General features: G+C 39.8%; 1 protein-coding gene and 1 non-coding gene across 2 annotated transcripts; both read left to right on the top strand.

The window, feature by feature from the left end:
• The first annotated feature begins 7,381 nt into the window (after nt 1–7,381).
• Trnas-cga lies at nt 7,382–7,456 on the top strand. Its single transcript has one exon. It is a non-coding gene; the product is annotated as a tRNA-Ser (tRNA).
• A 95,924-nt stretch (nt 7,457–103,380) lies between these two features.
• Nucleotides 103,381–256,537, top strand: LOC124775555 (nose resistant to fluoxetine protein 6-like). The gene is made up of 12 exons (XM_047250384.1): nt 103,381–103,473; nt 110,556–110,626; nt 124,339–124,535; nt 133,872–134,032; nt 134,140–134,308; nt 177,050–177,246; nt 187,298–187,436; nt 187,558–187,747; nt 187,854–187,996; nt 222,789–222,891; nt 256,220–256,331; nt 256,441–256,537. Exons 2-12 carry the CDS (start codon nt 110,608–110,610, stop codon nt 256,535–256,537), a joined length of 1,527 nt encoding a protein of 508 aa, XP_047106340.1. The 5' UTR covers nt 103,381–103,473; nt 110,556–110,607.
• The last annotated feature ends 31,821 nt before the right edge of the window (nt 256,538–288,358 follow it).

Raw genomic sequence — 288,358 nt, 5'->3', positions numbered from 1 at the left:
CATACTAGCAGCCACCATCCCGCAAACAACGCAACGGTAGAAAACTGATATACAGAGTTAAAGGTTGCATTTATGCGCTGTGGGAACGTTTGACCTGAACGCTGCCACTAGTCTTACTGGTCCTCCACACAGATTGAAAGCCCGTCATTGGAGCGTAGACAGCGTAGATGGTTTATGGAGAAATATTACGTCTGCATCGAAGCGTTTTTTGGAACAACAACTCCCAGTGGAGATAGGTTACCATATTTGCTGCCCTTCACAAGCATCCCGCCATGGAAACACAAAGTTTTTGGACACAACGACTTTAAAGCGTGCTCCCACGCCATGTTAAGAAAATATGCAGTGCTTCCACCATTACAATCGCCATATTCTGGATCTTAAAAGGTACTAATACGTGACGAGCTTACGGTGCAGATAATATGCAACGACAAGCCAGTAACTGTGTCGCTGGAGCGGGGAAAGCGGCATATTTGCTGACGACTTGCATCCGTACTCATCAGGAAGCTGATGACTCCCCATCAGATCAGAAGCTTCCAGTCAAACCAGTAGTGGGACTGAGCGTGTAACCACGGTGTCACCTTCGACTTGGCGAACGAATCCTTATGAAGCAACGGGGAGGTCAGAAGTCTACAGTAGAGCAGGCCGACGAGTGCATTATAAATACCCGCACATTCCAGGACCTCCGCTCTATCGCGGAGAAGGGGACAGAGAGAGAGAGAGAGAGAGAGAGAGAGAGAGGGAGAGAGAGAGAGACGGGGGGAGGGAGTATAGACTTTTTGTAGAAATTAAAAATGCGTAAATTGGCCTTGGACTTTCGTTCTAGTTACTGACGTTTTCTGTTTGTTTTCAGTTTGACAGTTCTGTGGGTACTTGCGATGTCAAGATATATTTTCCTAAATGTAAGAGTAAAAACCATTTAATCCAAATATTGCCTTCAGGCAATTATCAGCGGCGAACATATGTTTCGGGGAACTTACGACACAAAGCTACATTACAACAATTTATTTAGATAAATTCTTCTAAAGCAGCTTGTGTCACGAGTTTTCTGAAACGTTTAATTCAATTACTGTTGAATCATTGAATTATTAGCGCTTGAATTATGGAGAAATTCTATAGTGTCAAGTATCAACGAGAGCATATATGATGCAACTATGAAATTCAGTGAAACGATCGTTTTGAAAAGTAACGTTCGTTAAATCAATACTAGAGAACAAAGAAATCATGTTTTACACACATCCAAGTGCATCAGGTGAATTAACATTATAGATAATTTTAAATTCTTCATAACTTCGAATATGTTACAGACTCTCAGAATCTAAGACCAGTTTTGGTATCAGTACGAAATTTCCTTTGAGATGAGACGTTTTGAACTCATTTGACAGTTGTTTCAAATTTCGTAAAAAACTGCATTTCTTTTATTTTGCAAAGATAGCAAAACGACTTGTGGTAGGAATAAATGACTCAGTTATTGTTACTACCACAGTAATATACATTGCGATTAATTTAATATACAAAGGACGAACTATTTTATATAAAAACTAATATAAATTAAAATAGTGCTGGCCATCAGGCAGCTTAAATCTACTATAAAGTACATATTTGTACTTCGTGACCTAACACTCCTTAAATTGGTGGTGAGAGGCATCTCTATAAACAGATTTTTAAGAGACGCCGACAGGCACTTCAGTGTGAGTTTACATTGAAGTAGGCCGTGTGATCGGCAATACGCGTATTTTTGTAATTGCCTACCAAAACCAGGTTGACGCCATTGGCAAAACATGGTGGATTTTGTTGATATTGTGGCTCTGTTTACTAACTGTTTATATAATAAATGTAATTATATGAATACGTGTTTTGAGTTATTGCTTGGTACGTGGAACACAGTCCCAGTACAAGCGAACAATGGCACCTGACCCCTATAATGGACTGCTGCGGTGTGATGCATCGTTGTTTGTTGGTGAAATCTATAGAACATTGATATATGGCGTAGTAATATGGAGGCTCAAAATGTATTTGATTGTTGACCTTGAGATTAAGAAACGCCACAATCGCCATAAAATTGGGACATCTAAATACATACTAGTTCAAGCGCCAAAAATTTGGTTTAGAGACAATCAACAAGATGTGTACAGCAGTTATACAAAAGCAATATAAAAGTTAGGGACTGCGAGGCAAACACGGAAACTATATAGGTTTAATGTCATGTATGTGTTTTTACTGTACGTCAGTAGGTTTAAGAACAAAATGACACAAATTTTTAAGAAAATGAAACGTTTTGTATGCAGTCACTTCAACATACACTCCTGGAAATTGAAATAAGAACACCGTAAATTCATTGTCCCAGGAAGGGGAAACTTTATTGACACATTCCTGGGGTCAGATACATCACATGATCACACTGACAGAACTACAGGCACATAGACACAGGCAACAGAGCATGCACAATGTCGGCACTAGTACAGTGTATATCCACCTTTCGCAGCAATGCAGGCTGCTATTCTCCCATGGAGACGATCGTAGAGATGCTGGATGTAGTCCTGTGGAACGGCTTGCCATGCCATTTCCACCTGGCGCCTCAGTTGGACCAGCGTTCGTGCTGGACGTGCAGACCGCGTGAGACGACGCTTCATCCAGTCCCAAACATGCTCAATGGGGGACAGATCCGGAGATCTTGCTGGCCAGGGTAGTTGACTTACACCTTCTAGAGCACGTTGGGTGGCACGGGATACATGCGGACGTGCATTGTCCTGTTGGAACAGCAAGTTCCCTTGCCGGTCTAGGAATGGTAGAACGATGGGTTCGATGACGGTTTGGATGTACCGTGCACTATTCAGTGTCCCCTCGACGATCACCAGTGGTGTACGGCCAGTGTAGGAGATCGCTCCCCACACCATGATGCCGGGTGTTGGCCCTGTGTGCCTCGATCGTATGCAGTCCTGATTGTGGCGCTCACCTGCACGGCGCCAAACACGCATACGACCATCATTGGCACCAAGGCAGAAGCGACTCTCATCGCTGAAGACGACACGTCTCCATTCGTCCCTCCATTCACGCCTGTCGCGACACCACTGGAGGCGGGCTGCACGATGTTGGGGCGTGAGCGGAAGACGGCCTAACGGTGTGCGGGACCGTAGCCCAGCTTCATGGAGACGGTTGCGAATGGTCCTCGCCGATACCCCAGGAGCAACAGTGTCCCTAATTTGTTGGGAAGTGGCGGTGCGGTCCCCTACGGCACTGCGTAGGATCCTACGGTCTTGGCGTGCATCAGTGCGTCGCTGCGGTCCGGTCCCAGGTCGACGGGCACGTGCACCTTCCGCCGACAACTGGCGACAACATCGATGTACTGTGGAGACCTCACGCCCCACGTGTTGAGCAATTCGGCGGTACGTCCACCCCGCCTCCCGCATGCCCACTGTACGCCCTCGCTCAAAGTCCGTCAACTGCACATACGGTTCACGTCCACGCTGTCGCGGCATGCTACCAGTGTTAAAGACTGCGATGGAGCTCCGTATGCCACGGCAAACTGGCTGACACTGACGGCGGCGGTGCACAAATGCTGCGCAGCTAGCGCCATTCGACGGCCAACACCGCGGTTTCTGGTGTGTCCGCTGTGCCGTGCGTGTGATCATTGCTTGTACAGCCCTCTCGCAGTGTCCGGAGCAAGTATGGTGGGTCTGACACACCGGTGTCAATGTGTTCTTTTTTCCATTTCCAGGAGTGTAAATAACGATACAAGTGCAGTCGTACGCATTTTCATACATTTCACAAGGTTCTCATAAAACCACTTATTCTCCTCTTTTACAAATGGAATCATTTCAGCTAAATTCCTTCTCTTTTCTTCAGATAACCGTGGTTCACAGTGCAGTGTTTCCAGCTGCATCCATTGAACATCAGAATGCTTCATGTTCCTCAACAAGATGTAGTATTCCCTGAATTCTTCAATTGCATTGAGAGTTGACCGACCTTGCAGTATCCCTAGTCGTTCAGCAGTCAAGCTGATCCACTGTGCTTTTGAAATATGCACATTGTTGAAATTTATATTTCTCAGCAGCTGATTTAAAATCGTAAAAATCTCTTTCTTGCGTAACAGTCACTTCGAATCGTGCTGTATGCGTAGATTCAGTGATAAAGCCAACTAAATCTTTCGGAACTTCACACGCAGTTAGCCTCTTTCGTTTCTCAATGTGAGTAAAATTACGATCGCAAGACATAAAAGAGTGTCCTTTCACCAATAACTTGTATTCTATTTCCGTAAGGTAACCCTTTTTTGTTAGGTACGTACATGATTCCATGCAAGGAGTTAACTACAACCTCATAATCAGAACGATGATTGTTGTCGACACTAAATTCATTTCAATAATGAATTAAACGCATTAAAATACTTTCACATTACTTACGTTGGTTACAAGCTTTGTAATAAATGTCAGAATGACAGTCGAAGTCCACCTGATGCTGCCTAGTTTCTTCTTTTCACTTTGAGCCCTCTCTTCCTCCGTTTTGGTGCAGTTTTCCTTTTCATTTTGCAATATTATATATTATCTACATATAATGAGTACATCAGCAATGCCGTATTGTTGTAAAAAACCCACAGAGCCACTTCAATTGTCAGTAATTCACACATGTAGTATTCCTGGAATTCTGTTATTGCATTGAGAGTTGACCGAACTTGCAGTACCCCTAGCCGTTCAGCAGTCAGTCTGATCCACTGTGTTTTTGATATATGCACATTGTTGAAATTTTTATTTTATTTAAATTTAAATATTTACATTTTTTGGGCTTAGACACGAGCGCCATCTTTAGACAGCTGTAACACTGTTTCCCGCTGTCTTAGCGCCTGTATGAGAATGTATGTTATTGGCCTTGGCATATACAGCGTTGGCCCATTGTTTATTTACATTCTACAATGATTATCAACCTGAAATGCACATCTGCTCGATGGGGCAGGATATCCTACAATTTCAGCTACGGTACACACTTCCGAAGTCACAGAAATATCTCATCAGATAAAGTTTTACAGAGATGCACACGTTCGCAACAGTCCTTTTGCATGTACAAGGAAAACGAAGTGCTATCACGTTTTTATTCAAAAGCTAATAGATCTATTGACGGTTTTGATGCAGATATCTCGTGGTGTACAATACACGTTTCTCGTAACTATCTTGTATGATAGGATGCAGTAAACCCTCATTCCACAAATGTCCGAGTATTAAAGAACACTTTCGCCACCAAAGTCTGCTCAGGTATCATAGATGAAAGTCTGACTGAGCAGTACATCCTTCCTCTCCGCCCAACGTATCAGCGGTACTTGATTTTCCTGCAAAAAGTGGTGGTAGAGTTCTTGAAAGGTATGTCGCTTAAAAGTTCCCGTCCAGGCTACCACGACGTCAACATTCGAAGTGAGGCAGTGGTGAGGCGAAGACGCCTTGTTTGCGTCTTGCCTGTTGCGCTGCTTGCGAGTGAGCTCGCGTTTGTTTACTTCGGTGTAACGGCTGACCTTCGTGTCCGAATTCATCGACCATCATGGCGTTTACCTACAGCCAACCCACGATTGAATTAACCTTTCCTTTGAATAAGGAACGACCGAAAGCAGAGGAAGAAGAATGGTTTATACGGGACGAAATGCGTCTCCCGTCGCACGATGTTATCAGGATTCATTTTTTGATCCTTAGTACCACTGTGTACATAAAGCTGGCGGATGAAGAGCTGTGCGCCGACGTTGTGCGGCGCCATGATGCCGATTTCAAGTTCCGATACCCTGACAGTCAAACGTTGAAGGTTTTCGAATTCCCGTTCGAGGTGACGTCGGACATGTCATGTACAGTAGTCACCCGCACACTTGTTTAGGTTGTGGCCAGGTAGGTCATGTCCGTTCTGAAGGTCTCCAACATAGACTGGTTCAGGCGCCGGTTGGAGACGTTGCTTTCCCTGCGGTGCCCACTATGTTTACCTCTATCTTAACACGTCCGCGGCGGGGCTGCCCGCTTCGCCCACTCTGAATCAGTCCGCACCGGCGTCGACTCCTCCCGACGACACGATGAACATTTTACCTGTTTCTGCTACATTGCCTGTCGGAGGCAGTACCAGCAGACGATGTCCGTCAGCAGATGTAAGCCGTCCGTCCCGACCCCACGGTTATTGATATTGGTATAGATCTTCGCTTTTGCGCTGTCTGGCCGCATGTCGGACGACAGCCGTCCGCTATCCCACACGGAACAATATGTTAGTAAGCAACGGTCGCCGGGGAAAGGGAAGAGACAACGTTGTACCCTTTCTGATGATTGCCCCCTTCGGAAGTGTGTACAGGATGACGACCCTCATACTGATGATGTGATGTCCTCCGACGTCCTCCCACCTGACGGCGCGACATCTATCCCTGCCACCGTCTCCCGACAGCATCCACCTATGGATACCTACCTTCCCCCGCCTGCGACTGGTGCAGTTGCCCCTATTTCTGTGTCTGACGCTACCTGCGGGAGCACCTCTGATAGCGTTCCACCGAACCAGTCCAGTGAGACGTCTGTCTTCTGAGCGAGCGACGTCAATGCTGAGGATGGACGTTCTGGAAGTGCATAGAGCGATGGAGCTCTCTTGGTGGGATCGACTCTCCCTTCCCTGACAATGATGTGTACTTCAAGGGGGGCCTAATGGGGAGCTCCTCGTGCTTCCTCCGTTTGGACTGTCCGCCCCCCTTGTGAAGGTCGTACTTTCTCCTCTGAGGTAGTCACGCCTCTCTTCTTGGGTAGGCAGGATGCCTTAATCATGGGAGGCGACTTCAACTCCATCCAGACCCACAAAGACCAACTCTGCGTCACTCTCCATGCACAGTGCTAGCGGCAATTGTCCAGCACTTCAACCTTGTGGACTCTTGGGAGGACGTTCATGGTGATCATCAAGGGTTGACGCATTTCACTAGCTACTCTTCCTGTCGCCTCTGTCGTGATATCACAGGAGGGGTGAAACCTGCTGAATCCTGGCCTGTTGCATTTTCTGACTATGACGCATATATCTTTGCCATCACTATCTACAGTCAAGTGCTGTGGTGTAGCTGGGGACCATGGAAACTTAACACAATCCATCTTACTTCACCTGACAGCCAGTAGCTCACTGAGACCACATGGACAGCCTGTCGTCGACGTGCATATCAATCAGCCCTGTCATCCAGAATGAGATTTTCACTCTGCAGCGGAGTGTGCGCTGATATGAAACTTCCTGGCAGATTAAAACTGTGTGCCGGACCGAGACTCGAACTCGGGACCTTTGCCTTTCGCGGGCAAGCGATCTACCAACTGAGCTACCCAAGCACGACTCACGGCCATTCCTCACAGCTTTACTGGAGACGAGGTACTGCAGAAGTAAAGCTGTGAGGACGGGCCGTGAGTCGTGCTTGGATAGCTCAGTTGGTAGAGCGCTTGCCCGCGAAAGGCAAAGGTCCCGAGTTCGAGTCTCGGTCCGGCACACAGTTTTAATCTGCCAGGAAGTTTCAGCCCTGTCATGGTGGTCCTGTGCAAAAAGCCTGACCTCTGTAAGGCCTTGATTGTTTATGGTAGGGAGGTCGCGGTCTGGATATGACGAGCTTGAGATTTCTAGTTCACTATTCTCTGGGAATGTGCTATGATGCCGTATTCGCCAGAGCGTCAGGCGATGGTGAATTGTGCCGAGGCACAGCTCACTGCCCTCTCTTGACCTCAGCTTGAAGGAGCTATGGCCAGGGCACACACACACGACGGTTTAGTTCAGCTTTCTATAGCGGAATGCCACCGTCAGAACTCTTTGATTAATGTCCTTGTGACTGATGATGGGCGGCGGTTAGATACCCAACGTGATTTAGGGTGTGCCCTCCATGCACATTATATTAAGTTGTGCTATGCACAACGTCACCATCCTGCTAGCATTGTGGCGGTCCCTCGACTCTAATTTGCTTGGTTCCTGGGGATGCAAAGATGAATCTGCTTGCCAACGTCGAGGAGGACAAAGTCCATGATGCTATCCAGGTGAGTTCTACGAATAAGTTGCCTGGCTCTGACGGCCTCCCATTACAATCTGATCAGACAGTTCGTCCCATACTGGCGCCAGTGTCGACGGAAATGTGTCGGCATCTTATGTCGCCTATCGTGCGAGCTCCAGACAGTTTCCTCGATAGTCTCCTCTTTCCCAACACAAACCTCATGTACATCATGGATATTTCATTGCTGCCCCTTGACATTGCTGAACAGCAACACAAAGATCTTTATCCGGCTGTTGGCTGCATCATGTAAACGAACGGCCCAGTATGAGATTTCCCCTGATCGAACCTCCTTGGGAGGTGTTAGTAGCATCCGCACTGCCCTCTGTTGGTATCGAGACGTAATGGCTTATCTGTACTTGACTTCAGCCAGGCGTTCAATCAGGTCGATCACAACTACCTGGAAGAGGTGCTCCCCAATATGGGATACCCTGACACTACCGTTGACGTCGTAATGCATCTCCTTCGCAGATGGCTGTCTCAGTCCTCCCATCTTGATTCGTGATTCCGTGCGTCAAGGCTGCCTGCTCTCTGCACAGTTGTATGCTTTCTCCATGGAACTGTTTCTCTGAAGACTCCGACAACGCCTGTCTGGGATGCCTCGTGGTTGCCATGTATTCAGCTGCACTTCTTATGTGGACAATCTCGTCCTTGTTCTTTGCGCAAGTGCAGAGATCATCGTTTACGAGTCCTCAGTCTTCTACAAAGGACTTAATATGCAAATGTATATTTGGTATCATGTATCCCCTACGTGGCACAGACACACCCCAGTCCACCGTCCGTGGTCCGATGCGTGCTACTGGCACTGGGTTCATATTTTTGCCACAGCTTGCTGTTCAAGAAACAGTAGAAGACCCTCTTCCTTCCAGGTTGCATGGGTGGTTTAGGTCTGTATCATGTCCCTGACAGAGCAACAGCCCTTTTCGTCAGTTCTCAAATGCTGTTGTGGCGCCGTTCCCCACATGCCATACCAGCTTGTTGCTGGAGGCCCTTGCACTATGCTCTCTCTCAGCCACAATCTAGCGTTCGGACGTCCCGCCGCCCTTCTTTTACTTCCGCCATTTTTCCTCGAACTGAGCTTACTGCGATATTAGCAACGCGGTTGATGTCCACGAATGCGATCTATGGCTTTCTTCAGCAGAACAAGTCACCGAATGTGTGTGAGGGGAAGGGTCCCCACGTAGACTGGCGCACCATCTGGTGATCGATGTTCAGTCCTTATCTCGCCACTGACGTCCAATCTGCATGGTACCGCCGGCCGGAGTGGCCGAGCGGTTCTAGGCGCTTCAGTCTGGAACCGCGCTACCGCTACGGTCGCAGGTTCGAATCCTGCCTCGGGCATGGATGTGTGTGATGTCCTTAGGTTAGTTAGGTTTAAGTAGTTGTAAGTTAGTTCTCAGAAGTTGAGTTGGTTGGTTGGTTGGTTGGTTGTTTCGGGGAAGGAAACCAGACAGCGAGGTCATCGGTCTCATCGGATTAGGGAAGGACGGGGAAGGAAGTCGGCCGTGCCCTTTGAAAGGAACCATCCCGGCATTTGCCTGGAGCGATTTAGGGAAATCACGGAAAACCTAAATCAGGATGGCCGGACGCGGGATTGAACCGTCGTCCTCCCGAATACGAGTCCAGTGTCTAACCACTGCGCCACCTCGCTCGGTCAGAAGTTAAGTCCCATAGTGCACAGAGCCATTTTTGGCATGGTACCATTCAGTCAATGGCAGATAAGTATATCGGTCTCGCCTGCACGGGATTCACCTTGCAGACAATCCATTACGTGTCGCCTGTGGTGTTCTGGACATGGGCGAGCATCGCCTGGTGTGCGGATCGGCGATAGGTGTCTGGTTCTTGGCGCGACAAATGCGGTCCTTTATTACCTGTACAATTCCTCATCAGATACCTCCTCACCTGCTTCTCTTTCCAGACTCAGGATACTTCCCAAAAATGTTGTGGAGCCGCAGTCCACTACTTGTTTGCTGACGGCGAGAAAAAGTCCTTGATTTATTGCACTTTTTAATGAACGACATTGAGTAGTCGTCCGAAATCCCAAATAGAGACAGTTTTTCTCCAGTTTTCATTGTAGTGTCTTTCATAACCCTCGTTGGAGTTGGGGTGTTACTTAATGAGGAGTTGATCCACGGCTTTCCACTCCCGGTACCGGTTATGCTCCGGTCATTAGAATGTTCTTCTCCGAGAAACTATGCGTCGATAGTCCCACTGAGAGTAGGGCTTTGTCGCTCCGCCCTCTTCGCGAAGTCGGTTCCTCCTATGGTCCCTAGTATTACAAAACACACACACACAAAAGTGTGTGTGTGTGTGTGTGTGTGTGTGTGTGTATGTGTGTGTGTTGTTGTGGTCTTCAGTCCAGATTGGTTTGATGCACCTCTCCATGCTACTATATCCTGTGCAAGCTTCTTCATCTCCAAATAACTACTGCACCCTGCATCCTTCTGAATTTTCTTAGTGTGTTCATCTCTTGCTCTCTCTCTACAATTTTTACTCTTCACGCTTCCCTCCAATACTAACTTGGCGATCCCTTGAAGCCTCAGAAAATGTCCTACCAACCAGTCCTTTCTTTTAGTCAAGTTGTGCCACAAATTCCTCTTCTCCCCAATTCTATCCAGTACCTCCTCATTAGTTACGTGATCTACCCATATAATCTTCAGCATTCCTCTGAAGCACCACATTTCGAAAGCTTCTATTCTCTTCTTGTCTAAACTATTTATCGTCCATGTTTCACATCCATACATGGCTACACTCCATACAAATACTTTCACAAAAGACTTCCCGACACTTAAATCTGTACTCGATGGTAACAAATTTCTCTTCTTCAGGAACGCTTTTCTTGCCGTTGCCAGTCTATATTTTATATCCTCTCTACTTCGACCATCATCAGTTATTTTGCTCCCTAAATAGCAAAACTCATCTACTACTTTAAAGTGTCTCATTTCCTAATCTAATTCCCTCAGCATCACCTGATTTAATTCGACTATATTCCATTATCCTCGTTTTGCTTTTGTTGATGTTCATCGTATAACCTCCTTTGAAGACACTGTCGCGTTCAACTGCTCTTCCAAGTCCTTTGCTATCTCTGACAGAATTACAATGTCATCGGCAAACATCAAAGTTTTTATTTCTTCTCCTTGGATTTTAATTCCTACTCCAAATTTTTCTTTCGTTTCCATTGCTGCTTGCTCAATAAATAGATTGAATAGGGGATGGGATCACTCCCTTCCCCACCACTGCTTCCCTTTCATGCCCCTCGACTCTTATAACTGCTGTCTGGTTTCTGTATAAATTGCAAATAGCCTTTCGCTCCCTGTATTTGACCCCCGCCACCTTCAGAATTTGAAACACAGTTTTCCAGTCAACATTGTCAAATGATTTCTGTAAGTCTACAAATGCTAGAAACGTAGGTTTGCCTTTGCTTAATCATTCTTCTAAGATAAGTCGTAGCGTCAGTGTTGCCTCAAGTGTTCCAACAGTTCTACAGAATCCAAACTGATCTTCCTCAAGGTTGGCTTCTATAAGTTTTTCCATTCGTCTGTAAAGAATTCGTGTTAGTATTTTGCAGCGGTGTCTTATTAAACTGATAGTTCGGTAATTTTCAGACATGTCAACACCTATTTTCTTTGGGTTGGAATTATTATATTCTGCTTGAAGCCTGAGGGTATTTCAGCTGTCTCATACATCTTGCTCACCAGGTGGTAGAGTTTTATCAGGGCTGGCTCTCCCAAGGTTGGTTCAGATGTCTCTGAGCACTATGCGACTTAACTTCTGAGGTCATCAGTCGCCTAGAACTTAGAACTAAATAAACCTAACTAACCTAAGGACATCACACACATCCATGCCCGAGGCAGGATTCGAACCTGCGACCGTAGCGGTCGCTCGGCTCCAGACTGTAGCGCCTAGACTCTCCCAAGGCTATCAGTAGTTCTAATGGAATGTTGTCTACTCCCGGGTTCTTTTTTCGACTTAGGTCTCTCAGTGCTCTGTCAAATTCTTCACGCAGTATCATATCTCTCATTTCATCTTCATCTACATATTCTTCCATTTCCATAATATTGCCCTCCAGAAAATCGCATATGTACAGACCCTCTATATACTCCTTCCTCATTTCGGCTTTCCCTTCATTGCTTAGGACTGATTTACCATCTGAGCTCTTGATATTCACACAGGTGGTTCTGTTTTCTCAAAACATCTCTCTAATTTTTTTAGGCGCCATCTATCTTACCCCTAATGATATATGCTTCTACATCCTTACATTTGTTCTCCAACCGAGCGAGGTGGCGCAGTGGTTAGCACACTGGACTCGCATTCGGGAGGACGACGGTTCAATCCCGTCTCCAACCATCCTGATTTAGGTTTTCCGTGATTTCCCTAAATCGTTTCGGGCATATGCCGGGATGGTTCCTTTGAAAGGGCACGGCCGATTTCCTTCCCAATCCTTCCCTAACCCGAGCTTGCGCTCCGTCTCTAATGACCTTGTTGTCGACGGGACGTTAAATACTAACCACCTACCTACCTTTGTTCTCCAGCCATTCCCGCTTCGCCGTTTTGCACTTCTTTTGATTTCATTTTTGAGACGTTTGTGTTCCTTTTTGCCTGCTAATTTACTGAATTTTCACATTTTGTACTTTCATCAATTAAATTCAGTATCTCTTCTGTTACCCAAGGATTCTACTAGCCCTCGTCTTTTTACCTACTTGATCCTCTCCTGCCTTTACTATTTCATCTCTTAAAGCTACTCATTCTTCTTCTACTGTATTTCTTTCCCTTGTTTTTGTCAATCGTTCCCTAATGATGGGTAGGTCGAAGAGGATCTTGAGCTAGGCCGCCAGTACAGACGCCTTTTGAATTTTCTTGTGTGGCTGTTGACGAGTCTCGTTTACGAGACCATTCAGCAATAATGAAGACGTGGTTTCGCGAGTTATAGGTGCTACGGAAGAAGTGGTTCACAGTATACCAGGTGTTTTAGACCAGATGTATCACAACTTCTCTACAAAAACAGTTTGCGCAAGTGACATGGTGGAGGTTATGTCGAGAAATTTTTGTGACTAATGAAATAAGAAACGGTAGTAATAGTGGAAGAACTAAAAACGGTAGTATTCTTGCTGATTTTAATTATATGGGCATTAGGCTACGTTTTTGTGCCTGACGTTTCGTCTTCTAAACTGGGACATACTCAGAGGCTACAAATATTTCGTTAATTAATTTTCGAATTCATACAAGATCAGCAGACCGAACTTATCCGGAACTGTGCAACGGTCTGGTCGCGACGTCGTTCGACTGCTGCCACAGATCAAGGATTCAACTGGTGTGTGTTACGGAGCTTGTACTGAAATGAAATGAAATGAGCGTGTGGCATCGTTGGCCGGGAGGCCGCATCCGGGGAAGTTCGGCCGCCAAGTGCGTGTTTTACACATTGGGCGACTTGCTCGCCGGTGAAGAGGATGAAATGATGATGAGGAGAACACAACGCCCAGTCCCCGAGCGGAGAAAATCTCCAATCTGGCCGGGAATCGAACCCGGGCCCGCTTGCATGGGAGGCGGGCACGTTACCACCCAGCTAAGCAGGCGGACGGAGCTTGTACTGCAGAGGTTTTAGTGCGGTTTCCCTTGTTTAGCGCTAAAGCTCAGAACGTGTCTACTTACGGTCCTCTTCCTTTTCTGTTAAAGTTATTTTTGTGTGTTTTTTTAAATTTCTATGGCTTCTCAGTATTAGCAGAGTAATGATGGGACACTGATAAACCTACAGTAACAAAGACTTGAACGTGGTTGTTTCCTGGCCCCAGTACATGATCTGCTATCGTTGACAGCCATGTTGCCCAAATGGCAGTTACTCTTGTGTGCTATAGACCGGATGCTGATGGTTATTTTACAGTTTCTATATACATCTGACTGCAGGTGGAAGATATTTTGTATACTCCTGTCGCGGTTTGAGGTTGACGTCACAAAAAATGAAATGAAATGATCGTGTGGCACTGTTGTCAAAGAGGCCCCATCCAGGGAAGTTCAGCCGCCGGGTTGCAGGTTTTTATTTCAGGAGACGCCACATTGGGCGACTTGTGTGTCGCTGATGATAATGAAACGATGATGAAGACACAATACTCAGTCCTCGAGCGGAGAAAATCTCCAACACAGCCCGGAATCGGTCCTGGACCTGCTGCGTGGTGGGCAAGCACGTTCCACTCGGCTAAGCAGGCGGGATTGACGTCACAATCTGACCGTTGCATGGCTCCATACAAACAGTTTCGCGTGCTGAGCTTGTTTCAATTCGAAAATCAAATAACGCAATCTCAACAGCCACTGATGATGCCTCTTGCATCAGGAGTTGAAACGTTAAACACAGAAACGTGCTTTAGACCACGACCCTATGCATGTACAACTGTAATCAACAAGGATATAAATACCGCCTGTGAAAGTCTGCATTGTGTGATGGAAACAGATTATTTCTGAACATATGTTCTCGTCACCCTTCTGTAACCCCTACAAATGTGAGGTACGAATTGAAGAGCACTGCTAAGAGGAAACGCTATCTTGAGAAAAATCACGTGCGAACTGCAACTAGAACATCTGAGGTTTGAAATCAAATAAGGTGGTGCAGTTGTTGAGCACTGGACTCGTATTTAGGAGGATGGTGATTGAAATCCCGCTCCGACTGTCCAATTTCAGTTTTCTGTAGTTAAACTCAATCACTTGATGCAAATAAGACACTCGTTTCTTTGGAAAGGATACGACCGATTTTCCTCCTCTGGAGTGAGCTGGACGTTCGACACCCTATACAGTAATCCTCACTTTGGCAATGTTTGTTTACCCTGCTGCAGCACAGACTGATGAATTAGTAGTCAAAGTGATGCGAACCTGTGATGCAAGAAATATCCTTATCACTCAGTAAGCCGAACTCGTAAATGTTAAAATTGTGACCTATTGCCAGAAGGTCATTCCCGCTTTGTAATGTCACGGCAGTTATTACAGCATATTTGGTCTGTAATAAAGTGGATATAGTGAGGCAATGATAGATGGGGCTGCCCCCCACTGCTTCAGCCAATAGAATTTCAAAGATTTTAGTTTATCTTTTGTGTTTTACATCTTTACACTTGTGTGCTGCGTCCCAAGTGTAGCTATTTCACATACATGAATGTTATGTATTCGATTTTTTTGTTGACTACAATGAAAAGCAGAAGGATGAACACGAAGTGAAGCACATAAGCTACACCTTACTAAGAGCATCGAAGCGATGATTGTGTTTTATGAGGTGCCATCCAAAATTTTCGGGACTGGTGCCGCCATTTATTGAAAATCTTAGCTTTGGATTAATGGTCACCATCACCCTCAAAGTAGTTCCCATCCACACCACATACACACCGGTCCCAGCGCTTCTGCCATTGGTCAAACGTTTCTGTAAGTCCTGTACTTTGAGGGTGTTTATGCTTCTTGAATCCTCTCTAGAGTTACTTTTTGCCAAAAAGGTTCTGGTGAGCAAGGACGTGTGACAGGTCACGTTGTCGTGATGCAACAGCCAGTTCCCTTGATGACAAAGTTCGGGCCGTCGTCGCCGCACGTTTTCGCAAAACGTCACAGTAGTACGCGGAATTCACTGTTTGGTTGGGTGGGACGAATTCTTTGTGCACAGTTCCCCTGGTATCAAAGAAAACGATGATCGTGATCTTCACTTTGCTCTTCACCTGTCTCGCTTATTTGGGTCTTGAAGAGCCTGGGCTCTTCCACTGGGACGATTGCTGCTTTGTCTTTGGGTCACAACAGTAAATCCATCCCTCGTCGCCAGTGATAACGCTTGACAAGAAGGTAGGATCATAAGATGCGGTCTGACGAACGTTTGTGCACACTTAAACACGCTGTGCCTTCTAATCGGCAGTCATGACCTTGGCACAAATTTTGCGGCGACATGCTGCATGCCCAATTCATCAGTCAACATTTGGTGACATGTCCCATAACCAATACTCATTTCATCTGCAAGTTCTTAAATGGTTCGACGTCGATTCACATGAACCAACTGTTGAAGTTTGGCAACAATGTCTGGCGTTGTGCGGCTAACGGGCCTTCTAGTATGAGCATCATCTTCAACGTCTGTACGGCCGGCCCTGAACCGAGCATGCCACTCAAACACTCGCGTAAGGCTCATGCTCTATCCCCCAAACACTTGTTGAAACATTGCAAGGGTCTCCATAGAACTTTTCCTGAGACTCGCACAGAATTTAATACACGCGGGCTGTTCTGTTCGCGGATACATCGTAAAATCGCCACACATCAAGAACAGAGTATTACGGGAATCACTGTGGCCACGCAACACGTCCTTCCCAGCTGAATGCGACTCTCCGCACACTGACTCATCAGATATGCAGCTCTCGCCACCTAGCGGTGCAAAGATGTACTACTCCTATGGCAGCACCAGTCCTGAAAAATTTGGATTTCACCACGTACGTCCATATCCAATGGACGAGTTACCATCAACAGCGTTAACTTGTATCACTCTGTGAAACACTAAGGAGAGGTTTGTTATTTATCCGAAGTTATTGTTGCAGGAAATTTACCTGACAATGTCTTTTCCGTTCACTGGTCACAAACGAATAACGAAAGTGTATCCATCGCTATCATTCGAGCTGGATACCTCAGAGGTGATAACCAAACCACTAGCTTGGGCTACCGACCTTGGTTACAGAAGTGGATTGTATCAGCTGTGCATGGAGAGACATTAAGCCATTTTTTTTAAATTTTATCCATATTTTGTAGCTTCAAACGTGACTGTATTCAATCTACTGGAAGTATGAATTATAAAACGCCTTCAGTCACAACTTTTCGTGTTTTATTAAGTACACGATGCATTTCGGACCCTATGGGTCCATCATCAGGTGTAATTTGTCTTAAAACAAGCTTTATTTTTTCTCTTGAATGAGGTGAAATGCATATTCCTGTCAGCCGGCCTCTGTGGCCGAGCGGTTCTAGGCGCTTCAGTCCGGGACGACGCTGCTGCTACGATCGCAGGTTCTAATCCTGCCTCGGGCATGGATGTGTGTGATACCTGTAGGTTAATTAGATTTAAGTAGTTCTACGTCTAGGGGACTGATGACCTCAGATGTTAAGTCCCATAGTGCTTAGAGCCATGCATATTTCTGTCATGGAAAGGTTTGATGTTAGGTTATGAATTTCGTAAGTCAAACGCGGAAAACATGTGCGAAATAGCGGAGAAGATGGAAACGAAACATATCATCAACAGTTTAGAAAACAATTTGGTAGTACTACATAATGAAGCCAATGGTAGGACCCTAAGTCTGTTAGAACAACTGGAGGTATACCTCCACAAAATCAAAAAACCAGAATCTGCATTGAATGAAGAAACGGATTTCGCAAGCCACAGTTATTTCAGTAATTTTAAAGACCGTATTCTTAAGTTATTTCCTGCATTTGTCAATTGTTTAATAATTATTAGCGCTACGAATAAATTCATCTTTGATCACACCATGTACAAAAATACCTGCGAAATGTTTACAAACGTGCAAATTAGATTAGATTAATACTTGTTCCATAGATCATGAATACGACACTTTGTAATGATGTGGAATGCGTCAGGATAATAAAAGATGTCTGTACAAGATATTACATTACACAAAATATTGCATGACACTAATGTTTAAGTTGTATTTTTCCCTTCATTTATATCTAAAAATTTAGCCAATGAGTAGAAGGAGTTGTCATCTAGAAATTCTTTTAATTTATTTTTAAATGTTAGTTGGCTATCTGTTAGGCTTTTGATGCTGTTTGGTAGGTGACCAAAGACTTTTGTGGCAGCATAATTTACCCCTTTCTGTGCCAAAGTCAGATTTAACCCTGCATAGTGAAGATCATCCTTTCCCCTGGTGTTATAGCTATGCACACTGCTATTACTTTTGAACTGGGTTGGATTATTAACAACAAATTTCATAAGTGAATATATATACTGTGAGGTTACTGTGAGGATCCCTAGATCCTTAAATAGGTGTCTGCAGGATGAGCGTGGGTGGGCTCCAGCAATTATTCTGATTACACGTTTTTGAGCAATGAATACTTTTCTACTCAACGATGAATTACCCCAGAATATGATGCCATACGAAAGCAGTGAATGAAAGTAGGCATAGTAAGCTAATTTACTGAGATTCTTATCACCAAAATCTGCAATAACCCTAATAGCATACGTAGCTGAACTCAGATGTTTCAGCAGACCATCAATGTGTTGCTTCCAGTTTAACCTCTCATCAATGGACACACCTAAAAATTTTGAAAATTCTACCTTAGCTACAGACTTCTGTTCAAAGTCTATATTTATTACTGGAGTTGTGCCATTTACTGTACGGAACTGTATATACTGTGTTTATCAAAATTTAAAGAGAGTCCGTTTGCTGAGAACCACTTAATAATTTTGTGAAACATCATTTACAATTGCATCACTTAGTTCTTGGTTTTTGGATATTATTACTATACTTGTATCATCAGCAAAAAGAACTAACTTTGCATCTTCATCAATGTGGAATGGTAAGTCATTAATGTATATCAAGAGCAGTAAAGGACCTAAGACCAAACCTGTGGGACCCCGTACTTGATAGCCCCCCCCCCCCCCCCCCCAGTTTGAGGAATCAGCTGTTGTTTTAACATTACATGAACCACTTATTTCAACTTTCTGCATTCTTCCAGTTAAGTATGAATTAAACCATTTGTGCACTGCCCCACTCAAACCATAATGATTTAGCTTATCTAAAAGAATTCCATGATTTACACAATCAAAGGCCATTGAGAGATCACAAAAAATACCAATGGGTGATGTCTAGTTATTCAGAGCATTTAATATTTGATCAGTGAAAGCGTATAAAGCATTTTCTGTTGAAAAGCCTTTCTGAAAACCAAACTGACATTTTGTTAGTACTTTATTTTTGCAAATATGGGAGGCTACTCTTGAATACATTACTTTCTCAAAAATTTTTGATAGAGCTGCCAGAAGAGAGATTGGGCGGTAGTTGTTGACATCCGACGTATCCCCCTTTTTATGCAATGGTTTTACAATGGCATATTTCGGTCTATCGGGGAAAACACCCTGCGCCAAAGAGCTATTACATACGTGGCTGATAATCCTACTTATCTGTGGGGAACAAGCTTTAAGTACCTTGCTGGAAATGCCATCAATTCCGTAAGAGCTTTTACTTTTCGGTGAGTTTATTATTTTACTGATTTCAGAGGGAGAGGTTGGTGGAATTACAGTTGTTTCAAACTGCACAGGTATGGCCTCTTCTACTAGTAGCCTTGCATCTTCTAGTGAAGATCTAGATCCTATTTTCTCCACAACATTTAAAAAATGATTATTGAAAATATTTTCAATTTCTGATTGTTTGTTAGTACACTTGTCATTCAGTTGTATGGCACTAAAGTCTTCCTGTACTCTTGGTTGCCCTGTTTCCCTTTCAATAATATTCCAAATTGCTTTAATTTTATTATCAGAGTTACTGATCTCAGACATGACACACATGCTGCCGGACTTTTTAATAACTTTTCTTAGTACCGTCCAATAGTTTTTATAATATTGAACAATTTTGGGCTCAGTACTCCCTCTTGCTGTTAGATACAGTTCTCTTTTACGGTTGCAAGATATTCTTATTCCTTTAGTTAGCCAAGGTTTTTTACATATTTTCTTGGAATTATGTTTAACTATTTTCTTGGGAAAACAATTTCCAAATACCCTTAAAAATGTATCGTGAAATAAGTTATATTTGAAGTTTGCATCGGGTTCCTTATACACTTCATCCCAGTCTAGCTGCAGTAGGCTTTCCCTAAAGTTTGCAATATTTATATTGTTAATTGAACGCACTGCTTTGAAAGTCTGATTTGATATACTGCATGGAGCTATGTCATGTACTGCAACTAGCTGTGCACCATGATCTGAAAGGCCATTCTCAACAGGATAAGCATTTATGTCCTTCAACTTATCTTGGTCTATAAAAAAGTTATCTATCAATGTACTGCAGTTCTTTGTTACCCGAGTAGAAAAATCAATGACGGAGCTCAAATTGAAAGAACTGAGTAATACTACAAGGTCATTCTTCCTATTACACTCTTTCAGGGAACCAACATTGAAATCCCCACAAATGATAATTTGCTTCCCCCTGTCTGACAGAATGCAAATGTGCCTCTTGAGTGAAGTGATTGTATGGAAAGGATAGAGAAAAGGATGTATGATGGTGTTAAAACGTTAAAAACGCTTTTCTTGGATTATGTGATAAGTTTACATCATTCGTCTTTTTCACTATTTCGCACATATTTTCCGAGTTTCACTTACGAAATTCATAACTTAACATCAAACCTTTTCATGACAGGAATATGCATTTCACCTCATTAAAGAGAAACAAAGTAAAGCATGTATTAATACAAATTACACCTGATGATGGACCAACAGGGTCCGAAATGCATCGTGTACATAATAAAACACGGAAAGCTGTGACAGAAGCCATTTTTTAATTAATACATCCAGTGTATTAAGTCTTATGTCCACACAGCTATGCTTATTTGTTTGCTTTACCTACTTATCGCTTTCAAGTCAAATAGTTCCATTTTCTTTATTTTAATGCTTTCGTTAAGAATCTGTAATATGACTCGACGAAAAAATATGTCTGTGGTTAAAGGCTTTTGCATCAAGCTAGTCAGTTACAGCTTATAACCCTTCCGGTCTAATTCATTCCAAGATCACTAGCTTTTAAGTCTCCTTTCAAACGTTACTTGACGGAAACTAACTCTCTGAAAGAAAATAATGTATTGTCTGGTGTATTTGAGTGTCACCACTTCACTGCTTCACTTCATGTCTGTGGTTAAAGGCTTTTGCATCAAGCTAGTCAGTTACGGCTCATAACCCTTCCAGTCTAATTCATTCCAAGATCACTAGCTTTTAAGTCTCCTTTCAAACGTTACCTGACGGAAACTAACTCTCTGAAAAAAATAATAATGTATTGTCTGGTGTATTTGAGTGTCACCACTTCACTGCCTTAACCCGTTTTCAAAACGTGACGCGTATATCTTTTCCTTATTGTTGCCCATTAATTAAAGCTACGAACTCCGGTAGTCCCTGCTGCATTTCGGTTGTCTTCGCCAGTTTTTGTAGATCAATACGACAAACATCCCCCTCCCAATCCGTCTCTCTGCATTTGGCGTTCTAGTTTCCTAATTTCCTCCTCTCACCTTTTCACAAGCGAGTTTTATGGACTGCCATATGGGCACTTTACTAATCGCCTCGTGCTTCATTGGTGATTCACGTAACTATTGATAACCATCTCAACGATAGGCTTATCGGCATCCCAGCACTCTGGCTACCTCGAACAAGCAAACAGTTTTGAGACATTCCGTTTTGATATCAGTGCCGTTAGTTCGGTTGGTGGCGTGTGACGACCAGGCCATTATGTCATTTTCACGGACACTGATTTCGATTGTGCTGGTGTCTGTTGCGTTGTGCGCAACGAACAGTGTAAACGCATTCGTGAAGATAGACCTTTTTGGTCATGGAACCTTCTCCCAGTATTATAGAAACTTCTCCTTAGCCAGCAATGTCATTTCAGAGCAATGCAGAAGCGATTTCCTGTTCTATCTGGACAATCTCCTCAACAAAATCACACCTCCCGACTGGGCTCTGCGAAGTAAGTAAACAAATCTTTATAAGGCTCTCCTCTTTCTGAGTTTAATTTGTATTAGGTGCTCAACTGTAACTCAAAGCTATGGGTTGTTCAATTAAAAGCTCGAAATTCTGCTGTTGCTACAGACTATTTCCTAAATAATAGATATCTTAATTTTATTGTTATTACTGTCGTTTGCGGCACAACTACACACGGTGTTAGTTACAGAAGTAGATGTTTACATTAATGTTTTACACAAACTAGACACATGCCCTTATTGATATGAAGATTTTCCTGGTTCGAATCAGCGAACTGCCTGACCCATCAGCTACATAAATTGCATGCTACTCTCTTCCTCTCCTGCAAAAGTCTTCTTTACAGGTAGTTTTTCACGATGTAGTTGGTAACACACCCAACAGCGTTATCACAAAACCATTCTCCACAATTTGTGCTTGATGCAGTGGCGGATACAGAAAAACCTCAAGGAGGGGGCGCTAAAGATATCTTGAACTACCTTTACTTTTACTCTTAACAAAAAATAAACAAGTCACATGCAAGGTTAAAGAAAGTTTTATTTAAACTGATTATACACATGTACAAGACAACGCCAACTTATGATATAAAAAAGTTACAATTGTGGTTCTCTTCCTTAAATGATGAATTCTATGCGCCTATTCTTCCTGGCAAATTGGTTAATTACATCTTCAATAGGACAACCAATTTCAGGGTTAGTGTTCAACAAAGCTAAACCATTAAGCCGATCCTCCTTATTCCTCAGCCATGTCTTTGTACGCCATACTGTTGAAAAACTTCTTTCTACTGAAGCAATAGATGCAGGTAGACAAGCAAATATTTTGTACAGCGTGTGCAAAGTAGGATAGTCACATCTAGGACAAACAGATAACGGTTGCATAACAGAATGACGATCATTAAGGACGTTTATGCTCGGTTTCTTGTACTGCAGAATCTCTCCCATTAGTCTCTTTTTAATCACAAAACAGTAGAATATTTGCGACTTTTCTCAAACAAATGCCAGACAGAATGAAGTATCGAGATCACTAGAACGGCCGCGACTTTTCTCGTAGGTATGTGTTTGCTATCTATGTCCATACAGAAACGTATAAAATACGATGACGCGGACGCGCGGGCTACATAGGTAAGTACAGCTACTCGATAACTCGATTCAGTCGAGTCGACTGACAAATAGCGTTGAATTACACTGAATCATGAGAGAGGAAGGGATTGACATACCAAAATGTCATAAAGGAAAAAACACTTGTAAAGTGTTGTCATTTACATTTTTGTAACTTACCTTCGTATATGACTCTTTATACTCCCTTTGCAAGAACACAAATTCTAAAGAAGAGTACGTAACTCTGTTTCACTTATTTCAAGACTCCTATTAAGTAAACAATACTATTTAAACACACACACACACACACACACACACAGTTTCAAATAGCTAGTTACTTTCAGGAACGGAGACTCAGAGGTAATTTCCTGCGAAGAAAAGGTTCATTTTCTTCATTACTCCGTTTTCATACTTTCCAGTTCCAGTGTACGTCAGTGATATTTAGAAGATAAGGTTTTGTGACATAACTTGTCTCATTCGTTTTCTCTAGTGTAGACTCGACACACAACCGTGCGCTCTCACGGAGTTACTGCAATCCTACGCAGTTATCCGTGTAAACCACTATTTCATTTTCCAGTGTTCATCAGTTTTCAGTTTATCTCACTCTTCTTACAGTACAACTAAAGGAAAAGAAATCCTTAAACTATAAATCTGTAATTATATCACAAGAACCGAAAATTTTTTTGTCATGAAGCGGCGATTCTGTAATGTAACTTATCACTGATACATTCAATTAATCAACAATGAGGTACATCCTCATCCTCTCCTAAAGAAATACTGAATATTTTATCCATAGTAGTTTCATGACAATGGTTTGTTTTGTAATAGAAGAAGCTGGTAGCACGGTACAAGTTGTTACCAACCATTGTCATGGTAGAGCCTGCACTCTCTTTCATATAGGAATCCAAGGTCATCCTCCAATCTCTTCCTTTTCTCCGAGGTGGTTTTCAGAGCACAACCTTTTCCACAGTCCATCTGTTTTCCATTCTCAAGAGACCTGTCCAGCTGTGCTTTTTAGGATTCCGTAGCTCAGTCGGTAAGAATGGATCCCTTATAGGATTGTCCGTCCGTCCGACTGTTAAAAACCCTTTTTCTCAGGAACGGGTAGACGTATCTGGTTGAAAGTTATGTCACATACTGAGGATCTTTGGTTCCCTGGCAGTGTAAAACATTGAAGCTCCTAAGTCAATGTAATCAGAAGATACGGCCATTTATGTTACAAATTTTAGCACTTGCAAGCTCACTCATCAAATGCTATAGGATACTTCCCGTTGCCATAGAATCACACAATTTCGCAAGAAGCAATGTTTCACAGTACAACCAGAGGAAAAAAATTCTTAAACTGTAAATCTGTAATTTTTTGTCAAACTTCAAATTAAAACAATGAGCAGTTCTTCATTCAGACTGACTGGTTCGCAATAGTAAAAGTAAGACTTCAGGAAAGGAGTCAATTTATCGTTCACATGACGCGTTTCGGAATTTATCTATCATCAAAGATCCAGAAGCGATTACTGCTCATAGATATGTTGTTTAAGGTTGTATGTGAAAGAAATATTAACAGCCTCCATTTAATCTTTAACCATGTTTCAAAATTTTCTTGTCACAAGAACGAATTCAAATAAGAATAAATTCCAGTTGGTCAGGCCGACGTCGGATCATGGCGCAAGCCCACAGGCAGCACAATAGATTCAGACGTAGATCTCGGGCACCAGTCCCCGGTCCCAACGAGAGAAATAAAGCAGTGATGTGACTGCGACACACAGCGAAGCTCTCTTAGACTATGCAAGGACACAACAATAAGCTAAATATGAAGGTAGTATCTGTTCCCGAAAGAACAGATACCATTGATGACTGTGCAGCTTCTCTAGAAGAATCGACACCCTATATGCAAACAGGCGTTGACATACATCATTGGGAACATGTTGAAAATGTGTGCCGTGATCGGGGCTCGAACCGGGGATCTCCTGCTTACATGGCAGATGCTCTATCAACCTGAGCCACTGAGGGCACAGAGGATCGTGCGCCTGCAGGGACTTATCCCTTAAACGCTCCCTGTGAGACCCACATTCCCAACATGTCCACACCACTACATTCGTAGAGCGCCTAATACGAGGTGCGACAATAAAATAATGAGACTGATTTTCATTGCAAGATGTGGCAACCCTGCAGGCTTGCATAGGCACAATATCTTTGACCTGGCTCTATAAGCTGCTTCTAGTCCAAGCGGCACATAAATGCAACTGCTCAGTCATGGGTTGTGCTGTAATAAGTTAACACGTGTTTGTGTCCCTCGTCATGGAAATGGAACCGCATAATATTGCGCAATGGTATGCCATTTCTTTTTGTGTTAAATTGTGTGAAAATGCGGCGACAACTTACGGTAAGCTTCAGAAGGTTTTTGGAGAGGAGGTTATGTCAAGAGCTCAAGGTTTTCATTGGCATAAAATGTTTAGTGAAGGCAGAACGAATGTTGCAGATGAAGACCACAGTGGACAACCATCAACCTCATGGACAGATGTCAACTTGTCCAGAGTGCGTGAACTCGTACAATCTGATCGAAGATTATCCATGAAAATGATTGCAGAAGAACTGAACATCAATCAAGAAACGGTTCGTCTAATAATAACTGAAGATCTAGGTATGAGAAAGATTTGTGCAAAAATGGTCCCCAAAAATATCACACCACAACCAGCGAGAAACACGGAAGAATGTGGCAGCCGATCTGTTAGAGCAAACGGAAATAAATCCAGAATTGTTGAGCCGTGTTATCACTGGTGATGAAAGATGGTTTTTTCAGTATGATACAGATACAAAACGCCAAAGTTCGCAATGGTGCTCAAAGGGATCACCTAGACCAAAAAAAGCTCTCATGTCAAAGTCAAAAGTGAAATGCATGCTTGTGTGTTTCTTTGATCCCAAGGGAATTGTGCATAAAGACTTGGTTTCTCCTGGACAAACAGTTAACCAGTATCACTACAAAGAAAGTTTAGAAAGACTTCGTAAAAAGAATTCTTCGTGTCCGTGCCAACATTGCTGATAATTGTATTCTGCATCACGATAATGCGCCATCCCATTCTGCTCTGTCAGTACAGCAATTTTTAACCTCAAAACAAATTTCAGTACTACCACAGCCACCTTATTCACCAGATGTCGCTCTGTGCGACTTTTTTTCTATTTCCGAGTCTAAACGGCGGTCAAGGGACACCATTTTCAAACAACACAAGATGTCCAAAAAACTGTGACGAGTGTCTTGGAGGATATTAAAGAAGATGAGTTCCAGAAATGTTACCATCAATGGCAGAAGCGCTGGAAATTGTGTGTGCAATCGGAAGGGAACTACTTTGAAGGAGACAACACTAAACTTGACTAAAACGGTAAGCAATTTTTTTTTTTCAAATCAGTCTCATTACTTCGTTTGCCCATCACACTCATTACTTGTGGCAGATTAATCTACCAAGTCCCATACAAGTTGGGGCATAGCTTGTGCATTTGCACAAGAAGGTCAATGGCCGGCTAGCCATATTTTAACTATATATGAAGGTAGTATCTGTTCCCGAAAGAACAGATACCATTGATGACCGTGCAGCTTCTCTAGAACGAAATGGTAATGAAATCGACAACCTAGCTACAAACAGGCGTTGGTATACATCATTGGGGACACGTTGAAAATGTGTGCCCTGACTGGAACTCGAACCCGGGATCTCCTGCTTACATGGCAGATACTCCATCCATCTGAGCCACTGAGGGCACAGAGGATAGTGTGCCTGCAGTGTCTTATCCCTTGCACACTCCCCGTGAGCCCCACATTTAACAACATGTCCAATCCACTACATTCATAGTGCGCCTAATAGATGTTTGCCCATCACACTCATTACTCGTGGCAGTTTAATCTACCATCACCTGTACGAGTTGCGGCATAGGGTGTGCATTTGCACAAGAAGGTCAATGGCTGGATAGCCATATTTTGACTATATATAAAGGTAGTATCTGTTCTCAAATAACAGATACCATTGATGGCTGTGCAGCTTCTCTAGAGTGAAATGATAATCAATGGTATCTGTTCTTTCGGCCATTGACCTTCTTGTCCAAATGCACACACTATGACCCAATTCGTACGGGACTTGGTAGATTAATCTGCCATGAGTAGTGAGTGTGACGGGCAAACATCTATTAGGCGCACTACGAATGTAGTGGTGTGGACATGTTGGGAATTTTGGTCTCATGGGGAGCGTGCAAGAGATAAGTCCCTGCAGGCACACTATCCTCTGTTCCCTCAGTGGCTCAGATGGATGGAGTATCTGCCATGTAAGCAGGAGATCGCAGGTTCGAGCCCCAACCAGGGCACACATTTGCAACATATCCCCAGTGATGTATATCAACGCCTATTTGCAGCTAGGGTGTCGATTTAATTATCATTACAACAATAAGCCTTTGGCACGCCTCAGGGATACAACACTCAAGGCAAATACAAATGTGGGTGCGGCAAAAGCAAAAAATGTTAAAGCGTTAATCACAGAAATTATTAAAATCATCTTAACAAATGTACAGTCGTGCTCAAAAGTATCCGAAAGACCTGAACTGCATTTCGCCTGATTCACACGCAGCCGGCATATCGCGGCTGTCTAGCAGGTCCTCTAATCGCTCCTTGCTACAGTCGTTTGACTATTGAAAATGGTTCCAACTTGTCACCACTAGAAAACACTGCTCTGTATCGCAGTAACTCAAGATGTAAAGTAATACCACGATGCTACTAATACCAGGGAACACCTTATCACAGATAAGACTGTCCTTAAGGCTTGTAAGCTCACATTTATTACAATAAATGACATACCTGAAATGTTACCACTCTCATTATTACGTGAGATAGGTAATGCACGTAGTAAGTTCGTCGTATTCATGATTTCCTCTTCAAAGTAACATACAGTACTTATTATTCCACACAAAATGACACTAAAAATTTAAGTTATTCACGAGCAGTTAGTTGAGAATATGTATGAACTTCAAATGACACGACGAACCGTCTCGTTCTCCATATGGATTCAAACCCAGGTCGGGCAGACTAAGCAAAGATTTCGTGACTGACACAAACTAACAGTCATTCCTGATTAGACATACAGAGAGTGATATACCTCGATTTTAGACAGTATCAGTTAGCAAATATCAACTTTAAATTACATAACGCAAACATTTTTAACGGACGCGAATTCCTACCCAGCACCTATTGTCCCTGTTAACGAACTACGAGAGATGTTAAATATTGCTTCTTCACAAGTGACTTACATGATAGGCCGTGAGGAAAAGCTTTGTGTTGGACAGGAATTCGAGCCCAGAACCTAATCGGATTGATATCGAAACACAACCAACTGTGACATATCAGATTTCCTCGACAATAGCTAGATGTTTTAACTGAAATGACGAGACGAAACATTATTTTTTTCCTTCCCAGGACTCCAACCCGGCACCTATCGCTGTTATATTCTAGAGAAAACGAACGTTAAATATGGGTTTGTTGAACCAGCAGCGACATGTGAGCATGTTTGAACTAGAAATAATATGACGAAGAGTTCAGTGCTCACTGGGAATAGAGCCCCACACATATCGTTGTTGACTACACACAAAGAGACGTCAGCTACCAAATTTTTCTCCACCAGCAGCTCGGAATAACATCTTGAACTTACAGTGATCTCGCAAATAGTTCTGTGTCCCACTGGGAGTCAAAAACGTCAGATATCGTTAGTGTTGACAACGAATGAAAAAACATTAAAAATCAAAATTATTATCCACTAGCAGATAGGTGTTCTCATGCTAGAGCTTGATAATACATAATGAAATCTTTAGTGTCGGGCCAGGATTCTAACCCATTCGCGCTCAATATGTGGAGATGTTGAGAAATCTGCAGATTTGAACAAACAACAAATTGTAGCCGAGCTGTATTGTCATGAAGGGATCAAATTCCGCGTTAAGGGCGGTCTGAGTTGCATTCTCAGTTCTGAACCAATTTTATCGACATACAGAAGCTCAGATAAAAGATGGAATTAGTGTTCTGTGCCCCTACATAGCGTTTGTTTCGTCACTAGAAATAAATAACTAGTATAAGAAAGGTTACTGGTGATAGAGTTTCTACATGTCGCTATTCCAGACCTTATTGTGGTTCAACCTAACGTCTACTTGGCAGAGAAGGAACATCATCTTTAATGTGAATTTCAGACCACACTGCCATTATATCTTCTTCACTTGGTGTAGTCAGAAGAGAATGGAATCTTTCTCTCCCTATCTAAAATCATTGACAGGAGTGGGAAACGAACCCAGACCCATAGGTAAAAAGAGCCTACCAGCAGTCCAACAGACCACCAAACCCTCTTTTCTGTGGCTCATTTTTCTATCGTAACGCCGTTGCGCCTCACTGGATGAGATTTCTGACACACAGGCTCCCTGTAGTAAATTGCAGCATGTTCAGTAAATTCATTTGCTTGGTTGACCGAATCACCATGAACTAGCTGCCTCGGCTACCCAGTGCATACATTCGACTCTATTTTGTAATCACTGAAATAAAATCACGTAACTGCCACCTACACACAACTGCCAACAGTGCAGGATGCAGAAATTTAAATAGGAAGTGTTCCTTTCCACTTGAGCTATTCTATTGCGCTATCTGTTTGTAAAAAACGTCGTGCAGCGCAAAAGAAAAGCCTTAACTGTTTCTTGCAGAAGTCTAGACCCGGCCATTTGCATTATCTCGCAGCGCTGTGGTATGCAGAAGTTCTGAAGGACTTGTTGTTCACCTCTGGACGTGTTGTAGCTATGTGTCACCTAGTAGCGTAATGGTAAGTGTTGTGCACCATAGATGTCGCGAGTTCGAATACATTTACTGCTAAATTTTTTTAAAACGCAATTCTGCTGTCTGCTGAAGTTACCAATCTAATAGAACTTTGAACATGATTCCCTTCACTTCTCAACCCAAAATAGTCGCATGTGGAAAAGGGCTAACTTCTGTGACATTTTGTTGTTTTCAGGTTTAATAGACAGCCAGGGAGCAGATGCATCTCGAAGCTTTTGTATTATGTATGGGGAGAGCGCATCGTGCCCAAATACGTCAGAAAAGTATTTTCTACATTAGCTGTCGTGTGGTAGTGGCATTTTTTCTTCTTCAGACATTGTTTGACAGCTTTAACTCAGAACAAGTTTTCTACATGCATGTAATCAATAAACTGCATGTGCATCGTCAGACTGTTATAGATAACATCAGAGAATTCGCATATATCGTTGATTAATTTCGCTCTCATGTTTACTATTGTTTCAACAACACTAAAGGAAACCTTACGAAAACTGTGCACTGTATGATAAGAAATGAAATAAAACTACCCACAATAACCTTACGACGAAAGTGTGTTTTAATAAAACTGAGTATCTGTACACAAGCATGCCTCCATCGACACGAATTAGTAATATACTACTCACTTAAATTTTGATTGGGTCTCTGTTTAATTGGTATGCTGTGTTATACTCAAGAGGCATGCAAATGTGGCATTTTATAAATATAGTTATGTATTTCTAGAAACCCAAAATTTACTTGTCAGCAGCGGAAAGAGGCGTTACCTGTTGTGCAGCATTGTAAGTTTTTCACCATTGCACTATGAGCCGAAAGTATTTTCTTGCGATTTCCTTATTGATGTTTGATCTGACTGCTTGTAGCTCTTTCACAGAAGGGGTAAAAACATTGAAGACAATGAGACTGGATGTGCAAACCACAACAGACGCTTTTTCACAGGTCAGCACGGTACCACAGAGCTGGCGAAGAGGTATGTGTCTGAATTTCTTTTTAGGAGGCTAATAGTGGCTAGAACTCATAAACCGCTATTTAAAGGACGAGATTAGGGGCGATTTGCACTTGCAACGACTTTCCTGGGCTGAAAACCTAAGTTTACAATCTTTTGTTACACATCAAGCGATAATAACTGAGATTGTTCAATGGAAATGACAGGTAAAATCAAGTGAACTTTGAGGATTAATTCCGTGCACACAAGGAAGAAACTCGCCGATCACAGAGTTGCTAAACATACGTTGCCATGTTGCCAAACCTCAGTTACAGTACCAGCAGAAAGAAGACGAACCGATGTGATCCTACAGCGGGCTGGGAAGTGACCATAGCTGGTGTCTCCAAGTCGCAGTTGCTACGGCCTGGAATAGGTAATGCGTCTGATTCGCATTTCTGTAACTAGGTTTAGGGACTGGACCGTAGTTACTAATAATACTCAGAATTGACTGCAAACTAAGCATCATAAATCAGTAACTCTCATAGTTGTTTTTATATTTCTTTCGCAAGTGTACTCGAAACTAAGAAACTCATTCACAGGCGTTCTCGTGCCTCGTCGACAGTCGAGCTCAACAAACAAATAAAAATAAAAAAAGAATGTGTGTGTGTGTGTGTGTGTGTGTGTGAGACAGTGAGAGAGAGAGAGAGAGAGAGAGAGAGAGAGAGAGAGAGAGGGAGAGAAATAAAAAAGAAAGAGAGAGAGAGAGAGGGTGTAAACAATTGTTGCAAAGAAATTGAATCATGGTATGTAAAGAAATCTTTCATTTAAAATGACATGTTCTACATCATTACGAAATGTCGTATTCAGGATCTATGGAACAAGAATTAATGTAATCTAATCTAATTTAATCTAATCTAATCACATCATATTGAAGACTAGCCATGAAGTGTCATGAATTACCGAAATTTTTACCAATACCAGTAATCAAATCTAAACTTGGAAATAAAAGACGACAATTTTTGTAATAAACCGGGACTCCTATCAAGACCCTTTCGTCCCTGTTAGCTAACCACGAAAGATGTCTGATATAACTCCATTCTGAAGTAACACAGTGTGCATGCATTTAAAAATGAAGTGCATGATGTGAAGTTCTGTGACGGAGATACGAACCCAACACGTGATCGAATGTTAACTAAGAAAAATCAAATGTCACGTATCGGTTTTCCTTACGAGGTGTTAGGTGTTTGAATCTAAAATTAGGATACAAACTTTTGTGCCTAAGCGACAATCTAACTGCACACCTACCGTCCATCCACGAATATAGCTTAAGTATCAGTTGCTTACTCACCAACAGTAAGATGTGTGTGTGTTTGACCAGAAATAACGGCACCTATTGCGATTGTTGGCAACACATGAACAGACATTAAAAATGCACGTTAATTTTCACTGGCAGGTGGGTGTGCACTTGATAGGGCTTGAAATGAAAATATGAATATTTTTGTACTGGATTCTTTGGAGGAGACCTAGAGAAGATTGCAGTCTTGGGAAAAAGAACGAAATGATTGAACTATACAGTTCTGAGAGATTCAGATCCTCGAAAGAGGAGATACGAATTCGAATCACAGTCCAGCACCAAATTTTTCAACGTCTCTAGTTTAATTAAGTACAAGTAAAATAAGAGACCTGTTCCTTTAAATGACTATCGGTTCATCAAGTAAAATAAAATTTCGAATGTAAGTAAGTTTACTGGCGACTGTATTTGTGTTTGCCATGACTTCCGCTATGTCATTTCCCAACGTAAACCGGCTCTGCCCAGTTGGTAAAGAAGGAACTGGATGTTTAATGCGGATTATGGATTATAACGTCTTTCTCTTGAGGTTACCAGAGGTAAAATAAATCTGTTTCTGCCTCTTAAAAGTAAATTCCTGAACCCACGCAGTGCACCTGTGATAATTCGTTCCACCAGACCATTGTGGCCACATTTCCCAGCCTCAAGAGTGTGTTGAAACGGATGATCTGCTTAGCTTACGAAGTTAGTCACGGTGGAAAAAATGCGAGTCTATTAAATGGTTAAGTAGAAGCAAGCTTCTGACATGGAGATTATGCTATTCTCATTCAGCAGGATGTAAAGACTCTTCTAGGCATCATAGGCTCGGAGTAAAGCCATTTTGAATTTTCACAAATTGAGCAAATTTCTTAGTTCGAGAAGTGTGAAGTTACCGGATAATTCCGTTATTACCGTCATTATTACTATCATTTTATTCATACCGCTGCTGGAATACACGTGCTTGAAGATCATTTAATACCTTTTGGTCAATATAGAAGTAGTTTCCCAAGAACAGGTTCTTTCCCTGTCTACGGAATCCTTTTCATGTTAATATCAAACATCAGCAGTTCCTCGTAGATTACATTAAAACTAAAGTAATTGATGAAGACGTTACTTGATAACAAAAACGCGCTGCCTTTCTTCATTTACTTGCGCCTAGAAATGTCTCTCGAGTACTGCCAAACCAAAAGGCAAGAGATCTTACTGCCTTCCGATATACGTCGCTGTCAGTTCTTCCATATGATTTGGTCGACATGACCCGTTTCAAGTTGTGTATGACAGACAATGTTTTAGAAAATCAATTGCTTTCCTTTGAAATAAACACAAAGATTTTCATTCTAAGCTATCCAAGTACAAAATTTTCGCAACATTAGTTCAGATTTAATATTCGCAATTTCACAGTTGCAAAACTCGCATCTGACTCATTGACCTTACACCTAGTTGCTGACCGTAAGTTCTACTTACATTCGAAAATTTTATTTCTCTCTCTCTCTCTCTCTCGCTCTCTCTCTCTCTCTGTCACACACACACACACACACACATTCTTTTCTTATTTTTATTTGTTTGTAGTGCTCGACTATCGGCGAAGTACGAAAACGCCTGTGAATGAGTTTCTTAGTTTTGAGTACACTTGCGAAAGAAATATAAAAACAACTATGAGAGTTACTGATTTATGATGCTTAGTTTGCAGTCAATTCTGAGTATTATTAGTAACTACGGTCCAGTCCCTAAACCTAGTTACAGAAATGCGAATCAGACGCATTACCTATTCCAGGCCGTAGCAACTGCGACTTGGAGACACCAGCTATGGTCACTTCCCAGCCCGCTGTAGGATCACATCGGTTCGTCTTCTTTCTGCTGGTACTGTAACTGAGGTTTGGCAACATGGCAACGTATGTTTAGCAACTCTGTGATCGGCGAGTTTCTTCCTTGTGTGCACGGAATTAATCCTCAAAGTTCACTTGATTTTACCTGTCATTTCCATTGAACAATCTCAGTTATTATCGCTTGATGTGTAACAAAAGATTGTAAACTTAGGTTTTCAGCCCAGGAAAGTCGTTGCAAGTGCAAATCGCCCCTAATCTCGTCCTTTAAATAGCGGTTTATGAGTTCTAGCCACTATTAGCCTCCTAAAAAGAAATTCAGACACATACCTCTTCGCCAGCTCTGTGGTACCGTGCTGACCTGTGAAAAAGCGTCTGTCGTGGTTTGCACATCCAGTTTCATTGTCTTCAATGTTTTTACCCCTTCTGTGAAAGAGCTACAAGCAGTCAGATCAAACATCAATAAGGAAATCGCAAGAAAATACTTTCGGCTCATAGTGCAATGGTGAAAAACTTACAATGCTGCACAACAGGTAACGCCTCTTTCCGCTGCTGACAAGTAAATTTTGGGTTTCTAGAAATACATAACTATATTTATAAAATGCCACATTTGCATGCCTCTTGAGTATAACACAGCATACCAATTAAACAGAGACCCTATCAAAATTTAAGTGAGTAGTATATTACTAATTCGTGTCGATGGAGGCATGCTTGTGTACAGATACTCAGTTTTATTAAAACACACTTTCGTCGTAAGGTTATTGTGGGTAGTTTTATTTCATTTCTTATCATACAGTGCACAGTTTTCGTAAGGTTTCCTTTAGTGTTGTTGAAACAATAGTAAACATGAGAGCGAAATTAATCATCAACGATATGTGCGAATTCTCTGATGTTATCTATAACAGTCTGACGATGCACATGCAGTTTATTGATTACATGCATGTAGAAAACTTGTTCTGAGTTAAAGCTGTCAAACAATGTCTGAAGAAGAAAAAATGCCACTACCACACGACAGCTAATGTAGAAAATACTTTTCTGACGTATTTGGGCACGATGCGCTCTCCCCATACATAATACAAAAGCTTCGAGATGCATCTGCTCCCTGGCTGTCTATTAAACCTGAAAACAACAAAATGTCACAGAAGTTAGCCCTTTTCCACATGCGACTATTTTGGGTTGAGAAGTGAAGGGAATTATGTTCAAAGTTCTATTAGATTGGTAACTTCAGCAGACAGCAGAATTGCGTTTTAAAAAAATTTAGCAGTAAATGTATTCGAACTCGCGACATCTTATCTATGGTGCACAACACTTACCATTACGCTACTTTTTTTTTTTTTTTTTTTTTATTTTTTTTAGTATGCAATAGGCTGCATGACGCGCAACTTCACTCCCGACGTCCATGGCGAGATCCGTCTTTGCATTGACGACACCATGCAGCGCGATACAGATTTCTTTTTTTTTTTTTTTTTTTTTTTTTTTTTTTTTTTTTTTTTTTTTTTTTTTTCCTGGACCTCTTCCACTTCAGGCGTTGGCCCCTATCATCCATATCACCCCCAAAATCCTATCTAACCTAAAAAAAAAAATAAATAAAATAAAATAAAAAAACCTGTTGCCACCACCACTTTCACCCTAACTTAACCTACTTTTTTATTTATTTTTTTCATTATTTTTTTTTTAAATACACTCCTGGAAATGGAAAAAAGAACACATTGACACCGGTGTGTCAGACCCACCATACTTGCTCCGGACACTGCGAGAGGGCTGTACAAGCAATGATCACACGCACGGCACAGCGGACACACCAGGAACCGCGGTGTTGGCCGTCGAATGGCGCTAGCTGCGCAGCATTTGTGCACCGCCGCCGTCAGTGTCAGCCAGTTTGCCGTGGCATACGGAGCTCCATCGCAGTCTTTAACACTGGTAGCATGCCGCGACAGCGTGGACGTGAACCGTATGTGCAGTTGACGGACTTTGAGCGAGGGCGTATAGTGGGCATGCGGGAGGCTGTGTGGACGTACCGCCGAATTGCTCAGCACGTGGGGCGTGAGGTCTCCACAGTACATCGATGTTGTCGCCAGTGGTCGGCGGAAGGTGCACGTGCCCGTCGACCTGGGACCGGACCGCAGCGACGCACGGATGCATGCCAAGACCGTAGGATCCTACGCAGTGCCGTAGGGGACCGCACCGCCACTTCCCAGCAAATTAGGGACACTGTTGCTCCTGGGGTATCGGCGAGGACCATTCGCAACCGTCTCCATGAAGCTGGGCTACGGTCCCGCACACCGTTAGGCCGTCTTCCGCTCACGCCATAACATCGTGCAGCCCACCTCCAGTGGTGTCGCGACAGGCGTGAATGGAGGGACGAATGGAGACGTGTCGTCTTCAGCAATGAGAGTCGCTTCTGCCTTGGTGCCAATGATGGTCGTATGCGCGTTTGGCGCCGTGCAGGTGAGCGCCACAATCAGGACTGCATACGACCGAGGCACACAGGGCCAACACCCGGCATCATGGTGTGGGGAGCGATCTCCTACACTGGCCGTACACCACTGGTGATCGTCGAGGGGACACTGAATAGTGCACGGTACATCCAAACCGTCATCGAATCCATCGTTCTACCATTCCTAGACCGGCAAGGGAACTTGCTGTTCCAACAGGACAATGCACGTCCGCATGTATCCCGTGCCATCCAACGTGCTCTAGAAGGTGTAAGTCAACTACCCTGGTCAGCAAGATCTCCGGATCTGTCCCCCATTGAGCATGTTTGGGACTGGATGAAGCGTCGTCTCACGCGGTCTGCACGTCCAGCACGAACGCTGGTCCAACTGAGGCGCCAGGTGGAAATGGCATGGCAAGCCGTTCCACAGGACTACATCCAGCATCTCTACGATCGTCTCCATGGGAGAATAGCAGCCTGCATTGCTGCGAAAGGTGGATATACACTGTACTAGTGCCGACATTGTGCATGCTCTGTTGCCTGTGTCTATGTGCCTGTGGTTCTGTTAGTGTGATCATGTGATGTATCTGACCCCAGGAATGTGTCAATAAAGTTTCCCCTTCCTGGGACAATGAATTCACGGTGTTCTTATTTCAATTTCCAGGAGTGTATATAAAGGAACTGAATAATTCTTCTTGCCGTGACAATCTGTCCAATACCCGTGAAACAGAAGAACACGAAATCAATCAAGCACTTCTGATTTGTTTTATGTTACGGCTTCTGGCAAAATTAGTTTTCCTGAGGCACTTTCACTTGCTGTACTATAAAAATAAGTAAATAAATAAATGCCAACTTAATTATAATGAAGCACAATTAGTATCGACTCGCTGTAGTGTTGTGCACCAACCAAAAATAAAATAAAATAAAATAAAATTTACCGCTTCATTATGGCAAAGTGTGAAGTAAGAAATTTTGAAACAAAGCTTTGTATTTCCGACTCGTTTTAAGGTTGTAGTGTTCTTCCATTATATACTGTATATACTCGTGTATACTCGCATGTGTATTCGTAACTGCAAAATATGCAAATTGGCCGATAATCCAAGCATAGCTATTGTGCTTTGTTGCAGGAAAGAAATGCCAGTCTGGTTGAAGTACATCTTTAAGTGTTATAGCAGAGTCTGTGGTTCGAGTAATTATTGCGAGTTTTTTTCTAGTCCAGTTCCATATGTAGTATTGGTCGCGGCAGATGAGAATGTGTGCCAAGGTATCTACAGTATGGCAATGACCGCAGTACGGACTCTGTTTCATTTTGATATTGTGCAACTTTTCACCTGTGGGGACCTTCTCGTTCACAATGTCATACCACGTGGACACTACTTAGGAGTGGAGGATGGGATTGTTAATGTTTTTCCAGACGTTACTCCAGTTGACCGCTGGATATTTCGCTTCAATTGGGTTTTGCCTATGGTGTCTCGTGAGGTGGTAATAGGTCCTTCTGGTGTTAAGCAGATGTGAAGTATCTTGAATATAGCTCATTTCCAGGTAATAAGTCCGGACGTGATCGAGTTGAGCGCTGATGCGACCAACATCGACTGGGGCCTTTTTGCTCGTTGGGGCTAACCTGTTGAATAAAGTTTTCGTAATTGTCGGATGGGGTGACTGCAGTATTTTGCGGATTCGGTCCATATATAGGGCAGTGCATTGGTTCTTGATGTCTTTGACGCCCAACCCACCAGCGGCGCGGGTTAACACTATGGTTGGCATGGCGACTTTAAAGATGTTTCCGCTCCATATGAACCAATACGCTGCAGCTAAAAGCTTTTGCGCTGTATCCTTGGGTACTGGTAACACTGCTGCGATGTGGTATATTTTGCTTAGCGCATAGCTGTTAATCAATAGAGCTCTCTGTATCCGATTGAGCGTTCTAGTTTTGTGTTCACGGAGAGTAGCCCTGAATATATGTAGTTTATGGTCCCAGTTGGCTACTGTCATCTCTCTGGGGTTGGCCATTAGAATCATACCTAAGTGGTTCGTCTTCTCTGTTCTTTGTAGCCATGTTCTTTGAATGGTCTCCGTATGGGGTCCGACAGGTAAAATTTTCGATTTTTGTTCATTGAGTTTGGCTCCGGAAGAAGTGGCGTAAGCGTGGATTATTTGTTGAATGACTTCCATTTCTGAGTGCGTGTTAACTACTACACTGACGTCATCAGCATAAGCGTGACACACGGTTTTTGTACCCAACACCTGTAGACCTTGTAACCTGTGATGCAGGTTTAACAGTAACGGTTCTACGGCGATTGCGTATAGTGCCATAGAAAGGGGGCAGCCTTGTCTCACTGATTGCTTGATCGGGACTGATGAACTTAGCTGACCGTTAATTTTGATTCGAGAGGAAGTGCCGACTATACATTTGCGTATGATCTGAATAAAATGAGCACTGAATCCCATCCGTTGCATTACAGTTAGTAGAAAGTGGTGGTTGATGCGGTCAAAAGCCTTATCGAAGTCTAAAAACATGAGACCAACATTGCATTTGCATAGCCACGACAAATATATTATGTCTCTATATTCACATAATGCATTCGACATTGATCTCCCTGGGACAGCACTCATTTGATAAGGGCCAAGTACTTTCGGCAGTACCATCTTCAGTCTACAGTTTATGAGTCGGGTGAAGATTTTATAGTCGGAATTGAGGAGTGTTAGTGGTCGAAAATCCTTCAGCGTAGCGCTACGTGGTTTTTTGGGGATCAGTACAATCATTCCTTCGGTAAACTGAGATGGCATCTGCACGTCTCCCAATAATTCATTGCATATTTTGGTGAATTCCGGTCCTATGATGTGCCAAAAACAAGCATAAAATTCTATGGGTAGGCCATCTAAACCAGCAGATTTCTTTGTAGGCGAGTCTTTGATTATGGCACATACTTCTTCCTCAGTTATGTGGGCTACAAGGTCGGCGTTGTCAGTCGGATGGACCGTGGATTGAATGTTGGATAAAAGCGGCTCACTTGCCGTCGCGTCAGTCGCCGATGCGGAGTAAAAATCTGTATAATGTTGCACCACGTAGTTTTTTACTGTGACCTGTTGATCGTATTCGTTCCCCTGTTCATCACTGAGAGTGTGGATTAACTTTTGTTTACCTCTCTTGGCTTCCCGTATCACGTGATATACGGACGTATTCTCCTGCGTCAGTTCAATCGGAGGACGCGATCGAACTTTTTTCCCCTCTAGTGATTGTCGTACCAACGCCGTTATTCTTGCTTTAGTGCGTTTTATTCTAGAGCTGTTTGCTACTAATCCCATGGGGTCATCATATAGTTCGCGGAGGCAAAGAAAGTGATACTCCAAGGTGCGTTTTCGCCAGTACGCTTTCATGCGACCATATCGTGCGATGCATTTTTTTATCTGCGGTTTCGCAGACTGTAGCCACCACATGATGCGTGTTGGATATCTGGATTGCATCCGAAGACAACGCTGCCATGTAGCATGGACCTCCTGTTTCAGTACTGCGTCCTCCAAAAGTGACACGTTTAGCTGCCATACGCCCCTTCCCAGGAATGTTTTTTGTTTAGTATGCTTCGCGGTTATATGAAATGCGCAGTGATCCGAGAAGTTAAGAGGCCAAATTTCACAGTCAGTTATATTATGGATAAAACCTTTCGTTACATACAGCCTGTCTAGTCTTCTTGCCGAAGTACTGGATACGTACGTGTATCCTCGGGTGTGCGGACGAAGGTGGCACCAAGCATCTGTCATATCTAGCCCGTTAATTAACAGCAACAGCTCCTCACAAAAGTTGAAGTTCGGGATTTGATCTTCTGGACGCAATACGCAGTTAAAATCTCCACCCAAAATTATGTGCAGTCGAGGATCCGTTATTAATGGGACAATTTCGTCCCGGAACAGGTTGCCCCTTGCTCGTTTTCCGCTGGATCCAGAGGGAGCATATATATTAACAAGAAGCAGATCATATATTTGTGCAGTTATGCCTCGTCCAGATTCAAGTAATGCTTTTGCTGTACATGGTATGCCGTGTTTGAACAGTATTCCTGTTCCACATTCATTGCCTATGTTTAAGATCGCCTCATATCCATACACATCCGCTATTTTGGTCGTAACTACCTCTTGTAACATCGCTATGTCAATGTCGGCGGCATATAAGTAGTCCTTCACAGATTGTAACTTTACGTCCGAAACTATTCGGTTTACATTGAGAGTGGCGATTTTATACGCCTGCGTCATTCGCTAGTCCAACTAAGCGCATTCAGTGTCGTCAGACCATGCTGTCCCCGTATCAGTTCCGCAGCGGTCAACAGTGTCCATTGGTTCTTCAATTGGAGGGGCGAGGTTCATCTGTACGTCCTCATTCGGGTTGGGGATGTCTGGTTTTCCGATGTCTACCACGCCTTGCTTTCCGCTTCGATCTGTTTTAAGAATTTTTTTGGTACGGGAGAGTTTTTTCTCCAGTTCTTGGATCTCTTCAGGGCTCTGTTTTCGTGTTTGCCGTTTAGGTTTCACCGGCTGCTGTCTGATGTTGTCTTCCTCAGCATTCTTCAAATCTTCTACGCGGGTGGTGTTTCGAGCTAAATTGTCGACCATGCTCTTGGTGGATGATGGGGTCAATAGAGAAATCGGTTCACTATGAGGTTGCTCATTCCGGGATGGTTCTTGCATGTCATTCTCAACAGCGGAGGAATCGGGTAATTTGCTGTGGCTCCCAATATCTTTCGGTGTCTGTTGTGTTGAAACCGTTACAGCTGTCACGATTTCCTTAGGTTCGGGTGGTCTAGCTTCTGTCGTGTCAGTGGTGGCAATCTGGGCTTCTTCTCGGGTTGGATGGTTCTCCGTGTTCACATCAGGGCTTGGGGTCAGGACTTGGCCGCGGGCTGCCGTAGCGTAAGTCGCTGGCAGCGCAGTCATAGCCGGCGGTCGCGGCGCCTCGCCAGCCGGCAGCTGCGCCACTCGCCGCTGTAAACACTCCGCGCGGACGTGGCCGGGAGAGTTGCACGCCGCGCACGTCCTCGGCTGGCCGTCGTATATGACGATACCTCGGTATCCACAGACGCTGATGTATGACGGTACATGTTTGTGCAAATCGACCTTTAATTGCCTCACTCCGTTGAGAACTTGGAATTTGCGCGCGTTGGACCACCGTTCGGCAACATTGCTGAGAACTTTACCGTACGGCGCTATCACTGCGTTTATTTGTTCCGCCGGTACTTCGAATGGTAGTTCGAATATCCTGATAGTTCGTATTGCAAACCCTGCATGCGTTACGGTGACTTCGCCTACGTTTCCATCACAATGTTTAAATTTCATAATTCCTCCGCAAGACTCAACTATTTTGTCACATAAGTTAGCATTCCTCAATTTCACAAATACAACGCTGCTCACTATCGAAAGATGCATTCCAATGACATCCTCTGAGTCAACTTTCACTTCGTATTCCAACCAATCTTCGATTTCGTGTAGTTTAGGTCGGGCGTAATTACGATCAAACGAGAATTTCAAAGTATCTTGTCTGTTCAAGTGGGCCATCACGGATTCATATTTCAAATTTCAATATGCGTAGAAGTTCTGCAACGATGCAAGAAGCACTGCGACTTACCACGCCGAAGCACAGCAGACCGCGGCGCACGAAACTCAGCACACGTCCGCACAGCACGGCTGACGCGGCGAGACCACGCTACTAGGTGACACATAGCTACAACACCTCCAGAGGTGAACAACAAGTCCTTCAGAACTTCTGCATACCACAGCGCTGCGAGATAATGCAAATGGCCGGGTCTAGACTTCTGCAAGAAACAGTTAAGGCTTTTCTTTTGCGCTGCACGACGTTTTTTACAAACAGATAGCGCAATAGAATAGCTCAAGTGGAAAGGAACACTTCCTATTTAAATTTCTGCATCCTACACTGTTGGCAGTTGTGTGTAGGTGGCAGTTACGTGATTTTATTTCAGTGATTACAAAATAGAGTCGAATGTATGCACTGGGTAGCCGAGGCAGCTAGTTCATGGTGATTCGGTCAACCAAGCAAATGAATTTACTGAACATGCTGCAATTTACTACAGGGAGCCTGTGTGTCAGAAATCTCATCCAGTGAGGCGCAACGGCGTTACGATAGAAAAATGAGCCACAGAAAAGAGGGTTTGGTGGTCTGTTGGACTGCTGGTAGGCTCTTTTTACCTATGGGTCTGGGTTCGTTTCCCACTCCTGTCAATGATTTTAGATAGGGAGAGAAAGATTCCATTCTCTTCTGACTACACCAAGTGAAGAAGATATAATGGCAGTGTGGTCTGAAATTCACATTAAAGATGATGTTCCTTCTCTGCCAAGTAGACGTTAGGTTGAACCACAATAAGGTCTGGAATAGCGACATGTAGAAACTCTATCACCAGTAACCTTTCTTATACTAGTTATTTATTTCTAGTGACGAAACAAACGCTATGTAGGGTCACAGAACACTTATTCCATCTTTTATCTGAGCTTCTGTATGTCGATAAAATTGGTTCAGAACTGAGAATGCAACTCAGACCGCCCTTAACGCGGAATTTGATCCCTTCATGACAATACAGCTCGGCTACAATTTGTTGTTTGTTCAAATCTGCAGATTTCTCAACATCTCCACATATTGCGCGTGAATGGGTTCGAATCCTGGCCCGACACTAAAGATTTCTTTATGTATTATCAAGCTCTAGCATGAGAACACCTATCTGCTAGTGGATAATAATTTTGATTTTTAATGTTTTTTCATTCGTTGTCAACACTAACGATATCTGACGTTTTTGACTCCCAGTGGGACACAGAACTATTTGCGAGATCACTGTAAGTTCAAGATGTTATTCCGAGCTGCTGGTGGAGAAAAATTTGGTAGCTGACGTCTCTTTGTGTGTAGTCAACAACGATATGTGTGGGGCTCTATTCCCAGTGAGCACTGAACTCTTCGTCATATTATTTCTAGTTCAAACATGCTCACATGTCGCTGCTGGTTCAACAAACCCATATTTAACGTTCGTTTTCTCTAGAATATAACAGCGATAGGTGCCGGGTTGGAGTCCTGGGAAGGAAAAAAATAATGTTTCGTCTCGTCATTTCAGTTAAAACATCTAGCTATTGTCGAGGAAATCTGATATGTCACAGTTGGTTGTGTTTCGATATCAATCCGATTAGGTTCTGGGCTCGAATTCCTGTCCAACACAAAGCTTTTCCTCACGGCCTATCATGTAAGTCACTTGTGAAGAAGCAATATTTAACATCTCTCGTAGTTCGTTAACAGGGACAATAGGTGCTGGGTAGGAATTCGCGTCCGTTAAAAATGTTTGCGTTATGTAATTTAAAGTTGATATTTGCTAACTGATACTGTCTAAAATCGAGGTATATCACTCTCTGTATGTCTAATCAGGAATGACTGTTAGTTTGTGTCAGTCACGAAATCTTTGCTTAGTCTGCCTGACCTGGGTTTGAATCCATATGGAGAACGAGACGGTTCGTCGTGTCATTTGAAGTTCATACATATTCTCAACTAACTGCTCGTGAATAACTTAAATTTTTAATGTCATTTTGTGTGGAATAATAAGTACTGTATGTTACTTTGAAGAGGAAATCATGAATACGACGAACTTACTACGTGCATTACCTATCTCACGTAATAATGAGAGTGGTAACATTTCAGGTATGTCATTTATTGTAATAAATGTGAGCTTACAAGCCTTAAGGACAGTCTTATCTGTGATAAGGTGTTCCCTGATATTAGTAGCATCGTGGTATTACTTTACATCTTGAGTTACTGCGATACAGAGCAGTGTTTTCTAGTGGTGACATGTTGGAACCATTTTCAATAGTCAAACGACTACCAAGGAGCGATTAGAGGAGCTGCTAGACAGTTGCAGTATGCCGGTTGAATGCGAATCAGGCGAAATGCAGTTCAGGTCGTTCGGATACTTTTGAGTATGACTGTACAGGTAGCCTACAGGAAAAAATCTCCATAAGCCACGAAGCACATTAACCGTCAATATATAAACGGCTCGAGGCTAATCCGACACAGTTTAGACAAATTTTAGGCACTTCAGAAATATTTAGAAAACAGCTGTTGGAACAATTCAAAAGCTTTGGAGCATTAAAATGAATCAATTACTAGCCATTCAGCAAGGTGGCTGTGCCACCTTAAAACATGGTTATCTACTAATTACAAATAGGCTCTCTGCCACAAGGGAGAACAGACCTCTCTTCTTAAGATGAGATCCCCCTTACAACAGAGCCCAACTCGCTAAGTCTTAATATCAATACAGAAGACATAGTCATTAAGCCTTAACTTATAACAGGGAGCCCATAATTTTCCTAAGAGGAACGAACTCTAATAGCCAATCCAACTGCTCTACGGGACCGTGCCGAGCACCTGTTGGCGGTTCGTTTAGCAAAGAAGCAATCGACCACCGTGCGCCCGTAGACGATTAATTTCAATCCACCCAAGGAGGCAGGCACCAAGGTGCTCCAACACAACTGGCTACCGTCGACAGAGACGGGTTTCTCCAGGGTTTTCACAAACAATGCTCACCATGGAGTAAGTGGCAGCCATCTTGTGCCCTGTTCTCGAGCAAGGCGAGGTACCCAAGGAAGATGCAGGCCTGATGCACAGCCACACCGCTCAGTCCTTCAAGGCTGGTTCTGAGCAGTCCATTTGAAAACTACCTGAGCAGGAAATACTGGTCACGCCTCCCGAAGAAACAAGAACATCAGCCCTTGCAAGTCTGCTCACGCCGACTGCTCAGCTTCGTTCCCCCCCCCCCCCCCCCCCCCCCCCGCGCCAACCCTTCCCCGCCCCTTCACGGAACTTGCCTCACCTGCCCAGACTCCGCCAAACAAAGATCCTCACATCAGCAAAGGCAGTGTACAGCTCGCCGGACGCGTGTTACCGACGCCGGAGCGTGTGAGCGAAATTTTTCTACAAATCTGGCAAAACTTTTGCATAAACGTTCTGATTGCTTAGTCAGGCACTCGGGTAGAACTTTATGAGATGCACGCAGTATTGTGAGTGAGTTAAGCGTCTTAACTGAACGACCTTCCACATCAACGAATGATGAATATATTGCGAAAGTTCGTTCTTTCAACAGTGGAGATCTTCGTTTAAATGTTCTAGAAGAGTTTTTTTGCTTCCTTTAGACCTACTCTCTCTACTTCTATAATAATAAGATGAGCATTTACCATTTTTGAAGTTGTTACATCTTTCGATTGATTACAAAGTTGTGTCTCGCAATAATAATAATAACAACAGTAATAATAATAAAATTCAGGGTAAAGAAGTATCCATGGTAGTTACAACTGCCGGTCTAATGTGACAGCGACCATCACAAGAATGAACAGCATGGTGACTCCTACTGTGATGCAGAAGTCATTGGATGGTCCTGCAATCACCTAGTCGTAACTCCTCAGTTCAACATGCAGAAGCTGTACCCATTAAACAGGGTACTCTGGACAGCCATGTTCTCGAAGTGCTAGCCAAATTAGGTCATGTGGTCCCCAGTCAAAAGCCTTTTTGGGGTCTAGAAAAGCGAGTTGCGGTGCCTTGTTCTTTTCGCGGTATTTTTCATCCAGTATCCGTGCAACATGAATTGCGTCTGTTATGTGACAATTTTTCACAAATCCGGCTTGGTTCCTAGTGATTTGAGTTATTTTGCGAATACTTTTGTCGAGAACGCATTCAAAAATCTTCATCGTGTGGCTCAGTAATCTGATCGGGCGATAATTAGAACACTCAGGCCTCCTTTATTTTTGAAGATTGGTACACTGATGCTCCGCTGCCAGTCTGTTGGTACTTCAGCTTCTCTGATGGTCTGGTTGAAAAGATCTGTTAGCCAACCTGCTGCATTCTACTGTTGACGACACTATAAATCAGCTGGGAGCTCATCGGGGCGAGTGGCTTTCGCCCTTTGATCTCCAGCGCCAACCAGAAGACTGGAAAGACCGACCTGCGCGATATGGCCTGTGGCTTAACAAAAACAAAACTGTGTACATGACATCAGATCCACGAGGGACCGTCAACTTTGACGAAGAAGGTGTACCGAGGGCATCAAAGTTTTAAGTGTCTGGCCTCTACCATCTCTAGCAACGGCCAGTTTACAAGGGGGTCAAGACAAGGACCCAGGCAACCTGGATAAAGTGGCGAATGACGGCAGGAGTCACCTGCGATCGTCAGATTAAGGATCATCTGAAGTCAAAGATCTACCGGACTGTCATCTGTCTTATTGCTCTCTACGGCACCAGATGTTGGCAAGCTACAAAAGCGATAGAATGAAGACTGGAGGGTCATGGAGACTAATATAATTAGACGGACAGGTGGCACCACGACACCATCACGTTTCGTGCGACACGTTTCGGGGCCGCAACATTCCAGGATAAAATGCAAGAAAGCTGACTGCAATAATTCCGACATGTACTGCGTGCAGAGGACGATTCTACTGCAGAGGCAGCACACAGAATGGAACTCATGGGAAAGAGACCAAGGAATGACTAAGACAGCGATGGACCGACACTCTGCACAACGACTTGAAGGTTGCATATATTCATTAGACACGTCCCATCATCGAACAAAATGGAGACAGCGAACCCACTTAGCGGACTTTGTCACAAGGCGAGACAAACGCTAAAGAAAAAGGAGAAAAGAAATCTATATGCATTCGTAATGTATTACGTAACATTAACAATATTAGTTGAGAACCTATATGCATATGCATTGGCTAAAAGCAGAGAAAATGAAAGTTTAAAACAAAACGTTAATACTATAGTGGACAGGTGATAATTACAAATAAGAGCCATTTTATCCTGTTTTCTAAATAAGAAGGATATGGGAAGAGAGAAACAGTTGAAATGAATACTATCGTCTTTATGAAAATATGAGAAGATGCTTAAAAAGTGGACATCAACGTACGATCATGCCATCCAGTTTTGAGTGACAAACCTGACTCAGTTGCATCATGACAGTGCACTGGCTCACGCTTCGCTTGTGGCAAGACATCAGACTCTGATTATGTCCCATCTACCCTATCTTGCGAACTTAGCCCCACCAGACTTTTTTATGTTTTCCAAACTCAAAACCACGTTGAAAGGACGACGTTTCCAAAACACAGAGGAGATTCAGAACAATGTCACAGGAGACCTGTGCGCCATACCAGAAAGAGCTGTCCATGAGGCTTTCAAAATATGGAAGAAACGGTGTGAATTGTTTACTGGCAGTGGAGGCGAGTACTTTGAGGGAGACAGTGCTTAAAATGTAGTACAATGAACAATAAGATGTTACAAGCAAAGTTCGGTCTTTTTTAGGACATACCTTATATGCACTACAGTAGACCACGTCTCTTCGAAAAAATTGTGTGTCGAAAACATTATCGCTGGTGGTTAGTAACATATTAGTTGCTGTGTTTTTCAAACGATAATATAGTCATTTCTACACGGCGCTAAAATCAAAGCTGGATGTTCAGGTGCTCACAGCACATTGTTGTGGAATGTCGCTGTTGGTCGGTGCGTCAACAAAAGACCATAATGACATTATTCTGATAACAATCAGAACAGACCAAATTAGTCAAGAAACACAACATAGATTTTAACGTTTCTTAGATCTCAAATCAGTGATGTTCCACATATTAACAGGAAGGAGAACTTTGAAAGAACATTTCAGAGTTAACAAGACCTGCTGTCTAAGAATTACACTAGTCAAAAAATTTGAACTTTTTTCTGCATATGGTTTGTAAATTTACCTAATTTTCGGATGCTGAACTCAATGGTAAATTCAGTGTTCCTCTACCACGTCACATTTCTTAGATACACATCAGAATCAAAAACATACTGGAGAATATTGACAGAATTAAAACAAACAAAATACGCATTCTGAATTTTAGAATTCAATGATATTAAAACATGTATTAAAATACAGGAAGCCAACAGAAGCTCTAAATTAATTCAGAATATATTTTAAATTTTAATCTTCTTGGGTATCCGAAAACTGTGACATTGATGCTCTTCTTTAGTTTGCCGTTCCGTCAGTCTCCCTAAAAAGGGCCTAGCAGTTGTCCCCCGTCATCTGTGGATTTCAGTGACCTTGATAACTGTGTTCCATCGTGCATAGGTCTTCGTGAAAGTGCTCACACCACTCATCGCTTACGGCCCCCAAATCTTCCTGAAAGAACTCAAAGTGGGAATGTAAAAAGTGAATGTTATGCGACATTCTACACCCCATGTTCTTGTAGCTGTCTAACAGATAATTCACAATGGAAACATAGTTATCATCTCTAGTGTTGCCCAAAAAGCTCTTCACAGTTGTTCTGAAAGAGGACCAAGCAGCAAAACCCATATTTGTGAGTTTGGTATAAAAGTTACGATCTTTCTTCAATTTTGTTATTTGTGGTACAACAAATATACCTTCTTTCAGCTTTCCTTCACTCACTTTAGGAAACTTTACTTACAGTTGATTGAAGACCTAGTCTCCTTTATCCACACTTTTCACGAAGTTCATCGTAAGTCCCAACTTAGGATGAAAAGAACACGAAATGATTTAATTGGGGTCAGCCGATGGACTAATTTTCACGTTTTCCTTCCCAGGTATTTATGAACTACTTATAGGCCATTTATTGACGGCACAGCGATTCTTGAAGTTACAGTCGTCCAACAGGCGCAAAAAACAGCAGCATTTCGTGACCCACTCTGTAAACCTGTGGCGTGCAAGTTGTAGACAGGAACAGGTAACACCTCTCTTCGGGCCACTGGCAAATTCACTGAAAATACATTTCGATTCCTTATTTCTTTAATCTCGTTTGAATTTGCCATTATTTGTGAGTGGAAGTAAAAGCCTCAAAAATGATCTTTCGGCTCACACCGCACCATTCGAACAGCGAGCGGCATAACTCGGCAATTTCTTTTCAACGGTTCGGCTGAAGTGGTAGCACAGGCTATGCGTGCAATATGAGGTGCAAAATCTTTATATTGATCACCAACAGGACAACCAAAATGTACTTTATATACCTTCTTAACTAAATCACTGATTTAAACAAATCTAAACAAAATTACAGTAAGCACTGAAATACGAAAATAAACAGTAAAATGCAGTTACAAATTTAATCAATTACCATTTTTGTTGACATCGCAGTAAGAAAGCTTCCCAGTAGGTTGTTATAAATATAATACATGAATATGATCATATGATTTAAGTCGGCAGTTAATGAAGAATTATTTCATCAGCGGCTCTCGGTGGTTCTGAAACACGACTTGTCTCAAATTACTACGAGTTGCTGGTCACAGTTTACACAAGAGACACAGTCAGACAATAAAGTGAAGCATCCTGAAGACATGGTCGGATGTCACTGTAGCTTTATACATTTACATATCTTCCCCCCGTCGGAGGTTCGAGTCCTCCCTCAGGCATGGATGTTTGTGTTGTCCTTAGCATTAGTCACTTTAAGTTAGATTAAGTAGTGCATAAGCTTAGGGACCGATGACCTCTGCAGTTTGGTCCATAGTCCTTACCACAAATTTCAATTTTTTACATTTACACATCATTTTCTAAGAAATCAGGACGGCCATCGAGTGCATTAGTATTGTTTGTGTTTAGTTTTGTTATCAGGCCTGGCAGTGTATACAAGACGGGACTGATGCTGTCACAGAGTAAATATGCATGCACCAAAGATGAACGACCAATAGCTGTGAAGCGTGAAGCCTTCTGTTGAACGTGGCATCACTGGTGCCTGCAGACAAATCAGTGGGGACTTGGTCTTCCTTTGTATAAGAGTTGTTATTTTGTTTTGCCAGAAAAATGATAAGTGTAATAATACAGCAACGAATTGTCGTGAACTTTTAACGTGAAACTTGGAAAAATTGTTACTTTTAAGTTTCCAAGATGGCCGAAAAGACGTTGAAGATGACTCACGTCCTTCAAAATTGTAAATCTGATTTCATCTGACCGTCGGTTGAGCATTCGATCGATTGCTGAAACTGTAGAAATTAACAAAGAATGCGTAAGGCCTATTTTAAATACCCAATTTAACATGGTAAAAGTGTGCGAAACTGGGGCCGATTTTTACGATCAGTCAAATGGAAGCTCGTGAAAATGTTTGTACTGACACTTCGAAACTTTTGAAAATGATCCTGATTTCTTGGAAAAAGTGATAACAAGTGGCAAATATTGCTTTTCCATATGTGATGCAGAAACTAAGCGCCAATTCATGCTCTGGAGGGGCCCAAATTCACCGAGATTGATAAAAGCTCGAATGAGCAACTCAAGATTCAAAGTGATGATGATTGGTTTTTTCGATATTCATGGAATTGTGCATCTTCACTGGGCTCCTGAAAGTCAAACAATTAATCAGCATTACTACCTCGGGGTTCTTGTTCAACTCCATGAGAAAATAAGAAAAAAAAACAACGCCAACTGTAAAAGAACGAATCATGTGTTCTGCATCAAGACAAATCACGGCTCATCACGCATTATCTGTTACCAAATCTACATTAAAAGGAATAAGATTTCAGTCCGTTCAAGCAGTGAAAGAAAAAGCTGGACGTGTCATCAAGGAGATTACAGAGGAAGACTTCCAGCACTTTTTCCATCAATTGAAAATTCGCATTGAGCTTTATAGGAGAGTATATCGAGAGGGACAATAACTAAATGGGCCTATGTATATCTTAAAAACAAAATATTTTACAGGAATAGTCCCGTTATTTTATAGACACACTTCGTATAAAGGGCGTGAACAGCAAGACACGGGGATGCCGCGTATTGGTGTGAGACATGTTTATCAGCACCTGACAGAGTTTATAAGGGTGGGTCTACAATTGGCCGGCTGGTCGAATCGTAGAATATCCACTTTTGAGGGGCATTCAGGTGTCACAATGGCCCGATGTTCAACTGCAGTGTTCTGTTCAGTGATTAATCGCTGTTCTCCACCACCCCGCACGTCGATCGTTGATGAGTATGGCGGCGTCCTGGAGGTAACACGCAGTTTTCCAGTGTTTTGGAGAGGTACCATGGTGGTACTCCTGGCGTCAAAGCGTGGGGAACCGTAGAATATGGCTTCAGGTCACGCCTGATAGTCACTGAGGGAACTTCGACGACACAAAGGTACGTCCCGAATATCCTGCGTCATCATGTGTTACCGCTCATGTGACAGTCTCGTGGTGCCAGTTCTGGTCAAATGTCTGAGTGGAGCTCAAACAAGACTGCCGATAAAATGTACAGTAGCCCTTTGTACGAATTTTCATAGCTGAACGAAAACTGAGAAATGGGTACAAGTAGGCTATCGAACGGACCAATGTGACAAATTTCGTAAAACAAATGTTTAATTGCTTGAAAATAAGCAGCGTAATTAAGAAAAACTTAATTAGTTATTGAAGAAAACGTTGAAATATTTGACGATTAGCTGCTACTAGCAACGTAAATAAAAAGTTTCATTGGTGTAAAAATAGTGCAATTCGTTCTTTCATGTTGAAAAAATAAAACAAATATAAAATCACAGCATAAACTGAAATTTCTTTACTTTCTCTTGGTGTATATATGCTTAATACTGGAAGAACGGAATACCGATAGCTATTTATATATATTATATTTAATGCTGGTTGAACAAATCTTGAAAAAACAAACTCAAAACAAAACGGTCAAATGTTTTGTGAAATGATTTGTCTAAAAGAAAAAAATTAAAAGGATTAGAGAAACATTTCACGCGTCTCATTTTCTGTACATCATTCAAAAGTGTATCAAACGTTTCTCTAACCTATCATATTTCTTGCTTTTTAATCATTTTAGATAACATTTGACCTTACTTTTAATTTTTTTAACAAAACAGTGTTGCTCCGCACATAGCGCTTGTCTCTACGAACTATCTGCGCGATGTAGAGGTACTCCCGTGGCCAGGAAGATTCCGCAATCTCCCCTGATAGAACATGTGTGGGACGGGCACGGACGTCAACTCCGTCCCAGTGTCAGTAACCAGAACATCAAGGCCCAGTTACTACAGTTGTAGGCCAGCCAGCCTCAGGACAGGTTAAAACGACTTTATGGCGCACTCCCCAACCGAATCATGGAACTCGTGAAGTTTCATTTCGTTCATTCCTCACCTTCTGGATCTTATTTTGTCAGAGCAGTGTATATTGGAAAGAGAACTCTTAGCTCTACTCGACAGGAATAGAATGTTATGCTCCAAAGTTAAACACATTGTCCATTGTGCCGTCACTGAGTCGTACGACGTAAACTAACTGAGGAATCCAAGGATAACTCTTAATTTAGGATTTGAGTGCTCTGCTAAGAAAATACTATATGAAACCTGAAAGACAGAAAATAGTAGGTATTTGTGCATCTACAACAAATATCACAGTCAGACATCAATAAAATCTCGCCAAGAGAAGCCTAGACACAACCAAGTTGCACTCATTCATTCGTTGTTCACTCTAGTACTGAAACGAGGACAAAAAAGAAAGAAAGAGGTCTTAAGTTCCATGTTTAAAACTGCACGGAGCAGGGAAGACCATAATATGGCACTGATATTTTATCGTGCCACAAATTTGCAAAGAGGTAAATTTATGCCACTGAAACTATCAGAAAAGTCCTTCTTTGGGATGCTGTTCAACTCGAACGTCACAATAGCTTTAACTTTAGTTATGTCCTCAAAGCGTTAAGCTTTCACTTGAACATCTGTATTTTGTCGTTTGGTGGTAGTTTCGTATTGATAAAACCTAGTCTTGTTATTTCTGATGATTTTTCCAGATACGAATTGGCTGCGTTTTGTATTTCAAATTCTCGGGTGGTGTCCACGTACTGTTGTTTTTGTTTGTTTGTGTGTGTGTGTGTGTGTGTGTGTGAATTCCTAAAGGACCAAACTGCTAAAGTCATCGGTCCCTGTTTTTGTTTAGGGGTCAAGGTGTGCAGGACAAACTTCCACAAGCTTTTCTCTTCTCCAAAAAATTCTAAGGATGTCGTGAACCCTTGAAGTAGAAATGGTGCTCCATTGCGATTTGCGACTCAACAACATTGACACACTAGGGCCGGACGTCCTGCTCGCAACTGACGGGTCGAATACCCGTAGTTTACAGTTGTAAGTTCAACCTGTTACCGTACTTACTGCGCTGACGTCGCTTATACGTCAGGAATAAAAAGTCTCGGAAAATTTTGGACGGACGGTGTAAGAAATAAGAAGAGGGCGTTGTTAAGTTTTATGTAGTGGGTCGTATGAACAAAAAAGACCATTCTCCGAAGAAGAGTCTACGAGCAAATTAACATTCTCTGAGAAAGTTCTCAATTTCGCATGAATAAAAAATTCGAACCATGTTCTCTAACGAAGGAGTTCCTTTTCTCTACCTCCCCTCCTTTTTGAGAAGGTTCCTGGTGTGTGTCGTCTGTCGTATTCGGCGCAGAATACACGCGTAACCTAGCATGTCACTCAGCTCGCTCTTAACAGGCAAACGACAAATATGGAACTGGCATCAGTGTGTTCACGAAGAGTTGCACTAAGATAAGATTTCACTTCTATATGCGACTACAAATTATTAAGGAAATGCATTTCCTTGCGATGTTAACGAATTTTCAACATGCGGCAAACTTTGTTATTGTGGTAAAATGAACACGTTTAGCGAAATATGTTTTAATTTTCATTTCGTTTGAAAGGTCGCCACCTCTACTTTCCAGGCAAATAATTTGTTTATTGTTAAACCCGTATAAACTTCCACAGCTTCACTCTTCAGTATTTCTTCGGGCTACGTACACCATTTTTTTCCTTCCAAGCACAACATAAATTCTGCCATTTTTACTAAAAAAGCTGGGTACAAAATAACGCGAACGGAAGCTATTCAGCTCGAAGTATACTACGGAGCTTACTTCAAAAGACTGGGAATGTTCTCCTCTTGAGAGAAGCTCCTGTAGTTTTATTCATACGAAATCGGAGAATATTCTTTGTTTTGAGCAACTTTCTGCATTCTTTTACTCTCGCCGACAACATTCTCAGGTGAAGTATATTCTCCGACTCGCTTTATTCAAGAGAACCTAAGAATGTTCACCAAAATTTCGATAATAAAGTATATTCTCCGTTTTGTTATATGACCCAGTGTTTGTAGCAAAAGCTTTCCTCGACTTAACATTTGTCGAGATTTTGTCGTGTTGTTCACCGTCCTTCACTGGCAAAGAATAACAACGACTCCTATCTATAGAAAGATTCAAAAACAGATACTTAAATTATAGACTAATATCGTTAACCATATTTTTGTTCCAGTTTCCTGGACCATATACGTAGCTCAAACATTAAGATGTTACATAAGAAACAAAGCATCTCTGAAGAAGTCAACATGGATGTAACACCACTTGCGTAAAACATACCTTGTTCCTGTCCTCACGATATTTTCATAATCGTCGATGCAAGAAAACAGATGTTCCCTCCACTGGATTTCTGTTCGAGACCTCACAGCGTTGTCAGCTAATGTCTCACTATGATATGGGGTCTCTTTCCAACTTCGCACTCAACAAACAGTACTCGGCAGACACAAAAACAGCACCAGGTGGGACATATCACTACAGCCACATCTATAGGGGATGGACAAAAGTATGAAAAAACCGCGAGAATTGCGTGCTTCAACATAAATGCAGATGCTAGCCAAGCCAGCAGGTTGCACTCCTGTATTTGATCACGAACGGCACCTGTGCACTGTCCTCAGTATGTTGTATCAGTCGTGGTCATAATAATATTCTATGTAGTCGTGAGTGCTCAGGGCAGTCGAGCGTGAACAAACTGTTGATGCTCGTGTGGTGTGTGCTTCCGTAACCAACGTAGCAAAGTGTTGGGTGTTTCAAAAGGCTCCTTATCGAAAATTTATACCGCATACAGAGAAAGCTGGAAAACCTCATTCTCTATGTCACAAGGAGAACGAAAATGTACGTTGAGTGATCGTGACGGATGGCCATTGAAGAGAATTGTAACGAAAAATAAGAGGACGATAGCTGCATATGTCACTGCAGAACTGAATGTCAGCACGAAAACAACAGGAAGGGAACCCCAGAAGCAGAAAATCGCAGGGCGAGCTGGAAATCCAAAATCACTCATCAGTGATGCAAATGCCTTTACAAGGAAAACATGGAATCGAAGCTGTAAGATTTGGACTCTGGAGCAATGGAAGAATGTCAGTTGGTCGAATGAGGCTTGTTTCGCACTATTTCCAACTTCTGGTCGACTTTCCGTCCTAAAAGTGAAACATGGCAGTGGTTCGATGATGATTTGGGCAGCCATATCACAAAATACTCTCTTCTATTCTTTGCCCGTGTCGTTGTGTTCTAGGAGCCCTATAGTTGTCTTGAAACTAGCATTACTGTCAAGAATGATGTGACCATTTTGGCTGATCAGATCCATCCCACGGTACAATGTTTGTTCCCCAAGGGTGATACTGTGTTCCAAGAAGTCAGGATCCCTGTTCACACAGTTCGCATCGTCCAGGACCAGTTTTGTGAGCACGAGGAAGAATTTTCAGATCTGTCCAGACAACCACATTCACCAGCTCTCAGTATTATTGAGCCTTGGTTTTCTACTCTGCAGAGAAGGGTGTGTGATCGCTATCCACCTCCATCATCGCTCCCTGAACTTGCCATTATTTAGCAGGAAGAGTGGTACGAATTCCATAAAGACCTATACCATTCCAAGACGACTGGAAGCTGCTGTGGATGCCAACTGTCCTCCTACACCGTATTACCATGGTAATGTGTTGTGTTTAATCCGGTCACGAAAACTGACAACGGCCAGGAGAACAGCGTGCTTCCCCCTCCATGTCCGTATCCAGTGACGCGTGCCAGCTGAGGCTGACGCGGCGGTCGGTCGGTACCGTTGGGCCTTACTAGGCCTGTTCTGATGAAGTTTAGTTTTTAGTCTCGTGTTTCAGGTGTTCACATATTTTTGCCCACTCCCTGTACATCTACATTCATACTCTACAGTGAACTGAACGTCAGAGGGTACTTAGCATGGTACCACATCGGTGAGTTTCTTCCTGTTCCAATAAGCTACGGAACGCTGGAAGAATGACTGCTTAAACACCTCTGTTCGTGTTGTAATTAACCTAAATATGTTTTTAGGGCTCTTATGGTAGCCTAGACGGCTGAAGAATATCTCTAGATTCTCCACTTAAGGGGACGTGGATGTGAACGGACTGTGTCTTTATGCTTCGCTTTCGGTGCGCGTTACCCGTGACCTACAATGCGGAGGAAGTTGCAGTTTTGTACCAATACTGAATGACATTAACTCAAGCTGTACAAGGAAATTTATTAAATTTTCAGCTACAGTTTAAGAATTACAACATTTTGTCTAATATATGGTTGTACAACACTCATTTCATTTCTGGTACTATTTTCTGGTGCATCATCAGTCTAACAGCTTTCATACTGTGGAACGCTGCTGTCAACATTCATAGGAACACATTATGCCTCTCGTTTTGTAGTTTGTAGTGCACCTGAGGAAACAGAAAAATCTTTATTATACCACATAACTATTTTTCTTAGAAATTACCGCTAAAATTAAATGCAGGATGACAAACATAGAAATTTTCTGCAATGTATTCGGCATAATACAATGAGACTATATCATTCTTCACTTGGGAGAAATTTGGTGAACATAGCTCAATCCTTAGTGAAGAAATATGTACGTAAAGTTCGGAAAATGTAGTTTCGAGAAAATGAGAAAAGACTGTTCACAGTGCTTTTGACTCACCGAATTCCTCTTTCAGAACATTCCAGCAGCATATTCTTGCTGGCCAGCTGTTTCTTTATCCTCTACACTTTTTCAGGAATCCTTTCCTTACTCTGAACTCTTTAGGGGTGGCCTCCGCAGCCTTACAGCTTCAACTACTCGCTGACGATCTACGGCAGTCGGAGCAACTATCATATAATTTCCTGGTTAGGTGACAAATTTGTCCGTTATTTTTGTCTTGCTAATTGCACCATCATTGAAACAGATGACAGCATCCATCACACCTATTTTGAATACCGTCCTTCCAACAAACACTGTTTTTCTTACTTGTTGCCACATACATCTGTTGAAACTCTTATGATTCCGTGTGTGGCCATGTAGACATCTGTTAAATATTGGCCATGTAGACATCTGCTAAATAATTTTCTATCTACGAAGTCCCTGTATATTGACTTTATTGTTTGCATGACTGTGGCAGTGCGACAGTGAACTGAAAGGAGACGTGGCTGGTGTACAGACTTTTGTTCAAAGAGCGTTTAAGAACAAATAAACAATTTGAAAGCTGATAATGCACACATTTTTGGAAACGGGAGAAATTTGTCTTTCAGATGGAGATAAGAATTTTTTTCTATTTTTCAGTCATTTTCAAGTCCAGGTCCCCTTAAGCTGGCTCTTGAAATTTTACAAGTACGTTCTTTGGGGTTATTTGCGTCTATCGTCAGAAATCAGGCAATTAAGGATTTTCGACGTTTCCGAAATGCTCTCCTGTGAAGCGAACAAACTCTGTGACCATTCATGGCACTTTATATAAGTTCAGTATTCCCTTTTAGACTTATCTGCTATGGGTCCCACACACTTGAGCAGTATTCTGAGATGGGAAGCACGAGTGATATGTAAGCTGTATCCTTTGCAGCCTGACTCCGTTTTCCCAGTGTGCTGCCAATGACGGCGAAGTGTGCCACCTGCCTTACCTACGATTGAGCCTATGTGAGCATTCCATTTCATATCCCTACAAGTTGTTACACTCAGCTATTTGCATGAGTTAACTGATTCCAAATTTGAACCGAGCGAGGTAGCGCAGCATACTGGACTCGCATTCGGAAGGACGACAGTTCAAACCCCATCTGGTCATCCAGATTTAGGTTTTCTGTGATTTCCATAAATCGCTCTAGGCAAATGCCGGGGTGGTTCCTTTGAAAGGGCACGCCCTATTTCCTTCCCCATCCCTCCCTAATCCTAGCTTGGGCTCCGTCTTCAGTTGTTAACGGGACGTTAAAAACTAATCTTTCTTCATTACTTCCAATTCTGAGCCACTGACATTGTATGACACTATAGTCGTAGGACGTTTTGTTTTAAGAAGTGCAAAACTTAACGCTTCTGTGGATTTATAGCAAGTTGCCAGTCTTTGTGCCGCTTTGAAATTTTATCCTGATCTGAATGGATATTTCTGAAGTTTTCCTCAGGCAGTACTTCGTTACAGAGATTTTCGTAGATCACGTAGTTATATGCAGAGTGTCCCTCCTAAGAGCCGTCAGGCGCGTTTTCCCTGACGTTTCGACAGATACTTGCAATTTCGTTTTTGCAGTGTATAGCTGAAGTCAGCCCAAGCAAATACTGCTCATCATGCCTCATGGCACTAGGCTAATCTGGAACCACTCCGTCTAATGGGCATGTAAAATTCCGCTCCATAAATCATTTCGTTTGTAACAGAAAACAAATCGACGCTTTCCGTCGACAGAGGGCGTCCCATGAAAGCCGTGATGAACAGCACACTAAGGTGACAAAAATCATGGGATATCTCCTAATATCGTGTCGGACCTTCTTTTTCCCTGCGTTGTGCGGCAACTCAACAAGTCTTTGGAAATCCGCTGCAGAAATATTGATCCATGCTGCCTCTATAGCAGTCCATTATTGAAAAAGTATTACTATGTAGCATTTTGTGCTCGAACTGACCTCTCGATTTTGTACCGTAAATGATCGATGGTATTCATGTCGGGCGGTGCGCACTCGTGACAGGGATACAGTCCAACGCCACCGGCAAATACAGCGACACGTACGGAACCTTATTAAAGCAACGAAACGCCGAGACTGCCGCCAGACCTGCACACGACTCAACGCCACCCTCCCTATCAACTCCTCCAAGTACTGGTCTGCCTTCCATCGCCTTACTGGTTCCCTTTCCGCTCCCCACTACCCCCTTCTCCATAACAATCGCCCCCTGACAACCTCAGTAAGGCCAACCGCTTCGCTTCCCACCTTTCCGAGGTCTTCTCCATCCCAGATGATCCCCACTTTGATTATTATCTTTTCCCCACCGTCATGGAACGTGCCGATACCTTGGTCGCTCCACTTGCTTCTAGTCTCAAGTACTTGGGGCAGTTGCCCCCTTCTGACATAAACACTCCCATCACAGCACAAGACATGGCCCCTGGTCATGACTGTGTCACCTACCGCCACCTTCGAGAAAGCCCCTATTCCTTCCTGACTGTCCTTGCCCATCTCTATAATGTCATCCTTTCTACTGGCTTCTACCCCGACCTGAGGAAGACCTCCCGCGTACTCTTATTCCACAAACCCAACAAACCCCCTTCTGCCGCCTCTTCCTTTTGTCCCATCTGCCTCACCTCCGTCTTCAGTAAGGTCTTTGAATCCATCCTCTCCCACAGTATCCATCAGCACCTTACTCAACACCACCTCCTCCCCCTTACCCAGTGTGGCTTCCGACCCTCCTTCTCTGCTGAAGACCAACTCCTAAACCTTGTTCACCTTCTGTCCCTCCAGCTTAACTCCCGTCGCTCCGCCATTTTTGTTTCCCTTGACCTCAAAAAGGCCTATGACCATGTATGGCATCCCGGTCTCCTCTTTAAACTCCAAACCTACGCCTTGCCCATCAGTTTTGTCCGTCTGGTCACTTCCTTCCTCTCGCACCGTCCTTCCTATGTCACCCTCCATAACACCAATTCCCGTATCTTCTATCCCACGGCTGGCGTCCCCCAGGGTTCTGTCCTCTCCCCTCTCCTTTATCTCTTGTATACGGCTGACATGCCCAAGCCACCCCCACCAGTCCACCTTCTCCAGTATGCTGATGACACCGCCTTCCTGGCTCTCTATCCTACCCTTCAACGGTCCCAAAGTACCCTCCAAACCCACCTTAACCAGTTCATCACTTGGTGTAACCAATGGTTCCTCCGTCTAAACCCCTCCAAAACCCAGGCAATCATCATAGGCCGCACCACTCGCTCCTTTCGCCTCCATGATTTCTACCTCACCCTTTATGGTCCTCCCATCCAGCTCACCCCCACCCTGAGATACCTTGGCCTCACCCTCGACCGACACCTCGCCTGGACCCCTCACCTCCAGACCATTCAGCAGAAAGCCATTTCCGCCTCCGCCTTCTGAAACTCCTGTCTGGCCTGACATGGGGATTGCATCCTTCTACCATCCTCCACATCTACAAATCCCTCATCCGTCCTATCCTCTGTTATGCCAGCGTTGCCTGGATCTCCGCCCCCACCCACTTTTACAAGGCCCTCCAAATCCTTGAACGCCATGTGCTCCACCTTGCCTTCCATATCCACCTTCAGTCCCCCACACGGCTCCTGTATGAACTGATCCCCTTCCCCCACCTCCTCCTGTTCCTCCAACATCTCCACATCCTTTACATTGTCCGCCGGCTTGATCCCCCCCACCCTCTGGTTTCCTCCTTCCTCTCCACCCCCCGCCCATTGCCACGCCTCTATCGCTGTATCCCTCCCTTTCTCCACCTCCACACCCTCCATCTCCTTCATCAGGGCAATTTCCAGCGCCTCCCCCTCCTGGGTGACGAACTTCGCCACGACGTCTACTCTTCCTTCCAACTATAACCTGGCCTTGTCCCCCCCCTCCCCAGGGCCCCCTTTTTCCTCTCCCCTCCTCCCCCCCTGAGACCCTGCACCCCATACTTGCCTCTTTCCTTCCCACATCCCTCTCTACCTGGCCCTCTTCAGCGCGACCCCGCCGATCTCCCCCCTCTCTTCCCCTCCCTCCCTCCTTCCAGTCTCCCTCATCTCCTTGCGCCTGGCAGATCCTCTGTTTTGATCATCGTCAGTGTGCCACGTCAGTGTTGTGTTTAGTGCTGTTTCTCCTGTGCGTCAAGAGGTGTGATTTTTAATTGTGTACTGCCTTGAGGTTCGCCGTCAGTGTTTGTTATGTGCTACCCCATCAGTCGATACTTTTTATGCTCCAGTCATACTGTGCCTTGTGTCATTTTAACTGTTGCAGTGTGTGGCTTTTTGTGTGCGCTACTTTCAAACAGTTTCTTATCTCCATTTTACAGTCGCCCCTTTTTTTGTCAATTACCTTCCATGACGTACCCCTTTTTATATCTATATTCACCATATTCTCTCCTTTGTATATTTTTCACTGTCTTCTATTGTTTGTTCTATGTCTTTCGGCTGAAGAGCAGCGCATATGCTGCTGCCAGCCCGCCCCAATGGGGAATTGAAATACAATAAAGAAAAAAAAAGTCGGGCGAAAAGTCTGTAGGCTGCAGAGCAGCGTACTAAGCTTCTGCCAGCCCGCCCTCTTCGGGGGGGGGGGGGGGGGGGGGGGGGAATTGAAAATCAATAAAAGAAAAAAAAAACATGTTGGGCGATCTGGGAGGCAAAATAATTTGCTCCAACTGTACAGAATGTTCTCCATACCAATCGCGAACAGTTGTGGCCCGGTGACATGGGGCACAGTGTTCCATAAAAATGCCGTCGTAGTTTGGGAACATGAAGTCCATGAATGGCTACAAATGGTCTCCACGAAGCCGAACATAGCTATTTCCAGTCAATGAGCCACTCCATTCCATGGAAATGCAGTCCACACCATTATGGAGCCACCACAGACTTGCACAGTTTCTTATGACAACATGCATCCCTGTCTTCGTGGGGTCTGCGCCACACTCGAACCCTACCATCATCTATTACCAACTGAAGTCGTTACTCGTCTTACCAGGCCATGATTTTCCAGTGGTCCACGAACCAGCCGATATGGTCACGGAACCAGGAGAGGCAGTTCAGGCGATGTCGTACTGTTAGCAAAGGCACTAGCGTCGGTCGTCTGCTGTCATAGCTTATAACGTCAAATTTCGCCACAGATTCCTAATGGATACGTTCATCGTACGTCCTACATTGATTTCTGCGGTTATTTCACGTAGTGTTGCTTGTCTGTTAACACTGACAACTCCACGCAAACGCCGCTGTTCTCGGTCTTATGCGAAGGCCATCAGCCTGAAATGTGGTATTCTCAGCACACTCTTGACGCTGTGGATCTCGGAATACTGAATTCCCTAACGATTTCCGAAACGGAATGTCCCATGCGTCTAGCTCCAACTACTACCCCGCATTCAGTCTGTTAATTCCCATCATGCGACCATAATCACGTGGGAAACCTTTTCATACGAATCACCTGAGTACGAATGACAGCTCCGGCAATGCATTGACATTTGTAAGTAGGCTGTTTATGTTTTCTTTATGTAAGTAGGCTGTTTAGGTTCTTATATTGGTAACGCCGCCGCCACGTAGCGCTCTCTGTATGAAAATGAAATCACTGGCTGTGCTGTGAGCAGTCTGTGGCTAGTTTGCATTGTTGTCTGCCATTGTAGAGGGGCAGCTGGATGTGAACAGCGTGTAGCGTTGCGCAGTTGGAGGTGAGCCGCCAGCAGTGGTGGATGTGGGGAGAGAGATGGCGGAGTTTTGAAATTTGTCATGAACTGCTATATTTATATATGATGATATCAAGGTAAATACATTGTTTGTTCTTTATTAATATCTTTCATTTGCTAACTATCCCTATCAGTAGTTAGTGCCTTCCATAGTTTGAATCTTTTATTTAGCTGGCAGTAGTGGCGCTCGCTGTATTGCAGTAGCTTGAGCAGCGAAGATTTTTGTGAGGTAAGTGATTTGTGAAAGGTATAGTTTAATGTTAGTCAGGGCCATTCTTTTGTAGGGAATTTTGAAAGTCAGATTGCGTTGCGCTAACAAAATATTGTGTGTCAGTTTAAGCACGTCATGTATAATTGTTCAAAGGGGACGTTTCACATTTTATACCTTGTGTACGCGATTCTATCGCCATTTGTAGTGCATATCGCTATCCCATGACTTTCGTCATCTCAGTGTACTTTTTTGGGGCTGAAAATGGTTCAAATGGCTCTGAGCACTATGAGACTTAACATCTGAGGTCATCAGTCCCCTAGAATTTGGAACTACTTAAACCTAACTAACCTAAGGACATCACACACATCCTCGCCCGAGGCAGGATTCGAACCTGGGACCGTAGCGGTCTCGCGGTTCCAGACTGAAGCGCTTAGAACCGCTCGGCCACACCGGCCGGCGTTTAGGCTGACTCCAGCTACACACTGCAAAAACGAAATTGCAGATATCTGCCGAAACGCCTCAGAAAATGCACCTGACGGCTCTCAGGAGGGACATCCTGTACATTTTGCATGATCTACGAAAATCTGAGGTCGCTAGGTAGTTTTTAGGGGTCCCAATACACTTATCTGGGGCCCGCCTGAAGTTTGTAGCTTGTCCGGTCGTTTGACGATTTTATATCTGTTCACTGACTGAGATCAGCTTTTGATCTATTGTTAGATTTCGTATCGGTTCGGTATCGGACTATTTGCAGACAGCATTCCCGGACAACTTACTCCCGATGTTCATGTTTCACTGTAATAACTTCCATATCCGCGTGCCTTAGTGATATGTGTCCTCTCAATCGCTACTGCCACTGTTCAATTCAACTAACTCCTTAAATATATTGTGATGTAAAGGGACCTTGAAAATAAAGAATTTATGATTAACTCTGGATTTATTATGTCTTGAGTTCGTGAAAAGTTCCCTATGTTAATTTAACATCTGCTCAGAGTAACTCCACATCCACACTACTCACATTTTTGCGAGAGATAGCCATTGCCCTTTTTATTCCGTTCCATAGTGCACAAAATGGTTCAAATGGCTCTGAGCACTATGGGACTTAACTTCTGAGGTCATCAGTCTCCTAGAACTTAGAACTATTTAAACCTAACTAACCTAATGACATCACACACATCCATGCCCGAGGCAGGATTCGAACCTGCGACCGTAGCGGTCGCGCGGTTCCAGACTGTAGCGCCTAGAACCGCTCGGCCCATAGTGCACAATACTAATCACAAAATAAATACTTGTCGTCCCTATTCGCACCATCGTTTACTCGCCACTTAATCACACTATGAGCTACTAACTGCCTATGCGCGTTTTCTTCAGGCGACAGAAGTTCGTACCAGTCCCTAGCTGACGTACTCCCGCGGAACCTATGATATTGGATCCAGCAGAGACGGGTAAGGGTAAGATTCGATACTTCGTAGCGGTGTCGATATCTAAGATACAAGTTGCTTCTACATCTGTCGATGGATATCCATTCACGATAACATGCTACGTCCTGCCTACCAATACATCTTACACGCGACCACAAATTTTGTTTTATACATAATATGATTGTACTTTTTTTAGTAAATGCCGGTGTGATCTAGAATCAAATGCTTTTCGCAAGTCAAGAGATACTGCACGTACCTGATTTCCTTGCTCAATGGTTTTCAGGCCGCCACGTGAGAAAAGTGCTTTTTGAGCTGTTAGTGCCTTCTATGGAAGGAAGATGTGGGTTTAAAGTAATTAAAGACGGAGCATAAACTCGGATTGGGGAACGGTGTGCAGGTAAATCAGCAGCGTCCATTTCAAAGCAACCTTCGGCAGGCATTAATTGATTCAGAGAAACCACGGAAAACCTGAATGTGGATGGACGGATAGGTTATTGAGCCCGGTCCTTCCAAATGCGAGTCCATTGCCGTAATCACTGCACCAACTGTCTCGGTAACTTTTTTTTAATGTTGAAGTGGTGAGCGCTTCCTCACAAACCACGGCTCTATGCGTGCCTACTTGAGAAGACTGTCAATGGAATGAACTCTTATAAGGTTGGCTCAGTCGCTACCTTGCTATTGGCAAGGAAGAGGAATCACATGGGGCCTGATGTGAGCCAAGGTAGAATGTTGAAATATATTCAGGCAGAATTCGTCAAAATAAGTGTGACTGTGTTGCTGGCAGACTCTTTGTAGCGGAGAAACGTATCAAACACACTCACCTTTAACGTCTCCTCCTGGATTCTTTAGTAAGACATGTTCCAAAATGCCAATCTGTAGTTACGATCACATCTTTTCTCTAGTTTAACAGTAGTATTGTGTCGAACTGTAGCGAAGAAAGTATGTTTACGCCCTGCGCTCCCCACTCGCTCCCAGACTCTGTGGTTTCTCCAGCAACATCGAGGTAGACCCAGACACGTCACCAGATCGTTGTCGCAAATACGTTGAATGGTAAAAGCCACGATTCATGCCACAGCCTCACCTACACTAATGACCACGTAAATGTTAGACACTAATGACATAACGACAAAATACCATTCTTCATTTCTGAGCGGCGTAGCAGACAAACGGAAGTATATTGGTTTGGGGCGCCGTTGGATACAGTACGTAATTACGGCTCCTTCGTGTTAAAGCCAGGCTAAAAGGAACGGCTACATGCAAGAAGTTTCGGAGTACGTGGTACAGCCACTACCTCACGCAATGCCACATATCAAATTTCAGTAGAACAAAATGTCTCTGAGCACCACGGAACTAAACATCAGAGGTCATCAATCCCCTAGAACTTAGAGCTACTTAAACCTAACTAACCTAAGGACATCACACACATCCATGCCCGAGGCAGAATTCGAACCTGCGACCGTAGCGGCCGCGCGATTCCAGACTGAAGCGTCTAGAACCGTTCGGCCACACCGGCCGGCCTCAGTAGAACAACGCCAGCGCACTTGACGAGGAACTTGCAAGCCCTTCTCGAAGAACGACTGGTACAAGTGCTCCCCTGATCTTCCCTTTCGCGTTAAATGTTGTTCGTCGAACACGTCTGCGATAGGACGATTAGCAATTTCCTCGTCGCTTTTATCGAGCACCACTGTTGATATTTCGTGATCTCTGATAGAAATCGCACTGAGGGAGAAATCCCAGAAACTTAGCCAGGCTCTCCTTGATTTCACGATACGTCTCATAGACGCTGTAGCTGCAGCAAAGTGGAGGTGCAGTTTCTATGTGAAGTGGAGACACGAAAATAATGCGTCGTCGAACGGAAAGTACCACATTCTTGGCATTCTTCAGGCCTTCAACTCACTACCTTTTGTTTATTGGCAGTTACGCAAGATGCAAGATATACTGAGACATGATACCCACTCCTTGTAACTAGTTACTCTGCTTTGCAGTTAGGCGTGAAGACAGGAAGATCATTCATGCGATGGACGTCGTATGTCTATCCGTTTGACTTAAATGCCACATTAGGAGTGGGGACGGACGTCCCGGTAATACTGTACATACTATGAGTAATGCTTGCGAAACTCTGCATATTTTTGTAAAATTCGTTTTTTTTTTCTTACGGAAAACGCCATTAATTCTGTGCAAATCGCTATTAAAAGAAGTCAGATGTTTCTGAGGAAGACAGAAAGAAAGGGAAAGAAGAGACAAAAAGACGAAGGGGAAATAAGAGAGGTGAAGGACGCATTAACTTTGCACACAGGGTGCTCTAAAATTCCCGTTACAAACTTCTAGGGCTTATAAAGGGGACTGAATAGACAATATTTTAAAGTGGAACCCATGTCCGGAAACGTGCCGTTTCCGTGTTACAGCCGTTTGAAAACATGTTTTGCAAAAACAGACATAATGTCTTATGGGACAACCGCAATCAGTGATTTTATAATGTTACTTAAAATCCGTCTTGATTGCAAATTTTTTTATTATTCATATGACCGGTTTCGGTTCATTCAGAACCATCTTCAGATCTGATATTTAAGTTACAGGAGTAACCCGTCCAATTCAGCAAATCTCACATGCTACGTCACATCTGATGTGACGTAGCATGTGAAAGTTGCTGAATTGGACGGGTTTCTCCTGTAACTTAAATATCAGATCTGAAGATGGTTCTGAATGAACCGAAACCGGTCATATGAATAATAAAAAAATTTGCAATCAAGACGGATTTTAAGTAACATTATGAAAACATGTTTGCTAGGTAGGTATGCAACAGGGGAGTCATGATGGTGGTGGGGGAAGGGGGGGGGTGGTTACGTCGGATCGGTTGATGTCATTTGACGTCTATCCTACCTATCTGACCTGGTTCGAGCCTCATTCACGTGTCTGTGAGTGTTAGGACAACATGGCTGAGTTCACATTTGCAGAATATACCTACAAGATTCTTCTCCATGGCGAATTTCACAGTAATGGAAGAGCTGCTCGTCGCATTTTATCAAGATCGTGGTCTCGCGATTCCCGGCGGGGTCAGGGATTTTTACCTGCCTCGAGATGACTGGGTGTTGTGTCGTCTTCATCATCATCGTTCATCCCCATTACGGTCGGAGGAAGGCAATGGAAAACCACCTCCGCTAGGACCTTGCCTAGTACAGCGGTGCGGGTCTGTCGCATCGTCCCCTACTCTCTGTAAAGGAGTATGGGACTTCATCATCATCATATTCACAACGTCCGACTCCATTGCGTACCCTTTTCGCCCAGTTACGCAACGACTTCGAGAAAGGGGTACCTTCACCGTCAGCACGCGTGCTCTTAGCAGACGCCACACACCAGAATTGGAAGAGGCCGCACTGTATCACGCTGTCATCGAATACACGAGCAATTGCACGTGCAATGGATGTTGCTCCAGCAAAGTCTGGTTTGTTCTGCATGACCAACAACTACACCCATACCACCTCCAAAGGATACAGTCATTAACGCCAATCGATTTTGCACCACGTGTTGAATTTCCTTTTTATTCCTTTGATTATTACTGAGTGCAATTGCAGAAAAAGTGATATAATGGATCACCCCTGATAAATTATTTGTAAAAGCGGTCGCGTTACCAACATGTTTCCAAATGCTTGTAGCATAGAAACGGTACGTTTCCGGACATGGGTTTCAGTTCAAAATATTATCTACTCAGTCCCCTCTACAAGTCGTAGTAGTTTGTAAGGGGAATTTTACAGCACACTATATAAAGTATAGTTATGCACAAAGAGCTTCTACAACGCAGCAAGTTGCGAGTAATTCTAAGTGAAACTCTTCTTCAGGAGAACGCAGTCGGTCGTCAAATTAATTTGATTTATTTAGTTTATACTCATCGAAGCGTTCGTGTCAACAGGACTTACTTAATACTTTGCTTAGGAAGTGGAATTTATTGTTCGAAGAACTGCAGTTTGTAATAGTCTTTCTCAAAAAATCCAGTATGGCTGAACTGAATAAGTGCGAGCTACGTATGAAAAGAGCAGTTAAACAGAATGGACAGTATCCTGAAAGGAGGATATAGGATGAACATCAACAAAAGCAAAAGAGGATAATGGAACGTAGTCGAAATAGATCAGGTGATGCCAAGGGAATTAGATTAGGAAATGAGACACTTAAAGTAGTAAATTAGTTTTGCTGTTTGGGGAGCAAAATAACTGATGATGTTCGAAGAAGCGAAGATTTAAAATGTAGACTGGCAATGGCAAGAAAACCATTTCTGAAGAAGAGAAATTTGTTACCTTCGAGTATAGATTTGGGTGTCAGGAAGTGCTTTGTGAAAGTATTTGGATAGAGTGTAGCCATGTATGGTAGTGAAATATGGACAATGAACAGTATAGACAAAAAGAGAATAGAAACTTTAGAAATGTGGTGTTACAGAAGAATCCGAAGATTAGATGGGTAGATCACGTAACTAGTAATGGGAAACTGAATAGAATTGGGGAGAAGAGAAATTTGTGGTACAAACTGACAAGAAGATGGGATCGGTTGATAGGACACATTCTGAGGCATAAAGGGATCATGAATTTGATACTGGAGAGATGTGTGGGGGGTAAAAATCGTAGAGGGAGGCCAAGAGATGAATACAGTAAGCAGATTTAGAAGGATGTAGGTGACAGTAGTAACTCGGAGATGAAGACGTTTGCTCAGAACAGAGTAGCATGGAGAGCTGCATCAAACCAGTCTTTGGACTGAAGACCACAACAACAACAACGTTTGAAAAAAGACGAATATTTAAAGATCTACATTTGTATGTGTGCTAACTTTCGATAAATTCAGAATTAATATGAATAAAATCCTCTTGCGTGATAATCAGCGTCGCTATGAAACACTAAAATAACAATATAGCCGATGTGATTCTTCAGTTTCTTCCGGCGTATTTCTTGCTCGAACAGTTCACGGGTGTACCGCCGGTCCATAGAGTCCAACGGGCACAACATTTCGGCGATCAGACATGTCGGCGTCAGCGGTCGCTGACGCGCGGGCGCGGACCGCGGAGAGAACACCTCGCGATGGGAGGGGATTTAATACTGCCGCTCGTCCTCAGGAGCTCAGTTCGTCAGCGTACCTGACGATGGCGACATGTCTGATCGCCGAAATATTGTGCCCGTTGGACACTATGGACCGGCAGCACACTCGTGGACTGTTCGAGCTACATAGTCGATGTTTCGACCATCTGTGCAGGAACCCTCTTCAGGACGATGATGTTAATTATATAAACCGTCTTGTTCCAGCTATCAGATAATAACAGGCGCCACGTTCTGGTCATTTTATACATAGTCATCAAGAAGCGTCTGGAAGGGTGGCTTGTCGATAGACTATAGCCTGTGTTATTCTAGCACAGTGGTTCCCAACCTTTCTGAGACCATTACCCCTCAGTACAATCAGATATTTGCTAGTACCTCCGACCATACCGAACTATCAGTTTAATAAGTCATGGTTGCAAAATACTAACACGTATGGAAAAACTGGTTGAAGCCGACCTCGAGGAGGATCGGTTTGGATTCAGAGAAATGCAGGAACACGCAAGGCAATATCGATTCTACGACCTACCTTGGAAGATAGCTTAAGGAAGGACAAACCTACGTTTATAGCATTTGTAGACGAAAGAAAGCTTTTAACAATACTGACTGGGATACTCTCTTTGAAATTCTGAAAGTAGCATTGGTAATATCTAGGGAGAGAAAGGCTATATACAACTTGTACAGAAACCAGACGGCATTTATAAGAGTGGAGGGGCACGAAAGGGAAGGAGTGGTTGAGCAGGGAGTGAGACAGAGTTGTAGCCTATCCCCGATGTTATTCAAACTGTACATAGAACAAGCAGTAAAGGACACCAAAGAAAAATTTGTAGTAGGAATTAAAGTTCGCGAAGAAGAAATGAAAACTCTAATGTTTGCTGATGACACTGAAATTCTGTCAGAAATAGTAAACGACTGGGAAGAGTAGTTGAACGGGATGGACAGTGTCTTGAAAGGAAAATGTAAGATGAACATCAACAAAAGCGAAACAAGGATAATAGAATATAGTCAAATTAAATCAGGGGATGCTAAGGAGATTAGATTAGGAAACGAGACACTTAAAGTAGTAGATGAGTTTTGCTATTTGGGAAGCGAAATAACTGATGATGGCCGAAGTAGAGAGGGTATAAAATGTAGACTGGCAATGACAAGAAAAGCTTTTCTGAAGAAGAGAAATTTGTTAACATCGAATATACATTTAAGAGTTAGGAAGTCTTTTCTGAAGGTATTTGTATGGAGTGCTGCCACGTACGGAAGTAAAACATGGACGATAAACAGTTTAGATAAAAAGAGAACAGAAGCTTTCGAAATGTGGTGCTACAGTAGAATGTAGAAGATTAGGTGGATCGATCACGTAACTACTGAGAGGCACTGAATTGAATTGGGGAGACAAGAAATTTGTGGCACCACCTAAGTAGAAGAAGTGATCGGTTGATAGGACCCATTCTGAGAGGCCAAGGGATCAACAATTTTCTATTGGAGGAAAATGTGCAGGGTAAAAATCGTACAGGGAGACTAAGAGATGAATACTTAAGCAGACAGAAGGAAGCAGATTGCAGTAGTTATTCGGAGATGAAGACGTTCGCACAGGATAGAGTAACATGGACGCTGCATCATTCCAGTCTTCGGGATGAAGACCACCACAATAACAACAATAACGTCAACAACCCCCCCCCCCCCCGTCCTATCACCAACACTAGCACGTAACTAAACTTTAAAATCAAAAAGAGTTTTCTTTGAACGCTCATTTTTTTAAAATGACTAAAGGTAAATGAAGAAGGGAAGTGAGAAATGTTCTAAATGCCAGATTTCACATTTGTAATGAAAGTCAAAAATCGAAATGTCTGTTTTCGTGCTTAACTTATTTGTATCCAAAAAAACTGAAAAGGTATTGTGACACCACAGAATTATGCTGTCCCCTCGTCACTGCAAAAAATAATGAAGCAAATTATAGAATAAATAACTTATTGAGAACGTTCAGAGCGCTATACCAGGAAACTGGCTAGTTTTAAGTGCCAATAAGGAAGTTTTTGTTTCAAGTGGCATTAATGCACAGGCATGTCGTTTTATTCGTGATAATACGAGTGTAGAAATACAGCAGTATTATTTCAGTTAGTGGAACTGTAGTCAACAAAAATCATTTCGCATTTATTTTAAATTGCTTAAAAGAGAATAACATAAATTCAAGACAAAAAATCTCTCAGTATTCACGACTCCATTCTTGGGATCAGATCTCGTAAAGTTTACTATAGAACTCCCTGTGCTATTGAGGAAGAAAGAGCAACACCGCCAACAGGTCTTTCTATTTTGCAACTGATCACCGTGACTTGTCTTTCAGATGAAGTACGGCATGGCATACATGTACATCTATTCTGAATACATTGACATCTTTCCAGTTTCTTGTTTCACGGTAAGAATGTTTATTAATGTTGTTGTTGTTGTTGTGGTCTTCAGTCTTGAGACTGGTTTGATGCAGCTCTCCATGCTACTCTATCCTGTGCAAGCTTCTTCATCTCCCAGTACCTACCGCAGCCTACATCCTTCTGAATCTGTTTAGTGTATTCATCTCTTGGTCTCCCTCTACGATTTTTACCCTGCACGCTGCCCTCCAATACTAAATTGGTGATCCCTCGATGTCTCAGAACATGTCCTACCCACCGATTCCTTCTTCTAGTCAAGTTGTGCCACAAGCTCCTCTTCTCCCCAATTCTATTCAATACCTCCTCATTAGTTATGTGATCAACCCATCTAATCTTCAGCATTCTTCTGTAGCACCACATTTCGAAAGCTTCTATTCTCTTCTTGTCTAAGCTATTTATCGTCCACGTTTCACTTCCATACATGGCTACACTCCATACAAATACCTTGAGAAACGACTTCCTGACACTTAAACCAATACTCGATGTTAACAAATTTCTCTTTTTAAGAAACGCTTTCCTTTCCATTGCCAGTCTACATTTTATATCCTCTCTACTTCGACCATCATCAGTTGTTTTGCTCCCCAAATAGCAAAACTCCTTTACTACTTTCAGCGTCTCATTTCCTAATGTAATTCCCTCAGCATCACCCCACTTCATTCGACTACATTCCATTATCCTCGTTTTGCTTTTGTTGATGTTCATCTTATACTCTCCTTTCAAGACACTGTCCATTCCGTTCAACTGCTCTTCCAAGTCCTTTGCTGTCTCTGACAGAATTACAATGTCATCGGCGAACCTCAAAGTTTTTATTCCTTCTCCATGGATTTTAATACCTACTCCGAATATGTTTCTGTACAAATTGTAAATAGCCTTTCGCTCCCTGTATTTTACCCCTGCCACCTTCAGAATTTGAAAGAGAGTATTCCAATCAACATTGTCAAAAGGCTTCTCTAAGTCTACAAATGCTAGAAACGTAGGTTTGCCTTTCCTTAATCTATTTTCTAAGATAAGTCTTAGGGTCAGTATTGCCTCACGTGTTCCAACATTTCTACGGAATCCAAACTGATCTTCCCCGAGGTCGGCTTCTATCAGTTTTTCCATTCGTCTGTAAAGAATTCGCGTTAGTATTTTGCAGCTGTGACTTATTAAACTGATAGTCCGGTAATTTTCACATCTGCCAACACCTGCTTTCTTTGGGATTGGGATTATAATATTCTTCTTGAAGTCTGAGGGTATTTCGCCTGTCTCATACATCTTGCTCACCAGATGGTAGAGTTTTGTCAGGACTGGCTGTCCCAAGGTTGTCAGTAGTTCTAATGGAATGTTGTCTACTCCGGGGGCCTTTTTTCGACTTAGGTCTTTCAGTGCTCTGTCAAACTCTTCACGCAATATCATATCTCCCATTTCATCTTCATCTACATCCTCTTCCATTTCCATAATATTGTCCTCAAGTACATCGCCCGTGTATAGACCCTCTATATACTCCTTCCACCTTTCTGCTTTCCCTTTTTGCTTAGAACTGGGTTTCCATTAAAGCTCTTGATATTCATGCAAGTGGTTCTCCTTTCTCCAAAGGTCTCTTTAATTTTCCTGTAGGCAGTATCTATCTTACCCCTACTGAGATAAGCCTCTACATCCTTACATTTGTCCTCTAGCCGTCCCTGCTTAGCCATTTTGCACTTCCTGTCGATATCATTTTTGAGACATTTGTATTCCTTTTTGCCTGCTTCATTTACTGCATTTTTATATTTTCTCCTTTCATCAATTAAATTCAATATTTCTTCTGTTACCCAAGGGTTTCTACCATCCCTCGTCTTTTTACCTATTTGATCCTCTGCTGCCTTCACTATTTCATCCCTCAAAGCTACCCATTCTTATTCTACTGTATTTCTTTCCCCCATTCCTGTCTATTGTTCCCTTATGCTCTCCCTGAAACCCTGTACAACCTCTGGTTCTTTCAGTTTATCCAGGTCCCATCTCCTTAAATTCCCACCTTTTTGCAGTTTCTTCAGTTTTAATCTACAGTTCATAACCAATAGATTGTGGTCAGAGTCCACATCTGCCCCTGGAAATGTCTTACAATTTAAAACCTGGTTCCTAAATCTCTGTCTTACCATTATGTAATCTATCTGATACCTTTTAGTATCTCCAGGCTTCTTCCATGTATACAGCCTTCTTTTATGATTCTTAAACCAAGTATTAGCTATGATTAAGTTATGCTCTGCGCAAAATTCTACCAGGCGGCTTCCTCTTTCATTTCTTAGCCCCAATCCATATTCACCTACTATGTTTCCTTCTTTCCCTTTTCCTACTGATGAATTCCAGTCACCCATGACTATTAAATTTTCGTCTCCCTTCACTACCTGAATAATTTCTTTTATCTCATCATACATTTCATCAATTTCTTTGTCATCTGCAGAGCTAGTTGGCATATAAACTTGTACTACTGTAGTAGGTGTGGGCTTCGTGTCTATCTTGGCCACAATAATGCGTTCACTATGCTGTTTGTAGTACCCCTACGCCTATTTTTTTATTCATTATTAAACCCACTCCTGCATTACCCCTATTTGATTTTGTATTTATTACCCTGTATTCACCTGACCAGAAGTCTTGTTCCTCCTGCCACCGAACTTCGCTAATTCCCACTATATCTAACTTTAACTATCCATTTCCCTTTTTAAATTTTCTGACCTACCTGCCCGATTAAGGGATCTGACATTTCACGCTCCGATCCGTAGAACGTCAGTTTTCTTTTTCTTTCTCCTGATAGCGATGTCCTCTTGAGTAGTCCCCGCCCGGAGATCTGATGGGGGACTATTTTACCTCCGGAATATTTTACCCTAGAGGACGCCATCATCATTTAATCATACAGTAAAGCTGCATGCCCTCGGGAAAAATTACGGCTGTAGTTTCCCCTCGCTTTCAGCCGTTCGCAGTACCAGCACAGCAAGGCCATTTTGGTTTATGTTACAAGGCCAGATCAGTCAATCATCCAGACTGTTGCCCCTGCAACTACTGAAAAAGCTGCTGCCCCTCTTCAGGAACCACACGTTTGTCTGGCCTCTCAAGTTGCACCTACGGTACTGCTATCTGTATCGTTGAGGCACGCAAGCCTCCCCACCAACGGCAAGGTCCATGGTTCATGGGGGGAGGTTATTAATGTAGGAATATTTATTTGAGATGGATGAGTATGAGACACTTCGGTCATACTGTTTTTGGAGATCTTACACGCCTGCACTGACAACGATGTTTCAGCAGCATCTTTAAAATCAAACAAAACATCTGTATGCATTGGAATTATGTAGAATGGTTTCATAGCTTTAAGGCTGATTCAGCAGTCTTGTATAAATATTGAGGAATAATTTCTCTATAATTGTAAAATCTCTCTCCCAGCTGAAAGAGCTGTGCCCATTACCAACAACTTCTCTCTTCAGACCATTCCTGGCTAAATGAAGGAGACCTGGACGCTCGGCACTTGGTACTCCATTGGGAAGCATTGCTTGCCTCTAGTATCTATAAACAGGCCCTGTACTTGGCATAAAGACTATGCGCCATCTAGTAATGAATGTCTGAAACATTTTTTGCGTGAGTGGACACTTGGAACCACTCTAGGGACATACAGCAGAGTACCGAGAACAATAGCATTGAAAACTACTAAAGAGTCAATGACACAATTGGTACTGCTTATTTCTAGCAACCTGCTGTTATAGCAGTGTATTGCGAGTGCTGCCTCAAACTGCTTCTCAGAAGAGAAAGCTAACTATCCACATTGTGGGCATACACTTGTTACAAAGGATGCTTCCTGTGCACCACTCTTTTCGTAACATTTACTTCATGCACAACCTGCGCCCCATTTGAAAATCAACCAAGTTAAAAGGTTTGCTTTACTCTTACTATTTCTAAATCACTTGGTTGTTGGACTCCTTACTTCTGAAATCTTAGAAGGTGGAAGACTTCAAGCTTCCAATGCTTTGTATTTGACCAATGCCACTACACTACTACTACTACTTCTAATAATAATAATAATTAATTCATTTATTGTTGCGAAGTGAATCGTGAAACAAGTCTCTGAACTACTGCGGGAACTACTCACAACACGAAGAAGGGATTTTCACGAGATGTTTCAGCGTATGTGATATACATGTCTCGGTTTTACTGTCGTAGATGCAGGGTAAAAAGCACAAAGCTTGTGTGTAGTGGGTAGACTATGTGAGGGAGACATTAACGCATTCTTTCATAAACTGTAACCTTCACAACAGTGTGCCACATTTATTTGAAAAAAAAAAAAGTAATCATTAGTAACTTACGTAATCAAACAATGTTCGGGCACAGTGGCCAGAGAAGTAGCCATGTATGTGTGAGTTGTGCTTTGTGAATGTCTGTATGCTTTCTATTTCCGAAGAAGGCATTTTGGCAGTAAACTTAAATGATTAGGACTCTTTTGATTGTGCCTGTCTGCAACTCTGTGGCTTCTATATGTGGTGAGTTGTAATCTGTCCTTTTCACAATGTTGTAGTTAACTCATGGAATCAATATTAGTCTTACGAAATAGTAATAATTGTAATGATCTATAAAAACATAATTAGTGTGCTTCTCAATGACGCACGGGAACGCGAAAGAAAACAGATCTGCCAAATTAAAACGTTAGCAACAGAAAATATGTGCGCGAAATATCTTGGAACAACAAAATTGCGCTTAAACATAAAGTGATGTATTAAACATGATAATGTAGAAGTAATCATGCAGTCACCTATAACGTAAAATTTGGGTAGTGACAAAAACAAAACAAAAACTGTTCTTAAGACCTACTTTTCGTAGCTTAGATATCATTCGAAATATGTTCACATTTCACAGATTTTGGTAAATAAAAGACACTGACGATAGTACAGAGGTGCTAAACGTGTTTTAGGTACATGACCTTATATCCAATAATTTTAATAGCAAATACAAAAGCAGAATGTCCACAATAGAATTGAAGTCTTTTGTTTTTACCCCTCCAAAAATTCCATTTTACCACTCATGGAGCAATTACTCCTCAGATGGCTGTCCAACACGCGCGGCCCATGGAACTGAGATCGCTGACAACCAGGCCGTTAACATCTCGGAGCTATTCTCCCTGTTCATGCTGATGGCGCGTTTCATTATTTCCGTAGCTCCACTTGTCACAAAATCTCTGTTTAGTAATGGGCCTATAGCTAAGACTATCAACATCTTGCAGGAGCAAATATCGCTATACGCCTGGAAGCCAGAGTTCCGCACCCTTGCTGTTGGCAGAGGTACGTGGACGACATGTTCGTCATGTGGCGCCATGGAGAACCAGAACTACGAAAGTTTCAGCAGTACCTGAACAAACGAAAAAAAAATCGCTTTGGAAATGGATGACGGCATGATCCTTTGCCAGATTATGGAAATATGGAGAACACCTAGCGGTAAACTTGGATACAAGGTATATACTGTAAACCGACACACATCACCATGCAGAGTCGCATCATCATCAGCAACAAATAACGCGGTGCTATGTACGCCGACAACCCAAGCTCACCGGGAAGCGACACATAATCTACAACATGAGCTAAACGATCTTGGAAAACATTCCATTAGAATAGATATTGCAATAAAATATGAGATACAGCCAAGACAAAACGAAGAAACAAGAGAGCAGCTCCCTGTTGCACGCTCATTTTACATAAAAAGCAACAGCGACCACGTACACTAGATGCTGCTCCACGGAGAAATTAGGCTCATGTTTTAGAGTGACCGCAAAATCCGAAATTTGGTGAGGCCTACGAAGGATACCGTGGATGCTCTCACCCTGCAAGGGTTTAACTGCTAAGTCGCCTACGTTGGCGAAATCAGGAGTTCGATTAGCAGTCACGTGTCGGACGGTGAAAGTTGTGTATGACAGAGCGGCAACACAACAAACCAGTAGTAGCCGGGCATCACCTGGAATACGGCCCACCCATCAGTTTTCAAGAAGCCCATGTACATGCTTGGTAGCCACAGCTGTAGCAGCAGAAAATGAGGGAGGCTATCGAAATAATAAACGTCCCAAGGAGCATGAAAAAGGAGAACGTATACAAGTTGTCGACGGCCTGGGCCGTCAGTGACCCCAGTCCAACACGTCGTGTTTGTTCGACGATCAGCAGCTCCACAAGAACCGGGCCTACCAGCAAAAACAAAGAACTGCCGTAGTGACGTTTTGCCAAGCAGTTTATAGTGCCAATTCGCTATTGTCTTTGTCCCGAAACCTTGCAGAAAATCGAAAGAGATCCTGGTCGTATGTAAAGTATGCTAGCGGCAAGACAGAATCAACGCCTTCTCTGTGCGATAGCAATGGAAATGCTATCGATGACAGTGCTGCCAAAGCAGAGTTACTAAACAACAGACTTCTTTCACCAAAGAAGACGAAGTACATATTTCACAATTCGAATCAAGACTAGCTACCAACATGAGTAACTTACAAGGGAACCTCCCCATCGCACCCCCCTCAGATTTAGTTATAAGTTGACACAGTGGATAGGCCTTGAAAAACTGAACCCAGATCAATTGAGAAAACAGGAAGAAGTTGTGTGGAACTGTGAAAAAATAACCAAAAATACAAACTGAGTAGTTCATGGGAAGATAGGCAACATCAAGGACGCCGGAAGCGCATGAGCGCCGTGGTCTCGTGGTAACGTGAGCAGCTGCGGAACGATAGGTGCTTGGTTCAAATCTTCCATCGAGTGAAAAGTTTAATTTTTTATTTTCAGTTTATGTGACAAACTCTTATGTTTTCATCACTTTTTTGGGAGTGATTATCACATTCACAAGAAAACCTAAATCGGGCCAGGTAGAAGAACCTTTTTACCCATTCGCCAAGCGTACAAGTTAGGTGGGTCGACAACATATTCCTGTCATGTGACGCACATGCCGTCACCAGTGTCGTATAGAATATATCAGATGTGTTTTCCTGTGGAGGAATCGGTTGACCTATGACCTTGCGATCAAATGTTTTCGGTTCCCATTGGAGAGGCACGTCCTTTCGTCTACTAATCGCACGGTTTTGCGATGCGGTCGCAAAACACAGACACTAAACTTATTACAGTGAACAGAGACGTCAATGAACGAACGGACAGATAATAACTATGCAAAAATAAAAAAAGTAAAATTTTCACTTGATGGGGAGACTTGAACCAACGACATCTCCTTCTGCAGCTCCTCACGCTACCACGAGCCCACGGCACTCGTATGCTAACTGTCTCCATGATATTGCCTATGTCGCCCATGGGCTACTCAGTTTGTATATTTTGCTTATTTTTTCACAGTTCCACACAACTTCTTCCTGTTTTCTCAATTGATCTGTGTTCAGTTTATCAAGGCCTATCCACTGTGCCAACTTATAAATAAATCTGAGGGGGGTGCGATGGGGAGGTTCCCTTGTTAGAAGTAGACACCCTCGGAGTAATGAAACTACTTAAATCACTTAATAAAAGCAAGTCTTCCGTTCCAGACTGTACACCAATTAGGTTCCTTTTAGAATATGCTGATGCAATAGCTCCGTACTTAACAATCATATACAACCGTTCTCTCGACAAACGATCAGCAATCACCCAAAGACTGGAAAGTTGCACAGATCACACCAATATTCAGAAAAGACAGCAGCAGTAATTCACTAAATTACAGGCCCATATCATTAACGTCGATATGCAGCAGGATTTTGAAACATTATTGTGTTCGAACATTATGAATTATCCCGAAGAGAACGGTTTACTGACATACAGTCAACAAGGATTTAGTCCGTCCCCGGTAGCTGAGTGGTCAGCGTGACAGACTGTTAATCCTAAGAGCCCGGGTTCGATTCCCGGCTGGGTCGGAGATTTTATCCGCTCAGGGACTGGGTGTTGTGTTGTCCAAATCATCATCATTTCATCCCCATCGACGCGCTGGTCGCCGAAGTGTCGTCAACTCGAAAGACCTGCACCAGGCGAACGGTCTACCTGACGGGAGGCCCTAGCCACACGACATTTCTTTCCAACACGGATTTACAAAATTTCGTTCTCGTTAAACAGGACTAGCTCTTTACTCACACGTAGTATTGAGTGCTATTGACAAGGGATTTGAGATCGATTCCGCATTTTTGTAGATTTCCAGAAGGCTTTTGATACAGTACCTCACAAGCGGCTTGCAGTCAAATTGACTGCTTATAGAATATCATCTCAGTTATGCGACTGAATTCGTGATTTCCTGTCAGAGATGTCACAGTTCATAGTAACTGAAGGAAAGTCATCGAGCAAAGCAAAAGCGATTTCTGACGTTATAGCCCCTCTGCTGTTTCTTATCTATACAAACAATTTAGTTGGTTGCAGATGATGCTGTCGTTTATCGTCTGGTAAGTTCATCAGAAGATCAAAACAAATTGCAAGACGATTTAGAATCTGTATGGTGCGAAAATCGGCAATTGACCATAAATAATTAAAAGTGTGAGGTCTTCCACATGAGTGCTAAAACGAACCTGTCAGACTTTGGTTACGCTATAAATCAGTCAAATCTAAAGGCAGCAAATTCAACTAAATACCTAGAATTACAACTAGGAACAATTTACATTGTAAAGTACTCAAAGATAAAGTTGCGGTGAAGGCGAACCAAAGGTTGTCTTTATTGGCAGAACATTTAGAAGATGCAAATACTAAAGAGACTGCCTGCACTGCACTTGTCCATCTTCTTTCGGAGTTCTGCTGCCCGGCGTGGGCTCCTTACCAGACAGGATTAATGGAGTACACCAAGAAAGTTCAAAGAAGAGCAGCACGTTTTTTATCACCAAGAAATCGGAGAGAAAGTGTCACTGACATGATGCAGGAATTGGGGTGGACATCATTAAAACGAAGGCGTTTTTTGCTGCGGAGGAATCTTCTCACGAAATTTAAATCACCAACTTTCTCCCCCGAATGCGAAAATATTTTGTTGACGCCGACCTACAAAGGGATAAAAGATCATCATAACCAAATAAGGGGAATCAGAGATCGCACAGAAAGATATAGGTGTCCATTTTTCTCCTGCACGCTGTTAGAGATTGGAGCAATAGAGAATTATTGTGAAGGTGGTTCCACAAGCCCTCTGCCAGGCATTTAAGTGTGATCTGCAGAGTATCCATGTAGATGTAGAGGTAGAAATAATCACCTATATTCTTGAGTACCACAACCAAATTAGGCCGCCTTACTACATGACGCAAACTATACTTCAGTAGAACAACCAATAGCCTGCCGTACAGCCATCCGCCCGCAAGCATTTTGACTTCTGTCTGTCCAGTGACATGCCAGAATGTGGCGTCGGCTGTCACTTAATAACTGAAATCCGTCGTCCTGAAGAGGGCCATTCCAAAGATGGATCGGAACGTAGTCTGTATAATAATTATTGCAGTGCCAGACGAGAAAACATTAAAGACATTCGTGTTGGCACTGTACTGAGTCCTAGCATGCCTAGATTTACTTCTGGATGAGGTCGTTCAAATGGCTGTAAGCACTATGGGACTTAACATCTGAGGTCATCAGTCCCCGAGACCTAGAACTACTTAAACCTAACTAACCTAAGGACATCACACACATTCATGCCGCAAGCAGGATTCGAACCTGCAACCGTAGCAGCAGCGAGGTTCCGGACTGAAGCGCCTAGAACCGCTCGGCCACAGCAGCCGGCTTGTCCAAATTGTTGCAGATTTTGAAATGATAACTCAAGATGACTGAAGTGCATACTGCCTCCACGTGGAGAAACTTGAAAGACAGTACTGGATTAAGGATGGGATTACTGAAGACATACTAGAGTACTTTGCCAAGGGCATCATGAATTTCTGCAGTGACAGCTGGACTGCGAATGATCCAAACTTCAACAACAGAACATTGATCATGTGTTGTGATGGTAATGGTGAAATGCTATGAAGTGGCAAAAAAGAATTGCTATCAAATGAATGCAGAAGCACTAAAAACTTTTGAAAAGAATGAGCTGATTCGAGAGTTTATTTGATTTTATGTGTTTATTTGGTATCTAATTAACCTGCTATAATTTTATAATTTGTATTACACTGAGGAAACTTAAGATTATAATATTACATATTCTGGGAGGTATATGCCGTTTTATGGCTGGGCAGGCCGCCGCAGTTGCTCCACGCAAGCCAAGTGAAAGGATATCAGCAAAAGACCAGATGTGGGGAAAACCCTGGTATGGGGAGTTTGGACAATGCATCGATCATTTAAGATGGCTGGCTATGCTCAACCAATGGTGCGCTTTGAGACAAACTGTAAGAAGGCTTCTTACTGCTTTGTGAGAATCTACAGTCAAATATTAATGCAAATCTGAATACAATGGTGATCCCTGAAAAATGAGTAACATCCGGTGACACAACAATAATTTCAAAAGTCTTAAAACTACAAAGGTTGGCTCTGAGCACTATGGGACTTAACATCTGAGGTCATCAGTCCCCTAGAACTTAGAACTACTTAAACCTAACTAACCTAAGGACATCACACACATCCATGCCCGAGGCAGGATTTGAACCTGCGACCATAGCGGTCACGCGGTTCCAGACTGAAGCACCTACAGAAGTTAATATTTCACAGTGAATAAACATTTACACAATGGATCTCTGAATTAACAACTTTTAATTGCATCATGTGATTGCAACAAATATCTCAGATGAAAGCAGTGCACAACAGCCATCATTTCAGAAAGCTTTGTATCTGTATCTATTTTATTTCTTGATTAATTATGTCTTTTATATATATTTTTGCTATGCAAATGTTGGTCAGAACATCGTATTCTCCGAATTTACACAGCAAATGAACACAGCATCTATATCTCATATTTTGTCATACTTGTGTATTTATTTAATGAATTGTTTAATATTTTGCCAGTAACTTTATTCAAATGTTGATTGACAGTGCTACTAAAAATGTTCTAATTTAAAAGTGATCAGTAGTATATGTTAGTGGATGCCACAACTCAAAATAGAATCAAAAGATGTTTCTGTCAAGAATGCATAAATAATAGATTAAACAAAATTTAATGAGAATTCACTGTAATTTAATGTGAACACACTTGCACATTTCTTTATTTAAATATTGTTGTAATATATTAGTGTAGTACGGGGAGTGGTCATGTTGAATGAAATCATGTAGGATGTAAGAGTGATGTATTTTTGGTGAGGAAGGCTTCAGCCAATGGAAAAGCAGACAGTAGCAGAACACTATAGGAGTTATAGGAGTCAAGTGGAGCCTGGGACATTTGAGTGACAAGCTCAAGGGAGTGATTCTCCACACTTTTACATTTGCGTTGGAAGAAGGCAGACCTGTCTGAGGTAATGTGTGTGATTTTGTCGTATAGGTGAATGATTTTGGGCAGTGAATGGTTGATACTTCTGAAGGGGCTTTACAGTTTGAGAAGACTGAATGTGCTCCAGAACAGAAGTATAACTTTTGCCGCTTGATTTACAGAATTGAGAACAGAAGGTGTATGAGATACTATTCTTTGTATCGCGTGTGTCAGTTTGTGAATCATCATGTTGAACACTGAACTGTTTTGAGCTGATGAATATTCTGTATATTGTGATCACTAAGTGGACTTAGTTTTCACATATATTTTATGACTATTTAGTTTGGGGTTATTGCTGCCATTCTCATAATGATCTTAACGTAATTTCACTGTATTTGATAAGATATTTTTGTCTGTATTTTAACTTAATATCATAGGACCACTTTCTGTTTGTTTGAGATGTCCTTTCTTGAATAAACATTATTCAGCATAATTCTCTGTGGACTGCGTCAATTACAGACATTAGAATAGAACGCTTATTATTAAATTATTCTTGTAACTTTTATTTTGTATTTCTGCATGTTTTATCAATTCACAATTCTAGTCAATGCATAGAATGTTTGACCAAAGGATCACAGCCATAGGTCATTATTTGCAGCAAATCAGTTGCGAGGCATGAAAGCAGACATGTGCGGCACGACCTTATGAGCAGATTGAGCTATTCTTTTTAAACAGAGTGGTGCATAGCAACTAGTACAAGTAATCACAGGTAGACACTACTGGTCTGCTCATATTGGATGCTGTCAGCAAGAGCAACTACTCAGCAATAACCGTTAGGTACCATTAGAGATTCCGACAGGGAACGAAGCACCAGTGTATCGAAGGCCATACAGAATACCAAGTTTGCTGTGACCAGTTTTGGAAGACTTAATGATTCAACAACTGGCTGGTGGAATAATAGAAGAGAGTAATAGCCCCTGAGACCAGGGAAAGTGATTGTGCCCAAGAAGTCTATGGTTGGTTCAAAGAAGTACCACTGTTGCTGCAGTTACCACCACTCGAATAGTAGGATTATAGCAGATGCCTAACCAGTTCCAAACATCACAGAGATGATAGATAACCTAGGGCAAACCCAGAAGTTCTCAGCAATGGACTTACAGAGTGGATACATTAATTAGAAGTGGCTGTGGAGGATAGACCGAAAATTGTGTTTTCTGCATCCAGCGACACAACCAAAATACACCGAAGAGCCAAAGAAACTGGTACACTTGCCTAATATCGTCTATGACCCCCACGAGCGTGCAGAAGTGCTGCAACTTGATGTGGCATGGACTCGTCTAATGTCTGAAGTAGTGCTGGAGGGAACTGACACCATGAAACCTGCAGGGCTGTCCATAAATCCGTAAGAGTATGAGGGGGCAGAGATTCTTCTGAACAGCATGTTGCAAGGCATCCCAGATATGCTCAATAATGTTCATTTCTGGGGAGTTTGGTAGCAAGCAGGAGTGTTTAAACTCAAAAGAGTGTTCCTGCAGCAACTTTGTAACAATTCAGGACGTGTGAGGGTGTTGAATTGCCCTACTGGAATTGCCCAAGTCCGTCAGAATGCACAATGGACATGAATGGATTTAGCAGATCAGACAAGTTGCTTAAGTACCTCGCACCTGTCAGAGTCATATGTAGATGTATCAGCGATCCCATATCACTCCAACTGCACACACTCCACACTCTTACAGAGCCTCCACCAGCTTAAACAGTCCCCTGCTGACATGCAGGATCCATGAATTCATGATGTCTCCATACCCATAAACATCCATCCTCTTGATACAATTTGAAATGAGACTTGTCTGACCAGGCAACATGTTTTCTGTCATCAACAGTCCAATGTCAGTGTTGATGGGCCCAGGCAAGGTGTAAAGCTTTTTGTTGTGCAGTCATCAAAGGTATACGAGTGGGCCTTCAGCTCCGAAAGCCTGTATTGATAATGTTTCATTGAATGGTTCACAAGCTGACACTCATTGATGGCCCAGCATTGATATCTGCAGCAATTTGCAGAAGGGTTGCGCTTCTGTCATGTTGAACAATACTCTTCAGTTGCCATTGGTCCCATTGCTGCAGGATCTTTTTGGGGCTGTAGCAATGTTGGAGATTTGATGTTTTACTGGATTCCTGATATTTACGATACACTTGTGAAATGATCATACTGGAGAATCCCCACTTCATCGCTACCTCAGAAATGCTGTGTCCCATCACTCATGCGCTGGCTATAACACCACATTCAGGTTCACTTAAATCTTGATAACCTGCAATTGTAGCAGCAGTATCCACTCTAACAACTGCACCAGACACTTATTGTCTTATATAGCCATTGCCAACTGCAGTGCCATATTCTGTCTGTTTACATCTCTCTGTATTTGAATATGCATGCCTATACCAGGTTATTTCACACTTCTGTATAGAAGTATGCCTTTTGGGTTGAAGAATGCTCTGGCAACATTCAAACAGTTGCTGGATGGAACATTGAAAAGACTGAAATCACATCAGTGTCTAGCATTTTTTCAAGAAATATGTGAGAGCATAGTCAGTGCCTGAGGGAGGTATTCAAGGGATTACAAGCAGCCCATTTGATCCTCAGCAAGGGAAAATGTCATTTTGCACTGGAGGAAGTTAGCTTTTTGGGTCATATCACTAATAAGGATGGTTTGAGAACTGATCCTAGATTAGTGCAAACAATAAAAGATTTACATCACCAGGAACAACCAAAGAGTTGCTTTACATAAAACCACACCTTCTTAGGGTTCTAAGTTAGATCAGAAATCAAAATTTTACTTTCAAATGTTTGTATGAGGCAATGCATTTAACACAGCATGGCTATTAATGTTGTTGACATTGTTGGTGATTTACTAAAATCTCTCTAAAAACAAAGGAAGACAATGGTAGTCAAATTTGCCTATTACTTGTGTGATTTTGAAATGGATCATATGATGATAATTTATTACAGTGCATACTGCAACAGCTTTTTCAATTTGTTTACATCTTCAGCTTACAATATTAGTAAGCTGATCCTTGGAAAGCCTTTCTGAATCAACATGGATTTAATCTTTGATATGATGTAGGAAAATTAATAGATTGATGTAATATTTGGTGTCTGAACTGACCCTATGACTGTATCAACATGAATCCAGTATAGCCTGCATAGGATATGGTGGACAATGCACAGTGACCAGTTTTCATCCAAAGCTATAGGCAAGTTCCTTCCTTTGTTGGAAAGGCAGGCTGGTAAGTGTTTTCCAACATTTGGCAAGTCATCAATGGCAGAATTCATGGGCACACCCTGCAGTCTTTCTCATATGATTTTACAGAAACTATTTGATAAAAAAATTTCACTTTTACTTTACTTATAGCTTTATATGTCAGGTTTATGATGCTATGTCCATCACTTCATTAATGGGCATGGTTATTGTGATATTTATGTGGAAGTAAGACACTGCACAAAATTCAGAAAAGTGTGCAATGAAAAACAGAGGTTACTGTGATTTTGTGTTTGTTGCATATTACATAATATGTTGTTGCATATGAAATTCAGATAACATACTGATTTTTTTTAGACTTGGCTAGAGGTATCTATCTGTCACCAATAATTTGTGATTGCACTGCACCAGTGATAAAGCCAGAGTGAAATACTGGTATTCACAACATTCCTCACATTTCATAAATGGTTTCAGATATCAAAATGAGATTTCAGAAAATGATAGGAGGTAAAGAGGAGAGTATTTTACTATTTTGTTATTATGTAAATCTTCATTATATACCGTGACATTCCAATAGCTACAGACTTTTTTGATGAAAAATGTAATTTTTAAGGGGCATCGATAGCTCGTGAAATGAGAAATGTGGTGGGTTTTAAATTCCACTGTGTTTTGGCAGAAGAAGCAAATTTTATCATGGCAAACAGAGAAATGTGTAGGTTTTACTTAAAATTCGCCATTCATCACACTTCTCTGAAAGTCACAAATGGTTAATAAGCCAGCCAAAAATAAATTGTTGCATTTCTGGCAGAATTCTTTTTTAGATACTAACAAAAGCAGAGCTGACAGCAGATCTTTTTGAATGGTCACCACACAAGTGTGGGTGTGGAGGGGCCCCACTTAATATTTCCAAAAAAAGTGAGTGTATGCTACAGTTTAGAATGGCACTTCCTCTCCAGCGCTCAGCATTTCACCTACAATGCCTGCCCATAACTCCAAATATATTACGCTCCTCACACATGTCCTGCCGTCTGCAATTCTACCAGCCATGGCATTGTGCATGGACTATAAACCCCCAGACCTGCAAGTGGAAGATATATGGACATAATTATATGTGTATCGTTGCCCACATCCAGTGAGGGTGCATGCATGAGAAAGCTAATGATATCACATACTGGTGATGTGAACATCCATAGAAGGCAAATTGAGGCTACCCAGTGGCTAACTCAGTTTAAGTTTCAATTATCTGACTTCATCTCTTCAAGTGAACTACAACTGGCCCTACTGTTTACCTGGAATGATTTAGACTTGTGTTGCACAGTGATTCTGCTTATGAGCATGTGGTTTCCAGACCACAAAACTTATTGGGACTTTGCTTGACATTATAAGTCCAGTATGTGTATATAATAATGTAACAGTGCTTGGACTTATATAAATTTCTATCAGGAACTGTTGCTTATATTATTCTTAGCAAGGACTATTATTGTTTGATTTGTGGACTAATCAAAAATCTAATCTTTTTTTACAGTGAGTTTATTTGTGTTTCAAAAATACATTGATGACCCTAAAATGATAGTTACAATAATTATGAAGCATATTTGACCAAAATACCTATCAGTAATGTAAACCATTGCTTCCCCTGTTCGATAAAGAAATGTTTTGTTAGCACATTTGGAAAGATGAAGCAAATTACATATAACTGCATTAAAGCTCAATATATCAAAGAATGGTGCAGTTATTATCATTGTACTCTAAGGATTTCTTTAAATTAACACATACAGTCAACACTCATTAATAGCCCTTGGTAGTTTACCAGCAGATTTTGCCTTTGATGAAAAACAGTAGGACCTACTCAAATCCAATTGTAAATAATTCATTAACTGTAATGCATTTCTTTCTGTTTCAGTGTTTGACTCTTCAACAAAAGTACCAAAAGGCATTATAACAGGTGGTGGTACTGACCTTGGAGTTTTTGATGAATGCATTGACATACAAGGAATAAAAACACAGACTGGCAAATTTGATGGGCAGCACTGTCTTGCTGATATCACATTTTCGAATGAGCTACACGCAAGACAAAATAAAAACAATAATGGGACTCTAAGCAGGATAGTAAGTGTGTGCTGACATTATTATTTCATGTGCTAAAATTTCACCTAAAATATTCGAAAAATATCATACTGCTTCTGGTGAAACTATTAATAATGATGATAATGTTGGTGGTAATTATGATGATGATCAGTGATGAGACTGGTTTAGACTCATGACATTCAGCTCTTTAGTGCTGCTCCTACAACCTTTTGAGATGAGTGGTGTTAAAAATAGTAAAATAATAAAAAAATGTAACAAGAATTAAAATATAACAACTTCCTAAAAATCCTGTATTCGTGCAACCCCCCCCCACACACACACACACATGTTTCAATTATATAAGTGAGTTTACTGTTGCCACTCCCTACTCATTACATCATTCATTCATTCACACATTGTGTTCCATAAATCCTGCCATGAAGGACAGAGTTCAGGATGTAGAAAGAGTCAAGTTATGCATTGACAGACAGAACCAGCATTTGCAGGCTCCATCTTTGAAACATACTAACAACAAAATACAACTAGCACAAATCCATTCACACTGATATTTATGGGAATTATTACTAGATTGCTTTACACATAAATCAGAAGAAACGTAGCTCTGTGACAAAAGCCACAACTCCCCCTCTTACTACTCTGCCTTATATCTAATATTTGAAACAAAGAATCTATGTAACTTTACATGGTTATACACTGACAAAGCCAAAATCTGTTTAATGCAAACACTAGACTTATGAAAAATTTACATCCCTGAGTCCAAATTTTGCAAAAAATTATTGGTGTCGCAAATGCAGTATTTTCTTTTTTTTTTTTTACTTTTGTTTGCAATATAATGGGAATTTCTGTTTTGTACTTGATATCTGCTGATAACCTAGTATAGATCTCATACCAGAGAATAATATTCCATTCTGAATTCTAGACAGGATTTGTGGTTTATATCTTCATCCCACCATCCTCTGCCTGCTTATTTTGAGGTTATACAATAGACCACATCATTACCTAACCTACATAAAACCTTTTTAATTGTTATTTAGTTTGAATAAAATCTTCCTGGGCTTCCATCCATATAAAATGATTTGACATCCATGAGCATTATTATGATGCTCCTTGGGCATTGTCAATTGGTAAATGAGTTATCACTTGACTTATGCCTCAGGAGTACTTGGCTGAGAGCTTGGGAAGTATAACCACATGGCATAGCTGGAATACTGAAAAGATTTTATTTAGTCATACCATTGCGAGGCCAAGTATACATAGTTACTAATTTGTCAACATAATTTCCCTCTAGTGTGTTCCATGAATCTATGTGAACTACCTATGACCTCAGTGCAACATTTGGAAGAACCACATTTAAGAACTGTTTCCTATCCCTCTCCCCCTCTCCCCCCCTTTTTTACAAACTCTCTTTTTTTACTATTAATGTGCTTGGAAAGCTATCTAATACAAATTAATCAAGCTATATGCGAAAGCTGATAAACAGATTTTATTAATTTGTTGATGCTTGCAGTTACTTAGTGGTTTGAATGTAACTCTTTTATGTTTGATTTGTAGCAATTGAAATAACATTTGACTTGAGTCTGAAAATACTGGTACACAATTTTGCTACTTACAAGGCCTGTTCAAAAAATTCCAGAACATTCATAATTTCTTGCCAATGGTGTGTTGGCATCCCTGCACATGTCTGTGTGTAACGCGTACCTGCCAAAAGTTTCATTGTTGTATTCATGTTAGTTATTGTTCAGTGCTGTATTGATTAGAACATTGTGTTGCATGGTTTGCTATTTTGAGATGGCAGGGTTAGATGAGCAATGCGTCTGCATTAAATTTTGCTTGATACTCAAGAAAACCTTTACAGAGACACCCCAAATGCTAGAGGAAGCCCATGGTGATGAGTTCTTAAACTGTACTTGGTGTTATGACTGGTCACATAGATGGAAGTTACAAGTGACCCTTAGACATCTACTGACAATGCTCATGTTAGAACATCAATGAAATTGTGCATGCCGATCAATGACTGACTGACTGAGAGATTTCAGAAGAACATGACATTTCAGTTGGATAATGTCTTGAAATTCTGACACAACATCTTGGAATGCATCATGCTGCCACCTAGTTCATCCCATGGCTCATGAATCAAGACCACAATCTGTGAAGAGATTTTGGATTGCACAAATGAGAATGAGGTGTCCCTTAAGAGACTCATAAGTGGTGAAGAGACATGGTCCTACAGTTATAAGGTTGACACCAGGGTTCAGTCTTCACAATGGGTCAGAAAAGGTTCTACAAGATAAAACAAGCTCATCATGTCACATCAAATGTCAAAACCATGCTGATAGTTTTCTTTGACTTTGAAGGATTATTTAATCAAGAATTCATGCCACAAGGACAAACTGTTATTGGATGGTACTATCAGGACATACTCCAATGCCTACAAGAAAATGTGAGAAGGAAGTGGCCTGAATTGTGATGAGACAATTCATGGGTCATGTATCATGATAATGTACCTACATATTCATCCCTGTTGGTGTGTGATTATTGCACAAAAAATGAAATCACTTTGCTGCCTCATCCTCCAATTGTGGAGGAGAGTATTTCAAAGATGACCTCACGCAATAAGTGAAAGGTAAACACAGAAAAATTTTATGAACAAAGTTCCAGAATTTTTTGAAAAGACCTTGTACGTACAGGGTGACTACAACTTAGGTCATCCTCAGGGCCGGCCGCGGTGGCCGTGCGGTTCTGGCGCTGCAGTCCAGAACCGTGGGGCTGCTACGGTCGCAGGTTTGAATCCTGCCTCGGGCATGGGTGTGTGTGATGTCCTTAGGTTAGTTAGGTTTAAATAGTTCTAAGTTCTAGGGGACTTATGACCTAAGATGTTGAGTCCCATAGTGCTCAGAGCCATTTGAACCATTTTTTTTCATCCCTCAGGAAAATCTGTAGTCCATATGGCAAGAGAATATTTATGGCAACTGAAGTGGACTTTGTAGGGCTGTTTCATGAGTCAGTCATGACTAATCACATAGCAAAATTTCATTTACAGTTCTATAACAGTGCCTCAGTGTTGTGGCAGTTACAGCCAAGTATGATTTTCAGTGACTCCTGACAGCAGTCTTTTGTTCTTCACAGTCGAAAGTGGCAACAGTGCTGCCAGCTGTCTGTTATCCTGTCTTTCTACATGGAGTCTGAAGTAATGAATGTTGGTAATTGACTCTCTCCAGTCAGCATGTGCCAGCAAGTACCTGTGAGCAGCTTCTCTCTCACACTAAGTGTAGTCATTACCAGCTCAGTTTAGAGTGTTCTACAATCTGTTCTATCAACTCAACTTACAAGTATCACAGTTAAAATAAAGCTTCTTCTTTGACTCTGTTCATCTCTTAGGTTTTACATTGACAGTCTAATAGATTTTAATATGCTTTGGGTGTATGGATATTAAGTGCATTTATTGCTACTGGTGAGAGAAAAGAGGAGTTCTTGTTTCTCAAAATAAATACAGGGCTACTATAAATCGCTCATACATTTTTGAAACTGCATATTTTTCAAAGTATTACATGTAGAAATATGATTGATGCCTGAATAGAACCATAATCTCACCAAGTGTGCATTTTACACTCTATGATGTTTATGAGTGCCCCTCTCATCACACAGATCCTGTCCAAGGGTTAGTCAGGTTCATTCCATACCTTACATAGCAATATCCTGACAATGGTTATCACAGCAACATTGGTGCATACTCAGAGCTCCAGTGATCTTGGCAGGGGAGGGAAGGGGGTATGTAAACACAGTCCTTAATGTACCCTCAAAGGAAAAAGTCACAAAGTATTAGGTTAGGAGACCTGGAGAACCAAGAGAACAGTCACATCATTTTCACCATCATGACCAATTCATGAATCCAGAGTTTCATTGTTTAGGTAGTTAAAAACATTGATGCTCATGTGAGGGGGTGCCCCATCTTGTTGGAAGATGAAATTCTTGGGATCAACAGTCAGTTGTGGAAAGAACCAAAGCTGCAACATTTCAAGGTGAGAGGTACTGACCGCAGTCTTCACACAATAGAAAAATGACCCATACAGCTTCATCTATGTCACTGCACAGAAAACATTAGCCTTCAGTGAAACTGATTCATGCACCACAACTGCATGAGGATGTTCAGTGCTCCACACTTTACACTGTGCTGCTTAACCTTTCCACATAAATGGAAGCTTGCTGCACCACTGAATATTTACTTGGAGGTGAAATGTTCATCCTCAAGTGCTTCCTACATTGTGATGCGTAACTGCAGGTCCCAGCCATAATCTTTCAGTTTTAATTGTTGCATGAGCTGCAAATGGCATGATTTGAAAAGTAATCACCATCACAAAACCTTCCACACAGTTTGGTGCAGTATTTCAAGTTCATGGCTTGCATGGACCATTGATTTTTCGGACTGTGTAAGAAACTTTCCCTCATCCTCTCCACCTAGTCGACTGGTAATTTTCTATTTACAGAGATAACCAGCATCCCTAAAGTGTCAATACCAATTCACAGTGCTCTGTTTGCACTGCAGTTTCTCTCTATAATTCATTCACAAAAACTCTTTTCTTGCTTTGTTACCATTTTGTTAAGGCACTTCACTCACAATGCTAACTGATGAGTCCAATGAAAACTTGGGGTCTTTACGGTTATATTCACATATCAGTCATATTTGTACATGTAACATTTTGAGAAATATTGAACTTCAAAAATTAACAAATCAATTTATGGTAGTTTTGTATGTCAAATCACAATCTTTAAATTGAAACAATCTATAAATCACCCAAAATTTAAACAGTATAGTCCTGTGTCAACTGTGTCTTCATTCTTGTCCTGATATGAGTATGTTTTCATTATGGCAGACATAATTCTAGACCAAAGGCTAAAATATTGCTCCAGACAGAATTCAGAGAACTGTTTTGCTCTAATACACTTCCGAATCCAATCAACCAACTGCCGCACAGCTACACTATCCTAGATATAATGGCAACAAAAAGGAGAGATAAAGCAGTTGATTCCAATCAGGCTTTGGTCATAACTTTTCTGCCTATGATATGATATTGTTAATATACCCATGCTGGCTACCAGCAAAAAATCTTACTTGATGACACACAGAAATTTAAAACAGGTCAGCCACAATGCCCTACAATAGGGGTGTTCAGGTATCCCATGGGAGGATACAAGAAATGAGTTGACATTATATGTTAAAATCTCAGAATTTATCAATAGACTTACTATATTTCATGAAAAATCCAAGACTGTGTCCATAAAGAAAGTGTAAATAACATAAAAGCTCCACTGATAAAAGCAACCAATGAATCATTCAAATCTGTCTGTTTTCCTGAGTACCTAAAGCAAGCAAAAGTAATATCCACACTTAAAAATGGTGATGTAAAAATGTACAAAGTATAGACCAATCACTTCACTGTCCATAATTTCCAAAATTATTTAAACAATAGTGAGGAACGGATTAATGAAGTGTCTAAATAAATTTAAATTTCTTTGTAATGAATGACATGGTTTCAGGTCCAGAAGAGGTACAGAGTATGGGATTGCACAGTTTACAAAAGTCATTTTTTGTGGTTGTGGATGAAAGTGATAATCTCAATGCAACTTACTTTGTTTAGTCAAAAGATTCATCACTGCATAAATTAGAATTGCTAGGAATGTGAGGTGTGGCTAAGAAGTTGTTTAAGTTGTACTTGAGAATTTGGGTGCAGTGAGTTGAGATCTCACATACTTCAAAATGATTTCTGTTAAAACACTTTATCAGACCCACAACACGTTAATATAGGCATGCCACAAGGGAGTGAACTAGTCCCAATCCATTTTCTTATTTGTTGTTGTTGTGGTCTTCAGTCCCATGACTGGCTTGATGCAGCTGTCCATGCTGCTCTATCCTGTGTGAGCCTCTTCATCTCTGAATAACTATTGCAACCTACATGTTTATATTAACAATTTCCCAGAAAGTTCCAGAGAAAAAATACTGTTTCCTGATGACAGCAACATAGTTATTATAGCTAAAACTCCAACACAATTGACAGAAAAGGCTGCTGTAGCCCTTTAAGATGTCCACAATTTGTCACTGAAAACTAAAGTAATTTTAAATGTAAAGAAGATTAATTGTATATACTTCCGGTTGAATAAGAACAATGTTCTGCGCAGTTATAATGAAACTACCACTATTTAACATGTTATAACTTGGAAACAACTGTGGTATGACAACCAAACTTGGTAGCATTAATGTCAAGGACATGGGAAAGAGAAATAATGCAGAATCAATTCAACTGAAATACTTTTAATGTGCTGCCACCATTACATACTGGTACCATTACTGCTAGAAATGGGGGTCAATATGGTGCCCATGAGTGTACAGAAGGGTCTGAAAGTGTGGGATTGCACTCTGCATGACAGAACAAAGCATGTCTGTGGGTATGCTGGCTACCTCTCTTGATATGCTGTGCTTCAGAACAGCACATGTATGAATGTTCTGTTGGTAAATCCTGTCCTTCAGGTAGCCCCACAAGCAGAAATCACAGGAAATGAGATCATGTGATTGTGTGGCCAAGCTTTGGAAATGATCAGCTTATAATTCGATCATTTACTAATGTGTTTCAGAGAAGCAGGTGAACTTCACAAGTGATGTGCAGTGGGGCCCTATCTTGCATGAAAACTGTTGAGTCATACAGAGGAACTTCATGCACAGTGACTGGAGGTGGAGATTCCCACACTCAACAATTCTCCCATCAGAGAAAAATGAGCTTCATCTGTCTGTAGGATGGTCCTGGGCCAGTCCTTGTCAACTTCAATCCCTGCAAGAAAGTGGAGAGGGGAGTCAGCACATCATTGTGCATCCTGTGGTGCAAGCTGCTGTATGATAAGGATCTTGCATGGATACCATCTGAGAATGGTTTGAAGCACCGCCCATACAGTGGACCATGGGATGTTCAACTCTCATGACACAACACACACACTGCCTGATGACTGGGAATTGCATGCGGCATTGTCTGCCACAGCAACAGTGATTTCATCAACCACCTGTGGTGCAACCAGTCCTCGGCCTCTTCCCAGAGTGATGCCCAGTTCTCCAGTTGATTCAAACTTATTCATCGTGCTCTGCACAGCAGCTCGAGAAAGGGAACCCTTCTGTAAACCTTCCAGCTGGCAGTCTTCTCAAAGGTCACCTGCAGCACTACTGTTGTTTTGATAATAGAGCTTCACCATTAATACCCTGCTCCTTTTGTCAAGTTCATGTTGCGTGTCAAGAGCATTGCGACTGGTCAGGTGTGTGAGACTATGACTCATGATGACTGATCACAACACCTGGTGGCCATAGTTGGAACTGGATGGTGGCACTGTGACACATGCAGATCATGCACCCCATATTCTGGGCATTAATGCTATAAAATTTGGTACTCATACAGAAATTAGTTTCCATGTTATAATGTTTTAAATAGGGAAAGTTTAACTATAACCACCCCATGTTAGACTGTGTAATGAATATCAATTTCTTGGGATTGAACATAGGCTGCCAGTTGATGTGGATAGAACATGTAAAGGCTTTGGCAAAGAGACTATCCACAGCATGTTATGCTCTTTGCAATATTTCATGCCCCAAAGTGACTTATTTTGGATATATACATTCAGTCCTCAAATATGGAATCTGTTTTGAGGAACAAGCACTGGGAACATATAGACTGTCTTCAAGGTACAGAAAAGAGCTGAATGGGAACAACAAATATCAGCAATAGGGCCCACTGTACTGATTTATTCAAAAAGCTAGACTTTCTGACTGGCCCCTAGATATAGTTCCTACTTAAAGCTAAACAGGAAAAACAAGTCAAAAGTCAGAATAATATGCTGTATAACAGCTTAAAACTGTACAAATGACTACCACAGGAAATTAAGGGTGTAAATGATCTCCATACCTTTACTCTCAGCTACAAATATATTGATTAAGTAAGAGCTGTTATGCCATAAATTAATCTTAAGACAGTTATAGAAAGCCTCTTCATATTCATGAATACCTCATGAATTAAGCAACACTGACATTATTATAAATATTGTAAGATTAGTTATAAGAACTGTAAAGACTGTAATAATCTATGCATATTTATTTAATAAAAAACGTTGTACCGACAGTTGATGATTTCCATATAATTTGTATTGTTCTATGGATGAATAAATACACCAGTCAATCAATAAATCAATCAAACATGCCACTCAGCAATCACTGAAAGTAAAGAAAGCTCCTGTTCCTTGGTTAAATACAGAACTGTGCCACATGATAAATAAATCAGATGGACGTGAAATCCAGCACCCAAACTTAATTAAGGATACAGAAAAATGTAGATTAGAGCTAAGCAAAATGTGTGCAACACAAAACTGGAATGTTACAGGGTCAGTCTGGGTTTCATATACATTTAAAAAATTCCAATAACTGTGTGATTTTTAAATGGTAAAGTAGTATGGCAGAATACGAGTGGTTACTGGCTCTCCATACGTGGACATATTTGATTTAATCAATATAGACTGGATTTGTTAACCAGATACATCAGATGATAGAATATGTATTCTGAAACTGATCATACATGCTGTATGAATAACCAACATCAAGTCTAAAGGAGTCAGTAATCTTTCACATAATAAAATGACTTTTTGATATACCAGTCAGCTCTCAAATTCCAATAAAACAACAACAAGACAATACCACTTTCATGGCAAATGTGTTTGTCTTAAAAAATGTTTCCACGTGAACAGTCAGAAAACCATCATGAGAATCTTTTCTGAGATGTGATTAAAAATGATGCAAAAATTGTTATTCTAGTTACTAAAATTGATTCTTCAAAATTACCATACAACTACAGGTCAGCCAGCAGTATTCACAAAGTTCACAGCATATAAAATCTTGACTATTCTAACACTGCTTGATTTCAGCAATCTTTTGATAATCTTGATTTTCATATATTACTTATAAAAACGAAACAGTAGAATTTGTGACACAGTGCAGTATTGTTGGTAATAGTTGTCTTAAAAACAGATAACAATAAGTTATCCATGAGTTGGAGAAGTCATCATACAAACAAGTGTTCGCAGGAGTCTCCACAGGTTCAGTCCGTGTTTCATTGTTTTTCTCCATGTATATGGTGATTATAATTAAAGTTCCAGTTTCAAAATGCTGTAAAACTCAGAATGACATCAAATTTGAATAGAATATTTTCAAATAAGGGAGAAATACTAGGAAAGAGAAGAAAAAGAAGAAGAAGAAGAAGAAGAAGAAGAAGAACCAAAATTGCAGAATGTGGGTAATGGAAAATCCACTTGGATATCAAATAGTACCACTTCATTCTGCACACCTTGTGGTGTGGGTTGATGACATTGTTTATCATAGAGCTATATTTTTTGGAGGAGATGGGTCCTGCATGACCTGTTACCTGTACCATCACTGGTAAATGCTACGAGAACCATTTGTGCACCAACAGTATTCCAATCCTTCAGCAGCATGGTTTTGTGGGTAGGTTGGTTTTTATGTGAGATGGCACTCCTCCACACAATATTCCATTAACCCTTAACATGCCAGGTGTGGTCTCACAGACCACTAACATTTATTGTTACTCTATTGCTGATGCATAGGATGGCGTAGGAGATTACAGCCTAGCCTAGTTGTTTTCCCTGAAGCTGCCGTAGTGTCCTTTGGCAGTGGTCACTTGAATGTGACGTGGACCTATGCCATCACTGCTTCTTTCGTGCTAGCAGTCACTGAGACCGCACCTGAGACTTTGCATTTTGGATTCAGTAGCCAAGTCTTTGTCCACTGACTTTGAGGATACCATTTTAAAATGGATTTGAGGACAGTTTAAGAAGTGATGTTGGATTAGACAGTGACAACAAAATTGAAAGTGAACATAATTCAGAATAGGAACAGTGCGAAAGTGAAGATGAATTTGTTTGTCACCAGTGAATGCCCTACAAGAAACAGGTGATTAAAGTAATGAAGACAAAAGCATAGAGACTGAATCGTTAGCTATAGGTTGTCCTACAAATATATTTAATTGACAAATATTGCTGGTCATTGAAGCTTCTTCCAGTGATGCCAAATGGCATTATTTTTCTGCATGTTGGACATAAGTGGGAGAAATGTGTTTGACTTTCATAATTCCTACAAAGACAATACTCAATTGAGCCACTTTGATTTTTTGAAGAAGCTTGCAATCTCATTGGTGACACAATAGAAAGATTGGAAACACACAAAACATGCTCCACCTGTGACTCCAGATAAAGAAGAGAAAGCTGCCTTATATTTGTCATTGTTGCAAGAAGCCAATCTAACTTGACTTCTCTACAAAAATTTCCAACCAATGCAAAGAAAACCTCTGATTGTGAGAAGGAAACTAAAAACCTGAAAAGCAATAGTGTAATTTTCATTTTTTGGATGTTTTATGGGAGGGTTTTTATGTCTTTATTGTTTCATGTGCAATACACAATAAAAATATAGCAAAAAGTAAAATTTACACTGCAGGGTATTTGCGTTTTCATAGTATTAACTTTATACTGTAATATTATTTCATTTTGTGCAGTTTTTTGTTTAAATGCATTTTCTTTTGTAAAAATAAACTTTAAAATTTATTTGGATATGTTTTTGTGTGGTATTAATGTAACCGTTCACATCAAAAAGTGAACTGTTTCACTGAAATTGCTGACTGGAGTTTTGATGACTTTTTAAATATAGTGGTCTGTCAGACTGCACTTGGGACAGAGTGTGAGAAAAAAATAGCCTGCAAAGCTAACAGTTAAAACTTGAGGTCTTCTGACTGGCAGTTCATGTTTTACAGCATTTTGAATCTGAAACTTTACTTACAATCACCCTGCGTATCACTGATACCTGATCACAGCTACAGTCTTGCAGTTATGACTTATATGCTAACATCCAACTGTATTTGAGTGTCCTTTGTAAGTTAATTGGTTTCATGTTCCATGGATCATTTGCGTGATTACTCATAATGATGTGGCTTGAATCATTTTACATTCACCTTACAAATTAATTTGTAAATATGCAACATGCTGGACATTTATGTTTTTTTTTATTTTACAGATGTAAGTTAGTAATTCCTATCCACCACCTTTTATGTATTACAATAATAGAAATTCTTTTACAACAAAAAACTTCTTCAGTTTGTTTGCAGATATTGCTTCTGACGTATCGGGCATGTATGTATGTGAGCCCCTGTTCTCTCATCTTACGCGTCAACCAGTAAACAACACAAACTTCTCTCAGTATATATTACAGCCTAACCCACACTGTTACAACAAAAGATAATCAGAGCCAGTTTAATATTCTTTGATATACAAAAATATGCTTCCCATACAAAGATTCAGGACAGGAGATATACAACTAATTAACTCTCGAGCAGGAGTGCCCACATATAAAGTGTGCCAACCACAAGTTACATTGATTGGTACTATTCTATTGCTGTTTTACAGTTGTGAACCCACTTCTATTCCTTCAGTATTGCTTCAGCTAACACAGAAACAAGGTGTGTTGTTATACGTCCAAGTTAGCACAGTATTATAAGATAAACAGTGACCAGGTGAGAAAAAATTTACAATCCGTGCAAGAAAATAACCCAAATTCTGAACTAGCAGCATAATCTTCTAATGAGGAAGTTGTCTACAAAATAATTAGTAATCAAATAAGTGTTTAGGTGGGATATGATGCAACTGTGCTGTTTAACGCTTCAAGTGGATCATTACTTTGCAGTAGCAATTGTATGCGGCAAGAGAATGATACAATGAAAGTTTATTTTATTTTTGCTTATCTAAACAATGATTTAGCTCATGTAATATAAGTTTATTTTATCATTGTATAATTAAGCTACAAGTAAAGTGTGATTTTCCTCATACATGTTTACCTTGTTAATATCAAAACACCTCTCCTTTACATGTGTATAAAATACATCACACAAAAATCCAGATGGAATATAACAATACCAGAGAAGGAAAGTTGCTACTCACCATATAGCAGAGATGCTGAGTCGTGATAGGCGTAGTAAAAAGATTCACACAATTAAAGCTTTCAGCCATTAAGGCCTTTGTCAGCAGTAGACACACATACACACACGAACACACACACACTCACATAAATGCAACTTGCACACACATCTGCAGTTTCAGAGAGCTGAGACCACACTGCCTACATCATGCACCAGCATATGTTATGAAAATTGGCATGCCCACTTGACTTAATACGAAAAAATGACAATATCATGAAAAGGATAGATTGCTACTCACCATGTAGCTGAGATGCTGAGTCACAGACAGGCACACTTTAATATCTCTGCTATATGGTTAGTAGCAATCTGACTTTTTCATAACATTGTCATTATTTCATCCTGGATTTTCCGTTGTTTAATATGAAAGAATTTATAATGAGCTCTTCAATTGAGCTCCTACAATCTTATTCATGTCTTTAGAACCGCAGATGTTTTAATCTCATTTTTGTTACCTTTCAGTCAAATAATTTCAAGTATTTATTTCTTAATCCTGTACCAATATTGCATAACAAGCTTCTTCTCTTGGCGTAATCATTTACCACATGTTATGATTCAAACTCACTATCCCTCTTCAGTACGTTTAAGTCCTTTTACATGCTTGACAGTGAAATCTCTTCTCTTTGGGTTCAGTATGAAGCAAACATTGTAAAAATTCCTACTGTAGAGAATGAAACCTCTTAGCCTACACATAACTGTTTTGATCATATGTGAGAAGTTAAGAATTTGTAATGAATCTGGGTATGAATCCAGACCCCTGACTTTTGCATACAATGCATTACTGTCTTTGGTCTTCAAGTACACCTAAGCTTCAACTTCTCATGGACTCTTCTTATTTACTTGAACAGTAACTTTGTGTCTGTTGATAGATTAGACTCTTTGCTATATCTTCCCACTCAGAGGAACAATTCCCACACCCAGTGGGGAGATCCTTTGCAGAAATTTGAAGGAAATGGGAAGAGTCTATGCATCCTCAGATGGTGTTATTGGGGGGACATTATTCATGAAAGGCAGGGATACAGGTTTAAATCTTGGTTCAACACACCATTTTAACTTGACGCATTTGACAATTCTATTGTTACTCATAAAATTTGTCTTGTTTTCATTTGTATGAATAGTGAATAACTCGTACCATTTGTTGTGGCATGTGGGAATAAATCTTAATTAATGTATGTGAAATGACATTCACAGTATATAACAGTACCATAAAAGTTTATCAAGTTCATGTTAATAAATTTGAGATTGTATAATTAAGCTACAAGTAAAGTATGATTTTCCTCATACATGTTTACCTTGTTAATATCAAGACACCTCTCCTTTACATGTGTATAAAATACATCACACAAAAATCAAACAATGGAAAATCCAGATGGAATGTAACAATACCAGAGAAGGAAAGTTGCTACTCACCATACAGCAGAGATGCTGAGTCATGATAGGCATAGTAAAAAGATTCACACAATTAAAGCTTTCAGCCATTAAGGCCTTTGTCAGCAGTAGACACACATACACACACACACTCACATAAATGCAACTTGCACACACATCTGCAGTCTCAGAGAGCTGAGACCACACTGCCTAAATTTTAATTAACATGGAGCTTCATTTTAACCTTATCAGTTACTCTGCCCCATGTAGGTTTACTGAGAGATGACTGTGGTGAGGCTGTTATCTAGTAATTACTCAGTAAGTGAAACATGTTCTACACACATCAAAAAAAGTTTTGCATCACTTCGGTTCCAAGAGTTCCATAACCTGTACAAAAAATTGGAATAGAGATCAACATAAACATCATTTCTGCCTTTTTATTGCTCATGAAAACCACACATTGCACGTTGTACCACCATACAGGCATGTTTGATAGGGTTCATGCCTGGAGAACATGCTGGCCACTCTAGTCGAGCAATGTCATTATCCTGAAGGAAGTCATTCACAAGATGTGCACGATGGGGGCAAAAATTGTCATCCATGAAGATGAATGCCTCACCAATATGCTACCGATATGGTTGCACTACTGGTCTGAGGATGGCATTCACGTATCGTCCAGCTGTTACGGCACCTTCCATGACCACCAGCAGCATATGTTGGCCCCACATAATGCCACCCCAAAACAGCAGGGAACCTCCACCTTGCTGCACTCACCAGGCAGTGTGTCTAAGGCTTTCAGACGATTGTCTGTTTGAAGGCATATGTGACACTCATCGGTGAAGAGAACATGATGCCAGTCCTGAGTGGTCCATTCGTCATGTATCTGTACCACACTGCATGGTGTTGTGGTTGCAAAGATGGACCTCACCATGGACATTGAGATTGAAGTTGCACGTCATGCAGCTTATTGTGCACAGTTTGAGTCGTAACACGACATCCTGTGGCTGCACAAAAAGCATTATTCAACATGGTGGAGCTGCTCTCAGGTTTCCTCCAAGCCTTAATCTGTAGGTAGCTGTCATCCACTGTAGTACTAACCCTTGGGCAGCCTAGGCGAGGCATGTGTGTATCACCTCCATGTCCAAACAACATCGCTTTGGTTTACTCTGAGATGCCTGAACACTTCCCTTGTTGAGAGCCCTTCCTGGCACAAAGTAACAATGTAGACAGGATTGAACCATTGTATTGACCATCTAGGCATGGTTGAACTACAGACAATACGAGTCATGTACCTCCTTCCTGGTGGAATGACTGGAACTGATCAGCTGTCAGACCCGTTCCATCTAATAGGTGCTGCTCATGCCTGGTTGTTTACATCTCTGGGCGACTTTAGTGATATCTCTGAACAGTCAAAGGGACCATGTCTGTGATATAATATCCGCAGTCAACATCTGTTTTCAGGAGTTCTGGGAACCAGGGTGATGCAAACTTTTTTTTTTTTATGTGTGTATTTTGTAAATTTCAGACACCCTCATTCTAAAAGCTACTCTGTGACAATTATGTGTTGTTGAAAATTAAACATGACAATGGAAGTTCTGTATTACAGGCAGGCATTGGAATACTAGACCTGGAGACTTTGACAGTGGCCTTATGTGTGCCCTCAAGTTGTTCATCCCAAGACACTGCTATCCTGGTCCAGGAGTTAATAAATGCTTCTTCATATATCAGCAATACACAGTTGGTGCAAACACAAACGCAAGTGGACCCACTTAAATGTCATGTCAAAAACTCCACCTCATTAAGAGCAGTTGACTGGGCTGCAATGTAAGTCAACTACCATTTCTTCTCAGTTGATTTTCACTGTAGCAGCACTAGTTTAGTATAAAATCAGTAATTATACAATTTCTAATTACACAAAATTTAACTAGAATCCTCAATTTAATTTTTTTATGCTTGTGAAATGAATATAAAGTATCCTATTCTAAGTTTATACTCTACAGAAATCAGATCAAAATATGTGCTTCATTAAAAAATTATTGTTATACAAACTATTTAACAGAAATATTTAACTTCCAAAAAGTGCAACTACTGTGCCACCTTGAATAAATATACTTAATTGGATTCCTTATATGCTATTTTACATTGAATAGATTACAAGAACTGGACTACTCACATAAATTAAGAATCATCACATTGTTAGAATGGACAACTGCTGGAATGGTCACTGAGTGATTAATGGCTAATTTTAATGTGAGGTTTTTTTTCATCAGTAATTTTGCACAATACTTCATAATGATGTGGAATGAGTTGCTTAACTACTCACATAAATTAAGAATCATCACAGTGTTAGAATGGACAACTGCTGGAATGGTCACTGAGTGGTTAATGGCTAGTTTTAATGTGAGGTTTCTTTTTCATCAGTAATTTTGCACAATACATCATAATGATGTGGAATGAGTCACTTAACACTCACATCAGAGATTAATTTATACATATGGTTACATTCTGAACATTTCAATGTTTTTTTTAATTACAAAAAGAAAAAAAAGATATAGACATGAGTTAGTAATTCCTGCCCATCATGTTCCACACATTGTGGTAATAGAAATTCTTCTATGGAATAGGACTTATCAAGGAGAAACTCTCCCAGTTTGTTTTCACATTTTACTTTGCTGTCTGTCAGATATTTTATTTCACTGGGTAACTGATCAGAAATTTTTGTTGCAGAATTGTGCACCCCATTTTGTGCTAAAGACAGTCGTAATGTGGAGTAGTTAATGTAACTTTTCCTTCTGGTATTTTAATTATGTACTTGATTCATCACTGATTATTTACAACAAACTTCATGAGGGAATAAATTTACTGTGAAGCAGTAGTCAGAATGCCCAGCTCCTTAAACAGATAAGATGATTATGAGTGAGCAATACATATTATTCTTACAGCACAACATTATTCCATATGCCATTACTGAATGAAAATGTGCAAAAAAAAAAAAAAAAAAAAAAAAAAAAAGGGGGGGGGGGGGTCAACCTACTGATTTGTCTCTCCCCAATCATAATACTGAATGAAAATGTGCAAAAAATTAAGATAACGAGATGCTAAATAGCTGCAAAAATGTATCTTGAACCTGCAGTACTGTATACCAGGTGTCCATTTCACTATGCTATTATAAAAAAAGAGTATTGTGCTGTAAGATAAAAACAATGACTACAATGAACAAAAGTTTATTCTTCTTCCACACACACGTGAACAACAGTTGAGAACATAACTGTAAACATAGAAACAATCCAGGTACTGATCCAAGATGTTACTGACAATAAGTATGAACACAATATGAGAGCAAGTGCCAGCTTCTCTGCACTTATAAAGAAGAGGTCTCTTATAAAGAAGAGGTTTCCAGTAGACAGTGTGGGGGATGCCGTAGCATGTGCATGTAATGTGGCCTCTGATGGCTGAGCTGCACAGATGCAGTTGGCAGAATATTCGAAGTTTAGTATGCCAGCGGCCTGGTGCAGTGGTGTCTGTCTAAGCATATTGTACAGGGTTATAGCACTCTTTTCCCCTTTGGGAAAGGGCGTTCCACTCATGTGGATCTCAGGATGAATGTTGAAATACCCATAGCTTCTGCTGTGGATGCTGCAGGTGATGATGGTGGCAGTGGAAGCAGATGCGGGCCTAGAATTAGGGGGCAGAAGTGGCACAGCCATGGACATGCATGGCTGCTGCTCCTTCGCAAAGTACCATAGGCGAGGAGCAGTGACAAGGGCACTGATAACATCTTGACATCCGGTTTCTCAGCATAGTGGAAATGTGCTGAAGGTGAAGGTGCCCACCGCATGGTCAGTGGTGCAGGGGTATCATATTCCTGGTTAAACATAAAATAAGTTCAAGATAGCAAGGATTCTTAATAATTTTTGTGTGAAGGTGGTTTTTTGTCCTTATTCTAAGATTTCGGATTTGCTGGGATTGGTGAAGGATGATTTGTTACTGTGGAAGGTGGGAATTTACAAAATACTGTGTCAATGTGTTATGGCCTATATAGGACAGACAACGCGTACAGTGGAAGAGCGTTGTACAGAACATCAACGTTGCACTCGCCTACTGCAACTCAGTAAGTCTGCAGTTGTGGAACATTACATTTCTAACGGACATTCAATGGAGTATGACAAAATTTCAATTTTGGCCACTGCAGCAATTTTTTGGGACTGCATTATCAAAGAATCAATTGAAATATGCATTGCAGCAAATCTAATGTACCGTGACAGTGGTTACCAATTGAATAACACATGGAATACCGTCATATCCAAAATTTGCTCAAGACGAAGACGCCAGAAGACTTTGATAGCTGCGGCCAGCGACAGCACCGATAGCAGCTGAGTATTGCAGTTCCACCAGCGAGGGCGCTGCCACTGGGCAGTGTGGCTCTTCTGTCTCCGCGACTGCAACGTGTGCGCTGCAGTACTATCAGCGCACTATATAAGCTGGAGCAGAGAACGTCTTCGTCACTCCTTGTTTGGCTCACCTGAAGATGGCTGGCAGTTGTCCAGCCAAAATATCATGCAATGAAGTTTACGATGACCGGCTGCAGCCCAAAATCTTTTTGAACACCTCATTCATTGCCAGTTAAATCACACTGTAAGACACAAATAGCACAACCACAATGAATAAAAGTTAGAACATGGACCCAAATATAGAAACAATCCAGGTGCTGATACAAGCAGTTGCTGATAATAAGCATGAACATAGAATGAGAAGGAGTGCTGGCTGCACTGCACTTGTAAAGAGGAAGGCTCTGCTAGACAATGTGGTGGATGCCATGCTGTGTGCACAAGTCATTTGGCCCACCACAGGCGGCTTCTGGTGGTCAGCCCATGCAGATGCCATTGGCAGAATATTCAAAATGCAGAGTGCTGATGGCTTGGTGCTGCAGCATACATCCAAGTATTATGTACAGAGAGTTACAGCAAAAACAGCAGCTGATATTAAAACTGCTAGTAGATTTCCAGTAGGCCAGAAATAATTCAAACATTCAAATAAAGTAAACGGCAGCAACAGAAATAAGAATCAATAATAAACTGAATTACATAGATGCACACTTTAATATGAATGTGGAAAAACAGCGTCAGTGCTCTGCAGATTCTAGATGAAACCATGGACAGCCTAATTCTGTGTTTAAAAATGAATCGGTGTTAGTAGATGGATGGTCAAAAAGAGCTAAAAAGACTCCTCTACTAGCTAGTCATTAATGGCAAAGAAATGTTATGAAGTGGTTTAACACTCCTTGCATACTGGCCCTAAGTAATAGTATACTATAATTTTTAAATTTAGATCAGTGCACAGTCAGGTCACCTGTGATTTGGGCTCTAGGAAGATCTATTAGTACTGATAAATACACAATAATATTTGAGGCTGCAGACAATTGTTTCACATACAATATTACATACACAATTCAAAATAACATCAGACACTCAATTTTTCCATACATGAAATGGTGTGGTGGATGTGTGAATGCAGAACTTGGTGAGTATGTCAAGATGTATTCTCTGATACTCATTCTTGTCATATGTCGCTCACTTCTATAAGAGGCTTCTTGTGTGGCTTGTTACTAAAAGTATTCACTTCAACCAAAATCATGATCTATTCAGACTGAGTCATGCACAGCTTTTTTTGATACAACCTTTTAAGTGTAGGCCTAAATGTTTCTGAAAGACAGAGCTGTAGGATAATTCTCACCCAGCTGAGACAAATACTATAAAAGCAAAACACTTCAGCATAGGTGGTATCTGAGCTACAAAACAAGCCCTCTTCTGCTACATTTGAAGCATATATAAAGAGTACAAGAATTTTTACTATCAGCAGTGGGTAAAAGTTAGGTAGTATGTCTGCAGTTATGTTATACATGTAAAAAGACCACTTGAAAATCAGTCCTTGACTGTTACTACCTAGTATTTTAATACTTTTAAAACTAGCAATGGAAAAGTCGAATGAGTATGGCATTCAATATTTTTCCAATTTTGTGCCTCAGTAGACAATTTGGGAACAAAAATGCTATTTGTTTTAATTGTTTACAAGACACCAATAGAAATTATTTTAATTTGTATATGAGTGTTCAGCAGTGTAATGATAAAATTAGCTAAACTAGAATTTTTTTTTAGGTATGATGCATGTGGAGATTTTGATGATCATTTTATGCAAATTCGTTACAAACTGTGCAAATCTAGAAGTCTTAATGCCATGTCAGTATTATTTCCCACTCTCAGTAATTTCAGAATTTTGTAGTATACCTGCAGTTGAAACTTGTTTTTAGGTTTAACAGTATTTACTTAATAACACATTAATCCCATTACAAATGATCGAAGAAGAACAGTAAATATGCTGTTTTGTTAGGTATTGGTTATAAAAGAAATGGTTTATTCCAAAATTATAAATAATGACTAAATCAGTATGTACCGAGTGTTTCTAAATGAATGTCAGGGTTTTAAGGCTTGTAGCATTTGCTACACTCAACTTATAATTCCAAATAATATATTAAATGAAACAGCAACTCAGACAGTTTTTCTTATAAGTGTTCAATGTGAGCACCATTCATCACATGGCACACATTGAGTTGATAGTTGATTTCTTCCCTAACCTTGATCAATGTGTCTGGAGAAATTATTGCAACACCTGCTTCAGTCTGATTTCTTAAGTTGGGTAGATCAGCTGGTAGTGGAGCCACATGCACATGATCCATGCACTTGATCTTTTATAAACCCTCAAAAGTAAAAATTGCATGGCATCAGATTGAATGAATGTGGAGGCCATGTAAAACAAGCTTCGTCATCCAGCTCCTTGCAGCAATACAGTAGTCAGGTACAATGTTGTTTAACTAATTATGTACAGCGTTACACCAGTAGGAAAGTGTACTCTCTTACTGTGAAATAAAGTTCTGTGATTCAGCTTCTTCCAATTGAAGAAAGAGCCATAGTCTTAGCCCATCAAGATAAGAAATACCAGTTGCAGTTGCTCCATACAAAAAGGAAGACCCATAAACTTTCTGCTGGAATACAGTACAAAAAAACATTCATTTTGTCGAGTCTCATTGCAACAATACCATCTTGTGGGGATTTGCTGACTCCCAGATGTGCACGATATGTGTCTTCACATTTCCACTTAGGTGATATGTCAGTTCATAATTGAAAATGACGCAGTCCAGAAAATCATCATAGTCATGCAAAAACATTTTGTTTGCAAGGTTGAAATGTAAAACGTAGTCTGTAGGCTTTGGACCATGTAACAACTTGGAATGATAAGGATGCTGTTGGAAGTGTCTCCTCAAAAGTCTCCATACAGACATCACTGGAGCTAAGGTGCTCATCACCAGTCCGTGAAGGCCTAGGGTATGTTTAGTGGCTGCTGTGTCATCCTCTGCCTTGAGGTGTCATGCGGATCCAGCATGGAGGGGCAGACTTTCCAGACCATGGTGTCACTACTACTATGTCAAGTAGCTCCTCAATTGGCTTCATGAGGCTGAGAGCACCATGTACCAGTTCTTCCAACAGAGGAAAATCTTTGGCAGTACCAGGAATCAAACTGGGGTCCTCCACATGGCAGCCACCTATGGTGACCACCCAGCCACAGATATAGACCATCTTTGGAATGTTAATTCACAAAATAGCCTCCTGAACTCATTTCTTGGGACTGTGCAAGAAAGACTCTTTCACATGTTCAACATGTTCTTCAGTAACTCCTGGCATCCCAAATGCTCCCCTTTACAAAGACAGCCTGTGTTGTCAAACTGATGATACCACCTTTGGATGTTATTATCAGTTGTAGGATTACAATGGAACTTAATAATGACCACACCTTGCACTAAACAACAGATTCAGTCCATGTAATATGTAAAACACAAAACTTTTCTGTTCACTAGTCACCATCTTTGCTTTTACCACTTTCTAACAGAAGATAGGAAACAGTGAATGTGCATGTGCTTGGGTGTACAAACAAAACTGTTTGAGCTCCTCTTTCATTTAACATATTAATTATAATTGTAAGCTAAATGTAATAAAGCCTTAAAACCCGGATATTAATTTTGAAACATGTAGAAGAGTGACAATTTATAGCCAGGACAATTGGACAACTTCTACGAAGTAATATGAGGCAAAAATGGGGAGAAAGTGTGGACAACACCTGGAATAAAATATTGTGTTCCAAAAAGAGAATATAAGTGATGGTTGTAACCAAGAACTAAAACTACATTAAAAATTATGTGACAAAGTCATCCACTTTACCACTGAAAAGGATTATTTATGTACAGAGAATAATTAAAAAGCAAAAATGTTCAGCAACATTATTTCTGAATATTTAACAAAAGCTGTTACAATAACAATATTTTATTCCCTGATTTTGGTTCTTAAATGGTCAATAGTGGAAAGAAACCATTATTCACTACATCCAATGACGTATTATTCATGATTATAAAACACTCATATTATTATTAAGAATGTAGCTAACAGATGAATAACATCTTAACAAGTATTTAGAAAAGTGGTAGTTGTTTCAACACTAGTGGCTTTTCCCCTAATTTTATGAGACATTAATTAGCAGCATTTTTTAAACTTCAGAGCATATGGTGATGCTGTTTAGTTTATGATGTATGTTACACAAGTGGTCAACCTAGCAGTGTCTCTAGAGTAATATATTTTGAACTCGTTCAACATCCCTGAAAGTTCTTTCTTGTGGTGAGATTTGTGGAACACGTATGTTTGATTGGATGAATGATGAATTCTTAAAGTGATAATTTTAATAAATACTTTCTTATATATACTACATAAACAAATCCACTATTGAACTTTTTATAATAGTTTATGTGCAGCAAAATCATCATTCTAAATAAAACTGGATTTGTGTCCTTTTTACTGTTTCAGAGGCATTTACATCTTCTTCATTGTATTAATTGCCCTGAGTACTGTATATGATATGGTTGCTAAAGCACAAGGTATGTATAGTTTTTCACATCTGTCAACACCTGCTTTCTTTGGGATTGGAATTATTATATTCTTCTTGAAGTCTGAGGATATTTCACCTGTCTCATACATCTTGCTCACCAGATGATAGAGCTTTGTCAGGACTGGCTCTCTCAAGGCCGTCAGTAGTTCCAATGGAATGTTGTCTACTCCTGGGGCCTTGTTTTGACTCACTTGTTTAATAAGTCACAGCTGCAAAATACTAACGCGAATTCTTTACAGACGAATGGAAAAACTGATAGAAGCCGACCTCGGGGAAGATCAGTGTGGATTCCGTAGAAATGTTGGAACACATGAGGCAATACTGACCCTAAGACTTATCTTAGAAAATAGATAAAGGAAAGGCAAACTTACGTTTCTAGCATTTGTAGACTTAGAGAAAGCTTTTGACAATGTTGACTGGAATACTCTCTTTCAAATTCTGAAGGTGGCAGGGGTAAAATACAGGGAGCAAAAGGCTATTTACAATTTGTACAGAAACATATTCGGAGTAGGTATTAAAATCCATCGAGAAGAAATAAAAACTTTGAGGTTCGCAGATGACATTGTAATTATGTCAGAGACAGCAAAGGACTTGGAAGAGCAGTTGAACAGAATGGACAGTGTCTTGAAAGGAGGATATAAGATGAACATCAACAAAAGCAAAACGAGGATAATGGAATGTGGTCAAATTAAGTCGGGTGATGCTGAGGGAATTAGATTAGGAAATGAGACATTTAAAGTAGTAAAGGAGTTTTGCTATTTGGGGAGCAAAATAACTGATGATGGTCGAAGTAGAGAGGATATAAAATGTAGACTGGCAATGACAAGGAAAGCGTTTCTGAAGAAGAGAAATTTGTTAACATCGAGTATAGATCTAAGTGTCAGGAAGTCGTTTCTGAAAGTATTTGTATGGAGTGTAGCCATGTATGGAAGTGAAACATGGGCGATAAATAGTTTGGACAAGAAGAGAATAGAAGCTTTTGAAATGTGGTGCTACAGAAGAATTCTGAAGATTAGATGGGTAGATCACATAACTAATGAGGAGGTATTGAATAGGATTGGGGAGAAGAGGAGTTTGTGGCACAACTTGACAAGGGACCAGTTGGTAGGTCATGTTCTGAGGCATCAAGGGATCACAAATTTAGCATTGGAGGGCGGCGTGGAGGGTAAAAATCATAGAGGGCGACCAAGAGATGAATACACTAAACAGATTCAGAAGGATGTAGGTTGTAGTAAGTACTGGGAGATGAAGAAGCTTGCACAGGATAGAGTAGCACGGAGAGCTGCATCAAACCAGTTTCAGGACTGAAGACCACAACAACAACAACATGTATAGTTTTACACACACACACACACACACACACACACACAAAATAACAGTTACCACTACTACTTATACAAGGACTAACATTCTGGACTGATGACCACAGCAGTTAAGTCCCATAGTGCTCAGAGCCATTTGAACCATTTTTGAACTAACATTCTGAGAGGAATTACAGCTAGCTCTAAATGCAGAAAAAAGTAAGGTAATGCAGATGATAGGAAAAACAAACCCATAATGTTCAAATACAGCATAGTAGTGTGCTGCTTGACACAATCTAGGCATAACATTAGAGAGCAGTACAAGATGCAATTAACATGAAAGGATTGTAGTAGGGAAGGCAGATGTTCACCTTGGGTTTATTGGGAGAATTTTAGAAAAGTGTGATTCATCTGTAAAGGGGACCGTATATTGGACACTAGCATGACCCATTGTTGAATGCTATTCAAGTGTTTGGGATCCATATCAAGTCAGATTAAAGGAAGACATTGTAGCAGTTCAGAGTCAAGCTGCTAGATTTTTTACCAGTAGGTTTGAACAACACCCAAGTATTACAGAGTTGCTTCGGGAACTCAGATCACTGGAAGGAATGCAATGTTCTTTTTGAAGGGCATTATCCAAAAAATTTAGAGAACCTACATTTGAGGCTGACTGCAGAATGATTCTACTGCCACCAATTTACATTTCACATAAGGACCATGAAGATAAGATTAGAGAGATCAGGGCTTGTATGGAGGCATATACACTATGTGATCAAAAGTATCCAGAAACCTTGCTGAAAATGACTTACAAGTTTGTGGCGTCCTCCATCGGTAACATTGGAATTCCCTTTGATGACAGCTTCCACTCTCGCAGGCATACATTCTATCAGATGTTCGAAGGTTTCTTTGCAAATGGCAGCCCATTCTTCATGGTGTGCTGCACTGAGTAGAGGTATTGATGTCAGTTGGTGAGGCCTGGCATGAAGTCGTTGTTCCAAAACGTCCCAAAGGTGTTCTATGGGATTCAGGTCAGGGCTCTGTGGAGGTCAGTCCATTACAGGGATGTTATTGTCATGTAACCACTCCACCACAGGCCGTGGATTATGAACAGGTGGCAAGAAGGTGCTCAGAATATCAGTTTAGGCCTGTGCAGTGATAGTGTCATGCAAAACAACAAGGAGTGTAAGCCTCTTCCATGAGAAACACGACCACACCATAACACCACCACCTCCGAATTTTACTGTCAGCACTACACATGCTGGCAGGTGATGTTCACAGGGCATTCGCTGTACCCACATCCTGCCATTGGATCGCCACATTGTGTACTGTGATTCGTCACTCTACAAAATATTTTTCAACTGTTCAGTCATCCAAATTTTATGCTCCTTACACCAAGAAAGGTGTCATTTGACATCTACTGGCATGATGTGTGGCTTATGAGCAGCCGCTCAACAATAAAATCCAAGTTTTCTCACCTCCTGCCTAACTGTCATAGTACTTTCAGTGGATCTGGATGCAGTTTGGAATTCCTGTGTGAGGGTCTGGATAGATGTCTGCCTATTACAAATTACAACCCTCTTCAACTGTTGGCGGTCTCTATCAGTCAACAGACAAGGTCAGCCTGTATGCTTTTGTGCTGTACATGTCCCTTCACGTTTCAACTTCACTATCACATTGGAAACAGTGGACCTAGGGATGTTTAGGAGTGTGGAAATCTTGCGTACAGGTGTATGACACAAGTGCCACCCAATCATCTGACCATGTTCGAAGTCCACAAGTTCTGCAGAGTGCCCCATTCAGCTCTCTCACGATGTCCAATGACTACTGAGGTCGTTGATATGGAGTACCTGACAGTAGGTGGCAGCACAATGCACCTAATATGAAAAACGTATGTTTTTGGTGGTGTCCAGATACTTTTGATCACATAGTGTAGGCAGTCATTTTTCCCTCACTCTGTTTGTGAGTGGAACAGGAAAGGAAATGACTAGTAATGAGTTACATGTCATATGGTGGCTTGCAGTACATGTTATGTAAATGTAGATGAAACAAATTTGTTGTCATCTAAGCAAACATTGAGGTAGTTTTCTTAAAACTATGACTGCAGTCACATAAGGGTGAAAACAGCAAGCAACAGAGGGAACTTAGGTGAAGTTTGAAAAAAAGAGTTATTATTCAGTTGGAAAAAATAAAAACTTGAAGGCCTGCTGGAAAAAATACATTGAAACTAATAGACATGTTTGGACAGGTATGTTATATGAGGTACAGCACACAATGAAGATGACATGGTGACATGGATTGGAAGGGGATGACAGGACAGAGAAAGGGAAAACTGTTTGGTGGAGGGTATGGGTCAGTTGGTTGATGGAGAATGAGACCAGGAGAATGACAGGAGCAAAGGATGTGTTGCAAAGACAACTCCCGTCTCCGTAGCTCAGAAAGTTGGTGGTGGACGGAAGGACCCAGATGGTCCAGATTGTAAGGCAGCCATTGAAATTGGGCTTGTTGCACTCAGCTGCATGTTGTACCACCGGGTGTTCAACTTTGTTATTGGCCACAGTTTGGAAGTGGCCAATCATTCTGGGGGACAGCTGGTTGGTTGTCATACTGACATAAAAAGCTGTACATTGATTGCAGTAGAAGTGGTATATGACATGGCTGCTTTCACAGGTGGTACTGTAGCAAGGGGTTGGTAGTGGGAGTTGCAGATGGATGGATCAGGATGTTCTGTAGGTTGGGTAGGTGAAGGAATACCCATTAGGAGGGATGGGAAGGATTTTGGGTAGAATGTCCTTTACTTCTAGGCTTGATGATAGATAATCAAAGCCCTGGTGAGGGAATGGTTCATTTGGTCTTCGGTGATATTAGGTGATGAGGCAGGACTCCTTTGTAGCTGTAGGAAATGGACTTGGGAGAGGTTCTGGAATGGCCCAGAGGACTTCAATAAGGATTGGAGGTTACATTGGACTTCTGAGATGGGTTCACTATGACAGAGCTTGTAGATGGAGGCATCAGACAGTTGTCTGTCACACAGCCACTGCAATTCTTGACTGAAAGTTGACTAGAGGATGGAAAGGGGGGGGGGGGGGGGACATCAGAATTAGGCTGGCTTTGGTTGAGGAATTGGCTGCAAGGAAGTGTGTCCACTGTAGAGACCAGGACAAGGAGAGTAGTTCTTTGACAAGTCCATTATGGTTAACCCTTGGCCACCTAATGTGTGTTCCAGATACACTACCACCTGACATCGCTCTTAGAGACCACTTGCATATTTTAAATGTGTTAAAATACTTTAAAATATTGCAATAAATTAAAGCCATGTCTTTGTTTTCATAATATTTTAATTGTAATACAGCTTCAAAATGTGCAAAAGTATACTTATATAATTCAAAAATCAACACTTAACAAAAGTTTACTCATTTTAGGCAAAATTGTAGGAACTTAAAAAATTTGAGATCTAGCAGTATAAATCCATGTAATATCAATATTCTTCCATATTTATGAAAAGTTCAATATATTATCCATAACATATAAGTCATTTTTGGCACATATTAATACAAGATTTTCAAAATTACAAAGCACAATCATTCATAAATTGCAGTGACACTCAACGCACATTTTTTGACTGAATTCAATGCAAATAGCATTCTTACCTGCAAAACATAAATAGACTGTTTTGTGTTTCTTTTTGGGGCCGAAAGTCCAGCATGTTTTCCTTTTTTAAAGTTTTCTGAAGCTTCAGTTGATAATGTACTGGGCATTTGATCCATTTTTAGAATTTGATTTATAATGCACTGAAGATCTCTTTTCAAGCCAAAACTATGCATGTGGTGTTTCAAGTGAGGCTTTATAAGGTCTTCTGCCAACTTTTTTTATGAAATTCAGGCATAGTCCTTCACTTGTGCGTGGTTCATGTTCCTAGCAGTGTACACATTTGTTGAAGATGTGCCAAGGATTCTATAAAATATTGCCACTGGCCTTCATTGAGTTTGCCTAGACATGGAGTAGATAGCACATTTCTGATGTAGACTGTCAATGCTGCCTTTTGTACTATTGTAAAATATGATCATTTCTAGTTTCTCCATATCTGAATCAATGGCCAGCGTATGATGCATGCTGGGTGAAACAAGAACACATTTATTTTGCTTTGGTACAAAAGACGTTAGTGTAACATCAGATGTAAAGCCAAAAGTGGCTGATCCAACTTCTCTATCATGCCTGGGAAGAAACACAGGTGGGATTTCATGCTTGTTTTTATTCATATCACCCACTAGTGTCAGTTGTTTTTGTTTTAGCACATTCAGTAGCTCCACTGATGTGAACCAATGACTGGTGGTCACATTTCTGTGTGTACCTTCTGTCAACATCACTGATGCACATGATTTTCAAACCATATTTGTGTGGTTTTTTTGGGCTGTACATTTTGAATTTGCACTTTACACAGAAAGCAACTGACATTTCATCAATGCAAGCATAGCTGCCAACGGAACAGATGTCTTTACAGTTCTGAATAACATTTCAAAAAGTTGCAATATAGGTGCAGCTAAATCAGTGCTGCGGCATTCAATTCAAGTATTTACATCATCAGACTGAAGATGGTTGAGCAGTACTTCAAACCTGTTCTTGCTCATAATACAGCAATATATTTCTCTGCCTGTGCCATCTTTGCTGTACCAGCATGTGTAATGTGTATGGTTTTATTTGAAAATGGCAATGTAGTACAGCATACCAATGAAGGCTTTCAATTCAGTTAAATCTACATCATGAACAACTGTTTCCCTTTGGTAATTTGATTGAGTTTATCTGATTTTTTGTTAATATGTTTTATTATTTCTCCCAATATACTTTCACAGAAAAATAAGCTCCACAAATCCAGAGGTTTTGTGTTTTCATGCAGAGCACCTTGACAATTATGTTTGAGTCCATGTGTGTGCTGTATGATGTTATGAAACATAGTCCTTGATCTTGAGACAGGAGGACAGGAAAACTAACAAAATCAGTTCTTACCGAAGTAGCTACGGTATGTTGCCACTGGAACATCATCATCAGAAGGTGAATCCTCCATCAGTGTCCCTAATGCCATTCTCTTGTTCCATGGGCTGAGGTTCAGGCCCATCACCTTTGTCTTCTCAATTGGACTGACGATTGTCTACAATGATATTATCCACTGGAACATCTTCTACATCACTGCAATCTTCATTCAGGAGTTCTGATGTGGATAATAAGTTTTGAGAATCTATGTCAGCTTCCTCTAACCATTGGACTATATTTTTCTCCATTTTGTCCATTTCAGACATTGTTACCCTACAAAAATAAAAAATATGTAATTTAACTAATGTTATATAACCTCCTGACATTGGTCACATGGTCCACATGCAAAAAAATGTTACCAAGTGTGCACACATCTGGAGCTGCCAAGGACATGGCACAAACTGGAGGGGGAAGGGAAAGAATATGTTGACTCACAATTGTGTCATGTGCGTAATAACAGAAAACATTTAAAAACAAAACCTCGCCAGTCTCTGAGACCAGTGTCAGGTGGTTAAGGGTTAAACATGGGTTTTGAATGAAGATGAGGCCTTTGGATAGGACTGAAACTTCTGTTGGATTCAGGTTTTTGGTGGAAAGGTTAACAAAAGTGTTCTATGTTTCTTTGGTTTCTGGAATTAGTGGAGTGGTGGGATGAAGTTTTGTAGGCTCTTGCAAATTTGAAAAAGGCAGCTAAGCAGGATCTGGGTGCTGAGAGGGGTTGATAAGGGGGTTCACTGTGGGTAGGATAGGTATTGATAGGTAGTAGTGTTCCAAAGTGGGAGTAGGATGTCAACTAATTGGACAATTTATGGAGGTGGCATCTGGAATATTCTTCCAGGCACTGTAGGGAAAGGGTTTCAATTTTGGAGACAGGGTGTATGTAGTTAGGATTGCTCAGTTATGAAATCTTGTGGAAGGAGCATAGGTGGTTCTGGGATGTGGTGGCATGGAGATGTGTTTCTGCAGTACCATGTTTGTGAGGAATAGCGACTGGTGAAGTCTGAAAAGATGAAGGTCATTGTGAAAGGACAGATGGCATTCAGAAAAGGGAATTTTTATGGTTAGGCAGTTGGTGAGGGGGAGTAGGGGCTGAAGGATCATTTAACACATAGGATGGGGAATTGGGATTTACTTAAGGAATACTTTCCTGAACTGGTGCAGATAGATAAAACAGGGTATGGTGCTAGAAAAACATGAAATAACTTGGGAAATGGACAAATGAAATTATTAAGTGTGTAAATGGAACAGGACAAAAAAGGTGAAAGTTTGGAGGATGAAAAGAATGGAAGAAATCTCTGTCCATATTAAACCCAAAATCACAACAGTATCTGCAATTTGATAGTTGTGGTCCCTTCAACAAAATCACACGCTTACAACCTGACCAACTCTGGATGGTGGATCTGAAATGATGAGAACTCCCCACCTAATTGTCCCACCATCCCCAAGAATCAGCTTCAGAGGAATACTCACCTCATTACCCAACTGGACTGGACTGGACTGGAACAGCCGAACCCTATCCTTCAACAAGGCTTTGATTATCTATCATCATGCCCATAAATGACGGACATCCAAACCAAGAACCCTACTACCCCTCCTAAAGTGGTATTCTTCATCCACCCAAACTACTCAATATCCTGGTCCATCTGTATGTCACTTCCACTCCCAACCCATTGCCACAGGTATCACATCCCTGTAGACGACACAGATACAGCACCTGTCCAATCAACCTATCAAGCACTTTCTTTTCCAGTTTTGTCACAGGCTTATTCCATCCCACAGAGGCAGAGCCACCAGTGTAAGCAGCCATGTCATACACCAACTCAGTTGCAATGACTGTACAGCTTTTTATGTCAGTATGTCAACCAACCATCTGTCCACCACAATAAATGGCCACTGCCAAACTGCTGCCAATAACTATGTTGATCACACAGTGGCACAACATCCAGCTGAGCACAACATGCTCAATTTCTACAGCTGCTTCACTACCTGCCACTGCATTAGATGTGTAGCCTGTAGACTTGCCACCACTCCCTCTCATATTCCTAGCCAAAAAACCTGCTGCCTCCACCTGACCCACTAGTTACCCACCCCCAAACCCCTTCCTGCCATCTCTGTCTCTCTCTATCAATCCCTCTCGATACAACTACCATTTTTCCCCTAAAGCTAGCAAGTTTTCTTTCTCTCTGATGTATGCTGTCGATGACTCAGTGCTTCTACTATTCAGTAAGTGGTCACTTTTACCCTACATTATTTAAATTTTACCAGGACTCCCCACATACTTATTTCCTAAAAAAAGAGAAATATATTAATATTCAACATGAAATTAAATGTTAGGAAATACTTTCTGAAAGTATTTGTTTGCCACACATCTTTATATAGAAGTGAGAAGTCATTGATAAACAGCACAGGCAAGGAGATAGTAGAAGTTTATGAGATGTGGTATTAGACAAAAATACTGCAGATTAGATGGGCATATTGTATAACTAATGAAGGAGTATAATCAAATAATGGAAAGTCTGAGATGGAATAACAAGAAATTAATGTGACCTGAGTGGCCATAGGCACAGCCACCATGAGTGTGAGTGTTGTGCATATCTCTGTGTGTGTGTGTGTGTTCTGCTTCTGAAGGGGGGACTTTTTTAGTCAAAATCTAAAAGTTTAGCAAGCCTTTTACTGTGTTTGCCTGCAACTCAATACCTTCTCTATGTGATGAGTAGCAATCCATCATATTAATAAAGAGATACTAAACTGAATTGAGGAGAAAAGAGCTTTATGGCACAGTTTGATTAAAAGATGGAATAGGTTAATAGGACACTTTTTGAGACATCAATGAATAGGTAATTTAATAATGGAAGGAAGCATAGGTTTGGGGGTTCTTAAATTCTTAAGTTTGTGGAGGAAGACTTAGGCTTGAATATATGAAGCTGGTTCAAATGGATGCTGAGTGTAGAGGTTATGCATGTATGAAAAACTTGCTAAAGATAAACTAGCAGAGAGAGGGCCAAATGAGTCTTCGAACTGATTTCCACAACAACAAAAAGGTTTCTTTTATTTCTTTGTGTTTACTGTACTTGTGAAACATGTAAAATAATTTATATTCTCTTTATGTGTCTTCAAAAAAGAATATAAAGTTTCCAGTGATGAAGTAATAAAGCAGATAACAGAAAGTATCAACAGTGAAGCTCAATACCCTGATAACTACACAAGTCTATAATTTATTTTGACCTGGCAAGGGCATGGAGATAGATTGTTTTCACGTCATTTGTGATCTGAGCTGTAATACTTTGTTAATGATTATTCTTTTTGCTTTGAACATTTAATGCAAGGAATTTTCCTTGAGGTGAATTTTATGACCTTTTTGGCATTCGTCTTTTATGATGAAGCAAATGCAACACAACTAACAAGAAATGTTTTTACTTTATCTACATGATTATAGTAGAGGAAAGCGCAGAAAGACAATTCTTAAATTGCTCCATGATTGTCAGTTTTAATAAGAGTGAGTTTTGCTGTAAATTTTACTATTTATCTTTGAAATGAGAAGCTGGGTGCTACCATTTATAATGATTGATATCAGGCAGTCACGAAATGTGACCAGCAAATGTGTTGATTAGTTATTTGATAAGACTCTGGACTTACATCCTGTTGAAGTATGGCTCAATTTCTTGCCTTGCCATCCTGATTCAGGCTGTTTGCCATTTCCACAAATCATACCATATGAATATAATGCTGAGGAATCAAAACAATATATTGGTACACTGAATACTGTATCTGAAGTCATATAGCTATACTATACTGAAATGAATGTTAAAATACTTTATTGCCATGTTAAAACATAAGCCAGGCCACATGATGCCATGGTTGTTTCAAGTGTGATACAGAAACTTTGCTAGGAAGCCCTTATACTTCCTCCATACAATCCCAGTCTCTTCTCATCCAAATTTCATATTTTTGGAGCCATGAAGAAAGACATTTGTGGCATTGATTTGCTTCAGACAAAGAGGTGCACACCTGGGTACAAGCAGAGTTTGTAGCATAATGCTGATTCATTCACCTGTCATAATACCTTTTAGGTATGACCAAATTCTAGCACTAGTCTTCTGCCCTAAAGTATCTAAATTTGGACAAAGTGAAGAAGGAGTAACTGAATTAATTGTACATAGTTTTGTGATGTGAAGTTTTGGTGGTAATCTCCCAGGCTGCTGCTTCTTCTTCTTCTTGTGCAAGCTTGTAAAAATAGGTTATGGTAGCAGGTTTAAGTCTGACATTTGCCTTTAAATAGATCGTCTTGGTCATGATGTCATTTTCTACCAGAAGGTTTAACTCCAGATTCTATTACACTTTCATAGATGATTACAATATTCCCATATATTAGTGATGAGAACAATTTATAGAGCAACCTTCAACACACATCCACTTCCTAGCATCCCTGACAACCAAATACATCATCTGCATTGATATGTCAAAGAACTTTTAGAACCTCCAGGTTCAGGCTGGAGTTGTTATTTTGGTTTTAGTTTACATGTTTCTGAGATAGGTTAATACCATCACAAAAATTAGAAAAATATGAAACATTAATTATTTATGGGAATATGTTTATATTGTGTTAAAAATGGTACATTTAATTTGATTTGAGCATGTTTTCCACTATTGATTGTGAAACTTGTGTTTTGCAGTTTTGTGTTTGTGTACAAACTGTTTACATCTGTTTTATGTCCATATCAGGCTTTACAAATAATAAAAGTAAGTTTGGTGTGAACAGTTTTGTGAGTCAACTATCCTTTTGAATTCAAAATCATGATTCAATTTTCATTTTTCAAATTTGGCTATTTTTTGTTAGGGATAGAATTGACAAAAACTATGAAGCTTTTCAGTGTCTCTGGTCTCCTAAGTTTTTGAATGAGACATAAAGTTCCAGCAGGTAATATAATCAACAATTTAACATTATTGCACAATTTGTAACTTTCATCTTTTGGTTTGTTACTGAAATTAACGTGTCTATTTCTATTACATTAACACTCAGAGATTCATTTACATTTAATAGGCATTTTGTCTGTTTCAAAATTTATGTTTTCTCAGTAAGTGTGCAGTTGCAAATTTGGTTGTGTCTACATTGAAGATAATTTTTGATAAGCTGTAAATGGCTACATTTGTTATCTGTCAAAATATTGTGTGAAGAGTTTGAACCAAGACTTGTATCTTCTTAAGATTGTAAAGATGACCTAGAAAGCTTTAATGAATCTACCAATACCACATCCATAATTTTACAGTAGGCAACTGCAAACATTTTTCCATGAAGGCATCAACCATCTTGTCTCACAGTGAGATAAATGTATTAACAGATATGGCAGTTACTTTTGAAATAATAAACAGTTTACTTACTTTTCCCCATCTGCCTTGTTTTAATTTGACTGCCCTTATATACAACTCCTCATACTTTGTGCTAACCAAGAACTGCAGTTGTAAAAATCAGAAAACTATACTTACATCCTTATGTCCTCCATCACCTTCAGATTAGTCATATCAGGTGTGTATGCAATGATACCAGCATTGTTACCAATTTTGGAAGCACTCCTGGTAGTCCACAGGGTGAAGTTCAGGACCCATTGTATTTCCACATGGATGTCTTCAGTTGAGTCAAAATGCCACCTTTTCAATGTGATTTTTATCTCCAGGAACAGGTGGACTTCACATGGGGCTAGGTTAGGTGAGTAGGGAGGGTGGGGGTCTGTTGCCGTATTGTTTTTGGCCAGGAATTCCTTCACAATGAGTGAGGTGTGTGCGGGTGGATTGTCATGGTGCATGGGTACATTGTCTTTGTCACTAACCAGTCTTTCTTCTTCCACAACTCTGGCTGGAATGTCATACTGCTACTGGTTTGACCAGTACAATGAAATTCTTGTAGTTGGGCATTAATCAAGGGAAACAAACAAAATGTACTAGCTTATCACATGAAACTCTCCCTTAGTTACACAAAATGTTCTAATATGTCCCATTGATTATGTGTCATTAGGTTGTAATTGTTGATGACTGTTTATTAGAATTGCTACTGAGTGGCTCCCGGAACACTCTTCTGAGGTTAAACACTTCCACTGGCCACCAAACTCTCCAGACATAAAGATTACTGAACATATCTGGGATGCCTTGCAACATGCTGCATGCTGTTCAGAAGTGATCTCCAACCCCCCCCCCCCCCCCCCCCCTACTCTTACGGATTTATGGACAGGACTCTTGGTGTCAGTTCCCTCCAGCACAACTTCAGACATTAGTCATATCCATGCCACATTGTGTTGCAGCATTTTTACGGGCTCACGGGGACCCATACACAATATTATAGCAGTGTACCAGTTTCTTTGGCTCTTTGTGTTGCAGTGTGGCACACTGAAAAGACTGCTATATATTTTTGGTTTTGCCCAAAAGGTCTTCTTCTGAAGTAGAAAACACACTCACATCCATACAAGTACTACTCAAACACACATGACCACTTCCTTTGGCCACAGTGGCCAGTTGTGAATTAGACAATCCATCACAAATTGACCCCTTCTGTACAGCCATCTTCTAATGGATAATGGGGCAGCAGTTCTTTTATTAATGTGCTGCAATCAGATGCACATGTGAATGCTGAGATATGCAGGAGATATGGTGATGATGTCCATTGAAAGTGTGATCATCCTATGTTGCAGAGTGGTCTGAAGATGGTGAATTTTCTCACTGAAACCATTTGCAGTTAAATAAAACTAATACACAGCACAGATACTGTTATTGTTGCTACACATAAATTCATTTTTGTTATTAGCTGCATTAGGGAGAGTATGAATTGGCACATATGTTGGCAGTCCCTAAGCTCTTGAAGAGGATCCAGTTTTATACTCTGTTCTTACTGTCTGCTTCCATAGAATAAATACTTTTATTTTTGTAACTGCTGTGCCCTAGAAAATTATGTCACATGATAGTATTGGGTAAAAGTATGGAAATTATGTTAGCAATATTCTCTGCAGGTTAATACAATGCAAGAAGTTTCTAATTATTTCCCAAGAGTGATGTACTCTGAAAAGTTTACGAAAATTAGTTCTAACATGGAAATGAAGTATTTTCTAGCCATGTATGTTTAGCATAATTGTGTGTGAAAAAAGTATCCTCAAAGTTTGACTACATCTTTTTGTTGCACCCTGCATTGTATAAAAATTATTAAATGAATAATGAACTAGGAAGGATAGCTTTAGAATATGAAAGCCTTACTGAGGTCATTAACTGCACCTGCTTGTAACAGGCATTACTAGTAATAGACATGTGTTGCAGAATGATAAATAAGGGAGGGAAAAATGTTATACAATGTCTTATGTTGCTGCATAATTCATTATGAGTGTATCTGTTTCAGGTGCTAAGCAGAAGTTATTCACAGCATTTTCAGCAACTAAAAACTGGAAGCAATTAATGAGTGTGAAATCACCATATGGCTCTTTATCAGCCCTTAATGGAATGACATTCATAACTATAGGATGGGTGATGGTCTCACACAGATATATCATTGGCTCAACCATACCAAGTGACAATGGTAACACTTTCATGAATATGGTAAATATAATTACAAACATAAAAATGCATTTAATGATAAACAACTGCTTAACAATTTTACAGATTACACATTTCACTTTAGCTTATTTACCTACTTTCACTTCTACATACACAGGGTACGTGAGAAAAGTAATGAGAAAACTAACAAAGTTTTTATTTGTTATCAAATAACAACATTGTCCTCTTCAAAGCAGTTGCCTCCAGCAGCTATACACCAATGGAGTGGTTGTACACCCTCTCAGTAGCAGCACTAGAAGGTTTTAACTGGTAGGCCTTTAACATATCAGCCACATTCTTCTGAATGTTCTCCAAAGACCCAAAATGACGTCCTTTTAAGACATTTTTCAATTTCGGGAAAAGAAAAAGCCACAGGGACAAGATCAGGTGAATAGGGGGACTGTGGAATGACAGAAATGGCTTTCGAGGTCAAAAACTCTATAACTGAAGTGGCCATGTGATATGGGGTATTGTCATAATGTGGAATCCACTTTTCTGCATTGTCCAGTCTCACTAAATTCTACTCTTTTCCTGAGCCCTTCAAGGAAAAATCAATATTGTTTCAATTTTTTATTTGCTCATTGGAGCTTTCTTCAGTCAGGAGGTGTCACAGAGTGCCACTCCTGACTTTGCCACTATGTCTCAGGGTTGTACAAAAAAATTCAGGATTCATCATCTATTATCACATGACTGCACTATTCATGGTAATTGGCAATTGTCTCAAGAGTATAAACACACACATTTCTTCAACTGTCCTTCTGTGTGTTGTGAGTTTTTTTGCCACCATTTTTATTTATTTATTTATTTATTTATTTATTTGGCACAAACCTTTCATATGTGCAAAACTTTGACCGGAACTCAATGTACAATGAAAGTGATTAAGTTTAACAGGTCAACCATCATAATTTTTGCTGAACATTGGTCTGATATCTCAAGAGCATGCACATATTTGACATTTTCAATACATTGCCAGCAACCATTAAAAACTTGGTTTCAGATAAAGCAGGGTTTAAACAGAGTTTGGAAGACTTTTTGATAGGCAACTGCTTCTACTCCATAGATGAATGTCTCAACACAGACTATTAAGCCATCTTAAGTAAAATATCTGTTGGATTTCAGTTTTGACAACACTTGGTCACAGCAGTCAAGTTAGGTATTTTGTGTATGATAAATTAATTAATACTGCATAACTGTGAATATTAGCTGTTCCAGTTTACTGTGTTATATTAACGTATATTGACTATCTCCTGACAAATGATCAGGATAGTAAGTATTATATTCAAATGTTTTATGTTTTTGTGTTATACTTTCTGACATGTTCCACACCCATGAGAATCATCTCATTTTTTGGGTCTATGGACTGTAAACTGAATCTAATCAAATCTAATCTAATCCCTGAGCAAAGTTTATCTTCAATATGTTCTTGGCCTTCAAAAAATGATTTGTACCAGCAAAAAACTTGTGTTCTCCATGAAGAATGTTCCCCATAGGCCTGTTTCAACTTTTCAGAGGTCACACTCACAGGTTCCCCAGTTTAACACAAAAATTAATGGCATAACATTGCTCCAAATTCCACTGTTCCATTTTTGTGACACACAAAAAAACCACAGCTTCACTGATGGCACTCTCAGAAGTGATGTGTTGGCTGTATGGAGCTCAAACTCAGACTGCACATTTGGAAGGTATCAACAAACTAGGCTACACAAGTATAACAACAGACTGTTGCCAGATTGCTCGCAGTGTTGTGGTATTCACTACTTTTCTCACACATCTCGAACTTCTAAATACTCTGTAAACCACTGTAAAGGGGCTGAAAGACAGACTTCACCTTGTATCACATCTAAGAGCCTCTTCCTGTTCTATTGCATAGACCACAGAAATAATGTGAAGTTAATTGGCTTTGTGTGCAGTGTAATCAGTCTGATGGTGTCATCATGTTCCTTTGGAAGCATTATTTAGAGGGTTGTAATATATTCCTAAATTCCTCCCATAATGTTGGCTCTTGAAAAAAATTTAAGTAATTTAAACAGTGTACTATCAAGTCAGCACAAGGTCCCAATACTTTGGTTGGTGTATAACAGCAGCAAGAAAAATTACTGCTTTTCAGTGACCTAATGATTTTTTTTATCTGTAACAGATGAATAAGCAAACCTGGTGTCTGCTGGCTGACCATGCACTATTTGATTAAATGAATCTAATGGCTCTGTATCTGATGATCCAGTTTTTGTCACTGCCTTTTTTACTACGGTTGTTACAAAGTATAAATTTGAATTTACTGACTAATGATTTGCATCAAACATTATCTCTCTTGCAGTTACTGTCATTAGAGAGACAAATATCATTAATCTTACTCAATTCATTCATTCCATTCCAAATTATGCTTAAAATTTCATTTTTTTTCATGAATTTTTTGTTATGCATAATGCACGGACAAAGGCTGTATCGGGACACTTGTGTGCTTCTTTAAGTCTTATCAGAGCTAATCCACTACATTAAGTATAGCTTTCTCTTCTTAGCTCAAGTTACTTTGATCTCGGATATTAGCTACTCTTTGTGTCAACTTCCACTGTACTCGTCGCTGTCCCATTGCTGCAGAAAACTGGGTTCACAGTGTTTAATGAGTATTTTTAAGAATTCTCATATACTTTGTGCTGTAGGTGAACTTCTACACATTGTTTATCCAATAAATTCTCTCTGAATAATGTCACTGAGTCAGCATTTATGATTCTGTGAACTGTATTTTTCCTTTATTAGCTAGACCTGACTGCTGGATGTAGTTTATTACTGTCATTTGACCATCAGGTGCAGATAAGTCATTTATTGTTGAGCTCACACCTATTTCATGAAATATAGTTGCATTTAGAAATAAAATACTAATTACCACTCTGTTGCATCCTTTTGTTCTTGTTGGGAATGAAAGCAATATTGAAATCTTCACATACGAGGAATTTCCACTTACAGTATTCTACCAAATCTTTCTAGTTTTTTCTCTGACTGCTTTATGAAATTTAAAAGTTTTCTTATTGAGGGACTGTACACTATCAGCACCATTGTCTTGTATCTTTTCATGTCAATTAATGAGCCACGGAACTCAAAGAGCTGTTCAGCACAGCACTAATTTAGGCCTATGGACTGGAACTTTATTCCACATTTTATAGATGTAGCCACTTCTCTTTTCCTTATATTATGCTTACTGTAAACTGGTATTGCAATAAGAACAAAGTAGATGAAGTTAAAGGATACAGTTACCTAGGTAGCAAAATAACTCCTGATGGACGAAGTGCTTGGATTAAAAAGGGTGTAAGACAGGGATGTAACCTTTTGCCCCTACTGTTCAATCTGTAGATTGAAGAAGCAGTGACGGAAATAAAAGAAAGGTTCAGGACTGGAATTAACATTCAAGTTGAAAGGATATCAATGATATGATATACTAATGACATTGCTATCCTGAGTGAAAGTGAAGAAGATTTACAGGATATGCTGAACGGAATGAACAGTCTAAAGAGTACAGAATATGGAGTGGGAGTAAATTGAAGAAAGAAAAAAGTAATGGGAAGTAGCAGAAATGAGAACAGTGAGAAACTTAACATCAGGATTGATGGTGTCAAAGTAGATGAAGTTAAGGAATTCTGCTACCCAGGCAGCAAAATAACCAATGACAGACAAAGCATAGAGGATATAAAAAGCAGACACTGGCAAAAATTGTATCCCAACCAAGAGAAGCCTATTAGTATTAAACATGTACCTTAATCTGAGGAAGAATTTTCTGAGAATTTTTGAGCACAGCATTGTATGGTTGTGAAACATGGACTGTGGAAAAAATGGAATGGAAGAGAATCGAAGTATTTGAGATGTGGTGCTACAGAAGAATGTTGAAAATTAGGTGGACTGATAAGGTAGGGAATGAAGATGTCCTCTGGAGAATTGGTAGGGAAAGGAATATATGGAAAACACTGACAAGAAGAAGGGGCAGGATGACAGGATATCTGTCATGACACAAAGTCATATCCTCAATTATACTAAAGGGAGCTATAGAGGGTAAAAACTCTAGAGGAAGACAGAGATTGGAATACATCCAGCAAATAATTGAGGATGTAGGTTGCAATTGCTACTCTGAAATGAAAAGTTTGGCACAGCAGAGGAATTTGTGGTGGGCCACATTAGACCAGTCAGAAGACTGATGACAAAAAAATGTGGTACCAACATGCATCCATGTAGCTGCATCTGTTCAGTCTTTGTATGTTCCAAATGGTACAAAGCATATGTACAAACTCTTTAATTTTTCAGTCTTCGTGATATGAGAAGCTCTTGTTTCTTATTTCATGATTTATGAAGGGGGAAAAGGGCTAAGGAGTGAACTGAAGTTTGTATTAGGGAGGGCGTTTGATGAGGCTATGGCATTCTTTTTTGGGGAACAAATGCACAATATATGAACACAATTTTCAAACTCCAGAAAAGAGCCACAAGAATAATAACCAAAAGTAGTAGTTGAGTTCATTGTAAAGATCTGTTCAAAACCTGGGGATTTTAACTGCTCTTTGTGAATTCGTTTACCAGTCAGTTGTACATATCAAAAATAACATTGGTAATTACTGCACAAACAGCTCTGTCCATGCCCATGGAACAAGAGCTAGACTCAACTTACATTTACCAAGAAAAATTAACATAAAACAGCATTTTCTACCAAGAAATAAAACTGTACAATAAATTACCAAAAGAGATTAAAGAAATTGTAAAAATATCCTTATTTAAAAAGACAGCTAAAAAGTACCTGTTATGCAACACACTTTATACATTTTAGGATTACTTAGATAAAACAGATTAGGAGTTTGGTAAAAAAAATGTTATACAAATAAATAATAATAATGATTATAACACATCCAATATTCCACATAACACCTTCACACTATGTTTTTTTTTCCTTTTCTAGAAAAACTTACCCCATGCTATGCATAGCACAATACTAACACCTCTTCCTCTTTCTGAGCTCAACAACTCACTCATTATAGAGGAATGCTGACTCAGTTTTTCAGGACAGCAAATGGGAAGTTGCAGTACAGAAAATGGTCCAGAGGTCACCAGTGTGTGTGTGTGTGTGTGTGTGTGTGTGTGTGTGTATTGAGTGAAGTGTTATGAAACAATGTGTTATAGTGTGTGCAGTGACTGATAGTTAGATATGAGTGAACAGTGTGGCATTACATTATTTAATAAGTTATTTGTAAAAAAAGTGTTATATATGAGGAGTAAATCTAATGATTGTCACTAACTAGAAGTCTGTAAATCTATGTGGATATGAATTAGCTTATTTTAAATTGGTCTAAACTTGTAAATACTTTGACATGTCCTATATCCTTGTAAAAAGAGATCTATGAATGAATAAAGCTACTACTACTAGTCTGTTAGTCTGTGCAGATATAGTAGCCATGATGCTACAGTGGTGTAGTGGTTAGCACATCTGCATAGTAAGCAGCAGATCTGGGTTCATGTCCTGGCCATGGTATAAATTTTAATTCATTACTTCAACTTCCATCCTTATCGAAGATAAAGTTGAGACTTGTATGTGTCCAGTAAAATCAATAGATCAGCTATGCCTGAGCGACAGGCAGAATTCCCCCATATGTACAAAGCTGGGGTGCTATTTCAGTGTTGGAGAGCCTCAGCAATATTGATGATTTATGAAGAGGAAAATAGGCTGAAGGTGTGAACTGAAGTTTGTATTAGGGAGGGTGTTGGACTAATGTATTCTGTTCAGCTGTTGTAGCCACAGTGCTATGGTGGTATAGTGGTTAGCACATCTGTCTAATGAGCAGGAGATCTGGGTTCTTGTCCCAACCACAGCACAAATTTTAATTCATTGCCTCAGCTCGTATCCTTATCATGTGCACTTTTGTTAGAGAAAGAACAAGAGCTCGAAAGCTAGTGTAAGTATTATTTTCTGTTGCATGTTTCTATGTGAAACACATCAGTGAACTGTAGGTGAGTGGTTACCTTTCCTTATTTCATGGTTTATTATTCACAATGTAACTTGAAAAAGAGAGCCAGCTATCTTACATAAAGTGCTAGATAAGAGAAGACTTGATGGATCCTCAAGTCATGGCACATATAGAAAATACACTGAGGTGACAGAAGTCATGGGATAGCAATATCCACATATACAGGTGGCAGTAGCACCATGTGCACAAGATATAAAATAGCAATGCATTGGCAGAGCGGTCATTTGTAATCAAGTACTTCATGTGAAAAGGTTACCAATGTGATTATAGTCACACAAAAGGAATTAACAGACTTTGAATGCAGAAAGGTAGTTGGAGGAAGATGCATAAGACATTCCATTTTGGAAACCATCAGGGAATTCAATACTCTGAGATCTACAGTGTCAATAGCACGCCAAGAATACCAAATTTCAGGCGTTACTTCTCACCATGGGAACACAGAGTCCGGCAGCCTTCACTTAATGGCTGAGAGCAGCGGTGTTTGTGTAGAGTGTCCAGTGCTAGTGGACAAGCATAAATGATTGAATTAACCACAGAAATCAATGTGGAATGTATGACAAAAATATCCATTATGACAGTGTGACAAAATTTGATGTTAGTGAGCTACAGCATCAGACGAACAATGCAACTGCCTTTGTTAACAGCAGGACATCACATGCAGCAACTCTCCTGTGCTTGTGATCACATCAGTTTCACCCTATATGAATGGAAAAGTGTGGCCTGGTCAGATGAGTCCAGATTTCAGTTGGTAAGAGCTGATGGAAGGGTTTGAGTGTGATGCAGATCCCATGAAGCCATGGACCCAAGTTGTCAACAAGCCACTGTGCAAGATGGTGGTGGCTCCATAACAGTAAGGGCTGTGTTTACATGGAAAGGACTGGGTCCTCTGGTCCAACTGAACTGATCATTGATTGAAAACGGTTATGTTTGGCTACTTGGAGACCATTTGTAGCCATCCATGGACTTCAGGTTTCCAAACAATGATGGCATTTCTATGAATGATAATGCATAATCTTACCAGGCCACAGTTAGTGATAAGTTTGAAGAACATTCTGCACAGTTTGAGCAAATAATTCAGTCACCAAGATATTCTGAGATGAATCCCAGCGAACATTTATGGGACATCATTAAGAGGTCATTCTGAGATGAGTCCCATCGAACATTTATGGGACATCATTAAGAGGTCAGTTCATGCACAAACTCCTGCACAGGCAACACTTTCACAATTATGGATGGCTACAGGGACAGCAAGGCTCAGTATTTCTGCAGGGGCTTTCAATGATTTGTTGAATCCCTGCCACATTAAGATGCTGCATTATACCCTAAAAAGGAACTCTGAAATAATAATAAGAGGTATCTCATGACTTTTGTCACCTCAGTGTACATGCACACTGACCTCCAACCCCAGGGCTTGACCCATAACCATCTGTCACAAAGAAATTTGGTGCCAAAGACTCTGATCCACAGAGCTCTAACAAATCCACATAAAGAGAGTTCTGGAGAAGAATTTCTACCATATTGTAAGTTTAATAACCTGGTTTCTGTAGTCTCTTCTCCATTCCATCTTTGCTAGCACATCTGTCTGAAGTCATGAAGCTGAAAAGCTTAATGAATACTGGATGGTGTTTGCTCAATTAAGTACCAGACACCACAATTTTGGTTTTCCACACATTTCTTATCCTCAGTGTCCTGTTATTGGATCAATGAAAAGTTTCTCAGATTAATAGCACTCAAACCAGGTCAGAATTCACAAACAGACAAGAGTCCAGGCTGAATTCATCAAATAAATTATAATGTTATAGAAACAAAGTTTTTATATAAACACTGTCCAAGGATCTGTAATAGCTTTAACAAGACACTAAAAGAAAATGATTATGTCTGACACAAAATGTAGTCTACATTTACTCTACACATCACAGTTCACATACTGTCCTGTAGTAATTATCAGAGAAAGGTGCACAGTACTTCACTTAGACCAGTTCTTAAGAAAAGTCACCAGTTCTTAAGAAAAGTGTCAATGGTGGTCCAACCCTCCTACCAACCACAACTCGATTCATTAAAAATATTCTCAAACTGAATTTAAAGGAAACACTAGTACTTTTCTTAGCCACTGACATTACTCAGTTCTTGAGATGCTGATAAATGTATTTTTGCAGACTGGTTGCACATAACAGTTACTTGAGTAACTGTAAGCAGCTTCAATGTAGGTGTTATTCATTATTCATTTACCCACTGGACCAGGACTATCACAAAGATATTAGGATGTTCACATTTGAGTACCAACTGACTATTTTGAGTGACATCCAGCTACTTAAAAATTGGCATATTCTTTATTTGTTATTTCAGAAACCTTACAATCGTTTGAAAAATTGCTTGGTTGGCTTTTGCTACCCCAAGTGGACTATAAGTACATATAATTTGGTTTGCAAAATATGTGATTGATGATGCAATAAACATTACACCCAATAACCCTTTACCAACACACTACTGGTCAATCTGAAAGGACCTCTTATTAGGCAAAATGCACGTCATGAATAAATAAAGCAATAAAAACAATTCTGCAACCAAGACTGTTGTTTTCACTACAAATATGTGATGGTCAAGTAATTTAGATAAGTTTGTGGAACCATTTTATGTATCCACAGTAGGAAAGCCCTATTTATTGGTACAAGCACTACATTGAAAACTATGGTTAATTATGCAAAGTCTTAATTAATTGCTTAAACAAATAAGAAAGCAAGCATCCTGGTGCATAAAAAACAGGTTAACAAAAGTATAATAGGAAAAGTCAAAAACTAACAAGGACAAAGACAAAATATGCAACAGAAAACTAACTGCTTCTGAACTTTACTGTTGATTACAGTATTTTGTAAGTTAATTAGATTGACAGAATTTGTATTATGTTACTGAAAAGTTGGAATGCCATTCTTTGTAACAAGTGATGTTGCTAAGTCCATAAATAGACATTAGCTCACTCGATATCTGTTGAGTCACACTACAGTAAAAAAGTTTAATCATCCATATCTTTTAATTAACTACACTATCACAAAAACTACATACACTAGAAGAATCATAAATTCAGCCTAAATGACGTTTTGAAGTATTCATACACATGCCAGATTTAAACTACTTAAGTATCTGTACCCAAGGAGGATGAAGATTAGATAAAAAAGACTTAATACCCAGGAAAAAGCATTGAAGTTCAGAATATAAGTTCATTTTCATTGTTGTTCAAAATGATTTATTTATGTTTTCCACTACAGATTGCAACAGGAATGACCAAAGAAAAGTTTGGCAATATTGATAATTAAGTATTCAAATTGGTAATTCATAATTTTTCTTACAGATGTTTGGAGACTGGAAATATGTACACATACTGAGTGGTTCTCTTGCAGGAGACACATTTCTCATGATAAATGGTTTACTTTTAGCCTACATGTTCTTGCAAGAAATTGATAAAGTGCAAAAGTTTAACTTACCACTATTTTATATCAGTCGTTATTTGAGGTAGGTTAATAAATATTCTTCTGTCTTTCCAACTGTTAAATAAATTCACAAATAATTTGAAGAAACTTTGTAGCTGCTTAATTTTATGTTGTGTGTTATTTTTCTAGGATGACTCCTGCTTATGCCATGGCAGTATTATTTAATTCATCTCTACTGATTCATATGGCATCTGGACCACTCTGGGATGCACATGTGAAACCAATAATGGAAACCTGTCAATCTGATTGGTGGGCCGATATCATTTACATAAAAAATTATTACAACCCTTTATCAGAAGTAAGTACTAAATTAAGTACTGGGATTGCTGGCCATTTTCAAATAAAACACTGCTTCCCTAATGCACTATTGATATCAGCAGTCACATTTTAATGCATATTTCTTTTTGCATTCTTAAATGTTTTTAGTATTTTTAAAAATAAGTTAAGACAAAAATCATTACCCACTCATCTGTATTGTGTAACTGCGAAATCTTATTAGTATTCTAAGAGACACTATACATGGAAAAGTTAACATCCAATCTTACCAATCTTACAGTACATAAATAACAACGAAAATTATCAATTTTTTGAAAATATAATTTGATAGATAAAAAATCTACTTACCAAGCGATGGCAGGAGGAAACATACAGAAGTTATGGAAATGTGCAAGCTTTTGGAGCCAGTGGCCCCTTTCACAGGCAGAAAGTTTGAAAGGAAAGGAAAAGGGATACACGAAAAGGGTCAGTGAGCTTTAGGAAAAGGGGAGAGTCGTGGAAAAGTCACCCAGAACCCCAGGTGAGGAGAAACTTATACCAGAAGAGATGAAAAGGAAAAAAAAACTGGTTGTTGGGGAGTCCTCTGAGTGAGATTTTAAAATATGAGAGCTTAGAGCTGGACGTTAAGGGTAAAAAGCAAGACAGAAATTACTAACAAAGCACTGGGCAATAGTTAATAAGTGCAGAAAGCTAGTTGCGTTATACATGGTAGACAGATGGAGCGGGTTGGTGATTGGGGGGGGGGGGGGGAGGGGGGGGGGGGAGAGGAGGGGGGAGGAAAACTGGAGAGGTCAGAAAAAAATATATAGAAAATGAAAAGGAAGCAGAGAAAGGAATAGTTACTGAAAAAGAAATCCTGAGACCAAAGAAATTAACATAAATTAAACCTACATGGCAGGTGAGAACCAAGGACATGTTGCAACGCCAGTTCTCACTGTGCAGTTCTGTGAAAATGGGATCGGGGGGAGGATCCACATGGCACATCTGATGAAACAAGCACCAAGGTCACAACTATCATGCTGTAGAGCATGCTCTGCAACAGGATATAGTGTGCTGCCAGTACACACCCTCTGCGTATGACTGATACACTCTGTTGCAGAGTGTGCTCTAAACATGACAGTTGTGACCTTGATGCCTATTTCACAACATGTGCCATCTGGATTCTCCCCCTTTACACCAGTTTCTCAGAATACAGGTGGGAACTGGTCTTACAACATATCCTTCGTTCTTGCCACCCATCTAGGTTTAATCTACATTAACTTCTTTGGCCCCAGCATTTCTCTTAAATAACTATTCCTTTTTTTGATTCCTTTCAGTTTTTTATATATTTTATTTTTTAGTCATCTATTTTCCCTCGCCCCCCACATCCACCTGTCTACCATGTATAACACATTTAGCTTTCTGCTTTTATTAACTCTTGCATGATGTTTTGTTAATATTCTCTGTCTTGCATACTACCTCTCAGCTCTCATGTTTTCGAATCTCATACTGTGTAGTTTCCAACAAGCAATTTTTCCTTCTCATCCTGTCTGATAAGTCTCCCTTCACCCTGAGTTCATCTACATCTACATTTATACTCCGCAAGCCACCCAATGGTGTGTGGCGGAGGGCACTTTACGTGCCACTGTCATTACCTCCCTTTCCGGTTCCAGTCGGGTATGGTTCACAGGAAGAACGACTGCCAGAAAGCCTGCGTGCGTGCTCGAATCTCTCTAATTTTACATTTGTGATCTCCTCGGGAGGTATAAGTAGGGGGAAGCAATATATTCGATACCTCATCCAGAAACACACCCTCTTGAAACCTGGACAGCAAGCTACACCACGATGCAGAGCACCTCTCTTGTAGAGTCTGCCACTGGAGTTTGCTAAACATCTCCGTAACGATATCACACTTACCAAATAACCCTGTGACGAAACGCGCCACTTTTCTTTGGATCTTCTCTATCTCCTCCGTCAACCTGACCTGGTATGGAGCCCACAATGATGAGCAATACGCAAGTATAGGTTGAACGAGTGTTTTGTAAGCCACCTCCTTTGTTGATGGGACACATACTCCCAGTGTTTGTTCAGCTATCATATAATCATACAATAAAGGATCCTTCTTTCTATGTATTCGCAATATGTTACATTTGTCTACGTTAAGGGTCAGTTGCCACTCCCTTTACCAAGTGCCTACCTGCTGCAGAACTTCCTGCATTTCGCTACAATTTTCTAATGCTGCAACTTCGCTGTATACTACAGCATCATCCACAAAAAGCCGCAAAGAACTTCCGACAATATCTACTAGGTCATTTGTATATATTGTGAAAAGCAGTGGTCCCATAACACTCCCCTGTGGCATGCCAGAGGTTACTTTAACGTCTGCAGATGTCTGTCCATTGAGAACAACAAGCTGTGTTCTGTTTGCTAAAAGCTCTTCAATCCAGCCACACAGCTGGACTGATATTCCGTAGGCTCTTACTTTGTTTATCAGGTGACAGTGCAGAACTGTATCAAACGCCTTCCAGAAGTCAAGGAAAATAGCATCTATCTGGGAGCCTGTATCTAATATTTTCTGGGTCTCATGAACAAATAAAGTGAGTTGGGTCTCACACAATCACTGTTTCCAGAATCCATGTTGATTCCCACAGATTAGATTCTGGGTTTCCAGAAACAACATGGTACGTGAGCAAAAAACATGTTCTAAAATTCTACAACAAATTGACGTCAGAGATATAGGTCTGTAGTTTTGCGCTTCTGCTCGACGACCCTTCTTGAAGACTGGGACTACCTGTGCTGTTTTCCAATCATTTGGAACCTTCTGTCCCTCTAGAGACTAATGGCACATGGCTGTTAGAAGGGGGGCAAGTTCTTTTGCATGCTGTGTGTAGAATTGAATTGGTATCCCATCAGGTCCAGTGGACTTTCCTCTGTTGAGAGACTCCACTTGCTTTTCTATTCCTTGGACACTTATTTCGATGTCAGCCATTTTTTTGTTTGTTCGAGGATTTAGAGAAGGTCTTCCTCTGTGAAACAGCTTTGGAAAAAGGTGTTTAGTATTTCAGCTTTACACGTATCATCCTCTGTTTCAATGCCATCATCATCCCGGAGTGTCTGGATATGCTGTTTCGAGCCACTTACTGATTTAACATAAGACCACAACTTCCTAGGATTTTCTGTCAAGTCGGTACATATAATTTTACTTTCAAATTCACTGAACACTTCACGCATAGCCCTCCTTACACTAACTTTGACATCTTTTAGCTTCTGTTTGTCTGAGAGGGTGACTTTTCTGTAATTCTCCTCATTACCTAAGTGTCACCAGTACTTTCTCCTTCATCACTCTTCCTCCCCCTTAAGTCTGTCTCGCAGAAGAAGCTTAAGAAGCTTGCACATTTCCTTAACTTTTATTTGTCTCTTCTCCTGCCAATGCTTGGTGAGTAGATTTTTATCTGTCCAATTGCAGTACATAAATAACTATTTTCTCTTGGTGTATGTAGTCTACATATGCAAAAGCAAAGTGTACAGTAACAAAGAAATAGCAACGGAATAACACTGTTGGAGAACCTGTTCCTTCTTTGTATGTGTGTGTGTGTGTGTGTGTGTGTGTGTGTGTGTGTGTGTGTTTGTGTGTGTGTAGTTGTACTTTTATAAGAACTGATTAAGATGCTCAGCTAGAAGGTTCAGGAGTGGGATTCAAATTCAAGGTGACAGGATACAGGATGTGAAAGGATACAGGATGACAGGATATCAACAACCAAGTTTCCTTATGACATTATACTCCTCAGTGAACAGGAACGGGACCTGTATAGAATATACACTGCCTGACAAAAAAGGCGAAGCATCCAGAAGGTGGTGAGGAAGCAAAATGATGAGCAGATATGTGGAGTATGCAATTGCTTCACCTCTGTCCTGGATGCATGCAGTAATTCAGTTGGGAAGGATGTAATAAAGCCATTGCATCCTCCCCTGAGGCAATCTGGCCCACAGCCATTGTAACTAGTGCTTGATATTTTGGATACTGGTATTGTGACGGAGGTCCCACCATGTTCTATCAGAGACAGATCTCAGGATCTTACTGGCTAAGGAAGTACCTCAACATCATGCAGACAGTTCATAGCCACACATTCCATATGTGGATGAACATTGACTTGTTGACTCCACTACACAAAATGAAGAACAGGCCATTTCTTTCTTGAATGCACCTGACCTCAGGCATAGGACAGCCTCTCTATAGGTCTGCCTATCCATTTCAACTGCCTAACTCACCTAAGGCAGGGTACACTTCACTGTATAAAATCTGTCTGCACAGTACCTCAGTTTCATTTACCACATTCTGACAGGAATGGATCCCTTCATTTCTGGAGTTTCTTTAACCCAGTTTTAAAACATATTGCACCATACTCCCCGTACAAAATTCATTTTACTTACATGTTTGTTGGTGTACAAAAACACATCTGTATTAGCATAGAACTTTGGATAACATTTTTCCCACGTTCATTTCCTTTTCTCATTTAGATCCACTATTGTCTTTGTATTTAAAATCATCCAGTCAGCCCATACATCTCAATTTATCATTAAAAATTCCACAAGACATAACAAAGCAAGGACTGAAATTACCATTTTCATCCTTTGTTGGCTCAGTGCATTTTATATTGATGACAAAATCTGCTAAGCTAATCAAGATAACTCGATTTTCTATTCTCCACTGTCACTTATTTTATAAAACATATCACTATATATATTAAATAAATATATATATTAACTATAGTTTATGCCTTCTCACATCATTCAAACATAATGTTACTTAAATATAACCTAATTTTTTGTCCACTATTCCTGTTCCTTGTGTAGTGCCTTCTCTCTATTTAAAACTGATAAAATGATCTTGCTTTGTTGATCACACATCTGCACTATGAATTAATCAATTTCTCTCTAGGTGCCACTCTTATGTTCTGCTTATTATGCTCATGTTAGCAAGTCATATTTCAGGCTATTGCACTGCACACATAGGCTTTCCCCTTTTATCTCCCCTCACAATGTGTGATGCGCCTAACATGCAGCATACTGACGTCATACACAACATGTATATGGCATGAAAATTACAACCATTTGCCCAAGTCATATTGTCACGTGTGTATTGCTCTTGTCAGCCATCCTATGACATCAGGTTATGATAGAAACGTGTGGAAGAGAGAAGGGTTTCACCTTATAAGCTTATGAATATGGATAGAGGGAAAGATGATGTGACTTACCGAACGAAAGCGCTGGCAGGTCGATAGACACACAAACAAACACAAACATACACACAAAATTCTAGCTTTCGCAACAAATGGTTGCTTCGTCAGGAAAGAAGGAAGGAGAGGGAAAGATGAAAGGATGTGGGTTTTAAGGGAGAGGGTAAGGAGTCATTCCAATCCCGGGAGCGGAAAGACTTACCTTAGGGGGAAAAAAGGATGGGTATACACTCGCACACACACATATATCCATCCACACATATACAGACACAAGCAGACATATTTAAAGACAAAGAGTTTGGGCAGAGATGTCAGTCGAGGCGGAAGTGCACAGGCAAAGATGATGTTGAATGACAGATGAGGTATGAGTGGCGGCAACCTGAAATTAGCAGAGATTGAGGCCTGGTGGGTAACGGGAAGAGAGGATATATTGAAGAGCAAGTTCCCATCTCCGGAGTTCGGATAGGTTGGTGTTGGTGGGAAGTATCCAGATAACCCGGACGGTGTAACACTGTGCCAAGATGTGCTGGCCGTGCACCAAGACATGTTTAGCCACAGGGTGATCCTCATTACCAACAAACACTGTCTGCCTGTGTCCATTCATGCGAATGGACAGTTTGTTGCTGGTCATTCCCACATAGAAAGCTTCACAGTGTAGGCAGGTCAGTTGGTAAATCACGTGGGTGCTTTCACACGTGGCTCTGCCTTTGATCGTGTACATCTTCCGGGTTACAGGACTGGAGTAGGTGGTGGTGGGAGGGTGCATTGGACAGGTTTTACACCGGGGGCAGTTACAAGGGTAGGAGCCAGAGGGTTGGTTTGGGAATTTCATAGGGATGAACTAAGAGGTTACGAAGGTTAGGTGGACGGCGGAAAGACACTCTTGGTGGAGTGGGGAGGATTTCATGAAGGATGGATCTCATTTTCAGGATCCATCCTTCATGAAATCCTCCCCACTCCACCAAGAGTGTCTTTCCGCCATCCACCTAACCTTCGTGACCTGTTAGTTCATCCCTATGAAATCCCCAAACCACCTTCCCTACCCTCTGGCTCCTATCCTTGTAACCGCCCCCAGTGTAAAACCTGTCCCATGCACCCTCCCACCACCACCTACTCCAGTCCTGTAACCTGGAAGGTGTACACGATCAAAGGCAGAGCCACATGTGAAAGCACCCACGTGATTTACCAACTGACCTGCCTACACTGTGATGCATTCTATGTGGGAATGACCAGCAACAAACTGTCCATTCGCATGAATGGATACAGGCAGACAGTGTTTGTTGGTAATGAGGATCACCCTGTGGCTAAACATGCCTTGGTGCACGGCCAGCACATCTTGGCACAGTGTTACACTGTCCGGGTTATCTGGATACTTCCCACCAACACCAACCTATCCGAACTCTGGAGATGGGAACTTGCTCTTCAATATATCCTCTCTTCCCATTACCCACCAGGCCTCAACCTCTGCTAATTTCAAGTTGCCGCCACTCATACCTCACCTGTCATTCAACATCATCTTTGCCTCTGCACTTCTGCCTCGACTGACATCTCTGCCCAAACTCTTTGTCTTTAAATATGTCTGCTTGTGTCTGTATATGTGTGGATGGATATGTGTGTGTGTTCGGGTGTATACCCATCCTTTTTTCCCCCTAAGGTAAGTCTTTCCACTCCCGGGATTGGAATGACTCCTTACCCTCTCCCTTAAAACCCACTTCCTTTTGTCTTTCCCTCTCCTTCCCTCTTTCCTGACGAAGCAACCGTTTGTTGCGAAAGCTAGAATTTTGTGTGTATGTTTGCGTTTGTTTGTGTGTCTATCGACCTGCCAGCGCTTTCGTTCAGTAAGTCACATCATCTTTGTTTTTAGATATATTTTTCCCACGTGGAATGTTTCCCTCTATTATATTGGATAGAGGGAAAGGTAGAGCTGGTACTCCTGGTGGAGAAAGAAAACATGAAAGTGAAGAATAGATCTGTCATGATTAAAGAAAGAAAGAAAGAAGCTCCAAAAGACAGAATCACAACTTCACCATCACAGGCCATGAAAATTGACCTTAGGTAAGCTCTGTTGCAAGTGTGGAGAGAAAAAACAACAACATGTTAAAGAAGAAAAATAAAAAAATGGTAAATTGTCAACTATCATCATCACAATTCAGTCCATCTTGGCATCTCTATCAACTACGCATAAAGAACCTCCCACATAAAACCAATAGAAACCTACCATTTTGTATTGTTCCTTATAAAAAAATATAAAATCCCAATTATACATAACAGTATACACAGATAATATGTATCTTTTTCTGTAAGAAATATACTACATATTATTAATACTTAAAAAGTGATAATTCCAGTTATCTGCAGAGCAAATTTTAGTGCACAAACAAGGATACAATGTCTTTATTAAGTAAGAAAGAATAGTAAGAGGTACAGAATATAGAATAGTGTAAGGGGAAGGAATGTCTTTGGAGAAACAGAGGAAGAAATATCAAAGCCATTAATTTGTACTTCCGACAGGCATTATTTTGCCAAATTTGTAAAGGGTTTCACTTCTCCTGGAGCTATATATTTCTTAACCATATCAAGATTATATAGTCCCTTTTCCTGGCCTGTATTTGGATCAACCAGTAATGGTTCTTTAGGATGTGGTATTCCTATCATATTAGAAAGTGCATCACTGGTTAAATAACTCACATAAAATCTATCTTTCTGAAGTCCTCTTGCCTTTTTGGTAATGATGAAATGAAAAGGATAGTTGCTGCTCACCATATAGCAGAGATGCTGAGTTGCAGAAAGGGACAACAAAAAGGCTGTCACACAACTAGCTGTCGGCTGACAAGGCCTTTGTCAAAATTAGACAACATACACACAGGCACACTCACGCAAACACAACTCACACACACATGACCAAGATCTCTGGCAGCTGGAGCCCTGTGGTCATATGTGTGTGAGTTGTATTTTCTTGCCGGCCAGTGTGGCCGAGCAATTCTAGGCGTGTCAGTCTGGAACCGCGTGACCACTACAGTCGCAGGTTCAAATCCTGCCTCGGGCACGGATGTGTGTGATGTCCATAGGTTAGTTAGGTTTAAGTAGTTCTAAGTTCTAGGGGACTGATGACCTAAGATGTTAAGTCCCATAGTGCTCAGAGCCATTTGAACCATTTTCTTTTTTTGTATTTTCTTGAGTGAGTGCATGTATATATGTTGTCTAATTATGAGAAAGACCTTGTTGGCCAAAAGCTAGTTGTGTGACAGTCTTTTTGTTCTGTCTTTTTGCAACTCAGCATCTGCACTATATGGCAAGGAGCAACTATCCTTTTCATTATAGTGCTACAGTCCATCCTGGATTTTTCACTTTTTGGTAATGATCTAGAGAATGTCCTTAAAAATGTGCTGGATGCAACTCCCATCTGGTTCAAACTTTGGAAACTGCTTAGAAAAAATTATTCTGTTTCCCATCTGAATATCCTCACAAAACTCCTGAGGTACAGTAACACTATCATTAAAGTCATTAGTTCTAAATTCTATTTTTGCATTTTCTAAAGCATCTCACAATTTCTGTATTTCCTTTTTGGGTCTACAATATCTCCCAAAGAACTGGTTCAGGTACTAGGAGACTGAATGTGTCCCATACTTTTTGTTGTGCAGAATTGTGAAATGTCTCTTCCAAACTAGTCAAGGTTGTTTGGGGACTCAAACTTCGTTTAATACTTTTCCCTGCTCTAACATTTTGACCTTCCCCTGAGTTCCTGAGGTTTTGTTGTCTAAGTTTATGCTTTACTATGAACTTCTTTGTAATGATTGTGTACTTCATTCCTCACTAAATCACATTGTTCATTAATGACCATCTGTACTTTGCTAGGGAAATCATATAATTCTTTCTTCATAGCAGTAACTTTATGTCCCTGTATGTTAACTGTAGACATTGACTCCTCTTCAAATGCTTCTGCCTGTGATTTAATCACCACCATCTCAGTCGTGGTAGCTTCTAACTGGTGGATGATACTTTTCCTAACTTCAAAAGTAGAATTCCATCAGGGCTTAATGGTAGCTTCCAATTCTGCTTTAATATCATTCCCCATGTACTTTAAGGGCTCCCTGTGAGTTTCTTAATGTTTCTTCTAATTTTTCTCATTAAATGTTTTACTGTTTTCTCTCATAGCTTCACTGTTCTGTTTCACACACAACCTAAACCATTCTGGTGCTTCTACTGCAATTTTTCCCGTCCACACAGGCTTACACTAATAATTAAATTCTCAACTAATTAGTTAAATCAAGTGTTCTATCAATTTCTTCATTCACGAATTCCAGTAACTAATCCCATAGGTTCATGTACAAATAACAATAGAATAATAAAAAAGAAAGAGCTAAACTGACAAAATCACATCTCCCCTGATGCATACAATGGTGAACTGATGACATTGCCATTGACTGCACAGGTGAAGCCGCTGCACTGTGTTGAGAAACTGTGGCAGGCAGCTGCTGCTGTGGCAATGAACTGCTGAAGTGGCATACTATGAAGACTCGTGCCACTGTAGTCAGTGCGTCTAATTGAACTGCTGTTATCCGTTCTGCCTGCTGCTATCCTGTCATTACCAGTACTCTTTCTTGCCAGACAAGCTGCAGACTCTTCTGTGTTGTAATTGATGTGTATGTGAGTGTCATTTGAATAATGCTTTGTACACATGAACAACAATTATCTCACTTGGCACAGACAAATGCTACTATTTATCTTCTGGCTGTGAAAATATCTTCTGATCTTGTTATCTAGAATATTATTAACTTGTTTTCATTAGATCACCATTTGGGGCACCACATGCTCAGTCATATAAGTTCCAATGATGATTCTTTAGTTGCCCCAAGCAACCATGTATTTCTTCAAGATAATTAAAAAAAAATAATCCCAAAACCCTCTGTTCTGGCATCTAGTTTTCTTCTCCTGTCATGGTTGCCAAACGCTGTGTTTCCTCCTATGTATGTGTGTGTGTGTGTGTGTGTGTGTGTGAGAGAGAGAGAGAGAGAGAGAGAGAGAGCAGGTGGGGGGTGGGGGGTGGGGGGGGGTGGGAGGGGGGGAGGCTGGTAATTTGGCTGTAACACCGTGTGAGTAGGGAACACTGTGTGGGGGGATCTGTCAGTGTGATATGGCCTAAGTTATACAGGGTGTTACAAAAAGGTACGGCCAAACTTTCAGGAAACATTCCTCACACACAAAGAAAGAAAATATGTTATGTGGACATGTGTCCAGAAACACTTACTTTCCATGTTAGAGCTCATTTTATTACTTCTCTTCAAATCACATTAATCATGGAATGGAAACACACAGCAACAGAACATACCAGCGTGACTTCAAACACTTTGTTACAGGAAATGTTCAAAATGTCCTCCGTTTGTGAGGATACATGCATCCACCCTCCGTGGCATGGAATCCCTGATGCGCTGATGCAGCCCTGGAGAAGGGCGTATTGTATCACAGCCGTCCACAATACGAGCAGGAAGAGTCTCTACATTTGGTACCGGGGTTGCGTAGACAAGAGCTTTCAAATGCCCCCATAAATGAAAGTGAAGAGGGTTGAGGTCAGGAGAGCGTGGAGGCCATGGAATTGGTCCGCCTCTACCAATCCACCGGTCATCAAACCACATGTTGTGTCGTACTTGTATAGGTGCATGTTCTAGCAGCACAGGTAGAGTATCCTGTATGAAATCATGATAATGTGCTCCATTGAGCGTAGGTGGAAGAACATGGGGCCCAATCAAGACATCACCAACAATGCCTGGCCAGACATTCACAGAAAATCTGTGTTGATGATGTGATTGCACAATTGCATGCTGATTCTCGTCAGCCCACACATGTTGATTGTGAAAAATTACAATTTGATCACGTTGGAATGAAGCCTCATCCATAAAAAGAACATTTGCACTGAAATGAGGATTGACACATTGTTGGATGAACCATTCGCAGAAGTGTACCCGTGGAGGCCAATCAGCTGCTGATAGTGCCTGCACATGCTGTACATGGTAGGGAAACAACTGGTTCTCCTGTAGCACTGACTGCAAAACCATGTTCATGATGAACACTAACCTGTTGATGCTATGTACTGATGTGCTTGATGCTAGTACTGTAGAGCAATGAGTCGCATGTCAACACAAGCACCAAAGTCAACATTACCTTCCTTCAATTGGGCCAACTGGCGGTGAATCAAGGAAGTACAGTACATACTGACGAAACTAAAATGAACTCTAAAATGGAAATTAAGCGTTTTCGTACACATGCCCACATAACATCTTTTCTTTATTTGTTTGTGAGGAATGTTTCCTGAAAGTTTGGTCGTACCTTTTTGTAACACCCTGTATTTGACTATTCTTCTTCGAATATAATCACCTTTCATTTTGTTCTTGTGATCTTGATTTTGCATCCCAGGAGGGATTACTTCCAACTACTGGATGAGGAACAGGCCTTCAACAATAATCTTATGTATTGTTCTAATTATTTACATCAGGTGTGAGGACAGATCCAAGTATCAGTAACACATAAACACAAACACATTGATCAGTACATGCAACTGCATTGAACTCAATATCTCAGATTAACTATTTTCATTTGTCTTGAGCCTTTACATTGTAGTATGTCCATATTCTCTGAGGTGATCATGACACCTTCAAGGAGTGTCAGTAAGGCATAAATGGCCATGTACAGCAAGTGCTACTGCACTCACCAAGCCGCACCATGCTCCTGCTGTGTTTGGTCACTGCATACACACCATCTGCCCACCTGCACAGATCACAGATCAGTGCGTACAGAGTGTATTTTTTTTTTTTTCCAATAGATGAAATATTTATTAAATACATTACCACTTGTCACCAGCATGAGCGCTCTCAGTAGAACATTGGTCATTCTCAGACATAACTCATTTTACACTACAAGACCTCTCTCCAGGTCATCACCATCCTCATTGATGACGGTCATCAAGAATAGTGCAGAGCCATGATTCATCTGTGAACACAATGTGATGCGATTCACTAGCAGCAATCCAGGCATACTGGGTACAGCACCACTCCAAATACAGGCATTTGTGTTGTGGTGCAGCCTTGCGTGTGATGGTAATTGTCTAGTATGGCTGCTGTTGCTTTCTGATCAACATAGAATGTTGCAAGGATTCCATTACTTCTTCTTTGGTGGCAGGCAAAAATGGGAATGGGTTACACTCTGCTCATTGCACAATATGGCAATCTTACCTTGTGGTAATCAGGCATGGTCAATCAGAACTGTGACAATGAGTATGTCTGCCCACAGGTTTCCATGCAGTCTAACATTGGGAACTGTCACATCTGAATGACCCACAAATCTGGATATTGCACAGTTTGACCAGCTGGCCAAATGCAGGCCTACTGTGAGGCCCCTTTGAAATTCTGTTAGGTGCTCTTAGCATTGTCTAAGACGAATACATGTCTTCTCTATGTCCTTCACGATGATCATCCAACATCTGCTGTTGTCAACAAACCCACTAGTGAGGGAAGGAACACATGGTACATGTTGTTCTGGATGCATTCTGCACTGTTCAGTGCTTCGTTATTTATTCATGAACAATTGATCATGTACATGAAATGGGTTTTCATATGTATTGTATATATATAGTATATAGTATAGTATATAATATAGTATATGTATGTTCATATGTATAGCACATTTGAAACTATTTTGGGACTTATTTAATATAGTATAAGTCTATATTATTACAGTTTCTTGTTTCATAATTGTGGATAAAATTTCTATTAGTTAAAATCTTTGGCTGTTTCTTTTTATTGAGAAGAGACAGATTTTAATATAGAGGGAAGGTACAGTCAATATTGTTTCAACTAAAATAATTAATTTTTGAAAATATAATGTAATTGGATAGATGAAAAATCTACCCACTTAGTGGTGATAGGAAAACGTACACACATAAAAGAATATACTTATGGGAGCTTTTGGAGTCACTGGCTGCTTCTTCTAATAGAAGGGTAGAAGGGGGAAACAGAGAGGGTTGAAGGAAAAGAACTGGAGAAGTTTAGGAAAAGATGTAGATTTCAGAAAAGTCACCCAGAACTGCGGGTCAGGGGAGACTTACCTGATGAAGTGCATTCCAAGTAGCAGAGATGGGGGAAGAGAGGGGGAATAGGCAGGTCAGAAAATGAAAGATGTAGAAAACTAAAAGGGAGTGAATAAAGGAAAAGTTAATGTGAAGAAATGCTGAAGACTGAAGAAATTAAGGGCAGGTAGTTGACAAAAGCCAAGGACATGTTGTAGTGCCAGTTACCACATTTGGAGTTCTGAGGATTTGGTGTGTGAGGGAAGAATTGAATGGCACATGTGGTGAAACAGGTACCGAGGTCACCACTGTCATGTTGTAGAGCATGCTCTGCAAGAGATTATTGTTTGTTGCCAGGATACATACATCTTCTGCCTATGCTTATTCATGCTAACTGATAACTTGGAGGTAGTAGGGCTGATGTAAAAGGCCAAACAGTATATACAGTTGGTATACATGTGTAATTACGCAGGTGGCTTTCCCTTTGGTTGTATATGTATTGCTAGTTACAAGGCTGGCAACTGATGGTAGGAGGCTGGATAGGTCAAGTCTCACAGCATGGATGATGACACAGATAGGAGCCAAGGGGTATGGATATGGGTTTGTGAATTTTAGGAAGATGGTAGAAACACAATCTGGAACCACAACACCCTAATTCAGTAGTTAACCATTCCTCCAAACCTCTCTCCCAATCTGAAACCTCTGTCCTATCCAAAGGCCTCACCTTCAGCCCCACTCCCAGATTCAACCAAACAGCCCTCGTCAAAGATTTACTGTCCTACACTCATACTCTCTGATGGAAATATCACTTTGCCATGAAGAAAAATGATCCTAATCGTACTCCTAATGATCCAACTCCCCAAGACACTATCCTAATTGAACCTTGCCTGGAACAGTTCCGTCCTCCGTTACAGCGGGACCCACCTCCTCTTCCTCAAAATCACCCTCTCCAAACCTTCCAGGAATTTCTGACTTCCAGCCTTGCTTCTCAATCCTTCTTAAAAAACCTTAATCCTACTACCAACATCACCACTGCTGAAGCCCAAGCTATCCGTGATCTGAAGGCTGACCGATCCATTGTCATTCTTCCGGCGGACAAGGGTTCCACGGCCGTCATACTTGATCGTTGGGAGTATGTGGCTGAGAGACTGCGTCAGCTTTCAGACAACACCACATACAAAGTTTACCAAGGTAATCCCATTCCTGATGTCCAGGCGGAGCTTCAAGGAATCCTCAGAACCTTAGGCCTCCTACAAAACCTTTCAAGTGACTCCATCAACCTCCTGACCCCACCGACACCCCGCACCCCTACCTTCTAACTTCTTCCTAAAATTCACAGACCCAATCATCCCAGCCACCCCATTGTAGCTGGTTACCAAGCCCCCACAGAACGTATCTCTGCCTACGTAGATCAACACCTTCAACCCATTACATGCAGTCTGCCATCCTTCATCAAAGATACCAACCACTTTCTCGAACACCTGGAATCCTTACCACCGGAAACCATCCTTGTAACCTTTGATGCCACTTCCTTATACACAAAAATATTCCGCACGTCCAGGGCCTCACTGTGATGGAGCACTTCCTTTCACGCCGATCACCTGCCACCCTACCTAAAACCTCTTTCCTCATTACCTTAGCCAGCATAATCCTGACCCACAACTTCTCCACTTTTGAAGGCCAGACATACCAACAATTAAAGGGAACAGCCATGGGTACCAGGATGGCCCCCTCGTACGCCAACCTATTCATGAGTCGCTTAGAGGAAGTCTTCTTGGTTACCCAGGCCTGCCAACCCAAAGTTTGGTACAGATTTATTGATGACATCTTCATGATCTGGACTCACAGTGAAGAAGAACTCCAGAATTTCCTCTCCAACCTCAACTCCTTTGGTTCCATCAGATTCACTTGGTCCTACTCCAAATCCCATGCCATTTTCCTTGACGTTGACCTCCATCTGTCCAATGGCCAGCTTCACACGTCCATCCACATCAAACCCACCAACAAGCAACAGTACCTCCATTATGACAGCTGCCACCCATTCCACATCAAACGGTCCCTTCCCTACAGCCTAGGTCTTTGTGGCAAATGAATCTGCTCCAGTCCGGAATCCCTGAGCCATTACACCAACAACCTGAAAACAGCTTTCACATCCCGCAACTACCCTCCCGACCTGGTACAGAAGCAAATAACCAGAGCCACTTCCTCATCCCCTCAAACCCAGAACCTCCCACAGAAGAGCCACAAAAGTGCCCCACTTGTGACAGGATACTTTCCGGGACTGGACCAGACTCTGAATGTGGCTCTCCAGCAGGGATATGACTTCCTCAAATCCTGCCCTGAAATGAGATCCATCCTTCATGAAATCCTCCCCACTCCACCAAGAGTGTCTTTCCGCCATCCACCTAACCTTCGTAACCTCTTAGTTCATCCCTATGAAATCCCCAAACCAACCCTCTGGCTCCTACCCTTGTAACTGCCCCCGGTGTAAAACCTGTCCAATGCACCCTCCCACCACCACCTACTCCAGTCCTGTAACCCGGAAGGTGTACACGATCAAAGGCAGAGCCACGTGTGAAAGCACCCACGTGATTTACCAACTGACCTGCCTACACTGTGAAGCTTTCTATGTGGGAATGACCAGCAACAAACTGTTCATTCACATGAATGGACACAGGCAAACAGTGTTTGTTGGTAATGAGGATCACCCTGTGGCTAAACATGTCTTGGTGCACGGCCAGCACATCTTGGCACAGTGTTACACCTTCCGGGTTATCTGGATACTTTCCACTAATACCAATCTGTCAGAACTCCGGAGAGGGGAACTTTTCGTTATCCGCCAGGCCTCAACCTCTGCCAATTTCAAGTTGCCGCCACTCATACCTCACCTGTCTTTCAACAACATCTTTGTCTCTGTACTTCCGCCTCGACTGACATCTCTGCCCAAACTCTTTGCCTTTACAAATGTCTGCTTGTGTCTGTATATGTGCGGATGGAAATGTGTGTGTGTGCGAGGATATACCTGTCCTTTTTTCCCCCTAAGGTAAGTCTTGCTGCTCCCAGGATTGGAATGACTCCTTACCCTCTCCCTTAAAATCCACAACCTTTCGTCTTTCCCTCTCCTTCTCTCTTTCCTGATGAAGCAACTGTTGGTTGTGAAAGCTTGAATTTTGTGAGTATGTATGTGTTTGTTTGTGTATCTATCGACCTGTCAGCGCTTTCGTATGGTAAGTCACATCATCTTTGTTTTTAAATATATTTTTCCCGTGTGGAATGTTTCCCTCTATTATATTCATATAGTATAGTATAGTATATATAGTATAGTATATAATATAGTATATGTATGTTCATTTGGGTAGCACATTTGAAACTATTTTGGGACTTGTTTAATATAGTATAAGTCTATATTATTACAGTTTCTTGTTTCATAATTGTGGATAAAATTTCTATTAGTTAAAGTCTTTGGCTGTTTCTTTTTATTGAGAAGAGACAGATTTTAATATAGAGGGAAGGTACAGTCAATATTGTTTCAACTAAAATAATTAATTTTTGAAAATATAATGTAATTGGATAGATGAAAAATCTACCCACTTAGTGGTGATAGGAAAACGTACACACATAAAAGAATATACTTATGGGAGCTTTTGGAGTCACTGGCTGCTTCTTCTAATAGAAGGGTAGAAGGGGGAAACAGAGAGGGTTGAAGGAAAAGAACTGGAGAAGTTTAGGAAAAGATGTAGATTTCAGAAAAGTCACCCAGAACTGTGGGTCAGGGGAGACTTACCTGATGAAGTGCATTCCAAGTAACAGAGATGGGGGAAGAGAGGGGGAATAAGCAGGTCAGAAAATGAAAGATGTAGAAAACTAAAAGGGAGTGAATAAAGGAAAAGTTAATGTGAAGAAATGCCGAGACCAAAGAAATTAAGGGCAGGTAGTTGACAAGAACCAAGGACATGTTGTAGTCCCAGTTACCACATTTGGAGTTCTGAGGATTTGGTGTGTGAGGGAAGAATTGAGATGGCACATGTGGTGAAACAGGTACCGAGGTCACCACTGTCATGTTGTAGAGCATGCTCTGCAAGAGATTATTGTTTGTTGCCAGGATACATACATCTTCTGCCTGTGCTCATTCATTCTAACTGATACCTTGGAGGTAGTAGGGCTGATGTAAAAGGCCAAACAGTATATACAGCTGGTATATATGTGTAATTACACAGGTGGCTTTCCCTTTTGTTGTATATGTATTGCTAGTTACAAGGCTGGCATAGGTGATGGTAGGAGGCTGGATAGGTCAAGTCTCACAGCCTGGATGATGACACAGATAGGAGCCAAAGGGTATGGATATGAGTTCAAAAAGAGCATGGGGTCTGATAAGGATATTGGGAGGGTAGTAGAAAGCAATTATAGGTGTCATGGTCAAAATGTTGGACAGAATGGATCTCATTCCAGGGCCTGATGTTAAGAAGTCATAGGCTTGTTGGAGTAGCTGAGTAGTACAATCAAAAACAGGATAATGTTAAGTGACAAGAGGTGTACACCTAAGTTGTTTTTTGGAGGGACCAGCATTGGATGTGATGGTGTGGGAAATCTGCCTTTGAACTGTATTGCTGGAGTAATTATGTTTAGTGGAGGGTGAAGTGAGAATGGTGGTGTATTACTGTAAAGAGTATGTATCTGAACAAATATGTCTGCCTCGAATGCCAAGGCTGTTTGGGAGGGAATGTCTGATATGGAAAGGATGGCAACTGCAAAAAGTAAGTACTGTTCTCTATCAGTAGGTTTAATGTGAACTTCATTGAGAAATGCTCCTTCCTATGCCATCCTCTTCATGGGCCACTAGGAGGGGGCTTTCATGGGACCCATAAGCCTTTACCCCTCATTTGGTTTAGATGCATTGATATCATCTTTGCCATATGAACTCACATGATGCAGACCTGTTAAAATTCTTGGAATATCTAAATCTCACATTGTCATATTTTGAATCCCAAGCCATTCTCTCTTGACACTGATCTCATCCTCACCAAAGGACAGCTAAACACTTCTGTTCACATTTAACATACTAATAAACAACAATATTTACATTTTGACAACTGCCATCCTTTCCACATCAAACCTTTCCTCCCATACAACATTGGCATTCAAGGCAAACATATTTATTCAGATGCCAACTCTTTACAGCAATATACCACAACTCTCACCTCAGCCTTCACTAGATGTAATTACCCCAGCAGCCTAGTTGAGAAGCAGATTTCCTGGGTCATAACATCCAATACCGTTACTGCTGATCCCTCCAAAAAACAACTTAGGAATGCAGCTCTAGTCACACAGTATTGTCCTGATACTGAATTTATTAATTAATTACTCCAACAAGAATATAACTTCCTACAATCATGCCCTGAAATGAGATCCATTACGTCTGGTATTTTTCCCATCACTAAGTGTAGGTGCAGTACTGGGTTATGGGATATTGGACAGGAGTTTAGTGGATCACTTCTACTACCCTTTCTGTAGAAGTGTGTGACCTGCAGTTTCTTCCAACTACTGTGTATGGTTTTACATTCAATGGATCTATGACAGATCATAATTAGAAGAGTAACTCAGCTGCAAATTCAGTACAGAATCATCGGGACCTGAAGCTTTGTTCAGTTTTAACAATTTCAGCTGTTTCACAGTGACACTGACACTAATACTTATTTTGCTCATCTTTTCATTGGAAGGAGGATGGAAATGGGGCAGTTCTCCTGGGTTTTCCTTTGTAAGGGAATATTTGAAAACAGAGTTAAGTATTTCAGATTTTGCTTTGCTACCCTCAATTTCAGTTCCTGTTACATATGATAGAGGCTGAACACTAACTTTGGTGCCACTGACAGCCTTTACATATGACCAGAATTTTTTGTTTTGTTTTGTGAAATATCATTTGACAATATTGCGCTATTGTAATTATTGAAGGCTTCACGTATTGTTCCATTGACAGCCAAATGCTTTTCATTCAGCATCACTATATCTATTGAGTCCTACGCTTTGTTTTACACATATGAAGCAGTAGTCTCTGTTTCTATAGAAACTATTTTTTTAAACTTGAGATAGAGTTCCTCTAAATGTTCCTGCCTTGTGCTGAAAGTTTCAAGTTCATCATTGAGATATGAAACTAGTGATTTTTATCTCATTTAATGAATATGTATATCTTGTTGCTTGTTTAATTGTCCTTCGTACTTTGATAGTCATTGCTGCCACATCCGTGTCATGGCCACTGATATTAGTTTTGATGTGTACATCCACAAAGAGGCCAGGTCTATCTTTTGCCATTAGATTCAGTACACTTCCTTGTGAGTGGGGCTCTGAATTATCTGTTCTTGGTGGTTTCATGGAAGGAATTTAGTAATGTTTCACAGGATGCATTATCATGCTCATCACTATAATTTTCTCAGTTGTTTTTGGGTGATAAATGTCTCCAACAATGATTATAGAATGATTGCGGAAGTGAACTGAGGTTTTATCTGAAGTTTTCAGCTATATCAGATGTTGAATCTGGTGAGTGATAGAAGGATCCAATTACCATTTGATGCCCATCCCTTACTCTGAGTTTTGCCCAAAGAAACTCACGTGCAGCTTCAATTTCAATCTTGATGGATTTGATGTTCTTGTCTACTGCAACAAACACACCACCTCCGATTTCCATTAGCCTATCATTTTGTTATACACTTAAATTTTCCCCAAAAATCTCACTGCTGTCAATTTCAGGTTTCAACCAGCTTTCCACTCCTAGTACTCTGTGAGCTTCACTGCATTTCAAGATCACTTTGAACTTTGGTATGTTCCAGATGCTTCAGCAGTTAATCTGTAGGATTTTAATATGCTTACCTGTGGAAGGCATTTCTTTCGATCATACACTGATACTTCTGGGTTTGATGGAGAGTTGACTACTCTAAAACACTCTGGTGTGCACCCTGCGCGCACTCAGTTACCTGGGTGGAAGTCTCTGATGTGCAGTGCACACCTGACCCCTATGGTTCTCAATCCTGTGGCACAAGTCCAAGAAGTCACAGCCTATCTGGTCACAGAATCTTAAAAGTGTCTGGTTCAGTCCTACCACAAGGGGCCCTAATCAGTACTGGGGACAATGCTGCAAATTGTGAAACTCTGTACACAAGATTGGTCTTCTCAACTTCTCTGCCAGTTGCTGGAATGATCCAAGATGGAGCCCAGATGACAGGCATCATTTGTTCCAACATGTGTCACAGTCTGCGATTGGTTGTACCTTGTTACCTCATTGGCTGGTGAAATAGCCTCTTCAGCAAGTTGAATGAGGCTCCCCAGGCACACACAGTGAGTGCACCTGGTTTCCTTTCCTGTCCCTTGCTGCCATCTTTCACCATACATTTGACCTGATGATTCATAGGCCCTTACCCTTTTGCATTTACCTCTTCTTGAAAAAGGACAAAACAGGTTTCCTCAAAACAGATGAAGTCAGTCCCAAGGGCTCAGTTTCAGTTTCAGTGAAAGGTAACACCTCAAACTTGCTGGTTAGTGGGATTGGTATAACATGCTGAGTCCTCCGGTAATGGATCTGGGGGATGTGTTATTTTCTACCGCATATGTCGATACCAAATCTAATGAGGGAGGTTGTAAATGTTTTCTTATATTTTTGTCAGAATATTTTTTGTGAATTGTAATTTGCCTTATTTTATACTAATTTGCTTATATGTTCGAGAGTGCCAGCATATTAATTAATATTAGTAGATGCGACGAAGAATATAAAAGAGACTGGTTACAAGTGGAAGCTTGTGTGTTGTGTGAAATGACTTTGACACTGGAGTCACTGGAGTCGTCTTTGACCATACTCAGATGGCAGAGAACTCTCAATGTGTGATGGTGGAACAATGTGCAGGTCCCCGTTATAATAATTTGCAAGTGACCAGCAAAAATGAGTTATTCTACTACTTTTTTATATAAACATCAAGAAGGAAGCACATTTGGAGAAATGGTATTTGAAGCACCAAAAATGAGGCAAACGCATTGAACCAGGCCATTTCCACAGCCGACGAAACAGCATTATGGAATCATACTTTCACTAGACGACTGAAGCCAACGCAAAAAAGTCAAATATCGTCTTATAAACATTTCACGGAAAAGTGAGTACTGCCACGAGATATGCTAAATTCAAGTATATAAAAATAGTGAGCATATTTCACTCCCTGGTACCCATCCAACCTGTATGGAATGCCTAGGTCTACCATTGAAATGCCACTTGCAGTCAAGTGAACAAGTAATGACAGATTCTGTACTTTCTGCAGGGGAGACAAGATCCACAGGTGGGGATAGTACCACTGATACATAACTCTTAGGAGCTCTTCCAACACACCAATATGAATCAGTTGCTAGTCATTTTACAGTAGACAGGGTGATTTTCAGCTGCTTAAGAATGTCAACCAACTCATGTTGAGTTCAAGAACAGCTGCATTTTGGCTGGTGCATTGTATTACTGGACAGTTAACAAATAACTTTAAACTGAGCCAGCTGATTACCTTTTACTTTGTTGAACTTGTTGTTGTTGTTGTTGTTGTTGTGGTCTTCAGTTCTGAGACTGGTTTGATGCAGCTCTCCATGCTACTCTATCCTGTGCAAGTTTCTTCACCTCCCAGTACCTACTGCAGCCTACATCCTTAGTGTATTCATCTCTTGGTCTCCCTCTTCAATTTTTACCCTCCACGCTGCCCACCAGTACCAAGTTGGTGATCCCTTGATGCCTCAGAACATGTCCTACCAACTGATACCTTCTTTTAGTCAAGTTGTGCCACAAACTCCTCTTCTCCCCAATTCTATTCAGTACCTCCTCAGTAGTTATGTGATCTACCCATCTAATCTTCAGCATTCTTCTGTAGCACCACATTTTGAAAGCTTCTATTCTCTTCTTGTCTAAACTATTTATTGTCCATGTTTCACTTCCATACATGGCTACACTCCATACAAATAATTTCAGAAACGACTTCCTGACACTTAAATCAATACTCAATGTTAACAAATTTCTCTTCTTCAGGAATGCTTTCCTTGCCATTTCCAGTCTACATTTTATATCTTCTCTACTTTGACCACCATCAGTTATTTTGCTCCCCAAATAGCAAAACTACTTTACTACTTTAAGTGTCTCATTTCCTAATCTAATTCCCTCAGCATCACCTGACTTAATTCGACTACATTCCATTATCCACGTTTTGCTTTTGTTGATGTTCATCTTGTACCCTCCTTTCAAGACACTATACATTCCGTTCAACTGCTCTTCCAAGTCCTTTGCTGTCTCTGACAGAATTACAATGTCATCGGCGAACCTCAAAGTTTTTATTTCTTCTCCATGGATTTTAATGCCTACTCTGAACTTTTCTTTTGTTTCTTTTACTGCTTGCTCAATATACAGATTGAATAGCATCGGGGAGAGACTACAACCCTGACTCACTCCCTCCCCAACCACTGCTTCCCTTTCATGTCCCTCGACTTTTATAACTGCCATCTGGTTTCTGTACAAATTGTAAATAGCCTTTCACTCACTGTATTTTACCCCTGCCACCTTTAGAATTTGAAAGAGAGTATTCCAGTCAACATTGTCAAAAGCTTTCTCTAAGTCTACAAATGCTAGAAACATAGGTTTGCCTTTCCTTAATCTTTCTTTTAAGATAAGTCGTAGGGTCAGTATTGCCTCACGTGTTCCAACATTTCTACGGAATCCAAACTGATCTTCCCCGAGGTCGGATTCTACCAGTTTTCCATTCGTCTGTAAAGAATTTTGCAGCTGTGACTTATTAAACTAATAGTTCAGTAATTTTCACATCTGTCAACACCTGCTTTCTTTAGGATTGGAATTATTATATTCTTCTTGAAGTCTGAGGGTATTTTGCTTGTCTAATACGTCTTGCTCACCAGATGGTAGAGTTTTGTCATGACTGGCTCTCCCAAGGCCATCAGTAGTTCTAATGGAATGTTGTCTACTCCCGGGACCTTCTTTCGACTTAGGTGTTTCAGTGCTCTGTCAAACTCTTCACACAGTATCGTATCTCTCATTTCATCTTCATCTACATCCTCTTCCATTTCCATAATATTGTCCTCAAGTACATCGCCCTTGTACAGACCCTCTATATACTCCTTCCATCTTTCTGCTATCCCTTCTTTGCTTAGAACTGGCTTTCCATCTGAGCTCTTGATATTCATGCAAGTGGTTCTCTCTTCTCCAAGGGTCTCTTTAATTTTCCTGTAGGCAGTATCTATCTTACCCCTTGTGAGATAAGACTCTACATCCTTACATTTGTCCTCTAGTCGTCCCTGCTTAGCCATTTTGCACTTCCCGTCGATCCCATTTTTGAGATGTTTGTATTCCTTTTTGCCTCCTTCATTTATTGCATTTTTGTATTTTCTCCTTTCATCAATTAAATTCAGTATCTCGTCTGTTACCCAAGGATTTCTACTAGCCCTCGTCTTTTTACCTACTTGATCCTCTGCTGACTTCACTATTTCGTCCCTCAAAGCTATCCATTCTTCTTCTACCGTATTTCTTTCCCCCATTCTTGTCAATTGTTCCCTTATACTCTCCCTGAAACTCTGTACAACCTCTGGTTTAGTCAGTTTATCCAGGTCCCATCTCCTTAAATTCCCACCGTTTTGCAGTTTCTTCAGTTTTAATCTACAGTTCATAACCAATAGATTGTGGTTAGAGTCCACATCTGCCCCTAGAAATGTCTTACAATTTAAAACCTGGTTCCTAAATCTCTGTCTTACCATTATATAATCTATTTGAAACCCTCTAGTATCTCCAGGGTTCTTCCATGTATACAACCTTCTTTCATGATTCTTGAATCAAGTGTTAGCTATGATTAAGTTATCCTCTGTGCAAAATTCTAGCAGGCGGCTTCTTCTTTCATTTCTTACCCCAAATCCATATTCACCTACTATGTTTCGTTCCCTTCCTTTTCCTACTGTTGAATTCCAGTCACCCATGACTATTAAATTTTCATCTCCCTTCACTACCTGAATAATTTCTTTTATCTCGTCATACATTTCATCAATTTCTTCATCATCTGCAGAGCTAGTTGGCATATAGACTTGTACTACTGTGGTAGGGGTGGGCTTCGTGTCTATCTTGGCCACAAAAATGTGTTCACTATGCTGTTTGTAGTAGTTTACCCGCACTCCTATTTTTTTATTCATTATTAAACCTACTCCTGCATTACCTCTATTTGATTTTGAATTTATAACTCGTATTCACCTGACCAGAAGTCTTGTTCTTCCTGCCACCGGACTTCACTAATTCTACCTATATCTAACTTTAACCTATCCATTTCCCTTTTTAAATTTTCTAACCTACCTGCCCTATTAAGGGATCTGACATTCCATGCTCCAATCTGTAGAACGTCAGTTTTCTTTCCCCTGATAACAATGTCCTCTTGAGTAGTCCCCACCTGGAGATCTGAATGGGGGGACTATTTTACTTCCGGAATATTTTACCCAAGAGGATGCCATCATTATTTAATCATATAGTAAAGCTGCATGCCCTCGGGAAAAATTATGGCTGTAGTTTCCCATTGCTTTCAGCCGTTGTTGAACTTAGAAAATGATAATTCCCTACAAACCTTGAAGCAAAAACACGACACAAGATTGTTATTAAGGCAACAGAAAAACTTAGGTAAAAATTACTAGTTTCCTAAAAATTTTTTGTTGTTAGTTATAGTTCTACATCTACATCTACATCCGTACTCTGCAAGCCACCTGACAATGTATGGCAGAGGGTACTTTGAGTACCTCTATCAGTTTTCCCTTCTATTCCTGTCTCTTATTGTTCATGGAAAGAAAGATTGTCGGTATGCCTCTGTGTGGGCTCTAATCTCTCTGTTTTTATCCTCATGGTCTCTTCGCGAGATGTACGTAGGAAGGAGCAATATACTGCTTGACTCCTTGGTGGAGGTAGTTGTTAGCAACCTCAAAAACAGAGTTAATTTATGGTAAATATACATAATATATATTCTTCTTTAAGGGAAAAATGCATAATCCGCAAACTGTAGAATATGCAAATCTAGTATTTCAAAATTTGTGAGCAGATCTTTCACATGTGATTTCACACAAAGGAAAATTCTGAAGTCAGCTTTTACATATAAATAAATGTGTGAATTGCATGGATTTTTTTACTTATCTGTTTATGTGCCAATTTATGAACTGGTGTGCTGAAGAAGTACGTTGCAGTGTGAGTTTATTTCAATCAAAACTGTGAAAATGTGCAGCGCCAGAAAGCAGATCTTCAGCATGTTATAATGCCAATATGACCACACTAAAATTAAGTCTGTTGCATGACTTGTGCTCATAATCACTGACATGGAGTACCTACAATGTCCCTATGGTATCCCAATGTAATACCCAAAACATCAGATCACTCTTTCATTAATCCAGCTTGGCTGAAATACCAGGAAATATTGTTAAGCAGTCACACTGAGAGAATCTCATAAATCAATATATTATGAGATTGAACAATGGAAAATCCAGGATGGAATGTAATATTGTTGATTATGAAATTGATATTTTCATTATCAGTGCATGGATGCTACTATATCTATCACACAGTTCTGCAAAATGTCTCTATCCATGCCAAATGTAACTGTGATGATTCTTTTCATTTCCTTAAAGGTGTCCATTTTCAACCGGTTTATTATGAAAAATATTGAACCAATCATCATTTAAGATCTTTAATTTATAAACAAGTACCAAGTATTTGTAACATTTGAAAGTCCAAATTATTATAATAATTGAAGCAAACAAAATTCCAGAAAACTGTTATTATTCCAAATTATAATTATTGCAGATTTATAAGGAAAATGAGTAAAGGTAATATTGCAGCATACACTTCAGGCATTGAGTGCTAGACAGGCACATAAATAAGATTGAAATCAGTGCTGTCCTTTCAGACAATATCTTCCTACAGAGATCATTACCAAAAACATACATATACACACATCAAAAAAAGTTTTGCATCACCTCCGCTCTGAAAGTTACGGAACCTGTACAGAAAATTGAAATGGAGATCAATATCAACATCATTTCTGCCCTTTTTATTGCTCATGAAAACCACACATTGCATGTTGTACCACCATACAGCGAGTCCTTCAGAGGTGGTGGTCCAGATTGCGGTACACACTGGTACCTCTAATATCCAGTAGCATCTCCTCTTACATTGATGCATGCCTGCATTCGTCGTGGCATACCATTCACAAGTTCATCAAAGCACTGTTGGTCCAGATTGTCCCACTCCTCAATGGCAATGTGGCATAGATCCCTCAAAGTTGTTGGTGGGTCACATCATCCATAAACAGCCCTTTTCAATCTATCTCAGGTGTGTTCAATAGGGTTCATGTCTGGAGAACATGCTGGCCACTCAAGTCAAGCAATGTTGTTATCCAGAAGGAAGTCATTCACAAGATTTACATGATGGGAGTGCGAATTGTCATCCATGAAGACAAATGCCTCACCAATATGCTGCCAATGTGGTTGCACTATTGGTCGGATGGCATTCATGTATTGTACAGCTGTTACGGCACCTTCCATGACCACCAGCAGCATACATTGGCCCCACATAATGCCACCCCAAAACAGCAGGGAACAATCACTTTGCTGCACTCACTGGATAGTGTGTCTAAGGCATTCAGGCTGACTGGGTTGCCTCCAAACACGTCTCTGTCGATTGTCTGGTTGAAGGCACATGTGACACTCATTGGTAAAGAAAACTTGATACCAATGCTGAGCAGTCCATTTGGCATTTTGTTGAGCCCATCTGTACCATGCTGCATGGTGCTGCACAGTGTTGTGGTTGCAGAGATGGACCTCACCATGGACGTCGGGAGTGAAGTTGCACATCATGCAGCCTATTGCAAGCAGTTTGAGTTGTAAGACAATGTCCTGTGGCTGCACGAAAAGCGTTATTCAACATGGTGGCGTTGGTGTGAGGGTTCCTCTGAGCCATAATCCATAGGTAGGGGTCATCCACTGCAGTAGTAGCCCTTGGGCAGCTTGAGCAAGGCATGTCATCAACAGTTCCTGTCTCTCTGTATCTCCTCCATGTCCAAACAACATTGCTTTGGTTCACTCCGAGACACCTGCACACTTCCCCTGCTGAGAGCCCTTCCTGGCACAATGTCACACTGTGGACATGATTGAACTGTAGTATTGGCTGCCTAGGCATGGTTGAACTACAGACAACATGAGCCATGTACCTCCTTCCTGGTGGAATGACTGGAAGTGATCGGCCATTGGACACCCTCTGTCTAATAGGTGCTGCTCACAGCATGGTTGTTTACATCGTAGGTTGGGTTTAGTGACATCTCTGAACAGTCAAAAGGACTGTGTCTGTCATACAATATCCACAGTCAACGTCTATATTCAGGAGTTCTGGGAACTGGGGTGATGCAAAACTTTTTGCATGTTTTCATGATCATGACAGTTTGGCTGATGCCACTGTAAATATCTCAACATTCTTTGCAAAACTGAAACAGTCTCAGTACATTGCAATCATAAATAATAATAATAATAATACTAATAATAATAATAGAAAATTTTGACCTTTAATACAAACTTTTACCTTAATCAATCTCAATACACTGCAATCATATAATAATAATAATCACAGAAAATTTTAATCTTTAATACAAACTTTTAACTTAATCTATACAACATTCCTTATAATGGAATATCACAAAACATTTACAATCAGATCATAACAGCCATAGATAATTACCATCATTGATGCCAACTTTTAACTTAATATGATCCATTAGATTAGAGGGCCACAATGATACTTTCTTTGTTCGTCTTTTTCTAGACTGCTTATAATAGTGAAGTTGAAAAATGGGCTACAATAAATCACCTTCTTGATTGTAATAGTAAAATGGCAAATACAGAATTTGGTAACTGGAAATTAGTATCACACAAGAACTAGGTATGTAAGAAATATGAGTGATGGAACTCATCAAAATGTGTAAAGCCATTCTGTGCCACAAGTAAAGGGTGGTGATTTGCTATGTAAAATGCACTGGTTAATAAATTAATCTATTTTGAAAATAATTTCACTAACATTTCATACCAAGCTTTAACTTACATTGGGTCAACGTCAAAGCACAAAAATGAGACAATATGTTTTCTGATATTAGGTTACCATACCCTCAAAAGAAAAATTTTGCCTAAAGAAAGGGACTTAATGAAAGCAAGCAGTAAAATTACACTATAAGACTCACAGTAAAATCTAGTTCATTATTTAAATTGTTAACTGTATGTGTATAATGCTGGGCTTTGGTCTTTCTGATTACACAATTTAAAGTTTGCAATATTTCTTATAGTACAATTCACTGCTTATTTTTTACCAACCTTGTGTTCTGATACCACCCATTACCTACTCTTTCCTTTCGCTTTTTTTTTTTTTTTTTTTTTTTTAAATCCAACTTTGTCAAGAACTTGCTTCAAAGTGATGTAGAAGTAAATTTAAAAATGAATTAAATTTTTTGTCCACTATGTCTCCACTGTAAACTTCCTCCCACTCTTCTTCTTGTAATTTTATTCTAAACACATTGAGAGACTCATCATTTATTGTTCTACTATACCTAATTGGGGTGTGTTCATTTTCTAGTATAGGGCTCTGAATATGGATTGTAATATATGTAATAAACAGTTCCCAACTTTCCTATATACACATATATTTTACAGTAAAGACTGATAAACATGAACACTGCATGAAGTACAAAGGCAGACTGAATTAAACATGGTGGCTCATCAGAGCAGTTAATGTTCCAAAGGTTGTAATTTGTGTGGTCAATGTGGCTGCCAGTCCAACTTGTAATCCAAAAACCAGCGGGGGCAGAATGATGCTTCTCAGGAGTAGCGGTAGCAGTATGGGAGAGGAGGCGGTGTGTGAGCATGCCTCCCCCAAATGCACACTGAGCTGTCCGAAGAAATGAAAGCTCGAACACATGATGGGTCACACTCTTGTGGGAGGGACAAGCTGTGCACCATCTTGATGTTGAGTTCCTCAGTGAGGGTCAGGTCTATGCTGTTGGTGAGCAGTACAAGCACACAATTATCTAACACCATAATCGACACGTCGTCAATGCGGTCAGGTGGTATGTTGCAGCACAAAACGAAGGACGGAGTGCCCATGTCTCCAATACCTGAAATGTCTTCAAAACCTGTGAATGGGGATGATGATGACATGCCTGAGGAACCTGCAAACTGCAGTGGTGACTCGTTGGATGGAGAAAACGCAACCATTGGTTGAACGGACTCGTTAGCAGCTCATCAAAAGAACATGTGCTCGGGCAGTCCGATTGGGATGGCAGAGGGGTGTCGCAGTCTACAAAGTCAGGCTTGAGCTTGTGTAGAGAAATGGTTTGCAGGCAATCTTTTATCATAATGTGAAATGTCGTCTCGCCCTTCCAGAGTATTTTGAAGGGGCCAAGGTAAGGGGGTTGTAAGGGTTATCTGACAGAGTCATCCCTGAACATGATGTATGAGCAAGTGCTGAGTGCAGTCAGCATGTAAATGTCAGGTGGGGAATGGCTGACAGATGGGTATAGCCAGGTGTTTCTAAAGTGTGCACGCATCCTTCCGATAAAGTCTGGGAAGGAGGGGGAGGATCTTTGGGGAGAATTAGTTCCCCACATAAAACTGGGTTTTTGCCGAAAACGAATTCAGAAATCGTTCCATGTAAATCTGGTTTAAATGTAGAACATAAGCCCAGCAACACCCATGGAAGTGCCTCGGTCCAGAGACAGTCATGGCACCTGAGTGCAGTTTTAAGGGTGCAGTGCCATCATTCCACCAACCCGTTGCTTTTTGGGTGGTGGGCTGTCATATGGATCATTTTAATACCACAAAGATTACAGAGAATCATAAAAAGTGCAGATTAGAACTGTTAACCCTGGTCGGTTGTGATGGTGGACGGGCAGCCGAATCTAGTGAACCAAGAAGAAAAGAATCCTTTGGCCACAGTTTCTGCTGTGATTTTGGGTAAGGGGAAGGCTTCCACCCAACGAGACATTTGTTCTATTGTGGACAGGATATACTTGTGGCCCTCTGACAGAGGCAGAGGACCGATAAGGTTGATATGTACAAGACAGAAACATCCCTTAGGGATGTCAAACTTGCCGAGTGGTGGAGAGGTGTGACATCCTATTTTGTTTCATTGACAGGAAATGCAGCTGGCTGTCCATGTTTGACAGTTCCGTTTCACATCTTTCCACACGAAACACTTGGTGATGAGGCAAGCAGTGCCACAGACACTGGTGTGGGTGAGATTATGCAAGGCGTCGAAAACCAGTCGGCGCAGCATGGGCGGGAGCAAAGGCCGCAGAATGCCTGTAGAAGAGTCACACCACACTTCGCCTGAAATGCTAGGGAACTTAACCTTGGTAAACATGAGTGAAGACTGCGGGCCCTTGAACAGACCCTGAGTGTCCTTGTCTGAAGCTGTAGAGCAACGAGGTCGGATAAATTGATGATACTTGAAATACGACAGGAAATCAGCGGCGATGTTCTCTGTGCCTTTGATGTAGCGTATGTCTGTAGTAAATTGAGAAACCAGGTCGAAGTGGCGGATGTGTCATGGGGGAGGATCCTCTGGCAGGTTGCAGAAGGCATCTGCCAGAGGTTTGTGATCAGTAAGAGTGATGGCCCTTGATGTCAGTGCGGAAATGTTTGACGGCCTCATACACTGCCAGAAGCTCGCTATCAAAAGCGGAATATGTTTTCTATGCTGTAGACAGTTTTTTGGAGAAGAAATGAAGTGGTGAAACTGTGTCGCCTTTGCTCTGTTGTAATACTGCCCTGACCGCGATGTCGCTGGCATCCGTAGTGATGAACAAATCGGCAGACGGGTCAGGGTGGGCAAGTACAACTGCATAAGCTGAAGCTGTTTTAAGAGCCCTGAAAGCCTCTAGCATGGGTTCAGTCCAACAGACTGGTTTAATGGCTGAAGTTTGTTTGCTGGAGAGCAAGTCAGTCAGAGGGGCCTGCATGGCAGTGGCAGAAGGTAGATGATGGCGGTAGTAATTTATAGTACCTAGGAAATGTCTGAGTTCTTTGTACGTAGCTGTTGGTGGCAATGACGTGATAGCCTGCACGCAGGATTTGGGAGGCTGTATTCTGGCTGTAGTCCGTCTGTGGAGACAGTATAACCCAGAAATGTCACAGAAGACTGACACAATTGGAATTTTTCTTTATTGACCTCGACACTGTTGGATGCCAAAGTCTGGAGGACTTGGCATAAATGATCTTCGTGGTCTTCAGTTGATTTGCTGAAAATGAGCATGTCATCCAGGTATGCGAAACACAACTTGAATCATCAAAAGACTTAGTCAATGAAACGTTGCCACGTTTGTGCCGCACATTTTAAACCGAATGGCATGAAGTAGCACTCAAACAAACTGAGTGGCGTGATGATCGCAGTCTTTGGAATGTCTTCTGGCGCTACGGAATCTGGTGATAAGCACGTTTGCAGTCAATCACACTGAAGATAGTGGCGCCCAATAACATATGACTGAAATCGTTTATGTTTGGCACCGGGTAATTCTCCATGACAATGTGAGCGTTTAAACATCTGTAATCACCACACATTCGAAAAGAACCATCGTGTTTGGTGACGAAGTGAATTGGTGAAGACCAATTGCTGTCTGATGGCTGTTGGATGCCTGCCTTCAGAAGCTTGTTAATTTGCTGCCAGGCCGCGCGCAGCTTACTAGGGTTGAGGCGTCTAACCTTGTGTCTAATAGGAGGGCCAACAATGGTAATTATCTTGTGTGTCACTCCATCAGAGAGACTGAGAACTGCACATGAGGCTTAGTAACATTCTGATATTGAGTTTTGGGACGAGTGGGGCATGATGAGGTGTAGCTCTTAGCACGAGTGAGAAAAGGCAGAACAAAAGTCACGTGCCTATTACGCGAGCACGGCGTGTGCTTGTTTGTAGAAGTTGGCTGCGTGCGCTGCATGGTGCACGGTGCAGAGTGAGGTGCACAACAACTGTCTGTTGTTAGCTTTGCCTTGGGCAGCCGTCGTGGGTGAGAGAGGCGCTGGCATTGCGCGAGAGACAATGATGGCCATCGAGTTGCTTGGCTGGCGTGCGAGAGAGGGGGAATGATTAACAACAAGTGGGGCAGCCACCTGTGTAATGGGCATGATCGTGCTGCCCGAGTGACTGTTATTAGAGATACTGTTTGAAACATGAGGCACTGCATGTAGTGAGCACTTGGGCAGTGTGGAGGTTACTGAATGCGAATTGTCACACACAATGAATGTTTTTGAACTAACCTGATGAGTGTTCAAACTGATGCTTGGCAATCAAGTTTGATCTGGTAAAGGAACTGCAGATTGCAGTTTCAACAGCGAGGTGCAGGCCGCAACGAGCTCATTGTAAGTGTGAGCAATGCGTTGTTTCAGCTCATCGTTCTCCCAGCGGAGGTGCACTGCTGAGTCATATTCTGAAAGTAGGTTAGTGACACAGGTCACAATCTTGCCCGTGAGGGCGGAACACTCATGAACTATATCCCATGTTGCGGCGGAAACGGAACAAGGAGAATGGGTGCCGGATAATGGTATCTGAGTGTTAGACAGGTGGTGTAACACTGCACACTGGACTACATTCGGGGAGAGCTTGAAATGGGACAAAAAATCCATACCGAGAATTGGTTCATCGATGTCGGCGATGTAGAAGGTCCACAAGAAACACAGAGAAGGGGATAGGTGCACCATCACTTTCACAGAACCAACAGTTTGTAATGTTGTTGCGTTGACAGCTCGTAGGAGAGACTTCGTCGGTGAAAAGTCAGTAGGAGCCAACGATCGAGGTATGATAGACATGTCAGTGCCATTGTCAATTAGGTAGACAAACTGCGATGAAATGTCTGTCACGTATAAATGACCATTCGGGCGAGGGGATGAGTGGACGGAGTGCAATGTTAGGAGAAGCCTGTGAAGTTCCCTGCAGGACTTGGCGTCACTTAGTTCCTGTAGTCGGCGTTTGGGTGTTGGCAAGGTAACCTGCACTTCTTGGCCTCAGCCCCAAAAATCTTGTGGTACCAATAGTGCAGATGAGCTGGATGTCGTGGTGGCAGTGACTGTGATAGCGAGGGAGGCTTGTTCTCATTGATCTGTTCTGGGATGTAAACCGGGATGTATGGATCATGGGCAATTCTTGAGTGCTTGGAAAGAGTGAATGAGTACTGCCTGGTGACGTAGAAGGCTTGGAAGCAGAACGGGCCCTGCCCCTGCCTGCAGACGGCTGGTAAACAGGAGGTGTAGTGTCACACAGCGATGGTGGATGAGCGGGGTGTTTCTGGCCCAGGAGCGCATACAGCTGATCTGTGATGCATAGGCGAGAACTGATAGACTCAAAAGAGTGTGGCAGTAGGTGTATCTGTAGGTAAGTAGATAACTTGGCAGACCATACCACCCACAGGGTGACATCTGGCATCGTGTGTTCCCTCATGAGTAACCTGAGGCAGTGCCAAAGTTGTGACTCAGTGCGGTCCCCCAGGTGCTCCTCATACAGAATCTTGATTATCAATTCATGTGGCGAGTACGCAAGTCGGTCCAAAATCGTTTTCTTGGTGAACTCATAATTCGATGGTGGTGGAGGCGAAAGTAGGAGATCACAAATTAAATCTGAGTGTTCGTGAAGGTGTGTGACCAAACATAGGAAATTGGAGTTGTCGTCAGTCACTCGATGCAGCTTGAAGAGCTGCTCCACCAGTGTGAGCCATGAAACTGGATTGTCTTCGTATAGTGGAGGTAGCTTGGGTAGGTGGCCTGGAGGTGGATACAAAGGTGGCTGCAGCATGTCTTGGAAGGCCTGCGGTCCCACTGAACATGAGTTCATGCTGGGACCCGGTATCACTGGAGCGGAAATGTTAGTAGCACACACATTCAGAACAATGGCTGGTTGTAATGTCTCTGAAGACACCCGAAAACATGATACGGCAGGCACAGTCGGTACCATAGAAGTGAACAGGTGAGCAGCACATAATGAGGGCACGCAAACTATACTGGATATTGCAGGTATAGGGTTGGGTTGTTTGGGGGAAGAGACCAAACAGTGAGGTCATCGGTCTCATCGGATTAGGGAAGGGCAGGGAAGTCGGCCGTGCCCTTTCAAACGAACCATCCCGGCATTTGCCTGGAGCGATTTAGGGAAATCATGGAAAATCTAAATCAGGATGGCTGGATGCAGGATTGAACCGTCATCCTCCCGAATGTGAGTCCAGTGTGCTAACCACTGCGCCACCTTACTCGGTGCAGGTATAGTACTGACATTGTCCAACTCAGAAATGACGCAGAAAGCTGGTGTGGCAGATGCAGACAGTACTGCAGAAAGAGTGATCAGTTGTATGGTCAGAATCGAGGGTCCTCCATGGGTGACGTGGAGGGGGGGGGGGGGGGAGGGGGGGGGGGGAGGGGGGGCAGTGGCCTGGAGCTTAAAGAGGCAACAACAACAGTTTCCCGTGCACACTGGTCATGTGCTCTTCATGGTAGCACCATAAAACACTGGTGAAACCTGTTGGCTGTCGCATTGTCATAGTACAATGTTGCTGGGTAAATAGGCTATGTTGAGTGCACTCGTACCCAAGTGGTCGCGAAACTGTGTCGCTGATCCGGTGGTTTGTTCTGGCAAACTGGAGGCATAAAAATGTCTGTTACTGATTTGTGAGGAAGGTGAGCCTGGCGTAGCTTGGTAATAGTTGGCTTTGTGTGTGTTTTGCACAAATGGTGGCATTGCACATGGCACTACTGTAACCGACGTTGTGGCACTTAGAGGATCAAAGCACGTGTGTGAATTTCAGTCCCTTTGAACTTCGTACGAGTGATCTATCGACACACTATTTAGTAGATCATCCACTTCACTTTTCACTTATTGTTGTGCGTAATCCAGCAAAACAAAACCTAAGTCCATGGTCTGAGGTAACTGTGTAACACTCTGTCATTGTAGAGTTGCTAAAGTAGAGGTTATCCTCATCAAAGATCGTAGATCATTGTCCATTAGCTGCAAAATAACCAAAGGCAGAGGGTTGTGTTAGCCTGGTTGTAAGAGCTGGGCCTCCAAATCTTTGTAAAGAATGTTCAGTGATGTAGCCATGGCATTGTATGTGAAACCTGTTGATTCTGTATGACGGGCGCGGAAGTCGCAGAACTTTTTGTCCGGGTTCACCAATATAGGATTCTGGATACAGATCATAATATATGAATAAACAGTTCCCAAGTATCCTATATACACATACATTTTACCATAAAGACTGATACACATGAACACTGCATGAAGTACAAAGGCAGATTGAATTAAACATGGTGGCTCGTCAGAGCAGTTAATGCTCCAAAGATTGAAATTTGTGTGGTCGATGTGATGTATCTATGCCACACTAGTTTCCTGTTGACAGGGTGTAAGGCTGTCATCTGACCATCATGATCTGGCAGGCAGTTTAGCTTAGTCCACATTATTTCAGTGAAATATGTGGGGTATAGGAACAGGTTGTCTTCTTTGAGGCATCTGTTCTACTTGGAAATTAGATCTTTGGGAGTAAGCTGAAGCTAAACATAAACAATGCATACTGTTTCTGACTGATAACATTTGTAAAACAAAACTTTCACATACCTTAAGGCTGCTGTTGTTATTACAATGTTCTATTGTGAGTATTACCAGATGAGCTAGAATTTTAAAAGCCTTCCTGCTGGTGCCATGTAAACTTTCATAATCTTAAAGCACTGCATTTCTAGCTGTAATTTGACTGCAGCACATTCAAAATGTTATTCAGTGGATTACTGACTTATTTCTAGAGTCAGTAAGTGTCAGTGTTGTAATAAATGAAATTGTCATCACATCTTCTTTAAGTCACCGTAATCCTACAGTAATAAGAACTGACTATGTAGCTTTCTAAATATATGTGTTCAATCAAAGCACACGCACCTGTATTCTATCAACTGATTCTCTTATTTTTTGAAGAGACAACAGTACCTTTTCTCTAATACTTGAAAGATTTCTTAAGTTCTATTAAAATATTTTTATGCCACTCCCTTTGTCTCGGAAATTTCTGACAAGTTGTTTAAACATATAAGTGACATTACATGATTACACGTACATTTGACTTCAAACAAATGATACTCAACCAATTCTACATATCCTCTGCAGATTCAAAACTTTTTTCATTTAGGAACCAGTCTACTATGAATATTGGGAACTACAGATAGGGATAGAAATAATTCTGGCTCCACGTAACACTATGTATAAATAGCAGTGCAAATTGTCATGTTCTTTCAGCATTTTGAAGCAAACCACATTATGTATGATAAGACGATAAAGGTATCAATATTAACAATATTTTAATTTCTTCTCATAAGTGTAGCTGTGAGAAACAACTTAATACAAAATCATGATTTCTTTTTGCCTGTACTTGTCATTGACCAAGAAGGTAAGTGTTGGTACTGTCGTGGTATTCAGTCTGAAGACTGGTTTTCTACAGCTCTCCATGCTATTCTATCCTGTGCAAGCCTCTTTATTTCTGAATAACTGCTGCAACCTACATCTTTCTAAATCTGCTTACTGTATTCTCTTGGATTCACTCTATGGTTTTTACCCCCCCACACTTCCCTCAGTTACTAAATCGATGATCCCTTGATGATCTCTTCTTCTTGTTAGGTTGTGCAACAAATTTCTTTTCTCCCCAATTCTATTCAGTACTTCCTCATTAGTTATGTGATTGACCCTCTTAACCTTCAGCACTCTTCTGTAGCACAACCCCCCCCCCCCCCCCCCCCCATCCAGCCAAGAGCTTATATTGTCTTCTTGTCTAAACTGTTTACCATACGTTTTTCACTTCCTACATGGCTATATTTCATACAAATATTTTCAGAAAAGCTTTCTGAGACTTAAATTTATATTCAGTGTTAACCAATTTTTCTTTTTCAGAAATTCTTTTCCTGCCATTGACAATCTACATTTTGTATCCTCTCTACTTCAGCCATCATGAGTTATTTTGCTGCCAAAATAACAAAACTCATTTAATACATTTGGTGTCTTGTTTCCTGACCTAATCCCTCAGCACTGGCTGATTTAATATGAGTACATTCTATTATCCTTGTTTTGCTTTTATTGCTATTCATCTTATATCCTCACTTCAAGACACTGCCCATTCTGTTCAATTGCTCTTCCAAGTCATTTGTTGTCTCTGAAAAGAACTACAATGTCATCAGCAAATCTCAAGGTTTTATTTCTTTGCACTGATTTTTAATTCCTACTCCAAATTTTTCTTTGGTTTCCTTTACTGCTTGTGATATTAAAATTGAGTAATATTGAGGGTAGGTTCAACCCTGTCTCACTTCCTTCATGACCTCTGCTTCTCTTTCATGCCCCTCGACTCTTATAAATGCCATCTAGTTTCTGTACAAGTTGTAAATAACCTTTCACCCCCTGTATTTTACCCGTGCTGCTTTCAAAACTTCAGAGAGAGTATTCCAGTCAACAATGTCAAGATCTTCCTCTAAGTCTACAAATTCTGTAAATGAAGGTATGCTTTTCCTTGACTGTTCTAAGAGAAGTTGTAGAGTCTGTACCGTCTCATATGTTCCTACATTTCTTCAGAATCCAAACTGATCTTCCTTGAGGTCAGCTTCTATTAGTTTTTCCATTCTCAAGTAAGTCATGTTAGTATATTGCTACCATGACTTATTATGACGATCGTTCAGTAATATTCACACCAGAGAGCAGCTGGGTTCTTTGTAATTTGAATTATTACAGTCTTCTTGTCTCATAAATCTTGCTCCCCAAATGGAACAATTTTGTCAGTCTGGCTCTCCCAAGGCTACCATCTACACCAGGGCCCTCGTTTTGACTTAGGTCTTTCATTGCTCTATCAGGTTCTCGCAATATAATATTCCCCATCCCACCCTTTCATCCTCATCTGCATCCTGTCCCCTTTCTATAATATTGCCTTCAAGTCTATTTCCCTTGTATAGCCTCTCTGTATACTCTTTCCACATTCAAACTTACCCTTTTTTGCTTAGTACTGGTTTTCCATCAGAGCTCTTGGTGTTGATACAACTGCTCCTCTTTTCTTCAAAGGCTTCTTTAATTTTCCTGTAGGTGGTATCTATTTTTCCCCTAGTGAAATATGGTTCTAAATCCTTACATTTGTCCTTTAGCCATTCCTCTTTAGCTCTTTTGCACGTCTTGTCAATGTCATTGTTTAGATGTTTGTATTCCCTTTTGCCTGCTTCATTTACTTCATTTTTATATTTTCTCCTTTTACCAGTTTAATTCAATATCTCCTGTGATATCCAAGTATTTCTTCTAGGCCTTGTCTTTTTACCTATTTGATCCACTGCTGCCTTCTCTATTTTGTCTCTCAAAGGTACTCATTTGTCTTCTACTGCATTCCTTTCCCGTGTTCTACTCAGTTGTTGCCTAATGCTCCCTCTGAAATTCTCAATGACTTTTCATTCTTTTGACTTACCCATGTCCCATCTCCTTAATTTCCTACCTTTTTACAATTTCTTCAGCTTTAATCTACAGTTCATAATCAATAAATTGTGGTCAGAGTCCACATCTGCCCCTGAAAGTGCCTTACAATTTAAAATCTGGTTCCATAATCTCTGTTTTACCATTACATAATCAGCCTGAAACCTTCTGACATCTCCACGTTTCTTCCACATATGCAGCCTTCTTTCATGATTCTTAATCCAAGTGTTATCACTAGGTACTCTTTGCAAAATTCTACCAGTTGGCTTCCTCTGTCATTCCTTTCCCCCAGTCCATATTCACCTACCATTTTTCCTTCTCTTCCTTTTGCTACTATCAAATTCCAATCCCCCGTCACAATAAAATTTTTGTCCATCTTAACTATCTGAATAATTTCTTTTATCTCATCGTGCATTCCTTCAATCAGGATTTATGGAACATAGTATTTTATAGAGCAACATGTAAGATACAGGTTGTGCTTAGTCTGAACACACTGGCTGGACAACAGTAAGACAGCATAAAGAATAGGCCGAGCACTCATTTACAATCAATTAAATAACACTGTTTCTTTGCTGGCACACCATAGTACACCAGGGGGGCCAACCCAGGAACCCGCTATAAGTGGACCTGTGAACTGTGTGACACATTCTCTCTGAAATCGTATGCATCATGACTGAAGTTACATCAAATCTATTCTTCATCTGTGGTGCATGTAAATTTGCACTACTGTGGTGGGTGTGGGGATAGTGTTTATCTTGGCTATGATAATGCATTCACTATGCATTCGGTGTTAAAATCCTCGAATATAGTAATTTTAATATAACCCTTTTAACAGTTCTAAAACTCTCCAAATATAATAATTTTAATATTTCTGTTTAAACACTTCTGTGTTTGCAAATTCAACTTCTGCTCCTATGAAGTTCAATAATGATCAGTAATAGTAAGGATATTTTTAAGAGAACTGTCTATATAATCTAGGAATTATTTTACTTATTGTTTTATAAATGAAATGAACTTTACTTAATTTTTATGAATTTTTTCACCTGAATGCTTGGAATGAAACTTACGTTAAAGCATATTAATTTTCGTTTGATAATAATAGAAAATCGAAACAAGCGAATATGTCATGACTATGGGAAAGGAATTGCTGATCAGTGTTACCCCATGGTATGGCATAATTTTGATCAGGGTTTATTTTGCTTGATTATCAGTGTTATACTTTTACAACAATGAAAATATTATGCTTTAAAAAAAGTTAAAACACTACTGTAGTTACAAAATAAATAAAAATTGGCCTACGCTTTTAACTATAAGAACAAGAAAAGTCAAACGTTTTAAACTCGACAATCAGATTTAACCTACTTCATAGACCTAATATCAGTATCAGAGAAAATAAATTTCCCTCATTTGCAATGTATTGGCTCCATTGCTGTGACGATTTATTCTTTTCCTATGTCCATTGTGTTTGCAACATTTGAGAATACAAAAAAGGTTGTGGCTCCAGTGTTTATTTTTCAGATGAAATTAACTTCATAGAGTCTCAAATTTGTCTTTCTTATTATCTGGCCAATAAAATGTTGAATTCTTTTCTTTCCTGGGAATAGAACAATAGCACCACTTAGTAATTGCTGTGTTATTCCTGTTTTGACTTAAGTTGAAGTGGTATCTTTAAGGGAAAATTGACATGAGTCTAGCACTTCAGAGCCTTAGTTACTTGTTTCCAGCATATTTTCGTCTTCTTGTGACTCTGCACTTTCCTTGTATCCTCTATATCACAAGTGACCAAATCCTTAACCTCCATGCCTTTCCCCAGAGGTAAAGTCAGGTGCTTTGTATAGTGGAAAGGTGTGCTTGTATTTGGGCCAACAACTCAGGCTTGCTGGAGTTGTTCTTCAAAGAATGCAGCCCAGGAGGGTTTATCAGTGTTAATCATTCTTATTTTGTGGAATCTTATGCAACACTTCTTCAGGACAGAAAGACACAAAACCAGTGTTATTATGTTAGCCACAGAATTCATACCTATCTTCATCAAATTTTCTTTCAACAGTTTATGAGATACTGACTTGTACATCACTCCTCTGTTGGATTTCTTCCATTCATCTAACATACATTGCTGTACTATCTTTAAGGGGCAAACGAATGTCACGCCAAGAGGCTGGTAAGGGTGGGTCACATTTGGAGGCAAGAAGACAAATATAATGTCATATTCCTCACAAATCTTGATGACACTTATTAAGATATAACTGGATAAGTTATCCCCATTCATAATCTTGTGTCCTTGCAATTTCTTGGCATAGAGCAACAAAATTTTCATTAACCATGATTCAAATGTGTTAAGATCAAACCACTCACTCATATTCCTGTTGTAACCAGCTCCATCGACATTTCCCTCAGTCCAAGTAATCATACAGGCTTACTTTCATAAACAGTAAATGGGGGTAGCAATGTTCCATCTGCAGCTGCTGCCATCATAATACTGATACTAGTTTTAGATGTGTCTAAAATTCTCACGGGATACTTCAAACCTCTTTTGACAAACACCATCACCTGTCTTGGGTCATCAGAAGATTTTATTTTGGTGTTGTTAATTATATTAGAGTCACTAACTCCATCCAACATTTCCCTAAGATTAATATAATGTTCTGCATCCAAACAGTTGATATAACTCTTTTTGTGTTCTCTCCAATTCTCACTATCAGTTTGGTGTTTCTTCTCAGAAATGCATGAGCCCACTCTAATCCTGGCTGATTGACTTTAAATGTGTTTTCCATTTTCTTTGCATGGTTAAGGTAACCTGTACAGTGTTGCATACATCTATGTTTCTCAGTGGAAAACCCCACTTGACACATATCAATAAATCCTCAACAAGTATTTCCTCCTGTTTGCTGTTTAAAGCTGTTGGCACATCCATCTTGTGTTTACACTTATTCCATATCTTATCGTTAAGGGTTTTGTATGGTACAGCAAAATCTTCTAAAGCTCTCCTAATGCTCATTTTCCCTTGGCGTGTGGCCTTTCCTGCATTTTCCGGGAAAATGAAATTGGATTTGCACCTTCCGCTGGACCCAAGTTACTTGGCATACGTTCTCACCATGTTCCTTATTACCCTATAACAAGACAACTTTGCATATAAAGCCCTATAACTACACAACAGTATTACTTAAAAAGTTATGTAAATGTTCATATGATACAATTAATGAACAGTTAACAATAACTTCCTCTGTCTGTACAGCCTGTGAAGCTCTTCAAGTGAAGTTTTCACTGTTAACTTTTTTACAAGCATTAAACTGTTTCTCACAACACTTACTGGTCAATTGTAGGTGAGAAACTGAGCGAATTCTTGGCATTCAGTCAAGTAAACAAAAATGTTACCTTTATTAGTACATCACGCACTGGGTCTCCATTATTATTGCAGTTTCATGGGAGAGCTCAACTTTCAAACTATAGGCCAAATAATTGATACTGCCCAGCTCTACCAGTATTTTCCCATTTTATGATATTCTATATTATGTCTGTTGATCTAGAAAGTACAAAGCATAATCTAATAGGGAACTTTGTAACATTTGCTGTAGAGCCTATATGTCCTCTAGATAGTGAAAATTTGCCTGTGAAAAAATAAAAATTAGAAAGTAAAGTAATAATTACAATACCAATTGTAAAGTAGAATTAACAAGTATGTAGCTTCCCTTGCACAGTTGGTCTGTGTTTTCATATTTTTTTGGGCACATATAAAGACTATTCAATGTGTTAAAACAATTCCTCAAAGATACATGCGCTTGAAAGCTGTAATATTACATTTTAGTTCTAGTATTCAGCTTAGTAATATAATCTTATAAGATAATGTCAAATGATGTATTAATGGACAGGGTAATTTGATTCACTCCTGAAATTCAGGGAGAATATAAAAGTGAATATTTACTATTTCTATTTTTAGTGTATTTGTTTGTTGAAACTGTTTTTATTTTCATTTCTCAGTGTGTGAGTCAAAGCTGGTATTTACAAGTGACAATGCAGCTATTCTGGTTATCACCACTTCTACTGTACCCTCTCTGGAAAATGCCAAAAATAGGGAAAATCCTCTTGGTTATCTGTTTTATCATTGGACTGGCAATAGATTTTGGTGTTGCATATGGATTTGAGATTAGAGTTTCAGTGCCAGAACGCAGAGCTAAGTGAGTAGTAATAGTTTTTTAATCTGCCTTTTTCACCAATGGTAGTAGCTCCACTATAATTAAATATTTTTTCTCCTTTGTAATTTTATGTTACTAGATAAACAATGACATTAAATATATTCTTCTCACCTGTGAATACTGTAACATGATGAAGACATGATCAGCATAGAATGAAACTTATGATAAATCAGAAGTAGTTTGCCACAGTGTTAGCTAAACATAAAAAGCAGCATTAATGTACTCTAGCAAAAAAAGATGCATTCATCATTGAAATACGAACTCTTTGGAAAAAGTAACTGTGTGATATGAATGTCAGATGAAGGAAAAAAAATTAAAAAGTTTCAGTGCAACAAACTAATTCGTCTGCATGCAAAAAAGTATTTATAACATGAAGTTATTTCACATAAGAGTAAAAGTACAATGCTTAAAACAAGTATGAGAGCAATGGACTTAGAGAAAAGCTCAATATTTACCATTATATTGTAACCTATGGTAGCAACATGGAGTGAATGACATGTCTTCTCTCTAGCAGCTAAAACTGTTGTAGCTGCAGCTCAAATTCAAGCACAACATTAAAGAATTATTGCAACTGTGATAATACATAATGCTATGGTATAAATGTGTCTGTGAACTGGAGGATTATGTGTGAGTAGTTCTGTTTAAGTTTCCCTTAATTGTGGCTCACTGATACCCCAAGCAAAGCTTATCAACATTGACAGTACACAAGGAACAGCAACTAACAATGTTTACAAAATAATTTCATTTTAATCTTGGTTATGATGACAATGGCATATGCTCTACACAATACTGTGGTGAGAGGCAGATAGTAGAATTCATTTTACAAGTATTACTCTGCGTGACCTGCACTAATGTTTATATAAAACATCATTGATTATTAAAGCAACAATAATTTCAGGCTAATTGTTTAGAAATAAACCCTACTCTTTCCACCATATCAGCACTGCACTTTTTTCAGAACAACTTATTGTATAAAACTGTCAAACAGATATTGTTTCTTCCATAACCTATGATTCATTTGGTATGCCACCAATGTCTGCTTGTGTCTGTGTATGTGCGGATGGATATGTGTGTGTGTGTGTGTGTGTGTGTGTGTGTGTGTGTGTGTGCGAGTGTATACCTGTCCTTTTTTCCCCCTAAGGTAAGTCTTTCCACTCCCGGGATTGGAATGACTCCTTACCCTCTCCCTTAAAACCTACATCCTTTCGTCTTTCCCTCTCCTTCCCTCTTTCCTGACGAAGCAACCATTGGTTGCGAAAGCTAGAATTTTGTGTGCATGTATGTGTTTGTTTGTGTTTCTATCGACCTGCCAGCGCTTTCGTATGGTAAGTCACATCATCTTTGTTTTTAAATATATTTTTCCCGCGTGGAATGTTTCCCTCTATTATATTCATACAATTAAAGAAACATTTTGTTGTCTGGTAATGCAGGTGAAGCACGGCCAGTTTTTCTCTCATTCAATCTCAAAAAGTAGAAGCTCTTACAGTAGCTCGTGGTGGGTTTATGGAATATTAATTATATTTCAGTGATGTTTTTTACTAGGATGTTACTTATTTGGATGTCAAATGTGGGGAAGAAGCAGCATTCTTTCATTCGTCCTATTTCTCAAACATCCTGTGTACCCAAATTTATAAAGTTATTGGTGTGAGTATGTAAGATACACATGTAGAAAATTAAAACCAACTATTCACAAATGGCTAAGTAACCGTAATGTAGCAGTAAAATAGTTTTTTTCACATTTCCACTAAATGCAATGATTTCTGTGAAATTTACTTCTTTGATGGTACACTAATGTTGAAGCTGTGATGAAATGTGAAGTTATATACAGAAATTAAGAATTATTTAAATGCTTGCTTCTTACCATACAACAGCTGAAAATATTAAATTGGGATAGATGGATTTGATAGATATCCAAAACATTAATATATGTTCGACTATCCAATATTTTAAGACAGTGATATGGGTTGGTTTCCAGCAGAAATGGCTTAGGAGTAAGTTGGTTACTGGAAACATAAGATTTGGCTCTGTGGGCTTTCAAATAAAATGATGTGGTGAGTGGTCCTCAACTATGTACCCTCTGACTCAGAGTTGAAATATTGAAAGTTTTGGCTGGTTTCATTGTCTAGGGGCCGGGATACATAGTTGCTGCATTACAAGCCAAATACTGCTGAGTCTACAGTATACAATATGAATACACACAAGAATTGAAAGGTTGAAGGTTCCTATCACTTGGCAATTCAAATTTTGAATGTAACATAAACATTTATACATGAAAGATTGCAATTAAATAAATTCTGCAGGTACTATTTTAACAACTTTAAATGATGAGTACGATGGCAGAAGTACCTTTAAGAATGCCCCTTATTACTGCAAAACACTTATTGGTGTCGATGGTTGAGCAATTAAATAAAATATAAGTTGAATAACAGAGAAACAATAGATACCTACTTCACGTAATCAGTTATGAGCATCATCATGGCATGCAAGATATTCTTTTCTAATTGCAAACTATACCTTCAGTGCAGAAGCCACGAAAATCTCACAAGTGCACAAGTTGGCACTATGAAATATTTCTATCTCCTGCGAACACACATAAAGCACTCCACACTCTCCAAGTCTCTCCTGTAACTGAGCGTGTGTCGCACTGTACCATCCAGGTCTACCCTGTCCTCTCCATACTCTTCAGAACTCCCACTTCCATCCAGTCTACCCATCCATGAGCACTGTGATTGGCTAGAGTGTTCCTGCCACGTCTTCAAGCCAACATTCACTTACAAACAGAATGAAACATTTGAAATACTGGATTTAGATTTAAATAAATTGAAATTAAATAAATATTCTTATGGCTGGACCATAAACACGCTCTAACACACATTATTAAATACATAAACAAATTTAATAAACATACATCAACAGAATAGAAACAAAGTAGGTCTGTAGTCTAATGTAAAAGTACATAGTTTATTTTTATCTTTTACTTTATTCAAATTTCAAATAAAATTCTTTGTTACAATACCCTTTTTCATTATTTTTAATTTACTAATGTTTATTATTAAACTGATGTTAAATAGGAGTTTCTCATTTTTATTGTTAAAAGCATCCTTGAAGATTTAGATGAATAGTATGTGGACAAATGGAGTTTCATTTATTACTAGTCAGATGTGAAATGATAATGTGCTTAAGGAACTCTACACAAGTGCCTGTAAAAGAAAGAGCAGACATTGTTTATTATATTTGTTTACAGTCTCAAAGTGAAAAATAAATTGTTGGTATAATTTGTCTACATCCTAGACAGATACTTCGCATAAGATAACAACATGGCCAGAGTGCTAACAAATGAAATGCAGTGGTATACAAATCTTTTTCTTTTTTATTATAGTAATTCCTCAGATGAGTTACTTCATCAGTGGCTGTAGTGGACCTTCCATATCTGCTCGTGACCAGTGAAAATTTTGAGTGTGATGTAATGTATTCTTTGTATTCTGTTGTGCATGTTCATTTTAACTCTAGACAGGAGTTATCTAATACAGAAAACAGTATTTGAACAGCTATGTGTACATGTTTATATGTGTCAGCCACGACTTTAGCACTGAAGTTCATGGTCAACTGCTCCCAAGTGATTTAATTTATCAGTACCATTGCTAATGATAGGCAAAAATTCTGAGAGAAATGCTATGACCTGTGGAATAGCGATGTAGGAAACCAGAAAACCAGTTGAATCACTGAGAGAGCTGTGGAGAAATTTTTTAGGGACCTTTGAACTATTTGGAACCAAAATTAATCCACTTCTGACAGCAAACTAGTGTTTCTTCATAGTGCCATTGGTGTTTATGTGTTTATTACATCTCAGAAAATTAGTGGTTTGACTTTAAAGCAATTGAGAAGCACTGGAAAGTTTTCCCCTGTTGTGTCTGCAAATAAATGTATTCTGAACTTGAAGGTAGGTTTGTGAAGGCTTTCTCCCCCTTAATGTGTATCAAATGAAGGGCATAATAGTGCATAATAGTGTGTTAATACACATTCATGTAAGCTATGCAACTGCATAAGTCCAAAAATGAATCAAAGAGCTTTTGTTGCAACACAGTCAGCATTCAAGCACTAACTTGGAAGAAATGACTGTAAATGTTACGTTTCATTTATTTATCCCACATGTATAATTGTAACAAGTATCCCTCCATTCAAAATAAATTTAATTTGTAGAATTATCAGAACTGATTAGTATTCAATGATAGAAAATTCAGTGAAGATATGCTCCCACAGATGACTACAGTTGGCTATGGGACAAACTCACATTGTGTGCAGCTGTGCAGCACTACCACTCAAGGGACTTTGACAGTCTATGCATGACTATTGCAGATCTGCAAAAGTCCTTACATAGGCCCAACATTTCACTAAAGGAAACAACAGCATAACTAGTTCTGCGAAATCATATTGTATAAGGTCTCTAATACTGTTACATGATGGCAGAGCTATTTATGCTGTTGTCTGTTTTGCTATAACAACAGGCAATGTGATTATCACTGGGGGTAGCCTTAACTCAATGCACTGAGTGCAGTGCAGATTGAGGTGCACCCCATCCATATTTGTTCCCTACATAATTGTTCCTCATAAAGCAGTCCATGAAGCTTTATTGTTACTTTACAGCTACTAACAGCTGCATGGCATAATTGTCTGCTCTCAATACATTGAATCTAGCCTGCTTCATTCCCTTAATTCTTACTAAGATGTAATTAAGAATTCTCTTCTCCCATTCTTAGGAGAGTCACTTTTATTGCCAACTTCCAAACAGAGAAACATAAACTATAAGATCTCACAATGATAGGTATTGAATATGTGCGTATTTCTAACCTATATAAGTGATATTCCCAAACTGTTATGCTCATACAAAAACTATGATGTTGTTGATGACTCTATCGGATAACAGAGGGCCCATACTTAGGAATACCAGACATAATCCAGATGATAGCTCTACAGTTCTACAACTGACTGCGAAAATAGTATTAGTCTTAATGTAACAAGGCACATACATTTTATGCAATTAGAAGCAACCTGCCTATGCCAGAAATGAAACACTATGCATAAAATACCCTAGAGTCCAGCTGAATAACAAACCAGAAATGAAGTCAACACTTAAATAGGCAAATTAACGAGCTCAGTTCAGCACGCTTTCAGTTAGAAATTTCTACCTTCCTGTTAACGTGAAGACAAAGGTATTGTGTTATCCCACACACTTCCACTTCTTCTTGATCTATTTATTGTCTTCTAGGCAACTAAGATAAAGAAGCTATACTTTCAACAAAATTTAAAACAAAGAAAACTATAAAGTAGATAACTACATAAAATATGAAAGCCTCTTCCAAGTTTTGGAATCCTTACACTCATTATCAAGATCACTGATCCACTAATAGTATTTATTGCTAGTTTCAGATTAATTGTAATTTTCATTTTCGGCCATGAGATCCACAAATAATTTTCATGAAGACTTTTTCTTTGTCTAAGTTCAGAGTAATGTTCTGTATTCTGGTGCAGATGTGTTGAACAAGCTTTCATTTGCCACAAACAAGAGTTTGACAATCCCCATAAATTCAAAGAAAAAGAAAACAGAACCGAATTAGCAACATAAGCAGAGAAAAGACAAACAAGGAATCATTCTAGCACTGATACGGACCAAAAATGGTGAAATCCAATGACATAAGTGACTCTCATAAAGGACAGATTGTTATGGACCAGTGCCTTGGAACAAGCATTTTAGAAATGGTGAAGCTGGTCATCTGTTTGCATAAATCTTTGGAAAGCAGTTGAAAGATGATGAAACTATGAATATCTGACAAGATGTTGAACAGTCACACCTCATCACAGATTGTAGAGATTGGGGGCTTGACCACTCTGCAGGTGAATGTTAGTAGCAGATCCGACAGCAGAGTTCAGTGCTGGTGTAGGAACAAGTCTTTTGAACTACACTGTTCAGCACATATTTTTGAACATGGAGCTCTACCGCAGATGACCCTTACATGTTCCCATATTGATCTAACACTATAATCATTTCCTGTTGCTGTGGGCATAGGATCATCAAGGTTTGATGATAGATCAATAGAAATGTGTTACATGTTCAGCTGAATCATCAGATTGATGGTCATGTCCAGGGATACAGTCATCCAGGTGATTGGAGTATTATGTTATGGGAGAGGTTCACCTGGGCTTCAATCAAACCTGCAGTAGTAATTATGTCACCATGACAGCTGCAGACTGTGTGAATATTATTTCTGGTAACCTGCTTCCCTTCATGCTTAATGTCTTCCATGATGGCGATGGCATCTTGCAGTAGAATAACTGACTGCATCGCAAGGCTAGAATGGTGCTACAGTGGTTTGAGGAGTATGATAGAGAACTCACATTTAAATCTTGGCAACCAAATTTGTCTAATCTAAACCTGATAGAACACATCTGCTATCAGATGCTACTCCACACTCATGAACCAATGCCTCATAATTAATTGGAGTTGTGTGACCTTCATATAGATATTTGGTCCTACATATCTCCGGAACTTACCAAGGATTTGTCCAATCCTGTGATGATGTATCATGCCTAACAGTATCAACCTAAATATGAAAGTTGCCATACCTCAGCATTGTGACAACTGTTGTTTCCAGAATGGACACACACCCTGGACAAAGATATAATGTTTACTAACTATGTCAACCTAGATGTACTCATTCATGGCGTCTGTCTTTGTATCAGAGCTGCACGTCTTTAACATGTATGGTTACTACTGATGAAATCTTTCTCAGTGCTAAAGGTACATTTTTTTAATTATTAAATTAGCAATCACTGATAACACAAGATTAGTAAAAGTGTGCATTTTTAAAGAAATCCTTTAACTGTAAAGTTGCCTACCAAACTATGTAATTTAAATGGGGCCACCTTATCAGTGTAGACTATGTCCATAACAGTAAAGTAAATCTATGCATATGTGCCTGGCTTCTAGTAGTTGGTGTAATGTTTGTTGTCACTGTGAGAAAGTAATAATTAAATCTGGTGGTCACTGACTTTACTGTGTCATCATTTCTGCCCTAGCTGTTGCATTACCTCACTGATTTTATTTATGTTTTGGGTAATAATGTTCCAGGTTGTTTTTACTTTCTTCTTTATACTATTTATGTGAGTTACTTGCCATCTGAATTACCTACAGGTCTTTTCCTGTTACAAAGATGTTATTCTTGAAATTTTGAACAGGTGACCTATGAATTGTGTTTCAATATTAGTGGTTTCATGAATTTTTGCTTGTGTTATTACAAGCTCCAAACTGCTGATCATTGGAAAATCTGTGAATATCAATGTCTTATATTTTATTTGTATCCCTTCTTAATGTAAGTTACACCTCTTACACACTTTATTTACAGTAACATGGTGCTTAGACATACCTCTTTAGAAACAGAATTTTTATTTCAGTGGTTAACTGACTGAAGTTCAGAAAGATGTAATATGTCTACTTGGTTGTTATGCTGTTCATTACCTAAAAATTAAATTCGTGAATTTAATTTTTTACCCTTTAATATTTTTGTGTATTAAATTTGATTCAACCTCCTTTTTATGTTCACACATTTCTGTCTAAGTCTTCTCAATATAAATTGTTTGAGCTCTGGGTGTGCACTAAAAGCAGCTGTTGCTCTTACATGATGATTTAGCAATGTTCCCATGAATGGCAGCATTCCCTGTTAAATGTTCTCCTATCCACTTCCAATTCCCATTGAGGTGTAAACCCCGACTTCTGAAACCCCACCTACCAATAGGATCTACAGGAACTAAACTCATGTTTCTCTGATTAACAGAAAGAAGCAGTTGATTCAACTCCATGATAACAAGCTTCAAAAAACAGACTCCACCCCAATAAAAAAATCTCCACAGGACACAGAATCCTCCTTCGAATCATTCTTGCTCAAAGATTGTCACTTATTTGCCTTTGCCTAACATATGTACTATACTAAAACGACTATTTACCTGGGGCTTCTAAGCTAATTTTTCATACAACACCTGGTTCATGCATACTCCTTGTCTGTCACCTAATATCTGGAATGCCCTCCTCTTCTCTCCTTGCATGGAAACAACTGGTTTCCAGTTGAAAACGTGCCTTAACTCCATAATAGTCTTCCTTGTCTAACAGAGGTAATAGGGCAAAAATATTTTTTTGTGCCAATGCCAATAAAATTGGACATTATTCTTTTTGATTCATTGTTGTTTCAATTTAGAGATTTTTTTCTTGCACATAATCATATTTCTGGTAATTTAATACTACTGTATGTTCAGGTAACTGGGAGTAGATTGCTATTCACAACATAAATGACAACATGAACCACTAATGATTTTATCCACAAACTTCACGGTAAAATATTTCATCTTGATATCACTTGTAGACTAATCTGTGGCAGGACAAAATGGACACAAATGACATACATAACATGCCAGTGCAAGATCTTTTTGTGTGCCTGCAACAAGTCATGTGACCAGAGATCTTGGATATAGTGGTTTGGATGGCATGTTTCATATTTTATTTGACTTACATAGATGCAGGATGATACAGCAAACACATTTGGTTGCCGTTAGGTGTGACCACATCCTAGATGATTAGCAGTGGGGCACAGCTATTGGAAAGTAGGCAGGAAGTTAATATCACACATAATGTCAATTCATGGCACTGAAGAAGATTCCTGGAAAGAGAATGTGTCTAACAGCCATATGGACATGGTTGAGCACATGCTACACCATCCAGCAGCATTATTATCTTTCCCCACATGTCCAAAGTTGTTCCATCAGATTTGCACCAACTCTGGCATAAGACATTTTGGCAGACTTTGGGTTACACATCTCCTATGTGATTGTGTATGGTTGGCTTCAAGTGGATGAACTGTTCAGTACTTGTAATAATCCACCGGTTGCTTTGGCCAATGACTTTGTCAACAATAGACACGCATATGCACACACGCACACTCACACAAACGCAACTCACACACTTTACTCTGAGTGAGTTGTGTTTGCATGAGTGTGTGTGTATGTGTGTATGAGTGTCTGTTGTTGACAAGGGCCATTGGCCAAAAGCTATAAGTGTGAAAATCTTTTTGTTGTGCCTATCTGCAACTCAGCATCTCCAATATATAGTGAGCAGCAACTTTCCTTCTCATAATATTGTTACATTCCGTCCTGGATTGTCCACCAGTTGCATTTCACTCACACAAGACATTGTATGGCATAGTGAATGTGGTTACTTACCTGCTATGAATGATTCCAGGAAATGTGCAGTGTTAGGGATGACCTACTACAATGTTACATGCTCATATTTCAGTGTGCATATAGACCCGTACTCCATCTGATGGACTTAGACTGACTCTACGCGAAAGGTTTTCTGCCCTTATACTAGACCTATGCACCAATGCTCACCTCAAGAGGGCACTTGTCTAGCAATGGGAAATGTTCGACAGGCCGTACATGTTATACTGCCCTGTGAGAATATTACATTCCATACTGACAGTATATGTGCCACTATCATGTGAAACCACACACAGGAAGTATAACTCATTGTCAGTTGTAAGTTTTCAGGTATATCTTATAGCCATATAATTATTCCATGAGTCACAATGTTGCCACAACTCTTATTAGTACACAAATTAATTCCATGGCTATGTAGTTTTGTGGACCTCAAAAATCCTTCAACTTACAGGCATGAATGTATATAAAATGTACAGCGTAGTGCATCAACTTTTTTAATCTTGGTGGTTATCCTAACAGAGAATGGTGTCAGTGAGCCTCATACATGACAACAGGCATACTGCAATGGTCTGTTTCTTTTTTGGAAACTAGAGTATATTGTGGCACAGCAAGTCATATTTTTTGCATTTGTGTTATTAATTCATTAAAGATCACAGATGATGTCCATTAAATTCATGAATAATCTCCTTCTTCCAGGTAGAATTCACTGAAAATTATTTTTGTGGTTTCAAAATCAGTATAGTTTCTTTTAAAACACAGTATCTCTTTACAGCATTGAATGGGATAATGATTACAAGACAAGAATGTACTATACTACACACACTCGGTACAATTCTTGGCTTGTTGGAGTAATCACTGGGTACATGCTTCACAATATTAAAAAGCAAAAAGCTGAGTTTAAGATGCCAAAAGTAGGTGTCATTTTATTTACAGGTAACTTATAATTGAAAATATTATTTAAATATATATTTTAGCCAATAGCTTTCTCACTGTTTCAAATAAATACATGACACTTCTCTTTTTGTGTTCTAGGTCACCACAATTGTGACAGTGATTACTTTAACATTTCTCACAATAGGCACAGTATTTGCATTGTACCCCTTCAATCTTCCAAATTATGTGTATAGCCCTGTCAATGCAGCATTTTTTCACACATTTATCAGAACAGGTTGGTCTACAGGAGTTGCACTATTGGTGTTTTCATGCTGTACTGGTTATGGGGGTATGTACATCATTTAATTTCACAGTTTTCAATTGGGAATTATTTGTGATAGAACATTTTGTTACAAAAACACAAAACTTAACTTTCTGGTTTTCTTGTTTCTCAGGTGCTATTAATGCATTACTTTCATGGAAAGTGTTTGCACCATTATCTCGTATCACTTATTCCATGTTCCTCACTCATGGAGCAATACAAATGATGCTGATGTACAGAACAACAGCAATAATTCATCTGGATGATACAAATGTGGTACGTGCCTTAAGTCTTCTTGTGTGAGCTCATATAATCTGAAAATTAATTATATCTACAAATCTGTTTTTATTTCTTATTGTGCTCTTTTGGGTAAATGTTAAAAAGTCGGGAGAGACATCTCATGCATAAATTACAAATCTGAAAAACTGAAGTTCAACTTTGACAAATAGTGAAAAAGTTCTGTTATTGTGATTTTCGTTGCTCCTGTAAATTACCTGTACAACTAGATACTTGTAACATAGGGTATATCATTATGCTGACAATATATACACATAATGGCATGAACAGTATATGCATAATAATATATAAAACACGAAGATTTACAATACATGCTGTTTCACAATACTTATTGCATCCAAATTCATCATGTTTTATGACACCAGGGTTTAAAAAATAAAATTTTGTGACATATTATTGTCTTTGAGTGTACATGAATGATGTAGTGGTATAATACAACAATTGGGTCTACTGCTTAACATGCTACATAAAATTTACTATTCACATGGTAAACAAGTAACTTTAGCTCAATGTCTACCCACATACTTTGCCACACTGTAGTATTCTTTTTCTATCAGAATTTTTTTAGAGTCACAAGGAAAGTCTTATCAGTTTGAGACATTGTAATTCTCTTGTCTATTTTTTGTTAATTTCATTCTGGAGCACTGATGTTCTTGTTCTTTTTTAAAAAAAACCATAGTATAGGTGAAAGGTTGGAATGTTGGCTGCTATTTTGTTCCTGTTATTCCTCTTAATATTATACCATTTCTCATCTGTAATAATCTCACTGTCAGTGGGATGTTTAACTCTAAGTCACCTTGTTTCCTTCACCATCTCATCAACATTGTAATTCATTATATGTTTCTCTACTACAATACTTCCATAACTTCTCTTGGATTTGTATACTGCCCATTGCTGCACTTTATTTAACACTCTTTTCATTGTCACTGCATATCCTAGAATCAGAGTGACTACATGTGTAAAGTTCCTTGGAGTTCAGATGGATAATATGCTAAAGTAGAATCATCATGTAGATGAACTAACCAAGAAGCCCAACTCAGGAATTTTTGCACTTAGGGGCATGTGTTGACTTGAAGATCAGGGTTACAGTTTATTATGCAATATCTGGGACAGTGTAGGAAAATTAAGTGAAGTATTCCTTCAGCGGAAGTGAGCAGTAAGAATAATGCATAACACAGATAACTGAACATCTTTCAAAAGCCTCTCCAGATATCTTGGAATTCTTATACTCAGTTACCACTGTATTTGGTCCTAAATGGTAATAAAAATGCAACTGGAGTTGAAATGTGATTTTTAAATCCAGGATAAGGATACAAAATTAATATTATGTAGCTTTTGCTCCTTGTTTGGGGTTCAAAATGGAGTTATAAAACCTAGTGCAAAGGTCTTTGATATGCTCTCATTAGTCATAAAGCAAGAAATTGAGAATCCCCACAAATTTAAAAGAAAATTAAAAGAAGTACATTTCAGCCACTTCTTCTACAAACATTCTCAAGATCTACATCAAAGGATTGAAGATTCATGTCAAGTACATGACAAATAGCATGTGTATTGTAAACAGGCCTCTGTTGTTGCAGTTGTAGATACTGGGTGTGGCAGAAAAATGGGCCAATTTGTGTATAGTGAAACAGGCTGAGGATTATACTGTAAAACATTTTAAATCACGACAACAACAACAAAAAACCCTTGAGTATTGTAATTTCACAGACTGTTCATGTTTTGAAAACAAAGTCTTGTAGGTGGCCACCATTGTTATGTTGAAACTCAGACAATCTGTGACAAAATTGTTCACAGCACATCAAACAGTTTCACAATTGTCTGTAGATGTCTAGCATACACACTGTGTTCCTGGAACTCACAAGGGAAGTAATCACAGACAGATAAGTCAGAAGACTTGGGAGGCCACAAAGTGTCCCCAGTCCTTGAAATGATATAGTTACCAAATACTTTGTGCACTCCCACCACTGAAACTTGAACACAATGAGATGTAACACCATCTTGCTGAAACCAACACTCATTTGAAGGTAACTGTTCAAGTTAATGTGTGAGGAATGTGACAACTGTGGCAGCATACTGCTGAGATGTTACTGTGGTTGCTCCTCCACGTTCATTCTCAAAAAGAAAGGGTCAGTTATATCCATTGAACAGACAGTGCACTACACTGTGACTTTGTGACTGTGTAAGGGGTGTTGACGGAGTTCATGAGCATTATCCTCACACCAGTAATGGCAGTTTTGTTTGTTGATATAATCACTGAGATGAAAATGTGCCTCATCACTCATCCACAGCAAATTTAAGAAGCCTTCATTGTCCCTAATTTTACTCAACAGTTCAACAGATGGAGTCATTTGCTTCTCATTATCATTTTCATTTAAAGGTTGCACAACCTGCATCTTGTACAGTTGCAACTTTAAAACATTCCATAAAATTCTGTGCACTGTATGACTGGACATTCACACTAATGCAGTAATTTGTTTTACAGAATGTTTACAACATTTTGCATCTCCTCTGTCATTACTGTGGACAACAGCTTGTGGACCTTCCTGACAATTTCAGTTTAAGTGTATTTTCTTGTTGCTTCAAAGTTTGTCACTCATAACCTGGTTGCATCCGACAATGGTACAGGATCATTCCATCTAAGGTTGGAATGGTATTCCCTTCTAGTCACCATCTTTGTAAAAGCTCTTCACAGCCACAGTAAGTTCAGGTCCACTCCAGCATTCCATCCAGCAAATGGTTTACCTACCTGGTACATATGACCATAATTCAGTGTTGCCAATAATACCATTCCACTTTTGGAGATGAATTAAAACAGCTTGTTTCTCTGCCACACCCTGTACCTGTAGTTCTATGATTAATAATAATATTTTTGCTCTACTGCTTGTATTTTGAACAGAGAGAGGAGAGAGCATTCATTGGCAAAAAAGAGTTCTGGTAATTAGAAATATTAGCAATAAAGGAGCATTGTTTAAAGTTTGAGTCACAAATGTTTATTGTAAGGGGCATTCAAAAAGAAATGAACCAAAGGCTGTAAAATGAAAACTGCAGAATGGATTGCAATGGCCTATAAGAGCACTGAGGCCCCAAACTCACTGTTAGGTGGACCTTGGCACATGCCCACATTACAACAGAACAGGCAGATGCATATGATGACCATCTACAGCCCTCAGTAGTACCAGTGGCAGAGTAATGGGCACTTCAAAGAAGATCAAAGTGGAGAATCATGTTTCTTTACAACAGAAGAAAGCACAAAATGGAAATTGATCAAAGAGTAGAACCAGAGTTCAGAGAACACATAATGTCCATTTCATTCCAACACTAAATCTGACCTCTGGGGCAAAGGCCACCACCATAACTGGCCAGTCAACAGTAATGATGACTTTCACTTCCTGGACAGTGGTATTGGTAATGGGTGTGACATTGCAGATCATGCATCATCAGCCAACGATATCCACCCTTCCTTGAATCCCTTGTGCCATGCCTAGACACTGGCAGTGGACATGCCAGGCACTCCATACACTTGTGCCATTCTCCAGTGTATTTCCATTCTCCACATTCCTTCCACTGTAAGGAAGCACACTATACCACAATGATCTGAGAGCAGTGAATGGTTGAAGTGTGCACGTGCTCACCCTGTTGTCATATGGGTGGGCGACAACATCTCTCTAGTGATGAGTTTAGGGCCTCAGCACTCTTACAGTGACCACACCTTCCTCTAAAGGCATTGGCATTATGATCCCTTCAGCAGTTTTCACTTTATGGCCTCTGGCTTGTTTCTTTTTGCATTCCCCTTGTACTAAAAATATGCAAATATGATAACAGAAAGTCTTTGGTGGAATATAAATACTGAAAGGAGCAAAGGTGACCACTCACTGTAAACTTGTGGTGTCGAGAGGTCAATAGACAGATGAACGAGATGGAAAATTTAGCTAAGATTTCAGACCAGTCCTTCTTAACAGCTAACAGAATACAAACACACACATGTACACCTACATGGGTATGTTGTTCCAACTGACTATATTGTACTGACACTGCAGGAGGTAGGGATGAGCTTGGTGTAATACACTATTTTTTTTTAAATTTGATACTGTATTTGTCATTCAGAATGTACAAGAAAAATTTATACTCATGAAAGTCTGAAGTCCTAGACAAAATATTCCCTGGAATAAGACAATAGAAACAATAAGAACAGTTTGAATGGCATGAAGGTCATATCAGAGAGTGCTCTGGGTGGTAAAATAAACTGTGTCCTCAGTCTTACAGAGATTTTAGTAGTACATAAAAAGAAAAAATACTGCACGCTGGATTTAAGCCCTTGAACAGGTATATAAATCAGCAAATAAATAGAAATGTGTGGGAAGTACTGTATAAGATGGTAATCGAAAAGATTAAGCATTCACTTAAACTTGTGCTAGTAACTGGCAGGTTGTAATATTACATGCAGCCAACTGTTCTTGAATAATAGGTAAAATAGTACATATTTTATATCTAAAATGCTTGTGTTATACTGCATATTTCACGTGACTTATCCTATAAACTGGGGTGACAAAAGTCGTGGGATAGTGATATGCACATATACAGATGGCAGTAGAATTGTGTACACAATGTATAAAAAGGCAGTGCATTGGCAGAGCTGTCAATTAATTTACTTTGAATGCAGAATGTTGGTTGGAACTTGAGACATAAGACATTCCATTTTGGAAACCATTTGGGAATTCAATACACCAAGATCCATAATGCCAATAGTGTGTCAAGGATACCTCTCCACAGACAACACAGTGGCCAACGGCCTTCACTTAATGACTGAGAGCAGCGGCATTTGCATATAGTTATCAGTGCTGAAAAATAAGCAACACTGCCTGAAATAATCACAGAAATCAGTGTGGGATGTACGATGAATGTATCCATTAGCACAGTGTGGCAAAATTTGGTGTTAATGGGTTATGGCAGCAGATGACCGACATGACTGCCTTTGCTATCAGCATAACATAACTTGCAGTGCCTCTCTGGGCTCATGACCATAATGGTTGGGCCCTAAATGACTATAAAACTGTGGCCTGGCCAGATAAGTCCTGATATCAGTTAGTAAGAGCTGATAGTAGGCTTCAAGTGTGGTGCAGACCTCATGAAGCCATGGACCCAAGTTGTTAACAAGGCACACTGCAAGCTGGTGATGGCTCCATAATGGTGTGGGCTGTGTTCACACGAAATGGATTGTGTCCTCTGGTCAAACTGAACTGACCATTGACTGGAAATGGTTATTTTTGGCTACCTGGAGACCACTTGCAGCCAGTCATGGACTTCATGCTCTCAAACAATGATGCAGTTTTTATGGATGACAATGCACCATGTCACTTGGCTACAATGGTTCATGATTTGTTTGAAGAACATCCTGGACAGTTTGAGCAAATGCTTTGGCCATCCACATAGTCCAACACAGATTAGATTAGACTAATACTTGTTCCATAGATCATGAATACGACACTTCGTAATGATGTGGAACGTGTCAGGTTAATAAAAGATGTCTGTACAAGATATTACATTACACAAAATATTGCATGACACTAATATTTAAGTTTTTTTCCCTTAATTTATATCTAAAAATTCAGCCAATGAGTAGAAGGAGTTGTCATCTAGCAATTCTTTTAATTTATTTTTAAATGTTAGTTGGCTATCTGTCAGGCTTTTGGTGCTGTTTGGTAGGTGACCAAAGACTTTTGTGGCAGCACAATTTACCCCTTTCTGTGCCAAAGTCAGATTTAACCCTGCATAGTGAAGATCATCCTTTCTCCTGGTGTTATAGCTATGCACACTGCTATTACTTTTGAACTGGGCTGGATTATTAACAACAAATTTCATAAGTGAATATATGTACTGTGAGGCTATTGTGAGGATCCCTAGATCCTTAAATAGATGTCTGCAGGATGACCATGGGTGGGCTCTAGCAATTATTCTGATTACACGTTTTTGAGCAATGAATACTTTTCTACTCAACAATGAATTACCCCAGAATATGATGCCATACGAAAGCAGTGAATGGAAGTAGGCATAGTAAGCTAATTTACTGAGATCCTTATCACCAAAATTTGCAATAACCCTAATAGCATACGTAGCTGAACTCAGACGTTTCAGCAGACCATCAATGTGTTGCTTCCAGTTTAGCCTCTCGTCAATGGACACACCTAAAAATTTTGAAAATTCTACCTTAGCTACAGACTTCTGTTCAAAGTCTATATTTATTATTGGAGTTGTACCATTTACTGTACGGAACTGTATATACTGTGTTTTATCAAAATTTAATCCCATCAAACATTTATGGGACATAATCAAGAGGTCAATTTGTACACAAACCTGCACTGGCAACACTTTTATAGTTACAGCAGCATGGTTCAATATTTTTGCAACAACTTTTTGAGTCTATGCCATGCCAAATTGCTGCTCTACACTGGGCAAAATGAGGTTCGACATGATATTAGCAGGTATCCCATGACTTTTGTCACCTCAATGTTATACTAGTACACTCTTTGTACAACATGCAATCTGCAGCAATAAATACAAAATCAAATCAAACCTACTTTAATGTCGATCACATGAAAGGAAGATGACACAATGACAACAGGACAGTAAGATTCAGATGAATACCTGCTGGACCCATTGCTGTCAGAATATGAAAAGGAGAAAGGTAGCAGTACATAAGAAAAATTAAAGGGAAAGATAAATGAGTTCCACAAAGCTATTTGTTAGTCTTCACATTTTTACAAGACGAAATGGATATAGCAATTATCAAACAAACAAAACAAAATTATTGTGGTACTAATGACCTTTAGTCTGAAATGCATGACCAAATTAAAGACAATACTAATGACCTGTAGTCAGAAATGCATTACCAAATTAAAGACCAAATGGTACCTAACCTTACCCATCAATTAAATGAATATTTGATTCAGTGCAGGGTACCAAACTTCTGGAAGGAGGCAGAGATGATCATTATTAAAAAAGTGTTGTAATGTTGTCGAGACACAATATCAGAAATAACACCAACCTAGTTTTATTCTGCTTCCACATTAAGAGATCCACAATAACACTGAATAAAGTATAGAACAGTACAAAGTCTCAGACTAGAGGACACATCAATATACAGTCCTGTAAATGACCAAACAATAAGCAAGTAAATGTATATGAGGCTGAGGGCCCAGCATACTGGGCTTGTATTGTGCTGTTGCACACATGGCACAGCACTTGCTGTGCCATCTAACCAGGTTGCACGGCAACCTCTCTAAGCCAGCTGTAGAGACACTTGGATCACATGCTGTTTGATTACATGCTCTCACACTGTAGGGCTACAACACTCCTTCCCCCTTGGGGTCAAGTGTTCACTGTGGAGTTGTCCATATCGTCATCACTCGGTGACAACTGCTGGAGCAGGTGTCATATTGTCACAGGAAAATATGGTCTGAAATGATGTGGAGAGGCATGGTGCCCACTCCCCTGTAAGAGGCTGTAAGGGAAAATTGGTGATGATGGTGCTGTATCAGTATCTACATCTGGGCAGGTACTCAGTGATGGAGGCAGCAGAGAAGACAGCGTCAGCGTCAACATGGGCTGTGGAGATGGAGGCAGCCTGGCACTGACTATTCTGCCTGGCAGCACACAGGGCAAAGACAGCACCAGAGCCAGAGGAGTCATGGACCAGGCTGCAATGGATGGTGTAGATGATGGAGGCAACCGCGGTGTGGACAGCTCTCCAGTGCGTGGTCGGTCACCCATGGATGGAGCTGGTCATAGTGTTGTGACACCAAGCCATCAGAGCTACACACAATGCAGAGATGGTGGTCTTTGCAGTGATGAATGACTGCTGGTATCCACTTTGGGTGCCATGCAAACCCGCAGGCCCAGACGACAGAGCCCAGATGGAATTGCTGGAAGGCAGGCATCAGCAGGTGGCCAGGCATTAGCCAGAGCAGATGAAGCAGTGTATAGAGCTGGTGGCCATGAAGCAGCTCTGACAAGCTACAGTCACCGAATGGAGTGAACCAATATGAACTCAGGAACCTATGGAGGGCTTCCTCAGAAGAACATTGAGTAACTTTTTATTTTTTTTATTTTTTTTTTTTTTAAATCTGGTTTTGAATATATGGGCAAGCTGCTCTGCCTCTCCATTGGACTGAGGATGGAAGAGAGGCACTGTAACATGGCAGATGCTACTCTTGGTACAAAAATCATCAAAATCCTGGGACACAAACTGTGGGACATTGTCCTTCACATGCATATATGGCAGTCATTCTAAGGAAAAACCCATGACTACATGAGGAAATATTGAGAAAGCATGAAGTACTACAAGCCAAAAGGAGTTAAGGAACTGACCTACAAAATCAGCATGAATACGCTCCCTGGGGCACTAGAGGGGGCGGGAACATAGTGAAAGAGAGATCCATGGTGCCACTTAATGTGTGGTACAGTGCAGGCAGAGTGTCATAGTGTGTGTGATCTCACTGTTGATACCCAGCCAAAACAAGTGTTGGTGGAACAGCAATTTGGAACAAGAAACACTGCAATGGTCCAGTGGAGAAGGTGGATGAAGTCCCAATACAATGTGGATGAAATCACAACCCTGGGCACCAGCTTTTCAGTAACCAGCAGTAACACATCATCAGGAACTGAGAGGTGATGACAGAGAGCACAATAATTACGGAAAGGATCCCATGCTCAACTTGGTGGTTTGTCTGGCCAGACACAGTGGGTGAACTGAACAACCTCATGTAACACAGGAGTGGCCATGACAGCCACTGAAATTCAAGAACTTGTAATGGGAAAACCACCCATGATGTTTTGGGCTTCATCATCTAAGTGGAAACATAACACTTCACCTGATCAGAAGCTGGATTGGCATCAATGGGCAGTCAAAAAATAGCATCTGCATTAACATGTTGTGCTGTTGGTCAGAAATAAATTTCATAGTTATAGAATGACAAAAACAGAGCCCAACATTACATGTGAAATGGGTTCTTTATCTGGTAAAGATACCAAAGGATTGAAAAGTGAAAGCAGAGGTTTATGATCAGTAATCAAATCAAACTTAGACCTGTATAGGAAAACATGAAATTTTTGGAGCACTTACACAATAGCAAGGGTATTTTTTTCTATCTGCAAGTAACACTGCTGTGCCTGAGTCAGAGTTGTGGAGTTGTACACAATATTGCCTTCAGTACCGTCTGCATATTTGTGCCTGAGAACGGCCCCAAGGCCAGACTGGGCAGTTCTGTGGCTAATATAAGATGTTGGTCTGGTTGGAAGGTAATCAAGAAAGGCCCCACGTTAATTTGGACCTTAATATTGTAATAGCAGGCAGGCAACCAGTGAAAAGGAACATCTTTACATGCAGGAGCATGAACTGGCTTGGCCAATATTGCTGCATTAGGAAGAAATTAATGGTACTACACAATCTTTCTGAGAAAGGCTTGCAACTCTTGGACAATGGCAGGATGCAGCAGAACTATCGTGGCATCAACGTGTTGGGATAAAAGTATGACACCAACCTGCAAGACTTCAAAATAGAGATAGATGATAGAAGGCTGAAAAAATTGTAATTTGTCCAAGTTACATTTCAAACTGGTGGCCTGTGGCATTGTGAACATCCCACAAAGGTTCTGCAAGTGTTTCTCTAATGAGAAACGTGAGACCACAATATCATCATGGCAAAAGGCTGTGGGTTGCTTCAGAAGTCATTGGAAAATGGGTAGGGCCTAGTCACACTGAATGGCAGATGCTGTATTGATATAACTCGAAGAGGGTATTCAGTATGAGGACATGTTTGGAGTCATCATCTAGAGGTTGTTGTAAATAGCTTCTTACAAGTCTATTTTGGAAAAATATTGACACCAGGAAAGCTGTGCTAAGAATTCACCTAGATGGAGTAAGGGATAGACATCAATAATAGATGAATTTACAGACACTTTAAAATCACTGCAGAGCCAAAGGTTGCCATTAGGTTTTTGACAACTGAGGATCGTTTTTGCAAAACTCACTTTATGAATTTTTTAAAAAATAGTTCTTTTTTTCTTAACACATACTGTTCAGCTTCCTCTACAAGCCTATGCAGCTAACTGTAGCAAAATGTGCTGCCTGTTTCTTCCACAAAACTCATCTCATGCATATGTAGGGGTCTTTTCAAAACTTGCTTTATGCTACTTAGTTTTGCCAAAGACATTAGAGGTATTAAAAAACCAGAAACCCACCTCGATTGCGAAAAAAGCACCTAGGTTAACACTATGTGCTTTTTTCGCAATCGAGGCAGGTTTCTGGTTTTTAATATATTAACCAATGATTGCTGATGCGCTGCGATGTTAAAGGTTCTTACATTAGAGGTCTTGTTGAGATTTCCCATAATTTGTTTAATGTGTGACAGATGTCAGAACACAGTACTTTTCTGACTGTGTTATGGCACTCCTGGAATAATCATTCTGCTTGGCAGTAGATGGCAGGGCATATTACTGTGGGCATCTTCTAAGTTGACAGTTAGTGGAGTGGCTGATAGGAGCTCCCATTGGCCAATGTGTCCAGTGGCTATTTAGATTGCATGGGCAGTATTAAACTATGTTTGTTGATGATAGCTGTTATGTGAGGATGGTTGCCAGTTACTGCGATTTTGAGGAAGCTAAATGTAGAAGACTAGACTCGTGTTAAATTGTGAATATAGGAGATAATGGTGAATATAATATTCCTATGAGTGCAACATGTAGGGGCATAAAAGAAAAGAAATGAAGCAGTGAAACATCTTCAAAGCAAAATCATCTCGATGTTGGAAGCAAAATAAAGCATCTGATATTGACTGCCAGCATGCTGAAAGTAGTGAGAGGCAAGCAGCAATTGTGGGGGGGGGCTACTTTATGTAAATGCGAAGACTATTTTAAAACATACTCAGAATCATACAAAATTTGTTAATTAAAAAAATCCCTCTAAATTTGCTTATTAATTAAATAAGTGTGTCTCCTGTAAAATTTTGTTTTTTGCATAAAGTGAGTTTTGCAGAAATGGCTCTCAATTGCTAATGGAGCAGACCATTCACTAGAGGAGATAGGTGTGATAACACCCAAAGACATAAGTGATCTAGTTCCAATCTGGCTTGCTCCCGTAATACTACTGGGACTAGCTGGGCATGGAAAGACAGGGGCAAACTGTTTGTTTCATTGTGATGTGAGTCTAGAAATCAGTAGCACACCCTAGACCTTCTGAAACAGGGAGGTATATTCTGAGTAGACAGTGTCCAGTTGTTGGTATGGAACTTGGACCAATATCATAGAGAAAACCAAATAAGTTTTCAGTGTTGGCACCATCCACTACTAGAAAAGTCAAAGGCTGAACAGCTGCTTGTACACTATGGAAATGGAAAAGTATCCCAAAATCAGTATTTGTTTTTTGTAGCTCACCAACTGACAAGATACAGGGGACAATGCCAGTGATCCAAGATCAACATATGTTTGATAATTTAACAAAGTCACTGCTACACTTGTGTCCATTTGCATTTTTAACATTTGCCCATCACATATATTTCAATGTAGAGTTTTTTGGGGCTATTATCACTTAGGAAACACTGTTCACATCCATGTTCATGTCTGGTGAAGGAGACTGAGAGTTGCAGATGCAAAACACCCCTGCCCTCCTTTTTTAAGGTTGCACATCGCCCAACACTTTGGGCATGTGGCCCACTCATGTTGAACAGAACAACAAGGCCCCAATGAAAGAGGAGCAGGTGGTCTCTGTTCTCTGTTGGGATGCTGGCTGCTGCTGCTGCTTAGCACAGCACTGCCCCTTGTGGTGCAGAGGCTGCAACATCATCTTCCCCCATGAGCTAACCAACAGCAGCCAAGGAAGAGAGGAAGCAATGGCAGCTATTTCACACTGTGCTTCTATGTGGTTTCCTGCATCCCTAGATAATTCAAAGGATGAGAAATGTTCACAATATTTGTGAGAGAAGTATTTTCACATTGTAAAGCAATTCACACACTTCCCTATCAGGGACCAGGTGCATTATAGCACCACAAAACATTGAATCAAGATATGAATACTGGTGGCCCTCAGTAACAAATGCAATGAGGCTAAGCCCATGAAGTTCTGCCACCCAAATTTAAGTTACCTCTGGATCTTGTTAAACTTTATGATGATGTCATACTTACCTCCATAATCAGTTTCAGTGCAAGTGTTTGGGCATTTGAACGTCAGCATAACATCCTTCTAAGGAACTCTGGTGCCTATTGGACAATATCTGTAGAACACCTTATAATGATATGTGTAATATATCTAATGAACTTACAGATCAAAAGAAGGTGAGGAGAATATTGGTTTAGAAAGGTCAAGTTAAAAAAGTGAGAGAACTGGTTAACTAACCTCTGAAAAGAAAGAGCATCTGGGTTAAAACCAGTACAGTGCTCTATCAGACATTAGGGAATATGGGAAAATGAGTCATCCAATTCCTTTGAAGGGGATGATTCACATACTGCTATAATGCTGACTTTATAGTAATTATACATATTGATTAAATATAAGAAGCAACAAATGTTCCTTTTATGAAGAAAATGTAACACCTGAGCATGTAATGATAGAGTGCTTTGATCAAAGCTTCACAGTTGATGGACAGCTAGATAGTTTAAGAGGTCAAGTTTGTATGATATCACAAATGACACATCATATTATATTCTGAAAGACTATCAGAAACACATTCCGGGAAGATGAAGCTTAGTAAGGTCTAACAGCATTGTATCACTGTAGACCCAGAAACAGGACAGACAGAAAGTATTCCTGACAACAGTACATTGTATTGAGTGTATTGAGTGCATTTTGTTCCCAGCAAGAACCAAGAATCTCATCCGAATTTGTGCCGAGTACCAGTATTTCCAGTATCTACATCTACTCTACATCTATGCTCTGTAAACCACTGTGAAGTGCTCGGGAGTGTGTATGTCTCACTGTATCAGTTATTGAGCTTTTTTTCCATTCACATATGGAACATGGGAAGAATGATTCTTTAAATGCCTCCAAGCATGCTTTAATTAATCTGGTCCTCATGATCCCTACCAGAGCAAGATGTAGGCAGCTGTAGTGTATTCCTAGAGTCATCATTTAAAGCTGGTTCTTGAAACTTTATAAGCAGGCTATCTTGGAATTGTTTGCATCTATCTTCAAGAGTATACATTTTCACTTTCTTCAGCATTTCTGTAACACTCTCCCATGGATCAAACAAACCTCTGACCAGTCATGCTGCCCTTCTCTGTACACATTCAATATCCCCTGTTAGTCCTATTTGTTATAGGTTCCACACATTTAGAGCAATATTCTATAATTGGTCACATGACTGATATGTAAACAATCTTCTTTGTAAACTGACTGCACCTCTCCAGTTTTCAACCAATGAAGTGAGGTCTACCACCTGCATTATCCACGAATGAGCCTATGTGATGATTCTGTTTCATATCCCTACAAAGTATAACACACAAGTAATTTGTATGAGTTGGCAGATTTCAGCCATGACAAGCTCCTATAATAGTCACAGGATCCTAAATTTTTCCACTTTGTGATGCAAATTTTACATTTCTGAACATTTAAATTAAGTTGTTAATCTTTGCACCATAGTGAAATTTTATCAAAATCTGTCTGAATATTTATGCAGCTTCTTTCAGACAGTACTTCAATATACATAACTGCAACATTCACAAAAAGTTTCAGATTACTATTAATATTATCCACAAGGACATTAATATACAACATGAACAGAAAAGATCTCAACAACATTCCTTGGGGGACTCCTAAAGTTTCTTCTACATCTGTTGACATCTCTTCATCCAAGATAACTTGCTGCATCCTCCCTGCCAAGAAATCCTAATCCAGTCACAAATTTTGCTTGGCCCCTCAAATGATCACACTTTTAATAATAAGCATAGATGTGATACTGAGTCAAATGCTTTTTGGAAATCAAGACATACTGAATCTACATGATTGCCTTAATCCATAGCTTTCAGTATGTAAGAAAACTATGAGTTGAGTTTCACATGATCGATGTTTTCAGAATCCATGTTTTTGGCATGCAGGAGGTAATTCTATTCGAGATATCTCATTATATTTGAACTGAGAATATGTTCTAAGGCCCTACAACAAATTGCAACAAAGGATGGGAATCAGCATTTCATGTCAACAGGGTCTGCAGTATTGAACAAAGGAGAGAACCACAGTCATATCCAGTGGATAACACCCTACATGTGCAAAATATGAAGATCATTGTAAACTTCTGTCAGAATGATGGGGGCCACATTTTTCAAGACAGTTGCTGAGATTGCTACAGTGCTCTGAACACTGTGATTGCAGGCCTACCCTACATAATGAGCAGCTAAAACAATAACTGAATCTTGACCAGTTACTACAGATGCCTAGCACTAGCTCATTAAATTCTTTCTCTTTGTTTCAACATTGGAAAGTCCATGGTGTAGTAACAACAATATTAAAAGGATATATTGCTACACTCCATTTACAGGAAGCAGAGAGTTTCAGATAAACGCAATGTAAAGGCTGCTAAACTTTTTAGCTTCAGGACAAGAAATTCTTCTTCAGAAGCAGAAAAAACACACTTACTTTCACATTCACACACGCACACACACACACACACACACACACACACACACACACACACACACACAGGCATGCACTCGCGTGCACATACTGTCTACAGTCGCTTGTGCAAGACTGCAGGATGTGCCTGTGTCTGACAAAAGCAGCAATTTAGGGTGAGTAGTGGGGTCAAGGAGCAAGCCTGGGGTGGAGAGGGGAAGGGATACCAGGGTAGGGTTGGGGGAAGATGTGCTGCTGTGGGAGCTAGCAGGGAAGTTGTGGGGACAGGATAGGGTTGTTGGATCTGAGTCAGGAGGCTGTGCTGGGAGAGGGGAATGGGAAGAAGAGAGACGTAGAGCAGAGGAAAAGAATGGGAGGTGCATTGGAGGAAAAGAAGGCATGAGTAGGACTGGAATGGAAGCAGACAATGGGGTGGAGGACAGGGACTATTGAAGGCTGAGGCCAGTAGAGTTATGAGAATAAAGGATTTGTTGTAGGGAGAGTTTCCATCTGCACAGTTCAGAAAAGCTGGTGTTGGTAGGAATGATCCAGATAGTGCAGGCTGTGAAGCAGTCAATGGAGTGAAGTACAAAGTTTTGCTTTTTCTACAGTTGGGTGGTCCAGCTGCCTCTTGTGATGGTCATTCGTGTTGACAGACAGCTTGTTAGTTGTGATCCCATGTAAAAAGCAGTACAGTGGTTGCAGCTTATTTTGCATATCACATGGCCTCTTTCACAGGTAGTCCTGCCTTTGAATAGCACTCTAGCAATTTGCCCTTTCCATATTGTTCTCTATCTGTCCTCCTCCTTTAGATCTTTTTCTTTTCATTAATTCTGTTTCTTTTTTTAAGTAGTGAACTTGTGTAAAGTGAGAATTAATGCACTGTGGCTCTCAATAATAATAATAATAATAATAATAATCCAGACTGAAATTTTCACTCTGCAATAGTGTGTGCACTGATATGAAACCTCCTGGCAGGCTGAAACTGTGTGCTGGTCCAAGACTCGAACTTGGGTCCTTTGCCTTTCATGAGTAAGTGCTCTAGCAAATGAACTACCCAAGTGGAAGTGGTTAAGTAGCTCAGTTTGTAAAGGACTTGCCTGAAAAAGGCCAAGGTCTCAAGTTTGAGTCTTTGTCCAGCACACTGTTCTAATCTGCTTGGAAATTTCAGTAGTAATAATAAAACTAATGGTAAAACATGGCCAGGCATAGATTATAGTGTGCATGTCATATGTAACAACAGAAACTAATAAATAAATAACATCACCAATCTTAAACTGCCAGCTTCCACTGCTGAAAATATGTCTCTTTTCTTTGCTAGTGGATTGTTGGCTATGATAAATCCCCTTTTGGCTAAATACGATGAAGGGAATGTAGTGATAATTTTTTTGTTGTAGCCACAAAGCTGGATATAACACTGGAATTTTCATTTGAAGCCAAAATTCTTTTTATACATTTTCTAATTTAAACTCTTTGTTTGTTGACAACTCTATTAACTCTTCCTGCCAAGATTGTTCTGGTGTTTGTAGGTTCAAGTAAGGTTCTAGTACCCAACTGCAACAATCATGTTAAGACCGCTCTGAAATCTATTTTTCAAATTCTTTTCCTGTGTTCCTTGAACAGAAACAAAGAAAATGATATTATGAAGATAGCTGTTCTGATAACATGTAAGTAGAATTTAGCCATATTTATAATATATCTAATGTATTAAGCACATGGCAAATGATGAACTAACTTTGTAACAGGCAATGTCAAATCATCTTCACCCTTTGAGTCTTCAAAGAATTCTTCAGTTCTCTCACTTTCTAATCCAGCAACTCGTTTAATATATTCGTCACATTTTCAAATACACAAGAAGTATGTTATAAAATATACCCTTATCTTCTTGCAAAATGTGGAATATTTCTTAAATGATATTTACAATTATTTTTCGAAAGATTCATTCTATTATTATTATTATTTTTTTTTTTTTTTGGTAATGAAACTTTCTAGTGCATTCTTGTAAGTATTACTCTTTTAATTTGTTTGCCACATTTTCAAATACACAGGAAGGAGGTAACATAACGCCCCATATCTTCTTGCACTAGGGAGTGATATTTCTAAAAGATATTTACAGTTATTTTTGAAAGATTAATTATATGATTTTTTTTTGTAATGAACTTTTTACAGCATTCTTGTAAGACTACTCTTTTAATATGCTAGCTGTGTTTTCAAATACTCAAGAAGTAGACAATATAATATACCCATATCTTCTTGCAATAAGGGGTGATATTACTAAAAAGATATTTACAATTATTTTTTGAAAGAGTCATTCTGATTTTTGTGCCTTCTTGTAAGTATAATCCAGTGAGGCTATTAAGTATTTCCTAAAATTGTCTCAGATCAAATACATCCCCTCAGATATCTTCAATGACCACTGGCTGTCGTTACTCCCTCATCAGAAACAGTCATTTAAATTTGAAACTAGTAGCTATTTAATCTAATTGAGAAATCAGCAGGTTTTTTTAAAGTAAAAGTAGTCCTGCTAATTTTACTGTAATAAATTTAGCTAGAAGAAGCACACAGAATTGTAACAGCTTTATCTTAGTTATAACATGTAGAGGAGGATGGTCACAACTCAAATTTATTAGAGGCACTGAGAAGCAGACAGATGCACAAAAATGATGGACGTTCTCCTTCAGGAAGCAGACATTGTAATGAGAATGTAAGTCATTGATTGTTAACTCTGAAGCAGAACTTGTTCGAAAGGTAAACAGTCATTTGTCTTTTCTATACTTGTTGTTTTCTGTACCCTCCTTACTTTGTGGGTGGCAGTTTATCCTCATTTAACCGCTATATCCGTTCTGGATTTCCTTTTAAGTAAAAAGTACAGTAAAGCTGTCACCAACCCAAAAGTTGATTTGAATGCTCACAGTGCTTTATTAGGCATGATTCTATTGGAGGTGGTTCATTGTTACCTTCCTTTGACCTCTGAACTGACTTACACAACCACTTAAAGGGGAACTATAGTTTAACATGGACCCCAAACTATGGTGCAACTTAGTAATGGTAAAGAGTAGAGTGAAGTCTAAGATAATTGTCCAGAAGAATTAATGTGGAAAGAAGTGGGATACTGAAGTACTGAGAAATTATGAAGCACATTTAAAGTTCACTAAGTCTGCAGATACTGTTGTAGTGAATACTATAATAGGCAGTTCAGTTCAGTAGGAGTAGGCATACCTAAAAATGGCAATCACAGAAATTGAGTATGTACCATACTGTAAGACACGAACATCATGACCACAAGTAAACAACAGTTGAGAACGTAAGTATGAACACAATATGAGGGAGATGTCTGATATACTATGTTTATAAAGAGGAGGGCTCCAGTAGACTGTGCAACAGCTGTTTTGCCATGTGTGTAAGTCATGTGGCCATGGCAGGCAGTCTCTGGTGACCATCGGTACAGGTGCTGTTGGCCGAATATTCAGAGTGAAGTCTGCTGGTGGCCAGGTGCTGTGATGTGTATCCTAGTATTCCATACGGGGTTTGGCATTCCTCTCCACTGGGGATGGGATACTCTGCCAATGCGGGCATCAGGGCAACTGTTGAAACATTCATGATCTCTGCAGTGGACGCCACAGGCGATGGCAGCAGCAAAAAGTGATTCTGGGACAGAACTGCTGAGCAGAGGTAGAAGTGGCATAGCCAAGGACACACATGGTCATAAGAGATGACTGGTGACAAGTGCACTGGTAACACCAGGACATCAGGTCCCTTGACATAGTAGGACAGTCCTGATGGTGAAGGTGCCAGCAGCTAAGTTGTGGGCATCGGGTACACCAGTGTTGAAGGACTCAAAAGTACCAGCCCAGCTGGCAGCGAAATTACTCGTTGCTCTGAAGCATTGTGTGAAGGCCTGGCAGCAGGGACTGGGAGACTGGACCCAAGAGGAGAGGCAGGAGGGAGCAACATCCTCACAGAAGGGGTACCCAGTAGGTCAAGAGAGAAGCTGATTGAGGAGATGGAGGTGTTGTACCTGTTCCCCTCTCCATGGCCCGATGATGCAGCTGGTCATCAGTGGTATGCATCATACAGAGGCAGCAACCTCAGCAGCTGTGGAACATGGCTAGAATCGTCAACAGCAAACCCCTGAGCCCAGATTACAGAACCAGGAGTGAATCACAATGAGGGTCGCACCGATTAGCATTGGTGGGGTGGCATGAACAGATGCAGGAGGGTGTGTGACTAGTGAACACTGAGCTTCTCAACTAGACTCTAATCCCCGACCAGCATAAACTCATAAGAACTCAAGAAGTGTGTCAAGGCATCAGCCATGGATAGGTCTGCGATGTACTTTTTCATATGAATCTTGAACAGTTGAATGAGACGTTCCACCTCACCATTAGATTGGGTGTGAAAATAAGGAGCAGTCACATGGTGAATGCCCTGACAGGTGCAAAAATCGTGGAAGGCCTGAGACACAAACTGTAGACTATTATCTGTCACAAGTGTATAAGGCAGTCCTTGAGTAGAAAAGATTTTGGAGAGGGTCTGAATCATAGCCACAGCTGATGTCTTAGAACAGCAGATAACATATGGAAATTTAGATAAAGCATTGACAACCAACAGCCAGTTAGAATTTAGGAAGAATTCTGCGAAATCAACGTGGGCACTTTCCCACAGTTGCTGTGGTGCTTGCAATGGAGAGAGCATTACCTGCAGTGCCACCTGATAGGCTCCAACAAGATGTACAATGTCACCATCAATGCCAGGCCAAAACACATAGACACGTTCAGAGTACCAGTTAGAAGGACTGGTGGCATGCATAAACACATTCAGAGTACACAGGGTCAGATACAAAGGTGTGTGCGTTAACACATCCTGAGAAGTTAAAGGGTTAAGAAGGTGACAGGAGGAAGCGAGGATAGGTTGGAAAGAGTACATCTATAAGAGGGAGGACCTGTTGGATGACATAGTAGGAGAAGAAATGAGAGTTAAATATTATGGTCAGAGATTAACAGAGGCTTGGAAGCTGTGAGATCAAATAAGGCAAAAGGTTTTGAAGTTAAGTATTATGGTCAGAGATTAACAGAAGCTTGGAAGCTGTGAGATCAAATACGGCAAAAGGTTTTGATCAAATTCCTTTTGAAATTCTAAAATTACTGGCAGCAGTGGGAACTAGATGACTATATGTGTTGGTTTGCAGAATCTACATGTCTGTAGACATACCATCAGACTTTCATATGATCCCAAAGATAGCAAGAACAGATAAGAGAGAATTATCTCACCATCAGCTTTGCCGTCATGCATTTAAGTTGCTTCAAGAAAAAATGTACAGAACAATGGAAAACGTAACTGACAATCAGGTTAGATTCCTATCACTTTGGCCTTAGGAAAGGTAAAGGCACAAGAGAAGCAGTTCTGATGTTGCACTTGTTGATGGAAGCAAAACTTTTAAAAAATTAAGACACATTCATAGAATTTGTGAACACCGGAAAACTGTTTGGCAATGCATAATGGGGCAAGATGTTCAAAATTCTCAAGAAAAATGTTTACGCTATAAGGAAAGATGGATGATACACAATATGTACAAGAACCAAGAGGGAAATGGGAGAACGAAGGACCAAGAAAGAGATTCTTGCATTGGAAAGGGTATAAGACAGAGATGTAGTCTTTTGCCCCTACTGTTCAGTTTATACATCAAAGAAGCAAGGACAAAATTAAAAGAAAGGTTCAGGAATGGGATTAAAAGTCAGTGTAAAACAATATCAATGGTAAGATTCACTGAAGACATTGCTATCCCCAATAAAAGTGAGGAAGAACTGCAGAGGCTGTTACATGGAATGAGCATAGAATATCAGTTGAGGGTAAAACATTGAAAGACAAAAGCAATTAGGAGTAATAGAAATGAGATTAGCAATAAACTTAATGTCAAAATTTCAGACCATGAAGTAGATGACCTGAGGGAATTTTACTATATTGGAAACATAATAACAATGATAGACACAACAAGGCATATATTTGAAGCAGATTAGCGTAGACAAAGAGGGCTTTCCTGGCCAATTTTGCTATATTGGAAACATAACAATGATAGACACAACAAGGCATACATTTGAAGCAGATTAGCATAGACAAAGAGGGCTTTCCTGGTCAAAAGAAATCCATTACTATCAAACATCAGTCTTAATTTGAGGAAAATATTTCTAAGACTGTGTGTTTGGAGCATAACATTGTATGGAAGTGAATCACGCACTGTTGGGAAACTGGAAAAGAAAAAGAACTGAAGCATTTGAGTTCTGGTGCTATAGTAAGATGTTGAGAATTAGTTGGACTGATACGATGAGAAGTGAGAAGGTTCTCCACAGTAACATCAAAGACAGTAATGTGTGGAAAATGTTGACAATAAGTAGGGCCAGGATGATAGGACATTTTTCACATCAAGAAATAACTGCTGAGGTACTTGGGCGTGCTGTAGGAGATAAAGAGCTGTAGGGAAAGATAGAGTTTGGACTATATCCAACAATTAATTGAGGAGAGTGAGTGGAAGTGGTACTCATGAGATGAAGAGGTTGGCTGATGAGAGGAATTTGTGGTAGACTTCATCAAACAACTGAGAACACTGATGAAGAAAGTACTACATTTTTACAATAAATGGCCCCAGCAGCCAAATGCAGTGGTCTCATGTGTGTGTGCTGTGTTTTCATGAATGTGTGTGTGTAAGTCATCTATTACAGAAGAAGGCTTCTGTCCAAAAGCTTACATGTTAAGTAGTCTTTTTGTTGTGCTTGTCTGCAACTCAACATCTCTGCTATATGGTGAGTAGCAATCTTTCCTTTTCATAATATTGTTATTATTCCATTCTCGATTTTCCATTCTTTGATTGTACACTAAACATATTTGTTGAGTGTACTCCAATCTCTGTCTTCCTCTACAGATTTTGCCATTTACAATCCCTGTAGTACCACGTAATTCATTCCATGATGTCTTAGATGCCCTACCATCCTGTCCCTCCTCCTTGTCAGTGTTTTTCATACACTCCTTTCCTCTCTGATTCTGCACAGAACCTCCTCATTTGTTACCTTATCAGTTCACTTAATTTTCAAAATTCGTGCACCACATCTCAAATGCTTCGATTCTCATCTGTTCCAGTTTTCCCACAGTCCATGTTTCACTACCATACAATGCTGTACTCCAAACTTACATTCTCAGAAGTTTCTTCCTCAAATTAAAGCCTATGTTTGATACTAGTAGACTTTTCTTGGACAGGAATGCCCTTTTTGCCAGTGCTAGTCTTCTTTTGATGTCCTCCTTGCTTCATCCGTCATTGGTTATATTGCTGCCTAGGTAGTAGAATTACTTAACTTCATCTAGAAATTATTCCAATCCATGTGTGGCATACAGCAAACCAGTGCTTAACAATACTGGTTAAAAAGAGTCTTGGTTGCAATTTTAGTTTTTTTTATTTTTCAACGACGTGTTTCACCTTATTTAGATATCTCCAGGTTATCTTTTCTAGATGGACACGAGTGACACAAAAATCTGCAAAATGCATTCCCGTTCACAGGAGTGAGACTAAAATTGCAACCAAGACTATTTTTAACCAATACTATTAACTTCATCTACTTCCTGACCATCACTCCTGACTTTAAGTTTCTCACTGTTCTCATTTCTGCTGTTTCTCATTACTTTCATCTAGGTAGTGGAATTCCTTAATTTCATCTACTTCATGACCATCAATACATGGGTTAAGTTTCTCACTATTCTCATTTCTGCTGTTTCTCATTACTTTTGTCTAGGTAATGTAATTCCTTAATTTCATCTACTTCATGACCATCAATCCAAATGTTAAGTTTCTCGCTTTTCTCATTTCTGTTGTTTCTCATTACTTTCAACTTTTTTCAATTTACTCTCAATCCATATTCTGTACTCATTAGACTTCATTCCATTCAGCAGATCATGTAATTCTTCTTCCCTTTCACTGAGGATAGCAATGAGCTCCAACGTTAGGCAGGTGATGGAGCCCCTTAGGGAAATAGTGGAAAGGTCGGGGAAGAAGGCCAGTGTTCACTCTGTCTGCTTGCTGGGGGGTCTCATCCAAGATGTGGAGGAGGCCTTGCCGGTGGTGATAGAGAGCACTGGGTGCACCCGACTGCAAATTTTTGCTCATGTCAGCACCAATGACTCCTGCCGTCTGGGTTCTGAGGTCATCCTCAGTTCATACAAGCGGTTGGCGGAGCTGGTGAAGGCGGAAAGCCTCGCTCACGGGGTGGAATCTGAGCTAACTATTTGTAGTATCATTCCCAGAACCGATCGCAGTCCTCTGGTTTGGAGCCGAGTAGAAGGCTTAAACCAGAGGCTCAGGCGATTCTGGGGAGATCTGGGGGTGAAAATTTCTCGACTTCCACTATCGGGTGGAGAAATGTAGGGTTCCCCTGAATAGGTGCACTACCCACAGGAAGCAGCTACAAGGGTAGCGGAGTACGTGTGGAGTGCACATGTGGGTTTATAGGTTAGAGAATTCCCTCCCTAGGCCTGACAAGACGCCTCCTGAGACACAGCAAGGTAGGAGTAGGCAAAATGCAACAGGGAATAACAACATTAATGTGCTAATAGTAAACTGCAGGAGCGTCTATAGAAAGGTCCCAGAACTGCTCTCATAAATAAACGGTCACAATGCCCACATAGTACTAGGGACAGAAAGTTGGCTGAAACCAGACGTAAACAGTAATGAAACCCTAAACTCAGATTCATATGTATACCGCAGAGACAGGCTGGACAGTGAAGGGGGAGGCATGTTTATAGCAATAAGAAGTGCAATAGTATACAAAGAAATTGATGGAGATCCGAAATGTGAAATAATTTGGGTGAAGGTCATGGTTAAAGCAGGCTCAGACATGGTAATTGGATGTATCTATAGGCCCCCTGGCTCAGCAGCTGTTGTGGCTGAGCACCTGAAGGATAATTTGGAAAATATTTCGAGTAGATTTCCCCACCATGTTATAGTTCTGGGTGCAGATTTTAATTTTCCAGATACAGACTGGGAGACTCAAACATTCATAACGGGTGGCAGGGACAAAGAATCCAGTGAAACTTTTTTAAGTCCTTTATCTGAAAACTACCTTGAGCAGTTAAACAGAGAATCGACTCATGGCGATAACATATTAGACCTTCTGGTGACAAACAGACCTGAACTATTTGAAACAGTTAATGCAGAACAGGGAATCAGCGATCATAAAGCAGTTACTGCATCGAAGATTTCAGCCGTAAATAGAAATAGTAAAAAAGGTAGGAAGATTTTTCTGTTTAGCAAAAGTGACAAAAAGCAGATTTCAGAGTACCTGATGGCTCAACACAAAAGTTTTGTCTCAAGTACAGATAGTGTTGAGGATCAGTGGACAAAGTTCAAAACCATCGTACAATATGCGTTAGATGAGTATGTGCCAAGCAAGATTGTAAGAGATGGAAAAGAGCCACCGGGGTACAACAACCAAGTTAGAAAACTGCTGTGGAAGCAGAGGGAACTTCACAGCAAACATAAACATAGACAAAGCCTTGCAGACAAACAAAAATTACGTGAAGCGAAATGTAGTGTGAGAAGGGCTATGTGAGAGGCATTCAATGAATTCGAAAGTAAAGTTCTATGTACTGACTTGGCAGAAAATCCTAAGAAATTTTGGTCTTATGTCAAAGCAGTAGGTAGATCAAAACAAAATGTCCAGACACTCTGTGACCAAAATGGTACTGAAACAGAGGATGACAGACTAAAGGCCAAAATACTAAATGTCTTTTTCCAAAGCTGTTTCACAGAGGAAGACAGCACTGTAGTTCCTTCTCTAGATTGTTGCACAGATGACAAAATGGTAGATATCGAAATAGACAACAGAGGGATAGAGAAACAATTAAAATCGCTCAAAAGAGGAAAGGCCACTGGACCTGATGGGATACCAGATCTATTTTACATAGAGTACGCAGAGGAACTTGCCTCCCTTCTTGCAGCGGTGTACCGTAGGTCTCTAGAAGAGCGTAGCGTTCCAAAGGATTGGAAAAGGGCACAGGTCATCCCTGTTTTCAAGAAGGGACGTCGAACAGATGTGCAGAACTATTGACCTATATCTCTAACGTCGATCAGTTGTAGAATTTTGGAACACGTATTATGTTTGAGTATAATGACTTTTCTGGAGACAAGAAATCTACTCTGTAGGAATCAGCATGAGTTTTGAAAAAGACGGTCGTGTGAAACCCAGCTCGTGCTATTCGTCCACAAGACTCAGAGGGCTATAGACACGGGTTCACAGGTAGATGCCGTGTTTCTTGACTTCCACAAGGCATTTGATACAGTTCCCCACAGTTGTTTAATGAACAAAGTAAGAGCATATGGACTATCAGACCAATTGTGTGATTGGATTGAAGAGTTCCTAGATAACAGAACACAGCATGTCATTCTCAATGGAGAGAAGTCTTCTGAAGTAAGAGAGATTTCAGGTGTGCCGCAGGGGAGTGTCGTAGGGCCGTTGTTATTCACAATATACATAAATGACTTTGTGGATGACATTGGAAGTTCACTGAGGCTTTTTGCAGATGATGCTGTGGTATATCAAGAGGTTGTAACAATGGAAAATTGTACTGAAATGCAGGAGGATCTGCAGCGAATTGACACATGGTGCAGGGAATGGCAATTGAATCTCAATGTAGACAAGTGTAATGTGCTGTGAATACATAGAAAGAAAGATCCCTTATCATTTAGCTACAATATAACAGGTCAACAACTGGAAGCAGTTAATGCCATAAATTATTTGGGAGTACGCATTAGGAGGGATTTAAAATGGAATGATCATATAAAGTTGATCGTCGGTAAAGTAGATGCCAGACTGAGATTCATTGGAAGAATCCTAAGGAAATGCGATCCGAAAACAAAGGAAGTAGGTTACAGTATGCTTGTTCACCCACTGCTTGAATACTGCTCAGCAGTGTGGGATCCGTACCAGATAGGGTTGATAGAGGAGGTGGAGAGGATCCAATGGAGAGCAGCACGCTTCGTTACAGGATCATTTAGTAATCGCAAAAGCGTTATGGAGATGATAGATAAAGTCCAGTGGAAGACTCTGCAGGAGAGATGCTCAGTAGCTCGGTACGGGCTTTTGTTGAAGTTTCGAGAACATACCTTCACCAAAGAGTCAAGCAGTATATTGCTCCCTCAGAAACCAAATGCACTTCACCATAAATCCAGAAAGTTTAAAAGTGTCTAAACCAAACAGATTTTCAGCGTAAGCATTGTCCACAACTAGTAATGTTAATGAATGAACCACAACCTTCTAAGTCACTGGTGCAGAAAACTGTCCAAGAATGATAATCTGTTATTTGTTATAGCTCACCAGCCCCTGTGACATTGGAGCTAGGAGGGAGAAACCAAATCCACCCAGGTTTGAGAGTTCATCAATGTTACTGCTGTACCTGTGTCCACTTGAAGTCTCAGTGATTTGTTAAACACACTCAATTCACTGTATAACTTTCTTGGAAACACCATCACTGCTGACACACTGTACACATCCATGCTCATTCAATCCTTACTCTGGTTTGGAAAAGTTACACATAGACGCAATGTATCCCTTTTTATGGCACTTACATGTTGCCCAATGCTTGGGGCATATAGTCCATTTCTTGAATGAAACAGTATGGGCATGAAGACAGCGGAGCATGAGGGCATTGCTGTTGTGATGCAGTGTTGTTGTTGTGAATTACGATTACCTATAAGATGCTGAGATGTCTATTGGACTGCTGCAATAGCTTCTCCATTCCCTTGTGAACTGACAGAAGGCTGGGAGGGATGAGAGGAACTGTTTTTTGAAACTTCAGACCAGTCTTCTATCTGATTACCTGCAGCCCATGAAAATTCAAATGACTGAGCTATATTTAATACTTAATGTAAGTGTAGGATTTTCCCACCGTAGAGCTTGCTCTCAAACTTCTCTATATGAAGCAAGACGTATGATTGCATCTCGAACCATTTAAGCTACACAGGATCCCTTACGAACATTTGTCACAAAAAAACGACAATGACTATGTCCATGTAGTTCTGCTGCCCATGCCCTGCATGACTGTTTTGACCACTTTTAGCAATGGTAAAACGCCACACAAGCAGCAATAATTTGAGTACCTTTACAGTGATAGGTAGACAGTAACTCGCACATCTGATCTAAAGAAAGACTTGGAGGTTTTTGTAAGGGGGTGAGCTGAAACAACAACTAATACACATGAAATGAGATCCACAACACAAAAAGAGACTTGCAAAGTTTACACCTGTTGCCCCAAAAGCCTGGAAACATTGTCACAGGTGTTTTCTGCAAGCACCTCAATCTTTTGCTGTATAATCATAAGCAGGGAAATGCAGCTGATATGTTGTTGGTGGGGCTGCACATTGTGCCAATGTAATTTTTGTGATGGAAATAGCAACTGTTAGTGCCTGCTGTTGCTTGAGTAGAGATTTAAGCATTTCCTCCATGGAAATTAAGCTCAGAGGACCTATGACTTAAGTGGAAGCAGAGTTGAATATCATAGTCATCACCAAAGTGTTGTAACTCAAGAACACTGTAACTTTATGACATGAAAAGCATAAATGCATGAGAAACAAAAGTACATACAACAGTCAACACAAACGTGGCCAATAGAGCATTGTGCCCTCAGCTTTATAGTCATTAGTTAGCTGGCAGACTATGCATAACACTGCTGTTGAACTAGGAGTCTAGGTGGCCTCTTGTGGCTGAATCAAGCACAAACGTCATGTTCGAACTGTGAAACAGCACACACACGAATTTGGTAGTTACTGCAGGAGACAATCTTCCAAGCCATCTCTCCAGAAAGTGATGACTGACTGTCAAATGTCCAATTTTCAAGAAATCTGAAGGAAGCATTGGAGAAAGCTGAAAACATGACAAGGAATATCATCCTGCGAACTAGACCCCTCTGTTACCCCCACCTGCGCCAACTGTGGTGGCCCACACTCCTCCCGCTCCTTCAGATGCAAAAACCACCCCCCAACAAGCAGAAAACGACCACCTTCAAGCCCCCCTCCACCTTGCTGACACCCCCGCCACCCAAGGACCTCACCTTCTCATTGATGACTTCCTAAAAACCATCACCTTTACACTTGCCTCCCTCTTCCAAGCCCGACGTCAAGAGATCATATCTACTCTTCGACAGGTGGCCCAAAAATTCTTCCATAAGGACCTAAAGTACAACCAAGGTATGTGGTATAATAGATCCTGAAAAAGTGCCAAGGAAAGTCCAACACTCAGAGTTGGAGAAGATATGAACAGATGTTCTAACTGACAAGCTTATTGTAGATAGATATAGTGGTTCCCCAAGAAGCAGAGGCAGAAAACTTATTCTTTCACCACGTATGAGCATTTCTCCTATCAAATTTGGCCTGATTGTTGCCACAACTTCTGCCATCTGCACCAGTATCTTGGAGCATCAGTTTTCTACTAATGCCTGGCTAGTTGAAATGTTGGTGAATGAGAAGAGAAGTGTTGAAGAAAAAGTTCAGACCCCTTCAAATGAGAACAATAGCGGTGAAATAAAATGTCAGCTTCCACAGAAAAACAGGGAAAAAGCAAGGGACTTCAGTGTGGTGGAAGTCATCACAGAGGAAGAGCACAAGTAAAAACTTTATGTAGGTATATAAACAGCACACTAAAAGATTAGACAACTGAAGTAAATTTTCTAAGAAAAAAGAAAAGAAAAAAGTGACAATGTTGAATGTCTCTCAAGCTTCTGTCATCCAAAATGTTCTGTACAATGATATTGTTTGGAAAGTTGATATGTATCAAAACATTTGGAGAGGAAGATTTCTCATCCAAACATTGTCCAAGGATGTTGACATAACAAAAGTACATTAATGGAAGTTAGCATGGTATTTTTTTCATGTTATATTGCTTTAAAATTGTCTTCTTGTCAGAAAATGTTCTGTTATTAATATAATTCACTAAAACTTTGTATACAATAGTCAACCATAAACAATTTTCTATTTACTGTACTCTGTAGTGTTACTTTTCAGAAGAGGAGAAAAATCAAAATTTCGGCCCACCTCACCTCCACTGCACTAGATGGAGATTAAAGCAAGAGGGTGAAAGGGGGGGGGGGGTGGCAGTTCTTAGACCCACAGAAATGCCATTAACTGAATATATTTAAAAACTTCAAGCCCAAGTATATTGTAACACATTGTTGAATGATTTTATATTTAAAGTTTCATGAAGCAAGAAAGTAAAATTGATGGGGAAATTGTCTGAAAAGTTGAAAATCTGTCCACTTCACCTCATTCTATGGTATATGAACAACATAATGCAGACTATCACAACTGGTATGTGAACACTCTCTTTTCATGTGTTCCAAATGTTGACAACATAGGGAAATGTTCCCATGAAAGCTGTTCATGTGAAATGTGGGACTGACAGTTCACCCAAAAATAATGATTGCTTGCCATGTCTCTTAGCGTGAGGTATCAAACCCAAAACATACTTTCTCTGACATGGATGATTTGTTTATTCCACTAGAATTTCGGTTTGATATGGGTGTCTAAAATTTTCCTGTTTTAGTTTCTACAGCCCGTGACAGTGTCTGCAGAAGATGGCATGTTTTTTCAGGGTAACCCAGCATTTTGATAGTGGTAAATCAGTTCGAAAGCAGAATCAATAGAGAATTTTGTTACCAAATTCAATATTGAAATGTACTTTGATTGGTTGATCGACTGATTTTTATTTGGTCCCATTTGATTACATTTTGTACAAAGTGTGTACTTGTAATATAGGACAAGTCAACTTAAACCTATTATCTTATAATATTTAACCTATTTATTGCAATTTAATACATCAAAGTGGCAATACTTATAATAATGTTGCATACATTTTTCACCCATTTTTAGGTCCTGAAAATTGTTTACATTTATTTACTTATTTATCCTTTGACAAAGTACATTGTATGTATCAAGATATATTTTCATTTCATGCACTGACAGGTACATAGTTTTTTCTGTCTACTTAAATTAGATTTTGTACAATTTCTCTTTTGATACGCTAATGGTATTGCAAATGTTTTGATCTGTAGTGCACATAAATTCATTAACACTGTAAAAACAGTTTTCTATTAGAAAATTTTTGAGACTTTTGTGTGTGTGTGTGTGTGTGTGTGTGTGTGTGTGTGTGTGTGTGTGTGTGTGTGTGTGTCAGCTCATGGAAGACGTTCAGTTTTCTTGTGTCATGGTTGTTCTCTAGTATCAGCAGAATATTTGAATTTTGTCCAACAGAGGCGTTCATGTAGGTATATACTGGGCAATGTTAGTATTTTGAGAGCTTTAAATGCTGGTTTACATGCATCTTTCCATTTAAGGTTGGCTGTCATTCTTATGGCTCCTTTTTGTAATTTAAATACTTTATTAATGTTTGTTTTCAAGGTTCCTTCCCACAGAATTATGCCGTAACTTAATGTCTTATGAATTAATGCATAGTATATTGTTTTCATAATGCCTGTATCTTTTAGGTAACTGAGTTTGTGCAGCACATATAGGTTTGCATCGAGTTTCCCCATTATTTATTCTACATGCTTATCCCAGTTTACTTTTTCATTGATAATTATCCCAAGGAATTCTATATATTTGGTGCTCTCTGCTATGCACTCATCTGTGCATATATTGATATCTTCACTGTGAAAGTTTGGAAGTCTGAAATTTACACAAAGTGTTTTAGTAATACTGTTGTGCAGCTTTAATTCAGTAAATCTTTGGATGGCATTATTTACTTATTTACTGGCCTTTATTTCTAGCTTTTCTGTGTTTTTATCCTTGAACAGAAGAGTTGTGTCATCTGCATAGGTAACTATATTACCATACCTAATCATATTTGGGCCAAGAATGGAGCCTTGTGACATAGAGAAGTGTAAAATTCTTGCTTTAGATCTTATTTTTTCACCAGTAGATTTTGTAATTTCAGTGTATTGACTCCTGTTTGTCAGGTATGAGAGAATCCTGTCTCCTGCATTTCCTCTTATGCCGTATACTCCTAATATTTTTACTAAAGTTTTGTGGTCTACACAGTCTTAGCCTTTGTTAGATTGATAAATACTTCTACACATTTATTTTTAGAATGCAAGTTTGTTATGACATTTTCGATGAGATCTATTACTGCATGTATGGTTACATTTATCTTTCTGGAAGCCAAACTGATTCTTGTTGATTATTTCATATTTCATCAGAAAACCAATGAGTCTCTGTGCATAAACTCGTTCAAATATTTTTGATATGACTGGTAAAAGAGCTATAGGCTTATAATTTTCTGGATTGTATTCATTCTCCTTTTTATGTATTGGTTTTCTCAGTGCTGTCTTTAAACACTTTGGAAAAGTTCCTTCCAGGAATGACAAACTGATTAGTTGTGTAAGAGGTTTCTTGAGTTCCTGTATACAGTGTTTAATTTCTATACTTGATATTCCATCAATTCCACATGACTTTGTTTGTTTTAGATTTTTTATCATCTTTAGTGTTTCTTCTTCTGTCACTGGGAAAAGTGCCATTGTTTTTCCCTGGGGATTAAGAAATGTTTTCCAGGTGTTATTGTATTCCTTCTTATTTTTGTTTTTTACTTTTAGTTTTTGGCCTACTGTGGCAAAATAGTCATTGAAGAGATTTATGATTTTATTTTGTTCAGCTACAGTTTTTTTGTTGATCATGAACTGTTTTTTGCTGTTTTCCTGTGAGATTGTATTCATTCTCATTGGTGGTGGTATGATTTAGACATATTTTTATTGCATCATGGTCTGACAGGATCATTTCTATAACTCCACTTTTGTACTGAAAGTCCCTTAAATTTGTGAAGATGTGATCTATTTGAGTACAGGAGTTTGCAGTTATATGTGTTGGAGTAACTATTGCATTGTATAAGCCATTTGTTTTCATTGTGTTTCAGAGCTCCCTACTAGATTTGCGATTTGCATTTATAATAGACCAACAAGCCTTGCTTTTATTATCAGCACTATTTATGTACTTTTTTGCTTCTGGTTGTTTGGCTGCTTGCAGTAATTTAGCATACTTTTTTTTATATTTTTTGTAGTACTCTTTACAGTTTTCATCAATACTAGTTTTATATATTCTGTGCATCATTTTTATATTGTTCCTAGAGACCAAAATGCCTTTTGTTATCCATTTTTTGTTTTTATTTGTGGTTTTGCCTTTAGTTTTTATTACTGGGCATGTAAAACTGAGATGGTAGGAAAGTGTGCCAATAAAATGAGTCACTTTATGATCCTCTGATGGAGAGTCTTTTTCCAGTATTTCCTGTCCTTTTTCAAGTTTTATCCTAAGTGCTGTTAAGTTTTGCTCATTTAAGCTTCTTTTTATCCATATTTTGTGTCTTTTCATTTGTGGTAAGATGATTTAGACATATTTTTATTGCATCATGGTCTGACAGGGCCAATTCTATAACTACACTTTTGTATTGAAAGTCCCTTAAATTTGTGAAGATGTGATCTATTTGAGTACAAGAGTTTGCAGTTATATGTGTTGGAGTAACTATTGCATTGTATAAGCCTTTTGTTTTCATTGTGTTTCGGAGCTCCGTACTGTCATTGGTGTCTTGCAATGTGTTTATGTTTCGGTTACCTAGCAGTACAAGTGCACAGTTCTTGCTTAGGATGATATGTAAGAGCTCTCATACGTTTTCAATGAACATTTCTATGCTCCCATTTGTTGGTCTGTAGACGTTTAAGATGTACAGTGAGGAACTACTTAAAACTATTTTTTGGCCTGTTATTTCGACAACTTTTTCAATGTTATATTTTTTTTACATAAGTCAAGGCTGTTTATGTGGTTTCTGTTTATATTGTTATGGGTTAGTATAGCAGCAACAGTAAGATTTAGAATTTCATGCTCATTTAGACCATGTACTGTCAGAGCTAGAATGTCAGGAGTTACTTCATTTAGCACTATTTCTATTTGGGTTACCTTATTTTTTTATCTATTGTATATTCTGGTGCATAATTTTTATGATTTAATATCCTGGTTCTATGTTTGTTTTTGTCCTATATTCATTTTTGTTATCACTGTTTTTTGTGGATATCAGATTTCCTGATTTTTCATCCCCACTATACAATGTTAATTTCCCTTGGTTCAAATGATTTTACAAATATCTGCATACATTCTGCTGAGTGTTACCGAACCTAATCTATTTAAATGTGTGCAATTCTTTCCCAGACAATGTTCACACAGGAATTTGTTTGGGTCTATGAAGATAGCACCAAGACAATCACACTCTTGTTTGATGGCAATGTTTATTTTGGATATGTATTTGTCACCCAATGACCTCCATTTTACTATTCCACTAAGTATGAGCCTGGATCCTTCATAAAGACTTCTTGCTGCACAAATCATGTTTCTTGTTTCATTCACTAATTCATCTTCTGCTGCTTTTAAGTGAGTTTGTTCCAACATGTATAAAAACATCTTTGTAATTTCGTGTCCTTTTCTGTAGCTGTTTGTTTTGCAATATTTTTGAAATGTTTGCCGAGTTGTTGCACTCTAATCCCAGGTCGCATGTCAATTTCACAGATGGGGACAGCGATATTTTTCAATAGCGAATCTCCTATTATTAGAAACTCGCTATCTTGTACAGCTGTGGGCTTGTTTCTTTTTTTGGTGTGTGTCACCATCTTCCACTTATATTTATCTGCTGATGTTAGACCTGCTGACTTTTTCATGTCTTCATTAGAGGCACTGGGTATATTTTTGTTTTTGAAGTTCGAGCCTGCATATGGAGCACAGGATATATTATTGTTTTTGGAGTTCATATATCCACACTTAATTTCATGGTCTTCTATTTGTTTTTGGTGGTTTTCATTCTCACGACACTGCCTTTCTTGTTTACATACTACATTATACTCATATTACATTTTTCTCTCTGTATTCCTGTTCTCATGTTGCTTACACATCATAATTGTCCAATTAGTTATAGTACATCCATAACAGTAATAGTAGCATTTTTCATTCACTGCTACATATACTCTTCTACACTATAAAATTCTTTTCCCATTAAATAATCCTTCAAAAGTTTTGTAAGTAGCATTTTATTGACAGACTAACACATGACATGCTAAGCTGTATAATTCAGAAAATCACTGGTTGATTTTTGTAAAAAGAAAGGTGCTAGGTTAGATACTTGTAGAGCAATTGTACGTATTTCAAAATGTTTAATTTTGACCAAAACAAATTGTCTCTCACTGATTAAATAATTATTATTTGCAGCTAATGTAATATTACACTCTCCCTGGTGAACTATCACCAAGAATTCAGTGAAATATTTTGCATGGATCACATAAAACAATTTATACCCTTACATACATTCAAATGTTGTTATTTTTTATCAGTAATTTCCAAAAGAGCTTCTGTGGTATTTCTCCCCTTGCAAAAATCAAGCTGACTATTACATAAAAAGTCATCTTTCTCAAAGTAAGTAATTGGCTGTGCTGAAGTCTCTCAAATATTTTTGAAAATATTAACATTGTTGAGACCAGTTGGCAACTTTGAGTGAATTTTTTGTCACATTTTGAATGAAATGACCACTTATGATATACTGAGTGAATCTGGTAAAACTTCAAACAAATCTTTTATTTCTAATGAAAGTTAATTGACTATGAATTAAGTGTGTTTTTATGTGTGCTAATGTAAATAGGCAGTTAACTGCAATCTAACTTATAGAATGCAAAAATTTGGATATAGTTGTAAACACAGTAGATGCTCTAGTTCCCAGCACGTATTACTGATGCTATGCATCAACATGTGATGCACAAAACAAACTGATTCACTTAAATTAGCTATTTATATTCAATTAAGTAACTGGAAAAAATTATGCATATTGTTATTTTATTGATAGTTTACTAATAAATGTTAACCTCAAATAGTTCTTGACCAATGTAGTTCAGATTTTTACACTATATTCTTATAAACATTAAAGTAATAAGCATTTCAGCAGACTCTGAGCGTGCAGTTTAATGTTGACTACATTATTTGCAGTTTTAAGAAAGCCAAACAGTTTACATATTTTCTGCATCTTGCAGCACACAGCTCAACATGCCTATTCAAGTACTTCATACAGCCAGTGGCAAACAACTCTCCATTAATATAAATTGTAATGCAACATTTCATTGTTGTTTGCAGGTAACTGCATTCATCTCTGACATGATCCTCTGCATGGCAGTGTCTATACCATGGTTTATTGCCTTTGAAGCACCATTTGGTGTAATAGAGAAGACATTATCAGGTAATAATATATCAGAACTGTTAACATATCAGTTAGTCACTTAATGGCTTCTCCTGAACAGATATATTCATATTTCAGACTTCATACAACTCTAAGGAAACTCAGACTCGAAGCCACTGGGCATACCCAGCTAGTACTGTGTCCATATCTTTCTACAGAAAGTTTGTCTAGATAGAGAACATATTGCCTTAGAAATGCAACTGCTTCTAATATTACTTTTTATTTATGAACAATACAGTGCAGAATTCTAGGATCCTAAAAAAGGTTAGTGAAGTTGGAATAGGAATTAATTAATATCAAATGGATATAGGAAGGCTCTCAGAAGAGTAACTACAAATGAAGACCAAATAGATTTAAAATCACAGTATTTGTTTTGCTATAGAGAAATGATGATCAGCTGGAAGACCAACATGAAGCTTTACAAAAACTGATTAATCACAGCAACTACAGCTACATGATGATAATGGGATATTTTATGTGAAACTAGAACAAAAACTAAAGGACAGTTCTTCAATGGGAAACTTTGTATACAATACCAAGAAATGACAAAGGTCATATTTGGTAGAATTTTCCAAGAACAACAATGTTGTTGTTTATGAACTCATTCTGTCAAAGGAAACAGATACAAAAATGGACTTAGCAAGAAACAAATGGAATTAAATGGAAATTGAATTTGTCTAATCAAATGAAAAGGAAAAAAAAGAAGATGTTAATAATAATAATTTTATTGTAATTCGTCCATTACAGCAATAGACAATGTCATACACATACTAAAATACAATTAATAGTTTGACATAACTTGGATCATCTGACAGAACCTTATCTCTAAGACTACAAACCATCTGCTGTGTTTTGTTTCATTCAGCGGGAATCCATTTACCTTGAACCAATAGGATGCATGGTCAATTGTCTTTGCTGCACAAGTTTTAAGGCTATTGAAATCATCACTAGCATGAAGAAATGTTGTATCATCTGCATACAACACAGTGGTGGACTTGATAAATGATGGCAGATCATTTATCATTATTAGGAATAAAAAGGGGCCCAGTACAGATCCCTGCGGAACACCTACCTTCGCTTCTTCTATACTCGACATTTCTTTCCCTACACAAACAACTTGCTTATCATTCTGAAGATATGATTTTATTAATTTAAGGCTGTTATGTCTAATGTCATAGAATTCCAGTTTTTCTAGGAGTGGCTTATGCTTTACACAGTCGAAAGCTTTACTTAGATCACAAAATGTGAGTTGAGCATAGCCCTTATTCTCAAATACTTGATGTAAGTATTTGACTATGAAGTCTATAGCATCCACAGTAGACAACTTTTTCCTAAAACCATATTGGGATTCACTAATTATTCCTAATTTTTCAAAATAAACAGATAGCTGTTGGTAAATTACTCATTCAAGTATTTTAGAAAAAGCTGGGACTATGGAGATTGGTCTGTAACTGGAAGGTGAGTCTATATCTCCCTTTCTATATATATTGGAACTACACTAGCCACTTTGAGTTCTTTGGGAAAATATCCATCAGATATACATTTATTTATACAGAATGTTAAGGGGTACACAATATAGTCTATTACTTTCTTTAGTATATTACAGGATATGTCATATATATCTACACTGTTTGAAGATTTCAACCATTTTATAATGCTTAGGGAAGACTAGGTGAGACCTCGGAGAAAATAAACGTGCCTGTGTCTGTTGGTGTTCTGCAAACATTTTTAGAAAGTAACTCAGATGAACTGATATCAGGTTTGATTATAGTGTTTCCTACATCTTTAACAGATTTAATAAAGAAAACATTGAATTTTTGGGGACTTATATTAATTTTATTTCTTCTTACATATTTAGCAACACCATTTATTAATTTCCATGCAGTTTTGCACTTTTTGTGGAATTATCAACAGTATTGAAATTACTTGCTTTTTTTGGCTTCCACAATGGCTTTTTTATACTCATTCCTGCATTTTATATAGGCTAATTTGGCATGTTCTGCTTTCTGATTGCTACATATATTGTGCAACACCATAACTTGGTTTTTCATATTTGATAATCGTTTAGTGTACCATGGATTTTGTCTGTTTGTAGCCCTGTTTTTAAAGCCTTTGTCAGTTAATTTACATTTCTGTATGGGGATGTTGTCATTAAAATGCATCAGAAATGTTTTAAAAAACCTCTCAAATAATAGTTTCCCTGACAAATCAGCACTAAGACTATAACTTGCGTCACCATGACATTGGCTGAACCAGTCTCTTTCAGCAAGGGACTTACAGAGCTGAACAATTTTGTCATCTGTGACAGGTCTGGTGATTATAACTTTTGGGACAGGCTTAGGAATATTACTCTTATCAATACAGAACCTACTTGTATAGTTTAAAGATACAGAGTCATGATCTGAAAAGGGAAACGCTGTAACATCACATGATTCTTCTGTAGTTTTAAAGTTGACAAAAATTTGTCAAGACATGCTTTATTTCTTGTGGGCCTGTTATTGATTGAGTGCAAATTGCACTGTCTTAGAAGGTATTTCAACTTGGTCACAGTACGTTTATGTGTTGTTATATCAAAATCTGCATTCAGATCTCCACCAATTACTATGTCATAATCCAACCATCTGGTCCCTTTTAGTACATCTAACAGCATGTCCAATTTTTCTAGAAATACATTGATGATACCCTTAGGTGACCTGTAAAGGGATACTGTTACTAACTTAAAACTGTCCATAACTAGACCAGTGGCTTCAAAGTTCTGTTCCTCACACAAATAATCTAGGTTCAACTTAACAATGGAGCAGCTGAATGACTAGTTAATATATATTGCCACACCACCTCTTATATGAAATTTTCTACAGTAACTATTTGCCACATTATAGTTATCAAGTTTGACAACTGGAAGCACACTCTCAGTGACCCAATGTTCACTCAGACAGAAAAAATCAAATTTGTTATCTAGTCCAAAACTGTTTACAATAAATTCTTTATCTATTAGTCCTTGAACATTCAGATAGCAAATTTTAAGATCATACTTGTTGTTTATTTTAGACTGAATGTTTTGGTGAGGTGTTATGAAATTTGTTACACTACTTATCTCGTGGGCTTCTTCATCTTACTGACTTCCACTAAAAAATCATTTAGACGAAGAGGAGGTGCTGTTTTCCATCTACCCATAACACTTGATGCTGCTTCTCCTGCTGCAGTTCTCTTTTCTCCTTTTAGAGGCACTGTAGTTACTGTTGCTGGTGAAACTTCTGCTGTTACTGCTACTGTTGCTTCCTTTTACACTGCAACTACTGATATTGCCACTGGTGACTGTGACGCTTTACATGTTTGCACAGATGTAATTTTTTCATCATAGAATATATCTGCAGATGTTTCTTCCTCATGTGATGTTGGTGCACTTTTCTTTTCTGTTGTCATTGGCAGAAAACCTGCTGCAGGTAGTGCTATTTTTACATAGGCATCCACTCCTGCTGTCTTTATCCCCTGGAGAATTTCTTTGGCCAGCACTTTCTTGTCTAGGTTGTTTCTGTGTAGTCCATGTCTAGTAAAATGCTCTCTTACTGAACTCGTTGCTTCGATGAAAGTTGTGTGCACAAAACCGCTACAAATCTTCCTGAATTTCCAATTTGTTGTGATGATTTCTCTGTTTACACACGAGTCTTCTGTTAAGTCGTGTCTGTAGGGAATGTGTACAACAAATACCTTCGCCTGTGGAATTTTTCCTAGCGATTCTTTCAGTGTTCTTACAGCAAGGCTGCTTTCTTTTTATAGACATCATTTCCTCCTCCGATTATGACACAGTTGACGTCACTTTCCACTGCACTTTCACAGTTTTTCAGCACTTCCCATAGAGGAGCACCAGGTTTCAAAATTCCAGTCACTTTATATTTGGACTGCATATCAGACATGATTGTAGCCAGTCCCTTACCATGACTCATCGATAATATGAATATTTCTTCCTTCTTCTTCACTGTTTCCTTTTTTGTCTCGTATTCAGTTTTATTACAAGTTGCTCTCACACGATTTTTTTCGTTTAATAGTATTTGATGGTAACGTGTTTCTGCTGGCACTTTTTTGTTCAACACATCTTTCTGAGCAGTTACCTGTTACACTGAGATTTTTTGTCCGTGATTCTGAACTGTCTGCATTTAGAACATCATACTTATTCATTAGTGGAACACGAAAAACATTGGTATTTAAGACAGGTCGAGAGATTTTCTTAGGCCTAATATATACACACTCTCGTTTGCCTGTTTGCGTATCTGTGGGTCCATATAGTCGATCAAACTTTTGATCATTTCTGCATATTGTCTAGCTTTACTTAAGTCACTTTGCAGTTCTTCCCTCACACTTATTTCGAGTCCAGCGTTGCACATTTCAAATGCAGTTTCAAGACTGTTGCACTCAGTTCCACAGTCACATGTAGGCCTATGTTGACTGTGATTTGCTTCCACGAAACAACAAGAATGATACCATTTATGTGCCATTACCGGTACACATATTTTAACACCTTTTATAGCTTTTTTTTTCACATAGCATACAATTCACTCATGGTAATTTACCAATATTCACAGAGCGATTTGCCACTACATCCGTATGCGCCAACATCTTGCCATAAACCACTTTAAAATTTCAAGTGTTCCTAGACTCACTAGAAGCAAACTAAAAATAGATAAAAAGTTTGCCAAAAAAAAGAAACTCATTAGGTAGAAATGTGGAACAAGATAATTTACTGAAGAATAGAATATAGATAAGATTAAATTAAGCAAAAATTTCAGAAGGTTATACAAACAGTTGAACAATCAAAAGTGGCAATAATTAAATTACATGCAGAAATAGCATAACTGAGACTTCTCCAAGTAATAGATACCATCATGAAAAATAATCTTATGGGATACTTGATTATACAGACAATTAAACAATCCAATGTGACAATACTTAAATTACATACAGAAACTAGCAAAAGTGACACTTCTCCAAGCAATTGATACTATCATGAAAAATAATCTTGAGGGATACTTAAAGAAGTATAATATTCTGTGTGATGAAAAGGCCTGGAAAAAGTACAGATCAGCAGTAACTCAGCCCCCAAAGGATTTATTAGAGGCAGCTGACAAATATTGCCACATAACTAGCATATTTCTTGACCTGAGCAAAGCTGTTGACACAGTAGAACACAAAATACTGCTAAACAAAATGGATACACTATGAATTGGAGGGGTGAGGGGGAGCAACAAACAGGTGGTTTCAATCAAATCGGAAGATCAGAGCACAATGAAACAATGGAAAATCTGGGATGTAATAACAACAATATGAAATGGATGGAATGTTATTCACTACATAGAGAAGTGGCAGACAAGTATACTGAAAGGAGATTGCTGGATATTATAAAAACTCATTCTTCAGCTGCAGGAGAAAACAGACACACACACACACACACACACACACACACACACACACACACACACATTTTCAGATATGCAAATATGCACAACTCATATGCTCATGCCACTGTCATCTCAGGATGATTCCAGAAAGCATTCGATGTAACCTGAGCACTGCCTGTGCCTGTTGAGTCCCTGTTTTCAATATTTCCACTAGACTGCTGATAAGCTATAAACACAGTTGCAACAGTCAGTGGAGAAACTGGGCCATTTAGACTTTTCCATCAAATGATAAAAGTCTGTTAAACAAGAAAGATTAGCTTCCCACATCACTAGATGAAGTTGATGATTCTAAATGTATGAGTGTTAATCAAATCAAATCAAACTTTTACTATCACATAACATACCTCACACAATCAAAGTCTGTGACATAGGTGACTTGTCAATTCTAAAACTACATACAGACTAATAAACTTAATCTGAGGTTAGAATACATACAGTGTTACTTCTTTGGACAGGTATTACTTTAGAAGGTTATTATTTTTTTTTTTAAAGTGTGATTATAATACATATGGTGTTACTTTTTTCATAAACAGAACATTGTTTGGAAGTCACGGAAATTGAATTGATACACCTAGATTGATACAAGTCAGTGTGAGAGTTCTATAGGCACAAAGTAAGGAAAATGGAAGTAGCTATTTTCAAAAAAAAAAAAAAAAAAAAAAAAAAAAAAAAAAAAAAAAAAAAAGTGGAATAAATTTCAGGGCAGAGTACTGCATTGTACAACTCTTTGAGTGGAAATATACAAGATAGCAAATATGACAGTGTACAGGACCCCCCCCCCCCCCCACAAGGAAATATTTTAAACTTTGTTAAACAGAGATGGAACTTAATAGAAATAACTTGCATGTCATCATTTATAGAGGTTTTAATATTGATTTCATTTCAGTTAGATCAAGTGCACATTTGTTACTGATGTCCAGCTTTAGTTTGTTCCCCACAATAACATTTCCAACAAGAATAAAAGGATATAGTGCAAACATGGTTGTTAGTTTCTTTCTTTTTTCCCCTAAATTAATCTGTCTTTCAAGAAATAGAATGTGAGCATCATAACAAATGGTATATCTAAGCATGATGGTCCAAATGTAGCAATAAAGTATCTCCATCAATCAGATTTAGCTGTGAAGGAAAAGCTACAGTTTTATGGAATTATGAATGCTGACTCAGTCACACTATTTAGAGAGAATTTAGAGGCTCAACAAGGGAAAGAATTTTACCAAGAGCGTACAGTACCAGTATATTAGAAATTTAATTATTTCCTAAAAATATTCAAACAATGCTATGAATCTAATTTTACTTTACAATTGCTCAGGGACAATAGCAATGGAAGCAGAGAGGGTGAGTATAATTTGGGAACAAAGTATCGTTTGCAAGGAAGACAGACTTTTATTTAATGCAGAGGACTAACTCTATTCAATACTTAAAGGCACTAGACAAATAAACTCATCGTAACAGTAGCAGGAGACATGGTTTCAAAATAAAATCACTGGCCACTAAATTCAATTAATTCTTCCCAACACTAGCTGAAAACAGAAAGAAAAAGAATGGACTATCAAAAGCAGATTCATTAGACTTATCCTGACAGCCATTGCATTCTGCACCACTAGATATCTGTTTTGCTGAATCATCTCTTGGAGCAATCACAAAAATTATTTTGTTACTGAAAAGCAATAACTCTTCCTGTTATGATCATTTTTTAACTGAAGTACTAATGTCTTGTGCTCACTTGGTAGTGTGAACCCTCCCCCCATCCCCACCCCTGTCCATTCTGGTTTAACTTCTCCAATTCTAAATTAGTTCCCCATTCAGTTTTCCATAGTGCCACGGGGGAGAAGATGTCCATAAGAAACAGATGTGTGAGATTTTACAAGTCAGGAAGCATCAGCAGTCTGAATGTGGCAAGGAAGCTAGAAAATCTGGAAACAGAAATGAAAGGCTCAGTCTAGATATGGCAGGATTCAGTGAAGTGAAATAGTGATGTGAAATGGATAGAAGACAAGGATTTGTGGTCAGATGAATATATGGTGATATCAACAACAGCAAAAAATGGCGTAGTAGGAATTGGATTTGACATGAATAGGAAGGTAAGGGAAAGAGAAAATTGGTGTGAACAGTTCAGCAATAGGATTATTCACATCGCAATCAACAGCAACCAATGCTGACAATTATGGTTCAGTTGTACATGCTGAGGACACAAGCAGAAGCTGAAGAGAGATAAAAATGAGTCTAATTATGGAGGCCCTGAAGGGGTAACTCAGTATGTAAAGAGGGAGAAAATCTAATACTCATGAGGGATTGGAACACCATATCATGTACAGAACAGAAGGCAGAGTCATAGGAAACTATGAACTCGGTAATAGGAATAAGAAAGGAGAAAGAGAGGATTCTTGCATTCTATAATAAATTTCAGATAGTAATAGCAAATAACCTTTTTTAGAATCAAAAGGGGAGTAGGTACACTTTGAAGGGTCCTGGAAACATGAGTCTATACTAAATGGAATACATCATGATAAGATGGAAATTCTGAAACTGTATATATGTCATTGTAAGGCATATCCAGGGGCAGTTAAAAACTCAGGTCACAACTCAATAATGATGAAGAGTATGTTGAAGTTTAAGTGAATTATTAGGAGGAATCAATGTTTAAAGAAGTGGAATACTGAAATATTGAGGAACTATGACATATGTTTGAAGCTCTCTGGGGACAGAGAACACCATAGTGGGCAATTCAGTTGAAGAGGAACGGACAACCCAAAAAAAAAAAAAAAGAACCACAATAGTTAGGAAGATAAATAAAGGTACAAGGTAGGTAACTGCAGTTAATACTCAAACAGACTGACACAAAGGAAGTAAAAAAATATTCAGGAAAAGATTGGAATACAACAACATAAGTCACTTAGGAATGGATTCAATTGGAAGTACAGGGAAGATAAAGAAAATGGCTACAGGAAAATGATTAAGAATTAAAAATGAAATGGTTGTCAGAAGGACAGATCCAGCCTACATAAAAGTCAAAATAATGTTCATTGACAGTAAAGGCATAGGTGCCAACATTAAGAGTGCAAAATGAATTCCACTGTGTAAATACAGAGGAGAGAGCAGATAGGTAGAAAGAGTATACTGAAAGATTCTACAAGTGGGAGGAACTGTCTACTGGCATGACTGAAGAACTGGGTGTTGACTTGGAAGCCACAACTTCTGCAGACATTAAAGGAAGTGAGGAAGTGACAATAAAGTGTTTTTTCAAGTTAGTGTGTAATAAATATGAGACTGGAGAAATAACACTGTACTCTCTTAAGAATATCATTTACAAATTCCCAAAGATAACAAAGTCAAATAAAATGTGAGAACTATTGCTCAATCAGCTTAACAATTCATAAATCCAAGTTGCTGAAAAAATATCCAGAAGAATTGAAAAAACTGAAGATTTGTTAGATGATGAAAGTTGCAGTGGAAAACAGCTAGTATGCAACATGTGTATGAGCATGAGGAAGGAATGCAGTCTTACTCCCCTACTGTTCAACTTGTGTATCTTGACACAAATAAAAGAAAGATCCAGTAATGAAATTAAAGTTCAGAATAAATTTCAGTGGCAACTTCTGCCACTGAATGTATCAGGATGACCAAATATAGTGGGGAGAGGTAGAAGGCACAATATTAAGACTCGTCCAAGCTTTCCAAGTGATTTATTGTTTCCAACTACAGAGCCCCCATTTCTCTCGATCTACGTCACTGGGTCCCGCAATGCTGAGAACACCACTTTGTTATCTGCGAAACAGCTTGGTGCGGAATGGCTGCCTCAGCAACCCGTGCACACCTTGTGTGTTGGCCTTATATGCCAGTGGAGTTGCAGCATCGTCAGGATGCCAGCAGTCAACTCACTGGGCTGCATCGCTGCTGCCTCAGCACCGCTCAGTGTGAGCCACAGGTGGCCAGCTGCATGCTTCTCGCTGGTGTGGCTGAGATTGCGGTGACAACAAGCGCCCGTGATCCAGCGTCCAAATCTGCAGCCCTCACCTTGGGATGCCTCCAGCATGTGTTGGAACTTAGAACAACTGCCCATGGTAGCGAGTTGTAGAGTGGCCCACCATTGGCTGGATAGGGACCTTGCGTCAGCCTTAGAGGGTCAAACCAGCAACCCGCTGTGGACTGGTATACTGGCACCCCATCTGCTGCTGCATGTAGCTGGTGGTGTGATAAGTCCCACCATCCAGGAGAGCTGCCACAGTTGAATGAATCTTGTTAGAAACCCACACTACTTATATGTGACTGTGCACCTCTGCTTTGCCATACGCGCCACTTCGTGTCATGTACTCATAAAACACTAGATTGACCAGTGGGCTCCTTCTGCCTGTGATTTGTGACATGCAAAACTGCTACATACACTCTTTCAGCAATTTGATGGCTCTGTGGCATCTATTCTACTTCACAACTGTTGGTATACGTAACTCACGGCAATCCGGCTTGCAACCTGGCTGTAACTTGTGCTCAGAATATTGCAAAAAACTAACTTTCCCTATCCTAAATGGTGGTGCCACTACAGAATGGATATCAGTGATATGATCTGTTGACGACATTCCTAATCTCAGTGAAAATAAGGAAGAATGTGAATGGAATGAACAATCTAATTTGCAAAGAATAAAGATTGGCAGTAAATGAAAGGAAGACAAAAGTAATGACGAACAAGATTAATGATTAACTTATCATGAAAAATGTGAGCCACATTGTAGATGAAGCAAAGGAATTCTTTTATCTTGGAAACAAAATAATGTATAACAAATGAAGCAAAGGGGATATAAAAAGAAGATGAACACAGGCAAAAAGTGTATTTATCATCAAAAGATGTGTACTAGTATCAAACATAGACTTTAATTTCAGAGGCTGTATACCTGGGGCACAACTTTGTATAGAAATGAATCATGGCCTGTATAAAAACCAGAAAATAAGAGAACTGAATCTGTGAGGTGCGGTGTCACAGACAGGTATTGAAAATTAATTTAATGATAAAATGAGAAACAAAGAGCTCCTGCACAGAATTGCCCAGAAAAGAAATAACTTACAAATAACTGAGGATCAAACAAAGGGAAACCCAGGATGAAACAAAAACAATATGAAAAGGGTAGATTTCTACTCACCACAAAGAAGAGGCATTGAATCGCAGACAAGCACAATGAGAAGAATGCTAGATATATTCAGCTATTTGGCAAAGTCCTTCATCATATGTAGAAAACTCACAAATTCACACAAGCAGAACTCATACAAATGACCACTGTCATTTCCAGATGCTAAGTACTGATTGCAGCTGCATATAAGGTGAGCACCAATTTTTTCTCAGGTGGGTAAAGGGCACAGAAGAGGCGTGGAGCAGGGAAGGGGTGGGATAGCAGGGTAAGGGTAGAGGAAGAGGCTAGTGCTGGCTGTGGGAACATGCAGGGACGTGTTAGGGACAAGATATGTCTACTAGTTGCAGCATTTGGAGGCTGTGCTGGGAAAAAGCGGGAGGGAGAGGGGGGAGAGGGGAGAAGAAAGGAAAGGACAGAAGTAGAGAAGAGAAAAGGACTTGTAGGTGCATTGGCAGGATAGAAGACACATGTGTATTATAGTGGAGCTGGGAAGGGGTTAGTCAGGTGGAGGATAGGGACCAATGAAAGTTGAGGCCAGGGTTTACAGGAACAAAGGATATGTTGCAGAGAAAAAGTCCCACTTGTACCATTCACAATTGCTGGTACTGTTGGGAAGAATCCAGATGGCACAGGCTTGAAACAGTCATTGATGTGAATCACATCAAGTTGGGCAGCAGGCTCATCAACTGGATGATCCAGCCATCTCTTGACTTCAGTTTCATCATGGCCATTCATGCAGTGAGACAGTTTTTTAGCTGTCATTGTTGTGACAGTGCCACGAGATTTAAAAGTGCCGCTACGTCAGTACACGAACACGGCGATAGAGGCACTCCGCTACTCGGCCGAGCGCGGGAGCGCCACCTGGCTATGAACGGCGCCGGCCGCACGTCACGGCACAGCAGTGGAGTGACAGATTCGGAGTTGGAAGCATGTAACTCGCTATTGCTCTACGCTGTCTATTCACGCAATTTATTAAGATTAAAGGTTATAACACTTTTTGGCGACGAGGTCGGATATTTTTTTTCCTGCGTTGTGGAATTGTGTGTTCATGTCGGGGCAGACATGGACCAACAAACACAGCTGACGGCCGCTATTCAGGCGCAACAAACAGAGCTGACGGCTGCTATTCAGGCGTTGTCGACGTCGCTTACTCATCGTTTGTCTTTCTCTTCTCTGCCTCCGTTCCCTTCTTACGACGAGGCCGCTGAAGACTGGGAGGATTATGAGAAGCGTTTGCGGCAACACTTCTTGGCTTTCGGCGTTGTCGACGCTCCTATGTGTAAGTCGTTATTTCCATCTTGGATTTCCCCACGGATCTATCAGCTGCTATCTCAGTTAGCCCCTCTGTAGGAACCAGCCTCTCTGTCCTTCCAAGAAATGTGTGACTTATTGTCTAACTATTACCGAAAAAACACCCATGTCGTTGCCGCCCGTGTGTCGTTCTACCAGTGTCATAAACAGCCCCATCAATCCTACCGGGCTTTGGCGGCGGAACTACACGGTCTGAGTAGGAAGTGTCAGTTTGTCATGGACACTCATCATGAGTCTTATGCTGATTCAATGGTTAGGGACGCTATTCTCTGGCTTGCTCCTGATAAAGAAGTTCGGCAACGTGCCTTACAACTGCCAAACCCGTCGTTGTCGGAAGTTCTAAGCATCGCTCAATCTTTTGAAGTGTCTCACGCTGCTGGTGCACAAATAGACGTGTGGTGTGATGTAGGCGCTGTACAGACCACTTTCGACATGGACAATTTACCTGTTTTACAGGGGAACGACGATGTGGCGGCAGTTCACTCGCGTCAACAACGTCGCGTTGGGCCGCCACGCTCGCAGCGAAAACAGCAACCACAGAAGCAGGTTCATTCCGCACTTCCTTCTTGTCCACGTTGTTTCATACAGCATGACAGGGCCGCGTGTCCAAAACGTTGGGCCACATGTAATTCATGTAGGAAAAAAGGCCACATTGCTTCTGTGTGTCAGTCCCCTAAAGTCCCTGTCGACGAGGACGAGGCATCGGACATGGACGTTAACTGTGTGCTTTCTCAAGCAAATAAGTTGTTTGTTACTGTTCGTGTTCTGGATAAAGACATTCGCATGCAAGTGGACACTGGCTCTGCAGTAACTCTCATTAATTCTTGCACGTATTTGGAGTTGGGCTCCCCTCCCTTGTCTCCAGTTACGCAAAATCTGAGAACTTATAATAAGCAGAAAATTCCTATCGTTGGCCAGTTTGATGCTTCCACTGCCTACAAGTCTGTTGTTCGGCCCCTCACGTTTTATGTGGTGGATCATGCTGGCACTGAAAACCTGTTCGGTTATGATGCTTTCCAGTTGTTCGGGTTCTCCATTGATGACGATGTGCATCTCATATCTGAGGATATTCTGTATCAACAGCTGGATGGATTGTGTTCTGAATTCTCGTCCGTGTTCTCTGCCGGTCTGGGTCGTGCCAAGGATTTTGAAGCCCACATTACTCTTAAGCCTACGGCTCGCCCTAAGTTTTCTTGGGCACGCCCTATTCCGATGGTGTTGCGTGCACCTGTCAAGGCTGAGATAGACAGGTTAACAGCTTTGGGGATTCTCCTTCCTGTTACCTCCAGTGAATGGGCATCGCTGATTGTGGTGGTTTCTAAACCAAACGGGAGTCTGCAATTGTGTGGTGATTTTAAAGCCACTATCAATGCTCAGAGCCTCATTGACACTTATCCTCTTCCCCGTCCTGAGGAGTTATTTACCAAGCTCGCTGGGGGCCAGTTCTTTTCTAAACTTGACTTATCGGAGGCGTACCATCAGTTGCCGTTGGATGGTTCTTCCAAGGAATTTCTCGTCATCAACACTCCTTGTGGGTTGTATCAGTACCAGCGGTTACCATTTGGCGTCGCTAGCACGCCGGCCATTTTTCAGCGGTTTTTGGAACAGCTCACGGCTTCCGTTCCCGGCTGCATCAACTACCAGGATGACATTGTTGTCACGGGGGCCTCCACTGAGGAGCACCTTCGCAATTTGTGTTCGCTGTTTCAGGTTTTGCATTCGGCTGGGTTGAAGTGCAATCTGAACAAGTCACAGTTCTTCCAACCCTCCATTGTTTATCTTGGTTTCCACTTGTCCCGTGAGGGTATACGTCCTCTACGACAGCACGTTGCAGCCATTACCGCTCTACCCTGGCCATCTACGGTCAAAGAACTTCAGGCGTTTCTAGGCAAGATTGCTTATTATCACAAATTCATTCCCTCCGTGGCGGCGGTGGCTCATCCTCTGCATCAGCTGTTACGCAAAAACGTTCCTTTCTACTGGTCCGACGAGTGTGAGCAGGCTTTTGTCCACCTGAAGGCTCATTTGCAGTTGGCGCCTTGTCTTGCCACATTCCGTCCGGGTCAGAACTTGGTTCTGGCGACTGACGCGTCACAGTATGGCCTAGGGGCTGTTCTCGCCCATCGGTATGAGGATGGGTCGGAACGACCCATCGCCTACGCTTCCAAGACCCTCAACGATGCCCAATGGCGTTACTCTCAAATCGAAAAGGAGGCGCTCGCTATCATTTATGCTCTAAAAAAGTTCAGCGTTTTTTTGTATGGTTCTAAGTTTCACCTCATCACCAACCACAAGCCGCTGGTCTCTCTGTTCAGCCCCTTGGCGTCACTTCCAGATAAGGCAGCTCACAGCCTGCAACGTTGGGCCTTATACTTGTCTCGTTTTCACTATGAGATTCACTATCGCCCCACGGCCCAGCACGCCAATGCTGACGCGTTGTTGCATTTGCCGATGGGCCCCGACCCGGTTTTCAATCGAGATGAACTACTCTGTTTCCACATTGATGAGGAAGAACGTCGTGCGGTCGAGGGTTTTCCCCTTACAGGTTCGCAGGTCGCGTCAGCTACTGCGCGGGACCCGGTCCTGCGTCAGGTGATCGGTTTTGTTCAAGGGGTTGGCCGGACAGGACCAAGACCCGGGCATCAGATCCCCTTCGCAACTACCATGCCTTGCGCCTTCGTCTGTCTGTTCGTGAGGGTGTTGTTCTTCTGGCCATGGATGGCGCATCTCCACGGGTCGTGGTGCCAGCTTCTCTTCACAAAGATGTTCTCAAACTATTGCATGAAGGCCATTGGGGGATTTCTCGGACTAAGTCCCTGGCCCGCAGGCACGTTTATTGGCCCGGTATTGATTCGGACATCGCCCACATGGTCGCTGCGTGTGGTCAGTGTGCTCAACAACTGGCTGCACCTCGTACTATGCCCTCTCCGTGGCCTGATCCGGCGCAGCCGTGGGAATGGGTGCACGCTGACTTTGCCGGCCCCTTCCTCGGCACTTATTGGCTACTGTTGATTGACGCCTTCTCGAAGTTTCCATTTGTTGTCCAAAATCTTTGCGCTAGAAGGTTTTCATCCACGATTGTCACGGACAATGGCCCTCAGTTCTGTTCGCAGGCCTTCCGTAATTTTTGTACTGGACAAGAGATTCATCATGTTACAGCACCGCCCTTCCATCCGCAATCGAATGGGGAGGTTGAGCGCCTTGTCCGCACTTTCAAAAGCCAGATGAAAAAATTCCTTAGTGATTTTTCCACAGATGACGCTCTGTTGCAATTTCTGAGTTCTTATCGCTTCACACCTCTGGGTGATCGCAGCCCTGCTGAACTCTTGCATGGCCGCCAACCGCGCACTCTACTGCACCTGCTTCACCCTGTTAGGCCTTGTACTGTGTCCCCTAGTGCGGGAAAATACCCGGTGGGCGCCGACGTGTGGGCACGGGGGTATGGATCTCGCCCTAAATGGATTCCAGGGGTGGTCCAGGCTCTTCGCGGCCGCCGGCTTTGTGAAATACGTACGGACGACGGCATGGTTGTTCGCCATTACAACCAGATGCGCCCACGAGTGGTGGCCACGCCGGTGCCACCACTCCTTCTTTCGTCTCCACCAGCCCGAGAAGCCAGTCCTGTCGCTGCTGCCGATCTTCCGGGCGTGTTGCTGCAGCCGACGTCGCTACCACTTCCGAGTATGCCGGAACCGGCCCCAGTCGCGATGCCGCCTTCTCCGGGACCCATCTCGCTGGGGCACACCCCCATGTCCACGACACCTATGGATGCTGCTCCGGAGTTTTCCCCCATCATCTCGTCCAGGAGGCGCGTTCCATGCGCAAGCTTCCGTCCTGGACATTTCCGACCATACTCTCGTGTTTCTCCGCGGGATCTTCTCGGGGCCTCCCAAGAGGCCATGGATGTCTCCGCACTGTCCGTGCCTCCAAGGAAGTGAGTGTTTTTTTTTTTCAAGGGGGGAAAAGTGTTGTGACAGTGCCATGAGATTTAAAAGTGCCGCTACGTCAGTACGCGAACACGGCGATAGAGGCGCTCCGCAACTCGGCCGAGCGCAGGAGCGCCACCTGGCTATGAATGGCGCCGGCCGCACGTCACGGCACGGCAGTGGAGTGACAGATTCGGAGTTGGAAGCATGTAACTCGCTATTGCTCTACACTATCTATTCACGCAATTTATTAGGATTAAAGGTTGTAACAGTCATGCTCATATAGAAAGCATCACAGTGGCTGTAGCTGAATTGGTAGATCATATGGCCGCTTTTACACATAGTGCTAGGATATGGCAGAGAATGTGATTAATCAGTGCTAGCCCTTTGTAGTATGGAGTCATGAAGGAGGTCCTTTTTTGTGACCAGAGGTCCGTTTTGTGACCAGATGGTGGGTATGTGGGGGACAGTAGGTGACTGTGGAGACAAGGCACGGGAGATCTGTTTCTGGACAAGGTGGGGAGCATACTTTCACTCTGTGAAGGCCTCAGTGGGATCCTGGGCATGTTTGAGAGGTGCTGCACATCACTACAAATGTTTTGACCATAGGTGGCTAGACTGTATGAAAGCAAATTCTAGTGTGGAATGGGTGGGAGCTGTCAAACCACTAGCTTACCTCCAATCCCCTAGCCTTACCCCCCACCCAATACAGCCCCCCCTGCAATACAGCCCCCCCCCTCCCCAGTGCTAGCAGCCCTATCCTGTCCCTCCCACATCTCTGTATGCTCTCACAGGCAGCACTAGCATCTTTCCCCATCCCTAACCCATCATCCTTCCCCTTCCTTGCCCTACACCTCTTCTGTGGCCCCACTAGCCATCCCAGTAAATATTGCTGCTGACCTCATATACAGTCACAGCCAGACCTTGCAACAAGGAGATAATTGTGGCCATGTGTGTGTGTGAATTGTGATTGTGTGACCATGTGTGTTTTTTCTGCAGCTGATGAAGAATTCACTCATATAGCTGCATATATCTAACATTCTTTTTCATTGTGCCTGTCTGTGACTCCGTGTCTCCTCTGTATAGAACCTGCTTCATACTTTAAATTGTTCCATCAGAATGTTCAGTCTCTTTGCAATAAACTGAATGAAATACAAATCTTGTTAAATGATATTTCTGTTTTATGCTTTACTGAGCACTGGCTAAATAAAGACATGATAGAATTAGCAAACCTACCTCAGTTTAAATTAGCTGCCACATTTTGCAGAGAAGTACTCAGGCATGGTGGTAGCTGCATATATGTTCGAGAAGATATAGACTTCATTAACATAATCAAATTTGACAGCTTATCTAAAGAAAGAGACATAGAACTCTCAATAGTAGAACTGCCAACTAGCAATTCTGTAATCATCTGTGTATATAGGTCACCAAATGGTGATAAAAAAGTTTTTTATAATCATATGGAAGAGCTGATAGAGGGCTTCACAACCCTTAAAAAACTATGATCATATGTGGAGATTTCAATGTTGATTTCTCCAAACCCAGTAAATTTAAAGATGAAATCAAAGACTTACTGAAGTCCTTTAACCTAAAACCAACTATAACCAACTCAACTCGTATAACCACTACTTCTGCAACAACCATAGATCAGGTGTTTGTAAACACAAATAATATATATCTGCAACACACAGACTGCAAACACTGGTTTTAGTGATCACAATGCGCAAATACTAACAATCACTATTCCAGGAAACACGAAAGCCCAGAAAACTAGAACTATTGTGAGGAAGTTTAATAATGAAAACATAGATTACTTTTGTTCTCTCTTGAGAAGAGAAATCTGGACTGATGTTTACAGTTCAAACAGTACAGATGACAAGTTTGATAAATTTAGGGCCACATACAAACATTTTTTTGAAATTGCCTTTCCTAAACAAACGTCACTTATGAATTCTGTGCACAAACCAAATAAATGGATCACAACAGGAATACAAATATCATGCCAGAATAAAAGGAACCTATATGAATACTCAAAGCAAACCACAAATCCTGTATTTATCAATTACTTTAAACAATATAAACAAATACTTAGACAAGTTATAACAAAAGCAAAGAAAATGGAAAATGACAAACAAATAAAAAATTCCAGGAATAAGACTAAAGCAATCTGGAGTATCATGAAAAGAGAAACAGGTACTACATCATTAGCCCACAAAAATATACAACTTCATGGAAACTACAATAAAATAATCAACCCCACAGTAGTGGCTAATAAATTTAACAACTACTTTTCTAATGTTGCACACCACCTGATTACCAAACATTACAACTCACAACCACACAGCAATACACTCCAGTCAGATACAAAAATTCTTACAAGAACCCTATTCATGTCTCCAACAACACCTGAGAAATTATTTGTCATTATAAAAAGGTTACCCAATAAGTATTCAGCAGGTACTGATGAAATACCAGAGATTATCATCAAAGCAAGTGTAACATCTATCATAGAACCACTAACGGATATTTTCAATTCATCATTCATGAGTGGTATATTCCCGAAAAATATGAAAATGGCAAAAATGACACCACTGTACAAGAAAGGGGACAAACATGAATCTGCAAACTATAGACCTTTATCAGTATTGTCAGGCTTTGGTAAAATCCTTGAAAAACTATTTCTTAGAAGGCTGACAGCCTTTCTAAATAAAGAAAACATAATAAGTGATGCACAACACGGATTCATAACTGGCAGATCAACACAGTCAGCTATTTATACCTTCTTAAATGAAATTCTAACTGCAGTAGATAATAAGCAACATGTGTCTGGCATATTTCTTGACCTTAGTAAAGCCTTCGATGTAATTGATCATAATACTCTGTTGCAGAAGCTAGGTAATTATGGAATACGAGGCCTGCCAAACAAGTGGATACATTCCTACCTTCATGACCATCAACAGATCACTCAAATAAAATACAAAGACATAAAAACACAAAAAAATTGTAATTTTTACAGTAATTCACAAAACATTACATATAGAGTTCCTCATGGGTCAGTCCTTGGGCCAATTCTTTTCATTCTTTATGTTAATGATTTGTCAGAAAAAATAACTAAAGGGACAACAGTACTTTTTGCAGATGACACAAATATCCTAATCAAATCACGTGATGAGGAAAGCCTACAAAAAACAGCTACAGGTATAATACAAAATTTGACACAATGGTTCAGAACAAACAAGCTAATAATAAATAATGAAAAAACAGTGACAGTCAATTTCCACAATTTACAGAAACTACATCCTGCAAGACCAATTTTTAAAATTGATGGAAAAACTGTCTCATCTGTGAGTGACACAAAATTTTTAGGTATACATATACAGCAAAACCTAAAATGGGAGACACATCTTAACCATGTAAATAAAAAGCTAAACACACTTACGTATGCAGTAAGACTCCTCACACAAAATACAAGCCATGCGTCTCTTGATCACAATGTACCATGGCAGTATTCAGTCACTGCTGATGTACGGCATTATCTTTTGGGGGAACTCCGTAGGTACAAACAAAACATTTAGGCTACAGAAAAAGATTGTTAGAATAATAAACCATGCTAAGTACAGAGACTCCTGTAGACCAGTATTTAAAAATCTCAATATACTACCTCTTACTTGCTTATATATGTATGAAATATTAAATTTCACAAAAGAAAGTATTTTAAAAGACAGAAATATCTTCAAGTATAACTGTGATTACCACCCTCATGATACTAGGCAGAAACATTACTTGCATGTCAATACAGTGAGTACAAACATTTGTAAGAGAGGAGTGTATCATACTGGCATAATGCTGTACAATCACATGCCATCCTATTTGAAACATATGCAAAATTTACAAAAGTTTAAAGTGAAACTGAAAGAGTACTTGCTTGACCACTACTTCTATTCTGTTTCTGAGTTTTTAGAGTACCAGAAAAGTGTAGCGTAATTGCTCAAATATTCTTTATAAGGCCATCATTTTATTTTACTATATTAAACTTGTCATCAATATTCAACATGTATTGAATAATTTTTAGTAATTTATCCTTTCAAAATATCAATGTGTAAGATGATGTATATACTGTACCAACCTGACTTTTCCTACATCGTTTGTGCAAATATGTACCTAAACACGATTTACAGGACCAATAAAGAAATACAAATACAAATACAAATATATGGTGATTAGCAATCTACATTTTTCATATTGTTGTAAATAGCTGAGGATGTTGAATATTCTCTTCAGAGATGAAGGGACTGCCACAAGATACTAAATCAAGGTGGGTACATAAGTGATTTACCTGGGATATAGCAGGACTCTTCAAGAACTGTAATATTTATTGATGACACTAGTTTACATATAAAAGATCCAACATAGTTATAACAGACAGCCAGAATAATAATGGAATAGACTTACAACTGGGTCACAGCAATCAGTTTATCCCTTAATTTTACAAACACTCAGAGTATGCAGTTCGAAACAAATTAAAATGACTTACAAGTAACAAGAGTATACGTCAGTAGGCATTTTCTGAATGAGGCTTCATGTGTGAAGTTCCTTGGCATTCAGATAATTAAAGTTGCAGCAGCACATGGATTGTTGTTGTTGTTGTGGTCCTCAGTCCTGAGACTGGTTTGATGCAGCTCTCCATGCTACTCTATCCTGTGCAAGCTTCTTCATTTCCCAGTACCTACTGCAACCTACATCCTTCTGAATCTGCTTGGTGTATTCATCTCTTGGTCTCCCTCTACAATTCTTAACCTCCACGCTGCCCTCCAATACTAAATTGGTGATCCCTTGATGCCTCAGAACATGTCCTACCAACCGATCCCTTCTTCTGGTCAAGTTGTGCCACAAACTTCTCTTCTCCCCAATCCTATTCAATACTTCCTCATTAGTTATGTGATCTACCCATCTAATCTTCAGCATTCTTCTGTAGCACCACATTTCGAAAGCTTCTATTCTCTTCTTGTCTAAACTATTTATCGTCCATGTTTCACTTCCATACATGGCTACACTCCATACAAATACTTTCAGAAATGACTTCCTGACACTTAAATCTATACTCGATGTTCACAAATTTCTCTTCTTCAGAAACGCTTTCGTTGCCATTGCCAGTCTACATTTTATATCTTCTCTACTTCGACCATCATCAGTTATTTTGCTCCCCAAGTAGCAAAACTCCTTTACTACTTTAAGTGTCTCATTTCCTAATCTAATTCCCTCAGCATCACCTGACTTAATTCGACTACATTCCATTATCCTCGTTTTGCTTTTGTTGATGTTCATCTTATATCCTCCTTTCAAGGCACTGTCCATTCCATTCAACTGCTCTTCCAAGTCCTTTGCTGTCTCTGACAGAATTACAATGTCATCGGCGAACCTCAAAGTTTTTATTTCTTCTCCGTGGATTTTAATACCTACTCCGAATTTTTCTTTTGTCTCCTTTACTGCTTGCTCAATATACAGATTGAACAACATCGGGGAGAGGCTACAACCCTGTCTTACTCCCTTCCCAACCACTGCTTCCCTTTCATGTCCCTCGACTCTTATAACTGCCATCTGGTTTCTGTACAAATTGTAAATAGCCTTTCGCTCCCTGTATTTTACCCCTGCCACCTTTAGAATTTGAAAGAGAGTATTCCACTCAACACTGTCATAAGCTTTCTCTAAGTCTACAAATGTTAGAAACATAGGTTTGCCTTTCCTTAATCTTTCTTCTAAGATAAGTCGTAAGGTTAGTATTGCCTCATGTGTTCCAACATTTCTACGAAATCCAAACTGATCTTCCCCGAGGTTGGCTTCTACTAGTTTTTCCATTTGTCTGTAAAGAATTCATGTTAGTATTTTGCAGCTGTGACTTATTAAACTCATAGTTCGGTGATTTTCACATCTGTCAACACCTGCTCTCTTTGGGATTGGAATTATTATATTCTTCTTGAAGTCTGAGGGTATTTCGCCTGTTTCATACATCTTGCTCACCAGATGGTATAGTTTTGTCAGGACTGGCTCTCCCAAGGCCGTCAGTAGTTCCAATGGAATGTTGTATACTCCGGGGGCCTTGTGTCGACTCAGGTCTTTCAGTGCTCTGTCAAACTCTTCATCCAGTATCGTATCTCCCATTTCATCTTCATCTACATCCTCTTCCCTTACCATAATATTGTCCTCAAGTACATTGCCCTTGTATAGACCCCCTATATACTCCTTCCACCTTTCTGCTTTCCCTTCTTTGCTTAGAACTGGGTTTCCATCTGAGCTCTTGATATTCATACAAGTGGTTCTCTTTTCTCCAAAGATCTCTTTAATTTTCCTGTAGGCAGTATCTATCTTACTCCTAGTGAGATAACCCTCTACATCCTTACATTTGTCCTCTAGCCATCCCTGCTTAGCCATTTTGCACTTCCTGTCGATCTCATTTTTGAGACGTTTGTATTCCTTTTTACCTGCTTCATTTACTGCATTTTTATATTTTCTCCTTTCATCAATGAAATTCAATATTTCTTCTGGATAAGTTAACAAAAAAGCCTAGTTCTACCTGATTTACACTTAGAAATCCCTCTCATGGTGTTGTCCTTCAGACAAAATTAATATCATATTTTGATTACTTTTATTCATTACTGTCTTGTGGCACAACTAACCGCAAAAATGCATAAGTGAAAAAAAGTATTTACACAACCATACAGTAAGAATATTGCATAAAGTAGGAAACTGAACATCTAGCATATACCTCTTTAGGGGGCCTAGAAACTCGTACAATTATATATCCAGTACCCATATTTCCTAGTGGTAAGGCCACCCACCCCCAGGGCAAGATGGACCATGGGCCCCCAAGCTCTCAGGGAAAGGAAAAGAAATAGTGCAGTCAGGTGTTTTTCTTTCAACAACATGTACTCTTCTTTCTAGAGTATAAGTAATATGGCCTAGGATTTTAGTAACAGTATAAAGTTTTTAATAGGGTCATAACGAACTTTTTTGTGTCTACTTACAACTTGCCATGTGTCTTCCATAATATTAAAAATATTCCATATCCACAGGTCTTGCCCCCCCCCCCCCCCCCCCAATCCTACAACTATCATATGGGCGCCCTTGCTTTAATGGTATTTGTGATTAACAAGAATGAATTTATCATAAACTGTGTAACTCGCAACTACAACACTAGGAATAAAAATTATTTGCATAAAGACTATGCATCCCTGTCTAGGATTCAGAGCTGAGTTTTATATTCTGGTGCTCAGTTCTATCACAGGCAGCACATAGTCAAGAGACAGGAAATAAAATGATCCCAGTTATCCTAAGAAAAACAGAAAGTTTACCTTATTTTTCATGCCTTTTATAATTTATCAGAATATTTAGGCATAAGAATGTAAATTCCACCTAACTATAACATTTGTTTTAGACAATTTTTAACTTTGCCAGTACATAGAGGGCTGATGGTGTTGTGTGGATAATTGCATAAATGCAACAATGTACTGTAATAGGAAGAGCAATGACTTTTCACTTCTAACATACATATGCAAATTTAAAGTACTCTGGAAGTAATATCGAAGCAGCTGGCTAAATACCAAGAGTACAGGTGGAGAACCAGTGCTAAGAAAAGAAGGAAAAGCTGAAAGGTGAAAGGAATATATAAAGGGGCTCTACAACAGAAATTAACTTGAAGGCAATATTATATAAAGTGAAGAGGAAGTAGTTGACGATTAGATTGGATATATAATGCTGCAAGAAGAATTTGACAGAGCACTGAAGGACCTAAGCTGAAACAAGGCCCCTGCAGAAGACAAGATTCCCTAGCGATTATTGACACCCTTGGGAGAACCATCCATGACAAAACTATTCCACCTGCTATGCAAGGTATGAGACAGCCAAAACAGCCTCTGACTTCAAAAATAATCCCAATTCCACAGAAGGCACACGCTGACAGGTGTGAAAATTACTGAACCACCAGTTTTATAAGTTATGATCACAAAATACTAACACGCTTTATTAGCAGAAGTATGGAAATACCTTTAGAAGCTGACCTTTGTTATGATCACTATGGATTCTGAAGAAATGTATGAACATGTGAGACAAAATTTATCTTAGAAGATAAGTTAAAGAAAGGGAAACCTATGCCCATAGCATTAATAGATTTAAAGGGTTAGTTAGTTATGTGTTCCATTGATCAATTCTGAATGATTCTTTTGTCAAAATGATGTGGGATGAGTCAGTTTACAGGATACATATACATGATTAGTACTGATGTTAATGAACACATTATTTTTTATCCTACCCAAGCAACTAGACTTAAATACAAGTAAGTTTTCTTAATAGAAAGAAGTTGTCCAAGAGAAATGATTTTAGGTTAGATTTACAATTTGCAGCTTTAATAATAGATACTAAAGGTCATTTTTTGCACTAAGTGTTTTTGTTATGCACCTCACTGTCCTTCTCCAATTGTGATAGATTATTTATGACAAATTTCATTAGCATATATGTGTGTTGTGGGGCAACGGAGTTAAAATGTCTATCTCCTTGAAAAGATATGTATATGATGTCCACGGGTGAACACCACATATTATTCTTACAGCTCGCTTTTGTGCAATCAATACTTTCTTTCTAAGTTGTGACTTACTCCAGAAAATTATTTAATAAGACATTACTGAGTGGTAATATGCCAAATGTTTGGGGGGGGGGGGGGGGGGAGTAATTTGTTTGTCTCCAGGATTAGCAATCGTATGAACAGCAAAATTAGATGAGCTTAATTTTTGAGAGGCTCAGTAACATGCTTCTTCCTGTTCAAATTTTCATCAATATGTAAATCAAAAATTGGAACATTCTACCCTATTTGCTGTCTTCTACTCATGTTCTATACCAATCATTGTTCTGCCTATATTTGTTGTATAGATCTGAATATAGTGTGTGTTTTCATAATTTACGGAGAATCCATTTTCAGAACTATTTAATAATTTCTTAGAAAACATAATTTACAATATCTTCAGATGTTTTCCCTCTCTCATGGGATTTATTATAACACTAGCATTGTCTATAAGAAGTACTAATTGTTCTTGTTGAATGTTAATTGGAAGCTCATTCGTATACAGAAGAAATAGGAGTGGACCCAAAATTGAACCCTGTGGGATTCCTTTGTGATTTCTCCAAAAGCACTAAAATTTTCTATTCTTCCAACATTGTTTGGATTATTCAGCACAACTTTTTGCATCCTTTTGCTAAGTATGATTCACTTCTATAAAAATTGAGTTTTTCTAAGAGAGTAACATGATCTACACAACCGAACCCCTTGCAAACATCACAAAAAATACCAACTGGTGATATTTCATTATTTAAGGCTTGTACTGGCATTATTTTCAACTTTTCATATTGTTGACTGGAATACTCTCTTTGAAATACTGAAGGTAGCAGGGGTGAAATACAGTGAACAAAAAGTTATTTGCAACTTATACAGAAACCAGACTCCTGTTATAAGAGTCACAGGACATGAAAGGGAGCAGTACTTAAGAAGGGAGTGAGACAGTGTTGTAGCCTAGCCCAGTGTTATTCAATCTGTATATTGAACTAGCAGTAAAGGAAACTGAAGAAAAATTAGATATGGAATTAAGGTTCTGGGAGAAGAAACAAAAACCTTGAGGTTGTAATTCTGTCAGAGGTAGCTGAGGACTTGGAAAAGCAGTTAAACAGAATGGATATTGTCATGAAAGGAGGCTATAAAATGACCATCAACCAAAGTAAAATGACGATATTGGACTGTAGTCAAATTAAATCAGGTGATGGTGAGGAAATTAGATTAGGAAATAAAACGCTAGAATTAGTAAATGAGTTTTACTATTTGGGCAGTAAAATAACTGATGATGGCTAATGCACAGAGGATATAAAATGCAGACTGGCTGTAGCAAGAAAAGGATTTCTGAAAAAGAGTAATTTGTTAACATATAATATAAATTTAAGTGTTGGCAAGTCTTTACTGAAGGTATTTGAATGAAGTGTGGCCTTGTATGGAAGTGAAATGTGGAAAATAAGCAGTTCAGACAAGAATATAATAGATAGGACATAAAGTACACTATTTACACATGAATGAATGAATGAGTGATCATGATCAGATTGTTAGTACTTAACATATAGGACATTCCGTCTCTGGGTACTTCACAAGAGAAGTACCATGAGTATCATGATTCATGTTAAACTATAGCTGCTAGTGTCAAACAGAAATTCTCAGTTGAACTGGTAAGACATGGTTCACACTGGTACATACCAGTGGAAAGGTATAGATTTTTCAGAAACATTACACAGTATGTTGAATTAAACAAAGCTATTTAAATACATCTTTCAGAAGATATAACAAGATGAAAATTTGGTAAGAGAAATAATTGAAACCAAAGATTACAGTGAAAATGTGCTTAATTCATTAGACAAAAAGTTGCAGGCAACTGGTATATTTTGTGATCTGTCAAAGGCATTTGACTGTGTAAATCACAATATCCTTTTAAATAAATTAGAATATTATAGTGTAACAGGAAATGCTGCAAAATGGTTCAAATCTTATATCTCTGGCAGGAAACAAAGGGTGTTATTCGGAAAGAGACATGTATCGAGCTATTAGGCATCATCCAACTGGGAACTAATTACATGTGGGGTTGCACAAGGTTCCATTTTGGGGCCCTTACTTTTTCTTGTGTATATCAATGACCTTTTATCAGTAACATTACCAGATGCCAAGTTCATTTTGTTTGCTGATGATACAAACATTGCAATAAATAGCAAATCAAGTGTAGTCTTAGAAAGATCAGCTAATAAAATATTTGTGGACCTTAATCACTGGTTCCTAGTAAATTCTTTGTCACTAAACTTTGAAAAAACACATTACATGCAGTTCAGAACTTGTAAGGGGTGTCCCACGAGTATGTGCCTAACATACGATGACAAGCAGATAGAAGAAAGGGACAGTGTTAAATTCTTGGGATTACAGCTTGATAATAAATTCAACTGGAAGGAGCACACCACAGAACTACTGAAGTGTCTTAACAAATTTCTATTTGCATTGTGAATTGTGTCAGACATAGGGGATATAAAAATGAAAAAACTGGCATACTATGCTTACTTTCATTCCATAATGTCATATGGGATTATTTTTTGGGGCAATTCATCAAACCAAGCTAAAGTTTTCCGGGCACAAAAACGTGCAGTAAGAGTTATATGTGGTGTGAACTCAAGAACATCCTGTAGAAGCCTGTTTAGGGAACTAGGGATACTAACTACTGCTTCCCGATATATTTATTCCTTAATGAAATTTGTCATTAAAAAAATATCCCTTTTTCAAACCAACAGCTCAATTCACGGAATCAATACTAGAAATAAGAATAAACTTCACAAGGATTTAAAGTCACTTAGTCTTGTACAAAAAGGTGTGCATAATTCAGGAACACACATTTTCAATAACTTGCCAGCAGCCATAAAAAGCTTAACAACCAATGAAACTCAGTTTAAGAGAAACCTAAAGGATTTATTGGTAGCCAGCTCCTTCTACTCCATTGATGAATTTCTCAGTAAAAACAACTAGTATAACTTCTGCACAATTTCAGTGCCGTAATGTGTTGATTGTAAATATATGTGTGTGTGTGTGTGTGTGTGTGTGTGTGTGTGTGTGTGTGTGTGTGTGTGTGTGTGTGTAAGTACAATCTAACTTCTGCACCATTTCTGTGCAGTAATGTGTTCATTGTATTATAGTAGTTGTATTACACATTCATTACCTTATAAATAAATAAATAATACTTTTTTATTTTAAATTCAGTGCATTAGTCTTTGTAAAATGACTCTTTCATATAGTGTTCATTAAAAAATGATGATCATTCCACTTGGGACCTTTGGAATGGTACATTAGTTTATTTGTTTTAGTTGTAAATATTTGTCATGTATTGTTGTTTTTCTGACATGTTCTACATCCTGGAGGACCTCCTCACTATGGATCAATTGGAATGAAAGTAAATCTAATCTAAAAAGAGAGCATGGCAAAGACAATACAGAAACTGGACCCTTCTTCTTCACTGTAGCTATCAATGATTTACCTAATAACACAGCCCACTCTGTCATACATTATGCTGATGATACAACACAACTTACCACACATCAGGACATTTCAAGTCTGAATAGTGTAACAAAAGAAATGCTTGATTAGGCTCTGGACTGGTTTGCAGCCATAAGCTCCAGTGCAATACTGATAAAACCCAATAACTTTTAATGGGAACATCAAATGAAGTAGGCAATAAGTCAGTAAAACTCTTAGGTATTTACATTGACTCAGAACTCTGTGAGGAACATGTCAATCATGTATGTGAAAAAATATCCCTAGTGGAATACCTTATCTTGAAATTAAGGAAGGTAGTGAGCTTGGAGTACCTTAGGGTAACATGCTTTGGGTTATTCCAGTCACATTTTTAATATGATCTGATTATATGGGGGCACTGTCTTCACATCAAGAACATCTTGAAATTACAAAAAAAAGTCTTACACATAATATGTAAAAGAGGTCATAGGGATCACTGTCACCCTCTTTTTTCCATACTCAGAATACTCACAATTATAAGTTTATATATTTATGCATCTGTACTCTATATTAAAAATAATATTTCAGAATTTATTGCCAGAGGGGAAATACATGAACGCAGCACCAGAGCTAAAGGTAATTTAAACATATCATGTCACAGATTAGAAAGAACAGGAAATTCCCAAAAAGTAGAACCACTCAAAATGGATATAATTTTTTTTTAATTAGGTAGTACAGCTGGCTGTCATATCATTTATTTTATAACAGTAAATAATTCTTTGAGATGCCTGAGGATGATATTAGCATTTAAAAGTTTTCTGTAGTTTAACATATTATTGTGTGCTGTTGTTAGTCGTATGTAATTACATAGTATATACAATTCATAATACACTTTGTACAGGGTATACTATATACTATACAATATTATATTAGAGTGTAATTTATTGCATTAACTTTTAGAAACTATCCTGGTGTAATGTGGTACACTGACATGCTTTAAATGTATACTATAATGTCTTGACAGTAGTTTATTTTATTGTTGTGTATGTACTACTACATTCTGTGTGACGAAGCCAATATTATAAAATGATCCATGGTGAATAAAATTCTTGATTGTTGATATGTTGACTGGACACCAGATTTCACCAGTTAAGATGGCAGATGACGCATGAAGTAACAACAGAAAGAAAACTGCCCAGGCATGAATCATGCTGTTGTAGGTGAATGGATTAACAAGAAACATACATATTTAATAAGGAAAATAATCATGTTCTTGAATTAATTCTCAGTGAGTGTTATAAAGTGATTCAAGGTATCAAGAAAGGAAAGGTGTCTGAAATTATGGCATTTCAGTAGAAATGGCCAAATCTGGAGGAAAAGCTATGCAAAGAGAACTTAACAAAACTGTTTACAGAAAGTCTGGGAGGTACACAATTCCCAAAACAGGGCTACCCTATTTCACAAGAAATTAGAAAGACAAAACATAAAAAGATCTTAATCTCTCATGTTCTCTTTATAATTTACAACATATTCGTTGGAAGTATCCCAACTGCACAGAGAGGACATTTGATTTTAATCAGGCAAAAGAACAAGCTGACTGTAGAAATGTATGTACCATGGACCTTTCACAAATCATGAACTAAATTATAAAATGAAAGACAGACAATAAATTGCTACTATTTCTGGGATTCGCAGATTTTGATTAAGCTAGTGACTCAGTTTCAACAAAATTTACATTAATTACCATTGAGGACAACATGTTGATTCAAATTACATTAATATACTAAAAAATATATGAGGTGTGTGAGAAAAGTACAGTGACTGATTTTTTATCTACTAAAGTTTTTTCTATTTTAATCAAACAACAATATTGTCTGCTTCAAAGTAATTCCCCTTGGCAGCTGCACACTGACAGAATCATTGTTCCCAGTCTTGCTTCCAGTGCTGAAAGGCTTCAACTAATAGGGTCTTCAATGTGTTGCACACATTCTGTCAAATAGTCTCCATAGTCCCAAAATGAAACCCTTTTCAGGCATTTTCCAATTTCAAGAAAAGAAAAAAAGTTGCAAGGCCTCAGATCTGCTGAATAGGGGGAGATATTTGAAAAAACACTTTGTTGACAGTTTGCCCTGGAGGAAAAAGTCCAAAAAGAGCAAAACAGCATTATTTTGCTCTTTTATTTGCTCATTTGAACTTTTTTTCAGTCAGGGAGATGCCTCAGCATGCTACTCCTCACTTTGCCAATTTGTCTCATGATTGTACTCAAAAATTCAGGATTCATCACCTGTAATCACACAACTGAACCATTCATAGCCATTGACACTCCTATTTTGAACATTAATGCACACATTTCTTTGACTGTCCTTCTGTTCAGTTGTGAGGTTTTTTGGCATCATTTTGGCACAAATCTTTTACATTTGCAAAACTTTGGTCAGAATTTCATGTACAGTGAAAGTGTTTAAGTTTAACAGGTCAACCATCATCCTCATTTTTAAACATTGGTCTGATCTCATAAGAGCATGCACACATGCAAAGTTTTCATTGATTTCTGAAGCTGAAGGCCTCCCTGGGCAACATTCATCTTCAGCATGTTCTCAGCCTTCCAAAAATGATTTGTGCCAGTGAAAACTTGTGCTCTTGATAAGGAATGTTCCTTGTAGGCCTGTTTCAACTTTCCACAGGTCACACTTGTGGATTCCCAAAGTTTAATACAAAACTTGATGGCATAACATTGCTGTAAATTCTGCTGTTCACAACAAAAACACAACTTCACAGATGGTACTCTCAAATATCATGTGATGGCTGTATGGAGCTGAAACTTGGATCAAGCATCTGAAAGGGATGAACATACTAGTTTACACTTGCAGAACAACACATCATTTCCAGGTCACTCACAGTGTTGTCAGTGTTATTACTTCTCTCACACATCTCATTTGTATCAGTGCTATAGTTTGATTGACTTCACCAGGATATCAATAAATTCTGAATTGGCAGAAGGATCAGACAAAAACACTCCATATTGCCAAAACTATTCTCAGGGCTCTTACAGAAAGTTTAAGACCCTCAAACTAGATAAGAAAGAACTCATGTTATCACTGCATAACTAAGCACTTTCATTTTGCATATGAAATTGTACTTTTTATTTCTAATGTGTAAAGACTCCAACAATTATTTGATTAACTTTATACAGCAATATTGTAAGCAAGCTAGAAAATTAATTTAAATAAATCCAAAATAATGTGGAGTATAAATTAATAATGTACTCAAGAGGCCAGTTTATAAATTTTTGTATCTGGGATAATAGAAATCAACTGTATGGAAAGCAAAAGAAATTAACTGAAGTATAAAAATATGCATCAGCACTTTTGGTAAATTAAATAGGGTTTCAAAAACATAGTTTCCAATGTTCAACACAGTTTGGTTGTACAAGTAACTCTCATTGTTTTTACCTAAAGACAAGAGTGCTAGCTTCTGTTGCATGTCTTCACTATCTGTTGTCTAGTGAAATTATCTTCTGGAGCAACCCACCTAGGGTAAATAAAAGTAATTGTAAAACAGAAGCGAACAGTAAGAATATTGTGAAAAGCAATGAACATTGTATCTTGCAGAGGTCTCTTTAAAGGTCTTGGAATGCTTCCTCTCACTTCTTAGTACATCTGGTGTTTTTGTTGTTGATAATAAAACTCAATTTCAGCTATGTGAACTATGATCTACACTACCAAAATACAATACAAAGAAATAATTTTCATTTAGACTAGGTTTCAGAATGGAGTTAAATACTTTGATGCAAAGATATTCGACAAGTTCTCATCTAACATAAACGAAGAAATTGGGATCCCTACTAATTCAAAAGAAAATCATAAATATAACTGATTATCCACTCTTATAAAGATTAAATGTTTGAAAACTCATAGTAGCTAGATGGCAAGTAGCAGTGTATGTTGTGCACCTGCATGATAAGTAGAAATATATTGTAAAATGACCTGTGTTATTACACATGTAGAAAACTATTTTCTTTGAAAAATCCCAGTGTAATCAAGTAAATATTAAACTTCCAATCAAATATAAACGTCACCTACTTAATATAAATGAAGAAGCAGCAGTTGTTTGCAAATTAGTGACCCTCCATCTAATTCACGAGTTTCAAGTTAACTGATGTAAGCATAGATATCATTAAACAGCATTGTTATAGTTTATTGTTAATTCAGTGTACAAATTAAGTTTCTAAGAGTTGATGCTCTTATCATACCAAAAACTTTGATGCAGTCCATATCTGTGAAGGTTCTCTTTGATGAGCTCTACAGAACACAATTATTTAATTATCTAATATATGTGGATAGCACTGTGACCAGTATATTCTGGAGTTAAGAATTGAAAGTCACATCTCAGTTTATAATGAATGTCTACATCAGACACCATTTTACATACTCTCATATCGCTACATATCCCACAAGAATGGACCTAATTAGCCATTGGCAGGCAGGTTTAGCTTTTATTGTAACATATTATTTGCCCCTAACATTATTCAGTGAAAAAAATATAAAGAACTGAAGTTATTATTTTCTGAATGGTATGTGCAGATTCAGCATATCAACTGATTTGTTAGTGAAAACACAAACTAGTTCAATATAACTATCATCATACACTTTAGAAATAGAAGATGGAAAACCATGCTATATGCACACATGTGTACATATTGTACATCCTTAAAAATTGTGCAAGAAAACTCACTTTAATTTGAAGTGAATAGTAATGTTTATCTTGAATAAATAAAATATGGAAGCAACAGACGTCTGATATTCAGATCAAAATTAAAATTTTTTTATATAATACAGTCCTTATGTTTCGCACAAGTATGTGTCAAAATAATTTAGTTACATCCACTATACATAACACCACTTAGTAGAATTTTGCTACACCTTTCTGGTGTGTGAATTGTCTACTATGCAATAATGTAGGTCCACTGTGTCTTGTCAATAATGCTGTAACAGCATCACTTCAATAATTTAAATTTCCAGTGTTAGTCTGTGTGGTTTTAATTTTATTATTCACTTATGAACTCATGTAAACATTGTCGACTCTGTTTCAGAACTGTATTATACAAATGTATGCGTTGTATTTTACCATTAGTACCAGGTATACATATAAATAACAAAATTTGTGTTAAACTAGAATATTTATTGCCTAAATATTGAGAACAGTGTTTTAAGGCTTACATTGGCTTACTGTTATGTCATTAATTACCATGTTAATTATTATTGTAATATTCATTCTGAGAACTCTTTGAATGCACAGATTTTTAATCATTTCTAAATAAGGGAAACTTTGATTCTCTTGATGCCCTAGACTGGTGTGTATAAATAAATATGTAAATTATCTGTAGTAAATTTTTTTACCATAATAATTTCAGTATATGAACTTTTTCACTGTTTAATTGTATCTTTTTAGGTCATGTGAGTCTTTCCATCAGTGCAATGTCAACAGATGACAGTGAAAGGAAAGTGGATGAGGAATCTCTGAAAAATGCAAGAACATCGCAAGAACAAGCAGATTTAAAAATGTAATTGGTTAACAAGAAATAAAATGATACAAAAATGTAATAAAAGACAATTAAATAACTATTCCACTATATAATATTTTATTTTATTTAAATTTCTGTTTGCATGCAGTCATCCAATGATACTTTTGCAGCTGTCATATTATGTGCAAGGCTTATTATGTATATTTGTGAACAAAGGTTTAATACATACCATATGCACAGTTTAATGCACAATACATACAACTTGGAATTCTGTCAGTGAATACACACATTTATTTGTAAGAAAATGTTTTAATTTGGTTTTAAATGTGTGCCCAGTATGTACTCTTAAGGATTGTGATGATTTGTTGTACTGCATTGAACCACTGAACTACTACTTGTTACTTTTAATCTTATCCTCTGCCTGCAATAACTGTTCTTATTTCTTGTGTTGTGGTTCTGTACATCATAAGATTTTGGTGTCTCACCCTGAAGGCTTACAATAAATGCAGAAAGTCTATGTTATATGCATAAAAGGAATATACAGTGAGACATTTATTTTTAATAAGAGCACATAACATGTCTCCCTGTCCCCCAGATCCTGCATCAAAACATCTATAAGAACATCTTTAACAAAGTCTTGGACTATCCATAAGAAAATAATTGGCAAAATGTCATACACTGTAAAATTATGAGGAGACAGTACGGCTCACCAGTGCTTACCTTCGAGACAAAATTCCAGTACTGTTGACACACGCAATAAGAGTAGAAACAATCTGCTTCTAGTTTGTGGCGTTGTTAGTTCCTTCATCGAGGAGAAAAGAGGGATAGATTTCAGAAGACTGGGAAGGAAGCCAGTTCACTCAGATCCCAGGATGTGAGGGACTGTCTTTGTGTGGGGACAAGGGAGGAGTACTGGGGTCTGAGTGACCTTTGCCTCTTTCCCAGCCTTCTAAAATCTACCCTTCTTGCCTACTTGATGGAGTAACTAAGAGGTCTCAAAGCTAGGAATAGATAATGTCTGCATTTATTGCATATATCAGCAGTGATTGAATTTTGGCTCCTGAAGATAAATTCTGCTCAGACATGGAAAATCCTTGTGCTCATACAGTTTGCTCCAGTGATTCCTCTTTTTTGGCACATCTAATTCTAGTACACTGACAGTTCAGATTTGGATTCCAACTTTTGATAAAATGACATCTGCCCCTACATCCTACCCATGGCCATTTAATGAATAGATAAACTGCATTGCTTGATTCCCTAATTGTTTCCTTTTTTACCTCTATGTGTTAAAACCAAAGAAATAGTGAAAGGCAGGCCAAATGTTGTTTATTAAGATGCTCTAACAGGGTTACAGCAGGCTAGTATTGGGAAAGTGGTTCTTGGCAGGAGATTGGCAATGGAGCGGGTGAACCACTTGATAGAACACTATTGATGAACAGGAATAGGCAATGAACAAGCATGGTTCAGTACATCTGAAACAGACAGACTGCAGACTCTGGTAGGTGATCCTTGGACCCTGGTACAGGGGTGTTGATGCAGGCATTTCCCATGTACAGAACCAGTACCCAGGCTACCACATCATACTACCAGGTGCTGGCTGACATCTGTGAGGTGGCAGTGGGGCAGCGAGGCGATATCCTTGCCCCTGCATTGGACACTCAGGCAGGGGACATTGGTTTGTGGCCCAGCAGAGGCAGCATCATAGATGTGGTGATGACCAACACAAGCTGTGCATCATCAGACAGACCAGCTGTGACGATCTGCTGATGGGCTGCTCCTGGTTGTTCAAAGCCCATTTCCATGTGGTGACAGTTGTGGAAGGTCCTCTGTATTGAGACTGTGTAGAAACATCTGGAGCAGGGTAGATGGCCTGGTGTGGCCTAATTGGTGATCAGTTGATAATGGGGCAGAAGTCCGCATAACATTCCTCTCAAGAAGTGCTGGCTGCAGAAGCCACATCTACTGATATTGCTGAGATGGCAGGGAATTGGCCAGTAACTGCTGCCTGGTTTCAGTTACTGGACTGCAGTTCCATCTGTTGGTGTTTGAGACATTAAAATGTGATAAAATACACAGACAAATTAAAATGTTCTTGAAAACATACAGGATGTTACAAGCAAATCCAAACAGCTTCTGATCTTGCTCACAGCAAGCCTGAGTCCATTTTATGGCTGTCAACTGTGTGCACTACCATGAGGCTGAACAGACAAGAAACAACAATCAGATCCAATCCATAAAGTCTATGTGACAGCAACTTGGCCAGAAAGCTAGGAGACAGTAGTTATCAATTAAAAATGCAAGTTCTGCTGCATACTCGGAGTATGGCAGCCGAAGACTAGACACAGCAGCAAGTCACATACTGTTGGTTACTGTCGGGCTCAGTGTAACATCATTTAACTTCATTTGGGATATAATATAACAAACCTGCCTCCCCCATTCAAATATGTCATAAGAAGACCCAAACTTGTTTTGGCTCCTGTGGAGAGACAGTGTGATGTTCCACACATTCTTGACCATGATACAAAGTGGCGAAGCAAAGTCTGATCAGGAGCTAAGACTTCCTGTTATTTAATCTTGCTCATGTTATTATTTCAGCATGCTCACTAATCCCTTCTGATTGAACTTCTTTTCTCAAAAGCTGTAGTTACTGCTGGAAGTTAAGAGTACAGATCCAACATCCAGTTCTCGAAAAAAATGCGGGTCTTCTCATTAAGAAGGTCTTTTATATTGTTCTACAATGTAGGAAAAGACAGATTGCTACTTACCGTAAATAGGACATGTTGAGTTGCAGACAGGAGCACTTAAGAGACACTTACGTACAGATTTTGGGCACAGCCTTCATCAGTAATACACACCATTCACACACACACAAGCAAGCACACCTCATGCACACACAACCACCGATCCCAGCATCTCAGGCCGGATGGCAACTATCATGTGGGATGCAAGCAGCAATCTGCAGGAGGTGGGAAAGTGGAAGGGATAATAGTATATGGATGGGGAGGGAGACAAACACTGTCTGGTGGAGTGTGCAGGGACTAGAATGCACACAGTCGCAGCCTCAGGAAGTTGTGGGACAGGGAGATGGGGAAAAAAGGAGAGGAGCAGAGAAAGGCAGGTGGATGTGTTGGCAGAGGGCTGCAAATAAATGGGGTGGGAGATGAGAATGGGGGGGGGGGGGGGGGATGATAGGGCAGAGGGGGTGGAAATTGTTGCATGGAGGGTGTGGAGACGTTGTGTTACCATATGTTGAGGCTGGGATAATTATGGGAACAGAGAACGTCTTGTAAGGATAACTCCCATCTGCACAATTCAGAAGAGCTGGTGGTGGAGGGAAGGACCCAGATGGCTTGAGTAGTGAAGCAGCCATAGAAGTCAAGTGTGTTATGTTCAGCTGTATGTTGTGTCACAGTGTGGTCTACTTTGCACTTGGCCACTGTTTGGCAGTGGCCGTTCATCCTGGTGGAAAGCTGCTTGGTAATCACACCAATATAAAAAGCTGTGCAGTGATTGCATCAGAGCTGGTAAATGACATAGCTGCTTTCACAGGTGGCCCAGCCCCTGACGGGGGTAGGATTAAACTTGTGACAGGACTGGAATAGAAGGTGCTGGGTGGGTGGATTGGACAGGATTTGTAGCTGGTTCTTCCACAGGGATATGATCGCTGTGGCAAGGGGTTGGGATTGGAAGTGGTCATGGAAGTTGGTTGGGCAATGGAACAGCACTTTAGGAGGGAGGGAAGTATCTCAAGTAGGATGTCCCTCATTTCAGGGCATTATATTTCATAACATTTCAAACAGGAAATCATTCTTACTATGGACGTAGGATCTCGGATAACAAATATTTATTATCCATAAGGATCATTAAACAGTTTTTTTACAACATTTTGTGGTTTTATCTCCTGCACCACTCATTACAGTCCAGCACTCATTTAGTTGAATCACCCATGCTTCATCTAATCAAGTATATTCATTCCAGAATTGAGATTTTTATATCCCTGATCATAAAACATCTGGAAATTACTGAACATGTGTACGTTTCACATTCAGATTAAACAGGGTCCAGGGACTAAATTACCCAAACTTCCCATTAAAAAATTCTTGTGAACCCAACCATATTACATATTATTTCCAGTAGAGATTAAAAAAGACAACAGAGATTCCTCTAGAAGAAGAGTACGGGACTCTACAAAAGTCTTAGAACTATAGTTGAACGGAATGGACAGTGTGTTGAAAGGAGAATATAAGATGAACATCAACAAAAGCAAAACGAGGATAATGGAATGTAGTCGAATTAAGTCAGGTGATGCTGAGGGAATTAGATTAGGAAATGAGACACTTAAAGTAGTAAAGGAGTTTTGCTACTTAGGGAGCAAAATAACTGATGATGGTCGAAGTAGAGAAGATATAAAATGTAGACTGGCAATGGCAAGGAAAGCATTTCTGAAGAAGAGAAATTTGTTAACATCGAGTATAGATTTAAGTGTCAGGAAGTCGTTTCTGAAAGTATTTGTATGGAGTGTAGCCATGTATGGAAGTGAAACATGGACGATAAATAGTTTGGACAAGAAGAGAATAGAAGCTTTCGAAATATGGCGCTACAGAAGAATGCTGAAGATTAGATGGGTAGTTCACATAACTAATGATGAAGTATTGAATAGAATTGGGGAGAAGAGGAGTATGTGGCACAACTTGACAAAAAGAAGGGACCAGTTAGTAGGACATGTTCTGAGGCACAAGGGATCACAAATTTAGCATTGGTGGGCAGTGTGGAGGGTAAAAATCGTAGAGGGAGACCAAGAGATGAATACACTAAGCAGATTCAGAAGGATGTGGGTTGCAGTAAGTACTGGGAGATGAAGAAGCTTGCACAGGATAGGGTAGCATGGAGAGCTGCATCAAACCAGTCTCAGGACTGAAGACCACAACAACAACAGCTGTTACAGGGAACATCACATTCATTGTTCTGAGGTCAATTTCGTCATAAAACACCTTAACCCTTTCTAAACTGCCACTAAACCAGAAGAGATATATTTTTTGAACAATTAACAAGTATTTGATGCTGGACATTCCATAATCCATTTCTTATCTTTCCAGTCACACTATTCAAATGATGATTTCATAAACTCTTCAATTGAATAGTAGCATTTTTCCACCAGGAGATCATATAGTTTTCTCTTCAGTGAACCTATATCCATGCTTAGTACATCTCTACCCTTGAGTTTATTGTAAATTTTCAGTCCCATGTACTGGGGTGTCTGTTGGTAGAGTTTTAAGCAATGTTGTGGAAGCATGAACTTTTCTTTCTGTATAGTGTTGTACATCTACATCTACACCTACATGGTTACTCTGCTATTCACAATAAAGTGCCTGGCAGATGGTCCAATGAACCACCTTCAAGTTGTCTCTCTACCGTTCCACTCTAAAATGGCACAAGGGAAAAACGAGCACTCTGTGAGAACCCTGATTTCTCTTATTGTATCATGATGATCATTTTTCCCTATGTAGTTGGATGCCAACAGAATGTTTTCACAATCGGAGGAAAAAACTGGTGATTGAAATATCATGAGAAGATTCCGTTTGAACAAAAAGCACCTTTATTTTAATGATTGCCACTCCAATACACATATCATGTCTGTGGCACTATCTCCCCTATTTCATGATAATACAAAACAAGACACTCTTCTTTGTACTTTTTCAATGTAATCCGTCAGTCCCACCTGATGCAGATCCCACACCACACAGAAATACTCCAGAATAGGGTGGACAAGAGTGGTGTAAGCAGTCTCTTTAGTAGACCTGTTGCTTCTTCTAAGTGTTCTGCCAATGAATCGCAGTCTTTGGTTTGCTCTGCCCACAACATTATCTATGTGATCGTTCCAATTTAGGTTAATTGTAATTGTAATCCCCAAGTATTTAGTTGAATTTACAGCCTTCAGATTTGTGTGTCTTATCACATAAACGAAATTTAGTGGATTTCTTTTAGTACTCATGTGAATAACTTCACACTTTTCTTTATTCAGGGTCAATTGCCACTTTTTGCACCATACAGATATCTTATCTAAATCTTTTTGCAATTTGTTTTGGTCATGTGATGACTTTACAAGATGGTAAATGACAGCATCATCTGCAAAAAATCTAAGATGGCTACTAAGATTGTCTCCTATACCGTTAATACAGATCAGGAATAATAGAGGACCTATAACATTTCCTTAGGGAATGCTGGATATTACTTCTGTTTTACTCGATGACTTTCCGTCTGTTACTATGAATTGCAACCTTCCTGACAGGAAATCATGAATCCAGTCGCACAGCTGAGGTGATATTCCATAGGCATGCAGTTTGGTTAGAAGACACTTGTGAGGAATGATATTGAAAGCCTTCTGGAAATATAAAAATGTGGAATCAATTTGACATCCCCTGTTGATAGCACTTATTACTTCACGAGTATAAAGAGCTAGTTGTGTTTTGCAAGAATGATATTTTCTGAATCTGTGCTGACTATGTGTCAATAAATCATTTTCTATGAGGTATTTCATAATGTTTGAATAAAGTATACATTCCAAAACCCTACTGCAAATCAACGTTAGTAATAAGGCCTGTAATTCAATGGATTATTTCTACTTCCCTTTTTGGGTATTGGTGTGACTTGAGCAATTTTCCAGTCTTTAGGTATGGATCTTTCTGTGAGTGAGCAGTTGTATGTAACTGCTAAATATGGAGCTATTGTATCAGCATACTCTGAGAGGAACTTGACTGGTATACAATCTGGACCAGAAGCATTGCCTTTATTTAGTGATTTAAGCTGCTTTGCGACACTCAGGATATCTACTTCTATGTTTCTCATTTTGGCAGTTGTTCTTGATTGGAATTCAGGAATATTTACTTTGACTTCTTTGGTGAAGGAGTTTCAGAAAACCATGTTCAATAACTCTCCTTTAGTAGCACTGTCATCAGTGACTTCACCATTGTTATCATACAGTGAAGGTATTGATTGTGTTTTGCCACTGGAACACTTTATGTATGACCAGAATCTCTTTGGGTTTTCTGCCAGATTTTGAGACAGAGTTTCATTATGGAAATCATTAAAATCATTTCACATTGACATACACACTATATTTCGAACTTCTGTAAAACTTTGCCAGTCTTCAGGGTTTGGTGCTCTTTTAAATTTGGCATGTTTTTTCACTGCTTATACAACAGTGATCTGACCCATTTTGTGTACCATGGGGGAATCAGTACCATCACTTATTAATTTATGTGGTATATATCTCTCAATTGCTGTCAATACTAGCTCTCTGAAATCGTTCCACAACTTTTCTATGCTTACATGATCAGATTGGAGGGAGTGAAGACTGTCTCTTAAAATGGCATTAAGAGCATTTTATCAGCTTTTTTAAATAGATATACTTTGTGTTTATTTTTAATGGTTGTAGGTGTTACAGCATTCAGCCTAGCAACAACTGCCTTGTGGTCACTAATCCCTGTATTCATCACAATACTCACTGTTTGTCCAGGATTATTTGTTGCTAAGAGGTCAAGTATGCTTTTGCAACCATTTATGCTTTGAGTAGGCCCATGAACTAACGGTTCAAAATAACTTTCTGAGGAAGCGTTCAGTACAATTTTGGATGACATTTTATGCCTGTCCCCGGCTTTAAACATATAATACTTCCAGCACATCGAGGGTAGATTGAAGTCACCACCAACTATAACAGTACGAGTGGAGTACCTATTTGAAATGAGACTCAAGTTTTCTTTGAACTGTTCAGCAACTGTATCTTCTGAGTCAGGGGGTTGGTAAAACGATTCAATTAATAGTTTAGTCTGATTATCAAGTATAACCTCTACCCATACTATTTTGCAGGAACTATCTACTTCAATTATACCACAAGGCAAACTACTTCTGACAGCAATAACTACTCCACCTCCAACTGTATTTAATCTATCCTTTCTGAACACTGTTAGATCATTTGAAAAAATTTCAGCTGAACTTATTTCTGGATTTAGCCAGCTTTCTGTACCTATAATTATTTGAGCTTCAGTGCTTTCTATTAGGGCATGGAGCTCTGTTTCTTCCGCACCACAGCTTCGACAATTTAGAATTACAATACCAATCATTTCTACAACTAACTTACTGTGTTTTACCTGTCCACTTTATAAGGACACCCTTTCTGTGGTTCCCTGAGACCCCTTAACTTAAAAAACTGCCCAGTCCATTCCACACAGCCCCCGCTACCCATGTATCTGCTTCCTGTGTGTAGTGGACTCCTGGCCTGTTAAGCAGAACTCAGAAACCCACCACCCGATGGCGCAAGTCAAGAAATCTGCAGCCTACATGGTCACAGAGCTGCCAGAGCCTCTGATTCAGGCCCTCCACTTGGATCTGTACCAAAGGACCACAGTCGTTTCTATCGATGATGCTGCAGATGGTGAGCTCTGCCTGAATCTTGCAAGCAAGACTGGTAGTCTTTACCATTTCCCCTAGCTGTCCAAAACCAGAGAGAATCTCCTCTAGTCCAAAGTGACATGCGTCATTGGTACCGACATGAGTCACACATTTTTCAAACAATTCTTTTTTGATGTAGTAGGATTCATGACATGTAGCTTGAATTTCCCCAAAAAATTAAACCATGTCTAATTATGGATTCAAAGTAGCTGTGGTACATCACATTTCTGCAGCTTATGTCTTTTATATCAGATAGTATATCCATTGTAAAGGCAAAGCTGTTTAATTTTGTAGTTAAATAATCTATATGTGCTTGCCAGCTTAGATTTTTGTCCAAGTTTAGTCCCACGAATTTAATGGACTGAGCTTTGTCCATAACTTGATTTTTATGTACAACACTGATGACACTGATTTTTGATTGTTTGATTCTAAAAAGTGTAAACAAGGTCTTTGAAAAGTTAAGTTTAAGGCCATTTTGTGGAAACCATGTATCAAGGTTGGTTAGTGTGTTTATAACACCATCTGGAATTTCTCCCACATTTTGTTTTTCAAGGAGTACCAAAGTATTGTCAGTAAACATGACTGGCTGGGCATTGATATTAAGAGGTAAATCATTTATGTAAAAGAGAAACAATATTGGCCCTAAATTGACCCTTAAAGAACTCCTTGTCATATCGTATCCCACTGAGAAGCATAATTTATGGTGTTAGATGTTATGATTACCCTTTGCTTCCTGTTTGTCAAACCTGAGCCACCGCAGAGCATTCTGTCTAGTTTATTAAGCAGCATGGAGTGATTCACAGACTCGAATGCCATTGTAAGGTCACAGAAGATAGCTGCTAGTTGTTGCTTTTTTCTAGTAATGAGCAGATTTTTCAATGAATTCATTAAAAGCACTCGTGGTGCTTTTCCCTTTTTGGAACCCATATTGGTTTTTAAGAATAACACCATGTTTCACAATAAAATTTATTATCTGGACTGAAACTATTTTTGCAAATACTTTGGATAGCACTGGAAGGATAGAGATAGGGCGGTAATTTCTTATATCCTCTCTTGATCCTTCTTTGTGTCATGGTTTTACCTCTGCACACTTAAGCACATCAGGGAAGCTGGCTTGCTCAAATGACTGATTATTAAGGACAGAGGGTGTGCTATTTTATCATATAAAAATTTAATTACTTTGGTGGGTACTTGATCCCACCCTGCAGAGTTTTTGTTTTTTAAGGACAAAATAGCATTTTTTACATCTTCCGCTGAGACTTTACTAAGTGTCACAAGGGGGTCACTATTCTGGTCTAAGCCAAAGAAATTCACATTGTTGTGATACGTAGTCACATTTACATTTTGTTACATTTGTGAGAAACTTATTAAAACATTGAACTATTTGAGCAGGGTTTGAAATAGTATCATTGTTTTGTTTGATTTTTGAAATTTCCTGGTGGTTAACTGTTGTACCTGATTCTGATTTAATAACAGACCACGCTGCTTTAGACTTATTCTTATGTCTGAAAATGAACTTATCATTTGACATTCTTTTGGCAGCTTTAACAGCACTTTTAAATACAACTTTATTACGTTTCACATAGTTAACAAATTCAAGGTTTTTATTGGGTTTCATTGCTTTATGTAGCTCTCGTTTATGAGCACTAGATACTTTTAAGCCTGTAGTGATCCAGTTTAGTTTACTTTTAATTTTTTGGTGCCAGATCTTACGTGGGAATGATTCATTGAATACCTCTAGAAAACTTCTTAGAAAATTGGGTTTCATTGCTTTATGTAGCTCTCGTTTATGAGCACTAGATACTTTTAAGCCTGGAGTGATCCAGTTTAGTTTACTTTTAATTTTTCGGTGCCAGATCTTACGTGGGAATGATTCATTGAATACCTCTAGAAAACTTCTTAGATAATTGGGTTTCATTGCTTTATGTAGCTCTCGTTTATGAGCACTAGATACTTTTAAGCCTGGAGTGATCCAGTTTAGTTTACTTTTAATTTTTTGGTGCCAGATCTTAGGTGGGAATGATTCATTGAATACCTCTAGAAAACTTCTTAGAAAATTATCATAGTCCTCAGTACTTGACCCACTAATTTTTTTTGGGCCATTTCACTGCATCTATCTTCTCACAGAATAGGTTCAAGTTATTTTTACTAAAGTTTCTTTTCATAAAACCTTTCTTAACATTTGGTTTATTTTTTTCTAGCAGCTGAATAAACAATGTAGAATGGTCAGAAATTCCTAAGTCCAAAGAGGACTTGTTTCCACTTTTGAACACATAATTCGTTAAGAAGTTGTCTATACAATTAGCTGAATTGGCATTTCCTAGTGAATTCACAAAATTTGGTTTGAAACCAGAGTTATGAATTATGTCAACAGACTGTCTTGACTTATCATATTTACATTAAAATCAGCTGCTATGATGATATTTTTCGTCTTTTCTTCCTTAAGTTTATCAAGAAGACACTGGAGTTTAGACAAGAAAGGTTTAGTTACTGCACTTCACAGAATCCTGTTAATTGATTTGAGTATTGTGTTCTTGTGTTTTAGTTCAAAACAACAACTTTTAAAGGTGCACTCTTCATTCAAATAATCAGAATCTGTCTTTATTTCATACTGTATGCAGGTATCGAGAAGTATGCACAAACCCCCAAGGGATCTTTCTTTTCTGCACAAGCTGCTTCCTAAATTGAAATGTTCCAGTTTATTTAATATTTTTATGGAGTCACTAGTTAACCAATGCTCATTTAAACAGACAACTTTGATATTTTTGCTTTTATTGAGGATAATTTGCAGTTCTTCAATTTCGATACTATCTACCTTCAGACCATTTACATTCCAATGCATTAAATATTTTTTTTCATTTTTCTTTATCTGTCTAAGTACACATTTTCATAGATTTCTTACCTCAGACGTTTTCGTCACACCAGTTACTAATAAAAACTCCTTAAGATGGGCTGGCAGGCAGACTCTTTTCTAGTTAAGGAGACAGGTGACTCCTGCTGCTTCTGCTGTTGTTGGTGTAGTTTCCGTTTTGGTGTTGCTTTTTTCCTTCGTCTCCCTTCATTAGACACATCAACTGGTGCTGTTCCTTCCTCACTTATTTCCACAGGAGAGGCTGGAACTGCTTCTGCTGTATTCAGGGTGCTAGCATAACTTTTCCTGCAACATATTCCTTGTGTGGTACTGCTGTTGACTTTGTATACGTACTGTCAACCTCTGAGTGATCTTTTGGTTCTGTTTTTGAGGTTTCTTCCAAAGAGATAAATGGTCCACTTCCAGCCTTGAGAGATCTCACTTCTGTAACCACACACTTCTTATTTCTAGAAGTAGACATGACACATTTGTTGTTGAGAGGTATGGCTACTGAGATATCCTGCTTCAGGCATAATTTTTGTCCTACTATTTTTAAAATCTTGCAAATAATGAATTTCTTTCCCATTCTGTTGAGACGGAGGCCACACCTTGTGTGGAATCTTTTTCCAAGTTCACTTATATCCACAAATGTCACATTTTTAAACTGTCTGTAATATTTTGAACGTCTTTGTTTGCTTTTTGTACCTCTTCATTTACACAGGACCAATTTGGTAGGTCATGGGGGTGTGCAACTGAAAAAATTATCAAATTTGTCTTTCTGAACTCAAGCAGTATTTGCTTAAGAGAAATTGTGAGTTCCTTTGTACTGTTTGTTGCTATGTTGTATCTTCCAGTGAGGAAAACATAAAAATCATTTGTGCTCAGCTCCGATACTTTTTCATGGCTTACTGCAGTCTCAGCTTTGAAACTGGCACCTGATTTCACAACGGCATCGATTTTGCAGCTCGAATAGCATATAAAATTCAGACATTTGTCCCTTTATTATGTCATCTTTAAATTAATATAGGGAACAGACTGACCAGCTCAGGTAAATTTATCTACTTTGCTTCTTTGCAGAAACCTATAAACTAATGGTACCAACTTATATAATAACCATCAAAATACACCTCTCTTTGTGGAACGATTATCTCTACACATTATTTAGCCACAGCAATAGTGTCCCTATTTACATGTTCTCCTTTACCTCTCAGGTATAGATCATCCTTTTCCTCTATGTCCACCTATCCTTTCCATCTCACCAAATGTACAGATTAGGCTACAGTATCCTGTTAACAGCTTTTACAATTCTACCTATGTATATGTAGGCCATCTTATGTTAAATGCACTTAAATCATTACTGGGTATGAGAGTGTAAGTACATTTTACTTTAACCCCATTTGAAACTCACTAGGATGGTGCTAGTGAAAGTCTTTCATCATAGTTCACAATTAAAGAAAGAAACAAGCAAGTTTTTCCATCATTATGGAGGTCTGTACAAAATTTAGGGATTTCGCATCCAAAGACCCTTTTTCTTGGTAGACCTTCAAGTGGGAAAGAAAAAGGTCTCTATAGTATGCATATGATGATAAGATATATTTCATGATAAGATACGTGTCATAAGAAATGCCGCTTTACAACTAAGATAGTTTTACATTAGTATGTGGCAAACAATAGAAATTAATAACACACACATTTGCTTGTGAATTGTGATGAAACACTTTCACTAGCACCATGTTAGTGAGTTTAAAACTGGGGTTAAAGTAAAATGTACTTACACTCTCATAACCAGTAATGATGTAAACGCATTTAACACAAGGTGGCCTACACTCTGGAGAAAATTTATTTTCTATAATAAAGTACCATCAAATATTGAGTCCCACTTTACTAATTAGTGAATTAAAATGCATTACGCAGTGAAAATTCATCTTAACACTACTCTTTTCCTCCAACAATAAACAAATAACTGGAAGATAATTTCATTGCCTTGAGTAAGTAAATAAGAATAACTAGATGAAATCATCTGACCCAGCAATGAAAACTAAAAAATGGTGCCCTCAGTATAAAATAATCAAAGCACATCCAGTATTTGGCCAAGAAACACATCTTAAATCTAGGCTTCTGACTTTTGCACAGAACAGTACATTTCCTGCTATTTAGCACCAACAATTTACACAAAGCAGCATGACTAAAATTATGCAGCATACACATCTAACTAACCTTAATGCCTCCAGAGGTAATAAATTGCGTAATAGTTTATGTAACACACTTCCATACAAGAATGTTCCTTTCACATATGTATTCCTTTTCAAATACTTCCGCAATAATAGCAGAAAACTAGAAGCACTGGTACACACCCTTCCCCATGAACCACAGTCCTTGCCGTTGGTGGTGGGCTTGCATGCCTCAGCGCTTCGAATAGCCATACTGTAGGTGCAACTGCAATGGAGGAGTATCTGTTGAGAGGACAAACAAATGTGTTGTTGCTGAAGAGGGCAGTAGCCTTATCAGTTTTTGCAGGGCAACAGTCTGGACGATTGACTGATGTGGCCTGGTAGTATCAACCAAAACAGCCTTTCTCTGATGGTACTGCAAATGACTGAAAGGGAGACTACATATGTAATTTTACCCAGAGACAAGCAGCTCTACAGTATGGTTAAATGATGGCATCCTCTTGGTTAAAATATTCTAGAGGTAAAATAGTCTCCCATTCAGATCTCCAGGCAGGAAATACTCAAGAGGATGTTGTCATCAGGAGAAGCAAAATTGGCATTCTAAAGATCAAAGCATGGAATGTTAGAGCCCTTATTCTGGTGGGTAGGTTAGAAAATTTAAAAAGGGAAACGGATAGGTTGAAGTCAGATATAATGGGAATTAGTGACGTTCAGTGGCAGAAGGAACAAGACTTCTGGTCAGGTGAATCCAAGGTTATAAATACGAAATCAAATAGGGGTAATGCAGGAGTAGGTTTAATAATGAATAAGAAAATGTGAATGCATACAAGCTACTATGAACAGTGTTGTGAACGCATAAGCATACCGAACAGACATGGAGCCCATACCCACCACAGTAGTACAAGTTTATAGGCCAAGTAGCTCTGCAGATGATGAAGAGATTGAAGAAATATATGATGAGATAGGAGATTAGGGAGATAATAATTTAATTGTGGGCAGGGTTTGAATTCAACAGTAGGAAAAGGAAGTGAAGGAAAAATAGTAATTGAACACAGACTGGGCTAAAGGAAGGAAAGAGGGAGCCACCTGGTACAATTTAATCATCACTAACACTTGGTTTAAGAATCATGAAAGAAGACTGTGTATGTGGAAGACACCTGGAGATACTGAGGGTTTCAGATTGATTAAATCGTGGTAAGACAGAGATTTCAGAACCAGATTTTAAATTGTAAGTCATTTCCAGTGGCAGATATGGACTCTGACCACAATTTATTGGTTATGAACTGTAGATTAAAACTGAATAAATTGCAAAAGGGTAGTAAATTGAGGAGGCAGGTCCTAGATAAGTTGAAAGGATCAGGGGTTGCTGAGAATTTCAGAGGGAGCATTAGGTAACCATTGGCTAGAACATGGAAAGGAATACAATAGAAGAAGAATGAGTAGCTTTGAGAGATAAAATAGTGGAAAGCCTTGAACAACAAAAGTGACATTGAATTCAAATGATGAAAGAATAAAATTAAAAATGCAGGAAAGGAAGCAGGTAAAAGGGAATACAAGGATCTAAAAAATTAAATTGACAGGAAGTGCACAAAATGACTTTAGAGGAATGGCTGGAGGACTAATGTAAGGATGTAGAAGCATATACCACTAGGGAAAAAATAAATACCACCACAGAAAAATTAAAGAGGCCTTTGGAGAAAAAGAGACCAACTGTATGAATATCAGACAGATCACCAGTCCTAAGCAAAGAAGGAAAAGCTGAAGGTGGAAGCAGTACATAGAAGGTCTATACAAGGAAGATGAAGGCATTATTATAGAACTAAAAGAGGAGATAGATGAAGATCAGATGGGAGATAAGATACTGAGGGGAGAATTTGATAGAGCAGTGAAAGACCTAAGTCAAAACAAGGTCCCAGGAGTAGACGACATTTGATCAGAACTATTGATAGCAATAGGAGAGCCAGAAATGACAAAACTCTTCCATCTGGTGTGCAATATTTATGATACACGTGAAATATGCTCAGACTTCCAGCAGAATATAATTCCAATTCCAAAGAAAGCAGGTGCTGACATGTGTGAATATTACGAACCCATGAGTTTAATAAGTCATGGTTGCACAATACTAACACAAATTCTTTATAGAAGAATGGAGGAACTGGTAGAAGACAATCTCAGGATTATCAGTTTGGATTCTGGAGAAATGTAGGATCACGTGAGGCAATACTGACCCTACAACTTATCTTATAAGATAGGTACAGAATTTGTAGATTTAGAGAAAGCTATTGATAATGTTGACTGCAGCAAAATCTGAAATTCTGAAGGTAGCAGGGGTAAAATAAAGGGAGCGAAAGGCTATTTACAACATGTACAGAAGCCAGGTGAAAGTGACAAGAGTTGAGGGGCATGAAAGGGAACAATGGCTTGCAAAGGGAGAGAGACATGCTTGCAGCCCATACCTGATGTTATTCTATCTGTACACTGAGGAAAAAAATGGAGAGGAATTAAACTTCAGGGAGAAGAAATAAAAACTTTGAGGTTTGTCAATAACATTGTACTTCTGTCAGAGACAGCAAAGGACTGAGAAGAGCTGTTGAATGGAATAGACAATGTCTTGAAAGGAGGACATAAGATGAACATTGTTGTTGTTGTTCTGGTCTTCAGTCCAAAGACTGGTTTGATGCAGCTCTCCAAGCTACTCTATCCTGTGCAAGGTTCTTCATCTCCCAGTACCTACTACAACCTACATCCTTCTGAATCTGTTTAGTGTATGCATCTCGTGGTTTGCCTCTATAATTTTTACCCTCCATGCTGCTCTCCAATACTAAATTGGTGATCCCTTGATGCCTCAGAATATGCCATTATTTATCATCCATGTTTCACTTCCATACATGGCTACACTCCATACAAATACTTTCAGAAATCACTCCCTGACACTTAAATCTATACTCGAAGTTAACAAATTTCTCTTCTTCAGAAACGCTTTCCTTGCCATTGTCAGTCTACATTTTATATCCTCTCTACTTCGACCATCATCAGTTATTTTGCTCCCAAAATAGCAAAACTCATTTACTACTTTAAGCGAATCATTTCCTAATCTAATTCCCGCAGCATCACCCGATTTAATTTGACAACATTCCATTATTCTCATTTTGCTTTTGTTGATGTTCCACAACATTAACAAAAACAAAACAAGGATATGCAATAAGAGTAGTTGAACAGAATGGACAGTGTCTTGAAAGGAGGATATAAGACGAATATTAACAAAAGGAAAAAAAAGAATACGGAATGTAGTCTAATTAAATCAGATAATGCTGATGGAATTAGACTAGAAAACTAGGCACTAAAAGTAGTATATGAGTTTTGTTATTTGGACAGCAAAAAACTGGTGATGGTAAAAGTAGAGAGGATATATTATGCAGACTGGCAATGGCAAGAAAAGTGTTTCTGAAGAAGAGAAATTTGTTAACATGGAATATAGATTTTATTATTCAGAAGTCTTTTCTGAAAGTATTTGTATGGAATATAGCCATGTATGGAAGTGAAACATGGATGATAAACAGTTTAAATAAGAATAGAATAGAAGCTTTTGAGATGTGCTACAGAAGAATGCTGAAGAGTAGGTAGGTAGATCATGTAACTATTGCAGAAGTACTGAACAGAACTGGGAAGAAGAGAGATTTGTGACACAATCTGAGTAGAAGAAGGGATAATTTGTTAGGACAAATTCTAAGACATCAAGGGATCACCAATTTTAGTAACTGAGGGAAGTGTGTGGGGGTAAAAATAGTAGAGGGAGCCCAAGAGATGAATACAGTAAGCAGATTCAGGAAGATGTAGGTTGCAGTAGTTATTCAGAAAAAAATAGGCTTGTACAAGATAGAATAGCATGGAGCACTGCATCAAACCAGTCTTCAGACTGGAGACAACAACATTCTTTGGTGCATTCATGCAATCCAACTTCCCTTTACACACAGTGTGCTCAAGCCTCAAATTTTCATCAGCATCATTACAGGTTAACTATATTTCAAAGCTAGGTTTCTGAACATGGTATACTTTAGTATATTCCCACAGAAATATAAATGCTTGCTTAAAATCTGATTCCTTAGTTTTATTTAAAACATCCCAAATTTCCTGTAGTTCACTCTATATTCTGCCTGTATCCGCATTAGAATGAGGTGTATCTACAAATGATTCAATCCTTTCTGGCACTTTATTGTTGACTAAGTCAACTATATGTTCCACCAAAGTACGACGTGCAGAGACTGAAATAGCAGCTGTATCCAGATCTTTGCTTTGTCCCAATGCTCTCAACTTTACTTGTATGCCTGAGATATGATGTATGTATTATGTTAAATTCCAGCATAGTTAACTCTTTTAATTGTTTAAAGTCCTTGTCAACATCTTTAAACTGCTAATTTACTTCCTTTCAAACTAAATCAAATTTAGCTCCTCTGGTAAGGTAGGAAATTTCATATGTAATTGCAATATACTGGTTCAGATTTCTTCCTTTTCCTTATGCGACTCAGATACATGCAATTCTAGCATGGTGTTTGTTTGCTTTAGTATCATGTTTGTTGTTCTTATTTCATTTTTAATTCGGATTTATTCTTCTGTAGAGTGGCAGTGAAATCTTTGATATCATTAGTCAGTTACTTACTAAATATCTTGAATCATGGAGGAATGTCTGTAGTCATTTTTCCCATGATCACACGCATACAGCATATACAGTAACACATTTATTTAGTCTCAGAGTAATATTGTAACACAGCTATCTTCATTGCTACAGCATGAACATAAACTCAAGTTCCAAAACCACTTACAGTTTATCCCACAACACGAACACCAACACAAAAAAAAAAAAAAAAAAATCTTTTGAAAACTGATCAACCTGGATTACATACAGCTAGCTCATCAGCATTTTGGCACAATTAGATGCTGATGAAAAACAGGATCATCGTGTAGGTACATACTGTAGATACTGACACCGCTGTATGTTGACATGCTGCAACTACAATCCATGACTAATGCCATCAACTAGCCATGAGATTACCACAATTGAAGCCCTCTGTAATCCTAGTCAAAATCTTCCAACTTGTGTGGACCAGTTAAATTCTTCTTTGTTGTAACAGTGGTCAAAGGATTTAATAATTGTTCATTGATTACACAAACTACTTCAAAATTCTTCATTTGCAATGCTAGCTATTGATTTATGCCCTTTATTGTAACTGTCACTGTTGATCTTTGTTACTATTGACAACAGATATCAACTCTGTGAATCTGCATACCCAAAATTCATCAATTCTCTTTCAAATTTAAAATTTCTGTTTACCATTTTTCTTCATAAATCTCATTTACCCTTAGCCCTATTTGTTCAGGGTCTTGTCACAGTCACCACATGCAATGGTCTCCAGGTTCTTTATCATGTTATCAGGTGGCAAACTGCAGTCTGATTGGGATCTAACACCTTCTGTTAGTCACCTTTTTATTTCAACAAACTCACAAACTTCTTCTGAATGAACATTTTTCTTCTTCAAAGTGCTGCAGTTACTGCTGGAAGGCCCCTCTTCCTCTATGGTTGGTCTGATAGAGATAATTATGAAAAAATCCACCATGAGTATACACCGAACAAAAAGTAGCAATTGTGAACATTGGTGATGGTGGTTAAAACCCATCTGGCTGAAGTCTGCAAGGGGAATCCAGACACTTGTTTCATCTGGATAACCTCCAGTTTGCCATAAGAAACAATAGGCAGTGTACACTCTGGCACTGTAATCCATCCTGTTTTTTCGATGGGCTCTTGTCACTCTCTGAGGTGGACCTATGATTGCTAAAGAATATTTCAGTGCAGTCTTGATAGTCTCTGCTTTACAATGATATTTTAATGTTAATTTTCTGAAAGATTCATTTACAAAAATAAATTTAGAAATGTTAATTGAGTTCTGTAGATTGTCCCATCAAAACAGACACTAATAGGCACCATGTTTGTAGATGAACACATAAACAGTGATACACATGTTTACCCAGTTGTGAATGGCTTCTCTCACCATGATGCACAGCTAGCCATACTTCACTACTTTATTAATGGAAGCTGAGTGACTTGATGCATGTAAAGTGGCAGACACCAATTTTAAATTCAGCATATTGTTACCAGTCTTTAACATTTGCTTTATCAAGAGAACAACAAACACAGTATGTGGCACTGATAAGATATAAAAAAAAGCCATGGGTTACAAAAGAAGTCAAAATATCAAATGCAAGGATAAAAACATATGAGAAATGGTTAGGACAAGTCATAGCCAGGACAGATTTCATATTACAAGAAATATGGTACTGTCTTAAGGAAAGTGCCAAGCATCTTGCTGCAGTGATAACACTGGTTGCCATCAAATCACCAAAGTTAAGTGCTGTCAGGCTTGGCTAGCACTTGAGCCCTAGTGAGGCAAATTGAGGAACTACTTGACTAAGTAGTAGCTACTCCACTCTTGTAAACTGACAAAGGCTGGAAGAGTGATGTGCCAACCACACGCCACTCAATATCTCAATTCTGTGATGCCTTGAGGGTGAGGATGACACAGCAGTCAGTCAGTACCATCGGACCTTCTGATGCTTGTTCAGGTGGACTTTCAAGGAAACTGATTAAAGTCAAAACATCTTTGTTTTATGTATGAAATTAACAATTCAGATAACAATATTTTAATCTGTAGTGGAGAACAATTAAACCAAAAAACCAATCAAGGAATTCGAGAATTTAGGTATTAAAGCCAAGAGACAAATAACGGTCAGATAGCTAACATACAGTATTTAAAAACCACTTCCAGCAGGTGGGCAGTTGGGCAGTTCAAGGGATAAAGCTACAGAATACACACAAGGAGCATACCACATATATAAAGCTCATCCACAATTACTCCAAAGAAATTAAGAAAGTAACTACCACAAAACCAAAAACCTTCCATGAGGTGTGTAACATCTCAAGTAAATCACCGAACTCCTGTTCCTCACACATATGCAAGGTATTCAGTCACATATGCAACTCTACATCTACATACATACTCTGCAAATCTATGACAAGTGTATGGCAGAGGGTTCTTAGCATTGTGACACATTAAGTTTTCTTCCTATTCCATTTGTGTATTATAATATTTCTGTTCTGGTTCAGGGTTTAAATTAGATTAGATTAGATTCAGTTTTCCTTCCATAGACCAAAAAATGAGATGACTCTCTTGGGTGTGAACATGTAAGAAAGTATAACATAAAAACATAAAACATTTGAAAATACTATTTACTACCCTGATCATGTCAGGAGATTGTCAAAATAGATGAATGCAATGCAGTAAACTGGAACAGATAAGATTTACAGAATTAACAAGCTATGAGAATGAAACATTGTTATGCACTATTAATAAATTTGTCATACACAAAATACCTAATCTTGCCTGTTGTAACCAAGTGCTGTCAAAACTGAAATCTAACAGACATTTTTACTTATGCTATCTTAACAGTCTCTGCTAAGACATTCATCTATGGAGTAGATGGAGTTGCCTAACAAAAAGTCTTTCAAACACTGTTTAAACCATGCTTTATATGAAACCAAGTTTTTAATGGTTGCTGACAATTTATTGAAAATGAGTGTACCTTAATATTGGATCCCTTTATGGCTCAAGGTAGGTGATTTTAGGTCTTCATGTAGATTGTTCTCATTCCAAGTGTTGATACTATTGGTTGGAAATAGAGATATATTACTTGCAATAAATTTCATTAAGGATAAATATACTGAGAAGCTGTGGTTAGAATACAGAGTTCCTTGAACAGGTTTCTACATGATGTTCTTGAATTTACACCACAAATGATTCTTATCACAGACACCACAAATGATTCTTATCACAGCTTCTGCACCCTAAAAACTTCTGCTCAGTTTGATTAGTTACCCCAGAATATGATCCCGTATGACATAATATAATGAAAGTTAGCAAAGTTTGCAAGTTTTTTTATATTTATATCTCCTGCATCTGACATCATTCTCACTGCAAATACAGACTTGTTTAGGCACTTAAGCAATTCTGTGGTATGCCCTTCCCAAATGAATTTATTATCGAGTTGTAGATCTAGAAATTTAACACTGTCCACCTCTTTGATCTGCATGTCTTCACGTGTTATACACATGCTGGAAGGAAATCTCTTACAGGTTCTGAACTGCATATAGTGGGCCTTCTCAAAGTTTAATGACAGTGAATTAGCTTTAAACCATTTATTAATTATGTGAAAATTTTATTAGCAGCTATTTCTAAATCTGTACTTGACTTGCTACTTATTGCAATGTTTGTATCATCTGCAAACAAAAAAACTTATCATCTGGCAATGTAACAGACGAGAGTTCATTAATGTACACAAGAAAAAGCAGTGGACCCAAGATGGAACTTTGAGCAACAATACATGTAATTAATTCCCAATCATATGAAGACTGACTGTAAATAACTTTCTCTATATCAGAACCCTTAAGAAATCCAAACTGTGACTTAGACAACATATTATTTGCAGTCAGATGCTTAAGGAGATGCTTGAACACAACCTTTTCAAATATTTTTGAGAAAGCCGGAAAAAGTGAAATTTGTCAATAGTTTGATGGTATCTCTGTATCCCCCTTCTTGTAAAGAGGCTTAACTTCAGCATATTTTAGCCAGTCTGGAAATATTCCACTGATAAGAGATTAATTACACAAATAACTTACGATAGAACTCAACTCGCATGAGTACTCTTTGATTAATTAGGTTGACATGTTATCATACCCACTGGAATACTTAGATTTTAAGGGTTTCATGATGGATGCTACTTCTTTGGGAGAAGTGAGTGTCATTTCCATTTCACTGAATTTATTTTTAAAGACTGGTCTCAGATACTCCATTGTGGAGTTCACCAAACCTGATAACCCCAAGCTGTCAGTAACAGAAATGAAGTACTTGTTTAAGAGGGTTTGCAACACTATGTGCACTTGTTACCAAAATCTCATTTATTTTTAGAGGCATCTGTTCCTCTTCCTTTTTGGCCCCACCTGTCTCTGTCTCTGTCTCCCCTATACCCCATACATTCTTTTTTTTTTTTTTTTTTTTTTTTTTTGCCTGATGTAATTATCTTTTTCTCATAATAAATCTGCTTCGATTTCTGGATTATTTGCTTCAATATTTTGCAGTATTCTTTGTAATGCATTACAATTCTAACATCAGAGCTGTTCCTAGATAGTAAATACAGTCTCCTCTTTGTTCCACATGATATCTATATTCCTTGTGTAATCCATGGTTTATTTTTTACTTCTGTGTGATTTGAGTTGCCTTTAGGGGAAAACAATTTTTAAAAGTGGAGGTAACTTTCTTCATGAATGCTTTGTATTTTCCATTTGAGTCAGAAGTATTGTAAACATCTATCCAGTTCATGTCTTTCAGTGATTTCCTGAATTTCTCAATTTTTGATTTATTTATTATCCTCCTGTACTCAGATTTAATACATTTTTTATCTTGACAAGTGTCAACATTTAACACAAGATGCTGCATGTTATGATCAGATAGTCCATGTACTATTGGTTTTGTGATATGACTTTTTTCCGTAGATTTGACTACAAAGATATTATCAATAGCAGTCTCAGAGCGTTAACATATCCTAGTTGCAAAGTTCACAGTAGGAACTAAATTGAACGATAGTGTTACTGATTGTAATAATTCTTCACTGACAGAGCTTTACAATAAATCCACATTAAAGTCACCAGCAACTACTATTTCCTTGTTTCTTTTTTTTAATCATGAGATGGGACAACAGAGCTTCCAGACATTTTATGAAGAGGTTAAAATTTCCTGAAGGTGATCTGTATATACTTACTATTATAAAGGACTTATTATGAAACACTACTTCTGTTGCACAAGCTTCTAAGTGCTGCTCTGAGCAAAATTTATTAATATCAATATTCTTGAAATCAAAACAGTTTCTGACAAATGTGGCAGTTCCTTCTTTCTCCATATTTTCTCAACAGAAATAAGAAGCTAACTTAAATCCCGTAACATTTAACATATTTATACCACTGGTCACATGATGTTCAGATAGACACATTAATCATTGAAATGTTTACTAATGAAATTGACGAGGGCAGCAATATTATAAGGAAATGTGAGATTTTCTGATAAAGGAAATGAAATGAATAAAAGTTTTACTGTAAAATCAGCATAGCTGGTTTTTGTGGTTAGTCACTAATAGAGTAATGCCAGACCATGTATAAGTACTAAAGGTTTGAATCGCCAATGCTGGTGCACATAAAAATGCATACAACAAATTGTAATTGGACTCTGTAAATCATGAAAAGATAATAAAGGCCCTTAGTTAATTCCAAAGTAATTAACACTTTTGTCAAAAGTAGTGTTTGCGTAACTATATTTGTTAATTTCATGATTTAAACAAATAATTCAGCCTAACTCTTGCAGTAGAAGAAACTGTTAAAAAGATGTAATTTTTTAATGTATTCAGTTAATTTAGTGAGTTAAGTAATAATTGTAATTTCTGTAAATTTAACTTTGAACAATGAGTAGTTTAGCACCTATTATTGTGATGATATACACTCCTGGAAATTGAAATAAGAACACCGTGAATTCATTGTCCCAGGAAGGGGAAACTTTATTGACACATTCCTGGGGTCAGATACATCACATGATCACACTGACAGAACCACAGGCACATAGACACAGGCAACAGAGCATGCACAATGTCGGCACTAGTACAGTGGTTATCCACCTTTCGCAGCAATGCAGGCTGCTATTCTCCCATGGAGACGATTGTAGAGATGCTGGATGTAGTCCTGTGGAACGGCTTGCCATGCCATTTCCACCTGGCGCCTCAGTTGGACAAGCGTTCGTGCTGGACATGCAGACCGCGTGAGACGACGCTTCATCCAGTCCCAAACATGCTCAATGGGGGACAGATCCGGAGATCTTGCTGGCCAGGGTAGTTGACTTACACCTTCTAGAGCACGTTGGGTGGCACGGGATACATGCGGACGTGCATTGTCCTGTTGGAACAGCAAGTTCCCTTGCCGGTCTAGGAATGGTAGAACGATGGGTTCGATGATGGTTTGGATGTACCGTGCACTATTCAGTGTCCCCTCGACGATCACCAGTGGTGTACGGCCAGTGTAGGAGATCGCTCCCCACACCATGATGCCGGGTGTTGGCCCTGTGTGCCTCGGTCGTATGCAGTCCTGATTGTGGCGCTCACCTGCACGGCGCCAAACACGCAAACGACCATCATTGGCACCAAGGCAGAAGCGACTCTCATCGCTGAAGACGACACGTCTCCATTCGTCCCTCCATTCACGCCTGTCGCGACACCACTGGAGGTGGGCTGCACGATGTTGGGGCGTGAGCGGAAGACGGCCTAACGGTGTGCGGGACCGTAGCCCAGCTTCATGGAGACGGTTGCGAATGGTCCTCGCCGATACCCCAGAAGCAACAGTGTCCCTAATTTGCTGGGAAGTGGCGGTGCGGTCCCCTACGGTACTGCGTAGGATCCTACGGTCTTGGCGTGCATCCGTGCGTCGCTGCGGTCCGGTCCCAGGTCGACGGGCACATGCACCTTCCGCCGACCACTGGCGACAACATCGATGTACTGTGGAGACCTCACGCCCCACGTGTTGAGCAATTCGGCGGTACGTCCACCCGGCCTCCCGCATGCCCACTATACGCCCTCACTCAAAGTCCGTCAACTGCACATACGGTTCACGTTCACGCTGTCGCGGCATGCTACCAGTGTTAAAGACTGCGATGGAGCTCCTCCGTATGCCACGGCAAACTGGCTGACACTGACGGCGGCGGTGCACAAATGCTGCGCAGCTAGCGCCATTCGACGGCCAACACCGCGGTTCCTGGTGTGTCCGCTGTGCCGTGCGTGTGATCATTGCTTGTACAGCCCTCTCGCAGTGTCCGGAGCAAGTATGGTGGGTCTGACACACCGGTGTCAATGTGTTCTTTTTTCCATTTCCAGGAGTGTATAAGGGCCCAAATTTTGGTCAAAGGCAGTCAGTCCATGGTCGAGTTTCAAACGAGAAACCTGTGTTGGTTAGAACAACAACAATGCATCAACTTAACAGTGAAATAAGTGTTACATGAATAGGACATGTGTTAAAGCAATGACAGTGTCTGTTCCATACATACCTGATTATTACGAAAAAACTGTGAATTATGTGGTTATGTTTTTATCGCTCATAGATGTTCAACAGTAAACTATTGTAGCAGTATATGGATGTTCACCTGCAAAACTATTAATGAGGCTTATGGGAAGTTAGAACAATGGTGTACTGGCCATATATAACTGTGCACCGTCGGCTACATCATTTACAGTACACAGTACTGCTCGTCCACCCCCTAGTTTTCCAGCCTCCAAGGACAACAAACAAAGAGACAAAAAAGGTGGACCGTCACAACTAGAATCTTTTTTTCAAGAGACATTAGTTCACATTTGAAGAATCACAGATTACATTTACATGATTTTGTTACTACGTCATGTTGTTCCATCTGTGGAGTGGCTGGTTATCCAATTAATTTAGAAAAAGGGGTATCACAGTATGTAGCATTGGAAGAATTATGGTTTAAGGGCCTGTGTGTCCACAGTGATTAGTCTGACCATGTCTTTACTGTCCCTAAGGGAGCAACAGGTAGAGAGTTGAAGATTATTTCTAGATTTGTCATTTAATATTGTTTCCTGAAACTTTGTAAGTAGGCTCTCATGAAATAGTTGTATCTATCTTCAAGGATCTGCCATTTCAGGTTTTTCGGCATTTCTGGATGCTCTTCCTTGAGTCAAAAGAATCTGTTACCATTCCTGCTGCCCTTCTTTGAATACATTCACAGTATGTCCTGTTAGTCGTCTTTGGTATAGGTCTCACACAGTTGAGCTGTAAGGTGGGATGCATGCAGAAGTATTTTGTAAGCATTCTCCTTTGTAGACCAGTTGCACTTTCCCAGTATGCTGCCAATGAACCACAGTCTACTCTCTCTACTAACAACTGAACCTATGTGATCATTCTGTTTCACATTTATACAAATGACCTTTACTCACAATTGTAGGATACAGTTTGCAACTGTCCTACGCAGCTCTCCTGGATAGTGCTAAATGAGCAACATTAACTTGTAGACAGATAATCAACATTTGTTGTACTCCTTGTATAAAAGACAAGGAAGTACATCAGAGAGAGACAAGGGTCATTTTTGAGGACCATCTAAGAATGGATATAGATCAAAACATCTGAATCTGTCAACTGAATGTAGTAGGCATGAGCAACTCTAGATGCCAATACATTTAAAATCTCTTATTTAATTTTAAGGTGGATGTACTTCCAAATAATCTTGCTTAGATAATAAAGATAAGGCTGAAACTAGGGAGAATTCCTAGATACGATATCATAGGATATATATCTTTGACACTATGGAAAAGCATGTATGATCTGACATCAAGGAAGCATACCTACTAATAATATCAACAGATAATTACATCCCTATAATGGTAATAAGAAGAGGAGAAATGCAATTGTAAATGTTTACAAACCTCCTCCAGCTCTCGGTCCATTACGTTTCCTGGAGTTCAACATTTATCAGTTTACTATGGTGACCTTAACAGTCATCATTCTCACTTGAAGTATAATAAGAATGGCACCAGTGGAGATCTTCTATCCAAATGCACAGTAGAGAACAACCTACAGTTAATTTCTGATGCTAAAGATGCAGCCACTTTCAGATCAAGCACTTGGAATAAAGATCTCAGCCCTAAACTGATTTTCATTATGAAAAATACAAGTTAATTACTCCATGCCAGCAGAAATGATTTCCCAAAAACCCAACACTGGCCAGTGCGAGGGTGCAAATGTGCTTAGTGGTCAGAGTTGGCAATATGCACCCTTACTGCTGATTTGAGATTCCGAGATTGTATGTGTTTCTGTTTACAGAAATATATATCAGGCTGAGAATTGAAATGCAAAAGACTAGGTTTAAGTAGTAATAGCTATAGGTAAAAGTAAATTAGATTCTGTTTTTATTGGTGTGGTAATTTAAATTGGAGGTATTCCAGGGGCGCCAGACAGTTGCTCATGAAGTCACAAGCAGACATGGCTCAGAATCCGCAGAGCAGTGTGGTGTGCCATGGAGCTCCATCTATGGTGAAGTTTTGTGATCATGGGACTTGGAAGCTAAGGAGACATGAAGAAAACACAGAACTGGATTTGACTCAGAAGCATTATGAAAGACTGTTCTTGTTACACATTTACATAAGTTATTGTTGATCAGATGTTTAACCAATTTGTAAATGGAATAATAAACCCTTGTTTGTGAACCTACTCGTACCTGTTACTATGTAATAGTAGTCATTTCACATGAGAAATCTGTTAGGAGGCAGGGTCCCTTCAAAGTGAGCAAGAAGATTATATCAAGAAGGAGAGAACCCTTGCACCAGTTATCACTGGACCTGGTAATCATATCCCAATTATGACATCTTCTAATAGATCGAGGTGGAATTTTCAGAAACCATTAGTGCAACTGGCCACATGCTTAAGATTCTTACAGCATACACAGTTAATGTAATGTAATAGTTAAGCTAGACAAATAATCACTGAAAATGTCTTTCCAGTACTTCTGGAATTACTAAGTCTTGGCTCAATGAGATGATTTTACAGACACCTGGTTGTGCATACTCATGTATTTTATGTTACCGCACATAGTTGTAGAAAATGAATTAGATATAGTTCTCTGCAAAATCTTGTAAATATGCTTACTAATAATGTCAGTGCCATTCAAGGGAGCAATGTAAATACATATTTCAAAATCAATGTAAATGCATGTTTCAAATACATATTTCAAAATCAAATATATATTTCAAAAGATGCTGCTATTACATTCCTACAGCAATTGCTGATATGAGTTATGACATTCCTTTTGTAAATAAGATATACGTGATTCACCTTCCGTCTCTTGTCATTTCTCTTCTGGTTCATGCAAGCATCCATGTATTTATATCTAAAAAGTCTGGTAACAATAATTGCAATTACAATTTTTGTTCGTGTTTCATTTGTAGACCATAGTTGCTTGTGTCACCAATGATATGAAAAAGTTACTTTATTTTAGTGTAAATGAAGATAGAAGGGGATCAGTTTGGTGACAAGTCAGTTTGTGCACCAACCATGTGCCATTACATGCAGTTATACACACTACAGAAAAGTTGAACCTCTGCAAACTAAATGTATTATACAAAGTCCGATTCATGTTATTTGAGGTAACCCAAATTATTTGTTGCATTGTATTAAACACAAACACAGTCCACTGTCACCAAACTTATCTGCTCGTCATCAACGATCTGAAAACTGACAAGCAAAACAGGTAACCCAGTTAATTATATCAGACCATTTGCAGGAGAAGTTGTAATACATCATTATTACTCAGCTCATATTCTTTCGTATTCAGTTCCTGCTGTGGTCACTGTGATTCATCTCTCTCTCTCTTCTCTTTCGTGAAATGAGTTACAGAGCCAGTCTTGTAAAGACATTTATTAATAAATTTGGAGAAGGAACATAAAGAAGTAAAGAACTGGAAACTGACTTAAGAATTTTCTCAGATTTGTACTGTTCACAAAATAAAAATTCAGTGATGATTGTTATGCTCCATCTACAAAGTTTTCTAGAAAATCCGACTTTATTTTCCAGTCAAGGGGGACAGTTATATGTCTCCTGACAGGGTAACTGATGCAGTTGAGAAACAACTGAGAAAACTGTAGACTATCACAGTGCCTTTGAAGTATCACGATTTGTTCAATCAACATGGCACTTGTATGGTACTTGAGATGGACGGCCAAGGTCACACTACAAAATCTACATGCAAGAAAGTTACCGTTCAAAATAAGTATATACCAGAAGGCTGGAAAAAATCATGTTGTGTGCAACATAAATAACTCATGTTATAGATCAAAAATCTTGGTTGAAGTGCTGAAAAAATGTTACCAACTTCAGAGAAATGGACAATGCTCCATTGCTAAGATAAGAAAATAAAGTCACTGCTAAGAAGGCTGAAGATGTAAGGAAACTACTCAAGTATTTTGAAAACTTCAGACAAAGGAAAAATGTTTTATGTAGAAGCCCTTCAAGTTTGCAGAAACAATAACGATGACAACAATGAACTCGAACATGGGGATGAACCAATATATTAGGAGTAGTATATAAATTAACTTGCAGTTATTCACAACTAACTGACTACTGATCATTTGAAAGAATGGTGATACTGTAGTGGTTCAGCTATACAAAACAATTTTCCATTTTAATGTGCATTTCCTAATAACACTTATGTGAAAATATTATTTGGATGTGATTCTTTTTTTTTTCTTCCCCTTTCTAGTAATGAGGAGAAAATCTAATGTGTTTGTAAATTTCTATTTCATATATTATTAAAATTATTCAATAAGAGGTGTTTCCTGAAAATTTTACTTTTTGTAGATGTTTAGTTTTGCAAAAACAGTCCTCAATTTGTCTATCTCATTATACACACATCAAAAATAGTTTTGCATCACCTCGGTTCCGCAACCTGTACAGAAAATTGGAATAGATATCAGCATAAACACCATTTCTGCCCTTTTTATTGCTTTTGAAAACCACACATTGCATGTTGTACCCCCATACAGCAAGACCTTCGGAGGTGGTGGTCCAGATTGCTGTACACACCAGTATCTCTAATAGCCAGTAGCACGTCCTCTTGCACTGATGCATGTCTGTATTTGTCGTGGCATACCATCCACAAGTTCATCAAGGCACTGTTGGTCCAAATTGTCCCACTCCTCAACGGCAATTCAGCGTAGATCCCTCAGAGTGGTTGGTGGGGCATGTCATCCATAAACAGCCCTTTTCAATCTATCCCAGGCATGTTCGATGGGGTTCATATATTGAGAACGTGCTGGCCACTGTAGTCAAACCATGTCGCTATCCTGAAGGAAGCCATTCATAAGATGTGCACAATGGGGGCGCGAATTTTCGTCCATGAAGACGAATTCCTTGCCAATATGCTGCAGATTTGATTGCACTATCAGTTGGAGGATGGCATTCATGTATCGTACAGCCGTTACGGCACCTTCCATGACCATCAGCAGCGTATGTCGGACCCACATAATCCCACCCCAAACCATCAGGGAACCTCCACCGTGCTGCACTCGCTGAACAGTGTGTTCAAGGACTCATCGGTGAAGAGAATGTTATGCCAATCCTGAGCAGTCCATTCGGCATGTTGTTCGGCCCATCTGTACCGCACTGCATGGTGTTGTTGCAAAGATGGACCTCGCCATGGACATCGGGAGTGAAGTTGCGCATTATGCAGCCTATTGCCCACAGTTTGAGTCATAACATGACGTCCTGTGGCTGCACGAAAAGAATTATTCAACATGGTGGTGTCGCTGTCAGGATTCCTCTGAGCCGTAATCTGTAGGTAGCAGGCATCCGCTGCAGTAGTAGCCCTTGGGCGGCCTGAGCGAGGCATGTCATTGACAGTTCCTGTCTCTCTGTATCTCCTCCATGTCCGAAAAACATTGCTTTGGTTCGCTTCGAGATGCCTGGGCACTTGCCTTGTTGAGAGCCCTTCCTGGCACAAAGTAACAATGCGGACGCTATCGCATCTAGGCAAGGTTGAACTACAGACAACACAAGCCATGTACCTCCTTCCTGGTGGATTGACTGGAACTGATTGGCTGTCAGACCCCTTCTATCTAATAGGCGCTCCACACGCATGGTTGTTTACATTTTTCGGTGGGTTTAGTGACATCTCTGAACAGTCAAAGGGACTGTGTCTGTGATACAATATCCACAGTCAATGACTATCTTCAGGAGTTCTAGGAACCGGGGTGATGCAAAACTTTTTTTTGATGTGTGTATCGCAAGGAATGCATACATACTTTCATAAGGTATCACTGACCCTTCAGTAGCACATTTAAATCTGTGGCGATAGGGTGCAGACACGCCCAGGGAGTGTTTATTTTTCACTAAATGTGTTAACAATATATGGAAAGTAAATATTAAAAACTAATATAACTAACACAAGAAACACACATAACAACATCTGCAGAAAAACCAGTAGTTGTTACCTTTGCCTCAACACAAGGGCTGCTTGTATTTCAGTTTACCAACAGGCTATACATGCCACTGCTGAATCACAGTGTAGTGCAGCCCCCCTCCCGCCCTTTCCCACATGATCTCAACTGCTACATCAGCAGATCTGTGGTACATTGCACTAGCCAAAATGCAGCCCAGCTGTGAAGGCTATTGAGGATGAGTTGGCTGACAGCTCCCAAGAGTCACGTACCTGTGGTACCTCAATTATTATCCTCTCCTGTGGATCATATCTCCTCTGCAGGAAGTATGGGGTCAGTCATTACTCGTCACCTTGTCTGCAAATGGCATATCAATGGTAGCTCTAGGTGTCCTGTACTGGGTGGATGGGAACCAGCGAGGACTCAGTATGTTATACCTATCACCCTAACCAACAAGTTTGAGGTACTGTCTTTAACTGAAACTGAAAGTAACTGAGCCAGTGGGACTCACTTCATATGTG

This window comes from Schistocerca piceifrons, chromosome 2 (genome assembly GCF_021461385.2).
Source record: "Schistocerca piceifrons isolate TAMUIC-IGC-003096 chromosome 2, iqSchPice1.1, whole genome shotgun sequence".
NCBI lineage: Eukaryota > Metazoa > Arthropoda > Insecta > Orthoptera > Acrididae > Schistocerca > Schistocerca piceifrons.
This window is presented reverse-complemented; position numbering and strand designations above follow the sequence as displayed.

What these genes read in the sequence shown, in the direction of transcription:
- LOC124775555 (XM_047250384.1), top strand. An exon ending in GTAACACTTTCATGAATATG is followed by an intron (nt 124,536 to 133,871) that starts GTAAATATAATT and finishes TTTTTCTTACAG; the next exon opens with ATGTTTGGAGACTGGAAATA. An exon ending in TATATCAGTCGTTATTTGAG is followed by an intron (nt 134,033 to 134,139) that starts GTAGGTTAATAA and finishes TTATTTTTCTAG; the next exon opens with GATGACTCCTGCTTATGCCA.